Source organism: Leucoraja erinacea, chromosome 9, assembly GCF_028641065.1.
Source record: "Leucoraja erinacea ecotype New England chromosome 9, Leri_hhj_1, whole genome shotgun sequence".
NCBI classification, from domain to species: domain Eukaryota; kingdom Metazoa; phylum Chordata; class Chondrichthyes; order Rajiformes; family Rajidae; genus Leucoraja; species Leucoraja erinaceus.
Genome location: NC_073385.1, coordinates 11,285,916 through 11,574,273, shown reverse-complemented (window position 1 = coordinate 11,574,273; position 288,358 = coordinate 11,285,916). Strand labels below are relative to the sequence as shown.

The 288,358-nt window shown below is 42.7% G+C and overlaps 4 protein-coding genes across 5 annotated transcripts; 2 read left to right on the top strand and 2 right to left on the bottom strand.

Annotated features, from left to right (window-relative positions):
• Positions 1-39,724: 39,724 nt before the first annotated feature.
• isca2 (iron-sulfur cluster assembly 2) lies at positions 39,725-53,706 on the bottom strand. The gene is made up of 4 exons (XM_055640135.1): positions 53,583-53,706; positions 43,827-44,013; positions 42,393-42,508; positions 39,725-40,588 (listed from the first exon to the last, which is right to left on the bottom strand). The coding sequence occupies exons 1-4, from the start codon at positions 53,648-53,650 to the stop codon at positions 40,414-40,416; spliced, it is 546 nt and encodes a 181-aa protein (XP_055496110.1). The 5' UTR covers positions 53,651-53,706; the 3' UTR covers positions 39,725-40,413.
• A 1,926-nt stretch (positions 53,707-55,632) lies between these two features.
• On the top strand, positions 55,633-63,026 carry LOC129700003 (NPC intracellular cholesterol transporter 2-like). Its single transcript, XM_055640134.1, has 4 exons — positions 55,633-55,833; positions 58,193-58,300; positions 59,949-60,121; positions 62,813-63,026. The coding sequence occupies exons 1-4, from the start codon at positions 55,752-55,754 to the stop codon at positions 62,897-62,899; spliced, it is 450 nt and encodes a 149-aa protein (XP_055496109.1). The 5' UTR covers positions 55,633-55,751; the 3' UTR covers positions 62,900-63,026.
• A 4,449-nt stretch (positions 63,027-67,475) lies between these two features.
• LOC129700002 (NPC intracellular cholesterol transporter 2-like) lies at positions 67,476-86,097 on the top strand. Its single transcript, XM_055640133.1, has 4 exons — positions 67,476-67,640; positions 74,160-74,267; positions 77,160-77,332; positions 85,783-86,097. The coding sequence occupies exons 1-4, from the start codon at positions 67,556-67,558 to the stop codon at positions 85,867-85,869; spliced, it is 453 nt and encodes a 150-aa protein (XP_055496108.1). The 5' UTR covers positions 67,476-67,555; the 3' UTR covers positions 85,870-86,097.
• A 4,056-nt stretch (positions 86,098-90,153) lies between these two features.
• On the bottom strand, positions 90,154-281,198 carry LOC129700001 (latent-transforming growth factor beta-binding protein 2-like). 2 transcript variants are annotated; one of them, XM_055640130.1, is made up of 37 exons: positions 279,523-281,198; positions 245,388-245,458; positions 239,702-239,981; positions 217,096-217,289; positions 199,285-199,455; positions 193,925-194,116; positions 187,402-187,664; positions 181,651-181,753; positions 174,352-174,426; positions 170,603-170,725; positions 169,681-169,845; positions 166,896-167,090; positions 162,731-162,750; positions 161,938-161,986; positions 160,320-160,418; positions 153,568-153,693; positions 152,815-152,940; positions 149,762-149,890; positions 147,204-147,323; positions 145,393-145,515; positions 143,458-143,583; positions 143,235-143,360; positions 143,012-143,137; positions 132,654-132,782; positions 123,437-123,559; positions 122,089-122,223; positions 121,658-121,783; positions 120,033-120,158; positions 117,392-117,535; positions 111,946-112,164; positions 110,255-110,341; positions 109,858-109,986; positions 108,661-108,801; positions 104,849-105,019; positions 100,500-100,895; positions 97,670-97,819; positions 90,154-95,013 (listed from the first exon to the last, which is right to left on the bottom strand). In XM_055640130.1, exons 1-37 carry the CDS (start codon positions 280,272-280,274, stop codon positions 94,853-94,855), a joined length of 5,991 nt encoding a protein of 1,996 aa, XP_055496105.1. In that variant the 5' UTR covers positions 280,275-281,198; the 3' UTR covers positions 90,154-94,852. The 2 variants fall into 2 exon arrangements, with proteins under 2 accessions (XP_055496105.1, XP_055496106.1); XM_055640131.1 differs by lacking the exon at positions 120,033-120,158.
• Positions 281,199-288,358: the final 7,160 nt, after the last annotated feature.

Sequence of the window (288,358 nt, the reverse complement as noted above, 5' to 3'; positions counted from 1 at the left end):
ATAACTGGGAAAGCATAATTGCAATAAGCTCAAATTAGTACCAACACAGTGCAAATCACATAGCTCAACATTCCTCGGGGCTTACTGGCAAATCAACTCTGCACACAAAAATAACACACTATCTGGAGATCATGGAGACACAGGGAACTGCCGATGCTGGATACTTGAGCAAAATACTAATTGCTGGAGGAACTTAGTGGGCTCGGCAGCATCTAAGGGGGGAATGGACAGATGACATTATGGGTTGGGACCCTTCCTCATACATGTGATCATATTGCATTGCTGATCTACCTAGGATATCATTGTGGCTTTGTTCTTGTTCATCCCTTGATTATTTGTGCTCAGGATTTAAACAATGCAGAGAGCGAATCTGTTACAGATAGTGACCCTCTCTCTCCATCCTTCCCACACCCTAGTTCTCCGACTAGTTTCACCGTCCTCCTGATTAATTTTACTGATTGTATGCCTCGTTGTCACCTTCCCCTCAGCCAACAATGAACCGTTCTACATTTCCTTGACCATTGTCAGCTTTGATCTGTTATTTTCGCATCTTACACTTCCATATCTCTAGTCTCCCCCTCCCCTGACTCTCAGTCTGAAGAAGGGTCTCTACCGGAAACATCACCCATTCCTTCTCTCCAGAGATGCTGCCTGGCCCACTGAGTTACTCTAACATTGTGTGTCTATCTAGCCAATCTGAAACTTTGCATAATCATTCTCTCTAACATATTCATCATTCACAAGGATGATACTTCCACTGGTGTTCAATACTATTTCTTCTCATGTGAATGATTTTCAAATGAATCTCAGGTGCCACAGGGGAGCACTTAGGAAGCAGCGATCACAATTCAGTAATGGATAGGTATAGATAGAGTGCATATGTAAAGGATGTTTCCATTGGTGGGAAAGTCTAGGACCAGAGGTGATAGCCTCAAACCTAATGGCCGCTCTTTTAGAAAGGAGGTGAGGAGGAACTTCTTTGGTTAGAGGGTGGTTAATCTGTGGAACTCATTGCCACAGAGGGCTGTGGAGGCCAAGTCAAGATCGTCCCGTCAACGGAGGGCTCGAGGCCGCGGGAGAACATAGAAGGGAAGAGATTTGAACTTTTTTTCGCCTTTCATTCAGTGAGGAATGTGGAGGAGTCACTGTGGTGGATGTTTATGTTAAAATGTGTTTTTTGTGTGTTCCGTTGCTTTTTATTTGTATGACTGACTTGGCAAATGAAATTCCTCGTATGTTGCAAAACATACTTGGCTAATGAAGTATTATTGTGATTGTGTCAAGGGTTATGGGGAGAAGGCAAAAAAATGGGATTAGGAGGCAGAGATCAGCCATGATTGGATGGCGGAGTGGACTCGATGGGCCGAATGGCCTAATTCTACTCGTTATAGAACTTGTGAACTTGTATAGAGTGGGTATAAAAGTTTTACATTGGGGTCAGGGAAATATTTCTAGATTGGGTTATGAGTTAGCGTAGGTAGACTGGAGAACCATTCAAGGATTAGATGAAGAGGTTAAGGTCAAATAGGGTTCCAATAAAAGGTGAACTCACAAATACATAGCCCCTCCTCTCCTCTCCTGCCAGTCAGCACCGCGTGGATTAGTCTCTTCTCCTGTCACTTCCCGTGACGGTCCACCCCTTTCCTGCGCCATCGTGTCTTTATTGGAGCTGCGGATGGCCAGCGGAGGTCTCCAACTGGACACAAGTTTCGGAGGGACCGGAAGCAGCCCAGCCCAGCCCAGCCCAGCCCAGCCCAGCCCAGCCCAGCCCAGCCCAGCCCCCCCCAGCCCAGCCCAGCCCGATGCGCAGTCGGAAACGTCACCAATGTCCCCAAACGGAAAGCAGAGACTCTGATCCCGGCAGAGGAGAACGACCAGCGACTAGCGCCTGCTGTGAGTCCCCATCGCACCGCCAGCTCCAGCACCTTCCCCTCAGGTCCCCCTCACTGGCTCCTGCCCCCCTTCCCCCGTGACACCCCCCCCCTCTCCCCCATGGTTCTTCCCCCGTCTTTTCTCCGAGCTCTCTCCCCCTCCCTCCCTCCCCGACCACCCACCCCTCTCTTCCCCCACAACCCCCCCCACACACGCCCCTCCCCCCGACCACACACCCCCCCCCCCCCACACACCCCTCCCCACACACCCCCACCTCCCACACCCCTCATGCCCACATACACACCTGTCCTCCCTCCCACCACACACACACACACCCCTCCCCTCCCACCCCACATCCCCCCGCCACACACAAAAGTTTAAGTTTAGGTTTCAAGTTTATTATTGTCATGTGCACCGATGTACAGTGAAAAGCTTTGTTTTGCATGCTAGCCAAACAACTCAGATAATGCTATACATAAACACAATCAAGTCAGACTGAAGAACAATAGATAGAGTAAGGGGGAACATATAGTTATCAGCATTGTGGTAGATCAGTCCCACAGACAAAGTCCAGTGAGTGCAAGGAAGCAGAGGAGAATCGCTCAGTACCCTAACTTATGGAAGGGGAGTACAGGAGGATGAGGGGTGATCAAGGAGGTGATCAAGGAGGGAATAGATCGGATGGACACACAGAGTCTCTTGCCCAGAGGAGGGGAATTGAGAACCAGTGGACATAGGTTTCAAGTGAAAGGGAAAAGATTTAATAGGAATCCGAGGGGTAAACTTTTCCACACAGAGGGTGGTGGGTGTATGGAACAAGCTGCCGGAGGAGGTGGTTGAGGCAGGGACTATCGCAACGCCTAAGAAATAGTTAGGCAGGTACATAGATAGGACAGGTTTAGAGGGATATGGGCCAAACACATGGCAGGTGGGACTAGTGTAGCTGGGACATGTTGGCCGGTGTGGGCAATTTTGGCCGAAGGGTCTTTTTCCACACTATCACTCTATGCCCATTCAGAAGCCTGATAACAGAGGTGAAGAAGCTGTTCCTGATTCTGAGTTCCTGAGTCATTGAGACACGTCAACCTTCCTCAGTCTCTTCAGGAAACAGAAACGTTTGTTTGCCTCTTGGCTTCACATCAATGTGGTTGGTCCATGGCAGATGGTAAAATTATTGCCAAGAAACTTGAAGCTCCCAACAATTTACACTTCAGCACCATTGATGCTTAGTTTAGTTTAGAGATACAGCGCGGAAACAGGCCCTTCGGCCCACCGGGTCCACACCGACCAATGATCCCCACACAATAATACTATCCTACACCCACTAGGGACAATTTTTACATTTTTTCAATTTTTACATTTACCAATCCAATTAACCTACAAACCTGTTCATCTTTGGAGTGTGGGAGGAAACCGAAGATCTCGGAGAAAACGCACGCAGGTCACGGGGAGAACGTACAAATTCCGTACCGACAGCACCTGTAGTCGGGATTGAACCCGGGTCTCCGGCGCTGCATTCGCTGTAAGGCAGCAACACTACCGCTGCGCCACCGTGACTGCCGTGATGCTGATTGAGGCATGTACTCCATGCGCTTCATGGTCAATAACCAGCTCCTTTGTCTTGTTGACTGAGGGAGAGGTTATTGTTCTGACACCACGTTACAAAGTCCTCTACTTTTTCCTGTGCTCCATCTTGCCTTTCTTTGTAATATGACCCATCATAGTGTCATCTGCAAACACGCAGATGGAGTTAGAGCCAGATTTGGCCTCACTGTCGTAAATGGATAGGGAGTACAGTAGGGGACTGAGAACGCACCCTTGCGGGGCACAGGTTAGGTTTTTTTGAGTTTCATTTAGAGATACAGTTCGGAAACAGGCCCTTTGGCCCAGCGATCCTCGCACATTAACCCACTGGGGACAATTTTTACATTTACCAAGCTAATTAACCTACAAAGCTGCACGTCTTTGGAGTGTGGGAGGAAACCGAAGATCTCGGAGAAAACCCACGTGGAGAACGTACAAACTTTGTACAGACAGCACCCATAGTCAGGATCGAACCCGGGTCTCCGGCATTGCATTTGCTGTAAGGCAGCAACTCTACCGCTGTACCACCGTGAGAAGATGTTAAAAACTGCAGATGCAGGATATTGGCAAATCCTTGATTTGAAATGTTAACTCAGTTGACACTGCCTGACCTGGTGAGTGTTTCCAGCATTTTTAATTCAAGCCTCAATTTAACATATTGAAAGCACCTAATTTTAATGACAACACCTCATAGAACACAGCATTGCTGCCAAACATCACCAAACCAACAGTCTTGGCTTTTGCACTTAACTCCCTGGATCAGGGTTGGAATTTACTGACTGAGAACAGTGATACCAGCTGAACTACAACCAGCAACATATAACAAAGAGCCACATGGAATGACAGGCCATCTCCATGTTACAGCCGTGTGAGTTAAGGAAATTCGCCCTTGCAGAATTCACAAATCACTACCCAAATATTTGAGACACGGAATTGAATACCAGAAAAAATACATGAATTAATTTATGTGGGAAAAAACATAAATTAACATAGGTGAAAAAAACATCAATCAGGGCGATATGGTGGCACAGCAGTAGAGTTGGCTGCCTTACAGTGCCAGAGACCCCGGTTCGATCCTGACTATGGGCGCTGTCTGCGCAGAGTTTGTACGTTCTCCCCGTGACCTGCGTGGGTTTTCTTTGAGATCTTCAGTTTCCGCCCACAATCCAAAGACGTACGGGGTTGTAGGTTAATTGGCTTGGTATAAATGTAAATTGTCCCTAGTGTGTGTAGGATAGTGTGAGTGTGCGGGGGCCGCTGGTCGGTGCGGACCCGGTGGGCCGAAGGGCCTGTTTCTGCGCTGTATCTCTAAACTAAAAGCAATTGGATTATTCTTGACACATATGCGCAGACGGCGGATGTTGGGGACGGCCTGTTTTATAAGAGTGCAACACTCACTCCCATCCCGTCCCCTCACCCCACCCCCGGCGACACTGGGGTTACGCCTCACCCTACGCCCGCTAACACTACGCTACGAGCCAAGTACCTGAATCAGTGTTGCTAATGTCCTACGCTCGTATGCTGTTCAAAACCAACGGATCTTACAGAAAGACATCAGCACGTTCCATTCAATTATAGGCATCCCGTGGCGCTGTTTACAGAACATTTATTTGGCAGCTGTACTTGTATGGGAAAGACATGGCTCTGAACCCGTTAAGAATCTGAGCAGTGAACTGCTATGAGAAATATTAAAGGGAAGTGCTGTTCCTGAACCAAGCTGTGATACATCCTGACAGTAGTATGCTCTTTGTGGTGCATCTGTAGAAGTCTGTAAGTCACTGGAGACATGTCGAATCTCCTCAGTCTCCTCGGAAAGTAGCAGTGTCGGTACACGCAGCATGCAGGGCTCAAAGCCAAGCTAAAAAAGAGAAATATGTGGGGGCATCGGAATGCATGTAAGTAGAAGAAGCCTGATAAGAACCCAAGGGGCAAACTTTTCATTCAGAGAGTGGTGGTCGCTGCGGCAGGTACATCAACAACATCTAAAAGACACTTGGATAGGAAAAGTTTAGGAAGGTATGGACCAAATGCAGGCAGATCTTGGCCAACACGGCTTGGATGTGTTGAGCTGAAGGGCCTGTTTCCATGCTGTTAAGTAAGTAAGTAAGTAAGTAAGTAAGTAAGTAAGTAAGTAAGTAAGTAAGTAAGTAAGTAAGTAAGTAAGTAAGTAAGTAAGTAAGTTTATTGGCCAAGTATTCACATACAAGGAATTTGCCTTGGTGCTCCGCCCACAAGTAATAACATGACATACAGTGACAGTTACGAATGACTCAGAAAACACTAAACATTAATAATAATAAAACATTAATGATAAAACACCATTCCGCCCTCCTACACACTCCACCATTCGTTAGATTTTGGCCGATTATCTCTAGCTCAGCATTGGTGTCCTGCACTGATCCCACATCCCACGATTCCCTTTCCCATCGTTCCGCTCCCCCCCCCCCCCCCCCCCCCCCCCTTTCAATCCCATCTCTCCATCTCCCTCTCATGATCATCAAATGCTTTGCTATTTACTGCCTTCGAGACACAACAGAAGTAGTTATTCTGTATTACAGAGCAATTTCACCGTTGAGAGTTAGCACAAACACGTATAATTATTGTTTTGACATTGAAGACGATATAAAAAGGAACATATGCTTGGAAATTCGTCCTGAGTCAGTAGTGCTAAATGTGCTGCATAGATTTCATTACAATGGATTTTGAAAGCACAGTACAACACAGGGAAGCTACCATATATCATGCTGATCACCACAAACTGTAGACTACCCTCACTGCTGCTGATTTCCTGCAGAAGATTTCAGTAAATTAGCTTCCTGGTTGTCAATGTAGATTGATATTTTTCTTGCACAGATAAGGAAGTAGAAAGAAGGGCAGTATCTCCAGTGAGCTGAGATTTAATAAAGGAGTTCTTTCTTTGACATATGGTTCCCCTTCTGTTCAACTAAATATTGGACAAAAAAACACCCGAATTCTTTACCGATATCAAGTCGATTTGCAGAACTGGTCAGAGATGCAAAATCGTTCAGCTGCACGTCTAGAAATGTAGCAGGAACAGCAAACTCCATTATATTGATATTCTATCTATCCAATGTGACCATGATTCATTTACATTAACGATTCTCACATCTGTCCAATGCACACTATCACCCTTTAAAACATATCAGAATATAATTAGAACAAATCCCTTTTGTTCTGTTTCGATTATTCAGGTGTACACTTTGCAAAAAAAGATTTCAATCTGACTTAATTCAAGCTGAATATATCCATTGAGACTCATAGAGTTGTACGGGACAGAATAACAGCCCTTCTGCCCACCGTGTCCACACTGATCTTTTTGCCCATCTACACTCATCCCATTTGCTTGCATTAGCACAATATTCTTCAATGCCTTGCTAATTTAAGTACCTGTCCAAATGTTTCGTAAACATTGCGATTGTATCTTTTAGACTTTTTTTAGAGATGCACAGGGCAGAAGCAGGCCCTTCTGCCCACCGAGTCTGCGCCGATTAGCGATCACCCCATACACACTAAAGGGCCTGTCCCACTTGGCCGTCATTTACGCGACATGCCGGTAGTGACTGACACGCAATACCGCACGATGGTCACGCGCGTCATCATGCGTCCGCACAGCCGTCTGGAGCGCGTGACGTCATTTGAGTACTCAGTTTATGATATTTACCCAGTTTATGATATTCATGGTGATTTTCTAAAATGTTCCAGTTTCTCGAGTGGTGCTAGCAATTGGAAAATTGCACATGTAATGCCCCTATTCAAAAAAAGAGGTGAATGAAAAGTAGCAAGCTGCAGACCAAATTAATCTGTGGGAAGGAACTGCAGATGCTGGTTTAAATTGAAGATAGACACAAAATGCTGGAGTAACTCAACGGGACCGGCAGCATCTCTGGAGAGAAGGTATGGATGATGTTTTGGATCGAGACTCTTCTTCAGTCTGAAGAAGGGTCTCGACCCGAAACGTCACCCTGTCCCACTTGGACGTCATTTACACGACAGGCCGGTGGCGCGCGAAAATCCTGCCGCACTGTGCGATACCGCGCGCAACTCCACACTCCTCCACTCCACTCCGTGCGCCCGTCCCACGCTACCCACGCGCTACCAGGTCGCGTAAATGGAGCACAAATGACGGCCAAGTGGGACAGGCCCTTAACCCTATCTCACACACACTAGAGACAATTTTTACTGAAGCCAATTAACCTACAAACCTGCAGGTCTTTGGAATGTGGGAAGAACCCGGAGAAAACCCATGCAGGTCACGGTGAGAATGCACAAACACCCTACAGACAGCACCCGTAGTCAGGATTGAACCCGGGTCTCTGGCACTGTAAGGCAACAACTCTACTGCTGCGCCACCGTGCTACCCAGTATCTGATGCCACCAACTCCTCTGCCAGCAAATTCCAGATATCCTCTGTGTAAAAAGAAAATCCTTTTAACCCCTCGTTAAACCTTCTTCATCGCATCTTAAACCTATTTCTTTGCGTTTCAGATACTACTACCACCACAGGAAAAAGGTTCTGACTATTCGATCTTCTCATCAGTGGAAGCATTAGCAAAATATTATTAATCTGCAAAATGTACAGGTCACTAAAGGTTCTGGATCAGGATTAGAACTTTCTGACTCAAAAGGAACGTCTCTGCCTTGTTGAGTGTAGGAATGACAGGTGAAGTAACCCAATAAATAGCAACTTTAAGCAATTTTCTGGAAGGAAGACAACAAAAATAATAGCATAAACATCCCACACCATGTGCCTTCCCATTTTTCGTTAAGCAGCAAAGTTGATAGTAGCCGTAGTCAATAGTCAATAGTCATTTAATTGTCATTTGGACCCCAACATTGAGGTCCAAACGAGTTTCTGCAGCCCTCCATACATTACCAAACAAATAGAACCCCAGACACCCAACAGCATTTACATTTTGACATAAAACATCCATCACATCGCTGTGATGGAAGGCTTTTTGTCTTGCTTTCCCCAAAAAAAACTTATCTCTCTCACTGCACCCAAAATGCCACCCATCCTTCTCTCCCGAGATGCCACCCCTTCTCTCTCCCGAGATGCCCCCCCCCCAGCGATGTCAGAGTCAAAGTCAAAGCCCCCGGCTGGCGATGGCGATTGTCCCGCGGCTGCAAGTAAAGCCACATTTGCCAGGTGGTGCGAGGTTCGCATTTAATCACCTGGGTCTTGATGTTGGAGGACCCCCTCAGCGTGCGCTCGCAGAGTACCGCGGCCATTCCAAGCCGCACTCAGGGGCGGTGATGTCGAGGCCCCGCTCCAGGAGCTCTTCGACCCCGCACACTCGGGGTTGGAGAACGTCGCCGTTGCAGGAGCCCTGAAAAGCGGTCTCCCATCCAGGGACCCAATGCGGGGGAAAAGGAGAATCCCATTGCCTCGCAATAAAAGTCCAAATGTATCTGTTTCCGCAGTTGCAGCCGATCCGAATCAGCAGCAGCAGCAGCGCTCCACCACCGCTCTCCCGCTCCAGGTTTCTCGGCCAAGACCATCCGCGACGGTGAGGTGAGTCGGCACAAGAGTCCCCCGAATGGCTTCTCCTATCTGTTGGCCCAGGTCCGCTCCTCATTGGCAGCCCCAATGCAACAACGGAGACCCGACAAGACAAAGAGGTCGGGTCTCCAGTGCAGGGAGAGATTTTAAGTAAGGTCAATGTGATCATGCCCATGATCATCCACAATCAGTACCTTCTCACCATATCCCCCCCGACTCCGCCCTTTAAGAGCTCTATCTAACTCCCACCCCACCTCCACTGCCACCACCCAACCCCCCACACACACCCCAACTAAAAATAACAAAAACTACATATAAACATAGACAAAAAATAATAAAAACGCGGACAGGCTGCAGAGGCCGCTGCTGACGAGAGTCGCGCCGCCTACCGGAACCCAAAGTAGCCATGTAGTTCAGTAGCCATGCTAATCACGTTAAACTTCTGTGCTGAGATTGGAATAATTTTTTACCTGTCACCTGTAGTGTGGCTTGTAAGAATCCGCTCAAACATTACTTCAGGTTGAAGTGTTACGTAAACCAGATGATGATTTGAAAATGATGAAGAAACCAGTTTGGTTCAGGGCCTCCAGGTTCAGGAACAACTCCCATCCCAACACCCAACAGCTTGGTCTTGTAGTTTGCAAAGAACAACTTAACTTCGAACTATGAATGGCCTTTGTTGCAATAGTGACTTTGGGCTTTTTGTCTTGCTTTCCACCATATTGGTTTTTGTGAAGATAGACACAAAACGCTGGAGTAACTCAGCGGGTCAGGCAGCATCTCTGGAGAGAAGGAATGAAGAACGGTCTCAAACCCAAAATGCCACCCATTCCTTCTCTCCCGAGATGCTGCCTGTCCCGCTGAGTTACTCCAGCATTTTGTGTCTATCTTCGGTTTAAACCAGCATTGCAGTTCCTTCCTACACATATTGTTTTTTTTAATATATTGAACATTTTTTTGTTCATTTATTATATTTTCTTTTGAGTACTGTGTGTTCAAACCTGGTGGGCTGCTGCAAGTAAGAACATCATTATCATTTGGCGCTTGCGACGATTAAACTCTCTTGCCAGTTACATATATATGCTTATTTAATCATGAAATACAAAGTACAATCTGTACAAGATTGTAGTAATAGTTATAAATAACATTTTAAAAGATGAATGTAGTGGTAATTGGACATATAAGTCCCTCAGTCAACTCTACTCTCTACTAAGCTGGGCAATTGTCCTTATTCGGACCTTCTTTTAAGTGTCATTGAATCCATTCATTTCTGCTTTTCACTCAGAGGCTCGAGGTTGTTTTGGTGATTGCATCGTGTTCAGTTAGCACTTTAAATCTTCTTTATCTCCCCACAGACAAGGTTGCACTGACATATTACGTTGAACTATCGGTTTGACAATACTTCTTGATTGAGGAAAATATCTCCACGACCTGCAAAACCACCAACGTGACCTATTGTACATGAACCATCTTTGTGGGAACTGATTCAAACAATGGTCCGCGTGGGAAAAGGAGAATAGAATCATCCATAACATTCATCTCGTTCAATAAAAGTTTTCAAATGTATCTGTTTCCAATGCGCAGGTTCCTCCTGGGACAAGAAGCGGTTCGATATGCCACATGTAATCTGTGAAGGCTCAGATCCAACAGGAAACTTGTGGGCTTAAGAACAGATGGTAAATGGTGAGTGGAAAGGGAACTGAGCACCCAAACAAATAGGTCTCCATGACATGGGCAGGTTTCTCAGCACTCTCAAGACCATCTCTAGGAGAATGGGGTTAAGAGGGAAGGATAGATCAGCCATGATTGAATGGCAGGGTAGACGTGATGGGCCGAATGGCCTAATTTTGCTCCTATCACATATGAACATGATAGCCCAGATACCCCAAAGCCCAGTCCGCTGATAGCCAAGAACCAAAGAAAGTTTATCAAGGGATATAGACACTTAATGCTAACTGAAAGGAACTCTCCAATTATAACTCCATAATAAATCAGTTTACAGACAATCGGTGCAGAGGTAGGTCATTCGGCCCATTCAATGTGATCATGCCTGATCATCCACAATCAGTAGCCCGTTCCTTCTCACCATATCCCCCCCGACTCCGCTACCTTTAAGAGCTCTATCTAACTCTCTCTTGAAAGCATTCAGAGAATTGGCCTCCACTGCCTTCTGAAGCAGAGAATTCCACAGATTCACAACTCTCTGGGTGAAAGTTTAGTTTAGTTTATTATTGTCACGTGGATGTGGAGAGGATGTACCCACAAGTGGGAGAGTCTAGGACTAGAAGACATAGGCTCAGAATTAGAGGACGTTCTTTTAGGAAGGAGATGAGGAGAAATTTCTTTGGTCAGAGGGTGATGAATCTGTGGAATTCTTTGCCACAGAAAGCTGTGGAGGCCAAGTCAGTGGATATATTTAAGGCAAACATAGATAGATAGGCTGAGGCCACGCGCCAACTCTCGGACACCTCCTCCTACCTACCCCTGGAACCACCGACAAGGGAGGTGCCGCGGTAGTCTGGCGCGCCGATCTCTACAAAGCTGAGGCCACGCGCCAACTCTCGGACACCTCCTCCTACTTACCCCTGGACCATGACCACTGACGAGCACCAGGCCACCATCTCCAGCACCATCACCGACTTCATCAACTCCCACGCCCTGCCCGACCGAGCCTCCAACCTCATCGTTCCCCAGCCCCGCACGGCCCGATTTTACCTTCTCCCCAAAATCCACGAACCTGACTGTCCCGGTAGACCCATTGACCCATTGTTCGTGCCCTACCGAACTCATCTCCAAATACCTTGACTCCATCCTATCCTCCTTGGTTAAATTCCTCCCTACCTATGTTCAAGACACCTCAGACACTCTTCGTCATCTCCGCGCATTCCATTCTCTAGGCCCTCACCCCCTCATCTTCACCTTCACCACAATGGACGTCCAGTCACACCATGCACCTCCTATTCCCCAGGACAACAGGATGGTCTCCAAAGCCCTCCGGTCCTTTTTAACTCAATCCCCCAGACCATACCTCGCAACACTGCTCCTCTCTCCCCCAGGTCCCCCCCTGGAATAATTAACAACAAGGGGCAGAAAGTCCCCCTAGTCCTCACCTTTCACCCCACCATTTGTCACATACAACAAGTAATCCTCCGTCAGTTTCGCCACCTCCAACGTGACCCCACCACTCGCCACATCTTCCCATCTCCCCCCTATGTCTGCCTTCCGCAAAGACCGCTCCCGCCGCAACTCCCTTGTCAATTCTTCCCTTCCCTCCTGTACCACCCCCTCCCCGGGCACTTTCTGTTGCAACCGCGAGAAATGCAACGCCTGTCCCTTCACCTCCCCCCTCGACTCCATTCAAGGACCCAAGCAATCGTTCCAGGTGCGACAAAGGTTCACCTGTATCTCCTCCAACCTCATCTACTGCACCCGCTGCTCTAGATGTCAGCTGATCTACATCGGGGAGACTAAGCGGAGATTGGGTGATCGTTTCGCCGAACACCTCCGCTCAGTCCGCAATAACCTACCTGAACTACCGGTGGCTCAGCACTTCAACTCCCCCTCCCATTCCTAATCCGACCTCTCTGTCCTGGGTCTCCTCCATTGCCAGAGTGAGCAACACTGGAAATTGGAGGAACAGCACCTCATATTCCGCCTGGGTTGCTTGCGTCCGGATGGCATGAACGTTGAATTCTCCCAGTTTTGCTAGCCCTTGCTGTCTCCTCCCCTTCCTTAACCCTCGAGCTGTCTCCTCCCATGCTCCCGCCCTCGGGCTCCTCCTCCTCCCTTGTTCCTTCATTCTCCCCCCCACCCCCTATCAGTCTGAAGAAGGGTTTCGGCCTGAAACGTCGCCTATTTCCTTCGCTCCATAGATGCTGCTGCACACGCTGAGTTTCTCCAGCATTTTTGTGTAACTTCATCTATTACGAATGGACAACATGGTTGTAACACCAGACCGTGTCTCATTTACCATCCAGGGGCTGGTCAAACAGAGCAGGCCAGGAACATCAAGCCCAGTCATGGAATTCCGGGCTTACCCACCTGAACCACGGTTATGTGTCATGACCCACTTATTGAACTATATTGACACAACAAGAATTCCCCGAGGGAGAGAAAAAGCCTTATGGGTCAGCCACAAGAAACCTCATGGTCCGGTGACGAGACAAACTATTTCAAGATGGCTCAAACAGGTGCTGAACGCCGCTGGTGTAAATACTAATGTGTATAAATCTCACTCCACCTGGGCAGCATCCACGTCGGCGGCTAAGAGGATGGACGTACCTATGGGCCACATCCTGGCTACAGCGGGGTGGTCTGGGGAAAAAACGTTTCAAACTTTTTATAATAAGCCGTTGGCAGAACCTGCATCATTTGCAGAAAAAATATTAGAATCTGCAAAAAATATATAATTTAAGCCCGAGGGAGCAATTTGTTTTTGTTATTGTTTAATAAACACCATTATTGTCTTTACAAACAGATTCATGATTGATTACGATAACATATTTCATCCCTCGAATGACTTCGGCAGTGAGTGAAGTATGAACTGTTACACGGTTTGAAATCTGAGTTTTAAAATCATGTAGTCACTCACGTGACTCCAAAGTAAAATAGTAAGATTAAACGAGAACTTACTTATAGAGATCAACTGATATTTAAGTTCTCCTTTTCTTTACTATGTTTATTTCAATTATTGTGTCTTTCTGTGATTCCACACCGCTGCTTTGAAGTATGTCGCGCATGCGTGCTGGACGGGTTTTTCACGTAATCCCTCATCGTAACTCCTCATAAAATACAGATCAAACTTCGAACTGGTAAGTTCTCGTTTAATCTTACTATTCTTGATTATCACAATAGAACCAGTTTAGTTTAGAAATGCAGCATGGAAACAGCAATCGTACAAACCCTGTACAGACAGCACCGTAATCAGGAGCGAACCTGGGCCTCTGCTGTTAATGCATGACCTTATATTGTAATTAATTTATTGTAATTAATTTATTAGTCAAGTATGTAAACATACAAGGAATTTGATTTGCCAACAGTCATACAAAAAAGCAACAAGATACATAACCACAGAAAAATTAAACATAGACTTAAACAGCCACCACAACGGCGTGTGAGAATCCCCAGGGCACACAGCATAAGCGGAGACCCATAGCCATCAGTTCAATATCCGGGCCACACACACACTCCTTCACCGTGATGCGATCAGAGTTGCACCGACTGCTGTCACTCTCTCTGCAGTCCCTGTCCGCCTGAACAGTCAGAAAGCCGTCCACACTCGCACCAGATTCCGGGAAGTCCTCATCGAGCCATGTCCCTGCAAAACACCGAGATCACGGCACTCACAGCACTCTCTCCGAGTCCTCACCAGTGCAGGCAGCATGTCCATCTTGTTTTTTCGGTGACCTCACATTCCCCACTGATGGAAGGCAAATAACTTGTACCTCTTTCCTCCTTTTTTCCCCGCTGTTGGGGCAAACAAAACTTCCGCAGTCGGGCGAGTGAAGCTCCCGCTGTTGGCGATCGAAGCTCCCGCAATCGGGGCGGTCGAAGCTTCCGCGATCGTTGCGGACGAAAGCTGCTGCAGTTGGAGCTAGTTCTTCATGACGTAGAAGGTTGTTCGACCCCTCAAGTCCATGCCAGCTCCCAGTGAATCCCCATCTGTCCCATTCCCCGTAACCTGCTCTCTTTAGGATGCCAATTAATGATGGCCTTGGGAAGATACAAGATGGCAGATGCTGGGATCTTGAGCAGAGCACAATGTGCTGGAGGAACTCAGTGGGTCAGGCAGCGAATGCTTAGATGACATTTTGGGTAGATTATTATTTTTTTGTTTAGTTTAGTTTGGAGATACAGCACGGAAACAGGCCCTTCGGCCCACAAAGTCCGCACCGAGCAGTGATCCCTGCACTATCCCACACACACTGGGGACAATTTACATTCATACCAAGCCAATTAACCTACAAACCTGTATGCAGTGGCAGACCTGAAGCTTGAACTGTTACGGGCGCCCCTTTGCAACCAGCAACGATGTCTGGGTAACCACAGTTGTCTTCTTCAATGGGGTTGTTCCACCACGACAGATCACCACAAATTTTAATTTCTGTCATAAATGTTAATAATGTTTTAAATTATTTATAATTATTTTATATTAAATATAGTTAGAATTAAACATCCTTAATTTGATTGCTTTTTCGTTTACGGCTAGCCTACATGATACTTTAATAACTTTTTAATTTTTATTTTAACTATTATTTTGTATTGAATTACACTATATTATTAATATTTATATATTTGTTAAACCCCTATGAGAACACAGTAGATCTAAAATGTTTAAGCAATGTGGACTAAGCATGATATTCACCTCCAGAAAAACGTAGGAAATGTTGGCTGGGGTTCCAGGAGGCTGGTTAGGCCCCTGACGGGGTCCAGGAGCAGCGCCCCCAGTGGGGGTTCAGGGAGCTCCTGCATTTTCAATAAATTGAAAGTGATTCTCACGTTTTCTGCTGGTAGTTTACATAACATAAAGTTTTTCAAACACAAAAGCAGTAAAATAACCCCCAAAAGATATATATTTAATGACATAGACCATAGACAATAGGTGCAGGAGGGCCATTCAGCCCTTCGAGCCAGCACCGTCATTCACTGTGCTCATGGCTGATCATCCACAATCAGTATCCCATTCCTGCCATCTCCCCATATCCCTTGACTCCGTTATCTTTAAGAGTTCTATCTAACTCTTTCTTGAAAACCTCCAGACAATTGTCTTCCACTGCCTTCTGAGGCAGAGAATTCCACAGATTCACAACTCTCTGTGTTAAAATGTATTTTCTCATCTCTGCTCTAAATGGCTTACCCCTTATTCTTAAACTGAGGCCCCTGGTTCTGGACTCTCCCAGCATTGGGAGCATGTTTCCTGCCTATAGGGAGGAAACCAGGGAGGCGGGACCGAGCGCGGAGAGCGGCGCTGGCGCATTGCCCGAGAGAGCCGGTGGGAGGGGAGGGGCGCACGCACGCTGACGTCGAGCCCAAGCCCCGCTCCCCTGCCTCTGGCGGCCACAGCCCCTCCCGGCGGGAGCGGGAAAGAAGCGCCGAATAGTGGAGGCGGGGATCATGTGTGAGGTGGGAGGGTAGATCTGACCTTGTTTGCCGGTGTGGATGAATAGGGCCAAAGGGCCTGTTTCCACACTGTATTACCCTATGACCATTCAGAAGCCTGATAACTAGAGCCAGGATGTTTAGGCGCTAAAAAACTCTGAAATAGGCAGGCAAAAGGCATAATAAAAATTGCAAAAAAGGCATGAAAAAGGCACATTGACAAAAAAAGGCATAAAAAGACATGTATTTCCACGCTTATGGTTAAAAATTATGGTTAAAAATGATAATATAAAGGTATTCTACATTAAATGGCCAAAGTTGCCTGGTTGCACATAATTACAAGCAATTTTTTCAAATTATCTGGTGTTAAATTATGCCGCCTCTCAGACAGAATATGCTTCAGTTGTGAAAAACTTAGCTGAGGTCACTGGTGCATACCCAAAACAAGCTACAGACTCTATATTCATGTCGATATCTTGTGCATTACAACTACCTTTGAGAACTTTAGCTATGTTTTGTATTTCTTCAAGATCTTTGTTAGCTAAAATCACTCTCTCACATTTTCCTTGTATATCTTTACCTACACCGTCAGGAATTATACGGATATCGTCAGTTATTTTGTTGAAAACCTGCAAGTTATTCACTAACGTTTTGCCACATTTCTCAAGGGAAGTGATAGCTTGTGGGAAGTTTGCAAAATTGGAAGCAATAAATACAAGATCGCGGTGGAGGAACTTTTTCTGCATGATTTCACTGACGATCCTGGCTGCAGAAGATTCTTCTTCAAAACAGTTGACGAATTATTTTATGTTTTCGAAATTTGCAGCATAGTAGAGTACAGCAGAGAGCCATGTACCCCACCTAATCAAAACGGGCTGAGGAGGTAGTGGAATCTCGGGTACCATTTCCTTGAACATGCTTTGAGGAAGATTTTCTTGACATTGGAAACTAGGCGATCGACATTTGGAAACAAACTATGTATGTGCTTGACAATTCTATGAAGTCCTTGAGCTAAGCATGTCAAATGCAACATTTTGGGGGAATAAAACTTTAAGAGCACGAGCAGCTTTTTTCATGTTCGGAGCTGCATCAGTCACAAACAGAAGAACATTCTCGTGTTTTATATCTTCTGGCCAAAGATCAGCAAGTGAAGATGTAAACAACTGAGTAATAGTTGAGCTGTTTGACTTCTCCAATACTTCCAATGTCAACAAATACTCCTTTGATGGTTGACCTGCCTCCAGTGTACCGATGACCACATTGGCAACATATCTCCTCACAATATTGGTTGTTTCATCTATTGAGATCCATATTATGTTGCATGCAACTTCAACTATAATTTTCTGCACAACAATGTTGAAGTTGATGTCAACATAATTTTTCCATAATTATGACTCGCATGGTATATGTTCCTCTGTGTATTTCTCTAAAAAAACTCTGAGAGATTTGTTTTCCAATTTCCAAATGGAATTCCAGCATCAATGAATGCCTTGCACAGACCACTCGAAAACTCAGATCTGCGACTGGAGCCATCAGTAAATGTAGTGAGGAGACAAGCTTGGGTATTTCGCTTGTGTAGTCTACACCCCAGCGATATCAACATTGACTTCTCTAATTTTAGATAGCCCTTGTCTTCTCCCTCCTCCCCCTCACCCTTTCCAGCTCTCCTTCTAGTCCTACTGTCTCTGCCTCTTCCTTTCTTTTTCCCAACTCTCCCCCCCCACATCAGTCTGAAGAAGGGTCTCGACCAGACACGTCGCCTATTCCTTCTCTCCATAGAAGCTGCCTCACCTGCTGAGTTTCTCCAGCGTTTTTTGTCTACCTACGATATTTCCAGCATCTGCAGTTCTTTCTTAAATAGATCTTGGAGAAGGCTGAACCAGCGGGCAGCGGCATGAACGAATGAATGACCGACTGTGGCGCCCCGGTTTCACCCCAGTGGTGGAAGTTTTCTTGTAAGTTATACTATGTTAACACGTTAATAATAACATTAATATTAATGTGTTAACATAGAAAACGTCATTGAAATTGACGGCGGCAGCGACCCGACTTCGGAGGTTCGGCCGCGGGCCCAGTAGATGACATTGTCGGGAGCTCGCAGGTCACAGGTTGGTGACCTGTTTTTCTGGAGCTCGGACTGGAAGGCGGCAGCTTCGACCACCCTGGGCCACGGAGCTTGAACCGGCCCGTTCGCGAAGCACGGTTGAGCTGCGGGACTAAAATACCATCACCCGGGGGGGGTCACAACATCGGAAGCCTAGATCGCCTCAGCGCAGAGGGAGAACAAGGAGGGAAGAGACATTTAAGATTTTTGCCTTCCATCACAGTGAGGAGGTGTCTGGTGAACTCACTGTGGTGGATGTTAAATTTGTGTTTATTGAGTGTTTTGTTACTTTATTATATGTATGACTGCGAGGCAACAACATTTCGCTCAGACGGAAAGGGTCTGAATGACAATAAAGCTTCCAAGATCCAAGAAATCACGGTACAACTAGAGAAAATAGCACGACCTTTGAGCAAAACGGCCAAAAAAGGCTGATATAGGCACTCAATCGTGAAAAAGGCATTATCCTGGTGAAATCATCAAAAAAATGCATGAAAAGGCACATGGCATTTATGGCAAAATCCTGGCTCTACTAATGACAGAGGGGAAGAAGCTGTCCCTGAGTCTGGTGGTGTGAGCTTTCAAGCTGTAATTTCTGCCGGACAGGAGCTGGGAGAAGAAGGAATGACCCGGGTGACGTCTTTGATTATGTTGACTGCTTTTCCGAGGCAACGCAAAGTGCAGTTGGAGTCAATGGTGGGGAGTCCAGTCTGTGCGATGAACTGGACTACATCTCTATGATTAAAGACAACCTTCCTAGTGCAGGGTGACCAGAACTACACACAATACCATAGATGCTGCCTCACACGCTGAGTTTCTCCAGCATTTTTGTCTACAATACTAAAAAAGTGGTTTCACTAACATCTTATACAGCTGTTAGACGGAATGGACTGGAGGCAGAGCAAAAGCACAATGTTGGATAAACTTAGGTTCTCCTTTTACAGCGCATTCAGAAAGTATTTATTTTACTTTTCTTTTTCATCGCTTGGAGCTGCATACTAAATCTCGTTGCACTGACATGCAATGACAATAAAATATATTATTATTATTATTATTATTATTCAGTCCCCATCACTTTTTCCACATTTTTTTACGTTACAGCCTTATTTTAAAATGGATTCAATTCATTTTTTTTAATATCATCAATCTACACACAATACTCCAGAATGAAGAAGTGAAAACAGGTGTTTAGAAAATTTTGCAAAGAAATAACTGAAATATCACATTTATATAAGTATTCAGACCCTTTGCTATGACACTCAAAATTGAGCTTAGGTTCATCCTGTTTCCATTGATTAACCTTGAGATGTTTCTACAACTTGATTGGAATCCATCAATGGTAAATTAAATTGATTAGACATGATTTGGAAAGGCACACACCGGTCTATATAAGGTCCCACAGTTGACAGTGTATGTCAGAGCAAAAACCAAGCCATGAAGACGAAGGAATTGTCCGTAGACCTCCGAGACAGGATTGTGTCGAGACACAGATCTGGGGAAGGGTATAAAACAATTTCTCCAACATTGCAGGTCCCGGAGAGCACAGTGGCCTCTGTCATTCCTAAATGGAAGAACTTTAGAACCACCAGGACTCTTCATAGAGCTGGCCGCCTGGCCAAACTGAGCAATCAGGGGAGAAGGGCCTTCGTCAGGTGACCAAGAAACCGATGGTCACTCTGACAGAGCTCCAGAGTTCCTCTGTGGAGATGGGAGAACCTTCCAGAAAGACAACTATATCTACAGCACTCCACCAATCAGGCCTTTATGGTAGAGTGGCCAGACGGAAGCCACTCAGTAAAAGGCATATGACAGCCCGCTTGGAGTTTGCCAAAAGGCATGAGAAACAATATTCTCTGGTCTGATGAAACCAAGAATGAACTATTTGGCCTAATGCCAAGTGCCAAGGCACCGCTCATCACCTGGCCAATACCATACCTACGGTGAAGCATGTTGACAGCATCATGCTGTGGGGATGTTTTTCAGTGGCAGGAACTGGAAGAATAGTCAGGATCGAGGGAAAGATGAACGGAGCAAAGTACAGAGAGATGCTTGATGAAAACCTGCTCCAAAGCGTTCTGGACCTCAGACTGGGGCGGAGTTTCACCTTCCAATAGCACAACGACCCGAAGCACACAGCCAAGACAATGCGGGAGTGGTTTTGTGACAAGTCTGTCAATGTCCTTGAGTGGCCCAGCCAGAGCCCAGACTTGAACACGATCGAACATCTCTGGAGGGACCTGAAAATAGCTGTGCATCGACACTCCCCATCCAAATTGACAGAGCTTGAGAGGATCTGCAGTGAAGAATGGGAAAAATTCCCCAAATACAGGTGTGCCAAGCTTCCAGCATCATACCCAAGAAGACTTGAGGCTGTAATCGCTGCCAATGGTGCCTCAACAAAGTACTGAGTAAATGGTCTGAATACTTATGTAAACGTGATATTTCAGTTATTTCTTTTTAATTACTTTGCAAACATTTCTAAACACCTGTTTTCACTTTTTTATTATGGGGTTTTGTGTGTAGATTGATGATAACAAAAAAAGAATTTAATCAATTTTAGAATAAGGCTGTAACGTAACAAAATGTGGAAAAGGAGAAGGGGTCTGAATATTTTCTGAATGAACTGTACATCTCCCTTTCTTGTTGAATAAAGGAGTTTAATTTGGTCATTTCCAATTTAATTAAATTTTCTCCAATGCTAAGGAATTTTCAAAAATTAAAACTAGTGCATCAACCATTTATTTTAAAGTGTTATATTGAAATCCATGAAGTCCCAGCTAAATCCCTGCCATTTAATTCCAACACTTTGCTCAGTATCTGTTTCTTGTAATTTTCCCCGAGCTCCGTCTATCCTAATTCCTTGCTTCCAACATTTCTGGAATTTTACATACCCTCCCTCTAAAGTTAAGAATAATACAAAATACCTGTTTAATTCATCTGTCATCTCTTTGTTTCACATTATTAATTGCACAGATACACTTCCGTTAGGGCCATCAAGTTATGGGAAAGATATTGTCAAGCTTGAAAGGGTTCAGAGAAAATTTACGAGGATGTTGCCAGGACTAGAGGGTGTGAGTTATAGGGAGAGGTTGAGTAGGCTGGGTCTCTATTCCTTGGAGCGCAGGAGGATGAGGGGTGATCTTATGAAGGTGTATAAAATCATGAGAGGAATAGATGGGGTAGATGCACAGAGTCTCTTGCCCAGAGTAGGGGAATCGAGGACCAGAGGACATAGGTTCAAGGTGAAGGGGAAAAGATTTAATAGGAATGTGAGGGGTAACTTTTTCACACAAAGGGTGGTGGGTGTATGGAACAAGCTGCCAGGGGAGATAGTTGAGGCTGGGACTATCCCAGCGTTTGGGAAACAGTTAAACAGGTACATGGATTGGACAGATGTGGAGGGATATGGACCAAACGCGGGCAGGTGGGGCTAGTGAAGCTGGGACATGTTGGCCGGTATGGGTAAGTTGGGCCGAAGGGCCTGTTTCCACACTGTATCACTCTATGACTCGCTTGCTAACTTTCATTTCTTAAATACCGAAAAACATCTTTCTATCAATTTTCAGATTTCTGGCTAGCTTTATCTCATAGTCTGCTTTTTTTCCCTTCTTAATCAATCCTTTATCCTTTTCCCACTATGTTCTTTCTTCTGACCTGCTGCCCATCTTGATCTTCATATTTTTTCGAGGATGGAGAATTGGACGGGACTGATACACTGGATTTGTGTCAATTCTACACGGAGCTTATTTTCCTGGACATCAGTAAACTTTGACTGCCATCTACTGGATAAACAGCACGGTGGTTAAAATAAATAGGGGCACATACTTATATAGGAAGGTAGACAAAAATGCTGGAGAAACTCAGCGGGTGAGGCAGCATCTATGGAGCGAAGGAAATAGGCAACGTTTCGGGCCGAAACCCTTCTTCAGACGGAACTTATATAGGAACATTTCCCACAGACTACTTATGTCTACCCTACCCTTCAGCCTAGTTAAGAAGTGCAAATCTTATAATTTATAGTGCATGGTTTTTATTTTTTAAATTCAATTTACTGATTCAAGATTGAAGAGAGTTTATTGTCTTGTGTCAGATTCAGGTTCAGATTCAAGATTCAGATTCAATTTTAATTGTCATTGTCAGTGTACAGTACAGAGACAACGAAATGCATTTAGCATCTCCCTTGAAGAGCGACATAGCAAACGATTGAATAAAAAAAAAATAAGTGTCCGGGGGGGGGGGGGGGGGGGGGGGGGGGGGGGGTGATTGGCAGTCACCGGGGTACGTTGTTGTAGGGTAGTAGAGTGACAGCCGCCGGAAAGAAGCTGTTCCTCGACCTGCTGGTTCGGCAACGGAGAGACCTGTAGCGCCTCCCGGATGGTAGGAGGGTAAACAGTCCATGGTTGGGGTGAGAGCAGTCCTTGGCGATGCTGAGCGCCCTCCGCAGACAGCGCTTGCTTTGGACAGACTCAATGGAGGGGAGCGTGGAACCGGTGATGCATTGGGCCATTTTCACCACCCTCTGCAATGCCTTCCGGTCGGAGACAGAGCAGTTGCCATACCATACTGTGATGCAGTTGGTAAGGATGCTCTCGGTGGTGCAGCGGTAGAAGTCCACCAGGATCTGAGGAGACAGATGGACCTTCTTCAGTCTCCTCAGGAAGAAGAGACGCTGATGAGCCTTCTTGATCAGAGTAGAGGTATTGTGGGTCCAAGAGAGGTCATCGGAGATGTTGACTCCCAGGAACCTGAAGCTAGAAACACGTTCCACCTCCGTCCCATTAATGTGGATGGGGGTGTGCGTGCCGCCTCTGGACCTCCTGAAGTCTACAATGAGCTCCTTGGTCTTCTTGGAGTTAAGGGCCAGGTTGTTGTCAGCGCAGATAGGACAATGAAATTCTTGCTTTGCTTCAGCACAACAGAATATTGTGGTGTTTCACAAAGAACTGCAGATGCTGGAAAAATCGAAGGTGGACAAAAATGCTGGAGAAACTCAGCGGGTGAGGCAGCATCAATGGAGCGAAGGAATAAGGCGACATTTCGGGTCAAAACCCTTCTTCAGACTGATGTGAGGGTGGGGGTGGGATCACTGGAAAGGTTAACATTTATTGTTCCAGCCTTTCGTCATTTCCAGCATTCTCCCCCCTACTCAAATCAGTGTGAAGAAGCATCACAACCCAAAACGTTGTCTACCCATTCCCTCCACAGCTGCTGTCCGGCCCACTGAGTTCTTCCAGCAGTTTGCATTTTGCCTACGATTCCAGCATCTGCTGTTTCTTGGGCCTCACATTTACTGTTCTTTCTTCGAGTTGGCACAGTGGCAGAGTTGCTGCCTAACAGCGCCAGACACCCGGCTTCGATCCCGACTGTGGGTGCTTATCTGTACGGAGATTGTACACTCTGCATGTACAAACCTGCTTACTCCGGGGTCTCTGGTTTCCTCCCACACTCCAAAGACATGCAGTTTCATAGGTTAATTGACTTGGTAAAATTGTAAATTGTCCCTAGTGTGTACAATAGTGATATAGTACGGGGTGATTGCTGGTCGGTGCGGTCTCGGTGGGCCGAAGGGCCTGTTTCGGCGCTGTATCTCGTCAGTAAATTCTAAACAGTTCACTCAGAGTAGCAATGTTCCAAAGTTTTGAGATTTAAAAAGTCAAGTCTGTAATTTATCCCATCAGATAAAGCATAAAAATAAGTTTAATTTGACACCTAATTCACTTTCATATCTTCAGTATTAAAAACGTTATGGCCATTTTCATACTCGGAAATTAGCATCTTGTTCCCTATTGCTTTTCCATTGACTTAACACAAAAGCTGTGATCAAGAACAGTCAAAATGGCCATAACTTTCTTAAAAATTAAGAGAACTGAAAGAAATTTTCCAGTCATTATAGATTGAAGCATTCTGAAACAAATATGAAACAATCTTACTTGGATGACTTGAAATTAAAGCATATAATTAGTTAGTTACCTAATTGTAGCTAATTACAAAATTCAATTACTAGATCTAAACATCTATCAATTTCTTAAGACTAGATTAACATTTTTAAATAGCCTAAGTGTCCAAATAACATTCACACAAGAATTCACAATATAACATAATTTTTAAATCTCAGTGTTATGGATTTATAGGCCAAATGGAAGGAATTTAATGTTCAATACCTGTAAATTAATGGCCATTTAAATCAACTTGCGAGTGGGTTTTTCTGGAACGCGATCATTTGGAACGTTGCGGTTTGCGGTGATTTAGTCCCCATATCGGCATGAAAAATACTGCCGGTTCATATGGGGACTAAATCACCATTTCGCAACTTAAAATGTGAACTAAAGGTATCTTAAGGATCACTTTTATACATAAAATAAACTGCTTTTGTTTACCTGTCCCCTACCTGAAATCCGTCCCCGTTGTTGGCGTTGATGGCTTTAGAAGCTGAACTCGTCGGACGATTAAAAAAAAAATACACAGAACGCCCGTCGGAACGAATCTTCAGCAAAAGCTTGCACTCCAACCAAATATAATCCCGCCCCCCCCCCCCCCCCCCCTCAAAGGTGCCAAAATCGCGCACGGCCAGTGGCAGAATTGCAGCGCCGCTGAAGATAAGTACTGTAACATACCTATGCAGAGGTGATGGGGAAACACCTTCTTGAATTGGTGCAGTTTATATGGTGAATGGGGTGGAAGATTGCAACCTTCACGTAGTCCGCCCCGTTTCGACTAATGCAATCAACTCGACGTGCACAAATGGAAGATCAAATAGAACAAGTTGTCCAACAACTTTAGACTGTGCACGCCACACGAAAGAAGAAGAAGATATGGTGAATTAAAGTTGAAGTCCCATTGAGCTTGGGAGTGGGCGGTTCAGATGACTTTGATCAGATGTTGATGAAATACATGACGATTTAATTACAATCCATCTCTGTACCTACTATCACTCGGTGAAATCCCATCTTGAGGAAACCCACAGCACCCATTTTCCTGTGCTGCATTTCCGGCTTGGATCATTTATACAGACTCCAACACTCTTGCCTCAGTCTTGCCCTGCCAGCTCACTTACTGCTAAGGCTATGTGCCTTAGTATGTGGTCACAAGGAATACGAGTAGAATTAGGCCATTCGGCCCATCAAATCTACTCTGCCATTCAATCATGGCTGTCTATCTCTCCCTCCCAACCCCATTCTCCTGCCTTCTCCCCATAACCTCTGACACCTGTGCTATTCAAGAATCTATCTATCTCTGCCTTAAATATATCCACTGACTTGCCCACCACAACCTTCTGTGGCAAAGAATTCCACAGATTCACCCCCCTCACCAAGTCATCTTCACAATCCAACCAAGCCTACAGGATAATTCTTACTTGCAAATGGCCAACTATTCAATCCATTTCCAGTTTGCAATAGGGCCTGATATGGAACACTCATCAATCCATTAAGCACCTGCTTACGCTTCCCCCATTTATTGTCTACATTTCTATCAATTCCCCTCAGAAGCTGCCACCTTCACGTTTCACCTTTGGGAGGGGGGGAGGGGGGGGGGGGGGGCAATTTATAGTGGGGCCATAAATCTACAAATCTGTGCATCTTTGGGATGTGGGACTAAACAGGAGCATCCAGAAGTAACACATGCAATCACGGAGAGCGTGCAAACTCCACACAGACAGCACCGTAAACTAGATTGAACCAGATCATTGGAGCGGCGACGAGGCAGCAGCACTACCAGCTGCACCACTCCAGGATTTTCTATTTACATTCCAAAGTATCATGGCAGGCACAGATGAAAAATAGGATCATTGATGCTGTCTCAAATAAACCTCTATTACTTATATGTCTCACCTCCACAGGTAGAGGCAACTATTGAAAGTACTCACCCAAATTAGAAATGTTACACTGAGGTCTTGTGTGTAGGATGTAATGCACAGGCTTTATAAGGCACTGGTCAGGTCACATTTGGAGTATTGTGAGCAGTTTTAGGCCCCATATCTGAGGAAGGACGTGCTGGCATTGGAGAGGGTCCAGAGGAGGTTTATGAGAAAGATCCCGAGGATGATTGGGTTAATGTATACCGAGCATTTGATGGCTCTGGGCCTCTACCTGCTGGGGTTTAGAAGGATGAGAGGCGAGCTCATTGAATCCTACCATATTATGAAAGGCCTATGTAGAGTGGATGTGGAGAGGATGTTTTCAGCAGTGGGAGTCTAGGACCACAGTGAACAGCCTCAAAATAAAAAGATGCACCTTTAGAATGGAGATGAAGAGGAATTTCTTTAGCTGGTGAATTTCTTTAGGTGGTGAATCTGTGTCACAGACTGTGGAGGCCAAGTGATTGGTTATTTTTAAAGCAGAGATCGATTGGTTCTCGATTAGTAAGGGCATCAAAGATTATGGGGAAAAAGCAGGAAAATGGGGTTGAGAGGGAAATATAGATCAGCCATGGGCCAAATGACCTTAATCTACTCCTATGTTTTATGGTGTTGTCTCCCAGTTCAAGTAAAATGTAACATAAAGATCGTAGGCTTCTATTCTGGAAGGACGAGGTCAAATATCACAGTAAGGTTGATAGTCATTTTGATGAGAAGCCAATTAGATAATTAATGAGGTAACAAATTAATGCTCTTCAGCAGAGGAGCAACTCTCTGGAACAGCACCTTGATAGAATGTGCTACTGCACTGCATCACAAACCATTAATAGCTTTCCTTGAACATCAATCCCAACTCAATGTAACCCAGGCCTTTTCCAGAAAGTTTGGAAGAGCTGCATCATCAACAGTGATTGAGGTCACATGTCCCAGAGGCCTGCCTCAAGGGTGACAAGTGTCGAAAATGCAATTTTACATTAAGGAATTTTACACCTTACACTTGGGTTTCATCAATGGCTGATGAAACTGTTCCACAAAGCTGAGCAGAGTGTAAGCAATGCAAAGGAGCTTTGACAGCTGATAAAGTAACATCATAAAGGTTGTCCCATGGTTACAACAGGGTTCCATACCCAGGAACCTTTAGTAACCCGGCCCATATCCCTCCGAACCTTTTCTCTCCATGTGCTGGTCCAAATGTCTTTTCAATGTTGTTATTGTACTTGCCTCAGTCATTTTCTCTGGTTGCTTGATCTATACGCCCACCACATGGCGGCATGGCAGCGCAGCGGTAGTGTTGCTGCCTTGCAGCGCCAGAGATCCGCGTTCAATCCCGACTACGCGTGCTGTCTATGGTACGTTCTCCTCGTGTCCTACGTGGGTTTTTTCCAGGATCTCCGGTTTCCTCCCACACTCCAAAGATGTCCAGGTTTGCAGATTTATTGGCTTGGTATAATTGTAAATTGTCCCTAGTGTATTGTTGTGTGCGGGGTTCGCTGGTTTGGCGTGGACTCGGTGGGCCGGAGGGCCTGTTTTCGCGCTGTATCTCTAAGCTAAACTAAACTAAATCCTCTCTGTGAAAAACCTGCCCCTCAGGCTCCAATTAAACCTTTTCCCTCTCACCTTAAACCTATGCCCTCCTATTTCTTGATTCATCTCCCCTGGGTTCTCAAAGTACACTAGTTATAGAAAATAGCTCCGTATTTCAATGGATTTGGGCTTATAATTTGGCAGTAGGTCACATACAGATGACATTAAATCTTTTACTTTGTGAAAATAATCAATAATAATGAACGTAGAGAAAGATAATGAGACAGAATAGCCTGGAGTCAAAAATTATGTGAAGCACTAGGAACTGATATCAACGAATTGCAAACATTAAACACAGGTACGTAAATCACGTTGAATTTTCAGCTCTTAGCTGCAGGCAGAAGCTTTCTTTATTAATTACTCGAGTATGTGGAACCAGAGACTGAGGGAAATTCCTAAATGCTTGTTCTCTGAACAAGGAGGACTGAAGTGTCTAAATGACCCAAAAATGTGAATAAATAATAAGGGGCAGCACAGTGAGGCAGTTGCAGAGTTTCAGCCTTACAGCGCCAGAGACACGGGTTCGATCCCGACCAAGGGTGCTGCCTGTTCAGTGTTTGCACGTTCTCCCTGTGACCGCGTGCGTTTTCGCCCACATTCCAAAGACGCGCTGGTTTGTAGGTTAATTAGCTTCTGTAAATTGTCCCCATTTTGTAGGATACACACTGGTGTACAGATGATTGCTGGACGGCATGGACTCGGTGGGCCGAATGGCCTGCTTCCAGGCTGAATCTTTAAACCCTAAATTAATTTTTCATGAGGTCAGAGGTTGTTAGTGTCGGGTTCATTGATTCAACACAACACAAAACTCAGTGGTGATTGCCAACCACAACTAGCATTTAATTTGAAGCAATATACAGGGACCCTACCTCTCCCAGTCTTATAACTCTGTGTGATCACCTCACATGTGTCAAAACCCATGTCTGCTAGCCTTTCTTCATTCAGATCTCTGACATCACACACCATGTTTGTAGTGCCTCTCTCATGGAATAGAACAGCACAGCACAGGGTAGGCCCTTAGGCTCACAATGTCCATGCTGAACATGTTGCCAGTTGAAACTAATATCTTCTGTCTGCATGTGATCCGTATCTATGTTCCTATCTAATAGAATACCACAATCAAATCCACCTCCACCACCATCCCTGGCAGTGCGTTCCAGGCATCCACCAGTTTCGGTGTAAAAAATACCTCAAACATCTTTGTCCCTCTTACTTAAACCTAACCATTCCTTGACATTTCCATCCTGGGGAAAAATTTGTTTATCTTATTTATGCCTCCTATAATTTCATATACTTCTATGAGGTCTCCCCTCAACAGTCTAGAGGCTGGTTCTCTGGATACTTTCAAGAGAGAGCTAGATAGGGCTCTTGAAGATAGCAGAGTCATGGGATATGGGGAAGGGGCAGGAACGGGGTACTGATTGGAGATGATCAGCCATGATCACATTGAATGGTGGTGCTGACTCGTAGGGTCGAATGGCCTACTCCTGCACCTATTGTCTATTGTCTAAAAAAATAATCCAAATATGTCCAACCTCTCTGTATAGCTCAAATCCAGGCAGCGTTCTGGCAAACCTCTTCTGCACCTTCTCAAAAGCCTGCACATCCTTCCTATAATGAGGAAGGGGGGGGGGGGGCGGAAACACAAGAATTGCATGCAATACATTAAATACAGCCTAACCAAAGTCCTAATTTTTTAGCAGTATCTTCAGTGCTTGTTCATTGGTTTTGTTACCAAAGTTTAGTGTTTAACTCAAGGACCAACCAGATCACTGCAAAGTACACAATCTCCTCCCGTTTGATGAAATTGAGTTTATAATTCAGCACTCTTTTGTCTTTGTTGAATGACTGTACATTTAGCATCAAGGCAATACCAAGCAGTTCTCAATTTCTTTCTATGGAACATGTAATTTATTCTTTATGTGCAGCACCTTCCAGTTGTAAGTGTTGAATTTCATGGCCACTGCTTGCCAATTCACCCACCTTGCCCAATTAATTTTTTGAGCTGACTTTTCCAATTTCAGAAACATTCAAAATTTAGTAAATTTGTAAAATCTATGTTATTACTTTGCAATGGTTATCTGGTTCTATGTCACCAATTTAAATAATAGGGGTAATCATAACACAATGTGTACCCACTTCATACTTCAATGCTCTTACCACAAGTCATCCAATATAACCTAACTGATTACTCTCAGACATTTTCTTTCCACACTCAGGTCCCAATGCAAGTCTACAATTTTGTTTATCTCATAAAAACAGCCTTTCATAAAATCAGTACTGCACAGGAATAGGCCTCGTTGGTCCTCATTACCTTACCTGTGCTGAGCTTGATGCCAAGACCAATTCATAACTACCTGCACATAGAAATATAGAAACATAGAAATTAGGTGCAGGAGTAGGCCATTCGGCCCTTCGAGCCTGCACCGCCATTCAATATGATCATGGCTGATCATCCAACTCAGTATCCCGTACCTGCCTTCTCTCCATACCCCCTGATCCCCTTAGCCACAAGGGCCACATCTAACTCCCTCTTAAATATAGCCAATGAAACTGGCCTCAACTACCCTCTGTGGCAGAGAGTTCCAGAGATTCACCACTCTCTGTGTGAAAAAAGTTCTTCTCATCTCGGTTTTAAAGGATTTCCCCCTTATCCTTAAGCTGTGACCCCTTGTCCTGGACTTCCCTAACATCGGGAACAATCTTCCTGCATCTGGCCTGTCCAACCCCTTAAGAATTTTGTAAGTTTCTATAAGATCCCCTCTCAATCTCCTAAATTCTAGAGAGTATAAACCAAGTCTATCCAGTCTTTCTTCATAAGACAGTCCTGACATCCCAGGAATCAGTCTGGTGAACCGTCTCTGCACTCCCTCTATGGCAATAATGTCCTTCCTCAGATTTGGAGACCAAAACTGTACGCAATACTCCAGGTGTGGTCTCACCAAGACCCTGTACAACTGCAGTAGAACCTCCCTGCTCCTATACTCAAATCCTTTTGCAATGAAAGCTAACATACCATTCGCTTTCTTTACTGCCTGCTGCACCTGCATGCCTACCTTCAATGACTGGGTGTACCATGACACCCAGGTCTCGCTGCCTCCCCCCCTTTCCCAATCGGCCACCATTTAGATAATAGTCTGCTTTCCCGTTTTTGCCACCAAAATGGATAACCTCACATTTATCCACATTATACTGCATCTGCCAAACATTTACCCACTCACCCAGCCTATCCAAGTCACCTTGCAGTCTCCTAGCATCCTCCTCACAGCTAACACTGCCCCCCAGCTTAGTGTAATCCGCAAACTTGGAGATATTGCCTTCAATTCCCTCATCCAGATCATTAATATATATGGTAAATAGCTGGGGTCCCAGCACTGAGCCTTGGGGTACCCCACTAGTCACTGCCTGCCATTGTGAAAAGGACCCGTTTACTCCTACTCTTTGCTTCCTGTTTGCCAGCCAGTTCTCTATCCACATCAATACTGAACCCCCAATGCCTTGTGCTTTAAGTTTGTATACTAATCTCTTATGTGGGACCTTGTTGAAAGCCTTCTGGAAGTCCAGATACACCACATCCACTGGTTCTCCCCTATCCACGCTACTAGATACATCCTCGAAAATACATAATCAATATCCCTACATATCCACAATGCCTATCTAAACGTCTCTTAAATGCCACTGCCACATCTTGCCTTATCGTAAGCTAGCTCCTTCATCCCAGGTTTTGTATAGCTCCCGTGGGGGCTATGGGTGAGTGGTGGAATATTGCGTTAAAAATGAGCTGACCTGCACAGTTGGGGGCTATGGGCGAGTGGTGGAATACCGCATTGGGGGAACGGGTTGCGTTGGGGGAACGGGTGAGTGGTGGAATCTTACGTTGGGGAATGGGTTGCATTGGGGGATGGGTGAGTGGGAGCTAAGGGTGTGTGGTCAAATATTGCGTCGGGAGAATGGGTTGCGTTGGGGGACCAGGCCTCCTGTTTGACAGGGACCCAACGGGTCCCACTTGGTCTAGTAACTACTGAATCAGATGTCATTCAAATGTTGGGTCAGGATAATCATTGGAGTGAGAACGGTCTCAACTCGAAACGGCACCCATTCATTCCATCTAGAGACGCTGCCAGCCCCGCTGAGTTACTCCAGCATTTTGTGTCTGTAATCATTGGAGTGTCAACACAGCTACAAATTGAGGATATATTTTCATATGCAGCTGCTGTAGAAAATGAGTTTAATTAGCAAGATCATTGAGGCTGGCAATTACATGCCTCCTAGTGTAACTGTATCTTACTTTGCCGCATATACCATTTAGTGCTTTGTCAGGTTTGTATGCATGAGAAGAAAAAAGGCTGCATAAGCTGTCAGAGGGCATCATATCCAAGGAGCTTGTACTATGATCGATCTGGTGGTTGCCCAAGATTGCCCCGCGGCAGTCAAAGCTAATTCTGTGGTAAAAACTTTAATGAAGAATCATATTTATAATGATGTTCTGTCTCTTTGGAGATTCAAAGGCACGGGTTATAAACACCAGGATTTACAAGAATATTCCCAGGAATTAGTAGGTTAACATGTGATGAGCATTTTGCGGCACTAGGCCTATATTCGCTGGGGTTTCGAAGAATGAGGGGGGACCTATTTGAAACGTACGGAATTGTGAAAGGCTTGGATAGAGTGGATGTGGAGAGGATGTTTCCACTAGTGGGAGAGTACAGGACCAGAGGTCACAGCCTCAGAATTAAAGGATGTTATTTTAGGAAGGAGATGGAGGAATTTCTGTAGTCAGAGGGTGTTGAATCTGTGGAATTCATTGCCACAGAACGCTGTGGAGGCAAAGTCAGTGGATATATTTCAGGCAGAGATAGATAGATTCTTGATTAGTGCGGGTGTCGGAGGTTAATGGGGAGAAGGCAGGAGAATCGGGTTGGGAGGGAGAGATAGATCAGCTATGATTGAATGGCAGAGTAGATTTGATGGGCCGAATGGCCTTATTCTGTTCCTATCTCTTATGAGCAGCTTGACAGGCCACTTGGCAACCACTATTTAATTTAAACCCTTTACTATTTTGCTGATTGGGTTTGCATTGTATTGAAGGAAGAAAGTGCTTGTCCTACAAGTGGGACCACAACATTTTCCTTTGTAATTCTGGGTTAGGAACATAGATAAATAGGTGCAGGAGTAGGCCATTCGGCTCTTCGAGCCAGCACCACCATTCAATATGATCACAGCTGATCATCTAAAATCAGAACCCCGTTCCTGCTTTTCCCCCATATCCCTTGATTCTTTTAGCCATAAGAGCTAAATCTAACTCCCTCTTGAAATAATTTTTTGAGTTTTACTGTAAATATCACACGTCTATATCTGAATCTTGCATTGTGAGATGATTTTTCTGCCAGTATTAGATTTCCTTGGAACAGCTCCATCAAACTGATACATACACTCAAGTCTCTGGGGCAGGTTCATGTCATAGAAACAGAAATAGGCCATTCAGCCCATCGAGTCTACTCCAACTTTCAATCATGCTGATCTATTTTTCCCTCTAAAGCCCATTTTCCTACCTTCTCCCCGTAAACTTCGACACCCTTACTAATCAAGTACCTGTCAATCTCTGCTTTGAAAATAACCCAATGACCTGGCCTCCACTGCCGTCTGCGGCAAAGAATTCCACAGATTCACCACCCTCTGGCTGAAGAAAATTCACCTCATCCTCTTTCTAAAGGTATAGCCTTAAGTTCATGTGATAGTAGTGGAATTAGGCCATTCGGCCCATCGAGTCTCCTCCGCCATTCAATCATGGCTGATCTATCTCTCCCTCATAACCCCATTCTCCTGCCTTGTCCCCATAACCCCTGACACCCATACTAATCAAGAATTTTTCTATCTCTGCTCTGAAAATACCCATTGACTTGGCTTCCGCAGCCTTCTGTGGCAAAGAATTCCACAGATTCACCACCCTCTGACTAAAGAAATTCCTCCCCATCTCCATTCTGCAGGTTAGTCCTTTAATTCTGAGGCTGTGCCCTCTGGTCCTAGAATCTCCCACTAGTGGAAACATCCTCTCCATGTCCACTCTGTCCGGGCCTTTCACAATTCGGTAAGTTTCAATTTTGTGTATGTCTTTGGTATAAACCAACATCTGCCGTTCCTTCCTAATCTAGAGAGGCTCAGGAACCAAGGGTGATGGAAGATCATTATATATTATAATGATCTTATGGTGGACGGTACATTATAGGGCAAGTTTCTATAAGATAGACACAAAAATGCTGGAGTAACTCAGCGGAACAGGCAGCATCTCTGGATAGAAGGAATGGGTGACGTTTCTGGTGGAGACCCTTCTTCAGACTGAGTTTCTATGAGATCTCCCCATAACTGTCTAAACCCCAGCGAGTCCAGGCCCAGAGCTGTCTGGCGCTCTAGCCTTCTGGAGAGCGAGTGTCCTGCCACAGAGCCAACGCTGACACCCAATGAAGCACAGCACACGCACAAAGTGTACATCTCCAACCTTGCCACATTAACTGGATGTTGTATTTTACATTGTCCTGTTATTTAATGCTATGGAAAATATTTTAGCAGATCTAGCCAGCATACACCAGGGTGCTTTAAAAACAGCTTGTAGAGTACAATGTATTTATTATCACATAAAATAAAGCATTTACAATTTCTCCACATGCTAGAATGACAGCCATTGTAGTGCTGGGTGCAAAACAACTTATCTTCCCTTTTTCTTTAGAACAAAAAGCAGCAAATTTTAAATCTGTTGGAGTGCTTTCACTTCTGCTTCTAACTTAAACACAGTTCAATCTCAGTTCTCTGGCACGCTAACATTATTTTATCAGGACAAAGTTCTGCATTTGATAACATACTATTCAATAGGCTTGTTTTCAACAAAATGAAATCTGACGGAAAGTCAGATTGAGGTCAAAGTGGGATAGAAATCTCCTCTTGTCAACTGTCTAGCAGTATTAACTTTACATCCTAAGTGGAAATGAAAGAAAACCAAAGCACTTTTCTCCATGTTGAACTTCAGGTAATATATGTGTTCCTGTATATGTTCTTGCAGTTTTCATTAAAGCTTGCACTAAATCCTTCCTGCACCATCTCAGTTAAGGCTCTCTATATTTTTCAATATGATTGTAGACTTTAGACGAGCAACAACCAATTGGGAGTCCAACTTTTATATCCTGCCCAATTTTCATTTTCAAAGCCAAAAATAAGTTCCCCGTTTCCTCTAATAATGCTTAGACCACCATACATTGGCAGAAGGGCACTTAAAATACCTTGCATGAATCTTTAAGTTTGCATTTTATAATTTTTTCAAAGGCTATTATTTCTCATCTTTTAAAAACAATTAGAAGCAGGGCTCTCCAACAATTTTTCTCATAATATATCCAGCTTTTTTTTTTTTAATGCACCAGAAGACAGGGGCAAAGGGACAAAAAATGCCCTGGTGTTGTGTGAACATATAAAAAACATAATTACATGAAACACTTCGAGGGTACAGCCAATTTTTTTCTCCTGAGTGTTGTTTTAGTTCTAACCACATAATCTATTATCAGAAAATGTAAACTATTCATAAAGTATTGTATGGCATTTGTTCTTTAAAATAGGTGTTAAAGCCTGCCTTGAATCAAGATTTGGATCATTTGTCACAGCATTCCCTTAAGTGACACATTGTCTGATTCACATGTAAATAACTGTTCTTGCATGTGTCACTAGAGGGCATCATTGAGAGCAGAAAGGAGTAGTGGACTGCACAGTTCCACCTATATAACTTGGCCAGTGCTCTGAATAAAGATCAAATGTTAGGTTAAGTAAGAAATAGAGCAAACCTATCATCAGGGAGCCAAGACTTCTACACTTCCACGCAACTCCAGTGTGGTCCTGAGCTACTACCTCAGAGACTCTCGGACTATCTTTAATCGGACTTTACCTTGCACTAAATCTTATTCCCTTTATCATGCAGACTGTGGATGGCTTGATTATAGTCATGCAGTCTTTCCGCTGACTGGTTAGCATGCAACATAAAAGCTTTTCACTGTACCTCGGTGCACCTGTCAATAAACTAAACTAGAGTAACTCAGCAGGACAGGCAGCATCTCTGGAGAAAATGGATGACGTTTCGGGTCTCGAGATGCTGCCTGTTACTCCAGCATTTTGTGTCTATCTTCGGTTTAAACCAGCATCTGCAGTTCCTTCCTACACAAAAAACTAAACTAAACTCATGAAGAATGTAGGAAGGAACCGTAGATGCTGGTTTACACCGAATAAAGGCACAAAATGATGGAGTAACTCAAGAGGGTTAGGCAGCATCTCTGGAGAAAAAGAATACGTGGCCACTGGTCAGGTGGGATCCCAGCTGAGATCTTAAGGGAAGGTGGATCGGAGGTTCTGTACCACATCCACGCCCTACTCCTCAAGGTCTAGGAAAAATAACTTCCCTCCGAACTCAGGGATGCTCTAATAGTGACCATTTTCAAGAAGGGGGACAAGGCTGAATGTGGAAACTACTGGGGCATCCCGCTCCTGTCAACAACAGGCAAAGTCCTTGCTCGTGTCCTTGCAAACCGACTTCTACCACTGTCTGAGGAGGTACCGAGATATATTAAATATGAATAACATCTCTATTTTCATCCAAGAGACTTTATCTTCATATAAACTAAATTTAATACATCCACTCAGTATGAGGACATGTCGGTCTGAGCAGCAGAATCTTGAGTACAGAACACTGCACTACCAGATCTCAAGGAACAGTGTAGATGACAAGAAAATACATTTTCTCATAGACAGTGTTCCCTTTATATTAAATACTGGCAGTATTGGGACAGTAATCCAAACAAGGCCTCATAACTTTGCTTCATATTCTGCTGTCAGCGTCATGCAAACTGATAATGGTAAAATCACCCTGACGTGACAATCAGCAAGGATAGGCGATAACACCTCCTCCACGATAACTCTCAGCAGCAGTGCCCTGCAAGGATATGTTCTCAGACGGCTAATATATTATCCACGCACTTGTGACTATGTGGCCAAAAACTGCTGACTCCACCTACAGGTCAAGTCGTCAACTTTATTTGTCACATACACATACAAGATGTACAGTAAAATGAAAGTGGCAATGCCTGCGGGATTGTGCAAAACAGAACAGAACAGAACCAGTATTCACATCAAAAAAAGACACAACAGTATTGACGCCATGGTGAGATCAGAGTTTACATTCCTGATGGCCTGTGGAAAGAAACTCTCGTCTCATCCGCTTTGTTTTTGCTGCATGACACAGCGGAGGCGCTTGTCTGACCATAGCAGATGACACCACTGTGGTGGGCCAGATCATGAACAATGATGAAACGGAGTACAGGAAGGAGATGGAGAGCTTAGTAACATGGCGTCAAGCCAGCTTCTCCCTCAACGTCAGCAAGTCAAAAGGAGCTAGTTATTGACTTCAGGAAGCATGTACTTCAGGAAGTACACGCCCCAATCAGTACCGATGATGCCACAGTGGAATTTGGTTGAGAGCTTCAAGTTCCCAGGCATATATATTACCAAGTCACATACACATACAAGATGTGCAGTGAAATGAAAGTGGCTATGCCTGCGGATTGTGCAAAAACTACAACAGAATAAAACAGAATCAGTATTTACATGTTAGAAAATAATTTTTTACAAAAGACACAACACAACAGTAAATTTGTCCCTGGTGAGATAATAGCTTACAGTCCTGACAGCCTGTGGGAAGAAACTCCGTCTCATCCTCTCCGTTTTCACAGCATGACAGCGGAGGCGTTTGCCTGACCGTAGCAGCTGGAACAGTCCGTTGCTGGGGTGGTAGGGGTCCCCCATAATGTTGCTGGCTCTGGATCTGCACCTCCTGGTGTATAGTTGCTGCAGGGGGGCGAGTGTAGTTCCCATAGTGCATTCGGCCGAACGCACTACTCTCTGCAGAGCCTTCCTGTCCTGGGCAGAGCTGTTCCCAAACCAGTTTGTGATGTTACCGGACAAAACGCTTTCAACAGCCCCAGAGTAGAAGCACTGAAGGATCCTCAGAGAGACTGAATTTCCTCAGCTGCCTGAGGTGGTAAAGGCGCTGCCTTGCCTTACTCACCAATGCGGCAATGTGTATTGTCCATGTCAAATCCTTTGTGATGTGGACTCCCAGGTATTTAAAGCTGCTCACCCTATCCACAGTAGTCCCATTTATCCCCAGTGGCGTGTATGTTCTCGGTTGTTGTGCCCTTCGAAAGTCCCTAATCAGCTCCTTCGTTTTTGTGACATTCAAGAGGAGCCTGTTGTCCTGACACCAGAGTGCCAGGTCAGCCACCTCCTCCCAGTAGGCCTTCTCATAATCGGAGATCAGGCCCACCACCACTGTGTCATCAGCAAACTTGATTACAGAGTTGGAGCTGAACCTGGCCACACAGTCATGTATGTACAGGGGGTACAGTAGGGGGCTGAGGACGCACCCCTGGGGGGATCCTGTGTTCAGGGTGAGGGGGTTGGATGTATGTCACCCCATCTTGACCAACTGGGGCCTGGCGGTGCGAAAGTCCAGGACCCAGGCACACAGAGGAATGTTAAGCCCCAGTTTCAGCAGCTTCTCAGCCAGTTTGGTGGGGACTATCGTATTGAAAGCTGAGCTGAAGTCAATGAACAGCATCCTCACATAGCCCCCCTTCTTCTGGCTGTCAAGGTGAGAGAGAGCAGTGTGCAGAACCTGGGAGACCGCATCATCCATGGATCTGTTGTGGTCCAACCACATTGAAGTGACAGGCAAGAAGACACACCGATGCCTCTACTTCTTCAGGAGACTGAGGAAATTCGACATGTGTCGAATGATTCTTACAAACCTCTAAAGATATGTTATAGAAAGGATTTTGTCTTGTTGCATTAGAGCTTGTTTTGGGAACTACTCTGCAGAAATTGTAGAGTTGTGGATGTAGTCTAATCCATCACACAGAACCGACTCCCCACCACTGACTTCATGTGGCCTCGGAGAGGCAGCCAACATAATTAAGGATCTTTCCCACCCTGGTTATTTCTTCTTCTCCCCACTCCATTCAGGCAGAAGATATAAAAGCTTGAAAGGCATACTTCAGAATCAGGACTCAGGAAAAGCTTCTTCCCCACTGTTATCAGACATCTGAATGGTTCTTCTATAAGCTAGGGTACAGGCCCAATTCTCCAACTAACCTGATTGTAGATATCGGACTTTTTCTCTGGAACTGTTGCACTAAAATGCTGAGAAGTATATTCAGCATGATGGTATCTTTGCTTTACCATTTGCACATGTTTGGTTTGATTGTATTCATGTGAAGAATTATCTAATTTGATTGGATAGCACGCTGTCACTTTCTGTACACGTGACAATAATAAACTCAAACCTAAACAAAGTTGGCTCAATATGTGAGAAAGAACTGCAGATGCTGGTTAAAATCAAAGGTAGACACAAAGAGCTGGAGTAACTCAGCGGGTGAGGCAGCTCCCTATTGCAATAATTTTTTAAATGTTAAACATTAGTGAATGTATGCATTATTGTAATCACACCATTCTTTTTTTTTAAGGGAGACCCACTTGGGTGGTATTGGTGGAAAGCGAGTGAGACGAATAAAAACCATGGAACTTTAGGATTTGGTGAAAACCAGCCTCAGTTCAGCTGACAATGCGGATTGGAGTTACTATTTTGTACCAGGTAGCACATCACATTTAGGATTAGTCTTAGAATATAAGTAGGGACTAGAGAAGCTGATATCAATCTTCATGATGCAGTAAAGTATTGAAGTGTGTTCAAAGGTAGATTATAAGGGGGTTTCAAAGAGGTACAGAAGATGAAATTGTTTCTACTAACAGGAAGGTTCACACACAGCCACAAATTTAAGGCAAATGACAAACAAAATAGTTGATAGGGAAGAGAAGTCACATTTTCTTTTAAAGAAATGCAATATCTGAAATGGTGGTGCAAGCAGAATCAATAGTATTTCCAAAGAGGAATAGATTAATTAGTCACAGTAACATTTGTATAAAGGGGCAGGGAGTGAGAATAATGGAACTGGTTTCTTATAGGGAGAATAGACTGAATTATCTTCTCTGGACTTTATGGTTCAAAAATGACAAAACTAAATCAGGCAATACGCAACTTTATGAAACACCGTCTGATAAATACAATGTTTGAAAATTATGAAGATTCTGTAACTCTTCAACATACCCAATCTTAGTAATAGATCTTTTGGAGCCAAGATCGACCTAAAGCGTTTAATCTAATTAAAAAGTTGAACCTTGGCTGTTGCCATGTAATTTACTGGAATCTGAATGATGAGCAGTGAACGCCATTGTTACAGGTTCAAATGAAAGTCCATTTTACCAGCAAGTCATTTCTTTCCAAAGAGGTCTCCCAGCAGATAAGCACAAAACTGGATCTTTCTTCAGGTAAGATGCACTGCACCCAGTTTTCCATTGCATTGGGCTGTGGGTGAGACATTATTTAACTCAGATTTGATAATTTAATGCCTTATTATTTCAATTTGAAAAAGCACAAGGCCTTCATGTAAAGGAAAGAAAACATTGTGCAAGCCTTGCAGCTGCAAGCACATTCTGTTTCAAAATATCTTGCCCAATTGCATTACAAAGTATAAATAATGTAACTCCAATGTTCTGCTCACAATTGTTCTCTTTGTAATCTTCAACAAGGTTACAATATCACATTGTTTTGTTTTAAGCTTGACTCAGCATTTGGGTTTTTTTTTTGGTCAGGCTTAACGTCTGTGAGCAACTTTTTTTAAACTTGGTGGGTGAAGAATAAGCCGCCACACTTCAGAGTTTGATGGAAAAAGAGCTCCCACAGGAGCATCCGTGCTCTGCCCGCGGATTGTGCAATATTTGGAAAGAACTCCGGATCAGCTCCTCGCTGTAGTCCACTGTGCCTCCCTTCAGGTACTCCAGACTGTCACAATCAATGACAATACAAACGCCATCCTGTTCAAAGACCCTAATTTGCAAAGACAAGTGTAGAGCAGAAAATTACACATCTTCCAAAAAGGTGTTTTATTCCACATACCATAATAAGCCATAAATCTATTTAATACCAGATACAAACTCAAGATCACAATAGCAGGTTGCATACACTCTGAGAGGATCACTTATCAGGTAACAGTCTTATAAATCAAAGTGCAGCATTTTCACCATATTGTGTATAAGTTGCACAACATGCAAACACAGTATCAACCTTTATTTAAGATGCTTTCATGTCCTTCCAAAGCTCAGTGGTGTAAACCAGTGCTTCTTAAACTGGTGAATGGTTTACCCAAGGGCAAATCAAATTATTTTGGGGTTAATTAAACTAGAGGGGTGAATGACTTAATTTATTCAGATTTTTTTTTTCTGTACTTAAAAAAGGTATTGCCATTAAAGTGGCCAATAAGCTCTTATTCCAGCGGAGCTGGAAATTTGATTTTTTTTTTTCTCTCTACCTATGGTTTTCTAATTTCAAAGTAGCAGGATATTTCCCAAATTTACTGCAATATAACCTTTTAGGGAAGACCAGACCAGCTAGTGGGATCATAAATGTAAGGCACACTGGAGGATCACCGTAGGCAACTGTTGAACTGTAACGTTACTTTAGTTACCAAAGTTGATATTTGGTGGTATTGTGATTTTTCGTTGGGGAGAGTTATAGAAAGTTATATTAGTTGGATACCAATATATTAATTCACCTACTGGTACTCCATGGTTTTTTGAGCTAGTTTTCCAAGAAAAAAACTGCAGTAAACTTCTTTTTTTTTTCACTCCTAGTTTTCTTTACATATTTTTAGGATCTTCACAAAGTTGAATAAAATAAAAACTTCAGAAATGAGTTAATTTATGGTTTTTGTTCATGTGACAAAATAAATTATATTTTAAATTATACACAAGGGAGAATAATACGAAAATTACAAAAAAACAAAAGAACATTTAGTCGAGGGTGAATGAAATTTTGTGATCAAGACTCAAGGGTGAATTACACTGAAATAGTTTTAAAAGCACTGGTGTAAACTATGTGATTATTCCTGTCGGAATTTACTGATTGAAAATAGTTCTTTGTGTTAGGAATGTAATTTATTGCCATCCACAATCCAATGAGATATGACAGACATTTGAGATCTTGGTTAAAATACAACATCACACAATACTGGTACAGCATAATACTATGGATGATTTTTTGAACACTAGAAGTTAAACACAAAATTCTGGAGTAACTCAGCTGGACAGGCAGTGTCTCTGGAGAGAAGGAATGGGTGACATTTTGGGTCAATACCTTTCTTCAGACTGGATGAAAGCTAGGGTGGTTCTGTGGGGAGGGATGGGGATGGGGAGAAATTGCCAATGACAAAATCTGGAGCTAGACATGAAATTTAGAGAAAAAGCCCAGATACGATGGTTGTTCGTCATGAACTTCTGAAATTACCCCTTTGAAATGAATCTCGATGGTAATTTCTCAATAAGCTCAAAAAGATTTCACCTTTTCCAAATATTTAAAGTCCAAAGTACTATCAAATGATTAATGAGATTCCATTCAAAGATGTATCCACTTTGTAGACCCCATACACGTGCAGTCCCAGCTTCAAAGAATTGCATATATTAATTGATTCTAAAATCATCTCTCTCGAACTTCATTCATCCAAACACACAGCTCTCTAAGAAGTCATTGCCTATTATGGAACCACACATGCATTTGTAATAGTGGGAGAATACTGTGATCCAGCAAAAAATAAAATTGTGATAACTCCAAACAAAACTCAGCAATTTTTTTTTACCTGTCATCTGAGTTCATTGTTTTATCCAGTATGAACTTATACTGGAACCCTGAGCAGCCACCTCCTTCCACTTGTACCCTCAGGAATTCATCCTTGTCCAGGATTTTCTGGAGGCGCTGCAAAACAGTGATTATTTAAAGAAACTTTAATCTTATATAATTCTTCAGAAAGCTGCCACAAAGTATAGTGAGGAAAACTGCAGATACTGCAAATATGAAATAAAAACAAGAAATGCTGGAAATCTCAGCAGGTCAGGGAATGTCAGTGGAGGGAAAAAAAAGTCAACATTTCAGGTTAAAGCACAAATGAACTGGTTGGAGCATCTCCAAGCAATGGCATTTCTTACTGATTTATTACAGCTAAAGTAAAACTTTATCTGACGATGGTCGCTGATCAGCAGACTTTCTAGATCTGTGGATGTTTTTCCAAATTCCACACTCTTTTAAAGATTATATGAAAAGATCTTCTATAATGCCATAGTATAATAACTTTATCCAGTGAACCCAGTAAGTTTCAGGGAAGTGCAGGAAACAGAACCAGGTAATGTTCAACCTGCAGGAACCTGGGGCCAGTGACTTTCATGGAAGGGAAAGAACAGTGGATCGGTCTATTCAAGGAAGTACAGGAATTATCACCAAGTGTGCCTGGCACTAAACCATCAAGATGTTTCAATGTGAACTTGTACTTGATGGAACTCAACTGGAGGAACAGCACCTCATATTATGCTTGGGCAGCTTACAACCCGATGGTATGTACATTGAATTCTCCAGTTTTAGGTAACCCCTACAACTCGCCCCCCCCACCGTCCAAATATAAAGGCCTGCCCCTCCTCCCTCCACACTGTGCCCCATCTGGACTCACTCCTATTTCCCGCCTCCCCCTACATCCCGAGCTCTGGTTTCACAATCTGCAACTCTTCACTCCCTTTGTCTCACACCTTCGGTTTTAAAGATAGACACAAAATGCTGGAGTAACTCAGCAGGTCAGGCAGCATCACTGGAGAAAATGGATAGGTGAGGTTTTTAGGATCAGGACCCTTCTGTAGAAGACCCCTGAGTTACTCTAGCATTTTATATCTATCTTTGGTATAAACCAGCATCTGCAGTTCATTTTTATTATATTAGTGACGTTGAGGTACACAACTGAAGATGTGTCTGATTGGTAGCAAAATCACCTAGTGGTCACCCCCAAGAATACCGGGTGTCAGTTGTGGTGAAGAACCTTAGGGATTGTAACATCCTGTCCTACTAATCAATACCTTCGGTTTTCATCTAACACTTGCAACGCTTTGTCCTGCCTCTCTTCTCTTCCAGCTTTCTCTCCCCCCCCCCCCCCCCCCCCCACCACCCACGATCAGTCTGAAGGGTCTCAATCTGAAATGTTACCGATTGAAATGGCTATTGAAATGGATCGAAGGCATCTTATCAATTTTACCTTAACACAGCTATCACTGATTGACACGGTATCCTGGGGTAATCCAGCCTTCGCCTCTGTATCTTGACCAGCTGAAAAGTACCTTCTAGTTAACTGAGAATTTAACAACTGTGGGTGGGTTACAACTTGGGTCATGTTAGCTAAGAACACAGGATGGCTCTGCAAGGAAATGGACAAACATGGCACCCTGTCAAAAATACAAGAATGAAAACAGTCAGTTAACAGAAGAGTGGACAAAGTAAGAAACATCTTGACAATTTTAATCTTTGTTCAAATCCACTAAACAGCCTTATGTGTCAACTAGCACAGTATTACCATTGCAGTTAGAGTCAATCCACATAGTTAATCTGATACAAGTCAAGGCATGGCAGAGTCATTGTGTTTTTTTTTTACAGAGTGACACATTACATGAAAGAAAGCAGTCAACTTATCAATGTCTAATTAGCTGGGTATACTTTGAGCTGACACATTCTGAGAGCTGTGTCCTGCGCACCATTGCCAGCAAACTGCGAAAATTACTATGGGAATTCAGACTGACCTTATTGATTCCTTAAATAGTCAGCACTGGCAAACTTGAGAAATGAGTGCTGGCCTTGAATTAACCTGTCATTAACCTCAAGAGTAAATTAGCAACTTGCTCATTTTCACCAACTGCTGGTATTAATTTTGTTTTGACTCCACAGGTGACAGAACTTTCAATTATGTCAGCACATCACTATTAAGAATTAATAGCAGCAGTTTAGGGTCAGTGGCGATGGATCATTCCATCCGAGTATGAGACCTTGATGCTTGGTCAGAGTGGGATGAAAGAGACTTGTATTCATAGTCTTTAAAACACTTCCAGCCATTTTGTATAGAAGATAGACAAATAATACCTGTTTCACAATCCAATAATGGTGGTATTGTTTGAAACCCAATTGTTAGCCACAATGTGAAAAAATCCCTGTTCTTTTCAAATAATGTCTATGAAATATTTTAGATGCATCTCAATAATAACTGGATTTATGCCATCTGAAAACAGGCATCACTATCTCAGGTACAAGGGTAGACTGTGGTGAAATGTAACTACATGAAAGGCTCCAGTCTACTCGAATAATCTGTATTAAAGTTATATTTCACAGGAATCTGACCAATTTACAAATAAATTCCCACTATGAAGTTATTTTAAAACTGATCCTTTTCAGATCTGAGATATCCCTTCATTACTCGGTCTACAACCCTTCATTACTGGGGTAATCCAAAAACATTAAAATTAAGTCAAGCAACAGATATTTATTACTTTCAATGCACTTGGAAATGTTATGGGTTTAAAATTTAAAATAAGGTAGTGACCTTTGGATATCAAATCCACCCACACAGGTATGGGGGAGGAGGGTTGAGAATTTAAATCATTTCTAAGTCATTAACAAATAACTGATTAGAAATAATGAATTTGAAAAGTTAAAACCTCATACTTTGAAGGGGTATGAATTACTCCTACTCAACTTCAACAGTCACCCTCAGTTGCTTCCTATTTAACTTTCACCTAGTCATCCATGTACATACAATATTGATTCAGATTTCTTTCATAGAAACATAGAAACATAGGTGCAGGAGTAGGCCATTTGGCCCTTCGAGCCTGCACCGCCATTCAATATGATCATGGCTGATCATCCAACTCAGTATCCTGTTCCTGCCTTCGCTCCATACCCCCTGATCCCTTTAGCCACAAGGGCCACATCCAACTCCCTCTTAAATATAGCCAATGAACTGGCCTCAACTACCTTCTGCAGCAGAGAATTCCAGAGATTCACCACTCTCTGTGTGAAAAAAGTTTTCCTCATCTCGGTCCTAAAAGATTTCCCCCTTATCCTTCAACTATGACCCCTTGTTCTGGACTTCCCCAACATCGGGAACAATCTTCCTGCATCTAGCCTGTCCAACCCCTTAAGAATTTTGTAAGTTTCCATAAGATCCCCCCTTAATCTTCTAAATTCTAGCGAGTACAAACCGAGTCTATCCAGTCTTTCTTCATATGAAAGTCCTGACATCCCAGGAATCAGTCTGGCGAACCTTCTCTGTACTCCCTCTATGGCAAGAATGTCTTTCCTCAGATTAGGAGACCAAAACTGTACGCAATACTCCAGGTGTGGTCTCACCAAGACCCTGTACAACTGCAGTAGAACCTCCCTGCTCCTATACTCAAATCCTTCTTCTCCCACAGCCTGACTGCTTGGTACATTTTTCAATACAATAGAATACAATACAATTTATTTGTCATTTGGACCCCGTTGAGGTCCAAACGAAATGTCGTTTCTGCAGCCATACATTACAAAACGAAAAAGACCCGAGACACAACACAATTTACACATACATCCATCACATCGCTGTGATGGAAGGCAAAAAAAACTTATCTCTCCACTGCACTCCCCCCCCCGGATGTCAGAGTCAAAGTCAAAGCCCCCGGCGGGCGATGGTGATTGTCCCGCGGCCATTAAAGCCATGCCGGGTGATGCAAGGTCGCGCACCGGGTCTTGGTGTTAGAGCCCCGGCGGGCACTCGCAAAGTCCCGCAGTCATTCCAAGCCGCGTGGGGTGATGTTAAGTACCCGCTCCAGGTGCTCTTCAACCCCGCAACTCGGGCGGGAGAAGTCGCTGCTGCGGAAGCCCCGAAAAGCTGTCTCCCACCAGGGACCCGCGGGCTTCCGGTGTTGCCGTCCGCCAGACCCGTGGTTGTAGCCTCCGAATCTCCAGGAGTCGGGTCGCAGCAGTGCGCCACCACAGCTTCACCCGCTCCGGACTCGGCCAGCTCTGCGACGGTGAGTAGGACCGCAGCTCCGCAACTGGAGCCCCCGGTCGTTCCTGTTGGAGGCCGCTCCACGTTGCAGCCCCAACGACAATGGAGACCCGACAAGAAAAGGTTGGGTCTCCCGTGCAGGGGAAATATTTTAAAGTTACCCCCCCCACACCCCCCACACACATACCCCGACAAAAAAAATAAAATAAAAACTACATAGAAACGAGACAAAAATAATAAAAATACAGACGGACTGCAGAGGCCGCTGCTGACGAAAGTCGCGCCGCCCACCGATCAAGCTTTACACGTCACACTTTTGCATACATTTTTCTAAGTATTTCTACTTTCTTACTATACTTATAGAAAATAGGTGAAGGAGGAGGCCATTCGGCCCTTCAAGCCAACACCGCCATTCATTGTGATCATAGCTGATCGTCTCCAATCAATAACCCGTGCCTGACTTCTCCCCATATTCCTTGATTCCACTAGCCCTTAGAGCTCTATCTAACGGTCTCTTAAATCCATCCAGTACTCATATGGACATTTGTTCCCTTGTTATTCTCTAGTTACCCCCAATGCACACCACCAGATTCGGGGACAATTTCTTCCCAGATGTTATCAGGCAACTGAATCATCCTACCACCAACTACTATAGTAGTGCTGAACTACTATCCACCTGGAACTGAACTCTGTCTTGGGAGCGGGTTATGGGGAAGGAGGGGGGGTGGGAGACAGTGTTAATTTATGTAAATGTGAATCCATGGGTGGGTTTGGGGAGGGAGGGAGTGTAAAAAGTATGAGTATGTGAATGTTTGAAGTTCTTTTAAATGGAGAGACACAGTAATCTCGTTGTATGTGACACATGCAATGACAATAAAGCATTCTGATTCTGATTTGATGACCCGCAGACTATCCTTGATCAGACTTTGCTGGTTTTACTTTGCACTAAACTTTATTCCCTTATCATGTACATGGATTGATTGTAATCACGTATTGTCTTTCTGCTGACTGGTTAGCATGCAACAAAAATCTTTTCACTGCACCTTGGTACTCGTGACAATAAACTAAACAACCTAGGTCAACCAAAGAGGTCAGCAACCTAGATTCACCATACGAGAGATATTTTCTCTTGCCCTGTCAAGTCAAGTCATTCAAGCCACCCTAAAGTGCAGTGAAATGAATTTGCCAGCAGCGATACAAAAGAACACACAATGCACAATAAAAAATTTAACACAAACATCCACCACAGCATTCATCACTGTGGTGGAAGGCAGTTTGGTCAGTCTTCCTCTATTTTCCCCCGTGGCCGGGACCCCTCACCCACTCTCTCTGCTATTTAAAATGTCCACCCCTCACCACTCTCTCCGCTATTTAAAATGAACTAATTTTCTCTTTTGTGTATACAAGGAACTGCAAGCTGCTGGTTTACAAAAAAAAAAACCAAAAAGTGCGAGATTAACTCAGCGGGTCAGGCAGCATCTCTGAACATGAATATGTGACGCTTCAGGTCTGGAAGATCCCAACTTGAAACGTCAACTATCTGTTTTGCAAAGATACTGTCTGGCTCGCTGAGTTACTCCAGCATGTTGTGTTATCATTTTATTTTGCTCATTCTAGCCAAAGGACATTAAATATTCATTCAATTTTTGGTTTGTATTTCGGATTGCCAACATCCGCCATGCATCCCAGTCACACAACAAAATCCTGACTTGCAGATGTATTGACATTTTTTATCAATGCCATGGGAAATTTCTGGAACAAACTAGTCAAATAAACTGCGAAGTACCTTCTAGAGTTCACATAGAACAGTACAGCACAGAAACTGGCCCTTCGGCCCATAGTGTCTGTGCCAAACATGATGCCATGATCACCCCTTAGCTGCCTGCACATAATCTATATACCTCCATTTTCACATGGAAAAGTCTCTTAAATGCAACTATTTTATCTGCCCCCACCGCCAACAGTGCATTCCAGGTACTCCTTACCCTCTGTGAGTAAAAAGAACTTGCCCTGCACATCTCCTTTTGCCCTTCACTTTAAAGCTATGCCCTCATGGGCAATAAGTTCTGACTGTCTACCCTAGTTATGCCTCATTTTATATACTTCCGTCGGGTCTCCCCGCTACCTTCAACATTCCAGAAAAAACAATCCAAATTTGCCCAAACTCCCCTAGAAAATAGGTGTAGGAGTAGGCCATTTGGCCCTTCGAGCCTACACCGCCATTCAATATGATCATGGCTCTCTAATCCGGTCATCATTCTGGTAAACCTCCTCTACACCTTTTCCAAAACCCCAATATTTTCCTGTAATGGGGTGACCAAAGCTGTACACAAATGCTGTTAAAAGCTAAAATACACCTAAAAGCTGCATCATGACTTCAAGATAACATAAGCCTCCATGTTTTTGAGGACAGCTATGGATGTGCAATAATTGCAGATATTGTCAGCAATGTCTAAATCACTCAGAAAACACCAGTTGAAATTTCCTAATACATGAATGATACTTTATTGCCGGAAAAGATAATGTAAATCAAGAGGTATTTCATTTAAGTTAATATCAAACGTGTGTGCATATTAGTTTTCACCGAGGTATTCAGAGGTTTGAAAATCTCGTTTTTATTTCTTCAAATAACAAAAATCAAAACACCACCCTGTTGCGCAAGTATGCAAACTGAAATAAAAGTTCAAGTTCAGATTCAAGTTCAACTTCAGCACTGTTGAAGGCTGCATGATAAGACAAGGTCAAATGATAACAGCCAATTATCAGTGTGACTGTCAAGGAGGATTTTAACAGCTGCAACCAGCATAAGATTTTAATAGCTGCAACCAGCATAAGATATCAATCATATGCGTCCCACAATATGGTATTTCATCTACATAAATAACGTTTTATTGCTCAATACAGATGTTAGTTGACAGTTTTAAGGGCACAGAATAACAGTTCATTGCCCCACGGTATGGATTTAAAAGTTACACTTTCACATCTCACCAAGAAATATATTATGGAGGTGGTTTAGGGGTGAGGTACACCAAATTATGAAGGACACACAAGTAGAAAGTAAGAAACCTTTCTCCCTGGTAGAAGTATACAAAACCAGAAGGCTTAAGTTTAAGTAAAGGGTAGGAGGTTTATAAGGGATCATAGAATTTTTTTTCCCCACTGGAGAGTGGCTGGTATCAATCATAAATTGCCTGCATGAACAGTGGCTCATGTAATATTTAAGTATTGAGGACTGCGCTTAAATTGCAAAGACACAGAAGGCTATGTACTAATTGTTAGAAAACATTAGTATATAGAGGTACTCCATAACTGGCATGACCATGGTGGGTCAAAGGGCCTATTTCTGTATTGTATAATTCCATATTGATTAAAGATTGTCAACTTCTCGCTATAGGGCGATTTCACGAAAGGTCACTGGAGCGTAGATCCGCACCCACGTGACCGAAAATTTAAAGTGGAGTACATGCGATACTTCCGGTACATGTTAGTGAATGGGAAAACACGCACTTTCACACCTGTTAAAAACATCGAAAACGGCCAGTTTTTGAGCTGCAATTTACTGTGCCAGTCGGGGTGACCGTGAGGCACAGCTACCTAAATTTACAGTCCAAAAAAAAGATAGAAACTAAGGTAAATTCAAGAGGGAGCTGAAGGTGCAAAACCAGCGGAAGTGATCAGCGGACATTTGTCGTGGGGATTCAAAGATCCAAAATATCGGGAATTATCGCGTTTGCTCGCTGCATTTCATCAAAAGTAAGGCATTATTGACTTTTTTATCTTTATTCATTTGTTATATGAAAAGTTTTAAAGTTTTAAAAGTGAAAAATTCGTCAGTAAAATTGCAAAATCAGGATATTTTATTATTTGCCAAAATATATTTCTCAATGTTTCTTGTTTAAAGCCTGCACATTCACCCAAACTATTTATTTATTTATTTATCATCTAATAACAGACAAGCCTGCAACATGGAATGATGTCAACAATCCTGATTTTGGCAAATAATAAAATGTCCTAATTTTGTTCAACTAACAGCTGACAATTATCCCATTCCTTAGCTTGCATCTGAGGAAAATGTATTTCAAAATGCATTGATAGTTTACGATTATTTAAATGGTAAATGTAACCTCAGAAGCGTTTTCATTTTGCATGTTAAAACCCACCTGAGAACCATGGGCGATTTTGCAATTTTACTGACGGATTTTTCACTTTTAAAACTTTTCATATAACAAATGAATAAAGATTAAAAAGTCAATAATGCCTTACTTTTGATGAAATGCAGTGAGCAAACGCGATAATTCCCGATATTTTGGATCTTTAAATCTCCACGACAAATGTCCGCTGATCACTTCCGCTGGTTTTGCACCTTCAGCTCCCTCTTGAATTTACCTTAGTTTCTATCTTTTTTTTGACTGTAAATTTAGGTAGCTGTGCCTCACGGTCACCCCGACTGGCACAGTAAATTGCAGCTCAAAAACTGGCCGTTTTCGATGTTTTTAACGGGTATGAAAGTGCGTGTTTTCCCATTCACTAACATGTACCGGAAGTATCGCATGTACTCCACTTTAAATTTTTGGTCACGTGGGTGCGGATCTATGCTCCAGTGACCTTTCGTGAACTCACCCTATAAACATTGCCTAGCTGAGTATCTCAGTGTTTAAATTGTAGATCTTCAGCATAAACTAGTTTATAATCTGCGCTCTCCTAACATTTTCAGAATGGTTTTATTTTAATGAGACAATATTAACCTACAGGTTTGGACATCCATGGCAAGCAGTTGCAGTTAATATCAGGCTGACAGATAGAATTATACAAACACCAGCAATACCATGACTGATTAACAATAACATATGGAGAGATAATGTGGTTTAAGGATTCACCAGATATTCACAGAGAATGCATCTAATATTCATAATATAAGAGTATTTGCAGCAAATACATAATTGTGATGTTAAGTATCGGTATATCAGTGTCAGCTTTCTAAAGGAAGTTGGCTACCTTCTAAAGGAAGTGGCCTTGGTGAGACCACACCTGGAGTATTGCGTACAGTTTTGGTCTCCTAATCCGAGGAAAGACATTCTTGCCATAGAGGGAGTACAGAGAAGGTTCACCAGACTGATTCCTGGGATGGCAGGACTTTCATATGAAGAAAGACTGGATAGACTCGGCTTGTACTCACTACAATTTAGAAGATTGAGGGAGGATCTTATAGAAACTTACAAAAATTTTAAGGAGTTGGACAGGCTAGATGCAGGAAGATTGTTCCCGATGTTGGGGAAGTCCAGAACAAGGGGAACACAGTTTAAGGATAAGGGGGAAGTCTTTTAGGACCGAGATGAGAAAAAAAAATTCACACAGTGGTGAATCTGTGGAATTCTCTACCACGGAAAATAGTTGAGGCCAGTTCATTGGCTATATTTAAGAGGGAGTTAGATGTGGCCCTTGTGGCTAAAGGGATCAGGGGGTATGGAGAGAGGCAGGTATAGGATACCGAGTTGGATGATTAGCCATGATCATATTGAATGGCGGTGCAGGCTCGAAGGGCCGAATGGTCTACTCCTGCACCTAATTACTATGTTTCTACCTGTAATGAGAGAGCTTGAGCTGGCTGGGACTTGGACCACAGGAGGAAGGGTGATCTTAAAGAGTACAAAATCATGAGAGGAATAGGTCAGGTACACGCAGAGTGTTTTGCCCAGAGTAGGGGAATGGAGAACCAGAGAACATATGTAGGGAGTAACTTTTTCACACAAAGGGTGGTGGGTGTACGTAGCCATCTGCCGGAGGAGGTAGTTGAGGCAGGAACTATCGCAATGTTTAAGAAACATTTGGACAGCTACATGGATAGGACAGATTTAGAGGATTATGGGCCAAAGGGAGGCTGGTGGGACTAGTGTAGCTAGCATGTCGACCGATGTGGGCAAGTTAGGCCGAAGGGCCTGTTTCCACGGTGTGAGATTCTATATCTTTAACCCTACTGTGAAATAGATAAGGACATAAGTGATAGGAGCATAATTAGGGCATTCAGCCCATCAGGTTTACCATCGCCATTTAATCATGGCTGATCTATCTCTCCATCCTAACCCCATTCTTCTGCCTTCTCTCCATAACCCCTGACACCCGTACTAATAAAGAATCAATCTATCTCTGCCTTACAAATATTATTGGCTTGACCTCCACAGCCTTCTGCGACGATAAATTCCAGATTCACCACCCTCTGACTAAAGAAATTCCTCCTCCTCTCCTTTGTAAAGGAACGTCCTTTAATTCTAGGCTGTGACATCTGGTCCTGGACTCTTCCACTCATGGAAACAAGGGCCTTCACCCAAAATGTCACCTATGCCTTCTCTCCAGAGATGTTGCCTGTCCCACTGAGTTACTCCAACTTTGTGTGTCGATCTACAGTTTAAACCAGCATCTACAGCTCCCTTCTACACTCTCCACATCATGAGAGGAATCGATCGTGTCAACGCAGAGTCTCTTGCCCAGAGTAGGGGAATCGAGGACCAGAGGACATAGGTTTAAGGTGAAGGGGAAAAGATTCAATGGGAATCTGAGGGGTAACATTTTTACACAAAGGGTGGTGGGTGTATGGAACAAGTTGCCAGAGGAGATAGTTGAGGCTGGGACTATCCCAATGTTTGGGAAACAGTTAAACAGGTACATGGATAGCACCCGCTGAGTTTCTCCAGCAATTTTGTGCACCCAGGTACATGGATAGGACAGGTTTGGATGAATATGGACCAGACGCAGGCAGGTGGGACTAGTGTAGCTGGGACATGTCGGCAAGTTGGGCCAGTCTCCACACTGTATCACCACTCTATGACTCTACGTAGGCCTTTCACTATTCAACTTGCTGTTATCTTGACCTCAGGCCTATTTACAAGATGCCAACCCGTTTGTGGGAGAGGCCAACCCGTTTGTGGGCGTCGAGCTAAAGGTGACAGTGCGTTTCAGTGGCCACTGACTGCTATAGTTCCTCACCTCCTCCTCCTCCACCACAATTCAGCAGCAACTAACAAGGATCTCCTCAGCAACCCGCTGGCCACCATTTTCCTCTCGGGGGTGGGGGGGCGGAGACAGCGGAGACGCAGCAACTAACGCAGGAGGTCCCGCCCACTCACCCCTCCCATTGGTGCAGCTCCCAACCTCACACACGTTAGCCCAGAACCGAGCGCTCCTATTGGCTACAGGACGCGTCCATCATCAACCAGGAGGGGGGCCGGGGCTATTGTCCCGCCTCCTACCGTCATTGGTGTAACGGCCGCCGGTTTATTTCACCGGGCGGCATTGTCATTGGATGTTGCACCTGCCTGTCATAGCTACCTGGGCGGGGCTTATATCGAGAGCAGTCTATGGCGAAATATCAGTCCCACCCACATCGGGAGGGGGAGATAGGGGGAGAGATGGGGGAGGAATGGGGATGAGAAGGGAATAGGGAGAAGGAATATCTACGGTTTAAACCAAAGGTTATAGAGCAGAGCTCTTTGGTTTAAACCAGCATCTACAGCTCTTTTCAGCACTCTCCACATCATGAGAGGGATAGATCGAGTAAGATGCACAGAATCTCTTGCCCAGAGTAGGGAAATCGAGGACCAGAGGATTTAGGGTTAAGGTGAAGGGGAAAAATTTTAATAGGAAATCTGAGGGGTGTGGCATTTTCACCACAATGGTGTGAATGCAATGAGGTTTTGATGGAGGGGGTCCTTAAGCTGTGAGGCTGTCCTGGACTATCCCTACGTTTAAAAATACAAGTACAACCCCTTAGGACAGGTTTGGAGGGATAAGATGGCCAGACTTGGGTGGGTACTCTATCCAGTGTTTCTGGGACATGTTGGCCCAGGAGGAGGAGGCAATAGGCAATCAGGGAGGAGGGAATGTGGCAAAGACCCTGGAGGCAGGGAATGGGCAACAGGGCAGAAAGCTAGGCTTTCTTTACTGCCTGTTGCACCTGGGCAACAGGGAGGAGCTGCAGAATCGGAAATAGTCTGCTTTCCTGGCCAGGAAATGGATAACCTCATAAGGGGGAGGAGCCTACGAAATAGGGGGGGGGGGGTGGAATGGGGAGGAGGAGGAGGAAATAGGCAGAGGGGAGGTGGGAATATGAAGGGGTGGGAGGACGAAGGGGGAATAGGGAGGAGGTATATGGAAAAGGGAATATGGAGGGGATTGATTATGTCGCCTCGCGTCTCTGATGGGTAGAAGGCGATGATTTTCCCGACCTCGGGAAATCAGGGCTCCAAATTAATCTCATTATTAATACAATGCATTTAGTTAATAAAGAAAAGAGGAGTTTAATGGGGAAGGTGAATTGTTAGTGGTGATGTTACCCTTGTCAAGGCGTCGATGGTCCTCGAGTGACAACACGAGGGAGGGAGGGAGGAGACGAGGCGGTGGAGAAGGAGGGCAACGCGGACCCGCCCCAATGTACGGCGGAGCGGCTCCAAAACACACACAACAAACAAACAATGACTGCTGGAGGGGGGTAGTTGAGGCTGGGACTATATAAACAAGTACATGGATAGGACAGGTTTGGAGGGATATGGCCAGACGAGGGTGGGTGGGACTAGTGGAGCTGGGACATGTTGGCAAGGAGGAGGGAATAGGCAACAGGGAGGAGGGAATGGGCAATAGGGATGAGGGAATAGGTAGGAGGAAGGAATAGGGAGGAGGAGGGAATAGGGAGGAGGAGGGAATAAGGGGAGGAGGACGAAATAGGGAGGGGGGTTGGATGGGGAGGAGGAGAGGAAATGCAAGCGGTGTTGTTGTTATCGAGGGTCCCCGAGTAACAAGATGGAGGGAGGGGACGAGGCGATGGAGAAGGAGGGCGGCGCAGACCCGCCCCAATGTACAGTAGAGCGGCTCCAACAACAGTTCCATGAATATAGATATTTAATAAAGACAAGAGGAGTTTAATGGGCAAAGGGCAGGTGATTTGGTGATGCTGTTGTTGTCAAGGCGTCGTGGGTCCCCGAATGGCAAGATGGCGGGAGGGGGACGAGGCGGGCTGCAACGCGGATCCGCCTTCATGGGCGGGGATGTTCACCCGGCGGCGATACACGAAGCGGGCAATGGATCGCAGCGCTTTTATTTAAGCCGCCGTGTGGCGGCGAGCAGCTGCTCACTCACTTTCCCCGGTGGCGACAGGGAGACATGGAGCTCGGCTCTCGGCTGGCAGTCGGCCTGCTCCTGTTGGCCCTGTGCTCGGCACAGCCCGTCAAGTTCAAGGACTGCGGTGAGTCCACTGCTCCCTTTCTCCACACACACACACACAGTGATGGGGGTCACTAACTCAGCGGGACAGGCAGCATCTCTGGAGAACATGGATATAGGTACAAAATGCTAGAGTAACTAACTCGGAGGGAAATTTAGCATCTCTGGAGAACATGGATATAGGTACAAAATGCTGGAGTAACTAACTCTGAGGGAAACTTAACATCTCTGGAGAACATGGATATAGGTACAAAATGCTGGAGTAACTAACTCGGAGGGAAATTTAGCATCTCTGGAGAACATGGATATAGGTACAAAATGCTGGAGTAACTAACTCTGAGGGAAACTTAACATCTAACTCGGAGGGAAATTTAGCATCTCTGGAGAACATGGATATAGGTACAAAATGCTGGAGTAACTAACTCAGAGGGAAACTTAGCATCTCTGGAGAACATGGATATAGGTACAAAATGCTGGAGTAACTAACTCAGCGGGACAGGCAGCATCTCTGGAGAACATGGATATAGGTACAAAATGCTGGAGTAACTAACTCGGAGGGGACAGGCAGCATCTCTGGAGAGAAGGAATGGGTAACATTTCGGGTCCAAACCCTTCTTCAGTCTAACTCTTTCTCCAAGTCGACACTTCATTAGTGTGTAGGAAGAAACTGAAGATACTGGTTTAGAGTTCAAGTCTCCTCGGTAGAAAATTAAAGAAGATAGACACAAAATGCTGGAGTAACTCAGCGGGTCAGGCAGCACCTCTGGGGAGAAGGAATGGGTGATGTTTATAGAGCACCATTTACACTATATTTCGCTTGGGTAGCTTACAACCCAAGTATGTGGCCGAACCCGAAATGTCACCTATTCTTTCTCTCCAGAGATGCTGCCTGTGCCGCTGAGTTACTCCAGCATTTTGTTTCTATCTTCAGTGTAAACCAGCATCTGCAGTTCCTACACATTTCATCTGCTCCACTGTGAAATGTCCTCGAGGTAATGCCTACTTTGAAGAAGTTCTCCTCCTCGCTCCAACGAGGGTCTGAAGAAGGGTTTCTTCCTGAAACATCACCCAATCCTCTCCAGAGATGCTGCCTGTCCTGCTGAGTTACTCCAGCACTTTGCGTCTATCTTCAGCATTAATATTTATTTTTCTAATTTCAACTAACCCTTCCATTCCCTCCCTTTTTGTCCTTCCCTACCCTAGTCACCATAGTAGTTTCACTTAAAATAGACACAAGGCGCCTGAGTTACTCAGCAGGACAGGCAGCTTCTCCGGAGAGAAAGAATGGGTGATATTTCAGGTTGTAACTCTTCTTCTGTCTCGACCCGAAATATCACTGAGTTTGACCAGTGTAAACCAGCATCTGCCATTCCTTATTGCGCTACAAATTTCACTGTCGTCCTGCTTAGTCTGAAGAAGGGTCTGGACCCGAAACGTCACCCATTCCTTCTCTCCAGAGTAACTCAACTCCAGCTTTTTGGGTCTATCTTTAGTTTCATTGTTTGTTTCCGCTCATTACCACCTACCCCATAGCCAACCATGGACCATTGTGGGCTCTATCTTTCCTTGATCATCATTGCTGGCTTTGATTTGTTCTCATCATGTCTTTCATTCTTCTTTGTACCTTTCATACCTCTAATTTACCTCTCACCTTAATCTCAGTCTGAAGAAGGCTCTCTACCTGAAATGTCACCTATTCCTTCTCTCCAGAGATGCTGCCTGAGCCGTTGAGTTACTCCAGCATTTTGTGACTATCTTCGGTGTAAACCGGCATCTGCAGTTTCTTCTAACACGTATCCTAAAGAAGTATTGTAATTGGACTTTTATTCTTGTAGTGAAGTGATCGGTAATTTTCTAGTGAGATGTATATTTGAAATTATTATATTCTTTGTAACTAATAGCAAAATGTGTCCTGAATTTAAAGATGTGATTGTATATTTAAATTTGAGTTATCTTTGTAATTAATGCCACTTCTGAAAGGATGCATGATGTTGAAGGATTTGAGAGAGGTCGTTGAAATTGACCAATTTCATGTCCTGAAATGATATTATATTGATTACCAGTTATGTGTTGGTGTGAATTGTATTACTTCAAGGCAGATTTTGTTTCAAACTGGATCTAGTATCTAGAGGTTCATAAAATCATGAGGAGTATCTTAGATGGTAAGGTGACAGCAGATGGATTTAAAGGGCAACATTTTCTCAAAAGCTGGTGGATATATGGAATAAGTTGCCAGAGGAAGTGGTCGAGGCACGTACAATTACCAAGTATAAAACACATTGGGCAGGTACAAGGATAGAAAAGAGTTGGAGGGACAAGATGGGCCAAAGAGCTCTGACTCTAATCACCAATGAATTAATTTGTCTCCCATTTCGTTGCAGGATCTACAACTGGAAAAATTATTATAGTGGATATCACACCCTGCCCATCACTGCCATGTATACTCCGCAAAGGACAGTCTTACGCTGTGAATGTGACTTTTGCCAGCAGTAAGTCTTGTTTTAAAAATGCATTATTGGCACCGATAGCACAGTTTAGAATCCGTGCAGCTCGGAACAAAGCTTTTCAGTATTTTGAATGTGCCAGTTCTCTGTAAAGCAATCTAGTTGGTTCTTTTTGTAGCGCTTAATTCTTTCTTTATTGTGTTACATATTCTGATTTGTGCCTTTCAGCAATGGATTTTCACTTTTCAATGCTAGTATTTAAGTATGTAATATTTAAAATTCATCTATATCATTGGCCCAAGTGCTTCAATGTGTAGCTAAAATATACTAAACTAAGAGGGACCCGTTGGGTCCCAGTCACACGGGAGGCTTGGTTCCCCCCCCAACGCAACCCGTTCTCCCAACGCAATATTCCACCACTCACCCATAGCCCCTAACTGCGCAGGCGCGGCTCATTTCCCCTCATCCCCGAGCACTCCCTCCCCCTCCACCTCCTCCTCTTCATGTGTGGGAGGGGAGGAGGGATGGGGGAGGGAAGTGGGGTGTGTGAACGGGGAGGAGTAGGAGGGGGGGGACGAGGGTGTTGTGGGGGAGGGGGGTGTAGGTGAGGTGGGCGGGTGTGAGGGAGGGTATGGGTAGGTGGGGGGGAGGAGGGATGTGGGGGGGAGGGTGTGTGTGGGAGGAGGTTGTGGGGGAGGAGGGGTTCTGTGGGCGGGGGCTGTGTGGGGGGGGTGGTGGGGAGGCGGGGGGTTGTGGGGGTGGGAGAGGGTGGGGACAGGGGTGTGTGTGTGGGGGGGGTGGCAGAGGGGTATGTGTATGGGGGGGGCTTGTGGGCAGAGGGGGGGCACCACGGGGGGGGGGGTGTGGGGGGGGGGGAGTGAGCTCGGAGAAAAGACGGGGGAAGAGCCATGGGGAAGTGTGCGGCATTACGGGGAGGGGGTGCGGGAGCCAGCGAGGAGGACCGGAGGGGAAGGGGTTGGGGGGTCAATGGGGACTCCAAGCGGGCGCTGGTCGTTCTCCTCCGCCAGGATCAGAGTCTCCGCTTTCCGATTGGTAACATCGGCGCCATCTCCGATACCGGGCTGATTCTCTGATGCTGGGCTGGGTCTCCCACGCTGGACTGGGCCTGGTCGGGTCTCTGACGCTGGGCTGCTGCTTGGGGCGGGGCTGGGCTGCTTTGGGTCCCTCCAAAAGTCCGGTTGGAGACCTCCGCCGGCCACCCTCAGCTCCAGTAAAGATGCGAAGGCACTGGAAGGGGCGGACCGTCCCAGGGAGTGACGAGAAGAGACTAACCCGCGCGTAGAGATCGATCTGCTCACTTGTGGTTTTTAAGATTCTTAAACCTCAGTAACTTTTACGACATTCAACCGATCGGAACGAAACTTGACGTACTCGCAGCACAGGAGAATGGTGATTGAACTGGCGGGAAATCATAGCACTATCGCAAACCGTTTTTGCGCAAATAGAAAGTCCGCCAAACCCGAAGATAACAAGATCAGAGTTTTAGTTGTGTAAAGATAGATAAAATAGAGCTAATCAGTTGCATGGAAATGCGAAAGGCACGAATGATGCTTTTCCCGTGACTTCTATTGTGATAATGACCTTTGTGTCCCATATATAGACCATGAATTGCCTGTTGTTGAAAACCTGCTCTTGAATAAATGAGAGCTAATGATTGTAATTTATTTCACAGAAACATCAAGTCAAAGAATAGTGGCTGCAGTTTTCGGCATTATGAGTGGCATTCCAATTCCATTTAATGTCCCTAATAGTGATGGTTGTAAATCTGGGATTCAGTGTCCCATTCGGAATAATCAGATCTACCACTACCTCAATTACTTGCCAGTAAAAATGCAATACCCATCAGTAAGTGAATTGCAAACTGTATTGTTTAATCATTGTTTTGTCTCGGTAATATTTGGTCTAAACATACATTATGTACTAACGCTCTTTGGAATGCAGACTGATCCACTACTCCATCCAGTGAGGATATTGTGTAATTTAAGATGTTCTGGTTCTGGTTGATTACTGTACAAACACCTCATAAGTGGTTATGAAAATGAAAAAAATGAAATGATTCAATTTATTGTCATTGTCAGTGTACAGTACAGAGACAACGAAATGCATTTTTAGCATCTCCCTTGAAAGGGAGACACAGGGCGTCGCGGTGTGCCCGCGCCTGCCGCCGTAACATTCCATTGAAAAGTGGGCCTGTTTGCCCAAGGACACAACGTTGATGCACTCCAAGCGGGATTTAACCGGCTACCTCAATCCCCAGCCGAACTCTTAAATGATCTGTCGTAACATCAGTGAGTTAGCGATTACATTTTGAAGCAAACAAGTTGGGATGTAATTGATTTAAATGACAACATCAACTCTTAAGCAAACTGGGATGTTTGATTCTAAAATATCTAATAATTAATATATCTAATAATTAATAATAATAATAATAATTAATTTTATTTATGGGCGCCTTTCAAGAGTCTCAAGGACACCTTACAAAAATTTAGCAAGTAGAGGAAAAACATTTAAGGGGAATGAAATAAATAGTAGAGACATGCCTAGTACACAAATTAAAGATATAATTCAATTCAAAACACAATATGAGGCAATTCATGCACAGATGAAAATTGAGGGGACGTGGGGCTAAGGATATGTGGCTGCTCCAACAAAATCATGATTTGAATAACACTTACAACAGTTCCACTGGCTCTCAGCAGTCCATTCATGTTGGTGATACAGCCCTCAGATTAGTGCAAGAGCTCCACTTTTCTAGAGAGTGTCACTATATGCAGGTGCAGCAGAATACTGGACAATCTTCAGCTTTGCATTTTCTTGATGTGAGAAAGCCATGTCGTCACTAGCACCCTGAACAATTGCTACATGAGCAATAAAACAAAGTTCACATGGAAACTTAACTTAAAAAAAATATTGTCCTATCGAATATTTCAAAATCTCAAGTCCAGCAACCTTTGTGGAATGTGGAGCTGAGGGATGGAACTCTATTTTAACTTTTAGTAGGGGTATCCAGAAAATTGCCTTTCTTGTGAATGTGCTTTTTACACCAACGTTTATTTAGTTAGTATCTCAGCTTTCATTTAGTTCAAGTGGGAAAACAATTGTTTAAATATAAAGTACAAGTTTATAATGTCTTGCATATCCTGGACAGATGCAGAATCCAATAACCACTCCATCTAATATTTGCCTCCATTTTCTTTTTTTTCATTTCATTTTGGTGGGTTTTGCTCTTGATATCAGCAAAACCTGCTGTTCATACACCTGGTCACGGAAAATCCACAAGGTTGGGCCAAAGTGTTCCCAATCTGCTTCCTCAAATGTAAAACTAAGATGGAATATCATGCTTTTCGAATCCGACTTTTCTGTCCTGGGCCTCCTCCATGACCAGAGTGAGGCCCGCCGTAAATTGGAGAAGCAGCACCTCATATTTTGCTTGGGCAATTTGCAACCCAGCGGTATGAACATTGGCTTCTCCAATTTCAGGTAGTCCCTGCTTTCTCCTCCCCTTCCCAGCTCTCCCTCAGCCCACTGTCTCCGCCTCTTCCTTTCTTCTTCCCCCCCCCACCCTCACATCAGTCTGAAAAAGGGTCGACCCGAAATGTCGCCTATTTCGTTCGCTCCATAGATGCTGCCTCACCCGCTGAGTTTCTCCAGCATTTTTGTCTACCTTCGATTTTCCAGAATCTGCAGTTCCTTCTTAAACATCTTATGCCTTTTTATTAGTTGCCGATGGACCGTTATGTTGAAATTTTGGAAGCTATTAGCTAAACCTCAAACCTCGGGGATTGAAACACTGTATTCATTGTTGCATAGTATGTTGGGCAGAGGATGAACAAAGACAATCTGTCCAATGTGTCACTGAATGCTTTCAGGAATTGCATTTCAACTTTTCATTGAAGTCATTTCAAGACTGCATGTGTTAATCTGAGATTAGGCACCATGTTGCACTTGTCTTAAGTGTGGTAAACAGTGAAGACAATACTTTAAATGCAAGATGACCTAGCTGGGATGAAATTAATGTGCAGATAATCAGCATGAAACGTTGAAAGTTGAAATTATTTCTTAGACCAGTTCTTGGGATGGGAGATTTCACCTGTAAGTTTAAAGCGGATAAACTAGGGTTGTTCTGGAGACGGGATGGTTGAGAGATGTTTTGATGGAATAAATGGAAGGAAGGTAGTCCCATTAATGGTTGATTCATATGCCCACCAATTCTCCAACACAGCAGGTTATTTACAATAGCCAGTTAACCTACTGATTAGTTATTGGGATGTTGGAGGAAACCAGAGCACCTTGAAAGTGGGGGAAAATGTGCAAACTTCACACGGGCAGACCACAGGTTGGGATTGAACTGACTGCTGCACCACAATGCTATCTGAAGTTTACTGCCTGTAATGTTGAGGAAACATGATCAATCATTGCATAAAAGTGAACTGGGAGTTTTTTTAAAGAGTTGTGGGGAATGAGCATAGAAACTGGAGACAGCTTGGCCTTTAGAGCAGTCTAATGATCATAAAACCACTTATTTTCTTTTCCCAGGTTAAATTGGTGGTTGAATGGGAACTGAAGGATGAACTTGACCGAGACCTGTTCTGCTGGAGGATCCCTGTACAGATTTCCAGTTAAATTAATTTATATTCCTCAGCACTGCAACAAAATCCAAGTCCATTTATCCCCACGCACCAAGATGGTTCCTTTACCTGTGTATGTGAGCACTGGGCCAAATTAAAGCAAAATTTCTGTTTTGCACAAATTGGAATATTTTGAACATGTGTTTCAAATGATAAACAATGATTTATCCAAACCATGCGTTTTTGTAGACAATAAACATGTGAATGACCGTTAAATGTGAATTTGTACAATCTGGGTGCTTTCAATGTTCTTTGGTTGATCGCACAGGACAAAGGATGACTTGCTTCCACTTTTTGGTTCTTTGGGTTCTGACATGATTGAAGCCAATGTGGGACCCTCATTCTACCCCTAGTGGAGCAGGGGGTGCTTAACACCATTGGTAATTGGGCAGTTTGAGGCTATGTGCTTGTACAGCTATACATGCTGGCCCACATTCCACTCTGAGAATTCCAGTCTGAAGAAGCGTTTCAACCTGAAATGTCACCCATTCCATCTCTCCAGAGATGCTGCCTGACCCGCTGAGTTACTCCAGCATTTTGTCTATCCACTCTGTGTGAACATGGAAACCCTTGGTTCGATAGTATGTTACTTCTTTTTCCCTGAGAGTTTTGAGCATAGCTTTGAAACTTTATCTCTGTCCGTTTGATAATCTGTGCCCAGGACAGAGCTTGGAACAGTATGTTTCTTAGTGGAGGCCGGGGATGTGCGTACAGACAGTGAGGCTTGCCCTATAGAGTCAGTATAGTGTAACTAAGGCCTGGTGGGATTTTTGATCTTGAAGACAACATTGATGTCAGTTCACTTACCCTCCCAGTGGAGAAAATTTGCAGAGAAATTGGTGGTGGTATCTTCACTGCCTTGAGGTATCTATTGTCCAATACTCCAAATCAAGGAAACTTAGGAGGCAGTAATCACTACCGCTTGATACAACACCAGTGCTAGGCATTGTGGTCTTGGTTTTCTATCCTTAGTGGAGGAAAGGCATTGCACGCCTACTGAATGTGATTGTGGATTTCAAAAACGATGTTTGTCTGAGAAATGGAGGTGATTGACTCTTCCAGAATCTCGCTATGAAAGTTTGCCCGTGAAAATCGAAAGCCTCATCTTGGGAACAGATGTGACAGAGATGGAGAAATTGAGAGTGGGGGATAATGTCTTTGCAAGACGCAGGGTGGGAGGAAGTGTAGTCCAGATAACGCTGGGAGTCGGTGGGTTTGTAGAAGACGTCTGTCGATAATCTGCCCCTGTGACAGACAGCGCGATCTGGAAAGGGGTATCAGAGATGGTCCAAGTTCATTTGAGAGCAGGGTGGAAGCTAGTGGTAAAAGTTAACGACATCAACATGTTCTGCATGGATACAGGAGATAGCCTTGATGCAGTTGTCACTGTAGCAAAAAAAAGTTGGAGATGTACTACCAGGGTATATTTGGAACAAGGACTAGAGGTCCAGGGCTAGAGGGTCTGAGCTAAAGGGAGAGGTTGAGTAGGCTCTCCCTATGCTATTCTTTGGAGCGCAGGAGGATGAGGGATGATTTTATTGCGGTGTATAAAATCATGAGAGGAATAGATCGGATAGACGCACAGTCTCTTGCCAAGAGTACGGGAATCGAGGACCAGAGGATATAGGTTTAAGGTGAAGGGGAGAAGAACTACCAGCGAGGGAAGAAATAGGAATCTAAGAAATAGGGGTCATATTTTCGCACAAAGGGTGGTGGGTGTATGGAACAAGCCGCCAGAGGAGGTAGTTGAGGCAGGGACTGTTCCATCATTTAAGAAACAGTTAGGTACATGGATCGGACAGGTTTGGAGAGATATAGGCCAAACACTGGCAGGTGGGACTAGTATAGCTGGGACATGTTGGCCGGTGTGGCAAGTTCAGCCAAAGGGTCAGCTTCCACACCGAATCACTCTATGGCTGTTCGACATAACCAACAAAAAGGGAATAGCCTGTGGCAACACCTTTAACTCTGCTGCATCTGCTCCCAAAATGAGGCCTTCCATTGTCGGACATCTCAGGTATCCTTGTTCTTTAGTAAATGTGGTCTCTCCTCTGCTGTCAAAGATGGATCCCTCGCTGGTAGTTCTTCTGTGTCCTGTAGTTCTGCTCCTGCTCCCACTGTCATTAGGTGGAACAAGGATAGAATATTCCTGGTCCTCACCATTCACTCCACCAACACATCATCCCCTGACATGTCCACCACCTCCAACGGGAACCCAACACCAGTCACATCTTTTCATCCTCTCCCCTTTCTGCTGTCTTCAAAGACTACTCCCTCTGCTACTCCTGATGCAATGCCAGAGGGTCAGGGGGTGGAAGTTAGTGGAGTGTCTATTACTAAGGAGAAGGTGCTTGGGAAGCTGAAAGGGCTGAAGGTGGATAAGTCACCTGGACTGGATGGACTGCATCCTAGGGTTCTGAAAGAGGTAACTTTAGAAATTGTGGTGGATTTAATAGTGATATTTCAAGAATCACTAGTCAGGAGTGGCTCCAGACGATTGGAAAATTGTCGATATTACCCCGCTGTACAAGATGGGAGCTATGACCTTATGACCCTATATCCCCGCCCTCGCCTCCATCCAGGGACTCCAGTAGTCTTTCCAGGCGAGATAGATGCACCTCTTCTAACCTCATCCACTGTATCTGGTGTTTGAGGCCTCCTGTAAGACCAAGCATAAGCTCAGTAGCTAGTTCGCTGAACACTTGCCAAGCCTTGCTGGGTCTTCTGGTTCCTAACCACTAACTCCTCTTCCCATTTCTGTCCTGGGCCTCCTCCATTGCCAGACTTAGACCACAAACAAACTGGAGGAATAGCATATTGGGTAGCTAACAGCCCAATGGTGTGAACATTGAATTCTCCAATTTTAGGTAGCCAACCCTTCCCTCTCCCTTCTTCCCTTGAATACCTCCCCCCCCCCCCCCCCCCCCCCCCCCCCCCTCACCTCTGTATCCCACCTGGCCTAGCAACTATTTCTCCTGCTTCTATTCCTTCACAGTTTAAGGATAAAGGGGAAATATTTTCGGGCTGAGATGAGAAAAACATTTTTTACAGAGAGTGGTGAATCTCTGGAATTCTCTGCCACAGAATGTAGTTGAGGCCAGTTCATTGGCTATATTTAAGAGGGAGTTGGATGTGGCCCTTGTGGCTAAAGGGATCAGGGGGTATGGAAAGAAGGCAGGAACAGGATACTGAGTTGGATGATCAGCCATGATCATATTGAATGGCGGTGCAGGCTCTAAGGGCCGAATGGCCTACTCCTGCACCTATTTTCTATGTTTCCACCTACATTATGTCTTCTAGCTTCACAAATTGTAACTCCTCAATCCTTCGGCCTCACACCTACCTTTAAATGTCTGGCTTTTGTCCAACTAGCTGCCTATCAAAACAAAACCCTCACCTGTATCAACCTATTGCCTGCCAAGCTTTATGCTGCCCCTCCTCTCTTCCAGCTTTCCTCTTTTCTCGCCACAATCACCACCCAAAAACGTTGTTATTCCACCACTTTGTGTCATACAGCATGGAAACAGGCCCTTCAGTCCAACTTGCCCATGCTGCCCAAGATCCCCTATCTACATGAGTCCCATGTGCCTGCATTTGGGCCATTCTAAACCTTGTGTAAGAAGGAACTGCAGATGCTGGTTTCAACCGAAGATAGACGCAAAATGCTGGAGTATTCTTCAGTCCTATACAACACTGTGTGAATAGTTCACATCAAAGATACTGTAGCTTAGTTTAGGATCTTTGGTTCACATTCTCTGTTCCTTCCTACGCGAATGTCGGGTTTTAGATTGGAAATGGGGGGCGGGTAGAGAGAGGAGAGGGAACGAGGGGGGACAGGAGGAGGAGGAGGGAGGGAGGGAAAGGAGGAGGGAGGTGGAAAGCAAAGATCTTATAGCGGAGCAAGATAGGCTACTCCTGCTAAATGCAATGGACTGACGTGTAGTACGCTATGGAGGGGATCATGGGCATTTTCCACGCCCATTTTAGCAACCTGAGCCTACCTAACCCGACCCGACTCGCACTGTAATCAATGTTGCGGGGCAACAGTTTGTGTGGGTCAGATTCATAAATCTGTCAGTTCAAACTTCCTGTCAAGAATAAAATTTGATTCTGGTAATTGTCTTTTCTAATGTTTTTTTAAATCATTTCTTTTTAAATGGCTCACAAACAGTGTATGAGTTGATTTTGTAGTAACCGGAACCGACTCGACTTGCAGGGTGATTGACAGGGGGGACTTTTTGTGCGTGATATAGGGTTAGATTCATAATTCAATTAGTTCATAATTCTGTTGATTCTTGTTAAATAATAAAATGTTTATAAACACACATACATGAAAATTATATAAATGTATATAACACACACAATTATATTTCTTCTAATCCAATAATGAACTTTATTTCAGACTAGACAAGGGACATTAAATAAGAAACATTGCTCTGCTATAAGATCTTTGGTGGAAAGAGCAAAGATCCAGCTTGCTATAGGATGTTTGGGAACGAGTGGGGAAGGGGGAGGAGGAGGCAGCGTGGGGTGGAGCTGTGAGGCTGCGCTGCGCTGCGTTGTGCCGGCCCCCGGGAGGCGGGGAAGCCGAGTCATGTGCAGCTTGGGGCGGGGAGCGGAACCAGCGCTTGCCGTTGTTGGGGTCTGAGACATGGAGCGCTGGTGCTGTGTGGTCGCTGCCTCGCTGCTTCTGCTGGGGCTGGTCGCCGGTGAGCCGGTGAAGTACCAGGACTGCGGTGAGTCGTGGGGAGGGTGGGATATTCCCATGGCTGTGGCCAACTTCCCTCCCCTCTCCTCCTCTGTTCAATGCAAAGTTCACTGGCCGCGTTCACTCTTTCTCTTGCTGCAATCAAACTGTTTCTCCAGTCGTTAGGTCTCATTTGTTAACAGGAAGAATAGATACAAGGGCCACTTCCTGGATGCGGTGCCAAGTTTGCAATGGTTACCCTCCCAACCCTTTTCCCCCTTCCTCCATGTCCCCCCTCCCCCTTCATCCCTTCCTCCCTGCCCCTTCCTCCCTCCCCCCTCCTCCCTTGCTTCCCCCCCTCCCTGTCCCCCCCTCCCCTTCATCCCTTCCTCCTCCCCCTTCGCTTTCCCCCCCTTCCTCCCTTCCCCCCTCCCTCCTTCCCCCCTCTCCTCCTTCCTCCTCCCCTTCCTCCCTCCTCCCCCTTCCTCCCTCCCCCTTCCTCCCCCCCCCCCCCTCTCCCCCATCCTCCCTTTCCCCCTCTCCCCATCCTCCCTTCCCCCCTCTCCTCATCCTCCCTCCCCTCCCCTCTCCCCCCATCCTCCTCCCTCCCCCCCCCTCTCCACCATCCTCCCTCCCCCTCTCCCCTCAACCCCCCCCCCCCCCTCCCCCCTCCATCCCCCCCCCCCCCCCCCTTCTCTTCCACCCTCCATCCCACTTCCTCCACACTTGCAATGGTGGGGTGGTGGAGGTCAGATACCACAGTGGCGTTTAAGATGGTTTTGGAGACACAGGGCGACGGTTCATGTACAAACAGGATAGGATTGGTTTGACTTGGCACCATGTTTGGCATTGCTGTGAGCCTACGGGCCTGTTCCTGAACTGCTCCCCGTTCATGTGGTGCCATTGTGTGACTCACATTCATGTGATTTAGAAAAATGAGTGGGTTCCTCACAAACATTTCTTTGTGCAACTATCGCTGATAGCAGACCAAGCGGGAAAAATCAATTGACACTGTTTTACATACGCAAGCACTGCGTTCTACTTTCAGAAGAAGTGGCCCTGTCCCAAAACGTCACCTATCCATGTTCCCCAGAGATGTGTAGGAAAGAACTGCGAATATTAGTTTATGTACAGGACAGGCACACAATGTGGAGTAATCCAGCGGGTCAGGCAGCATCTCTACAGAAAAGGAATAGCTGAAAGTAATTATAGAGTAGGCAGTGAAAAAAGCTAATGGCATGTTGGCCTTCATAACGAGAGGATTTTAGTATAGGAGTAAAGAGGTACTTCTGCAGTTGTACAGGGCCCTGGTGAGACCACATCTGGAGTATTGTGTGCAGTTTTGGTCTCCTAATTTGTGGAATTCTTGCTATTGAGGCAGTGCGGCGTAGGTTCACGAGGTAAATCCCCGGGATGGCGGGACTGTCATATGGGGAAAGATTGGAAAGACTGGGCTTGTATTCACTGGAATTTAGAAGGATGAGAGGGCATCTTATAGAAACGTATAAAATTATAAAAGGACTGGACAAGCTAGGTACAGGAAAAATGTTCCTAATGTTGGGGGAGTCCCGAACCAGGGGCCAATAGACAATAGATGCAGGAGTAGGCCATTTGGCCCTTCGAGCCAGCACCGCCATTCAATGTGATCGTGGTTGATCATCCCCAATCAGTACCCTGTTCCTGCCTTCTCCCCATATCCCTTGACGCCGCTATTTGTAAGAGCCCTATCTAGCTCTCTCTTGAGAGCATCCAGAGAACCGGCCTCCACCGCCCTCTGAGGCAGAGAATTCCACAGGCTCACCACTCTCTGTGAGAAAAAGTGTTTCCTCATCTCTATTCTAAATGGCTTACTCCTTATTCTTAAACTGTGTCCCCTGGTTCTGGACTCCCCCAACATCGGGAATATGTTTCCTGCCTCTAGCGTGTCCAAACCTTTTACAATCTTATATGTTTTAATGAGATGCCCTCTCATCCTTCTAAACTCCAGAGTGTACAAGCCCAGCTGCTCCATTCTCTCAGCATATGACAGTCCCGCCATCCCGGGAATTAACCTTGTAAACCTCCACTGCACTCCCGCAATAGCAAGAATGTCCTTCCTCAAATTAGGGGACCAAAACTGCACACAATACACCAGGTGTGGTTTCACTAGGGCTCTGTACAACTGCAGAAGGGCCTTTTTGCTCCTATATTTGATTCCCCTTGTTATAAAGGTCAACATGCCACAGTCTAAGAATAAAGGGGAGGCCATTTAAAACTGAGGTGAGAAAAAACTTTTTCACCCAGAGAGTTGTGAATTTGTGGAATTCTCTGCCACAGAATACAGTAGAGGCCAATTCATTGGGTGAATTTAAAAGAGAGTTAGATAGAGCTCTAGGGGCTAGCGGAATCAAGGGATATGGGGAGAAGGCAGGCACGGGTTACTGATTGTGGATGATCAGCCATGATCACAATGAATGGCAGTGCTGGCTCGAAGGGTCAAATGGCCTCCCCCTGCAACTATTTTCTATGTTTCTCTGTGACGATGATGCCTGACGCATTGAGTTACTCCAGCAATTTGAGTCCCTTTTCTGCATTCTGTTCTGCCAGTTTCAATGAGTGTTACATCTGTTCTGATGTGACATTTTCCACATCAGCACTTGTGCCTTGATGCTTCAATGGAAATTGTTTCCACCGCAGGTGACGGCTGTCAACCACATCTATTCCATTTCCTGTGTGGTGTTCCCCTTCTTGCCTTCCACAAACATCAGCCTCCACATTTTAAATGATCATTCAATGTGAGGCCACCACCAGAGAGAATGGAGCGGCTGGGCTTGGACACTCTGGAGTTTAGAAGGATGAGAGGGCATCTCATTGAAACATATAAGATTGATAAGGGCTTGGACACGCTAGAGGCAGGAAACAAGTTCCCGATGTTGGGGGAGTCCAGAATCGGGGGCCACAGATTAAGAATGAGGAGTAAGCCATTTAGAACGGAGACGAGGAAACACTTTTTCTCACAGAGAGTGGTGAGTCTGTGGAATTCTCTGCCTTAGGTGGAGGTAGGTTCTCTGGATGCTTTCAAGAGAGAGCTAGATAGGGCTCTTAAAAATAGCAGAGTTAGGGGATATGGGGAGAAGGCAGGAACAGGGTACTGATTGGGGATGATCAGCCATGATCACATTAAATGGCGGTGCTGACTCGAAGGGCCGAATGCATTCTGTTGCACTTCCATCTGACCTGTCACGTTGCCTCATGCACTGTTCTAACAAAGCCCAAAGGTAAGGTCAACAAAAATCTTCTGTCTAGGCTACACAGTGACAGGATTCAATGCTGAGTGAGTTCCACTGTTTCAGATAACCTGCTTTCCCTGTTTAGTTTAGTTCAGAGATACAGCGCTGATACAGGCCCTTCGGTCCACCAAGTCCGCACTGACCAGTGACCCCCAACGCACGCACTAGCAACAATCTTTTTTTTAACATTTACTTAAGCCAATTAACCTCCAAATCTGTACGTCCTTGGAGTGTGGGAGGAAACCGAAGATCTCGGAGAAAACCCACGCAGGTCACGGGGAGAAAGTGCAAATTCCGTACTGACAAGCACCCGTAGTCAGAATCGAACCCAGGTCTCTGGCGCTGTGAGGGAGGGACTCTACCACTGGGGTGGGAGATTCCAACCTTCACGTGGTCTGCCCTGTTTCGACGAATGCAATCAACCCGGCGTGCACAATCAAATAAGATCAAATAGAACAAGTCCTACAACTTTAGGCTGTGCACGCCATACGCAAGAAGAAGACTCTACCGCTGTGCCACTGTTGTGTCAGAACTGAGGAAAAGGTCAACAATCTGCAATGTTTACTCCCTTTCCCTCATGTGATGGGCTGTTCTGTTTAATACTTGCACAATTTTGTTATCTCTGCTGAAGTTTGGACGACCTACTGCTGCCTAAATCGCCCACGAACTCAGCTTGCAAAATTATGATGACTCTATTTCAATGATCATTTAAAATGGCGTGGCTTGGCATGCCTTTGTGTGTCGCACTTTCTTGTATCGGTTTTTCGTGTTTGCCCAGGTTTGGAACAGCAGTATGCGGTCATCTCCAAAATAGCTGTTGCTTCTGAAGTATATGGTGGAAAACTGGCAGTTATCAAAGAGGAAGTATTAAACTGACATAGAAACTAAACCAAAGGCTTTTTCATTGTATTTTAATTTTGGTCCCATGTTGATGTTATTTTTCCTCTTTCATTGGTGAAATGTTCAGTATGTATATACTTGCATCTATTTCTGGCACTTGATCTAAACAACAATTTAAAAAGTAAACACATTTGAACTAAATGTGGCATATATTTAGGTGGACTGGGCTTGAGGAAGCACATGGGTTTTTCCAGAACTGTCTAGCTGAGGCAAAAGTAGGAATTACTCAAGACTTTCTGAATTTGATGAAACATTGGACAAAACTGCAGCAATCACAGCCTGCAGCCAGCTCTCAGACTCACCCTCATTCAAGATAAGCTTGCCTTGTGTCCAAACCAGTACTGCAGCTTGGTGCCGTGCATGGACAGACCCGTTAACATCAGTACTGCAGCCTCGTGCCATGCAGCGACAGACTCGTCCCCGACAGTACTACAGTGCTGTGCAGCGACAGACCAGCACGGTGGCGCCCAGCGGTAGAGCAGCTGCCTCACAGCGCCAGAGACCCGGGTTTGAACCTGTCTGCGGGTGCTTGTCTGTACGGAGTTTGTACGTTCTCCCTGTGACGTGCGTGGGTTTTCTCTGCGATCTTCGATGTCCTCCCACACTCCAAAAACGTACAGGGTTTGTAGGTTAATTGGCTTGGTGTAAATGTAACAAAAATTGTCCCTAGTGTAGGTGGTAGATAGTGTTAAGGCCCTGTCCCACTTACGTGTCCTTGGAACGCAATTTACACAACCTCATCGCTTTAGTGTGCGGGGATAACTGGCCGGCGCGGAACCGGTGGGCCTTAGGGTCTGTATCCACGCTGTATCTCTAAACTTAACTAAATTAAACCCGTCGCCATCAGTACTGCAGCAAAATGCCGTACAGTGACAGACCTGTCCACACCAGTACTGTAACACCGTGACAGACCTGTCCACACCAGTACTGTAACACAGTGCCGTACAGTGACAGACCTGTCTCCACCAGTACTGCAGCAAAGTGCAATGCAGGGACAGAACTCCACTCACTTTTCTTGAAGTTTAGCTTGCGTCTTGTGACTTTGCTTTTAATAGAATGCGGGATTCCTAACATTTTCCTTCTTTCCCGTATCCAGTCGGCCAGAGTTCCTCTGCAGTGCTCCCTGCATTGATCATTTTGTCACAGATTTGCCAATTCACCACTCTCTTTCTCTGACCACCAACTGCTTTTCTTGTTAGTTTTATTTTAGATGAGGAACTAGTCTAGAAACCGGAGCCTTCAGCATGTGATGCAGTTGTATCATGTGCTTTAAGAACTTGCTTGTGCCAGTCATGTAATGTGAGAGAAGTGACTTGTGTTCATTCTCTGAAGAAGGATCTTTGGAATTGTAGTCCCGAACTACTATCTACCTCATTGGAGACTGTCGTATCATTGGAGACCTCATTGGAGACTGTCGTATCTTTGAGCAGACTTTATTGGATTTATCTTTCACTGAGGGAGGGGGGAGATCAATGGAGTACTCGGTGTGGGGGGGGGGGGGGGGGGTGGGGGGGGGGTACCGTGTAATTTTGCAAGCGGCCTCTATGGCCCGATTATTTACATACCTTGCATATGCAAGCAAAGAATTTTACATTGAAGATAGACACAAAATGCTGGAGTAACTCAGCGGGACAGGCAGCATCTCTGGAGAGAAGGAATGGGTGACGTTTCGGGTCGAGACCCTTCTTCAAACTGGTTAGGAGCGATGGAGAACGGTGATGTGGAGAGATAAAGAATGTTGAATGAAAAATATGCAAAAGGAGAGAAAGGAAACGGGCCATCGTTAGCTGTTTGTTGGGTGTAAACGAGAAGCTGGTGCGATTTGGGTGGGGTGGGGGGGATAGAGAGAGAGAGGGAATGCCGGGGTTACTTGAAGTGAGAGAAATCAATATTCGTACCACTGGGCTGAAAGCTGCCCAGGCGAAATATGAGATGCTGTTCCTCCAATGTGCGTTTAGCCTCACTCTGACAGAAAGTTCTGTGGGAATGGGAAGGAGAATTAAAGTGTCCAGCAACCGGGAGATCAGGTTGGTTCAGGCGGATTGAGCGAAGGTGTTCAGCGAAACGATCGCCCAGTCTGCGTTTGGTCTCGCCGATGTATAAGAGTCCACATCTTGAACAACGGATACAGTAGATGAGGTTGGAAGGGGTGCAAGTGAACCTCTGCCTAACCTGAAGGGGCTGTCGGGGTCCCTGGACAGAGTCGAGGGAGGAGGTATAGCAACAGGTGTTGCATCTGCTGTGGTTGCAGCGGAAGGTACCTGGGGAGGGGGTGGTTTGGATGGGAAGGTACACGATTCCCCGCTGCAGTACATAACTGATCCAAAGAGTGCATTAAACCCCTGTCAATCTATCTGGGTGCCTCTCTGTTGTAAGTGACATCAATTTTTGTCTTTCAGGTTCTGAATCAGGGAAACTTCTTGTTGTGGATGTCAGTCCCTGTCCCTCCCTACCATGCAAACTCATCAAAGAAAAAACCTACGATGTTAATGTCACCTTTGTGAGCTGTAAGTGAGAATGTGATGCTCAACATTTTGTGCGTGGCCTCCATGCACTGTTCTCTTTATGTCCAGTTTGTTTTTTTTTAAGTATTTCTGCAATTCCTGAGCTAAAGGTTTTTAAACCTCCGTGCTTGGACCAAACTTTCTGTTTAACCGCAAAATGGACAAAGATCTGAAATGTAGACAAACGATTAGGTTGCACTTCTATCAAATATGACGGAAACAGATTAGAATGAAAATATTACAAAAATCACCAAAAAGACTGGGCTGAGGGACGAATAGAGAAATAAATGACTGTTTAAAGTATTGGCAGTAAAAGGATTTCATAGAAACATAGAAATTAGGTGCAGGAGTAGGCCATTCGGCCCTTCGAGCCTGCATCGCCATTCAATATGATCATGGCTGATCATCCAACTCAGTATCCCGTACCTGCCTTCTCTCCATACCCCCTGATCCCTTTAGCCACAAGGGCCAATCTAACTCCCTCTTAAATATAGCCAATGAACTGGCATCGACTACCCTCTGTGGCAGAGAGTTCCAGAGATTCACCACTCTGTGTGTGAAAAAAAGTTCTTCTCATCTCAGTTTTAAAGGATTTCCCCCTTATCCTTAAGCTGTGACCCCTTGTCCTGGACTTCCCCAACATCGGGAACAATCTTCCTGTATCTAGCCTGTCCAACCCCTTAAGAATTTTGTAAGTTTCTATAAGATCCCCTCTCAGTCTCCTAAATTCTAGAGAGTATAAACCAAGTCTATCCAGTCTTTCTTCATAAGACAGTCCCGACATCCCAGGAATCAGTCTGATTTCAACTGTGAAAGAGCCCTGGGTTGAAATGTTTGCAGGCAGACAAAGATGCTGGAGAAACTGAGCGGGTGAGGCAGCATCTATGGAGCGAAGGGATATGTTTCCGTTTCGGGTCGAGAGCCTTCTTCAGACTTTCAGAATGAAAAATTTGCAGATGATTTGTGGCTATCCCGGTTAAAATGGGAAGTGGAGATAGAGGAAGCAGAGATATCGTTAAAGGAAGTGTTAACGTGGCAGAACGTTGTATCAATTAGCAGAACAGAAACAGGATCTTCTGTACTTTGCGTACAGTTGTGGTCTCCTAATCTGAGGAAAGACATTCTTGCCATAGAGGGAGTACAGAGACGGTTCACCAGACTGATTCCTCGGATGTCAGGACTTTCATTTGAAGAAAGACTGGATAGACTCGGCTTGTACACGCTAGAATTTAGAAGATTGAGGGGGGATCTTATAGAAACTTACAAAATTCTTAAGGGGTTGGACAGGCTAGATGCAGGAAGATTGTTCCCGATGTTGGGAAAGTCCAGAACTAGGGGTCACAGTTTAAGGATAAGAGGGAAGTATTTTAGGACTGAGATAAGAAAATCATTTTTCACACGGAGAGTGGTGAATCTGTGGAATTCTCTGCCACAGAAGGTAGTTGAGGCCAGTTCATTGGCTATATTTAAGAGGGAGTTAGATGTGGCCCTCATGGCTAAAGGGATCAGGGGGTATGGAGAGAGGCAGGTATAGGATACCGAGTTGGATGATTAGCCATGATCATATTGAATGGCGGTGCAGGCTCGAAGGGCCGAATGGCCTACTCCTGCACCTATTTTCTATGTTTCTAATCAACATAAAACTTCCTGGATCAGAGATGTGGCATAAATTGGCCAAATTCTCAATGAGTAAACATCGGTACGATGTCTGTGCAACAAGATGTCAAGCATAGTAGTGCAGCATCTCTTGCTTTACCTCTCTCTCCGCCCCTCCCCCATCCTAGTTCTACGCCTAGTTCTACTGTCCTCCTGATTACATTTTACTGATTGTATGCCTCATTGTCAACTTTCCTTCAGCCAACAATGAACACTTCCTTATCATTATCTGCATTGATCTGTCATTTTCACACCATGCACGTCCATATCTCTAGACTCCCTCTCCCCTGACTCTCGGTCTGAAGAAGGGTCTCGGACCTGAAACTTCGCCCATTCCTTCTCTCCGGAGACGCTGCCTGTCTCGCTGAGTTACTCCGGCATTTTGTGTCTATATCTTTGGTGTAAACCAGCATCTGCAGTTCCTCCCTACACAGAGCTGCTACCTTGCAGCTCTAATGATATGGATTTGACCCTGACCTCCAGTGCACTTTGTGACCCTGTGGGTTTCTCCTGGGGGATTCCTGTTTTCCCCACATAATGCGCTGACTGGTTAAATGGCCCCTGTTAATTGCCCCCTCTAGGTGGGTGGTCGGAAGTTTGAAGTGGAGGTGATGAACACGTGAGAGGGAATAGATTACAAGGAAGAAGGTGGAGAATGGGATCGTTTTAAGAGCTGCCTTAAGATTTAAAGCATTAAATGGTCAAAGTGCTATTCACTTGTAGATTGCTATATTACATGGGCAGAGTGGCGTTTTTCTAAGGTATATTTTAATTGTGCATATATTTAAGTCATTTGATATTGTAGTCATGTTTGGGGAGGTGCTATTTTGAATATGCGGAATTCTCCCCTCTCCATTTTAACCCACTTCAGTCGTATCCCACGCTCATAAGTCATGGAGAATGAGATCGTGCAACCCCAGCGGTATGAACATTGACTTCTCTAACTTCAGATGGCCCTTGCTTTCCCTCTCCGTCCCCTCCCCCTTCCCATTTCTCCCACCAGTCTCACTGGCTCCGCCTACATTCTATCTTTGTCCCGCCCCCTCCTCTGACATCGGTCTGAAGAAGGGTCTCGACCCGAAACATCGCCACTTCCTTCTCTCCAGAGATGCTGCCCGCCCCACTGAGTTAACTCCAGCATTTTGTATCTAATGGATGTTGTTCTGCCAATTGCCTGTAATATTCGTAACTCGAGGATGAATATCTTTCAGAATTTACTGTTTTTCCCTTATCTTTCAGTAACTGACAGCGTATCGAGTAAGGCGGAGGTTCGTGGTATCCTGGCTGGCGTTCCAATTCCTTTTAATCTCCCGAATGATGATGGGTGTCAATCTGGCATTCGTTGCCCTATTCGAAAAAATCAAAAATGCAACTACATTAATACCTTGCTGATAAAATCTATGTATCCCTCAGTAAGTATATTCCGGAAACAGACTCTATAATGTACCTTAGATAGACACAGAATGTTCAAGTAACTCTGCGGGACAGGCAGCATCTCTGGAGAGAAGGAATGGGTCTTTCTTTTTCCCTAGAGATGCTGCCTGTCCCACTGAGTTACTCCAGCTTGTTGTGTCTATCTTTGATTTAAACCTGCATCTGCAGTTCTTTCCTGCACATCTACAGTTCCTTTCTACACCACAATATTTCCTTGTACTTCTAGATCTATTCATTGGAAGTTAGGCTAAATCCTGTGCAAGTTACACTCCCTGCAGGGTGGGCTGTGTGTAGCTCATACAGAACAAGAACGTGGCTTTGGGATGTCTCCCAACTAATCCATTGCCACATTCTGTATGGTTCCATCCCGTGAGCACTAGAGCAACAACTCACGATGGAACTCTGGAAACGTGTTGATCTGCTATCCAGAATAGTAAGATTAAACGAGAACTTACCAGTTTGAAGTTTGATCTTTATTTTATGAGGAGTTGCGTCGAGGGACTACGTGAAGAAGGCCGTCCAGGCGCATGCGCGTCAAACTTCAAAGCAGCGGTGTGAAATCACAGATGATCTACTCCGAAGCGTAATAGTAAGCTACGTGATACAAACTTAACTTACCTTTGATCTTATTATGGTGGGGACGGAGGGCACATAGTCTCTCGACGTAACTCCTCATAAAATAAAGATCAAACTTCAAACTGGTAAGTTCTCGTTTAATCTTACTATTTTACTTCGGAGTCACGTGAGTGACTACGTGAAGATTTTAAAGCTTCTGTGATTTCAGGCCGTAGATTGGGTTCCGGCGTATCACTGCATTTTGCTTGACTCAATGAGTGAAAAACAGTCAATAACATGCAAACCATCATACTTGTTTAATTAATTAATGGTTTATTTTATGGTAAAACACTATGTGTCCCATTTTAATCTCTAGAGAAATTTAATACTGAATTCAAAATTGTACCACCAAATACACCAGGGTCTGCAATTTTTTTGTGATAATACTTGTGCAACATCCTGTCATTTTCCCAACCTGCAGCCGCAAGGATATGGTCTATTGGAACGTCCAAATCCTTGGCCGCCAATGTTGCCACCGCCCTGGTGGAATGAGGTTTAAATTTGTCAGTATCATTTCCTGCATCCAATAGCACCTTCTTCAGCCATCTTGAAATTGTTTGTGTTGTCATTTTTTGTGTGTGGCTTTTATGGCTGATGAATAATCCAGATCCTACACCTTTAAGATGTTTGGTAGTCTCAATGTAGTATTTTAAATATGTAACTACACGAAGTCTTTGATCTGCAGGAATAAGCTGAAAATCAATTTACACCCCGAGACTCCTGGTCTGCTCTGTTTTAGCAGGTCATAGACATAGAATGTAATTCCCTCTGTTTTCATTCCCATTCTGTCTATCCTTAACTTGTGTAATGTTTGTACTCTTTGAGCTGATACTAAAGCCATTAACATGACTGCTTTTATCGTAATTTTGTCTAACGACAAATTTGAGATGGGATCCCAATCCCTAAGTAGCATTAAAGATGCCCTTCATGTATCTACAAGTCAAAGGGTGTGATCCTAGAACTTGATGTTCCGATGGTCTCGATAAGTATGCCGACAAAGCATTCCTTACTATGTTGATCACACATTAGCTTAAATTATCATCAAAACGTAATTTGACAAATTTCTAAGACATCTGAAGCGCCTGTAGTGTGGTAAGAAAATTTTGTGTTGAAGAAACTGTTCCCATTTCTTAATGTAAGAAAATGTACTGCTTCTAAGTACTTTTTAGAATCTGCAAATCAATAAACCAACACAATCCTGTAAAGGATGAAATTCACCAGTTACAGGGTGCACAAGTAGGTTTTCTTGTCTAAAGACATCCATAATGGGTTCAGTCACCATTTTTAACCCTAATGGATACCATGTTTGTGTGGGCCAATCTGGAACCACCAACAATCCTGAAGCATAATCTTGTTTGATCTTCTGTAGACACCTATTGATGAGACAAAAGGGAGGAAATGCATACAAAACATTCCACCGCAATTTAACGTAAACTCATCTACTCATCAATTTTGGGCGTTTCCCAAAATGTTTCACAATTATGTGGAAAATATCATGATTTAACATCCATTCTGTGTTGTCATTGAAATTCCTTGACCTAGTGTCTGCAATTATGTTGAATTTACCTTGTAGGTAACCTGCAGAAAGCCAAATATCTTTCTCAATGAACCAGTACCAAATCATGTTTGCCAATCTGTCACATGCTTCTGACTTGATTCCACCCTTGTGATTGACATGTGCCACTGCCGTAGTGTTGTCAATCTGAACCTGTACATGCAAATTGTGTACCTTTCGGCAAAAGGCTTTCAACCCATGCAATACACTTAGTAATTAAAGATGTGTCTCGAGCAAAGGTTCTTCCTCTGCATTCCATCTATCTCCACAGCTTGAGATGGCATCCGCAGCTCCCCATTCCAGTGCACTTGCATGTGTTTGTAAAATGGTAGCTCGTGATTCAATCATTATTTTCCTGTAGGAACAATCCACATTTTTAATCCACCATTTTATATCTTCAATTGCTGTGCTCAGTAATTGCATAGGTCTATCAAAATGTCCAGCATGTCTTTTCAATGCTGCAATTTTAGCTCTCTGCAATTGCTGATAGTGCAGTGGCCCCAGCTGGACAGCTGGAAACGAAGCAATTAACTTACTCAGCAGACTAGTCACGCCTAATTGATGGTTGTTTGCCTGCAATTAGTTCCTTGCAACCCTCTCAATCAATTGCAGCTTCTTTTCCTTGGGTAAGCTCACTGTCATATGGTGTGAATTAATAGTGAACCCCAAGTAATCAATTATTTTGTTAGGTATCAGTCTGGATATCTCTGAATGAATGACAAATCCCATTCTTTGAAATGTGAGGTTTACTTTTTAAAACTGAAGCTGTTGCCATGGCTTCAGTATCTCCCACAATTAAAATGTCATCCAAATAAGCCTTGAGTTCTTAACAATGCTAAAATTGACTTCAACAGTTTTGTAAACAATCTGGGGCCGGACGTCAGTCCATTTGGTAATGCTTTAAACTGCCACATTTGAGACATCCAGACAAATTTCAAATATCTGCGATGTTGCACATGCTCCGCAACAGAATAATGTGCATCTTGGAGATCTATGCTTGCCATATAGCATTCTGTTGAAATTAATTGCAAAGCATTAGTAAAAATCTCCATTTTGAAATGTTTATACTGCACAAAAGAGTTAAGACTTGTGAGGTCCAAAATGATTCTAGTACCCCATCCTTTTTTGTTCTAGAGAAAATACTAGATACAAACTGATGGTTTTGATAAGTTGTTTTCTCTATTACCCCTTTTTTACTCAAAATCTCAATTTCTATTTGAATTCTTCTCATCTCTTCTTTAGAGAAGGAATATATTCTTTTTGGAGTATGTTTTGTAGGGGGATTTTCATTCTGGAAAAATTCAATTCTAAACCCCATAATACTGCACAGTATATATGCATCAGATGTTATTAGTTTCCATTCTTTTAAAAATAATTGTAACCTACCCCCAACTTGTAAGTAGGATACATCTGATATGTTTGTTTCAGAACCAGAGCCACCTACCTCAGAGTTTACTGGTGTCACCTTTTGTACCTTGCCCCTTGTGGAAATACCATGTCCTCCACGTCCTGGGGTTGTATGTCCATATCTTGTATGTGAGTCCGAGCGACTTGTTCCTTCACCAGTTCCCCTTCGTATGGATATTGCCTTCTAACTGTGCTGCCAAACATCGGTGATTTCATCATCCCGATGGTTTTTGATTCTTCGTTGAGAACTTTTAGTTTTATGGCAAGCTCTTCTCCAAAGAGTAAATTTGGCAATTGTATATTAGATGGTTTACAGAGCCCTGCAAACTTAGGATGTATGTTAGGTCTTATCACAGTTTTACAAATACAGTTTATTTCAAAATGTGCATTACACATCATTCCCATTACATACTGTTGTGCCATTGTCACATTTCTTTCCTCCAGATCTTTGGCAAATGCCGTAATACTTGACCCAATCAATCTTAATACCCGCTGTAGTCTCATTTCTTGAGCTCGTACTGCAATGCCCATATACTTCCACACTTCTTTGTTAACAGCTGGCACGCCTAGCAGAGCACAGTTCTGGGGGATTTCATATTTGTCCATAACTTCATCCATTGTTGCATCTTCTGATTGATGGGAAAGCAGGTAATTTATACTCTCTACTATTTCCTCTATGGAAGAGGTTGTCCCTCTGGACTATAGAACCTTTGGGCCAGGTTGTCCCTTGTGCATTGGGTCTGGGACTATAGAACCTTTAATGGCCAGCCCTGGCTCTATTTTAGGCCGACGCTTTTTTTCTTTGCATTTGAGCTGTATATTGGCAGCCCACTTTCTGGCCCTCAAGACCAACGGTTCATTATCAGGTGCTGCCTCCCTGTTCAGCTGGATATTCCTCCCATCTCCCCCCATAATGCAAAGACCGCTCCCTCTGCAACTCCCTTGTCAATTCTTCCCTTCCCTCCCGTACCACCCCCTCCCCGGGCACTTTCCGTTGCAAACCGCAAGAAATGCAACACCTGTCCCTTCACTCCCCCCTTGACTGGAGGTGCGACAAAGGTTCACCTGCATCAGGTATTTCATCTGTGAGGTGGCTGATTTACATATTATAGGTTGGCGCCGAACCTCCGCTCAGTCCGCAATAACCAACCTGACCTCCCGTTGGCTCAGAACTTCAACTCCCCCTCCCCATTCCCAATCCGACCCTCTCCCTGGGTCTCTTTGGGGGAACAGCACCTACATATCAAGCTCTTGCGCATTGAGCTTGAATATCGGCAGCCCTCCTTTTGGGCTGTCTCCTGCCACCCATATCCGCTGGGTCCTCCTGTAGACCAACGCCCCCCCACACCCCATTGTCTTTTCAGACATTTCTGGTGCTGCCTCCCCGTCAGGTCAACCCATATATTCATCTTTATCATCAGGCATTTCAGTCGCTGGCACAAATCTGGGCCAACGTTTCCCAGAACCTCTTCTGGGTGTTCCATGCGGTTGCTCTTTAAGCCCGCGTCTTTTATACTCCTTCTGGAGATTGTTTTTACCCATGAGGAATTCCAGTTTATAAATTCTGTAGTTCAGACTCCTCAGAGTCTTCCAGGCCTGTTATTTCTTTATGGCCTTGCCCCCTATGGGAGTTTCAACAGGACTTTTCCCCTCCCGTGTAAAATAGTTATTTCTTTACAATCGACTTTTTAGTCAGGCGCTCGCTACACTCCCAGTCTCCGAAGAAAAGCAGCACGAAAGTAAAAGTAGAAAATACTTACGTTCAGGTTATTCTTCACTCACCGCTTAGAGGTTCCACACCTCCAACCGCGGTCAAAGCGCAATGCGTCTGACGAGATGACGCACGTGCGCCTGGACGGCCTTCTTCACGTAGTCACTCACGTGACTCCGAAGTAAAATCTAAACAACATACACAGGAAGGAACTGCAGACGCTGGTTTGCACTGAAGATGGACACAAAATGCTGGAGTTACTCAGCGGGACAGGCAGCATCTCCAGAGAGAAGGAATTGGGTGATTTTGGGTCGAGACCATTCTTCCTTGCTGGAGAGTAGGATGAATCACAGAGGGGAGGTAGTGAGAGAGAATGTTGTCGAATTCTCGTTGGAGAGAGGAGGAAAACTTCTTCAAAGTAGGCATACCTTGAGATTTCACAGTGGAGCAGACGAAATGTGTCGGAAGAGTCTCGACCCGAAACATCACCGTTTCTTTCAAACGAAGCTGCCTATCCCGCTGAGTTACTCCAGCATTTTGTGACTTTCTTTGGTGTAAACCAACCAGCATTGGGTGTTCTTTCCTACACATTTAGTCTGATCCACTGCGAAATCTCCTCAAGGGATGCCTACTTTGAAGACATTCTCCTCTCACCGACAAGAATCCTGCAATACCCTCTGTCGCTGGTCCCCCTCTGCGATTCCTCGCGCTCTCCCAACAGGAAGAAGGGTCTTGGCCCGAAATGTCATCCAAACAACATAGTTTGCAATGGATTTGTTGGATGTGGAAGGATGTTTCCACTAGTGGGAGAGTTAGAATTAAAGGACGTTCCTTTAGGAAAGAGATGAGCAGGAATTTCTTTAGTCAGAGGGTGGTGAATCTGTTGAATTCTTTGCAACAGAAGGCTGTGGAGGCCAAGTCAGCGGATAGTTTTAAGGCAGAGATAGATAGATTCTAGATTAGTACGGGTGTTAGAAGTTATGGAGAGATGGCAAGAGAATGGGGTTAGGAGGGAGAGATCGATCCATATAACCATATAACCATATAACCATATAACAATTACAGCACGGAAACAGACCATCTCGGCCCTACAAGTCCGTGCCGAACAACTTTTTTTCCCCTTAGTCCCACCTGCCTGCACTCATACCATAACCGTCCATTCCCTTCTCATCCATATGCCTATCCAATTTATTTTTAAATGATACCAATGAACCTGCCTCCACCACTTCCACTGGAAGCTCATTCCACACCGCTACCACTCTCTGAGTAAAGAAGTTCCCCCTCATATTACCCCTAAACTTCTGTCCCTTAATTCTGAAGTCATGTCCTCTTGTTTGAATCTTCCCTATTCTCAAAGGGAAAAGCTTGTCCACATCAACTCTGTCTATCCCTCTCATCATTTTAAAGACCTCTATCAGGTCCCCCCTTAACCTTCTGCGCTCCAGAGAATAAAGACCTAACTTATTCAACCTATCTCTGTAACTTAGTTGTTGAAACCCAGGCAACATTCTAGTAAATCTCCTCTGTACTCTCTCTATTTTGTTGACATCCTTCCTATAATTGGGCGACCAAAATTGTACACCATACTCCAGATTTGGTCTCACCAATGCCTTGTACAATTTTAACATTACATCCCAGCTTCTATACTCAAACGCCATGATTGAATGGTGCCGTAGATTTGATGTGCCGAATGGCCTATTTCAGCTCCTATCACTTATGATCTTATGTATTTTAGACTGCAGTGGAAGACAAGGAAGGAGTTTCCCTTAATTGCTGTGGGCTTGATAGATTTTTTAAAAGTTGGTCCCGGGAAACATTCTAGGAAAGTGAAAGTATGAGTTTAAGTTGTGTAGTTTTTTGTTACCTGAACAGACATGTTGGGCTGAAAGATGTTTTCCTCTGCCCTAAATATTACAAATAGAAAATTAGATGACCATTAATCAAAGATAAATTACATGGAGTGTGATTGTGGAGCAGAATAGAAAGGAAATGATTTGAATTGCTTGTTACAAATAAATCAATTTAAACTTTCCAAAGGCTCATTTGCAAAGCTGTAGAATACCTCTCATAGAATTATAGAGGCTGACAGTGTGAAAAGAGGCCCTTCGGCCCAACTTGCCCACACCGGTCAAAATGTCCGTTCCACACTAGTCCCATCTGCCTGCATTTGGCCCATATCCCTCAAAACTTATCCTATCCATATAACTGTTTAAATGAGTCTTAAACGTTGCGATAGTGCCTGCCTCAACTATCTCCTCCGGCAGGTCGTTCCGTACACCTATCACCCTTTGTGTGAAAAGGTTACCCTCAATTTTCCTATTATATAATTCCTCCCCCTTCCCTTCCACCTTCTCCCCCTCCCCCCCCTCCCCCACACACACCTTAAATCTGTCCTTTGGTTCTCAGTTCCGTACTCTGGGCAAGAGACTCTGTGCGTCTACCAGGTCATTTCCGCTCATGATTTTGTACACTGTGGGGGACACAAAAGGTTGCTTCCTTTTCAGTATTTGGCTGGAGACCCCCGTCTTGACACACCCTTTTATTTGGCTGTACAACACTCATCTCTATTTTAGTTTCCCTTCGTGTTTCATCTCTGTGCCCCGGGACCTGGCACTCTGCTGCACTGCTGTTGAGCTTTATCAGCCTAATAGATTTTAAAAAGGGAACCTGTAGACTGTAACCTGTTGGCCTGTGAGTTGCTGTTGCTGTTTCTGTATCCATTGGGCCCACAGAGATGAAAAAGATACTGTGAAAAGTTTTATGATCAAAGGCCTTAAATATTCTATTTTGATGACCAGGCTTTTGGGGGATAGAGTATTTAATCGTGTGGTGTGGCTGCCTACGTCAAGCATTGGTGTTGAATATATTAGTGGTTACTTGCAAACCTGTGTTGAGATTGGCTTAGTGCATTTTGGTAAGAGTTTTTTTTTGGTGGGATTTTAGTTAAGAGGTGACACATGCCTATGAGTATTGAGGACATGGGCATCCATGGTTGACTATGGTGCATCTTGACATGGGCAAGTTGAGTTGAAGGGCCTATTTCCGTGCTGTATGACATAATTGGAATTGACTATTGTGGGAAAAATAGTTGCTTTTGGTGGCATGATCACATTATTTTTGTTTTTCCTTCTTTCCTGTAGATTAAATTGGAGGTTGAATGGATGTTGAAGGATGATAAAGGCAAAAAGATCTTCTGCTGGATAATTCCTGTTGAGATCTCCAGCTAAACCACCAGCTCCAAGAGCAGCTGACACTCTTATTTGAAGATCGTGTCATCAGCTGTACCATAGGAATCTAAACCAAATTTTGGAAAATGAGAACTTTTTCGTTTTAAACGTGCACAAATTTGTACCTATAGAGCATAATTTTTTAGAATTTGTATGATCTGCTCCTGACTTTAATATGGATCAATTTTGTAAACTAATCTGCATGAGCCAATAAAACATATTATTACAGATTGAATGTTTTGTTTTTCAACTAAAAATTAATATTTTTGCATTTTTAAACTGAAGAATGAGCTGCTTTATTCTGAAACTGTTTCTAACTATTAAACTTTCTTTCATATTCTGCTGTGTGTAGATGGTTCCTTGCAGGGTGCAAATTACCTGACTTTTGTCGTAATTTTCTTCACAAAATGGTTGGAGGAGATTTTTGTCCTAGACTTCAGTTGTTTAGCATTAAGTTTTTGACTCAACCAAACCTCTACACATTGGCTTGCTTGACAGACCATGGGAGACTCATTAACATCTGAATTAATACGTGTTTTGTAGGTACACAGCCTTTGAGTTGGATCATGATAGTCTTGTTTAATCATCCTCATATCTTGTGGCTATCTCAGATTCAGATTACCTGCCTGACAGCTTTCTGTCTAGTATGATTCCATATTGTTTCTAGAAAAATAGTTAATGTAAGTTGCTTACCACCAATGGTTTTCAGGCTTTCAGCTAATTGCCTAGTCTTTAACTGGTTGGTTCACTGTCTGTAGTTTTTTCCATCACTCTGCTGAGCGAAAATGCGATGCTGTTATGAAGCATAATTTAGCATTTTATTTCCTGTCCCTCTCTTCAAACTGCTCTGGTCCCCAACTCTTGTTCGTCCAAGTTCAGAAGGTACTAATCTGAGTTCATCTGGCAGACTACACAATCATCCTTCAATTTTCAACAAAAATAATCATTAGTTTATCATCATCACCATGTTATCTTAACCTCAGAATTTTGCAGGGGAGTTATATGGGCTTAATCTTGGTATCTAGTGCCTTTTTGTCTAAGTGAAAGTTAAGATATCGCTTTGCAATTTCATTTGTATTTACTGTGACTGTCTTCTCACATATCCAGTAATAACAATACCTCTTTGCCCCACCACAATTCACCACATCCAACTCCACCAGACAGTTGTAGACCAGAGAATTACGGTAATAGCCGTTCGTAGATACTAGGGGCTCTCGTGGACATTTTTCGCAGTGCTGAAAAAACTTCACGAGTTACCGCGATTCCTGAGTACCTGCCGTTAGCGTTACGAGCCGCTACGAGACATCCATGAGCTCCGACGTAGCTGCTACGTACATTCTACGTACTTACCACGAGTTTGATTTTTTTTAAAGTCGGGAGAGCTCTTGAATTACCTCGTACAGTGGGACAGGCCCTTTACTGTCAAAGTTGAAATTCCTGGGAATAGTTATATACATATAGATTTTTCCTCATCATTTGTGCTTTTAAAAAATGTAAGTTATTTTTCTTTAATTCTTAATTTCCTAATTGCATCTGACTGGCAGAGTATTACACAACATAGCAGTAGGCAATAGAATCCAAACGTGTTTAAGATCCACTGGACTGGAAATGTCAGTGATGCAGTTGAACAAGCCAAGGTAGGCTGGAAAGGGATTCTTAGAGCAGCTTGTAATGGATCCGACCAGAGAAAAGGCAATTCTGTATTTAGTGTTGTCCAATGAACCAGATATGATAAGAGAACTCGAGGTAAAGGAACCGCTTGGAGGGAGTGATCATAATATGATTAGTTTTAATCTGCAATTTGAGAAAGAGAAGGTTAAATTGGAAATGTCAGTTATGCAGTTGAACAAAGGGGAGGGAATATGAAGGCATAAGAGAGGAGCTGGCCAAGGTAGGCTGGAAAGGGATCCTAGCAGGAATGACGGTGGAACAGCAATGGCAGGAATTTCTGGGCATAATCCGGAAGATGCAGGATCATTTCAATCCAAAAAGGAAGAAAGATTCTAAGGGGAGTAGGAGGCAACCGTGGCTGACGAGAAGTTAGGGATAGAATAAAACTAAAAGAAAAGATGTATAACACCGCAAAGAGTAGCCGGAAGTCAGAGGATTGGGAAACTTTCATAGGACAACAGAAGGAAACAATACGGGCTGAAAAGATGAAGTACGAAGGGAAGCTGGCCAGGACTATAAAGTAGGACAGTAAAAGCTTCTTGAGATATGTTAAGGGAAAAAGAGTAACAAAGTCAAATATGGGTCCCTTGAAGGCAGACACGGGTGAAATTATTATGGGTAACAAGGAAATGGCAGAAGAGTTGAATAGGTACTTCGGATCTGTCTTCACTAAGGAAGGCACAAACAATCTCCAAGATGTACTGGAGGACGGAGGATCTAAGGGGGTAGAGGAACTGAAAGAAATTTTCATTAGGCGAGAAATAGTATTGGGTAGGCTAATGGGACTGAAGGATGATAAATCCCCTGGGCCTGATGGTCTGCTTCCCAGGGTCCTCAGGGAGGTGGCTCTAGAAATAGTGGACGCATTAGTGATCAATTTCCGATGTTCAATAGATTCAGGATCAGTTCCTGTGGATTAGAGGATAGCTAACGTTATCCCACTTTTCAAGAAAGGAGCGCGAGAGAAAACGGGGAATTACAGACCAGTTAGCCTGACTTCGGTGGTGGGAAAGATGCTGGAGTCAATTATTAAAGAGATAATAATGGGGCATTTGGATAGCAGTAAAAGGATTAGTCGAAGTCAACATGGATTTATGAAAGGGAAATCATGCTTGACTAATCTTCTGGAATTTTTTGAGGATGTGACAAGTAAAATGGATGAAGGGGTGCCAGTGGATGTAGTGTATCTAGACTTTCAGAAACCCTTTGATAAGGTCCCACATGGGAGACTAGTGACTAAAATTAGAGCACATGGTATTGGGGGTAGGGTGTTGATATGGATAGAAAATTGGTTGGCAGACCGGAAGCAAAGAGTAGGAGTGAACGGGTCCTTTTCAGAATGGCAGGCAGTGGCGAGTGGAGTGCCGCAAGGCTCGGTGATGGGGTCGCATCTGTTTACCATATATATTAATGATTTGGAAGAGGGAATTAAGAGCAACACTAGCAAGTTTGCGGACGACACATAGCTGGGTGGCTGTGTGAACCTTGAAGAGGATGTTAGGAGGTTGCAGGGTGACCTGGACAGGTTGAGTGAGTGGGCAGATGCGTGGTAGATGCAGTATAATATAGATAAATGTGAGGTTATCCACTTTGGTGGCAAAAATAAGGGGGCAGATTATTATCTCAATGGGGTTAGGTTAGGCAAGAGGGAGGTGCAGTGAGGCCTGGGTATCATTGTACATCAGTCACTGAAAGTTGGTGTACTCTCCCATCTGTATACATATATTTGCCTATGTACCAGTTTAATTGATCCACATTGCACATATTGTTTAACCAGTATTTTTATTTCTACTCTCTTGCACTCTGACCAGACGCTAAACTGCATTTCGTTGAACCTGTACTCGTATTTGTGCAATGACAATAAAGTTGAATCAAATCAAATCAGGTACAGCAGGCAGTGAAGAAAGCTAATGGAATGTTAGAAACATAGAAACTGTACACGACCATACTCCAAATGTGGCCTAACCAAAGTTTAATAAGCCGCAACATGACTTCCTAAACTTTATACTTAACGCCCTGTCAATGAAGGCAAGCACCCCGTGTCTTCTTTACCACTCTTATCCATTTGTGTTGCCACTTTCAAGGTACAACTTTCCTTTATTCAGGAATAAAGTTGTTTGGGTAACTCTATTTCCAAACTCTACAATGAGGTATTGGTCGCCATCCTTCCTCCGCCCTTCCACATCTATGAAGTAATGGGGGAAAATAGTCCAGTTCAAAGTCCATTTATAGGTACTGCTATTCTGACTGGTAATCCATCAATGACCATTTCCCACCTGACTTGCATCAATATTTTGGTTTTGGAAGGAGAAACGGCCCATCACCAAAAAGGACTTCACAGAACCCCTGGTAGACAGAAATGCTGGTGAAACTCCAGCATTTTTGTCTACCTTCGATTTTTCCAGCATCCGCAGTTCTTTCTTAAACACAGAACCCCTGGGTCAGGTCAGAATTGTTGGTGGAACGCCCTCTCCTTGTGCCAAACATTTCTGGCCTAGTCATGGAAAAAAGGTTTTGCAGCATTTTCAGACAAGGTACATAATGTCTACAATAACCACATTAAACAAAACAAAAAGGGGAGTATTCCATATAAAGGAAAGACAAAGAAAATAGTAGAGTTACAACCAGTTTTATTTCGAAGGTTGAAAGTGATAAATTCATACTCAATGGCACAGGTGACCCTTCTGGCCAGGAAAGTGGTGTAAAGGCAGTACCAACTCACTGTCTAGTAAATGAAACATTCAACATAATGATTGGAACAAATGAGAAGACACATGCGATCGATTACTGTTTGTAGCTAGTGCTTCCACATACTGTAGTATTTCTTGCAGAATCACTGTACCAGCCTTGGGGAAATATCTGGTACTGCAACAGCAAATGTTTCCTTATCAACTAAGCAAGCAAACAGTTGGGATGTATAGTGCGTTTCCTAGCCTGCACATCATCTGAGATCTTACCTAAGCAAATCTGATTGATTGAAAGTGTGGTGACCAGAATGTGGTTTAGCCTTTAAAACCGAGATGAGAAGAACTTTTTTCACGCAGAGAGTGGTGAATCTCTGGAACTCTCTGCCACAGAGGGTAGTTGAGGCCACTTCATTGGCTATATTTAAGAGGGAGTTAGATGTGGCCCTTGTGGCTAAGGGGATCAGGGGGTATGGAGAGAAGGCAGGTACGGGATACTGAGTTGGATGATCAGCCATGATCATATTGAATGGCGGTGCAGGCTCGAAGGGCCGAATGTCCTACTCCTGCACCTAATTTCTATGTTTCTAAAGATACAGCATGGAAACAAGCCCTTCAGCCCACCGAGTTAATCGGCTCATCTATATTTAATTGCATATTGGTTTGTAAATCAGGTCCGGACATATTTGCTTGAACTACAAATTAATTTTCACACAATACAGATCAATCCTTGGTTTTGATTCCAAATGTAAGGAAGTGACGGAAGAACTTCACTCGAGCTGGAAAGAACGTGGAAACAAGACCAGTTCTTTGCAGCAGCTTTTTTTGTTTCTTTGAAAAATACAGGCACAAGAACATTGATTAGAATTTGTAGTTTGCTGTGACAACAGAAAAATATTTGCAAATACTTGAAATCAACCAATGCCAGTTCTCAGGTTACAAGAATTACAGCATAGAAACTGGCTGGGAAATGACCATTAAAGTAAGTAACTCTACTTTTAATTACACCTGGTCCTTAGAGACCACATGCAAGTACCAATAAAGTCAAATCTAAGGCAATCACAAACTAAGATTTATAATAATATATTCAAAGGATGATCTTCTTCACGTTTTTTCTCGTAAATTTCACTTATTGCATATATTGATAAACCTGTCAATTTCTTGGTCTCCAGGCCATCAAGGGTTCAGGGGGAATAGGCAGAAAAGTGGAGCCGAGGCCAAGACTAACCAACTATGATCTTATTCATATGGCCTATATCTATATTAATGTTTGTGTTCTTAAGAGAGCATAACAAATCATATGGTCACAGAATGTTCTGCCCATTAGTTTAAAGTTGTGCAAGGGTTGGGAAATTGCCACTTAGTCTCAAGTGTGAGAAAAAATGTCCTTGGAGATGATCACTAAATACTTAATAATGCAGGAGCTGTGCGCTATATTTCACTTCCAAAATGATGATCAGCCATGATCAGATTGAATGGCGGTGCAGGCTTGAAGGGCCGAAGGGCCTACTCCTGCACCTAATTTCTATGTTTCTATGAAATATGGCTCCACTTAAGTGATGGGACAGGATTTCAGAAAGTTGACATTATTATTTTTGCACATTTAGTGCAAGCAACCCCGACCACATTTTGTCCTATTTGTTGCTCTTAAAGTTCATTTGCATGACATGGATTTGTGCATTTAACACCAAGGCTCAACTGCACTTGAGAGACTGGCAATAAGCTATTTTATGAATCACTGCATATTGTATTTCTAATATTAGTTGATAGAACTGTTCCACGGAGTAAAGCATTTGCGATTTATATGTTACATTATTGAAAATGCATTTCTAACCTTTAAATTACAAAGTGTTCAGAAGAATGAAAAATGTATAAGGCACCAAACACATTAAACGATCAACATGAGATACTAGAATTTATAACCAGATGACTTGTGAAATAGTCCAAACTAACAGTTTCAATGTTATTGCTAAATAACCAGCTTTTACCTTACGTAAAACATTAAATACATTGTATTTTGCATATAACTCTGTACAAAACATATGCTCCTTTGCTTTTGAGAATGATAAGGTATCCACAAAACATGTACAGTAATCAGATGTCATAGCTTTACAAAAAATTTAGTAGCAAGTATGATTTACAAGATATACCAGAGCTTATCATTATGTTAAAAAAAAAACAAAATACACACACAAAGAAAAAAATACTCATATATGTTTCCTTTACTTGAGATTTTCAATCGTTGATTTGTATTTGCTTTAGTACAGGTTAGATCACAGGAAGTCCTTATAAAATGTTCACATTTATGTTTGTGGATTTGAATGTATATTCTTACTGTATTAAAAAAAATTAATGTGAGATTATTTGGTTAGCTGCTGAGCCACATTTGTTCCAGATTTAATCCTTCTTCCATATCACTTCAGCCAATATCAGGATAAAGAACCCTGCAATTACCATGAGCTTTAAGGAGTCAGGAGAAGAAAATGGGTAGGGTTTCTTATGTCATTTCTGGTATCATTTGCTGAAAGTTTAAAGTGTTGGGGAAGATCGGTCAAATTGAGATATCCGGTTCGGGTGTTCATTTGAAAACATGAAGGTTTACTACTTTAATTACGTGTGGCAGAATTCCTGAAGGCACAGCCAAACCTGGAAATCAACTATTTCAGGAGATAAACTAAAGAAAAAAAGTGAATATTTATTGCAGCTGAGGTAATCTTTCAAAGCAAACTAATACTAATAAAATTAAAGTGCATTTATAAACAATAGCATCCTTTAAAAAAACTGCCAGGTAAAGAATTATTTATTAAAATGTATTTTAAGATTACTGAAAATAATATACATCCTGATTTGTTGCAAATTTCTGGCTATATTTATTACATAAAGTATTTTTAATTGCAAAATTGGACAGATAGTATGGTTTCCACTGATTCCAATTATGATCTTTGCTCTGGTTGCATTGCACTAAAAGAAACTTTATTTGACTGCTTCTTTATCAACAATTGATTATACAATGCTAGAACAAATATGTAACACAAGGCGTTGGAGTACATTTAATCAACTGTGCTGAGGACAACAGCATCAGCTGAAATTGAACAACATGTGTCCACGTCTTATCTCATCAGCACTGGAACAGCTGAGTAGAGGCCATGGAAACATTTTCAAATAGAATGATACCATTCTGGGTGCTTGTTCAGCAATCCAGAAGATTATCGTTTTTAACATTATCCTCTGAAATAAGAATTTATTCTTAGAACATCTGGGCAGTCGAATCACTTTAAGCTAACCTTCGACGTGACAATTGGGGATAATCTTCAATCTGATTAAATCCAGACTCAAACCTTTTAATGTTGGTAAACTATGATTTTAGATATCAACCATGATTGTTTGGGCTGAGCCTTATCTGAACTGGCCTTCACCACAGTGTGAAACTCTGGAATGTAAGGTTACTGTAAGGAAATGGAAAGCACTTCTTGTATTGAATGTACAGACACATACTTCAAAATAAGTTGACTGGGGTAGGATTGGGAGGACTGCTGCAGGTAGCTTCAATATTTAAAGGACAAGAAATAAAAATAGCTGAAACACACCGTGATAATCTGAACCATGCAAAGTTGTAGACAGTGCATGCTTTTTGTTCTGCTGTTGATGGGACGGGTAAAGTGCATTCTTCTAATCAGCACTGTTTGACAGGATCTAGCCATCTGTTCTACCTCTTAATCTGAATGTTCACAGTGTGTCCCATTGAAATACAGACTGATCACATGGAACTTAATTTCCAACAATTCCATCTCACCTAATTTAATTATAATTTTAATTTTAAGAATTTCTATTACTTTATATGATGCATTTAATTAATTTTCTAGAATGTCAGTAATCCACTTGCTTGTCATCTGATCCAATATGGGTTTAATATGTATTTTAGGAGCTTAACAGTCTTTGTGCTAAAGTCTATTATTTAAAGAGTTTATTTTCATAACATTGCCATAGAAACCATGCACATTGCAGTAGTTCAGCGAACAGCAGTAAAATGTGGATCTTTGAGTTACAAAGTTAATCCCTCCCGTATATTTGTACTTCCTTCATCACCATTTTTGGTTCCCATTCCTTCCCCTCTCCAAAAATATGTTGATGAACAGGAAGCCACAGTAACAGAGACGTGAACCAAATAATGATCAATTTTATAAAGCTGTGTTTTGTTGTAGAGTTTGCTCACTGGCCAGATTCCGCAGAAGTTCAGCCTTCTCGATTATTCACAGAAATAATTTACTCTAAATTGTGATACTTAAAATGATCTTGATATCAATTATTTCAAAGCCATTCATGGTGTCTTCAAGTAGCATAATGGCTTCGCAAACTCTTATTCTCAGCCAACGTGCTCTTTGTGTTGTCTCTGTACTTTACTTACATCAAAGTAATCATTGCCAATTTAATCAAGAATTGTTTTAAAAGTCATCGATATAAATTATATAGAAGCTGAGCAATTCCACTCTATGGCTTTGATGTATCACTGAAGCTTTACTGAAACTTCTGTGACATCATTGACAATCCCAAGTAAAATAAACATTTCCCCCTTAAAATAAATCACTAAGTGCTTCCGACTCCCTTCCTGGGGAACAGTGCTGAGATTCTTATTGATGTCCTGCTTCTACTTCCAGTATACAGTCATTAGAATTCTGCGAAAGCATATAGCCTGGTAAACAGATGCATTTATATGATCCCTCTGTGTTCTCACAGTTTGCATTCCTGCAGAGTGGTATGGTGTCACTGAGGTCCTCACATTCATTTATATCTGAAATGAAGTAAAGATGAGAAGGTAATTCAACTCATTCAATGATATCCAGTTAAATTCTGCAATGCTTGTGATCACAAGAACTCTACAGTGAAAAACAATTCAAAGCTGCTGACAATATTACTCCTCCACATTGTGGTCACCCACATAAATGATCACCAGGCCTCCCATTAATTAAAAAAAAATCACCCCAGTTCTTGGGATGATACAAGATACAAGATAGATGTATTCATCACATGTGCCAGATGGCACAGTGAAATGAAATTTCCATACAGCCATACAATTTAAAAAAAAGGGACACAACACACTATAGGGTTTGACATAAAACATCCCCACACAGCAGAATCAAAGTTTCCCACAGTGATAGAGCTGCTGCCTCACAGTGCCAGAGGCCCAGGTTCGATCCTGACTAGGGGTGCTATCTGTACGGACTTTGTATGGTCTTCCTGCGACTGGGTGTGTTTCATCCAGTTTCCTCCATCATCTCAAAGACATACAGGTTTGTTGGTTAATTGGCTTCTGTAAATTGCCCCACGGTGTGTGAAACTGGGATAGCATTGATCTGGTGTACAGATGGTCAATGGTCAGCATGGTCAGCTGAACGGCCAGTTTCCACACTGTATCTCTAAACTCTTCCCTTGGTGTCCAAGTGTTCAACTCCTTGTTGGCCTCAACAGTGCCAAGGCTTGGAGGAAAGAATGGAATGAAACGATCATTCAGATTAAACGCATGACCACCAGCCCAACCAACAGGGCTCCTGGCATTGATCTTATGTGAAAAACATGAAAGACTCAAAATCAGATTAGCCATTGTCAATGCAATTGTTTGATGCACAAATGGTGTATCAGGCTTTCTGTGAAATGTGACTTACAAACTTGATCAAATTATGAATCACATAAAAACATTCTGCCCTCTTCACTCGTTTGACAAAGACACTTTCCTCAGTGGAACAGCGGTGGAGTTGCTGCCTTACAGCGCCAGAGACCTGGGTTCGATCCTGACTATGGGTAGTGTCAGTACGCAGATTGGATGTTCTCCCTGTGACCTCGTGGGTTTCCTTTGGGTGCTCCGGTTTCCTCCCACATCCGAAGAAGATGTGTCGGTTTGTAGGTCAATTGTCTTCTGTAAATTATCCCTCGTGTTTAGGATCATCATCATCATCGTTGAAAACATTAGCGACGCAGTGGCGCTGGTTTATAATTGGGCAACCAAAATTGTACGGAACGGTTGTACAGACTTCTATACTCAATGCACCACACCAAAAGCTTTCTCTGTCCTCCAGTTATACCTGCAACTGTATTCTTCTTCCGCCGCTGGAAGCATATAGGATTTTGGTGTTTCCAAATGGCCTAAATGTGCTTTATCCTCTTCATTATCCACAACACCCCCTATATTGGTATCGTTTACTAATCCAATTACAATGCTATGTACGACAGTGATTGAAACTTCTACTGAAGTGTGGATGGCCATCTATAGACAACATACCCTTGTCAATTCCTAGTAACCTTCAAAAAATGGCATTCAAGATACCCAACATGGCCGTTGGCTCGCCCCAACAGTTGAACCTTCTTTAAACCAACCTTCCATGTTGAGCTCACACACTGCTTTACCTTGTCAATACTTCCATATAGACCCTAGTAACCTTGTCTTTCAAAAAATTCAAGAAATTCAAGAAGATTCAAGACCTCGTGGGTTTCCTTTGGGTGCTCCGGTTTCCTCCCACATCCGAAGAAGATGTGTCCTTTGATAGGTCTTGTTTTTGATCCTGCTGGGGGGCGCTGGTTTCACAGCCCCCTCCTCACCAGGCAAACCAGGTGGAGGAGACGGTTTAGTCGCCGACTATCCGACCATGGAGCAGGTAGCACGGGATTACATGGTACCCGTGGCGGGGGGAACTAGTGTATCAGAATCAGAATAGTACTTTATTTGCCAAGTATGTTTTGCAACATGCGAGGAATTTCATTTGCCAAGTCAGTCATACAAATAAAAAGCAACAGAACACCCAAAACACATTTTAACATGAACATCCATCACAGTGACTCCTACACATTCCTCATTGTGATGGAAGGCGAAATAAAGTTCAAGTCCCTTCCCTTTGTTATGGTACCCATGGTGGGGGATAGAACTAGTGTATGGGTGATTGCTGGTTGGTGTGGACTTGGTGGGCAAACGGGACTGTTTCCACATTCATCTCTAAACAAAACTAAACTAAACCATTTTTTATATTTAGTTTATATATAAACTAAAATATTCTGAAGAAGGGTCTCGACCTGAAACGTCGCCCATTCCTTGTCTCCAGAGATACTGCCTCACCCGCTGAGACCTAAATTAAATTATAGCTGATTAGCTTCAACTCCATATTACTATTTATTCCCATATCGTTTAAATTTCTCATGGTTGATATAAACAGCATGTCATCTTTTTAGAAAAGTTTGGGAGAAAGCTGAAGTACAGGGAGGACAGCTGCAGGTAGTGTCGTCAAAAGTACCATATGATAGGAACAGTTGTGTTCTACAATCAAAGGTAAACTAATCAAGTGGGGATGCCTCAAGCCTTCACCCTCAACCATTGGATGGTGATTGGTGATCAGAAGTGGCAGTGTGAGGGAAAAATGAAGCGCAGAAATACAATTATAATGAATTAAAAGTTCACTTACCTCCACATGTCATTTTTGTCATATCAAGCTCAAACCCGTCAAAACAATCACAAGTGTATCCTTCCTGCACTCGTACACATCGGCCATTTTCACAACCATTCAGAATTCCACACTCCTCTGCTTGTAAACCTTCAAAGCTGCTGGATCGTTCTGTGAAAACAGATTAAAAAATGCTGAATACTAATAAAGATGATGCTTCCCATCTTCAAACTGCCGTACCAGTGCTTATTACCTCATACTTCAGCTACATCACCAGTGGTTATGTGTCTGTAACCCAGTGCGATGGATATAAAGTCCACAATGTTATATTAAGAAAAAATATTAAAAACTATTTCAAATTAGTAGTTTTCAGCATGCCTGCTAGAACCATTTTTATCATTTGTCATTGCTAAGATTTTTTAAGAGATACAGGCAAGAAATATATATATATATATATATATTGGATGGTGATTGGTATATATATATATATATATATATATATATATATATATATATATATATATATATATAATATATATAATATATACACAATAGAACACTAATACATGAAGCCGAATTTACAAATATTAAATTGTTTCTGGGCTTTACAGCTTATATTTAGTGTCAAATTAAAAGATAACATTGTCTCCCTTTTGAGTTTTATGGGGAAGCAGGCAATACGTTTATTTAAAAGATAAAGAAACTTAGAAAAACAATGTTTATGGGGAAGCAGGCCATCTTTGTAAGAAATAAACAGTTGCACTTTGTAAACAAGTTTATGAGGGACAATTGTTCACAGATAAAAATGGCAATTTTTACCAGCCATGTTCGGGTTTGATGTGATGCATTTGTGGAAACCTACTCAGCCATGCTAATAAGCAAAAAACCCTATTTAAAGCATGTATTGATTCAGAGAAAAACAGTTAGTATGAATTTTCCAACTTAAAATGGAACTGTAAATCCCACAGTGGAACAACTACTGGAGCCATGGCCTCATAGATCAGATTCTTAGGTTCAATCCTGACCACGGGTTTAGTCAATCGGGTGTTTGCACATTCGCTCTGTGACTGGGTCAATTTTTCAGGCAGCTCTGATTTCTTCCCACATCCTAAAGATGTATAGATTGCCGTGTTAATTAAGGTCATAAGGAATAGGAGTAGTATTAGGCCATTCGGCCCATCAAGTCTACTCCACCATTCATTCATGGCTGATCTATCTCTCCCTCCTAAGCACATTCTCCTGCCTTCTCCCAATAACCTCTGACACCTGTACTAATCAAAAATCTACCTATCTCTGCCTTAAAAATATCCATTGACTTGGTCTTCCACATTCTTCTGGCAAAGAATTCCACGATTCCCCACCCTCCGACTAAAGACATTTCTCCCCATCTCCTTCCTAAAATAACGTCCTTTAAATCTGTGACTATGACCTCTAGGTCTAGGCTCTCCCACTAGTAGAAACATCCTCTCCACATCCACTCTATCCAAGCATTTCATTATTCTGTATGTTTCAATGAGGTCCCCCCTCATTCTTCTAAACTGTAGTGATTACAGACCCAGTGCCAACAAACGTTCATCATAGGTTAACAATTGGTTAGTAAGTAATATTGGTCCCAGTGTGTAGATGAGTGGTAGAAACTGAGGGGAGTTGATGAGAATGTGGAGAGAATTTTAAAAATGGGATTAACATAGGATTGTGCCAATGGATATTGATCGACAGTGTGGACCCAGAGGGCTAAAAGCCCTGTTTGTGTGTTGCAAACTTTGATTAACTTAATCAGTGTCCGAGCATGCAACTGTAAAATGTTTAGAGCTATTGAATGTGGCATCTAGTGGTGAAAGGAATGAATGACACCAAAATTAGTTTTCAGTTGGCAGAAGGGTGGCCATGGAGGGGAGGAGGGTAAATTGAGTGTGTGTATACAAATAATTACAAATTAGCAGGTGTATGTCCTACCACAGGTGCATTTCTCAAGAAGTAGATTTTAGTTTTTATCTTACTCAGGATTCTCGTAACAAATCCTTCCATTGCCTGTTGTTGACATAGAAACATAGAAATTAGGTGCAGGAGTAGGCCATTCGGCCCTTCGAGCCTGCACCGCCATTCAATATGATCATGGCTGACAAAAGAAATCCTTTATTGAACCAATTGTCAACTCAGTTTCCCAAAGAAGCTATATTATTAACAATCTCTCATGCAAATTTATGGCTGAGAAGCAGGCCAATCCTATTGTATTCAAGTTGATCAAACATTTAGATTTTATGTTAATCTTGGTCCACAGCCCTAGAGGTAATAGCACTCAGGTGTTGCTCTAGATTTTTAAATCTCTCTGACTCCATCTCACTTTTAGGCAATGAGTTCCAGAATTCCACCAATGAAAATATATTTTTCTCAACCTCCCTCTTATCCTTCGACTAATTACCATGCCCCCAGTTACTGACCTTTCTGCAAAGAGAAACAACCTTATCCTGTTTTGGCTTTTCATTTTTTTTTACACGTCTGATAAACTTTATTTCACACTGTCTTTTCTATGTTGTTAATATAAACTGAGAGGCATTGGGGAACCAGCATTCTGGGAGATCGGTTATATTCAATAACAATTAAATATTCTTGACTATCTTTTGAAGTCAGAGAAGAACATGATAAGCTAATATAATCAAAACCATAAAGATGTTTACACAGATTGGAGAAAGACTGGATGTTTCTATGTTTCTACTTACAAATACAGAACAACCTGAACTATTTTTGTTACTTCGATACTAGTCACATGCTCTCTCTATATAAATAGATATAACATGGATTTTCATCCAACTAATTCAACATAATAAATGAAAACTGATTTGCCTCTTACCATTATCACTGCTGCTGAACAAAGGGATGCTCAGAGGTTCTTGAGGGCGGTGTTGTGGAATGCGTGAATATTCTCTTGAACCATATTCAAGTCCGCGTTGGGAATCTGTTGGACCATATTGAGCAGTAAGACGTGAGTCTCTAAGTTCAAACCCTGAGTCGGGTTGAGGATTGCTTTGTCCATATCTTGATCCAAAATAGCGATCTCCCTGTCCATATTCTGCTCCATATTGAGAATCATATGGTCCATATTCAGGCCGAAGATAATTGTCATAGGATCCAATTCCACGTTGTGAATCTTCTCCACGGGACGGTGTTTCGTGGCCAAATTCAAAGCCAGATCTATCAGATCCATCTCCAAATGTCCTAGGAACATTACAAAGCTGTGCAAAATCATCTAAAATGAAATGGAAAAATAGTTAATAAACATATTAATATAGCAGAAGGTATAAAACGTTTCCACTATAAAATCTGTTTGGTCAAAATGTTGATGCTTCCAATTTGCTCTTCCTATAAAACAGCTTTGTTAATAAATGTGTTTGCCAACTTTTTAACATGAGACTTAATTTGAATTAATAGGTGACAAAGACAATATTATCGAAGATAGACACAAAATGCTGGAATAACTCAGCAGGACAGGCAGCAACTCTGGAGAGAAGGGATGGGTGATGTTTTGGGTCGACTGATGTCAGGGGAAAGGGAGATACATAGATAAGGAAGTGTAAGGTATGAAAATAGGTCAAAGGGAATGAAGATCAAGGAAAATGTAGACTAGATCATGGTTAGCTGGGAGAAGGTAAGAAACAAAGCAAACGGAGATAAAATGTAGTCGGAGACAGTAAGACTGGTCAGAGAACTGGAAAGAGGGAGAGATGAAGAGAGAGGGAAAGCAAGGGTTACTTGAAGTTATAGAAGTCAATGTTCATACCGCCGGGGTGGAAGCTACCCAAGCGAAATATGAGGCACCGGGCCTCACTTTGACAATGGAGGAGGCCCAGGACAGAAAGGTCAGTGTGGAATGGGAGGGGGGGGGGGGATTTAAAGGTTTAGCAACCAGACGGTTCCTGGCCCGCTGAGTTAATCCAGTATTTTGTGTCTATCTTCGGTTTAAACCAGCATCTGCAGTTCCTACCAACATAGTACAATATTATCAGTCGTACATTTAGGCAAACCCATGACACAAATATCTTGTGCAGGTGCACACATCCTTCAATATAAATTAGTTGATTTCTGAAAGCAAACACCAAGCTACTGATTATTCCTGATTATTATCAACATTTCACTCTGAAAAAATAACGAACATTCTATTTGAAACAAAAAAGATCGCAAATTTGGGATATCTGAAACAAAATTATAAAAAATATGAAACAGTAAGCCGGTCAGGGAGCATTAGTGGAAAGAAAAACAAAGTTATTGTTTCATGTTGGAGACTTTTTTACAGAACTGGGAAAGTAAGACATTAACAGAGAACCTGAAGGTACACGTAGGTCCTTGATGGAGATCTCTAATTCTCTGGGACTTTGCATTTAGAAGATAATAGTCTAATGGTGGATAACAGAGAACCTGAGGTGGGAGGATACAAAACAAAGACAAAGACAAAGAGAATATCTCTGATAGCCTGCCAAAATAGGTTGTGATCTGAAGCTGTGTCTGGATGACTTCAGGATCGTCTGGAAGTATGATAGGAGTTATAGAGAGGTGGCCGTACCGAAAATGCAGGTAGAAAGTAGACAGGCGGCCCCACAGGAAAGAGAGTAGGCAATGAGTGAAGAAATCACCAAGGAGAAGAACATGGAGGACAGTGAAATCAATGTGGGGAAGAATAATATGCTAGGGCTTTGGGATCAAGAAAGAAATTGTGGTTGGGGTTTGAAGAGAATTATGTTGGATATATCTCAATGGGCCTGGCTGGGTTTATCCAAGGTTATTGAGAGGGGCAAGAGAGGAGATTGCTAGGCCTTGATGGAGATCTCTAATTCTCTGGGACCTTGCATTTAGAAGATAATAGTCTAATGGTGGATAATCAGCATTTCTTTGTCCGCGGCAGGTCATGCCTTACAAACTTGATTGGGTTTTTGAGGAAGTGATGAAGGTGACCATAAATTGGAGGAGCAGCACCTCATATTTCGCTTGGGTGGTTTAAACCCCAGGGGTATGAACATTGACTTCTCCAATTTCAGGTGGTCCTTGCTTTCTCCCTCTTTCCCCTCCCCTTCTCAGCTCTCCCACAGCCTGCTGTCTCCGCCTCTTCCTTTCCTCTTCCCGCCCCCCCCCACCCCCACATCAGTTTGAAGAAGGGTCTCAACCCGAAACGTCACCTATTCCTTCGCTCCATAGATGCTGCCTCGCCCGCTGAGTTTCTCCAGCATTTTTGTCTCCCTGAGGTGATTGACGAGGTCAGTGTTTGTGGATGTTGTTTATATAGACATTAATTAGGCATTTCACAAGGTCTCTCATTGAAAGCTAATCCAGAAGATTAAGATACCTCCATGGTGACTTGATAGTTTGTATTCAGAACTGGCTTATCCACAGGAAATGGAGGGCAGCAGTGGAAGGGTGTGATCATGGGTGAACATCTATGACCAGTGGTGTTCCATAAATCAGTTACAGATGAGGGTAGAGAAATGGCAGATGGAGTTTAATCTGAGCAAGTGTGAGGTGCTGCCATTTGGGTGGTCAAATGTAATGGGGAACTATACAGTTAATGCAGGACTCTTAACAGAGGGATCTTGGAGTGAAAATTCATAGCTTCCTGAACACTAATGGATGGAATGCCAAAGAAGGCATATGGTATGCTTGCCTTCATCGGTTAAAGCGTTGAGCATAAGAGTCAGGAAGTCTTTTTGCAGCTTTAAACACACTAGGCTGCAATTATAGTATTGTGCAGGGCAAATATTTTTACGCAGAGAGGGCTAGGTGCCTGGAATGCACTGCTAAGTAGTGGTGGAAGCAGATACAATAGTGGTGTTTAAAAAGCTTTTAAATAGGCACATGGACAAGCAAGGAATGGAGGGATAGGGATCACGTGCAGGCAGAGGAGATACGTTTCATTTGACATCATGTCCTGAACAGACTTCATGGGCTGAAGGGCCTGCTCATGTGTTGTACTGTTCTATGGCCTGTGAGTTCTCCATGGCACTGTCCCAAGGGGAAGGTTCATAGATAATCAGACAATAACTTAATAACTTGTAACATTTCTCAGAAGATGAAACCATCCAGCAAGAAATGACCAATTCCTCTCTCCAGCGATGCTGCCTGTCCCGCTGAGTTATTCCAGCATTTTGTGTCTACCCAAGAAATTAACAATGTTCAGATATCAGTTCAAAATTGTCAAGTAATATTCACACTATAAACTATAGTCACACTATAAAAAAGCTAACCACCTACCCTAGTGCTGAGCCCCCTACTATATTCATCCTGGGAGACACAGAGCAGAAAATGAATTGAAACGGGCGTATAAATAACACGGCTACTAAAGCAGATTACCCTGAAGTGAGTGTCTCACCTCTCATTACCCCCAAAGTATTACTAGTCATAACTCTGGAGCATAATAGAATATTTTTCACTTACTTAGATGAGGGCAATTCAAACAACATTCATTGTATTGTATTGTATTGTATTCAAATTTATTGTCAATGTCTCAATTTGAGACAACGAAATGAATTTCCCTTACAGGCAGTATCATAAAAAAAAAATCACAAAAAAAGCTCATGAAGCTCAGCACATTCCCAAACTTTCATACCGCAGCTGCGGTGTATGCCAACTACAAAATACATTACAGCTACTTCCCTCACCTAATTCAACAACACCTGCCAAACTTAAGATCTTCACCACATAAGGATTTGAGCATGGGAACACCAACTCCTGAGGATTCCCTTCCAAATTGTGCATTGCCCTGAAAATATATTTTATTTCTTCATCATTCCTGAAACCTACAACCCAATGACATTGTGGGAGCACCTCAACAGAAGGGACTGGAGTAATTAAGAAGATGGCTCATCATCACCTTCTCAAGAACAATTAGTATTGAGCAACAATAATAAATAAAAATCTGAAAGTTCAATAGGACATACAGAACAAATAAGGTTGATAGATTTCCCTCCCTGAATGGCATGAGTGAACCAAATGGGTTTTTACAACAATCCACACATTCTATGGTTACCATCATGAATATGAACTTTTTATTCCAGATATATTAAAAAAATTCCCCACCTGAAATATCTGTTGGAAACTCAAAATACAATACTCATTGTCCTCATACATTATCTTACCAGTTTGCCACCTACTGAAAGAATTCTGTTTCATAAAAGTTTCATAAAACATTTTTGTATTAAATAATTAGTATCTTACTTGATGTTCTGGGGGGACAGAATGCACAATCTAGTCCCCAAGCCACTCCGTACATGCAGCAACATTCAGTGTAGGTTGACCTGGTCCTCAGAGGTTTGCTACAAACGTACGCCTCAGTCACTGCTTGCCAGCATATGTTCAGGTGTGCATCTCCCTCTTCTGAGAAGTCAACTAATGGACAGAATGAAATTGTCCTCAAAAGGGCTAAAAATGTCACATTACTCTTGGACACTTACAACATACATCTATGAATAAATGTTATCAGACACTTGCCACCAGTGAAGCCTTGCAGATTTTAGCATATCATGAAATTATTGTACGCTGCCAGCAATTTTCCTTTGTTGATCGAAATACATGAATATGGACACCATTTTCTGTTATGGAGTGATGTGAGAGACGGGTCATAGACTCAGACGTTTGAGAAGGTTACAGGCGGATGGTTATTCTGGAAAGTTAGATTCCATTGGATCCAGGGTGAGTTAGCTAACTGGACACAGAATTGGCTTCATGGTAAGAAACAGAGTAGTGGTGGATGGTTGTTTTTCAGGCTGGTGTCCTGTGACTAATGGTGTAACGGGTAGATGCTGGACCCATTGCTGTTTGTCATTTAAAGCAACGATGGGATGAGAACATAATAGGCATGATCAGTACATTTTCAAATTACACAAAAATAGATGGTTTTGTAGACAGTTAACAAAAATCACAGTGAGGTCTTGATCAACTGGGCAAGTGGCCGAGGAAAGGCTAAAGGAGTTTAAGTGAGATAATTCAAATAAATGTGAGGTGTTGCATCATGAGGTCAAACAAGGGCAGGACCTTTACAGTGCCGTAAGGAGTGCTGTGGAGTAGAGGGGTCACGGAATACTAGTACATCATTCCCTAAAGTAGTGTCACAGGCGGATAGGTTGGTGAAGAAGGCTTTTGGCATGCTGACCTTCATCATTTAGGGAAATGACCAGAGAAATTGGGATGTTATGTCACAGTTGCACAAGATGCTGGTGAGGCCGCATTTGGAGTATCGTGTCAAATAAGGAGAGGAGAGGAGGGAATAGCCAATAGACAATTAGTGGAGGAGTAGGCCATTTGGCCCCTCGAGCCAGCACCGCCATTCAATGTGATCATGGCTGATCATCCACAATCAGTACCCCGTTCCTGCCTTCTCCCCAAATCCCTTGACTCCGCTATCTTTAAGAGCTCTGTCTAGCTCTCTCTTAAAAGCATCCAGAGTACCAGCCTCCACCACCCTCTGAAGCAGAGAATTCCACACACTCACAACTCTCTGTGTGAAAATATTTTTCCTCATCTCCGTTCTAAATGGCTTACTACTTATTCTTAAACTGTGGCCCCTGGTTCTGGATTCCCCCAACATCGGGAACATGTTTCCTGCCTCTAGCATGCCCAAACCCTTAACAATCTTATATGTTTCAATGAGATTCCCTCTCATCCTAAACTCCAGAGTGTACAAGCCCAGTTGCTCCATTCTCTCACCATATGACAGTCCTGCCATCCCGGGAATTAACCTTGTAAACCTACGCTGCACCCCCTCAATAGCAAGAATGTCCTTCCTCAAATTGGGAGACCAAAACTGCACACAATACTGCAGGTGTGGTCTCACTAGGGCTCTGTACAACTGCAGAAGGACCTCTTTGCTCCAACTCTCAACTCCCCTTGTTATAAAGGCCAACATAATATTTGCTTTCTTCACTGCCTGCTGTACCTGCATGCTTAGTTTCATTAACTGATGAACAAGGACTCCCAGATCCCGTTGTACTTCCCCTTTTCCCAACTTGACTCCATTTAGATAATAACCTGTCTTCCTGTTTTTGCCACCAAAGTGGATAACCTCACATTTATCCACATTAAACTGCATCGGCCATGCATCTGCCCACTCACCCAACCTGTCCAAGTCACACTGTATCCTCATATCACCCTCCTCACAGTTCACACTGCCACCCAGCTTTGTGTCATCTGCAAATTTGCTAATGTTACTTTTAATCCCTTCATCAAAATCATTAATGCATATTGTAAATAGCTGTGGTCCCAGCACCGATCCTTGCGGTACCCCACTAGTCCCTGCCTGCCATTCTGAAAGAGACCCGTTAATCCCTACTCTTTGTTTCCTGTCTGCCAACCAATTTTTTATCAATGTCAGCAATCTACCCCCTCCATGTGCTCTAATTTTGCCCACTAATCTCCTATGTGGGACCTTATCAAAGGCTTTCTGAAAGTCCAGGTACACTACATCTACTGGCTCTCCCTTGTCCATTTTCCTAGTTACATCCTCCAAAAAATTCCATAGATTAGTCAAGCATGATTTCCTCTTCGTAAATCCATGCTGACTCGGACTGATCCTGCTACTACTATCCAAATGTGCCGCTATTTCATCTTTTATAATTGATTCCAGCATCCATCATTCACATTGAAATGTGAATCCAGACAGAGGGATATAGGTTGAAGGGGATGGGGGAAGAAAAGGGGAAAGGACAGGGTGGAATAGTGCTAGAAATGGGCAGAGGAAGGAGAGGGGGGTAGGGAGTTACCAAAAATTGAAGATTTCAATGTTCATACTATTATGATGCAAGCTATTTTTTTCAATTACAAACTCTATCCCCTACTCCCAATTCCTCCGACTATCTGTGCCCAAGGTGAGGTGTTCCATACTAGAACATCCGAGATGTCCTCATTCTTTAGGGAATGGGGGTTCCCCTCTCCCATCATAGATGAGACCTTCACTGGTTTCTGCTCGATATCTCACACTGTGGTGTGGTGTCTTTTTAAATTGCTGTGTCTTCTTTTTTTTTCTCCCACAAATATGTAATTCCATTCTGTTTTGTAGTCTTTTTGCACAATCCGCAAGCATTGCCACTTTTCATTTCACTACACTTCTCGTAGGCGTATGTGACGAATAAACATGACTTGACTTGACTTACCACCCAAACCACCCCCTCCCCAGGTACCTTCTCCTGCAACCGCAGAAGATGCAACACCTGTCGCTATACCTGCTTCCTCGACTCTGTCCAGTTCTTTCAGGTTAGGCAGAGGTTCACTTGCACCTCCTCTAACCTCATCTACTGTATCCGTTGTTCAAGATGTGGACTCGTATACATCGGCGAGACCAAACGTAGACTGGGCGATCGTTTCACAGAACACCTTCGCCTAGTCCGCGTGAACCAACCTGATCTCTCGGTTGCTGGACACTTCAATTCTCCTTCCTATTCCTACACAGACTTTTCTAACCTGGGTCTCCTCCATTGTCAGAGTGAGGCCAAATGCAAATTGGAGGAACAGCATCTCATATTACGCTTGGGCAGCTTACAGCCCAGTGGTATGAATATTGATTTATCTCACTTCAGGTAGCCCCGGCATTCCCTCTCTCTCTATCCATCCCCCACCCAAGTTGCACCAGCTTCTCATTTTCACCCAACAAACAGCTCACAATGGCCTGTTTTCTTTATCAACTTTACTTTTGTACTTTATCTCTCCACATCACCGTCTATATCTCTCATTTCCCTTATCCCTAATCAGTCTGAAGAAGGGTCTCGACCCAAAACATCACCCATTCCTTCTCTCCAGAGATGCTGCCTGTCCCACTGAGTTACTCCAGCTTTTTGTGTCTATCATCGGTGAAATGCAAGTTTCTTCATTGCCTACAGTTAAATAATAACTACAATAAGAAAGCTTCTATAAGGGTGATAGTTGAGAGCTTTTAGTAGTGATGGGGAATGATTTTAGATTTTTTTTCTCATTCAGCGCTAAATTTCTAGTGAATTAGAATAAATGCACAATTATTAACACAGAGACCTTGTATTTACCTCCAGATTCTGAGCCATTTACACATTTTTCACCCGTCACATGCAATATAAGTGGTGGGTTGCAGAAACAGTTAAATGATCCTGGTGTGTTGACACATTCTCCATTCACACACATATTTTCATCCTGACACTCATCGATGTCTAAAAAGGGACAAAAACAAGTATATTTCCTTTGAATTTAAATATCAGACAATTTAGCACCTCCCTCTGTAGTTAATAATTATGACACATCATTTCTGGACGGTACAGATTCAGGATCAAGCTAAATTTATTTGCACTAGAAATACACATTCTGTTAAGATCACTTTACTTTTTCCTGTAACTTTACATGCAAGATATGTAAAAATGTATTAACTTGCGAAGCATTTAAAACCTGATAGCCGATTCAATGCTTCTTAGCTGGAAGCGGCATTCATGAAGCATACCACGATACATTATGGGCAAAGCCACTCTTTAAATTAATGCATGGGGAAATTGTAGCCTGGAGATTGATCAGCTCAGACCATTTGGTCTCACTGAAATCATTATTTACTGCATTTGTGGAATGAATGTAAGTATTTATATAGATATTGATATGATTGCTCTTGAATATTTGAAATCAAATCAAATCAAATCAACCTTTATTGTCATCTTGCAAAGCAACAGTTGTACAGTGCAAAATGAGAAGACGTTTCCCAGGGAATACCGGAGCATCGCACATGAAACTTAAAACATTTCACACATAATAACAGTAAAAACAATCCAGTCCCTGATAAAACAGTATAAATAGTTCAAAGCAGGTAAAACAGCAACATTAAAATACAGTAAAACCAATCATTAAAATGTCCAGGGCAGCTGATTTGAGTGGCCAGTGCCAGAGTTATTAAAATGTCAGTGCAAAGCCGCAGCATCAGGTGACTGTGAGTACAGAGTGACTGTTTAGCAGCCTCACAGCCTGTGGCAGGAAGCTGTTTAGCAGTCTTGTAGTCCGGGCTTTGATGCTACGGTATCTCTTGCCTGATGGCAGGAGATCCAGGTGTGTGTGGAGGGGGTGCATTTTGTCCTTAGCTATTCTCAGAGCTTTTTTCAGACAGCGGCTCATAGAAATGCTGATCAAAGAGAATAATTTTTTTACCAATTTAGCGCAAGCTCAAGAGACAAAAACACATATTTATAGAAATATATGATCCCACAATCACACAAGCATCTCAAACTCACCAGTGCATCCTAACCTCACATTGTCATAGTAAGATCCTGCATCGCAATAGCAGGAATAGCTTCCTCTAGTATTTACACAATGTCCATTCTTGCAGACCTCGGAGCCAAACATTGTACACTCATCTGCATCTACAGATGGGAAAAAAAGTACACTATCTTAGAAACACAGTTCTATTTTTATTTTTTGACACGTTAATGATCAGATCATAATGAGTGGCAAAGAATGAATACAAGTTTGATTTAATGTTAGCTGTAATGCTTGATGTTGATAACAAGAGCTCAAAAATGTTGAATCAATCAATGTTATTGTATTTATTGTTGCATGGATGTTTCTGGAACTTCATCAGAAAGAACCGTCGCTGGCATATTAATCCACCACTGTAAATGCAAAACTCACCTCCGTAGTTTTGCGATCCAAAGGCAAATGAACCAATCTGAAATGGAATAAATCCTTTGCCATCTGGACACATTCCTTTGTATGCCTCTACATTGAAGCAAAGGAAAATAACTTTTAATGATTCCCGGAAATAGGAGATTACCTATTTTATGACCACATACTAGAGTATAATTTCCAGTTATTAAATCAGGCTGGGTCTAACATTGCTGTATAAAGCTATTTGAATAAAGTGAGTTTACATGACTAATAGCAATTGAAATTGTTGCAGCTATACAATGCAGAGCCATATGATGCAAAGTGATACCAAACTGGCCCTATCCCCGCTACATTGACGACTGTATTGGTGCTACCTCCTGCACCCATGCAGAACGCACTGACTTTGTCCACTTCACCACTAACTTCCATCCGGCACTCAAATTGACCTGGACCATTTACGACATATTCCTACCGTTTCTAGATCTCACCATCTCCATCGCAGGCAACAGACTACTGACTGACATATACTACAAACCCACTGACTCCCATAGCTATCTTGACTACACTTCTTCCCACCCTGCTCCATGTAATATCCCCTACTCCCAATTCCTCCATTTATGCCGCATCTGCGCCCAGGATGAGGAGTTCCATACTAGGGCATCGGAGATGTCCTCATTCATTAGGAAATGGGGGTTCCCTCTTCCATTATAGACGAGGCTCTCACCAGGGTCTCTTCTATATCCCGCAGCTCTGCTCTTACTCCCCCTCCCCTATTCATAACATGGACAGAGTCCCCCTTGTCTTCACCTTCCACCCACCAGCCGTCGCATACAACATTTAATCCTCCAACATTTTTGCTGCCTCCAACGGGATCCCATTACTGGCCACATCTTCTCATCTCCTCCCCTTTCTGCTTTCCGCAGAGACCGCTCCCTCCGTAACTCCCTGGTCAATTTGTCCCTTCCCACCCAAACCACCCCCTCCCCGGGTACTTTCCCCTGCATCCGCAGGAAATACTACACTTGTCCCAATACCTCCCCCCCTCGGCTCCATTCAAGGGACCAAACAGCCTTTCCAGGTGAGGTAGAGATTCACCTGCACCTCCTCAACTTCACCTACCACATCCGCTGTTCTAAGTGACAATTTCTCTACATCAGCGAGACCAAGTGCAGGCTCGGCGATCACTTCGCCGAACACCTCCGCTCAGTCCGAGTTAACCAACCTGATCGCCCGGTGGCTCAGCACTTCAACTCCCCTTACCATTCCCAATCTGACCTTTCTGTCCTGAGCCTCCTCCATTGTCAGAGTGCAGCCCAGCCCAAAGTGGAGGAACAGCACCTCATATTTCGCTTGGGTAGTTTACACCCCAGTGGTATGAACATTGACTTCTTTAATTTTAGATAGTCCTTGCTTTCTCCCTCCTTCCCCTCTCCATTCCCAGTTCTCCCACAGTCCTACTGTCTCCGCCTACTTCCTTTCTTTTTCCCGCCCCCCCCACCCCCGACATCAGTCTGAAGAAGGGTTTCGACCCGAAACGTCAACTATTCCTTCTCTCCATAGATGCTGCCTGACCCGCAGAGTTTCTCCAGCATTTTTTGTCTACCTTATATTTTGAATTTATGATGTTGCTATGATTTAAACTGGAATGCTGTTTTTAGTACCAGATACTGCAAAGTAGTAATCTAAGAACATGCAAGCCTTGCAAATGGTTTTACCTGTGTTTGCCAAAGGACAAGGGTGAACTTCACAGTTGTCGCCCCAACCAACGCCAACTGTGCAACAACATCCCCCTTTGGTGATGTTCCGTGACAGCAAATTATCACAGAAGTTTTCATCATTCAGATTGTAGTAGCATTCCTTCAAATCTCCTTTAGTATGTTCTGGCATCATGGATGATTCTGACACGGCAGTCATGTCTGGTACACGGCCAATTACTTTGTTCAGGAAAATATATACCATATCATTAATTGCGGATTTGACCACATACTTAGTGTACTGTACAGTTACATAAAACCAATTTATTAACCAGCTGTGAATCAGATATCTAATTCTAAAATGTAAAAAGTCCGATTTTGCACAAAAGCAATGATTATTCCCAAATAAATACTGCAGCCAAATGAAAACCTGTCTCAATTCCAACGCTTTTAAACATCATAAAGATGCAAGTGTCATAAAGTTCCATCCAGATAATTGAATGGAAAATCAAGGTTAGCACATCATTGTTGGAACGATCAGAAGTGCTGATTTTTAGATTAAATTATACACTCTGGCCAATCATTACTTCTAAAGTAGGTGTGAAAAATGCATAGCACTATTCAAAGAACAGTAAAATTATTCCAGTATTCTGTTCAATACTTATTCCCCCTATTAAAGTGCTGAATAAATAAATAAATGAATAAATAAATAAATGGATGTCTGGCACTAGAGACTCTGGTCTGTGCAAATTGGATATCACATATTTTAATGCTACAGCAGTAACTACTCTGTCAGCTTCAACTGCAGTTGTATTAAAAGATAGTGTCAAGTTCTCTTCTGGAATTTTTTGAGGATGTAACAAGTAAAATGGACAAGGGAGAGCCAGTGGATGTAGTGTACCTGGACTTTCAGAAAGCCTTTGATAAGGTCCCAAACAGGAGATTAGTGGGCAAAATTAGAGCACATGGTATTGGGATATTGACATGGATAGAAAATTGGTTGGCAGACAGGAAACAAAGAGTAGGGATTAACGGGCAACTTTCAGAATGGCAGGCAGTGACTAGTGGGGTGCCGCAAGGCTCAGTGCTGGGACTGCAGCTATTTACAATATATATTAATGATTTAGATGAAGGAATTAAAAGTAACATCAGCAAATTTGCAAATGATATAAAGCTGGGTTGCAGTGTGAACTGTGAAGAGGATGCTATGAGGATGCAGAGCAACTTGGACAGGTTGGGTGAGTGGGCATCTAAATATCTATCTAAATGGCATCAAGTTGGGAAAAGGGGAAGTACAGTGGGGTCTGGGGTTCTTGTTCATCAATCTATGAAAGTAAGCATGCAGGTACAGCAGGCAGTGAAGAAAGCGAAGAGCATGTTGGCCTTTATAGCAAGAGGAGTCGAGTATAGGAGCAAAGAGCTCCTTCTGCAGTTGTACAGAGCCCTAGTGAGACCACACCTGGAGTATTGTGTGCAGTTTTGGTCTCCTAATTTGAGGAAGGATATTCTTGCTATTGAGGGAGTGCAGCGTAGGTTCACAAGGTTAATTCCCGGGATGGTGGGACTGTCATATGATGAAAGAATGGAGCGACTGGGCTTGTATTCATGGAATATAGAAGGATGAGTGGAGATCTTATAGAAACATATAAAATTAATAAGGGATTGGACACACTAGATCCAGGAAACATGTTCCCGATGTTGGGGAGTCCAGAACTAGAAGCCATAATTTAATAATAAGGGGCAGGCCATTTAGAACGGAGATGAGGAAAATCTTTATCACACAGAGAGTTGTGAATTTGTGGAATTCTTTGCCTCGGAAGACAGAGGTGGCCAATTCACTGGATGCATTCAAAAGAGAGTGAGATAGAGCTCTCAGGGCTAGTGGAATCAAGGGGTATGGGGAGAAGGCAGGAATGGGGTACTGATTGCGGATGATCAACCATGATCATATTGAATGGTGGTGCTGGCTCGAAGGGCCGAAAGGCCTACGTATTGTCTCTTTATCTATGTAGCTACGTATTCAACATCCAACAAGAAAACAATGTTGCTAATAAGTATATCCCATGCTTTTGGGTTTGTCAATGAGCCAACAGCAGAATACTGTAAACTGGGATCAGTTTCAGCAAATGTAGCTGAAAATGCAACAACATTAGTTTTTAATGCACAAAGTCCACCGAGAACAAAATATTCATACATTTGCACAAGGAAATTACCAAGGCCTTAAAGTAGAAACAGGACTGAAACACGAGAGCGTCCTAATATCATGTCATAACTTCTAAACTACTTTTGGGCACAGGTTCAGTTATAACCTCTGGTGTTGTTTGTGCACAGTCTTTCTATACTTTCTCCCAGTGATTGAGTGGGGAGCTCAGGTCTCCCCAAGACATGTGAACATAGATTCAATTGATTCCTGTAACTTGACATGTGCGAAAGTTAGTGGTAGAAACTTGGGAGAATCGATGAGATTGTGGGGAAAGGACATAGGTTTAATCTGAGAGGGCAAGAATTAAAAGGAATCTGAGGGGTGACTCTCGCTCAGAGGGTGGTACTGTTGGAGGCAGTTAAGGTAGGTATTAAAACAGCATTTAAAATAAACTTGGGTAGGTACATGAATAGGAAAGGTTTAGAGTGATATTGGGCCAAATAGGTTTAGGTTTACTTTTAACATTGTCACATATACTACGGTACAGAGAAAAGCTTTGCTTTGTATGCTATTCAAAAAGATCAAATATATCATACAAAGATATTATCAGTTCAAACTCAAGTACAATAGATAGAGCAAGGGGAAGATACAGAGTGCCGAATACTGTTCTGAACATTGAAGTACATTGTAGTGAATTACAAGGACTAGATTAGATGGCCATCTAGTTGGGACGAGTTGTGCCAAAGGGTCTGTTTCCGTGCTGGATGACTCCTTGTGTCTCTGTCTCTATAATTGTTTATAGGGAATTAATGGGAATACATTTTTTCTGAGTGCCTTCATAAACGATGGTCTGAAAGGCCTTTCCAAATTATGGAAACAAAATATCTCTTTGTATTTGACATACGCAAAATTGATTTTTTTTTTAAATCACTGAACATTCAGATTATTTTTTTTAATAAATACAAATACTTCACAAAACAAAAAATCAAAATGGCTTTGCTTTTATGGGATGGATTTGTTTTTGCATTTGCTGTATCTATTAACAATATCACAGTCAGTCAGAAGGTGGCAGAATTGGCTTCTATAAGAGAATACCTTAGAATCCTGTGTCTGAAATTCCAATCTGAAAAAAACATGATTATATCTTTGACGTTCAGCTTCTCTTCCAAGCTCCTGGGGTTATTTAAGTTTCAGTTTCTGTTGAAAATATATTTTCCTTCATTGAAAGAGTCAAAGATGACTTTGGTCTAGACTTTGACAGAGCTATATAATGCATCTCAGTAATGTGTAAATGTAAGTATATCTTCCACGCGGTGTAGAGGACATGCAGCTTTATGTCTTGTCTAAATCCATAACTGTTGTTAAACTAGAAGAATGTCCACTTCCAACTCAACACCTTGGTGAATTCCTTTAACTAATGGTGCACGCACTGATAGACTGTTGGTCAATCATTCGAAAGAGTGCCCAGGACACCATAGATTCTGAAAACCTAATCTAGGATTTCTTCCATCAACCCCCTTCATATTGTACTATTCAATGACACACATGGGAACATTTACTATGAATTAATCTGCAATAAATGACACATCTTTGAGATGTGAATGAAACCACAGCAGCTAGAGGAAAGCTACTAGGGATCCTTGGGGGGGGTTATGTGTTTTTAAAGTGATGGATGGGTGTTTAGCCATGTCGACTCTTAATCCAACAGTTGCTGACTTACCAGTAATCATATTTTTGAGTTGCACATATCATGGCAAGTGATATTTTTGAGTTGCATATAGCATAGCATTCAACCACACTCCTGACTTGTATCTTGTAACGATTGGAAAGGAATTTAGGATCAAGAGACAAGGTTCTAGTTTCAAAATACCAGCCTCTGACTTGCTCTTAAAGTCACATTTCATCGTAATGTGGGTGGCCCAGTTAAGTTTCGGGTCAATGGTCACGTCAGAATGTTCATTGGGGACTGGAGCAGGTAGTGGAGATAACAATCGGTAATAACAATGACATTAACTATCCATGACAGGAAGTTAGCCACGTTCTTGATGGAAATATTAATAGCTTATTGGCTAACCCTGACCCGCTCATGAAGGTGGGGGGGGGGGGGGACTGCTGCAAAGATATTTTGGGTTGCGGTGATTTGTATCCAAAAACTATCTTCCTTTAGCCTCTTTTCCCTCTAGTCCCCACTGATTTTAACTTTGGGTCCTTGATGCCACCCTCATCCCTCATTCAAATGCTGCTTTGAAGTCAAGGAGGGTGACACACCACTCACCCCAATTTTCTTGTTTGGACCGAGGACATTGTTATTACGATACAAGTAAATTTAATGTCTCAATTGTAAGATGAAATCTCTGACTGAAGAATCTGGAGCAATGAAGTACGGATATGTGGGAAAAGTAAATCTTTCAGAAACTAATAGATCAGATCACCATGTTATAATGTCTAACTTACACCTTCTGATACGAACATGTTACTGTGTGGTGTTAATTTGGGGAGATGGACCTCTCTACTGCACTTATTCATAGGTCAACACCAAATCAAAGAGTAAAGGATTGTTCCTATTTCTTTAACCTCCTCATAGAATTTCTGGCAGCTGTGTCGGATGGATGGAATGATTTGTGTTATCTTTGAGAGCAACCACTCATGTTGACCATGGTCATGGGCTTTTGTTTCCCACTTCTGTTTATGATTGAGATGCTTTTCTGTTGCACCTTTTGGTCCATCATGTCTTAGCAATGCCACAATAAAGCAATTTGATAAATCTATTCCCTTGGTTTTTTCCCCATGACCCTACAAATTAATCTCTCTAACATCCAAATATAGCTAGTTAGGGACTCTTAATAATGGTACTATGAGTATTAATAGGAAGATAATCTGATTACTCTTTTGGAAATCCAAAATTGTTGGCCTCACATTTAACATTACAGGCATACATTCGTCCGTATTTTATCCAGTTATGTAATCTTTCTAGGCCCATTGCAATTGCATACTCATGTCAACATGCCGATGTTCCTCCAGGCTCCTCCAGCCTGCAAAGCTAACATCAAACTGCATTCTTTCACTTCAAAAACTCAATAACAACAGTGAAACATTTAGACTTCAATCCTTGAATATACGTCAGCATTGTTCGTTCCAGGAGCTGGAAGTATTTGCCTCAATATATACATTTTCAATATCTGTTGTATACATTTTATGCACGTTTAATTTTACTGACCCAGAGCATCTGCATTGCACAAGTGTAAAACAAAAATATGGGATAGGTACAGGAAAAGCACTCTTAAAATCTATATTGCAATTTCTAGAGATTTTACTTAAACTTACCCATTGCTTCATGAGGGACACATTGGCTTTTCGCTGGATCAAAAAATTCATTCTCATCCATGCATTCACAGAAGAAGGACCCTTCGAAATTTTCACAAAGAGCTGTTCCGCAGGCTCCATTCATCATCTCACATTCATTAATATCTGTGGCAGAATCATAGTCATAGAGTGATACAGTGTGGAAACAGGCCCTTCGGCCCAACTTGCCCACACTGGCCAACATGTCCCAGTTACACTGCCTGCGCTTGGCCAATATCCCTCCAAACTTGTCCTATCCATCTGCCTATCTAACTGTTTCTTAAACGCTGTGATAGTCCCAGCCTGAACTATCTCCTCTTGCAGCTTGTTCCATCCACCCACCACCCTTTGGGTGAAAAAGTTACCCCTCAGATTCCGAATAAATCTCTTCCCTTTCACCTTGAACCTGGTCCTCGATTCCCCTACTCTGGGCGAGAGATTCTGTGCATCTACCCGATCTATTCCTCTCATGATTTTATTCACCATAAGATTACCCCTCATCCTCCTGCACTCCAAGGAATAAAGACCCAGCCTATTTAACGTCTCCCTATAGCTCACACCCTCTAGTCCTGGCAATATCCTCGTAAATCCTCTCTGAACCCTTTCAAGCTTGACAATATCTTTCCTATAACATGGTGCCCAGAACTGAACACAATGCTCTAACTGTGCTGCCCAACATTTTATACAACTACATGACCTCCCAACTTCTGTACTCAAAACTCTGACTGATGAAGGCCAATGTGCCAAAAGCCTTTTTGACCACCTTATCTACCTGCGACCTCATCTTCAAGGAATCATGCACCTGCACTCCTAGATCCCTCAGCTCTACAACACTCCCCAGAGGCCTACCATTCACTGTGTGGGCCCTGCCCTTGTTAGACATCCCAAAATGCCAAACACCTCGTACTTCTCCGTATTAAATTCCATCAACCATTCCTCTGCGCCCACCTGGCCAATCGATCCAGATCCTGCTATCATCTTTCACAACCATCGTCACTATCTGCAAAACCACCCACTTTTGTATCATCAGCAAACTTGCTAATCTTGCCCTGTATATTCTCATCCAAATCATTGATGTATCATGCTTATTTTGACGTTAAAAAATTGTTTATTTTTTTGTTCTTTAGTTTATTTTCCTTAAATCTCACATATTTCCTCTTAAAATAAATGACCCACCATAGATAGCAAAATAAAAAGGTGCTGAAAAATATTCACAGAACGTATACAGTGTGGCACGCAAACGGGTCTTTCTACCCACATTGTCTGTGCAGAACATAATAACAAATTAAATTAATCCCATGTGCATCCACATCTCTCCATTCTCTGGGATAAAGATTCTGACTATCTACCTGATCAATGTATCTCTTGATTTAATAAGCTTCAAGCACATTCAACTCTTGAGAACTATTTGCACCAGTCGATGAAACAAGGCTTGAAACAAACATTTCAATCAATGCATTCCATTTCAATAACATGAAACAATTTCTTGAAATCCTAAAGATCTAAAGAATGCCTGGGAGGGGTTGACATGATAAAACAGTGATACAAAATACGTGGGGGATATGCATTACTGATCAGAGAGAATGTTATAGACACTTGGTGAGAACATCTGAGAGGGCTCATCCAGCGAGCCCAAATAGACAGAAATAAGAAAGATGCATTCACCATGATGGTATTGTATTCTCGACCAAGGGTTCACAAACTGGATAAATTTCACCTGCCCAGGGGGTAAATTTCGCCTATCCAGGGGGTAAATTTGTTGATTCTGGATTTGTACATATTTTTTCTCATTGACTGACTGTGTTTAGTTTTGGTATATCGGTATCTGTTCATCATTAGTTGTTCATAAATATGTGAAAGAACATTGTATGGTGCTATTAAAGTTGCCTGGGGTAAACGGGACGAAGAAGGTTGGGATCCCCTGTTCTAGACCTCCCAAATGCCACTAGGATCTACAGAACAGATATGCAGGCAGATCATGAAAAGATGTAAAAATATCAGGGTAGTTGGAGTGGGTAATTTTAACTTTCCAAATATTGCCTTAGTATCAGGGATTAAGATGGGCCAAAACGTGGTAAATATATCCAAGAGGTTTCTTGAAAAATTATGTGGATAGTCCAAATAGGACTCTTCTGGATCTTGCATTGGGAAACGTGTTTAGCCAGATGGCTGGCGTATCAGTGAAGGAGAGGGTAATAAAGAAAGTGTATGGAATACATGCCTTCACTGATTGAGATGTTGAGTATAAATGTCAAGGTAACTTAATATTGCAACGGTATAAAACTTTGGTAATGCCACACTTGTGGTGTTGCGTGCAGTTCTGGTCACCACATTACAGGAAGAATGCCATTCCCATTTCATTTATTACATTGGAAACAAAAGGGCAATATTCCTTAATTCCCTCTTGCATTTTTGAGATTTTTTTTGTATCTGCTTTATAAGCATCTTAGTGGTGCTTTTGTAGCACAGTGTCAAGTAGAAATGTGGATATCAATTTTGAGCACGACAGAACATCAATATTTCACCATCAAAATATTTACCCAATTTGTCATCTGAAGAAAACTAATAAGATTGTAGGATTTTACATTCTGAAGTTTGGTATAAGAATTGAGTTCATTCTTACCAACGCATGCTTGGCCTCTTAATGGAACCTCAAAACCTTGATCGCATAGACAGTGGAAAGAACCACCTGTATTTATACAATACCCATGAGTACCACAGATGGTTTCATTTACACATTCATCAACGTCTGAAAAAAAGCAAAACAGCTGGAATTAATCATACAATTTCATACAAATTAAATTAATCCCATGTGCATCCACATGATCCACATCTCTCCATTCTCTGCATGTCTAAAAGCCTCTTAAATGTCACTTGCCCCACGCATTTCCTTGTAAACTTTCCTCCTCTGACTATATAGCTATGCACTCCTGTCTTTGACATTTCCGCCTTGGGATAAAGATTCTGACCATCTACCTGATCAATGTATCTCTTGATTTAATAAGCTTCAAGCACATTCAACTCTTGAGAACTATTTGCACCAGTCGATGAAACAAGGCTTGAAACAAACATTTCAATCAATGCATTCCATTTCAATAACATGAAACAATTTCTTGAAATCCTGATCTAAAGAATGCCTGGGAGGGGTTGACATGATAAAACAGTGATACAAAATACGTGGGGAATATGCATTACTGATCAGAGAGAATGTTTATAGACACTTGGTGAGAACATCTGAGAGGGCTCATCCAGCGAGCCCAAATAGACAGAAATAAGAAAGATGCATTCACCATGATGGTATTGTATTCTCGACCAAGGGTTCCCAAACTGGATAAATTTCACCTGCCCAGGGGGTAAATTTCGCCTATCCAGGGGGTAAATTTGTTGATTCTGGATTTGTACATATTTTTTCTCATTGACTGACTGTGTTTGGTTCTGGTATATCGGTATCTGTTCATCATTAGTTGTTCATAAATATGTGAAAGAACATTGTATGGTGCTATTAAAGTTGCCTGGGGTAAACGGGACAAAGAAGGTTGGGAACCCCTGTTCTAGACCTCCCAAATGCCACTAGGATTTACAGAACGGATATGCAGGCAGATCATGAAAAGATGTAAAAATATCAGGGTTGTTGGAGTGGGTAATTTTAACTTTCCAAATATTCCCTTAGTATCAGGGATTAAGATGGGCCAAAACGTGGTAAATATATCCAAGAGGTTTCTTGAAAAATTATGTGGATAGTCCAAATAGGACTCTTCTGGATCTTGAATTGGGAAACGTGTTTAGCCAGATGGCTGGCGTATCAGTGAAGGAGAGGGTGATAAAGAAAGTGTATGGAATACTTGCCTTCATTGATTGAGATGTTCAGTATAAATGTGTGGGTAACTTAATATTGCAACGGTATAAAACTTTGGTAATGCCACACTTGTGGTGTTGCGTGCAGTTCTGGTCACCACATTACAGGAAGAATGCCATTCCCATTTCATTTATTACATTGGAAACGAAAGGGCATTATTCCTTAATTCCCTCTTGCATTTTGGAGATTTGTTTTGTATCAGCTTGATAAGCATCTTAGTGGTGCTTTTGTAGCACAGTGTCAAGTAGAAATGTGGATATCAATTTTGAGCACGACAGAACATCAATATTTCACCATCAAAATATTTACCCAATTTGTCATCTGAAGAAAACTAATAAGATTGTAGGATTTTACATTCTGAAGTTTGGTATAAGAATTGAGTTCATTCTTACCAACGCATGCTTGTCCTCTTAATGGAACCTCAAAACCTTGATCGCATAGACAGTGGAAAGAACCACCTGTATTCATACAATACCCATGAGTACCACAGATGGTTTCATTTACACATTCATCAACGTCTGAAAAAAAGCAAAACAGCTGGAATTAATCATACAATTTCACAAAACCTGGTGATAGTGAAATAGAGAGGAATACACTGCAGGGATTACTGGAATAAACTTCATTTTCTAGTTGGTCATGATGATATAATTTGTAAATTGAAATCGGGCAGTATCCCACAGATCAAATTGATGTGCATGGTTAATAAAATAAATTTTTAAGGAATCTAGATTGCTTGGTCATTTATGGTAGCAAATTATTACAGATTTGGAAATAAAAATGTCTCAATACATCATCGGGATATTAATTTTATAAGAATACTTACCAATGCAGTTCCCAATTGCCGTACGTTGGAATCCTGGCTGGCAAGCCATAATGCACTGAAATGAGCCAATAGTATTCTCACACTTCCAGATCCCACATGGGCTTGCGTTGGCATATAAACTGCATTCATCAATATCTAAGTAAATTCAAGTAGAATCAAAAAGACCAGTATAATTAGAAATGGTATTTGACCTTTAATAAACAGCGATATCTTCAAAAGTATGTGTCTAATTTCAAATTTAAAATACCAACACCATCTCTTTCCGGATGAGTGTCTAAATATCTCTTATCCATCAAAGTTCCTTAATCCTGCCAGCCTTATCCTTCACTCTAACAGGAACATACTGGCCCTGAACTCTCCCCATCTCATTTTAAAAGTCTCCCACTTGCAAGGCGTCCCTTTATCTGCAAATAGCCTCACCTGAACAATCTTTGCAAGTTCCTATCTAATGTCATCAAAATGAGCCTTGCCCGAATATAGGACTTTAACTTGTGCAACCAGTTCTATCTTTTTCCATAACAACCAAATGCTCCTGCGCCGAAGGTTCAGTCACTTGCCCTGCCTCATTTCTCAAAGGAGGACCAATGTTGCCCCCTTCTCAAGCTGGTCTATCTGCATATTGCTTGAGAAAACTATCACAAATAATAAATTTTAACCCATCTGAGTCTTTAGCACCACGACAGGCCCAGCCAATATTAGGGAAGTTAAGATCACCTGTTATTACAACCCTATTATTCTTACTGGTATTTGCAATCTCCTGACATATTTACTCCTCTAATCCTTGCTGTCTATTGGGTTACTTTAGTATAATCCCATCAAAGTGATTACTTCCTTGTTATTCTTGAGTTCCACTCATGTAGTCTCACTGGATGATCCTCCAAGAATATTTTCTCAAAGTACTGCCGTGACATTCTCCCAAATCCAAATCAAGCCTCTCTCTTCTCTTACGTCCACTTTTATCACACCTGTACTATGGAAATTTGTGCTGCCAGTCCTAGCCATCACCCAACTGTATTTTTCTAATGGCTATAATATAAATATGTATGATGTGTGAATTATAATTTAAAGAGAAAATGTAAGAGTGTTATCTTTTATCCTGGATTTACCATTTTTAGGGGAATAATAGATGTAAGACTTGTTATAAATAACATCAGATCCTTTGTTAAATCCAATTTCTGATGGCAAAATATTGGTAGTGGCGACTTGGACAAAATATTGTTCAGGAGGCACAAGTTAAAATCCTGAACATTTAGTAATTTTTTGGCATCCAATTTGTTTGATATAAGAAACTTTACTGTACATTTTAATACCAAAATAAAATGATCACTATGTTTAAAGTGATTCTTACCAGTACACTGTTCTGCTTCAGGTAAATGTGTGAACCCTGTTTCACATCTACACATATAGGATCCATCTGTATTTATGCATGTCCCACCTAAACACTTAGTCTCCTCACTGCATTCATTCACATCTGTGGGAGAAACAATGCACAATAAAATAAGGTAAATCATTTCAGTTGGTAGATCAATATGAAATTTATTGCAAGCAAATACAATAAATAGAAGAGAAAAAAACATTTGTAAACATTCTAGATCGTTAATTTGTTGAATCAATCAAGTGCCCTTACAAAGTTAATATTCCAATTAAAGAAGAATAGTTAAGCAACAAAACAACAGAAAAGAACCAAAAGACATGGATGCTCTTTCAAGACTTCTATGTTAGTACAGAACTTCTGATTCTGGCTGGCTGAGTTCCATTAGCAATTTCCAAGTTAAGTTCAGCTGTTGGATTCTAAATGGATGGTGAAAGGAGTTTATTAGGGGACAGGACCAGCTGTCCTTTCATCCTTTTTGTTATTTTTAGTTTGTGTAATAGTATGTTTCGTGAGATCTTTTATTTTATTTTTTGTGGGGGGGGGAACCGTTGTCTCAGTCACTTCCTGGTCGAGGAAGCGTCTTTTCTCCGAGCCGCATCTTCGCCCCCCCCCCCCCCCGCGGCCTACCATCTGGATTGGCGCGGCCTTTCCTGCCGGAAACCGGCCAGAGCTTCAGCAGCGGTGCAGCACTGGATTCCATCACGGAGTGGGCGATGCCTTACCGGGGATCACTGTGTGGAGCCAGCTGTTTAACACCATGGAGCTGTGGTTTGCGGAGCTTCCAGCCGCGGGCGGTGCTGACTTAACATCATGGAGTCCTGGGACCTCTCGCTGTGGGTCGCCAGCATTGGATCTCCACCCAGCTCGACCTGTGGACTTCGGGAGTCGCGGTCTCTGGTAGGAAGTGGCCGATTTGGAAACTCCAAGCCACGGAGAGTGTTTTCCGTTCTGACGCCGGAGCTACGATCATCCCAGCGAGAGGGCATGAAGGCCCCGACCACGGGTGGACATAGAGGAAGAGGACTGGACTTTATTGCCTTCCCTCTCAGTATGAAAAGTTGATTCCGCTGTGTGGGGATGTTCATGTTAAATTCTATCGCATGTTGTGTTCTTTTTATTTGTATGGCTGTATGGTAACTCAAATCTCACTGTACCAATTGATAATAAATGTCTCTTGAACTCTTGAACTCTTGAACTCTTGGAGAGGCATTGACAAGTAGGTAAAACCTTTTTTTTTGCAGGGTGGAAGTGTCAAATACTAGAGGGCAGTGCTTTAAGATGAGAGGGCAAAAGTTTGAAAGCGATATGCCGGACAGGGCTTTTTTTTTTTACAGATAGTGCCAAGTTCCTGGTGGCGGAAGCAAATATAGTGGCGACAATGCACGACAGCACCTACGACAACACCTACATCAACCTACGATAGCAAATGCATTTCGTTGTCTCTGTACTGTACACTGACAATCTTTATATATATAAAACTCAAATCAGTCCGCCTGCCGCCGTACGGTGTCCGCCGCGTTTCTTCCTTTGACGCTCCACGACTCCGAAACCGGACGCAGGATCGCCGATGTCTTTTCCATTTCGGTAGAGATTTCGCTTTTCTTTCTAAGTATCCGCTCCTCGTTACATTTCGTCGTGTTTAAGTACGCTTTTTAAATCAAATCCTACACGCCCGCCCCCCCCCCCCCCCCCACCCACCACCTCAATATTTAAAAAAAAAAAAACGAACTGGATTCTAACCCACACAAGCAGCTCCCTGTGAACGTTCCATCGTGTGATGTCACAATGCCCGATGTTCACATATGTCCAATCGGAATGGATTCATTTCCATATGCCTTTGCAGGAGCCACAGCCCCGGTGAACGTTCCATCGTGTGATGTCACAATGCCCAATGTTCAAATACATTGTTGCCATATTGGGGGTACAGAGAATAGGCTGTGGGCCGAGGAGCTTTATTCAGCAGTTTCGTGACCCAAGTCACCAAACTACATGAAATTGTCACATATTGTGTAAAAATATTTATATAAATCACCCCTGAAACTCGATATGAAGAAGACTTGCACATTTTTATTAAATTAGAGAAAACCGGAAAAATGTCGGGAATTTTATAGTCCAATGAAAGCACGTTTGACATTGAGTTGTCTGCCAGTTGGCCAATCACGCGCTTTGTTTCAGGCAAGCACACAAAATGGCTGAGGGGGCTTCACAGATGCCTGTTTTACTGGAGATTCCGATGTGTTGTTCTGTAGAATAAATGTCATGGAAACTTGCTGCAGTTTCATTGTATTTAGTGGGAAAAGCATAAAAAAGGCTGAAGAAAGTGCTGCGAAGTGGATGAAGTGCAAGAAAGCAAAGTCCCTACTTTTCACTCACTCACTCATTCATTCATGAAATTGAGGGCCTAAACTATAACACGGTCAATTAAACATTGTCACTAATGCCAGCCTGTTGTACAGTAATAAGTCTTTAACAAATAATCTCGAAGCTGCCTGCGAAAACTTGCCGGGAAAAAGTGCTCCGATCGCGGAACTTAGGTACTCGCAGTAAATAGCGATCGATATCCCTCCGTTTTTCTCCAGTTATAAGGGTCTGAAAACGAGCAAACGGCCGCTACAGGGGTTGGACAGGCTAGATGCAGGAAGATTGTTCCCGATGTTGGGGAAGTCCAGAACAAGGGGTCACAGTTTAAGGATAAGGGGGAAATCCTTTAAAACCGAGATGAGAAGAACTTTTTTCACACAGAGAGTGGTGAATCTGTGGAACTCTCTGCCACAGAGGGTAGTTGAGGCCACACACAGTTCATTGGCTATATTTAAGAGGGAGTTAGATGTGGCCCTTGTGGCTAAAGGGATCAGGGGGTATGGAGAGAAGGCAGGTACAGGATACTGAGTTGGATGATCAGCCATGATCATATTGAATGGAGAATGGTGCAGGCTCGAAGGGCCGAATGGCCTACTCCTGCACTTAATTTCTATGTTTCTATGTGTCCCTCTCCTCACCCCTCTCCCTCTGCCACCCATCTCTCTCTCCCCCACCCCCCTTCCCTCTCTACCACCACCCCCTTCCCCCTACCCCTCTTCCTGCCTCTTCTCCCCTCCGTCCCTCTCTACCCCCTCTACCCCTCCCTCCCCACTCTCCCCTCCCCACTTCCATTCTCTCCCACTCTCCTCCTCCCCCACTCCCAGGGATCTCCCACCCTCTCTCCCCCCCCCCCCTCCTCTCTCTACCCCACCCCACCCTCCCCCTTCCCCTATCCCTCTGCCCCTCTTCCATCATTCCTGACGCTAAACCTCTCCTCCTCCCTCCCCACTCTTTCCCCTCTTTCCCCCCACCCCTCTCCCCATCCCACTCTGCTCCCCTCCCTCCCCATCCCCCCTCCCCCAAAGCTCTCTCCCCATCCCTCACCCCCTACCCCCGCTCTCCTTTCCCTCCCAAATCTATCCCGTTTCCTCCTCCTCCTCCCTCCCCTCTTCTCACCCCCCCCCCCCCCAAACGCCGTTGGGGAAACAGACCATAGAGGGAAGGGAGTACAGAGAAGGTTCACCAGACTGATTCCTGGGATGTCAGGACTGTCTTATGAAGAAAGACTGGATAGACTCGGCTTGTACTCGCTAGATTTTAGAAGATTGAGGGGGGATCTTATAGAAACTTACAAAATTCTTAAGGGGTTGGACAGGCTAGATGCAGGAAGATTGTTCCCGATGTTGGGAAGTCCAGGACAAGGGGTCACAGTTTAAGGATAAGGGGGAAATCCTTTAGGACCGAGATGAGAAAAACATTTTTCACACAGAGAGTGGTGAATCTGTGGAACTCTCTGCCACAGAGAGTAGTTGAGGCCACAGTTCATTGGCTATATTTAAGAGGGAGTTAGATGTGGCCCTTGTGGCTAAGGGGATCAGGGGGTATGGAGAGAAGGCAGGTACGGGATACTGAGTTGGATGATCAGCCATGATCATATTGAATGGCGAATGGTGCAGGCTCGAAGGGCCGAATGGCCTCTACTCCTGCACTTAATTTCTATGTTTCTCTCCCTCTCTCTCTCCCCCCCTCTTCCCTCTCTCTACCCCACCCCCTTCCCTCTCTCTACAGCCCCCTTCCCCCTACCCCTCTCCTCCTCCCTCTCACTCCCCACTCTTTCCCGTCTCTCCCTCCACCACTTTCCCCTCCTCCCCTCCCTGATCCCCCCTCCCCCACATCTCTCTCCCCATCCCCCTCTCTCACCCCCTACCCCGCTTTCCTTTCCCTCCCAAATCTGTCATGTTTCCTCCTCCTCCTCTCCCCCTCCCTCCCCTCTTCTCACCAACCCCCCCCCCCCCCCTCCCCCCACCTGTGAGTTTGGGGGGTGGTTAATTTGAGTGTGATGCCGCAGCCCCTACTCCCCCTCTCCACCCCCCCCCCCCCCCCCCCGCAAAAGCTGTTGGGGAAACAGACCCAACGGGTCTGCACTTGGTCTAGTGACAATTAAAATTGAATCTGAATCTGAAAAATTGTCGCTATTGTCGCTGAAAATTTTTCAACATGTTGAACATTTTGCAGCAGTCGCCTGCAATCGCCTAAAAAGTTGCCTAAGTGGGACAGGCCCATAAGGTGCTTTTAGACATTCACATGAATATGCAGGGGATGCAGGGATATGGAGCACTTGCAAGCAGAAAGGCGTATTTCAAATATACTTCATGTTCGATATGGACTTGAGCTGAACGGATTGCTCATGTCGTGCAATGTTCGTTTTTTTTGTTTTAAAAAGAAGAATGGGAAAAATTAAAAACATTGGGAGATAATTATTTGGAATGATTTAATGATGTCAATCTATCTGCAGTAGCATGAACTATCCATACTAACAATCAAATATAAGAAAACAATAAGCCAGCTCATCATCTACAATGAACAAAATATTGGCATTAAAAATAAATAGAAAAACACTCATCACCCTCAGGCCATATCTTGTAAAATTGAGCAAGGTTTTTAACCTCACTGGTTATTTCGCAGCTATCTCCTTAAAACGATTCCGTTTCTTGTACATTCACAACATTTAAAAGCTTTAATTGTTTATCATTGTTATCCTATTTGAACAAGGACTAATTTTGCTTCTATCAGCTCAATTGTTGGTCGCTGAAAATCTACATTTATAGAAGTTTTCCATTATACTAATATACTATGAACCAAAGGAATTATATCTGCTGAATATTTGTAACTACATGCATTGATAATTGTTTGTTATAAAGTCATATCTGCTGATCGGAGCATATCACTTTTACGGCACTTGTCTCACCCTGCCTTCTTACTAACAATCTTATCTGATCCACGATATCAATGACTTTGGCCTGCATATTTCTTCATTTTTTCTGTGAGTGGATTTAGTTAATACAAGATGAGGTGTAATTTACAATCCGTTGTCGAGTAACAAATGGGGTCTGTTTTTAGAAAGGTTCATGAGACGACTTTGTCTGAATTGGAATATGCACCAAAATTACTTGATATGTTAACCATACCTTCATGATATTGCAAAGATTAGCATTAAGTACACACTAGACTGATAAGATAGAACAATTCCTGAAATGGTGAGAGTTGGGCAACTAGCTCAATCAAATGTATGTATTGTTTTTTTAATGTAATAATCGTATGTTGGGATACCCATCACTAGGCATTTTGTATCCCAGGGATGACCTGGAGAATGTCATAGATTGGATAATTTTACAGTATGTGCGATGTACAATGGCTATGGTAAAACTATGGTAAAACTGCATTAATTCTGTCAGAACAACTTTGGTAATTATGCAAAATAAATAATGAATGGCAGCATCTGTTTTTCCAATTTGTTTTATAAATGTTCTGTTTTCTGTAACGCTACTCCGATTCAGAACATCATATATGTAGTCTCCTGCTCCCATTTCTACTTTTACTGAGTGCTTTTCTTATGATTGATTTCAAAGCTCCAGACCGCCTTTCTCCAAAGGCAACTAACGGCCTAATGTCCAACTGCTCAAATGCCATTAATTTGGGTACATTTGGTTTTCTTACTCAACACACTTGAATTTTGTGCTCCACCAGTTAGATTTGTAAAAGTGTAGGAACAATAAGAGCAGTAGTAAGCTAAACTATTTATCACTCTTGGAGACAAGCCATCAAATTGCATATGGCTGCAACTCTGGGAAAAATACTAATTTAAAATTGGTTTAATCATTTCTTTTGTCCAGATTAGCACGGGACTTTCCTGGACAAAAAGCAACTTTAAGGCAATTTGTAACTTAATGCACAATTCAAAACACCTCATAAAATGTCCAAGTCCAGAAACGTGACATGGCTCTCAGTAGAAAGAAAATCTCTAATTGCAACAATGTATCCAAGATATAATAACTTGGATCTTTGACAATATACTGTGCATTTACACTTAGTTAGAGAACTATCTCGCATTGTTTATTCAAGGTGTCTGGCAATCTGCTCAGTTCTAAAATTACACTGCATTAAATAAATAACTTCATAAAATTTGCAGAGCCGAAACCGTTCTGTAATGGGCATGGATTAGTATTTTATTTGGAGAATATGCTGTGTTTTCCTTTTCTGAGGTTTAGAAAGAGTCCAAAATGTAACCTCCGCTGTACAGTATATAGGTTTGCTGAGCAGATAACACTCCATTCAGCCAAACCAATGTACACCAGGTTCCACTTAAACCTGTATGTTCTCATCTAAATCTATCGGTCATCTACGATAATCCTCAATTTCAGGAAGCGAAGTGGTACACATGCACATGCTAGAATTCGCTAGAATTTAGAAGATTGAGGGGGGATCTTATAGAAACTTACAAAATTCTTAAGGGGTTGGACAGGCTAGATGCAGGAAGATTGTTCCCAATGTTGGGGAAGTCCAGAACAAGGGGTCACAGTTTAAGGATAAGGGGAAAATCTTTTAGGACCGAGATGAGGAAAACATTTTTCACACAGAGAGTGGTGAATCTCTGGAATTCTCTGCCACAGAAGGTAGTTGAGAAGGTAGTACACAGCAATGGCACCGAAGTAGAGACCTCACAGTAAATATCACCAGCAACTTGTCCTGGATGAGCCATATCGAAGCAATGACCAAGAAAAGACACCAACACTGTACTTCCTTAGTGGGTTAGGAAGCTTGGGATACCCCAATAACTCTCACCAACTTATACAGATGCGTCGTAGAAAGCATTTTATTGGGATGCATCATAGCATGGTTTGAGAACAGCTCCATCCAAGATTGCAAGAAATTGCAGAGAACTGTGGACTCCTCCCAGACCATCACACAAACTAACCTCCCTTCCATGGACTCCATCTACTGCCTCAGCAAGGCCACCAGCATAATCAAGGACAAGTCTCATCTTGGCCACTCCCTTTTCTCCCCTCTCCCATCAGGCAACAGTTATAGAGATGTGAAAACACACACCTCCAGATTCGGGAACAGTTTCTTTCCAGCTGTTATCAGGCAACTGAACTATCCTATCACCAACTAGAGAGCAGTCCTGACCTACCATCTACCTCACTGGAGACTCTTGGACCATCTTTAATCGGATTTTACAGGACTTTATCTTGCCCTGAATGTTGTCCCCTTTAACCTGTATCTGTACACTGTGGACAGCTTAATCATAATCATATATAGTCTTTCCGCTCACTGGATAGCTCGTGACAAAAAAGCTTTTCACTGTACCTCGGTGCACGTGACAATAAATTAAACTATCCCCTCTCCCTGTATTTTATTCAGTTCAAATGTTCCCTGTGTTAGTAATTTCCTTGTTCTTACCGCTCTTTGGGTCAATACGCTTTTTTCTGTCTTGGCATCTATTTTATATTGATATCCTCCAATTATGCTCTCCTTTATTAAAACCTATATCCTCAGGTTCATTTTGCCATGTGAAAAGATCTGGTCTGTTCATCCTTTCCGAATATGTATTGCAACAAATTTCTGGCATTATTTTAAGCTTCTTTGCATCCACTCCAATACGTCTATGTCCTCTTTATTTGACAAGTTACCGAACCTCTGCAAATGCACGGTAGAAAGTAACCTGGTTGCACCAAGACTTGGTATGGTATTCCAATGCATAGGAACACAAGAGGCTGGAGAGAGTCATGGACTTATCTTGGCACTGTACATCACTGAAACAGTCCTCTCCCCCACCAATAAAGATGGAGGTGTTGCCTCAAGGAGGTGGCATTTATCATCTGAGGATCTCCGCCATCCAGCCATGCCTCTCATTGATGTGACTGTCAGACAGGAGGTACAGAAAACTGAAGTTCCACACAGCCAAGTTTAGGAACCACTACTTCCCTACAACCATGAGGTTTTTGAAATGACCCGCTTAACAGGGCTTGGTTAGGCTACATTTGGATTACTGCATATAGTTCTGGTCACCCCATTACAAGAAGGATGTGGAGGCTTTGGGAAGCATAGGAGGTTGACCAGATGTTGACTGGATTAGGGGGTTCTATCTGCAGGCAGACATTGGACTGCAGGAAGACATTGGTCTCCTAATCTGAGGAAAGACATTCTTGCCATAGAGGGAGTACAGAGAAGGTTCACCAGACTGATTCCTGGGATGTCAGGACTTTCATATGAAGAAAGACTGGATAGACTCGGCTTATACTCGCTAGAATTTAGAAGATTGAGGGGGGATCTTATAGAAACTTACAAAATTCTTAAGAGGTTGGACAGGCTAGATGCAGGAAGATTGTTCCCAATGTTGGGGAAGTCCAGAACAAGGGGTCACAGTTTAAGGATAAGGGGGAAATCTTTTAAGACCGAGATGAGGAAAACATTTTTCACACAGAGAGTGGTGAATCTCTGGAATTCTCTGCCACAGAAGGTAGTTGAGGCCAGTTCATTGGCTATATTTAAGAGGGAGTTAGATGTGCCCCTTGTGACCAAAGGGATCAGGGGGTATGGAGAGAAGGCAGGTACAGGATACTGAGTTGGATGATCAGCCATGATCATATTGAATGGCGGTGCAGGCTCGAAGGGCCGAATGGTCTACTCCTGCACCTATTTTCTATGTTTCTATGTTTCTCTGGAATGCCAAAGGCTGCGGGTAGATGTGACAGAAGTATAATTTATATACGAGGCACAAATAAGGTAGACAGTCAAAATTTTTCACATTCAGTTAGTTTATAAATATTACATTTTTCATAAACCATATAAACCAATAGGGATTTTAGCAGGTGTTGGCATGTCTTACCTTCACAGCTTGTTCTATCAGGAGTAGTGGTATAGCCCTGAGCACAAAGGCAGTAATAAGAGCCTTCTTCATTGTTTATACATTCGCCATTCGGACCACAAATGTCCTGAGTCAAGCATTCATTAATATCTGTGGGGCAGAGGACATATTAGAGTACAAATAACAACTGCGGGAGACGATTAAACAATGAATATCTGGTAGTCGCAGGTTGAAGTGTCAGTGGAGTAGGCCGCTGGAGGCCGTACAGCATCTGAAGACCTCACAGAAGTTGGATGAGCGTGCAGATAGGGCGCATTCTGCAGCAGCTGCACAGTGGCTGAATAGCGATAGAATATACCAACACAAGGCCAGGCCGACCACTACAACACCGAACCAGTACCGTCACCTGAACAACGGGCCTTTAAAACCAAGATAAGACGATATATTTTGAAGAACTTGATACTTGAAAACTATGATCGCTCCAGAAATTAGCCGACTCTTTGTATAATTTCAGAAGAAATCTTTTTTTTTTTACACACAAAACAGTCATTGCACAATTTTACGTACGTATTATTGACTTATGTAGAGTATGATTTTACTGGATTGTATGCAAAACAAAGCATTTCATTGTATCTAGGTACAATAAAGTAACTCTACTGTATTATACTAACAAGGGAGTTCAAAAGCAAAGATAAGGGCAAAATTGCCACAAAACCAGACTAAATTGAACTGGTAAATAAATACGGAAGAGGGTTTAAGTAAATAAAGGTGAATTGAAGTGAATGGTTCTACACATATCAAAAAGCAGCGACATGCATGATGATATCCAGAATATGTCAGAGTATACAAATGTAAGATTATATCTGCATTTGGTTGAAGTTGAAAACATTAATTGATAAAATCCCCAAACTGAAGACTGGTCATCTGAATGCATGCTGCAGCATTCATCAAGTTTAAAGGGAATGTTGGAGAGAAACCTCTGGCAAGTTTCAAGTGTGGAAAACAGAACAACTTTAGTTTAACAGGAGTGTGGGAAACAGGGGCTCTGGTGTGTGGAAAAGAGCATGGGAATCTAGACCCCAGTCTGCAAAAGGGAGCATGAGAATAGTGAGTCTGATATGTGAAAGGGAACAGAGAACAAGGCTAAGGAGTGAGTTTGTAGAATTGTATAAAATTAAGAGGGGAATTGATCGGGTGTATGCAGAGTCCTTTACCTATGGTGGGGGAATCAAGAAACAGAGGAGATAGGTTTATGGTGAGAGGGGAAAGTTTTCATAGGAAGCTGTGGGTCATTTTTTCCATTCAGATGGTGGTGGATATATGGAATGGGCTGCCAGATGAGATAGTTGAGGCAGATGCATTAACAACATTTAAAAGACACTAAAGGGCCTGTCCCACTTTCACCACCTAATTCACAACCTTTTTTTATTCATGGACATTTTTCATCATGCTAGAAAAACGCCGCAACCTACTTGATGCCACGAGTACCTACGACTAGCATCACGACCTGCTACAACCTCCTTCAACCTCGTGACGACCATACTGTGAGTACGAGTCAAGGGCAAACTCGGCAGAGGTCGTGAATTAGGTCGTGAAAGTGGGACAGGCCCTTTAGATAGGTTCATGAATAGGAACAGGTGAGAGTGTTATGGGCTAAATGTAGCAAAAATGGGATTAGTTTAGATGGGGCATCTTGGTCGGCATGGATGAGTTGGGTTGAAGGACCTTAATGCCGCGTGACTCCAAGTTACATTGAGGAATTAGGAAATGGTAAAGTTATGAATATTTTGTCTCTAACTTTGTGTACACACATACTAAAAAAACTACTCGAAGTAAAGGAAAACAATGTCTACTGCGAATGTTGTGCAGAAATTAACATTGGGGAAAAAAATGTTGGAGAAATTAAGTGGACAAAGCAAATAAATCCCAAGAACGTGATGACCAGCATTCCATTGTTTTGAAAGAGATGGGAATGGATAAAAAAGGACTTGCATCGATTGCAAGTAAGAAATTGTAACCCTGTCTGTTACGAAAGGAGAAAGAGCTACAAAACAGGAAACTGTAGATCAATTAGCCTGACATCAGTAATAAGGACTGTGCTAGAATCTGTTATTACGGCAGTGCTAAAATTACACTTAGAAAATAGTATTTGGATTATGAAAAGTCGACATGAGTTTATGAAAGGCAATTTGACAGAATAGGTAAGAGGGAACTAATATCTGAAGAAGGGTTTCGGCCCGAAACGTTGCCTATTTCCTTCGCTCCATAGATGCTGCTGCACCCGCTGAGTTTCTCCAGCTTTTTTGTGTACCTTCGATTTTCCAGCATCTGCAGTTCCTTCTTAAACAACTAATATCTGTGGTGTGTTTAGACGTTCACAACCTTCATAAAGGTGCTGCACAACATGTTATGCAATATGGAAAATGGGATTAGGGGAACTATCTTGCTGTTGAGCGAGCACTGGTTAATGGGTAGAAAATGGAGAGTAGGAATAAATTGGTCATTTTCAGGTTGGGAGGCTATAACTAATTTGATACCATAGAGAACAATGGCTTCAAAGAACTTTCTCGTTGATATTGAACAAAATGTATTATTTTGGACTATTAAAAGAAGAATTGATTATGATTAACAGTATAAAAATAAAGTTAACTTCCTGCAACCAAACAAAATCTTGTTTTTATTCTGCCTTATTAATTACAGCTTGATTTGATAAATAGAAATTTTGACAATATCATACCACATAATAAACCATCCTCTGTCAACTGAAAGCTGTCAACTGAAAATTTATTTTCTGCAATTAAAATGAATTCCACGCAATGCGAGCATCTTCTTACAGTTATTAGTATAATGCCTTTATATTTATATATATGGAAATATAGGTTCACAATGATGATGTCCCACCTTGAAACCTTGTACCTTTGGGACTACTGGAAAAGCCACAGGCACAAAAGCAGAAATAGGAGCCTTCAAGATTCATACATTCCCCATTAGGACCACAGATGTTCTTGTTCAAACACTCATTAATGTTTGTACAAAAACATTTACAGTGAGATCAATTAACTTGCAATAGTGCAGGATAATTGCACAATTTGCCTAGAGCACCAGGATGTTTCTTGCTCCCATTTCTTCTCTTCATTCTTTTTGTTTTTACTTCCTTCTCTAATCCTTCCTGCATTCCGTTTATTTTTTAACTCATTCTACAAATTCTAAAGACCTGTTTACTCTGTTGTTATTTCTTCATAGGCATGAATAGGATGGTTGAGGGGCCTCCTTTCGTGTCTTAATTTGTTTTTTTAGGGCAGGATTGTTTTAATTGTAATAAGTTAGTTAAAACACACACACACACACACACACAGATTGAAATACTGAAAAAAAAAGTTGAAAATGCTGGGTCAAAAAATAAAACAAAACGTCTAGTGCTGAAATGCAAATTTTGCCTATTTGATAAGGATTTTGAGATTATGTTCACTTTAAAAGACAATACAATGGTAGGATGGCACAGTGTCTCGGCAGTAGAGTTGCTGCCTTACAGCGCCAGAGAAACAGTTCGATCCTTCACATGGGCGCTGCCTGTGCAGAGTTTATATGTTCTTCCTGTGATCGCATGGTTTTCCCCAGGTGCATTGTTTCCTGCTACATTCCAAAGACGTGCAGGTTTAATTGACTTCTTTAAATTGCTCCTAGTATGTAGGATGCAAAACAGTGATTGCATTAAACTAGTATACGGGATCGTTGGTCGGTGCGGACTCAGTGGGCTGAAGAACCTGTTTCCATGCTGAATCTCTAAACTCTAAACTAAACAATGTAAATACCATTGTGTTGGTATCAGGATGCTATTTCAACCATAATGACTAATGATCCCTGTAAATTTGATGCAACTTAAAACAGCTAATGGAGCCACTTAGAATGCGAGTAAAATATGGCAATGATTGGAGATGTATTCCTCATCAACATGTGATCAGATTTACATCTGATATGTTTGATATAAGAAGGTACAAGGTACAAGGCACTGTGATGTAATCCTAAAATCTGCCATTTGTTTTGGTATAGTATGGATACTGTCTTCAATCTGACAGGTTAATCTTCTATAAAAAAAGTATTTCACGGGTGGCACAGTGGCGCAGTGGTAGAGTTGCTGCCTTACAGTGCTGGAGCGCCGGAGACCCGGGTTCAAACGCAACTACGGGCGCTGTCTGTACGGAGTTTTACGTTCTCCCCGTGACCACGTGGGTTTTCTCCAAGATCTTTGATTTTCTCCCACACTCCAAAGACATACAGGTATGCAGGTTAATTGGTTTGGTGTATGTGTAAATTGTCTCTAGTGTGTAAGATAGTGTTAATGTGTGCGGGGATCGCTGGTCAGTGTGGACCCGGTGGGCTGAAGGGCCTGTTTCCACGCTATCTCTAAACTAAAGTAAACTAGAAGATATTATCAAAAGGGCAATGATATAGATTAGGCTCTAAATATTGAAATATACTTTGTATTTAGGAATGGGAAGGTGATGGGAACAGTTTGAGGGATGCCTCTGTTAACTATGGACCTTGAAGAAGGTCCATCTGTCTCCTCAGATCCTGGTGAACTTCTACCACTGCACCATCGAGAGCATCCTTACCAACTACATCACAGTATGGTATGGCAACTGCTCTGTCTCCGACCAGAAGGCATTGCAGAGGGTGGTGAAAATTGCCCAACGCATCACTGGTTCCTTGCTCCCCTCCATTGAGTCTGTCCAAAGCAAGCGTTGTCTGCGGAGGGCGCTCAGCATCGCCAAGGACTGCTCGCTCCCCAACCATGGACTGTTTACCCTCCTACCATCCGGGAGGCGCTACAGGTCTCTCCGTTGTCGAACCAGCAGGTCGAGGAACAGCTTATTCCCGGCGGCTGTCACTCTACTCAACAACGTACCTCGGTGACTGCCAATCACCACCCCCCCCCGGACACTTATTATTATTTATTCAAATCATTTGCTATGTCGCTAAATACTAAACGAAAAAAAGTTCACATGCGGGAATGAATGGAACCTCCCTCAATAACCCACCTGCTAAGATGAGTATGGAAGGAAGAAAAATGACAGTTTATCAGAAAATTCCATCAATAATCATTAGGGGATTTAATCTTCACATCGAGTGCATAAATCAGATGGGTAAAGTATATAATTTTACAAAGATAGGGCAGAGAAGTTAAACAAATATTTTGCACCTGTTTTTATGGTTGAAGATACTGCGGATTTCCCATTGATATCAAATTATCCCGGAAGAAATTAAATACTATCACTATCAGTGGGTTCTTGACGGAGGAAAATCAAGGCACAGGGAAGTCACTGTTTTAAAATACAGTGTCACATTTAACACTTACAAGCACCGGTAAATAAGACATTTTGTTCTTGGGGATTTCAAACTTTTGAATCATTTTTTCTTATTGACTGCAAATTCCTTGGATAATATTAAATGTAGCTAAATAGATTCTCGATGACCAAGAGGATGAAAGTTACCGTGGGTAACTGGCATTGATTATAATCAGAACTGGCATGATCTTAATGAATGGATGAGCAATCTCCAGGGACTGAGTGGTCTATTCTACTTGTCATTTTATGATGATAGATCCATTTTCTCAAAGGTGTTTTTTTACCATTCTTTTTTTTTAAAGTAGATACTCATTTATTAAGTAATTAAAGGCCAATACTGATGTACTTGGACACAGAGAAAAATCAAGAAAAAAAGAATGGCCGAGGATGATTGGCCGAGAATGGCCGATTAGGAAAGGGGGAGATGCAACGAGACCTGGGTGTCATGGTACACCAGTCATTGAAAGTAGGCATGTAGGTGCAGCAGGCAGTGAAGAAAGCGAATGGTATGTTAGCATTCATAGCAAAAGGAGTTGAGTTTAGTAGCAGGGAGGTTCTACTGCAGTTGTACAGGGTCTTGGTGAGACCACACCTGGAGTATTGCGTACAGTTTTGGTCTCCTAATCTGAGGAAAGACCTTCTTGCCATAGAGGGAGTACAGAGAAGATTCACCAGACTGATTCCTGGGATGTCAGGACTTTCATATGAAGAAAGACTGGATAGACTCGGCTTGTACTCTCTAGAATTTAGAAGATTGAGGGGGGGATCTTATAGAAACTTACAAAATTCTTAAGGGGTTGGACAGGCTAGATGCAGGAAGATTGTTCCCGATGTTGGGGAAGTCCAGAACAAGGGGTCACAGTTTAAGGATAAGGGGGAAATCTTTTAGGACCGAGATGAGGAAAACATTTTTCACACAGAGAGTGGTGAATCTCTGGAATTCTCTGCCACAGAAGGTAGTTGAGTGTGTGTGTGTGTGTGTGTGTGTGTGTGTGTGTGTGTGTGTGTGTGTGTGTGTGTGTGTGTGTGTGTGTGTGTGTGTGTGTGTGTGTGTGTGTGTGTGTGTGTGTGTGTGTGTGTGTGTGTGTGTGTGTGTGTATCTACACATTTTAAAAAAAATTCTCATTTATTATATTGTTTACAGCGTACACTGTAAGGGCCAGGAAGCGAGCGGGCAAGATCATCTCTGATCCTTCTCACCCCGGCCACAAACTCTTTGAATCACTTCCCGCTGGAAGGCGACTCCGGACTGTCAAAGCTGCCACAGCCAGACATAAAAACAGTTTTTATATATAGTTCATTGGCTATATTTAAGAGGGAGTTAGATGTGGCCCTTGTGGCTAAAGGGATCAGGGGGTATGGAGAGAAGTGAGGTACAGGATACTGAGTTGAATGATCAGCCATGATCATATTGAATGGCGGTGCAGGCTCGAAGGGCCGAATGGCCTACTCCTGCACCTATTTTCTATGTTTCTATGAGGACAAGATGGAACCTCACTCATTACCTGGCTGAATGGCAGAGCAGACATGAATTACTGTATGATTTTCTGCTGCTTTCTCTTGGGGTATATTTTCAGAGAAGCCTGAAGCTACTAATTTTCAACAATCACTTTTTAAAAAATTAGTTCTTAAATATAGACTGCTTCAGTTCAGAGTTAGGTCTTGCCTTTGTGAATGGAGAGCAAAGAACAACATTTCTGGCCACAATTGTAACTGGATTATGGAGGGATATGGATATGCAGGCAGACGAGATTAGTTTGAACTGAATTCATGTTCGGCATAGAAATTTGGGCTGAAGGGGTCGTTCCTATGCTGTTCTGTTTGATGATTGTACTCATGTACGGTATGATCTGCTTGTTTGGCATTCAAAACAAATTTATTAATTGTATCTCAGTACACGTGACAATAATAAATCAATACCAATAAAATTCTTGTTACCATCTATGTACATTCAGCATGTTCCTTTGGAATTGCTAAATCACAATGATTTCAGAAATGTCATTATTTCTGCTGTCTGGTTTTCATTATAATATAGACATATAAAAACTAATTTCCCAGATTTTTTTTAATGGTTTTCTGGCTATTTATTTTGATTTTGATTTCTATACTGAATATTTCAATGCTTCTAAAATTCTAAAACGTTGACATGAATATTTTAAAGATCTATTTTGACATGTATCATTTAGAATCGAAAAAATATCAATTGAAATAATTACATCGTCTTTTGAGTTCCTTCAACTCTAACAAAAACAGATGGCGGAATAAAGCCCAACATAATCTGTATGTCATTTCCACTATAATTTTCAATATTTTAGCCATTTAAACTTCTAAAAACATCTTTAAACGGATTTTTGGTTCTCAAGCTGTATTTTATCATAAAGTAACCTTTTTTTTTCCAAGCATAAACCTGTACGTACAGCGGTTCCCACAGAATTGTGTAAACTGGGACAGGTACATTTCTTTCATAAACCAATGCTACAATGTTTACTGGAAATAAATATTTTTTACGATTTTTAAACCTTCATAACTTTTGTACTATTTCACCGATCAGAACAAAACTTATTTGACTTGCAGCAGAGGAGAATGGTGAGTAAGGTGGCGAAAAATCATAGCGCTATGGGGGATCGCTTTTACGCGAATTTAATTACAACGCAGACTGGAAGTGGTCAAGATGAAAGTTTTTGTAATAGTACAGATAGATGCATGAAATACAGCATACAATTTAGGTCTCAATTCTGTTAAAGACAGATATACTTGCACAGGAAACAATTCAGAGGAAGTTTGATGGATTGACATCAGGTTTGAAGGCTCTATAGTTAATGATGTTTAGAAAAACGAGAGGTAATTTTATTGAAATGAGGGAATGCTGGATTAGATTCTGAGAGGATGTACACGGGGCCTTTGCCCCAACGTGCCCACGCAGATCAACATGCCCCATCTACACTAGTCCCAGTTGCTGCACTTGGCACATAACCCTCTAAACCTATCCTATCCATGTACCTGTCCAAATGTCTCCTAAATCTTATGATAGTACCTGCATTAAATACCTCATCTGGCTGCTTATTCCAGATATCCACCACCCTTTGTGGATTAGGTTCCTATTAAATATTTCCCCCCTCACCTTAAACCTATTTGGTCTGGTTCACAATTCCCCTACTCTGGGGAAAAGACTGTGCATTTACCCGATCTATTCCTCTCATGATCTTGTACACCTCTATAAGATCACCCCGCATCCTCCTGCGCTGCATGAAATAAAGGGCAGCATGGTGGCGCAGTGGTAGAGCGGCTGTCTTACAGCGCTTGCAGTGCCAGATACCCAGGTTCGATCCTGAATACGGGCGCTGTCTGGGCGGAGTTTGTACGTTATCCCCGTGACCTGCGTTTTTTCGCCGAGATCTTCGGTTTCCTCCCACACTCTAAAGAGGTACAGGTTTGTAGGTTAATTGGCTTGGTGTAATTGTAAATTGTCCTTCGTGTGTGTCGGATAGTGTTAGTGTGCGGAGGTCGTGGACTCAGTGGGCCGAAGGGCCTGTTTCCATGCTGTATCTCTAAACTAAACTAAAGTCCTAGCCTGCGTAGGAAAGAACTGCAGACGCTGGTTTAAATCGAAGGTAGACACAAAATGCTCGAGTAACTCAGCAGGACAGGCAGCATCTCTGCAGAGAAGGAATGGGTGACATTTCAGGTCGAGACCCTTCTTCAGTCTGATCCAGAGATGCTGCCTGTCCTGCTGAGTTACCCCAGCATTTTTTGTCTAATGTCCTAGCCTGCTCAACCTCTCCCTATAGCTCAGGCCCTTGCATCCTGGCAACTTCTCTGCACCCCTTCCAGCTTGACCAAAACTGAACACAATACTTTAAATGTGGCCTCACCAAAGCCTTATACAATTTTAACATGGCCTCCCAACTTCTATACACAATACTCCGATTGATGAAGGCCAATGTGCCAAAAGCCTTTTTGACCACCAGCGATGCCACTTTCAAATAACTATGTATCTGCACTCCTATATCCCTCTCCTCTACACCACTCACTGGAGCACCACCATTCATTGTATAGGTCTTGCCCTTATTAGATTTCCTAAAATGCAACATCTTGTATTAAATGCCATCACCATTCCTCAGCTCAAACGATCAATTGCTGCTGTGATTTTTGACAACCTTCTTCAGTATCTCCAATACCACCCACTTTAGTGTTATCTGCAAACATGTTCATAACGCCTTGTACGTTCTCTAAAGCTAACAAGAAATTTAATACTAAAATAAACAACAATTACAAATTATTCAACCATTTATTTGTTGAAATATTACATTTGATTAAGTATTTTCTGGCATAATAACTCAAATTATATTAGTTACAAACCAAGGTATGAATATTTAATGTAATGATGTGCGTAATCACCCAATTATTTCTAGTTTAACTTCTGTCTAATTAGCATTTAAATGGAATGGATTTAAACATTGTTCTTATAATTTCTTTGAATTTAACAGCATGAAATGGAATTATCACTGCCTAGTTTAGAGAAAGTTTATTTTAGAGAGACAGCGTGGAAACAGGCCCTTCGGCCCACCGGGTCTGTGCCAACCAGCACATTAACACTATCCTACAGTCACTTGGAGCAATTTTTACATTTACCAAGCCAATTAACCTACAGTCCTGTACGTCTTTGGAGTGTAGGAGGAAACCGAAGATCTCGGAGAAAACCCACGCAGGTCACGGGGAGAATGTACAAACTCCGTACAGACAAGCACCCGTAGTCGGGATTGAACCCGGGTCTCCGGCGCTGCATTCGCTGTAAAGCAGAAACTCTACCGCTGCACCACTGTGACTGCCCCGTTGATGCAGATGTTTTAATTGAAGTACAGCATCTGCATGGAAAGGGAATTTCCACTGAAAATATACTGAATTGCAAATATTACTTTTAATGCAATCTCTTTAGAATCTATGATGCTATGACTAACTAACATATACATCGAATGCGATAAACGTTCTTCTTTATTACAGTTAACTTCCACACTGTACTTCCATTATACCTACCCTCACATGTCAGCCGGTTTTCTGATAATCTATATCCAGGATTGCAGATTGAGCACGAGTAGGATCCCTCAGTGTTTATGCAAAGTCCATTAAAACAAACATCAAGGGATTCACATTCATCAATGTCTATAGCAAAAGGTACAATAAACTTAATTATTTCAGATGCCGGAAACATTCTGCTTTATTGCATTTAACTTCTAAACTGTGTCTCTATTATACCTACCTTCACATGTCTGCCTGGTTTTTGATACACTGTATCCAGAATTACAGTTTGAGCATGTGTAGGATCCCTCAGTGTTTACACAAAGTCCATTAAAACAAGCATTAAGGGATTCGCATTCATCAATGTCTATAGCAAAAAGTGCAATAAATTGTGTTATTTTGCATGCCAGAAACATTCTGAATTATTGCAGTCATATTCTACACTGTATCTCAATTGTACCCACCTTCACAAGCCAGTCTGTTTTCTGATTTACTGTACCCTGGGTTGCAGATTGAGCACGTGTAGGATCCCTCAGTATTTGTGCAAAGTCCATTAAAACAAACATCACGGGTCAAACATTCATCGATATCTGCATATAAAATACAATAAACTGTGTTTGAGTTTTCTCAGATTATTACCTAATATAATAATAATAATCTTATTTATATAGTACATTTTCAGTCAACTTGCATTGACCCCAAAGTGCTTCACATAATTACATTACATTACACACAGGCAAAGGTGGGTGAAGTGTCTTGCTCCAAGGACACAACGACAGTATGCACTCCAAGCGGGATGCGAACCGGCTACCTTCCGGTCGCCAGCCGAACACTTAGCCCATTGTGCCATCTGTCATCCCAGGCAACACCATGGCATTGAACAGAACCTAGCAGAGAGGTAATTGTATAAATATGTAGCTCAAAGAGCTGAATGCAAAACCATAGTTTGAGTTATGAGCACTGTTATCAGTATTGGAAAAGTGGGAACTCTTGGGTCAGGACATACTTCATATAAACTTTGCTCAGATCAGTACCTCACTGAACGGATTAACTTAAGCTGTAGATACGCATGGATGCAATCAGTTTTCTTGTTTGTATTTAAATGAGACCCGAGTTGGAACTTGTCTACACAGTTAAATTTTATACAGGGTTTCCACTAAAAATCTACGCTGGATTTCCCTAATCAATCCATGCCTTTCCAAAAGTCAATGCCCCTCAAAACTTTTTCCAATAATTTCCCTGCTGCTGGTGCTAGACTACCGGGCTATAATTACCTGTTGGATTTCTTGAATGAAGCTATAACACTTGTTTGACAATGATTTTTTTTATATTACTTAACTGAGGACAGAGTGGAACTGATAATTACCAGCAATTAAACAAAGACACAGAGAGCTGGAATAACTAAGAAGGATGAGAGGATATCTTGTAGACACATATAAAATTATTAAGGGATTGGACATGCTAGATGCAGGAAACGTGTTCCCGATGTTGGGGGAATGCAGAAAAAGGGGCCACAGTTTAAGAATAAGGGGTAGGACATTTAGAACTGAGATGAGGAAAAACCTTTTCACACAGAGAGTTGTGAATTTGTAGAATTCTCTGCCTCAGAAGGCAGTGGAGGCCGATTCACTGGACGCATTCAAAAGAGAGTTAGATAGAGCTCTTGGGGCTAGTGGAATCAAGGGGTATGGGGAGAAGACAGGAATGGGATACTGATTGAGGATGATCAGCCATGATCACATTGAATGGCGGTGCTGGCTTGAAGGGCCGAATGGCTTACTCCTGCACCCATTGTCTATGTATCTATGTATCAGCGGGCCAGGCAGCATCCCTGGAGTTTTCTACTAGTTAATTACTAGTAATTATTTGTTTTAGATTTTCCTGAATTTTGTAGGTGTGAAATGCTTGGATAACTTTACATGTTCTACAGCCATTGCTGCAGCATTATGCATTTAAGGTTCCGTATGGTTGACAGGACCTGAAGATTGGGAATATAATCCAGATATGCAGTTGAAGCTAAGGGTCAGTAGCATGGTTGTGTATGTGCACAGAGTTGAGGATTAGCAATTTGGGCCAGGAATCCAACTGGTAATGCAGATTGGGAATATGGGCTAGGTGTGTAACTGGAATCTGAAATGTGTTAATATGGACCAAGAATGTAAGAATTCAAGGCCCAATGTAGTGGCAAGAGCAGGTTCACAATTAAAGCCATCAGTCAGTGCATAATCTCCCAGGCCCTGGAATTTTAAAATTCAAGAATAAATATAAGGAGGATTAACCATTATGTACACATGTGTAAAGGGAGGAACAACAAATTGAGTACAGGAAGATCATGAGTCAATACTAACACATGATTAAATACTCAAGATTGCATTGGACATTTGAAAATGTTCACAAACCAATGCAGTTCTTCTGGTCTGTCACAGGTTCAAAACCTTGGTTACAAGTGCATCTGAAAGACCCTTCCATGTTGACGCAACCCCCATTGGTACAAATGCCAGGCATTAAGCATTCATTACTATCTGAAACAGACACAACATTATAACATTAGGGTCTGTAACATTCCCAATTTGCTTTTTTCAGAAAAATATATGTTCCACAAGGTTACCATTAACTAAGAAAAATAACCTAAATATACATTTTTTCCCCAGTACCTTTTGTAAAGTCATAACAAAATCTCTATTATTAATAATCAACAAGTCTGACAGAAACAGAACAAGGTTACATGAAGTTGAAGTCTCAAATAACAATACCATTGAGCCAAGAAAATATGGTATATTTATTCTAATCGTACCATGAAGCTCATAACCTATTGTATGGATTGATCCCAGATATATTATGGCATATTAGTCATACGGAGTGGAAACAAGCCCTTTGGCCCATCTTGCCCGCACCAACCAGCATGCCCCATGCCCATACTAGTCCCACCTGAGTGCATTTGGACCATATCCCTCTAAACCTATCCTTTCCATGTACGTACCCGTCTTGGACGTGGTCAAGGACTAAAGTCATCAAGCAAAGAAGTTTGTATTAGGAAATTACAGGGTGCAAAAATGGCTTATTTTTTAATCAATCCAATGTATGTCAACGATATAAGGTTCTGGCTGAAGAAGGATGTCGACTAGAAACATCACCTATCCATGTTCTCCAAGGATGCCCCCTGACCGAATGAGTTACTCTAGCACTTTGTGTTCTTTTATAAGGTTTTGTCAAATCTTTGTAATTACGTAAACTACAGTTTATTTTGCATTTCCTTCTGTTCCACCATCTAATCATCGTCTTATTTACCTAGAGTAGATTAACTCTGTATGCAGCCCAACTTGCTAAGAGATTCCAGTACGTTCTGTTTTTTATTTCAGATTTTCAGCATCAGCAGTTTTTTTGATTATCAGCTTAACTATGCATCCTACCTGGGCACCTTCCATTCATTACTTTGTATCAGTTGTTAGCTGACACAGTGGAAGGAGCCCAGGTATTAATGCACTCTCAGCAGGGCACGTGTTCAGGTTGTGACATTCATCAATGTCTGTCAAATTAATCAAATATTGAGTTCAGTTTTTCTAAAAATATTAAACTAATTCCCCCAAAACACAGGGCTCTTACATCATAATGCAAGGTTTATCTGTCTAGGTGCAGGAGTAGGTCATTCGGCTCTTCGTGCCTGCACCGACATTCAATGTGATCATGGCAGATATGCCACCCACCTTCCATAATCAAATGCATCCAAATTTCCATTATGGTGAGATATCATATTTAAAGTTTCCAGTTAGAGGACTTTTTTTTTTTAAATCCAAAGTCATATATATTTTTGGGTGGCCGTTATTGACTAAATTTATTTTCTGCTCAATCATACTTTATTTTCATCCTGTCAATCGTAAGGCACTAGAGGAACACACCATTAATTTGGGGGGAAAATAATTGACAGGACCATATCTGTTTTATTGATGAACATTTCCATTTAACTGATCAATATTTTAAGACAACCATGTTGATGCCAATCAAAAAGTTGGTTCTGCATGCTAAACACATGATACGAATCATAGGAAAAAGTGTGAAAAGGCAGTACAATTGGGTGAGCTGTGAAGAGAAAAAACGATGTCACTTTCCATTTAAACAGACACCCAAACCCAATCTTAATAATTACAAATCTTATTCCACAACGATCAGAGGTATAGCTTTCTAAGAGCTTATAGTTAATGCATCTACTTACCACTGCAATTTCCTGGTCTGGTCAATATATAACCTTCTTCACAGTCACACACATAAGAACCTGGAATGTTGACGCAACGATGTCCATTGCATATGTTGGCCTGTTCACATTCATTGATATCTGTGCAGTGAGAAATCAGTTATGTAGATAGCAATAATTTAAAGGGTTGTTGACATGATAATTCAAAATATCCCAAACCACAATTGCTTGAGATTGATATGCATCACCACATGCATTTGTGCAAGTTCCAGGCCCAATTCCAAGCTTTCCCGCAATTCTTTGCTTTGGCATGATTTTTCTGAGCTTATCATCAGATTTTTATTTCTTGATTGAATTAACACTCAGGCTCCTATAATTTGAATGTATGATCCGCCAATATAAGCATAGCACTAAGGGGGGGAGGAGCTTGCATCTGCTTCATGCCTATGATAGATATCTAAGGTTTACATGACAAGTTAAAAGTCTTTCTGATTCCTGGCAGTAATGCCTAGAGAGTGATGTTCTTCTGAAAGTGAAACTAACAGATTTAAAGGTGGACTACACTTAATGCAGAAATACAATTTAATATGGCAAATATCTTTGCAACGGGATAGAGGATCGCTGGTATCACTGGATCTTGGACTTTCTGACAGAGAGACCGCAGTCAGTCCGTGTTGGCAAGAGCACCTCGAGCTCGATCATGCTGAGCACCGGCTCCCCTCAAGGCTGTGTGTTCAGCCTGTTGTTGTTCACACTGCTCACACATGACTGTGCTGCCAGATTCAAGGACAATAAGATCATAAAATTCGCAGATGACACAACAGTGGTGGGACTCATCAGCGGAGATGACGTATCAATGTACAGGGAGGAAGTGAAACAACTAGTGGACTGGTGCGGCAACAACAATTTAGCATTAAATGTCGACAAAACAAAGGAGATGGTTGTTGACTTCAGGAGGGCGCAGCCAGAGCATACACCCCTCAACATCAGTGGCACTGCAGTGGAGAGAGTGGAGAGCATAAAGTTCCTCGGAGTGCAAATTACAGACAGTCTCACCTGGTCCAGGAACAACACTGGGATTGTCAAACGGGCCCATCAGCGACTGCACTTCCTGAGGAAACTCAAACAGGCCTCACTCCCCACCAACATCCTCAGGACTTTCTACAGGGGCACGGTGGAGTCTGTACTCACGTACTGCATGAACACGTGGTACTCCAACTGTAACTGCTCAGACAGGAAGGCTCTGCAGAGGGTAGTGAGGGGAGCAGAGAGGATCATTGGCGTCTCCCTACCCTCGGTACAAGAACTGTTCCAGAGCCGCTGTCTGAAAAAAGCTCTGAGAACAGCTAAGGTCACACTGCACCCCCTCCACACATGATTGTCGACTTCAGGAGGTCGCAGCCAAAACACACACCCCTCAACATCAGTGGCACCACGGCGGAGACAGTGGAGAGCATAAAGTTCCTCGGAGTCTGAAGAAGGGTTTCGGCCCGAAACGTCGCCTATTTCCTTCGCTCCATAGATGCTGCTGCACCCGCTGAGTTTCTCCAGCATTTTGTGTACCCCCTCCACACACACCTGGATCTCCTGCCATCAGGCAAGAGATACCGTAGCATCAAAGCCCGGACTACCAGACTGCTAAACAGCTTCCTGCCACAGGCTGTGAGGCTGCTAAACAGTGACTCCAACTGATTCTGTGGCTTTGCACTGACATTTTAATAACTCTGGCACTGGGCACTCACATCAGCTGCCCTGGACATTTTAATGATTGTTTTTACTGTATTTTAATGTTGCTGTTTTACCTGCTTTTAACTATTTATACTGTTTCATCAGGGACTGGATTGTTTTTACTGTTATTATGTGTGAAATGTTTTAAGTTTCATGTGCGATGCTCCGGTATTCCCTGGAAAACGTCTTCTCATTTTGCACTGTGCAACTGTTGCTTTGCAAGATGACAATAAAGGTTGATTGATTGATTGATTGAGGAACATTGGAGAACTGTTCAAGGGAAGAGAACCGAGACAAATCTTACTTCATGTTTGCTCCAAGAATCTGAGCAGTTTTCCCTTGACAATGATATAGTCATAGAGTCATACGGCATAGAAAAACACCCATTTACACTCCAATGAGCGCCTGACCTCTGTCCCCAATCACTCATCCCAAACCAAGCTGTGATGCAACCCAGCAGTATGCTTTCTATGGTGCATAGATACCACCAGATACCATAGATACCATCAGCAGCTATCTATCACTGTTCTGGATCTAAGCTACCCTAGCACCATATTAAAATGGATCGTGGTCAATTTCATGATTTTCCATGGTATACAAAAAGGTTGCGCCATTAGGCAAGTAGGCAAGAATATCTAATTAGCAGATGATCAATAGATTCAATTCTGTTTACTGCAAAACAATTCATAAATAAAGAAATACCTAGAAATTAATTCTCAACCTGTAATATAAAATAGAATTGAACTTCCTATTTCGCTTTCAAAATTTAGTTGACAAAAACATCAAACATTTGCTGGAAAATAGAAATATGGAAACTTTTCTTTAACATTGCCAACAAAATGTGTACTAACCTTGGCAATTTTGCTTGCCTTGTGAAATGACTAACGTATAGCCTGTAAAGCAGGAGCAGGTGTATGTGCCCAGGATATTAATGCAATGACCATTGCCCCCACATGCGTCTGTTTCACACTCATTTATATCTGCAGATAAAAAATGTGATATCACTGACAAGTAGATTCGGTGACAGGGAAAACAGAACTAAGTCAGGGACTCATAGTATAAAATTACCACAATGTTTCAAACAATGCAGATCCAGGTATATGTTGACATTTTTTTATTTGTTCACTAAATGTGGGTGTATCTAGCAATGCTAACAGTGAGAATCTAAACCTAATCGCCCCTGGGTCAACCACACTGGAGTCATATGTCGGGCAGACCTAAAGAATGGTAGATTTATTTCCCCAAAGGACATTAGTGATGGGGTTTACATGAAAATTCTATAGTTTTGCAATTATTGTACAAAAGGTTTTATTTTGCATTTCAGATATATTTATTCACTTGAAATTGAATTATGCAGCTGGCATGGTTGAACTCGTGCTCCTGGATCAATTGTCTAGAACAACTGATTGTTAGTCATGTAACATAACCAATGACATATTATAACCTACAATTGCCAAAAAATTCAGATAAAGTGAATCACATTTCTTTTCTCTTTCCAGATTTGATGGATTTGCATGTACTTTAATATTTCCTGTCTTTTTATTTGCTCATATTATTGGCTTTCCAAACAACCACTAAATTAAATCTAATAAGATAAATTTCAATTGTAGTATTTACATAAAACATATATTTGTAAGAATATTTCTTGGGCCCTTGTGTAAACTGGAGCTAAACAGGAAAATATTGTTATGTACTTATTACCTAACATCAACAGTTGGTCAATTAAAAATTGTGTGTTTGCTCTTTTGCATTAGGAATTATCTCAGTATTATACAAGTCTATTGGGACCATATTATATTTTCAGGAATCCAAAGAATATAGACCACCTGTAACTGAGTCCCTTTGTTGCCTATGCTGGCATTAGCTCATGTCTAAATTTGACAGTAAATTCCTTTCAATTTGAACATAGGCTGAAAAGACAATTTGGCAATAATCAAGGGATAATGTATAATTCCTGGAGCTTACATAACTATCATATTAGATATGACAAATGGATATTGATCTGTGTTCCAATTTTGGGAAGAGGATAGAATCCTGGGCAACCTCGGAAAACTAATATTAAATCGTGAAGCTCACCGTTTGACCTGTTTTTACAAAATGTTAAATGGTCAGCTCGACACAGATTACAAGGCCTACACCAAACCCAAACCAATTAGGAGCAGACGAGGGCATTCGATCCAATTTGTGATCCCAGTTACAAAGGGAGATGTGTACAGCAATTCGTTCTTCCCCCGCACAATTAAAGCATGGAATAATCTCCACCCAACTATAGTTACCCAACCAAATGCAACTAAATTTAAAGTAGCTCTTTCTTCCCAATAACCCTTTCTGGCTTAAGTCCTCCCCCCACCACCTCCAGTTTAAATTCCATTTGGAATATTTTGGAGGACCAAGAAACCAAGAACCAAGAACCAGTACAGAGATTTACCAAATTAATATAAGTAAGATAACATTAATGATGAAAATAGTAGCATGAAGAAACATAGAAAATAGGTGCAGGAGGAGGCCATTTGGCCCTTCGAGCCAGCACCGCCATCCATTGTGATCATGACTGATCGTCCCCAATCAATAACCCGTGCCTGCCCTCTCCCCATATCCCTTGATTCCACTAGCCCCTAGAGCTCTATCTAACTCTCTCTTTAATCCATCCAGTGATTTGGCCTCCACTGCCCTCTGTGGCAGGGAATTCCACAATTTCACAACTCTCTGGGTGAAAAAGTTTCCTTGTCGGAAACTGTAAGTCTCTTCTGCAAATGACAACTGTTGCTCAGTCAATATAAAATGTGATGCTGCTGAGACTTCGGTTAATCAAAGATAGCAACGGGTGTGGAAAAGGATAGATATATGGAGATTTCCACAGATTAATCATAACATTTAATTGAGAAATAGGCCAAAGATGCTAAAAAGCATACAAGCTTCTATTTCCTTTCATCATCACCGCAGCAGGAATAGCACCTCACCTTTCAATTGGGCATAACAATGAAATCAATAATTTTAGATATCAGCCACTTACTTCTCTATTCTTCATAATATAATAATAATAACGATAATAATATAATAAGCATTTTACACTATTGTTTCATGTTTTATGTCATGCTACACCAGTCATTGAAGGTAGGCATGCAGGTGCAGCAGGCAGTAAAGAAAGCGAATGGTATGTTATCTTTCATTGCAAAAGGATTTGAGTATAGGAGCAGGGAGGTTCTACTGCAGTTGTACAGGATCTTGGTGAGACCACACCTGGAGTATTGCGTACAGTTTTGGTCTCCAAATCTGAGGAAGGACATTATTGCCATAGAGGGAGTGCAGAGAAGGTTCACCAGACTGATTCCTGGGATGTCAGGACTGTCTTATGAAGAAAGACTGGATAGACTTGGTTTATACTCTCTAGAATTTAGGAGATTGAGAGGGGATCTCTTAGAAACTTATACATTGCTTAAGGGGTTGGACAGGATAGATGCAGGAAGATTGCCTCCGATGTTGGGGAAGTCCAGGACAAGGGGTCACAGCTTAAGGATAAGGGGGAAATCATTTAAAACCGAGATGAGAAGAACTTTTTTCACACAGAGAGTGGTGAATCTCTGGAACTCTCTGCCACAGAGGGTAGTTGAGGCCAGTTCATTGGCTATATTTAAGAGGGAGTTAGATGTGGCCCTTGTGGCTAAGGGGATCAGGGGGTATGGAGAGAAGGCAGGTACGGGATACTGAGTTGGATGATCAGCCATGATCATACTGAATGGCGGTGCAGGCTCGAAGGGCCGAATGGCCTACTCCTGCACCTAATTTCTATGTTTCTATGTTTCATGTTTTATCCACTCGTGATTATATTTAGATACCAGCAACGATGTGAACTTTTAGAAAGTGATTATAATTTGGCAATACAGGAACACATTTTCTAGATTACCTAGACAGTCAGTTCCTTGTCGGTTCAATACAAATCCTGTCAAACAAGTGCACCGATAACCTCCCGCTGTATTTCCACACTGGCCATAGCTACAGAGCTGTGGGATTTCCCTGCATTCATTAATATCTGCCAAACAAAACAATCAGTTTTATACATGAATAACAAATATTCAATTCAATTTCACAGTCGCTTGTGTAAACCCGGTTCAACACTGCTCTGTACTATTAAATTTCCTGCATTAGCAACACAGAGAGTTTGTGGAACCTCACCCAATTCTTCGTAAAAAATAATATTAAACACTAATGTAAAGGGATCAAGTCTGACAAACTGTAACCTTTACGGAGTCCTTTATTAAAGCACATGTCACACACGTCCCAGCACTGACTGCATCTAGTCTTCAGGCGTACTGGAACCAAAAGGGAGGAACAAGGGGAGGATATCACAGTTATACTGATATGGCTGGGCGTGGTTAGTGGTGTTGAGGTAGCTACATTATAGGTTGCATGCATAAACCATCTACAACTAATTTCCCAATGATCCTTCTACATAATAGGTACACGTGTAGAAAATAAGGACTATTTCTATTATTATCAGCTGGAATTGTGCAAATAATTTATTCTTTTAAATTATTAATCACATATGATCAATATTATATATCTAGATCACTGTCCCTGTTGTTATATTTAGCACACCATAAACCCAGCTCAAAATCATGCTATGTACATAAAAGATCAGTTATTGCATATTTCTTACCTACACACTTATTTTGCTGATTATCCAGCTGATAACCTGTGTCACAGTCACATGTGTATCCAACTTGTCGATTGATGCAAATTCCTGGACCACAAACATTCGGTGAGACTTCACATATATTTATATCTGTAAATTTGAAAAAATAATAGTATAAATGTAATTTCTATCTAAATTTATTATCGCTATTGTTTTTAATGAAGTTGATAATAAAATCTCCAATGAAATATTTCCTTTGCTTTAAACTGCACATACAATTTATCCTAAATATATTATCACCTAATTTAGAAAGATGTCTGGCACAATATATTAACGACCATGAAAAACCAGACATAATCTGACAATGAGGTTCTCCGTTAGAAACGTACAGCTTTTTTAGCAGTTAACAGCGAAATAATGTCACCAAGCTTGCTATGTTGGCTGGAGTACTAATTTCTCTAAATATTTTGTTTGTATGTATTCTTCTAACATATTATTACACATCATGTTGATAGCAAATGATATACAAATGTATCTTAATAGATCAGCATTATAAATAACCGTGCTTAAAGTGCCCCATAACCATTTGCAACTGCCTTGTATATGCCAGGGCTTGCTGTATTTGGACTGCTCAGACAATGCTGTTAATCTGTGTTATTGGAAATATTTTGTACTACATTTATTCAAATTCCAAAAGTTACTTCTGATTAAATAACTGGAAAAGGGACACCTTCAGAAGAAAGATAAATGAAGGTGCAATATGGAATGGGATCCTTCATTGTTAAACTGGGGCCCAAAGATTTGTTGCATTGATATAAATATTAATTTAACAAAGATTATTTAAAAATTGTAAAATGCCCAGCTGCCAAAACATTCTTCAAAAATATAGCAGATTTTGTTAAAAAATAATAATTCCCAGAGCAAGCTGCACACATATACTCCTCTTCTGTGCATATATAATTTGTCACAAAGGTTCTAGTTCTTCTTGTAGTTTTCAACATGTGATTGAGAAATTTAATATTTCATAAAGATTAAAATCTTGATGAAATCATGCATTGATTTTCATTAATTTGTTAACTGGATTTCACCCTTCTCCTCAATGACAATGAAAATCCTAAAATTTATTATAAATAAACCATAACTGCGTTATATTAAAATATCGATCAGAGTCGCACAAAAAATTAAATTATAATGGTGTAGCATAAAAACATTATGAAATATTTTCACTGTGTCCAAAATCACCTGATTTACATTTTGCTAGAAAAGCCTGAATATGAGACAAATTTCAAAAACATAATAAGGTGATTATTTTTTTAAATGGCGACAGTGAATGTCTCTCTATCCTGCTGTTGATGACTTCAAAGAACCTAATTTCCCTGAGGTTCTCATGTTTTGTGCTTCTGATAACTGAAATGGAGGTTGGGAAAGAAATAAATTATGTTTATTGTATATTGTATTTAACTGAATCAGCAGGTTCAACAGATTTCTGTTTTGGAGTCATACAACATGGAAACAGGCCCTTCGGCCCAACTGGTCCACACTGACCCATTATAGCTAGTCCATTAGCTGGTCCATTTTCCTGAGCCTGACCCATTTTCCTCTGAATCTTTCCATACACCACTTCCGTGTGAAAAAAATTGTCCCTTGGGTTCCTTTTAAATCTTTCCCCTCTCAGCTTAAAAAATTTTTTTTTTAAAGATTAAAAAATTGAATAAAGGACTCTAGTTTACTCCAGAAGCAACTGATAAAAGTTATTTTGCACTACAGGGAAAGAAACATGATTGCCCTAAATGCTTTTATATATTTAATAGATCACATTACTTTGCAGAATCATGAAAAGTCAACTAAATATGGATTTTCCAATTTATATGTTTATTAAAAATTATCAAAATCTTATTTTTAAACATCTGCAACAACTTTATCCGTCAATTTAGTAACATCAGCTGTGAATGAAATTCGACATTGATTTCCAATTCCTAGTGTAGATCTAAATTCCTTTATTTACTTTATACAATTCGTGGTATAATCATGAAAAATAGTTTCAGTCCAGTGTCCAGAAACCTGCATCTACTTTAAAGTTTCATTTTTCAATTATTTTCATATTTGCTTTAATTCTCTTTTCAAATCCTTGATTGCTTCATCAGTCTCAATTGTTCTCCTGATTTAAATGATCCTGAAGCCGTGATCTCTGGTAAGGAAGTGGCCGATTCAGGAACTCCAAGCCGAGGCTTAATTTGGTAATCAGTCTAATGCTGATTGATTAATTGATTGACTGATGGCCAGTAAAAAGCACAATTGATTGGTTAAATAAGTTTTCGTGGTACATTTTCTTATATTCGTAGATCTTAAAACGACACATGGTACATTTTCTTATATTCGTAGATCTTGCAACCTTGAATCTGTGCAAGTTTCAAGGTTCACATTTATTTGTCACATGCACCAATTAAGGTACAGTGAAATGAGTTACCATGCAGCCATACAATTAAAAAGAACACAATACACAATAGAATTTAACATAATCATCCACCACAGCATTCTTCACTGTGATAGAAGGCAATAAAGTACAGTCAGCCTTCCTCCTTTGTTCACTCGTGGTCGGGGACCTTGAGCCTCCGGATGGCCTGATGTGCAAGCCCTCTTGTCGGGATGATCGAAGCTCCGATGTCAGGACAGATTGAACACACTCCTCGGCTTGGAGTTCCTGCAAGTTACTGCAGACCGTGGCTTCAGGATGTTATAGGCCGCGGGCTGGCGGCTGGAGCTCTTCTCCGGAGGTCTCCGGCAATGGATTGGCCCGCTCCGCGATGGTAAAGTCCGCTCCACCCACGCCTGCTCCTAGAAGCTCCATAGACCGAGGCTTCACGATGTTATAAGCAGCAGGCCGGTAACCGGAGCTCTTCTCTGGCGATCCAAGGCAAGGGATCGCCCCGCTCAGTGATGGAAAATCCACAATGTACCCGCTGCTGAAGCTCTGGGCCTGAATACGGGAGGGGCCGCACCAATCCAAGTTGTTAGGCCACAAGGGAGGCAAAGAAGCAACAAGGAAAAAGTTGCACCTCCGTCGAAGTAGGTGACTGAAAACGGTTTCACCCTATTCCCCCCTACCACCCGCCACAGAAGACATACAGAGAGTCACTAAAACATACATTTGGACATACTGAAAAAACAAAAAAAAGTCGAAATGCTGGCAAGGAAGCTGACGCGCAGTGCCACCCGATAATTATTAATAAAATATACTGAAACATTAAAATTGGCTGTAAAAAAAAGCAAAGCTTACTTATTTGGACATGATCTGCACTATTTATTTGGATCTTTGCTGTTCTAACATTAATTCAAATCTTGTTACTTTTAACAAGATTACAAGACTAAGTGCGACCCGTTGGATCCCATTCTCACAGGAGGCCTGGTCTCCCAACGCAATATTCCGCCACTCACTATTCGCCCCCAACCATGCAGGCGCGGCTGACTCACGGCTTTCTGGACCCTCACTGACTGACTCACTGGTGGGAGGAGAGGGATGATGGGGGGAGGGGGGCTGGTGGAGGTAGGGGAGGGGAAGGGATGTGTGTGTGTGGTAGAGGGGAGGGGTGTGTGTGGGGGGGGGAGGGTTGGGGAGGGGAGCGTGGGGGAGGGGAGCATGGGGGAGGGGGATGGTGTGGGGGGATTATGGGGGAGGGGAGGGGGAGGGAGGGGGAGCAGGGAATGAGGGGTGCAGGGGGGGGGGGGGGTGAAGGGGAGGGGGAGCAGGGAATGAGGGGTGCAGGGGAGGGGGGGGTGAAGGGGAGGGGGGTGCAGGTGAGGGGGGGGTGCAGGAGAAGGGGGGAGGGTGCAGGTGAGGGGGCTACAGGTGAGGGGGGCTACAGGTGAGGGAGCGGGTACACGGCAGGGAGGGGTGCAGGGGATGATGGGATGGGTATAGGGCAGGGGGGTATAGGGTAGGGAGTAGGGGAGTGGTGCATGGGGGTTGGGGGGAAGGAACGGGGAGGTGAAAGGGGGGTGTGGGGGGGAGGGGGGGGGGGGGAGAAGGGGGAAGGGGGAAGGGGGGAGAAGGGGGGTGTGTGGGGGGAAGGGGGTTGTGGGGGAGGAGGGACTACACTCAGTGGCCGCGGCACCACACAGCACCTCCCGATTCCACACAGCGACTTTCCCGACTCCACAGCGACTTTCCCAACTCCACTCAGCCCCGCCTCCAGGGCTTTATTCTCCAGCGTGTGCTGGAAGGGGTGTTACCTTCATGGTGACTGACAGGCGAGAAGACCAATCTGCTGCTCACGATTTTTTAAACCTTCATAACTTTTCTCATATTTCACCGATCGGAACACAACATGGTGGCTTGGAGCAGAGGAGAACTGTGAGTAAGGTGGCAAAAAACCCTAGCGATATAAGGTAGCATTTTTGCGCAAAATATATTACAACACAGACCGGAAATGGTCAAGACATCATGTACTGGGTATTCTAGATTCCACAGCAAATTTGGTTTTATATTCACACTCAAAGAAAGCAATAACATTTAGCAAAACAATCTGAACTATGCTCTATTTAAATGCAGATATTTTAAATGTTCATTTTTTGCTCCCAATGTTAAAACAATAAAAATCACGACTGTGATAGCTTTATATAAACAGCCTCTGACACTTCCATACAGTTTTTTGTCCTTTTAAATAAATCCACAAATCAAACAATAATTTAACATCCTTTGGTTATTTTTTAAATACTGGTACTTTTGTCAGCAAATATAGCAGCCAAATACAGGTGCACAACCTTTTATCCGAAAGCCTTGGGACCAGACATTTGTCGGATTTCGGACATTTTCGGATTTCCGAATGGAAGATTTTTAGCGTAGATTAGGTAGGTAGCGCGGGCGGCTTGAAAAGTCTGGAGCAGCTGCCTCCTCCCCGGAGAATCATTGCATAAATGTTAGTCAGTTAGTTTGGAGGGATTTTATGTGGTGGTAGTGGAGTAGGGGTGAAGGGGGAAACTTTAATTCTTAGTCCCCTACCTGGTCGGCGACTCCCAACCTCGCGGAGCTGGGGGCTTCGTCCGGCCGCGGGCGGCGCCGGTTGGAGCTCCGACCCCGGCAACTCTACCCCTGGCTGCACGGCTCCAAATCCAGCGACGCTCCGCGAATGTTGGGTCGGCGGCCACAGCGCTCCGGAGCTTGCCGCACGGCGACCCGGTAAGGCATTGCCCGCTCCCTGCTGGTATCCCAGAGCTGCGACGCCGCCGACTCCCGACATTCGCGGAGCTGGGGCGTCCGACCGCGGGCCGCGCTGGATTTGGAGCGCCTCGCAGCCAGGGGTAGAGTTGCCGGGGTCGGAGCTACAACCGGCGCCGCCCACTGCCCCACCGGCCACAGTGCTGCGGAGCTTACTGCACGGCGACCCGGTAAGGCATTGACCGCTCCCCGCCTCTCCGACCAGGTAGGGGACTAATAATTAAAGTTTACCCCTTCAACCCCCCCTTCACATAAAAGCCCTCCAAACTAACTGACTAACATTTAAGCAATGATTTACAGATGTTTAAGCGTCTCCCGGTCTCCGGGGAGGAGGCAGCCGCTACAGTAGTACAGACCTAGGTTGACCGTGGGTCGTTTCGGGTCAAGTTTGGCGCCAAACGCGAGCTTTGGTGCGCAGACAACATCTGGAAAAAATGGCCGGTTTTTGGAGTTTTTCGGTTTCCGGAACACCGGATAAAAGGTTGTGCACCTGTACAATAGTTTTACTTTCTCCAGACAATGAAGTTTTGAGATGTAGGGTATCACAACACTATATGTGTCAACATGGGCTTTCTCCATTCTGTTCCTTAATGGGTTACCTAATTCTTATATATTTTTAAGACAGCCCCTGACATGCCTCCTTTGTGTTTAATTAAAATATTTTTTTGATTCACACCATGTTTATCCAATGTGTTTATGCGGTACATAATATGGGATACAATAGTAGAAGCGATAATTATTTGCTTTCTGTAGCTTTATCAGAGATCAATTACATTATTTTATTTTCCAGAACACTGTTTGTTGATCACATTTCCAAACCCAAATTAGTATTCCACAAGATGCTGAAATCTTGAACAAAAAGAATAAACGGCAGAGGAACTCACTGAATTAGGCAGTATCTGTGGACGGAAATAAAGAATCCCAACCTAAAATGTCGTCTGACCATTTCTCTCCACAGATGCTACTGACCCGTGAGTTTCTTTAACAGTTTGATTCTTGTTCAACAATATTCTTATTCTTCCACCTGTGAAGTCATGCGCTTGCTGAATTAAGCAATATGCACTCAAATTAGCTTCTCATAAAGACTTACTGGAGGGTACTTCACAACTAGGTAATTGGAGCCCAAATACAATTTTAACCTATGAGCATGGGTAAGTCTGTCAGAAAACAGATGGGACCAGAAAAGGTAGGTCAAAAGAATAGACAAGCTTCCCAATGGGTATGTGGGAGAACCACAGTGATAGCATTAGCAGTGAGTTAGCATATGTGGAAAGGGAAACAGTCAATGGTTTAGGATTGACCTTCATCAGAACAGTAAGATCTCAGACCCAGAAGATTGACTGTTTTGCCATCAGTCTGATCTGTTGTTTTCCACCATTTTCTGTATTTATTTCAGACTTCTGGCATCTGCAGTTATTTTGAAAATTGCCTACTGCATTTATTCTGGTGTGGTTACTGCAAATTAAATACTTCTTGCATTGTCCTTATGCAATCTTTAAAATGACCATGATATTGTTTCTAACAAATGTATCCAAAATGCAAGTTAGGCAATTAAAATTACCATAAATCTCTTCTGGGAGCACTGAAGCCACCTGTTCACCAGTATGTTCAGGGACAATTTGTACGTGTATAGCTGGGCTCGTCTTCACTACTTCTTCCACTAATGGAAACAAAGTAATATTTGTTCATATATAAAGATGTTTCATTCTTGAGAAAACAATTACATTTGCAAACAGCCTTTAATTTAAATTTGTTCTTTGTTATTTAATTAATTTTGTTCATTAAAATATTTTATTTATATTAAAACTGCTCAGAAACTTCCTTCTGCATAAATGCAGACCAGTTTCTTCAAAATCCTATTTAAAGGTAATGTGCATTCTATTCTGCCATGCCCTTCAACAGACTCTACCACAGCAGGAGGTGCATACAAAACAAAGCTTCTCACTATACCTCAGAACACTTGACAATAATAAACCTAAACCTAAAACAACTTCAAACGCAACAAACATTTCTTTAAGTCAAAGGGTCATCCTTAAAAGGAAAACAAATAATTTACAAACAATATGAATTTTACCAAAAATTTCAAAAATATAATAAGGGTACTAAAATAATTAATCATAATAAAAATGCATGTAATAACTAGAACCATTTTGTGTACTGATGAAGGAGGAATGCGATGCAAAGATCTGAAATGCTCCCTTAGGTGGGCATGAAATAAATTATGGTTTGCAACGAATGAAGAAAAGAATGCCTGAATACCATGAGTTTCTAAATGACAGTGACTGACAGAGAGGATCAGTGCCAGTGAGTAGGTGATGTCCTCACCTCCCATGTCATTGGAGGCACTCTGGGTGTTGGAGATAGGCTGCTGTAGGTGCCGCAGCGCATGGAGTCAGAGTGGCAGCAGAAGGACAACGTGTTTGCATGTGGATAGATAGGCTGCTGGAGGCTCTCCAAAGCCTGAGGATTGTGTGGATGTGACATCTTTGGAAAGGCTAAGCATGTGGACAGACCACGGCCTGCAGTGTCATGGTGCAGAATATATCTATGCTATGCTGACCCCTGCATTAGCCTTTAAGGCCAAGATAAGACTCTACACATTTATGAAGTTTGAAATGTGAAAGATACAAGATGGCATGGAAACATGGCAACTCTTTGTACAGCCTCAGTCTGTCTAATCATCTACTATTCTTACACTGCAATTGCAGCAATTATACTTGGGTATGATTGTACTTATGTACAGTATAATTTGCTGAACTTCACTGTGTCTAGGTATGTGACAATAAAGAACCATTGAACAATTCCCATGCACGTGATTGATAAACTGTCTTTGCATAAAGAGATTGCATATGGAGCCATCAATGTAAAATGTTGAACATAAGTACTCTTCAATTAAAATTTTATTCTATCCATAAGAATACGAACAACTGAAAAATATTGTATATATCCAATAAAATCCCACAAGCATGTGAATGAATAGAATCCCAAAAATACAGTTTCTCATTCTCACACCCTTAGATTTAAAGAGATAGTAACACAATTCTTCATGAGCCTTAGCCAAGAGCAGAAGATCAAATTATGACTTTCCATGTGACTTATTAATCTTCAACATATTACAATTCAAATGTACAAATGTAAATGTAGAGGAACTACTTATACAAACTAAATTGTTAACTAACCTGGATCATTGCCAACACTTGGAGCATGAGTTGTGACAAAAGGCTTAGACTGTTTTAAACAAAAAAAAACACAATTCAGTGAATTGCCCACATACAATGATTGTGAATTTAATTTTAAATTTGGTTTCAGTTTTGGGTTTAGAGCCTAAATTGAGGCTCACTGGTGCCTAAAATGAATTTCAAATTCCTTGACGAACGAGGCACCATAAAGTACTAAGTCATTCATTTGGAACTGTTAACAAACATTATGCTAGATATTTGATTTGTATCAAAATTGTTTAATGTGCCATGCATGCAAATTCGGGAAGTTAAATGGTGATGAACTGCCACAAATTTGATTCAGGAGTTCAAAAATTAACTATGCATCTCCCTCTACTGCTGTTGTGTTGCAGTGGAATCACAGGAGTGGTCAGGACTTCAAGGCATGTTTAGAACGGGGTAGGATCTCGGATGCCATTTTGCCTCTATACCGCCAGAGTTCAATATAGCATGACTGTGATAGAAATTAATGTTGGTGTTTTTTTTGCATTGCAAACATACTGCCACTATTGTTTTGCGTTTTTAATTGGGAACCATATTTAAAGAGTTAACGATATGAATGTAATTAACATGAAAATCCACATTGCTCTTCATCATGACCCTGATTGCAATGAATTTTGTGGCCTAATCAGTTGATAACCATAAAACTAAAAGAGTAGTCTCAAAATGACAAATTATGATGAAAAATAAACTAAAAGTAACAAATAATTATTCAATTACATTTTTATAATCCAAGTCATGTAACCATACTTACAGTTTTTATTGAAGTATCGTCTGCAAAAAAAGTTGCAGAAATTACACATTTATAATTACTGTAATGAAGAATATACTACTTAAATTGGTTATGAAAAGCTAAACTAATGTTCAGGTCCCCACATGCAGGCACAGAGCTGAATCAACCCATTTATGGAGGACAGTGTCTTAATAGATGAGTTACTGGATTGATTCATCGTCAAACAGAATACCATTAAAAATGCAAATTGGCCCATGATGCACTGTCTCATTTTGGACTTCAGAGGGTGTATTCAATGTCATTCTACAATCTAGCCAAAAATAAATTAAAGTCTTTTTTCTGGGATGAATATAAGCAGAAAAGCCCTATGAAATTCCATAAAGCTAACATGGTCAGCTAGACTGGACAAGCCTATATGCCAAACATACAATTCTTAAATAACTTAATTTGGGACATCCTGAAGATAAGAGATAATACAAAACTAAATTATTTGTTCTTGGACATAGTGTAGTGGTTAAAATGGGGTTTTCCATGAAGTAGATTGGAAACCTGGAAAATCTGGCTAATATGCAGTGATTGACTTAAGGGACAAAAAAGAAAATGGAAATAGATTTGAAATGTGAAAATCTCAGTTCACAAGTTAAAGTCTTAAATTGGGGCAAGGCCAAGTTTGATGGTATTAGATAGGAGCTTATAACAGTTGATTGGAAAGTGGGATGTGTTTAAAATTGTGACTTCAAGGTATGCATGCTCCTGTCAGAGTGAAAGGAAACGTTAGGAATAGGAGTTAGAGTAGCAAAGTGGCAGAGCAGGTAGAACTGCTGTCCCATAGTAACAGAGATCCTGATTCGATCCTGACCTCAAGTACTGTCTGTGTGGAGCTTGTGCATTCTCCCTGTGACTGCCTGGAGTCCTCGGGTGTTATGGTTTTCTCAATCCCAAAGACATAAGGGTTTGCAGGCCCTTTCATGCTATATCTTTCAAACAATCAACCAACCTTGGATGATGAGAGAAATTGAGGCTCTGCTCAAGAGAAAGGAGGCCCTGGGTCAGATATAGGCTGCTGGGATCAAGTGCATCCCTGGAGTGATACTGGCGATTGAGAAGTGTACATAAGAAGAACATTTGGAGGGTGAAAGGAGGGCCGGAGATAGCTCTGGAAGGTAACATTATGGAGAATCCAAAGAGATGTTATGTACATTAGGAGCAAAAGGGTAAATAGAGAGAAAACAGGACCCAACTGACATAAAAGTGATAATGTATGAGTACAGTAATGGCATTGTCTCAAGAACACTCTGTATTACAGTTGACATGCTGCACATCCAAAGAATTTTGAAAGCAGATAAATCTCCTGGGCCTAATCAGATATAGTGGAGGACAATAGAAATTGCAGGAGCCCTGGCTGAGATATATGAATTATCATTAGACACGGGTGAAGTGCCAGAAGACTAGAGGCTGATTAATGTTGTACCTCAATTTAAGAAGGGTTGCCAGGGAAAACGTGGGAACTACTACGGATTGTCTTCAAGACATCTCCATCAACTATCTCAAATTCCCCAGTATTTATGCCTGACGCCACATTAAAAACTAATACCCATTGAGGATCTTAGCCATCTCTAGCAGCGCCACACACAGATGACCACTTTGGTTTCTGAGGGACCCTATTCTCTCTAGTTTACCCGGATTCCTTACTTACTTAAATGTACTTAAAAAATCTCTTGGGATTTTACTTAATATTATCTGCCACTGCTATCTCCTGACCCATTTTTCGACTCCTTCTTAAGTATGATCCTCAGTTCTTGATACTCCTCCAGGGATACACATGATCCCAGCTGCCAATACCGGTCCCATTCCTCCTCCTTTTTCCAAACCATAGCCTTGATTTCTTGCATCATCCGAACTTCCTTCCTTCTAGCTGCCTTGCGCTAGACTCTAACAGGAGCATGCATGAACTCTTATAAATGCATTCCACTTTCTGGACATTTGTTTGCCCACAACTAACCTACTCCAATCAACTTTAGCAAGTTCCTGTCTTATACCATCGTAGTTGGTCTTTCCCAAATTCAGAATTTTAACTTGTGGGCCCATTCTGTCTTTATCCATAGTATTTTAAAGCTAATAGGGCAATGGTTGCTGGTGCCAAAAGGCTTACCCATAAACACATCAGTCACTTACCTTTCCCAATTTCCTAAGTGTAGATCAAACTTTGGCCTTTCCTTTGTAAGACCCTCTACATATTGCCTGAGGATTTTTTTCTGAACATATTTGACCAATTCCATCCCTTCTAAGCTCTTGGCACTTTGACAGTCCCAGTCTATATATTGGGAAAGTTAAAATCCCCTACTATGACAACCCTATTAGTCTGCTCTAATATGATTGATGTTCCTTTAGAAGCTGGACAAATCAATTACCTATTAACAAAATTTGTTTCTCAAATCTTCGCTCTTCTACAGAAAAGATCCGATAACATACTTTGTTCTACTTCAAATTTACTTGAGAGGACATCAGGCCAAATAATTCCTGACAAGTGCAAATGACCAGCCATGTACTGCAATGTGTAACATGTGTAAAGCCAGGTGAAAAGATTTGAACTGTAGCATTGAAGAAAAGTGATTATAGTCTAACATCATAGTTGTTATACTTTAAATCCAGAGATAGCAGCACACCTAATCCCAGCATGGAGTTAGGTTCCACATAGAAAGATAAATGATCTCATTTTATTCCAGTCAAATTAGTACTTTGTTCCAGATTTACATTGCACATTTTTGAAGTTATAACTAATTTGCATGAATCACAATCCAAAAAACCCTGCAGAGCACAGAATACAAGAAAATGCATTAAAAAAAGTGAATACATTCATAAATGTATTTGACTTCAGAAATATGCAAAATCTTGCTTAATTAAACTATGAATATTATCGGCAGAAATCTCAAGTACCAAGCACAAAGGTTATATATTGATTCATGTGCTTACCTCTCAAAGCAATGTAATTTCACAAGAATCTTTCTGTCTACCGCATGGTACAGACACATTTTCATTTTTGAATTACTTTGATATTAATGAGCTCATATCATCCATGACACATTTTTGATTCATTATTAATTCATGTAACGTTAAATAATTTCTCTTTTATAAGGACAGGATCTAACAATTTAATTTCTTCTTATTAATCGTTACATGTTATCTATCAAAATTTATAAGTTTAAATATAAAGATTTATGTCTGGGAAAAATACCTTTTTGTGTTTACTCCAAGCACTTAATCAGATATTTGTCCTTGTGAAGGGCTCATATTAAGAAAAAATTATAAACCACAGTTTATAACAGATGCCGAACACCCGAACAACTGCATTTCGTTGTCTCCGTACTGTACACTGCACAATGACAATAAAGTTTGAATCTGTATCTGAATCGGAAGTATATTTTCAGAGACTAAAGCATAAAATATCTATAAAATGTTCTTAATATTTTCTATGTTTCTATGTTTCTAATAGGTCCCAATCATTACTGTTCACCGATTCCTATCCTCATCACAATTCTCTCCTATTTGCAGCAGCAAAAAATAGTGGAGATAAAAATGTGGTACGATAGGAGAGAAAGAAATCCAATGAGAAAATTAAAATCAAAAGAGTAATGGTTTAAAATAAATTAGTCTATTATTTTGTTGAAACGTTTGATATTTGTTGCAAAAACAATTATATATTTTTGTTCATGTTACCATCTCATTGTAAATGATATTTATATTTACTGTAGATAAAAATGCTGGACAAACTCAGCGGGTGAGGCAGCATCTATGGGAGAAACTCAGCGGGTGAGGCAGCATCTATGGGATAAAAATGCTGGACAAACTCAGCGGGTGAGGCAGGAGATATTTACTGTGCTATGTTTAATCAATTTAGTTGAATTTCAAGTCAGTGTTAGGGAACATAACTGAGATTGGAACAGTTTTTCCCAAGTTTTATGTATATAGCAACAGGCATTCATGATTATGCAAACATTCCTGAATGCAAAATGAAGCTCTCTATGTATCCCTAACAAAATTATTCTAGGTTGCCCTGAGCTGATTCTGTGAAAAAACCATTATCGATGATAGGAAGGGTTCACATCTAATTAGCCCAGTACCAATTTTTCTGAACTCAAATATAGCATGTAGAAATTGGGGATGTTCAACCCAATCCAGTACTTACATCCTTCTAAGTTTACATAATGTTCTTCCTTTGAAGTTAACTTGGAATCTTTGGCAGTGCTCTGCTGGTTGTCAAGATGCTGTTCGAGGATAACTTGAGAAATTTCCTCTTCTTCAGCAGGTCTCATCAAGATCTGGACATGAGACCTAGAGTAATGATAACCATGACCCGCTGGGCAGATTTCATTGAAAACAGCTGAAATCAAAGAAATAATTTTTTTTTAATGTGCAATATACATGATGGGAGCTGTCAAACTGTTGAAAGAATAGATGCCAGAATGAAATCGGATGGTGAGAATGATTATGATGATACTGTTCCTGCTATCCGAGGATTACTTGCTTATTATGATTGTTTTTCCCTGAGCATAAGTGAATACAGTGTTTATTTGCAAATTAAATGCTGCGTTCCAATGTAAAACCAATATTGCAACAATGCAAGAATGCATTATACTTTTGAAAATTAAACTCTGATGTACTTGCCATAAATTAGTTCTAGATTTAAAAAATACATTGATAATACACCTGCAGGTCCCGCAAGTTATTAATATTGATCATACATATGTTATTAAACACATTATCTTTTGTTTGCTAATAAACATATTTACTCTTTTGTATTTTTATTTAATTACCTGTTAAAAGACCACATGAAATTCTTTGGAATTGTCTGAAACCCTCTCTTGCAAAACCTTGTGGGTACAATTCTCCAACTATATATATGTTCATAGTATAGGACAGAATTAGGCTATTTGGCCCATCGAGTCTACACCGCCATTCAATCATGGCTGATCTATCTTTCTAGATAGATTTCTTTCTCTTCTTCTTTCATTCTCTCCCCCCCCATCCTTCTAAACTCCAGCGAGTACAGGCCCAATGCTGTCAAATGCTCATCATATCTTAACCCAATCATTCCCGGGATCTTTCTCGTAAACCTCCTCTTCAACACCACTACATCCTTCCTCAGATATGGGGCCCAAATCTGCTTACAATACTCTAAATGCGGTCTGACGGTCTAAATGCGGTCTGCGGTCTAAATGCGGTATAATGTCTTATAAAGCCTCAACATTACATCCTTGTTTTAATATACTAGTCCTCTTGAAATATATGCTAGCATTGCATTTGCCTTCCTTACTACCGATTCTGCAATTCAATCAGATCCATTTTCATCAAAGTGTAATAAGCAGATGTACAGGGTTTATCCCTTCTCCTCAAGAACTGTTTTCAACTGCTTAGGCGAGAAAGGGTAAATCTAAGCAGGCCCCATTTCCCACTGCATCATGGTCTGATGTAATCAATTTTTAGTAACACATCCTATCATACATATTTGTTTAATGCATAATTGATCAGGATAGCACAAGGGAATTGGATCTTGCACTGCTACTTGAGGAACTTCACTTAACATCAATCTTTATGCAGAACCACAACCAATCATGATAATTTTCAATCAAAAGCCAATCTACGTTTTACCCAATCCAAAATCTTCCAACTAATCCTATATAGGATGTCAATTATGTTACTGACATCCTCAAAGAGTAATTCATAATCATAATAGTACTTTACTAACCAAGTATGTTTTGCAAGATATACAGGGAATTTGATTTGCCATAAAGTCATACCAGTAAAAAGCAACATGACACCCAAGTATTTTTTTAACATAAACATCCACCACAGTGACTCCCTCACATTCCTCACTGTGATGGAAGGCAAAAAAAGGTTCAATCTCTTCCCTTCTTTGATCCCGCGGTTGGGGCACTCGAGGCTTCCATTGCTGAGGCGATCTTGGCTCCCGTAGCCGGCGGCCGAGCCTTCCAGGGTGATCAAGCTCCCGCATTGGGGGGATCTTAGCTCCCCGCGCCAGGCGATCGGACCCCGGGTCGGGGTTGGTCGAATCTCCTGCGACTTTGGAGCTTCCCGACATCAGTCTCTACCGGAGACTGCAAGCTCCTCGATGTTGAAATCCGCAGGCCGCGGTTGGAGCGTCGATCCCAGGCAAGGGATCGCAGGCTCCGATGGTAAATCCACGGACCCGCGGTGGGGCTCAAAGACAGTCTTGAGCAAGGCCGCCAGCTCCGCAGAGTGACCGGAGATACGATCCGGAAAACAATCGCAAGTCCGGCAAGGTAAGAGATTGAAAAAAGGTTTCCCACGACCCCCGACCCCCACCTTCATCCCCCACACAAAACACACCAGAGAACATTAACACATACATTTAAAATACACTAAAAATACCAAAAAAGACAAAAAGACAGACTGTTGGCATGGCCACCGTTGTTGACGGCGCCACCCGGTGGAATATTATTCAATATTTTTTTGGCAATTCTAAAAATCCCTTTTGAGTTACACAGCTTCCCACTAAAATGTGATTTATCATAATGAAATTGAAAATAATCAGCCTAGAAATCCTTGGCTCTGCCTCACTGGCATATTTAAATATTGGCACCGCAAGAGCCTCTTCCCAACTCATGGCAACAAATCGTTAAATACTTCAACCATTGGCATGCAGAATACAACCACCCCATTTCTTCAACAACCTTTTCAAAATGAGCAGCCTGATTCATTTTCAGAACTCATAATCAAGAGAAATGAACTTTGCTCATTTGACGATGTCAAAGAGTCGTGGTGTCATGCAACATGGCAATAGGTTTCATGGCCCATTGATTCTGTGTTGGCAATTAAATGTTCGAACTCCATTGCTTTCTCCCCAAGTTCCCATCAACTCCATCAGCTTACTACAAAGAAACACCTCTCATTTCCCCATCAGACACACAACGATGTTACAGAATGCTTACCCGAGCCAGGAAGTGGACATTTTTCACAGTTTTTACCCCATGCTTTGCCGACACGGCTACAGCAACAGATCTGTTTCGCAATTTGCTGAGAGAGAGGCAGAGAACAGTTTCCATTGGACAGTGATCTGAAACAGGGTCCCAGCTTTGCAGAAACGGCCTTATCCGCTGTAAAGAATAACAATTATAAAGTTAAATAACAATTTGATTCAGTGACGGACAGGACTGAAGTTATCTCCAACATCCCAACTCACTCAATATTCTGACCTATATTCTTACTCCCAAGATGAAAAAAATGCAATAGTAATTTAAATAAACAAATAAATAAATAAGTGGTATCAGGACCTGGTAATGGGAGGTAAAACAACAAAAACAGACTTGGTTGGTAGTCCCCTTTCTGCGGAGTTTAATGTTATAATAGAGCGATTGTTCCTATTTTCTTTTTCTTTCTTTTCTAGGATCTATTTTCTCACTTTACTTCCTTCTCTAACTTCTTTTCTAAGGGGCTTTCTTTTCCCAACACTCTTGCACTTCACGACTCTCACGCACTTTCTTTACTTTCCTTACTTCTACCTTTTTCTTGAAGCTCAAAAAAAATGAATCGGTATAAAAAATGTATTAAGATATATGTGTTGTGTAGTATTGTAATTTACCGTACTTCTAATAAAAATAAAAATAAAAAAAAAAAAAAAAAATGATGAAAAAAATGGGATCTTTTCCCTTTTTAATTTCCTGGCCGTGGGCTTTGTATGAAAGATAAAAATAAAGCAATTGAATTTGAAACATTTTCTGCATGATTCTCTTGCAGTTATAGAACGGGAAAAACACAAAACTATACGTGAAGCACCCAACATGTACCTGCTTTAATCATATCCAGACATATGACCAAATTTAAATGGTAGAAAATAATGAGATTATTACTTACAGATGCAGTGGCTCCTGGACGTATCCAACATATATCCAGGATTACAGGTACATCTGTAGCTGCCTCTGGTATTGAGGCAGTTAGCATTTTGACACAGTCCTGTCATCAGGCATTCATTAATATCTGGGATTGAGAAAAAGACCATTTTATAACTTGGCAGCGAAAAACACATTATGTCAATGTGGTTTCTTTTAGCCTCAGCTTGACAGCAGAAGTTATGGAATCAAGAGAAGTTGCTAAAAAGTTGAGGACATTGAAAGAATTAATAACTCATTACATTTCACTCACAACAAAATAAAAAATATTTTGCTTAGTATACACTGGTCACCGGAATATTGGTCTGTATACAAAGAACATTTGGGCCCCTTGAATGACCCTTTTATCCTGAATAGGGCTTTTAGTAAATGTTAACATGATTGAATCGTATGCTTCAGTAATTAAAATTTTACAGCTTGATCACAACACCTAGGGTGGATCTTCAGAGAGTTGTGAAGTCATACATGGGCGAGCATGTGACAACCATCAACTAACCATTTAGGACAGCCCTATATTTTATTCTCCACAGAGTCCCATGAACTTCCCCATATTCTGCTAATAACCTGCACGTGGAAGCCAGTTTACAGTGGACAAATAACCTATCAACCCGGGAAAGACACAAAATACTGGAGTAACTCAGCAGGTCAGGCAGCATCTCTCAAGAACATGGATAAGAGATGTTCCTGGTCAGGAGTCTTCTTCACACTGATTGCAGGGCGGAAAAAGAAAGTTGGAAAATAGGAGCGGCAGGACAAAGCATGGCCAGTAATAGTTGAACACAAGCGAGGAGATGTTTTGATAGGAGGATGGTTGGACAAAGGCCAAAGATGAAAAGACAGTTGCAAGCCCAAAAGGATAAAGAGTTGAAAATGGTTAAACTTGGGGACTGAAAAGTTGCAAATTGTGTAACAATTGGAAACGATGGAGGGGGAGGGAGAGGGGGAGAGGGAGATAGAAACTGGTGCAAAGTGAACCGGGGTTCAGGAGAGGGCCGTGGTGATGGGGGGAGGGGGAAAGAAAAGCTACATCACAGGGGACAGACTGTCGACTGACATCCAATACAAACCTACCGACTGGCACAATTATCTGGATTACACTTCCGCCCACCTTCCTCTTGCAAAGGGACTAAAAGCCACTCTCAATTCCTCCGTCCCTGCCACATCTGCTCTTAAGATGAGGCTTTCCATTTGAGGACATCCAAGATCTCCTCGTTATTTAGTGAATATGCTTTCTCCTAGGCTGTCGTAGATGGATCCCTCAACCACTCCCGTCTCTATCCCCTCTCCTCTTTGTCCCATACCCTCGCTCCCACTCCCTTAGATGCAAGGAGGATAGATCTCCCCTGGTCCTCACCTTTCCCCTCATCAGCCTTCGCATCCCACACATCATTCTCCAACGTGATCAGTATTTACCATTGAGAAAGATATGGATTCTAAAGAATTTGATGAATAGTAATGTGTTGAAGAGAGTACACATTACAGAAGAGGTTGTACTGAAGATTTTAAAACACATAAAGGTGGATAAATCTCCGGGACCCAGTTAGGCGTACCCTAGGATGTAGGAGAAAGCTAGGGAAGAAATTGTGGGACACGACAGACGTACGTGTGATGAATGACAGACATGGGTAAGAAGAGACTACAAAAAAGTAGTAAACACTGCCCAGTCCATCATCGGCTCTGACCTTCCTTCCATCGAGGGGATTTATCGAAGTCGCTGCCACAAAAAGGCTGGCAGTATCATCAAAGACCCACACCATCCTGACCACACACTCATCTCCCTGCTACCTTCAGGTAGAAGGTACAGGAGCCTGAAGTCTGCAACGACCAGGTTCAGGAATAGCTACTTCCCCACAGCCATCAGGCTATTAAACCTGGCTCGGACAAAACTCTGAACATTAATAACCCATTATATGTCATTTTGCACTTTATCAGTTTATTTATTCATGTGTTTTGTAGTCAATGCCTACTATGTTCTGTGTGCTGAAGCAAAGCAAGAGTTTCATTGTCCTATACAGGGACACATGACAATAAACTTGAACTTGAACTTGATGTCAGAAGACTCATGAGTAGCTAATGATGTGCATCTTTTCAAGAAAAGCTGAAAGAAAATATCTAGGAACTGGGCCTATGAGTCTGTCTCCATGCTGTATAGCACTTGACGCTATAATCTATATCTATCCTTCTAATTCCCACTGAATATCAGAAGGCCTACAGTATAAACACATCAAAAGTAATCGCCCCTTTCTTATTCCTACATTCTATCCATATAGCTTCATTGACCAACCGATCGAGACATCCTTCCCTAGTCCATCTGTAATGCTCTACCTTTTTCGTAATGCAACACTACCTCGCTGTTCTGCATCTCTTTTGTCACACCTGAAGCAGTTAAAGTGTAGAACATTAAGTTGCCCATCCTGCTCCTCCCTCAAACATATTTACCTGTTTGCAACAATCTATCTATATTACAAAAAGTCTGATCTTGACCGCTTTTGGCCCACTATGCTGCGATTTCCGAGAGAACACCGCCACCAATGGCCGTCATTTTTGGCCACCTCGCTCAGAGCCCCCCTCCGCCTTCCGGGACCAGAGGAGTTTTCCCATCAATGAAAAATCAGAGATATTAATGTTTTTTTTTAAATTCCCCATTCTTTCTGCTGCCCCCGCTGGCGGCAGGGGGAGGGACTATAAAACCCGGAAGTGTAGTGCCTCACTCAGTCTCTGCCAGACCCAGGAAGCGAGAGGCTCACGGCTCTCTGAGCTGCGAATAACACTGAACGCATGTCTACTCCACTGTGAGTCCCCTCGATGTGGCTGTAAAATGGCTGCAGCCCAATTGTTTGCCTTGCCTTTTTAACAAGTTTGTGTTCACAAAATGAGTTTTGGATGTCGGGTGGCTGCAGCCCAATTGTTTGCCTTGCCTTGGCTTTTAAATTTGTTGCAACAGTTGGATGCCAGCCCAAGAATCCATTCGGCCCTCAATGTCTATACTAGCCCTCTGGAAACCAGTATTTTCGGCCTGCCACACCCATACTAGTGCAACAGACAACCCCTGCACTGGCGAGCAATATTGGAATTGGTGGAGAGGTGGAATATTGCGTTGGTGACCAGCCCTCCCATGTGATGCTGGGACCCAACGAGTCCCACTTAGTCTAGTATTATATATAATCCCAATACATGCTCTCAGCTCATCCCAAGAAGCACAAGCGAATCCCCCTGAAAGGATAATGGACCCTTTCAATTTAGGTGCAACCTCTTTAGAGAACAATTATTTATTTATTTTGCTGAAAAGATGTATCCACAAACAGAATAATGCATAAAGATAATGAAGATTATGTGATATTTTGTTAAGTTTATTATCTACATAAGGATGGTACTATTTAGGGAATATTTAATCTACATCTTGTATTCACAATATTGGAACAATAGAAAATAAGTAAATGTTAAATATTCCACCGGTTTTATTTTTCATACAAAAATATACTTTAATTTCCTGTTTCAATATCCGATTGAAGTCAATGTCTTGCCTGCAGACAACTTATAGCACATGCGTAAAAACACTATTTCCTCCAAACAATTATTTACTGACTGAAACTTTCCTGAAACTGAAATATATTCCTAAATATCGGTGACATCTTTAGGTCTTTTTAATAATAAAATTAACTTATTCACATTCCCATCAATCTTCCCACCGCTTACAACTATTTTATAGCTCACCTTGACAATATGTCTGGTTCACCTTTTTATAGCCGAGAGGACATTCAAACTGGCCATTTAGGAAATGTTGATGAGCTGAAGAATGAAAGAAAAAATTGTTATTGTTTAATCAGGACAAAAATTATGCAATTTTAGAGGAATTAATTTTTAGAGGCGGAAATAAAAGTTGCAACATTGGCACCTTCATTATAAATATCTTATTTTGCAATCAACACTAACATTGATTGAGATTCTGAACCAGGACTATGAAAACCTTCCCATAAGATACAATGCACAGGAAAATTTATAAAGCAAACCTTGTCATTTTGTTTCTCCATAAAGCATTAAAAGCAAATTGGGAGATTTATGATCATCAGTACACTAGCACGACCCGACGATACGATGCGATAGAACTTTTTTATCCCTGGAGGGAAATTAATTTGCCAACAGTCATAAAAAACACAAAATACATGAAACGTGAAATTAAAGTGACGAGTGGAAAGGCTTTGGGGATGTGCAAAGGAATGGAAGGGGAATCTGCCTCAATCTCAATCTACAGAAGGGGGAGAAGTTGTAAAGTTTGATAGCCACAGGGAAGAAGGATCTCCTGTGGCGTTCTGTCCTGCATCTTGGTAGAACCAGTCTGTTGTTGAAGGTCCTCCTCAGGTTGACCAGTGTGTCATAGAGGGGGTGAGCTGTATTGTCCAAGCAGTTTTGAGGAGCATCCTCCCCTTCAAGACCAACCTCCCATGAATCCACCTCCGACCCAAGGACGGAGCCAGCCTTCCTGATGAGTTTGTTGATCCTATTGGCGTCCGCAGCCTTCGCCCTGCTGCCCCAGCACACGTGTGGAAGAAGTTGGCACTGGCTACCACCAATCGGTAGAACATCTGCAGCATCTTACTGCAGACGTTGAAGGAGCGGAGCCTTCTCAAAAAGTACAGCCGGCTCCGTCCCTTCTTGTACAGGGCCCCAGCATTCCTGGACCAGTCCGGTTTACTGTCCATGTAAACTCCAAGGTATTTGTACTCCTTGGTAAACTCCACATCCATACCATTGATGGAGACAGGGAACGGGGCGTTCCTCTCCTCCTAAAGTCCACCACTAACTCCTTAGTCTTGCCAGTGTTGAGCTGCAGGTGATTCAGCCCAGACCACTCAACAAAGTAATTGACTACACCTCTGTATTCAGCTTCCCTCCCCTCGCTGATGCAGACCACAATTGCAGATTCATCTGAAAACTTCTGCAGGGGGCAGAGTTATATCTGAAGTCCGAGGTAATAGATGGTAAACAGGAAGAGAGAGAGGATCGCCCCCTGTGGGGCCCCTGTGTTGCTCACCACCATGTCTGAGACATAGTTTTGTAGCCTGACATATTGTGGTCGTCCAGTCAGGTAGTTGATGATCCAGGACACTAATGGAACATCCACCCGCATCTTCGTCAGTTTGCTCCCGAGCAGTGCAGGCCGGATCATGTTAAAAGCACTGGAGGTCAAAAAACATGACTCTCGCAATGCTTTCCGTGCACACACACTACAGCTTACAATTTTTACCAAAGCCAATTAACCTACAACACTGTACGTCTTTGGAGTGTGGGAGGAAACTGGAGCATCCAGAGAAAACCCACACAGTCATAGGGATAACGTCCAAACTCCGTGGAGACAGCACCAATAGTCAAGATTGAATCTGGGTCTCTGGCGCTGTAAGGTAGTGACTTTACTGCTGCGTCACTGTGTCGACTGATTATTCTAGTCATGCCAGAGTATTTTTATTCCCATTGTAAAAAGTTCAGGATAACAGACGGTCAATTTACTAATACTTGTACTGCATTTCATAAACATCATCACGTATATGTCGGCTGGAGTGACTGTTTAACACTCCTACATTGCACATGTGCAATCCATTCTCATGCAACAAATAACATGTCCAGGAAAAGACCCAAGGAGAGATACAAGATACAAGATAAATTTAATTGTCACGTGTGCCAGATGGCACAGTGAAATGAATTCCCATACAGCCATATAATAAAAATAAACAGGACTCAAACACACTATATAGAGATCTCAAACACAAAACATCCACAAGGGCACAGCAGGGAAGGGGCAATAACGTTTTTCCCCTGTGTGGGTAAGGCACCAAGTCAGTCTCTTCCTCCACTGTTCCCCGTGGTCAGAGCTCTCACAAGCTCCTCCGTAGTTGCAGCTACGGGCGGCCCGATGTCCTAGGACCACTCGCCGGGATGGATACCAGTCCGACAGTCTGGGCTGCGGACGTCCTCATCCAGTGCGGGCGTGGACACCAGAGTGCGGGCCCCCTCCTACCGGAGTCGGCGGGCTTCCAAAGTCCCGCAGGCCGGCGCCGGGTGGAGATTGCTGCTGTAGGCCCTCTGCAATGCGCCCCAGGACTCCTCGGTGTTGTTCAGCGCCGCCCGCGTTGGAAGCTCTCCGCACCAGAGCTCCACTATGTTGGAGCAATGGCCCAACGCTCCAGAGGTCCAAACGGCGACCCAGGTAGGCATCGCCCGCTCCGCGTTGACTCCAGCGCTGCGCCGCCGCTGTAGCAGCCCTGGTCCGGATCCCGGTCCCCGGCAGGAAAGGCCGCAATGATCCAGCTGGTAGGCCGCGAGGTGGGGGGCGAGGACGCGACTCGGAGAAATAGTCGCGTCCCCGCCAGGAAGAGACTTGGAGACGGTTTCCCCCCTTACCCTGCCCCCCTCCCCCACATAGAAAAGTAAAAGTTTCCCCCTAAAACAGACTTTTAGAGAATGGTCCTTTGGGATGCAAGCAGAAGCCTCCACGTGGGGCATCCCGGGCGATGCTGACGACAGACACTGTACCACACTGGACTGACTGAAGTAGCCAATTCTGTAACCACCGACCGTCAACCATCACTGACCGACCGGAAAGACGTGATATAGAAGATGGCCGGACACGAGGAAGAAGGATGGTCCTCGGAATGTAATGTGACGTTTGCACAGTGTGTTGAGGTGATTGAATATTACTTATTAATTATTTTCCAGTCCTTATCAATCTAATGGCACAGCAGAACTGGGCCTACCAATGTTTGCAATAGGCCATTAATTACATTACGACAAGCCAGATAGAAATGCTAAATAATAATTTCCAGTAAATTACAAAAACCATTATCCCTTATCCCTATCCTATATGCTACGGTCCAAACCGCTTACGAACTCATGGTGGTTTCAAAGATCAATCTGCTAACAATCCAAAAGAGACATAACTTCCATTGACTGACTAGCTCACTTCTTTCCCATGACTGCAGTAATTTTGTGGTGGAGAATCCTTACAATGAGGTGAATTTCACTTCAATAATATTTCAAGTAAGCAGTAATTCAAAGGAATTATACATTCATAACATATGAATACATTCCAGGTGGGGAAATTAAAAAAATTAAATCTTCCCAGCACTTTCTCTTCTGTAGTTGACAGAACTAACCTTATATTTACGTTAAATACCATGTGTAAACAGAAAACTACTGCCTGTACTACTTTACAACTGTTTTGTGAGTTCCATAACTCTGTAGACATTTAAAAAAAAAAACCACAGAGGAAACATTATGTCTCTTCTCTGCATATGGCCTTTCACTGCAGACTTCAGGACCCTTAAGGATGTAATCGTATTTACGTTAAATTTATGATACACATAATCAGACACTTCAGTTTCTGTCAAAACTATGTAGACACAGAGCACTAAACCCACAACAACTGTGCAAACTGGAAGTACATTCTAAAAAAACTGTATAGACCACCATAAAGTGCTAGAGTACTTCTTTGGATTCACAGAATTCAGTTTCTGTCCAAGTATGGAGACACACAGCACTACACATGCTGGAATCTTGTATACACCACAAAGTGCTAAGTATATGTGGAGGACAGGTGTGCTTCACTGTAGATACCAACCCACTACAGCAACAGGTATTACTTCACTGTAGGTACACAACCACTAAAGCTGGAGGTACACACTCAGCGGGTGCGGGTGCAGCAGCATCTATGGAGCGAAGGAATAGGCTGCAGCAGCATCTATGGAGCGAAGGAAATAGGCGTTAAATGTAATAGAAATAAATAGAAATAAAGATATGTGTTTGACCAGGGCAGCACAGTGGCACAATGGCAGAGTTGCTGCCTTGCAATGCTAGAGACACAGGTTCAATCCCAAGTATGTGTGCTGTCTGTACAATGTTTGTACATTGTCTCTGTGACCGCATGGGTTTTCTCCAGGTGCCTCGGTTTCCTCCCACACTCCAAAATCATACATGTTTGAAGTTTGATGATCGGCATGTTCTGGTAAGGAGGAGGGACAAGGATGGCAAAGTGAAGGAACCTTGGATGACCAAAGAGGTTGTACATTGGGTCAAAAAAGAAAAGGAGGTGTAGGCAAGGTTCAATAAGTTGAAATTAGACAGGGCCTTTTGAGGAATTTAAAGGAAGGAGGAAATAACTCAAGCAGGCGATTCGAAGGGCCAATGAAACCACAAAATGGCTTTGGCGAGTCAGATTAATTAAAATCACAAGGCTTTTTATACCTACATTAACAATAAGAGCATAACCAGAGAGAAGGTTGGACTACTCAAAGATAATAGAGGGGAACTAATAAGGTCATAAATAATAGGAGCATAATTATGCCATTCGGCCCATCTACTCCTCCATTCAATCATGGCTGTTCTATCTCTCCCTCCTAATCACATTCTCCTGCCTTCTCCCCATAACCCCCGACACCCATACTAATCAAGAATCTATCTGTCTCTCCTTTAAAAATATCCTTCGAGTTGGCCTTTACAGCCTTCTGTGGCAAAGAATTCCACAGATTCACCACCTTCTAACTATCTTTCTCATCTCCTTCGTAAAGGAACATCCTTAAATTCTGAGGCTATGACTTTAAGTTCATGACTCTCCCACAAGTGGAAACATCTTCTCCACATCCACTCTATCCAAGCCTTTCACTATTCTGTAAGTTTCAATGTCCCCGTCACTCTCCGAAACTCCAGTGAGTACAGGCTCAGTGTCGACAAACGCTCATCAAACGTTAACCTACTAATTCCTGGAATCATTCTTGTAAACCTCCTCTGGACCATCTCCAGGGCCAACACGTCCTTCCTCAGATATTTTTTGCATTCTTTACTACCGATTCGACGCAGATTAACTTTTTGGGAATCCTGCACCAATCCCTTTGCACCAAGTCCCTTTGCACCTCCGATTTCTTGATTCTCTCCCCATTTAGAAAATAGTCTATGCCTTTATTCTTACCAAAATGCATGATTCCACACTTTGCTACACAATATTCCATCTGCCACTTCTCTCCCCGCTCTCCCAACCTGTCCAAGTCCTTCTGCAGAGTCCCTGCTTTCTCTGCATCACCTGTCCTTCCACCTATTTTTGTATCATCCGCAAACTTGGCCACAAAGCCTTCAATCCCCTCGTCCAAATCATTAATATACAACGTAAAGACCACTGATACAACGTAATCCACTGATGCAATATGGATAGAGCTCAAAAACAAGAAGTGCGCATTAATTCTGATGGGATTACACTATAGGCTTCCAGAGCTATCTGGAGATAGAGGAACAGATATTTACACAGATTATGGAAAGATGTAAAAAACAATAGGGTTGTTGTAAGGGGTAACTTTAACATCTCCAAGATCGATTGGGACTTCCTGAGTGCACGAGGCTTAGATGGGGCAGAATTTGTTACGTGCATCCTTGGGTTTCTTGAAACAATATATAGACAGTTCAACTAGATGAGGGACCATACTGCAGTATATTGGGCAACATGCCTGGCTAGGTGACTGGTGTTTCAGTGGATAACCATATTGGGAACAATGAACACAACTTATGTTTTCAGATAGTCATGAATAAAGATGTCTGGGCTTTGGAGGAAAGTACTAAATTGGGGATGAGTAAATTGCAACATTATTAAGCAAGAGCTAGGGAGTGCAAATTTAGAGCAGCTGGTATTGGCCCGACATGTGGGAGTCAAATATAGAACAGCTGTTTAGTGTTCAGATCCAGTATATTCCGGTAAAGAGCGTGGCAGGGATAGAAAGGTAAGGGGAACCGTGGAGGTTTACAAGAATGATCCCAATAATTAGTAGGTTAACATATAATGAGCATTTGACAGCACTGGGCCTGTACTTGCTGGAGTTTAGAAGAATGAGGGGGGACCTCATTGAAACGTACCGAATAGTGAAAGGCCTGGATAGAGTGGATGCAGAGAGGATGTTTCCACTGGTGGGAGAGTCTAGGACTAGAGGTCATAGCCTCAGAATCAAAGGCCTTTCCTTTAGGAAGGAGACAAGGAGGAATTTGTACAGTCCGAGGGCAGTGAATCTGCGGAATTCTTTGCCACAGAAACCTGTGGAGGCCATCAATGGATGTTTAAGGCAGAGATAGATAGATTCTTGATTAGTGCAGATGCCAGCGGTAATAAGGAGAAGGCAGGAGAATGGTGTTAGGAGAGATAGATCAGCCAAGAATGAATGGCGGATTAGATTTGATGGGCCAAATGGCCTATTTCTGCTCTATCACTTATGACCTGATGATGTGAAACATTGTAAATTTCTTAAAGAAAAAGGTAAAATCAAGGAACAAGAAATCAGGCAGGACCTTTGAGGAATAGCAGGAAATAACTCAAGCAGGGAATTAGGAGCCTAAAAGGGGCAATGAAATGTCCTTGGTAAGTAGTATTCAGAGAATCACAGTCATTTATACATACACTAAAATAAGAGGGTTGCTAGGAAGGAGATATAATCACTTAAGGCTAAAGTAGGGAACTTTTTCCTTTGTGAAACTAATTTATCCTTTTTAGGGAAGCATTCTCTCATTTATCCATGTTACTCCAATCTCTCCATGGCCATGTGCCGGTCTTAAAGGCTGCTATCATGTACCTTTCTTAAATACCACTATTGGATATGCTTCTACCCTCAGCCATAGCAGCACATTCCGAAGTCCTTCCCCACTTCCTCTGCAACTTAAAACTCAATTCATTTCTAAATTTTTCAATTCTCATGAAAGGTCATCAATCTGAAACATTAACTGTTTCTCTCTACAGATGAAACCGGAACCACTGCATATTCCTAGCATGTTCTGTTTTCCAGTATTAGTGGTACTTTGCTTTTGAAAAATGCTCGTCAGCGAAGATGAAAAAGGATAACCTATTGTCGACTTGTCTCAATTTGAATAAATGGGGTTAAATTGCAATAGCGTTCAATCCAGACATACGTCCATCAATCTGAATGATATTCAGTAGATTCGGCTCCAGTAAAAACATTCAAGTTATTATTCTTAAAAACCTTGATGGCTTACCTAGTTTTGGAGGACATTGTGTGCATTTATGGTAACCCCATGATGATCCCACGCTCCCGCAACAATCATCCTGCTTTGTGAGACCTGGAAGTGGTTTTTCACACTATAATGCAAAGAAAAAAAAAAAGATTTGAATTATTTTACCTTTAAGGGGAATAGTTTTATTTTTCATAGTCAATAGTTTTTTGTCACGTTTAATGGTTGTTGACAGGCATATGACGAATTATAACATAGATATGAGAAAAATGATCAGCCAGTAACCGTATAACTGCAGTTATAACTGCATATAATACTCTTCTAATAACCATAAAGCCCCTTCATAATTAAAAAAGACACTTCACAATTTAAAATTATAATTCGCAATCTAAACTGATACTGCAAATTTGGCTGATCTACTATGGAGTACACAATGTCTGGACTTGATACAGCATGTCAAAGTTAAAGATGTTTCTAGCAGCTTGGACCATCCATAAATATTTTCTTTGGTTCATTGATGATAGTTATTCACTGTGATACCTTTCATTCCCTGAAGGGAGCAAGGGAAATAGAAATATGCCATTTAGCAGAGATGATATTCTGACTGAAGGTCTGTTATCAGTGGTATACTCCAAGGAACAGTTCTGGTACCTCTTTAAATGATACATATAAATGAGTTGACCAAAAATGTAGGTTGGTCAGAAAGTTGGCAGACACAAAAGGCGACAAAAGGAGTTGCAGTGAGTAAGAAAAAGGTTGTCAAGGGGTATAGCAGGATATAGATCAATTGGAAATGTAAGTGGAGAAATAGCTGATGAAGTTTAATCCAGAAAGGTGTTGCATTTTGAGAAGTCAAAAGTAAGAGGATAATATATGGTAATTGGCATTGCTGCACACAGGGATCTTTGGATGCAAGTCCATAGCTCTCAGAAAATGGTGGTGCAGTAGATAGGGTGGTACAATAGACATATGGCATACTTGCCTTCATTGATCAGAGCACTGTATATAAAAGTTGACACATTGTGTTGCAGGTGTATCAAACTTCACCCTGGCCATATTAACAGGATAGTGACAATCAAAGCAGGAGAAGGAAGAAGAAAACATTGAAGGTGGGGTAGAAGGGGAGGATGATTATAATGGTGATGGTAATTTAAATCTTCATTGCAGCTGGCATTCCCCCAGTACAACTGCTGTGTCTGCCACAACTTGAGATGAGTAGATTAGGTTAGGGAAATCCAAGTTAGATGGAGATATAACAGGCTTAAAGAACCTGGATAAGTTCAAGTTTCAAGTTCAAGTTTATATTTATTGTCATTGTACCAATTGGCAGAGTGAGATTTGGGGTCACCATACAGCCGTACAAATAAAAATAACACAACACACGATAGAATTTAACATGACCATCCCCACACAGCGGAATCAACGTTTCCCACTGTGAGGGAAGGCAATAAAGGTTCAGTCATCTTCCTCTATGTTCACCCGCGGTCAGAGCCTATTGAGGCCTCCGCAGTCGCCGCAACGGCGGCCCGATGTTCAGGCCTTCTCGCCGTATGATGGAGCTCTGGCGTTGGAAGAACACTCTCAGTGGCTTGGCGTTCCGAATCGTCCGCTTCCTACCAGAAGTCCACGGGCCAAACTGGGCAGAGCTCCACACGGTAATCCTCGGCTGTGAGATGTTAAAGTCTGCTCCACCCACGGCTGGAAGCTCCACAGACACAGTTCCACTGTGTTCAAGTCAGCAGTCCCAGCACTCTGGAGCTTCAACGGCGATCCACGGTAAGGCATCGCCCGCTCCGCGATGTTACTTCAGTGCTGCGCCGCTGCTGAAGCTGAAGATCTGGCCGGTCTCCGGCCGGAAAGGCCGCGCCAATCCAGATGGTAGGCTGCGAGAAGGGGTTGAAGATGCAGCTCGAAGGACAGACGCATCCTCGTCCAGGTAGTGACTGAGAGAAACAGTTTCCCCATTCCCCCCCCATCCCCCACATAAAAAGACTAAAAGACCTCCAAAACAAAACATAACATGAGCACATATGTCATGTGTGCATCAACTACAGTTCAGCATTTAACACAATCATTCACTCCAACCTCATCATCAAGCTTTAAAAACTGGACCTATGTACCTCACTATCTCCCTTTGCAAGTGGATCCTTGCCAGCCACAATCAGTCCAGATCAGTGACAACCTTTCCTCACCATCAATACAAGTATACCTCAAGGGTGCTTTGTCCCCAACTCTATTCTCTTTACACCCACGACTGTGGAGTTTAGCACAGCTCCAATGCCATTTACAAATCAGCAAATGACACTGCTGAATCATGGGTGGTGATGAATGAGCATACAGGAAAGAGAGGGCACCTGACATAGTGAAGCTGAAATAACAACGCCTGGCTCAATGTCAACAAAACCAAGGAGCTGTGCAGGAGGGAACTACAGATGCCAGTTTTTAGCATCTTACTGATATGCTATGTTAAGAGTTATGGATGGAGGTCATACCAGTCTTTCTACTTCAGTGCAGTCCCCAACACATAGGAGCAGTGTGTGGCCCAAAAGTCACGGCAATATTTCATCAGAGAGCAATTTGAGTCCCTCTTTGAACATTGAGATGCTTCTCAGACTATGCTCTTGTTAAACAATGAGATGACATTCATGAAGCAATTACATACACCATGTAGTTCATGGAGCAAAGAGACGATTGATCTCTGCTCATTATAGCAGAAATCCAAAATGAGCAGACTGCTCTCCCAAATAATCAGAGGTGTAAAGAAGCCGAGACATGCCCACCCATTACCTGACACCAATGCAATACAAACTTTACTTATCGCTTATCAGCATGTACCTGAATATTGTTTGGGTCTTGCTGTATACAAAAATGTATTACTTTGTTTACTGCAGGGAGATGGTGAAACAGCTAAATACAGTTTCCCCCAGTTATTTCTTGATATTACAAGTCTATTTGACTGAAGGCTGGCTTCTGGGAGGTGAGGATCCCAGGAGGATGTCAACATTCCTACTGAACACGGTTGCAACTACTTCTATCTGGTTATTTACCCTGAAAACTTGACCTGTTGTAATAGTGGATGGAAATACTTTAAGAGCTTTTTACTCTAATTGGTTTTTAGATTGCCGACAGCCATTATTAACTAGTTGTTTCATCCATTTGATTTGTTGTGATATGGACAAGCTATGCTGATTTTTGCATGGTGCTTTTGCTGTCCGATACACATTTCATGTGCCTGCTGCACTTTCTTGGAAATACGGGGTTTGGGAGATGCTGTTAGAATTGAAACGTACGAAGCACAAATGCTGGAAATCTGAAATAAAAACAGGAAATGATGGATACACTCAATGGATCATGTAGCTACTGAGGTGAGAGAAACAGAATTAGGATTTCAGGTCCATAACATCATCAGTACAATCAGAGTTGGCTAGGTAAATACTGTTCATCTGTGCCACATGTAAACTGTAAGTAATGCTGCTATTGCACAATACCAGTGACCCCCAGTTTGATTCTGACCCTGGGTACTGATTGTGTCGAGCCTGCATGTGCTTCCTGTAACTGAATATTGAACATGGAAATGCATGCTGAAGCTATGTTAATCCAGTACAGATGCCTGATATCCACCTGGACAAGATTTAAAATTGGCAAGGTATATTTTGACCAGAAAAGGTAGGTCAAATCTAGTTTAATTAATTACTATTCCACCAGATCAATCGCAATCATCAATGACATAATGGGATAGGCTATTAACAGAGCCATCGAGAGCAATGTCCTGTTCACGAATGGTCACTCTGGCATTAATAGAAACTGTAATAGGAGCAATCATGCGTGGTTGTAGTGGTTGTGATGGGCCAGTAGGTGTAGGAACAGAAAGGCAGTATAAGTTCCTTGGGTCAACTATCTACTGCAATGATGTTCCCTCCTCCACTATACTGGCCTAAGTGATCCCAGAAAATGGCAGAAAAGGCTCATTGGCTAATCTCCAATGTTATTTATGTTCGCAATTCATCAGATAATGAAAGACACACCCAAACTCACATGCATTTCACTTGGACAATATGTAGGCTTGCTCTAATAAAGCAAAATATTGACTATTTTAACATAGAGAGTTTATCCATGTTCCTTACAAACTCAGTTTTCTTGCAACCAAACTTTTCATCACGACATTCTGCAGAAAGTGGGAGGCAATGCCATTTAACGGGGCAAACGCATACAGGTGCGTCATCACTAATCAGAAGCATCACAGTGACCTTTAGATCAAGTCAAGTATCTTGGCAAGTGAATCTCATCCTGACTTCTCAAAACGACCCCATCATGGGCAAGGCACAAGTCATGAATGTAATACTCACCGCCTTCCCAGACGACTGAATTTCTAACAACATTCAAGAAATTACACCATCCAGGATAAATTAACTACGCATTTGACTGGCACTTCATCCAACACCATAACTGCAACATGTACCATCTACAAGAACGGCAAGGCTTCTTCAACAGCACCTTCAAAAATTTGATTTTTATTGTCTACAAAATTTAAGAACAAGGGAATATCTTCTCATCACTATATGATACTTCATCAAGTTAGTGGCTCTCGCCATCATCTCTTGACTCCAAGACTGAGTGGCGCAGAGCCTGGAAAGACGCCAACACCAACAACAGAGAGGTCATCTCAGCCCCGACAATGAAACCACCGGGTTTTGACCTCCATCGCAACCAATGGCTAACCCTGAACAGAATCTGCACCCTCCGTGCAAGAGCAGCCCGTCACCTGCACATGTGGGGGATGACAGACAACCCTTCTTGCGACTGCGGACATCCAGACCAGGCCATCCCACACATCGTGAATGACTGCCCACTGAGGCTTTTCCCTGGTGGCATCAAAGCCATCCACCTAGTAACTGATGCTGTCCTGGCCTGAATGTCTACCCTAGATCTACAATTTTAGGCTGTGCACGCTATACACAAGAAGAAGACCATCATCTCAAGAGCAATTATGCTTGGAAAACAATTGTCGCTTTAGTAATAACACCTATGTTCTTTGAATGAATATAAATAGGTATAAATATAAATATAGATAGGTTAAAAAAAAAGGTATTCCATGTACATTGAGCAGACTAGAATATAAAGGGTTATAAGTTAGATGACAAAATACAAAGATTTATTCGAACATAGATGGAGTATTGCTCAGGTATATCTTCAGATCCATGCATCTGATGCATGAAGTGTAAAATTCAGAAGAATAAAATTACTTTGGAGAGTGTACAGATTAGATTTAATACAGTGTGACCTAAACTCCAAGAGAATAATTAACAAGGAAAATGGGACAAACTTTTAATCTTGGAACTTTGAATATTGAGAAATGTGATCAAGGCAGTTGGACAATTATAAAATAGCTGACAATTTTTCTGCTGCTCAGAAAGTCTAGACTGGCTGATGTACACTAAATACTATATAATGACCAGGTCATTTTAAAAGGTAAGTACTACCTCCAAATTAAAAGTGGAGTTGAATTTTAGATCACCTTCTGCCAACAGTGGTTGATGCAAGTCAATTCCAAGTTTGAGATTTTTGTGAATGAAAGATATTAAGAGATACGAGTCAAGAAAAGATATATAAAGTCAAGACTGAGATTAATCAGATCTCTGAGAATAGCAGAACGGCAAATAGCGAAACTGCATTCTTCTGCTATAATTTTCCTATGGAATAAGAATCAGATATTCTTAATTTAATTTTCTTAATCACTTTTCTTGTTAATTGCATGCATTTAAAATATCGCCCTACCTGACCATCAGCCGTTTCCTGGAAACATCTTCCCATAGTCATAGGTCTACGATGCACCTGTGGCTGCCTACTGTGGCTTTCACTATTATTTGGTTGTGATCTTTGCTGTACTGAATGAACTGACAGTTGCTCCAGTGAATTCTTTATGTTTTTCTTAGGTGAAGAGTCAGGTGGGGTCTTCACTCGTGCCACTTGATGAATTTGTACTGTGGCCTCTGGTGGGTGGTTCACGTGTATATTAACCAGGGATGGATGCATAACAACTGTAGAAAAGGTGGAATCATAGTTTATAATACAAGTAATTTAGCAGTCAAATACTCCCAAACTGCATATTTTTGTTTTCTGATTATCAGCAATTATAGTTTTTTTAAGCAGAACGTTTTCTAACACATTACCAACACAAAGCAGGCAGGCTGCCCTCTCCCCTCCCTGATGGACATCTACACCTCCCGCTGCCTTAGCAGGGCAAAGAAGATCATCAAAGACAGCTCCCATCCTGCGTTTGGACTGTTCGACCTGCTGCCCTCTGGAAGGCGCTATAGGTGCATCAAATCCAGGACAAACAGACTCAGGAATAGTTGCTTTCCGATAATTATATCTACTATAAATTCAAATTCACACATGCACTGACTACACCGCCCAACACGGACTTCCATCTGTATATATGTATATATGTATGTAGCGCCGCAGAATTTGTGCACCTATTCCCCCCCCCATCTCCCTTCTGTTTTTTGTTTTTTCTGTTTCTTGTTTTTTGTGCTAAATTGTATGTATGCACTGAGTACGAGCAGCTTTCAGTTTCACTGTACATGTATAGTGACAATAAATGGCATATCTATATCTATATCTACACCAATTCTTCACTGGACACACCAATGGGAAAAGGGTGGGAATGAAAATCCTAATCACATTTATGATGACCTCCTGATTTTGTAACTATTCCTTTAAATGTACAGACAATGGTTGTGTTACAAGTTGATTGATCATTCCAGCTTGATCAATTTTCTTCAAAATTCAAAATTGAAATCTCATTAGTTAATCACAAGGCAATGTCGATTTATGATAAAACCTGGGCATGAATGCAAAACACTCATGATAAACAGTCGAAGAATTGGTCAGAGAGGCAGAGTTGATTACCATTGATCCAATAATGTATATTCAGAAAGTGGTTAAAATTAAAATACATGCAGGTTACATAATGGAATTTGACTACATTCCAAGACAACTTAGAAATTAAAGAATAAATTGGGCAAAATATACAATTAGTCAGAACAATTTCTGATAATGAAAATTACTTCATAAAAGTACCCCCGTTTTCTTTATTAACTGGGGTACCGCATTTAAAACAATGAGGTTATACTGTAACGTTTTAGAATATTGGTTTAGCCACAGCTAGAATACAGCATTCAATTCTGGTTGGCATTGTATAGGAAGGATAGTAATGCACAAGATATCTAACAGAACATTGCCTGGAATGGATTTTTACTGTCAGGTGTTGCATCATTATTGGACTTTGGTTATGCCACATTTGGAGTATTGTGTGCAGCTCCGATCGCTTCATTTCAGGAATGATATATAGGCTATGGAGAGGGTACGTGGGAGGTTTATCGGAATGGTTCCAAGATTAGAAAATAAGGAGATATTGGGCAAACTGGATTGTTTTCTCTGGAATGTTAGAAGTTGAGGGAAGACCTGATAGAAGTTTATAAAAGTAAAAGAAGCATAGATAGGGTAGACGGTCAGAATTTTTTTCAATGGTGGAAATGTCAAGGATTAGAACACTAGCTTCAAGATAAGATGGACAAGGTTTTGAGGAGATGTGAGGGGAAGAGGAGAATAGTTTAACTTGGCGTCATGTTTGACTTGGAAATTATGGATAGAGGGCCTGTTTGTGTTCTTAAGTTTCCTCATGGAAGGTTGGTTAAGAAGGTTCAATGGTTGGGTATTAATGGTGGAGTAGCAAGATGGATTCAACAGTGGCTGAATGGGAGATGCCAGAGAGTAATGGTGGATGGTTGTTTGTCAGGTTGGAGGCCAGTGACTAGTGGGGTGCCACAGGGATCTGTGTTGGGTCCTTTGTTGTTTGTCATGTACATCAATGATCTGGATGATGGTGTGGTAAATTGGATTAGTAAGTATGCAGATGATACTAAGATAGGTGGGGTTGTGGATAATGAAGTAGATTTTCAAAGTCTACAGAGAGATTTATGCCAGTTGGAAGAGTGGGCTGAAAGATGGCAGATGGAGTTTAATGCTGATAAGTGTGAGGTGCTACATCTTGGCAGGACAAATCAAAATAGGACGTACATGGTAAATGGTAGGGAATTGAAGAATGCAGGTGAACAGAGGGATCTGGGAATAACTGTGCACAGTTCCCTGAAAGTGGAATCTCATGTAGATAGGGTGGTAAAGAAAGCTTTTGGTGTGCTGGCCTTTATAAATCAGAGCATTGAGTATAGAAGTTGGGATGTAATGTTAAAATTGTACAAGGCATTGGTGAGGCCAATTCTGGAGTATGGTGTACAATTTTGGTTGCCTAATTATAGGAAGGATGTCAACAAAATAGAGAGAGTACAGAGGAGATTTACTGGAATGTTGCCTGGGTTTCAGCAACTAAGTTACAGAGAAAGGTTGAACAAGTTAGGGCTTTATTCTTTGGAGTGCAGAAGGTTAAGGGGGGACTTGATAGATGTCTTTAAAATGATGAGAGGGATAGACAGAGTTGACGTGGATAAGCTTTTCCCACTGAGAGTAGGGAAGATTCAAACAAGGGGGCATGACTTGAGAATTAAGGGACTGAAGTTTAGAGGTAACATGAGGGGGAACTTCTTTACTCAGAGAGTGGTAGCTGTGTGGAATGAGCTTCCAGTGAAGGTGGTGGAGGCAGGTTTGTTTTTATCATTTAAAAATAAATTGGATAGTTATATGGACGGGAAAGGAATGGAGGGTTATGGGCTGAGCACAGGTATATGTGACTAGGGGAGAATACGTGTTCGGCACGGACTAGAAGGGTCGAGATGGCCTGTTTCCGTGCTGTAATTGTTATATGGTTATATGGTTAATGGTTAAGTAGATTAAAGACCATCTTTTACACTATTATGGTATCATGGACTTGTTTTCTTTCCATATTTTTACTGTCTTGCAGAATTTACATGCAACTTGGGTATAATTTATGTTCTATGCATAATGTCAATATTACGTGCCTGTTATGCTGCCGTAAGCAAGATAACCGTACCTATGCACGTGACAATAAACAGGTCTTGATTTGGCCAGACCTGATAGAGATGCACAAAAATATAAAGAGGCAGAGATAGCAATGTTTTCTATAACTAGAACGAAAATGTTTAAGGTAAATGGTGAGTTTATAAGGGAGTTTATAAGGAATCTAAGGAAAAAACTTGTTCACTCAAATGCTGGCTTGAATCAGGCTGCCTGACTGAATGGTGGAGGCAGGTACTCTCACAATATTTAATAATTATCTAGTTCAGCATTTATATTACCAACACAAAGCAGGCTATGGACAAAATGGAATTAGTATAGATAAATATTAGCTGGTCAGCAGAGCATCATGGGGCCACAGAAGGTAATTCTGTGATGTATAACTCTAAAAGATAGAAAAAAATAAAGTATACTCCGTGAATGATGCCGATACATCAAATCATTTTCTTTAACATTCAACCATATGATGTAGACATACTAAGCAAGTTTGGCATTTATTATCCATCACTAACTCTTCTTCATCGGCAATCTCTCAGGACTGAGGATAACCTCCCTCAATGGCAATAACCAGCAGACAATAAATGCTGGTCTTGCCGGTGATGCTCAGAACTCAAACATGAATATTATTAAAACATCCAGAATCTTAATATTCTTCTATCTATGTCTATACAATAAATAGAGGTTTTTAAATTTTAGTTTTTTAGTTTACAGATAGAGCATGGGAATGCATGGGCCAACGATTACACCTACTCATCCCAATTGGACATCCTACCCACTCCGGTCAATTTATGAGCCAATTAACCTACAAGCCTGCACGTCCTTGGAATGTGGAAAGAAACCAGAGCACCCAGAGAAAACCTACGCAGTCGCAGGGAAAACATACAAACTCCGTATAGACAGCACCTGTAGTCAGGATCAAACTCGGGTCTCTAGTGCTGTAAGGCAGCAGATCTATTGCTGCACCACTGTGTCACCCCCTTTGTTTTCTTACGGAATAAATATTCATATATAATATATATATTCATATATATATACATATACAGGTGCACAACCTTTTATCCGACGATCCAAATAACGAAAACCTCCGAATAGCGACATTTTTTTGGTCCTTGAAGAAAGGTCCTTGAAAACGTTCACCGAGGGTGGCCCGCAGAGCTGACAACGGAACCTCCGGTCAGTCCTCGAAGAAAGGGGAACTAAATCCCCATTCATAAAAGAGAAGGTGAGGGTATATTGCGTGGGAGGGTTAATAATTGACAATATGCTGCTGCCTGCCCGCCGAGTTAAAAAGTTCCCACGGTAGACACGATACACCGTGTATCGTGAGTCTTGCGTGGGAACTTTTAAACTTAGCGTGCAGGCAGCAGCAGATTGTCGCTCCCTTCAGTTTCACCCCACCTACACCCCTCTGCTTCCCGGCCATGTGTGTAACCCCTTCCCTGCCCTTCCCTCCCCAGCTCCCCGCTCATTGCACCGGCGCGGGGGCTTTGCACTGTCTTCACGTCGGCGATTCTAGCAGCGCAGTGCAGTCACCGGAGACGTCAGGACCAACGGGACACCGACCCCCAGGCCCACCGCAAGCACGGAGAACCCAGAGACCCACAGCCAGCAACAGCCCAGCCCCGTTCCAACTCCAGAGGAAAACTGCAAACTGGCCGGAGACGTCAGGACCACCAGAAGCCGCTCCCCGATGGGCCGCTACGGCGACAAGTGGCAGTTCGCCCACAGCCCGAGCTGCGCACTCTCATCGGGACACCGACCCCCAGGCCCACTGCAAGCACGGAGATCCCAGATCAGCAACTCCAGCCCAGCCCCGTTCCAACTTCAGAGGAACACGCAGTGTATGGGCAGAAGCTGATAGTGTGGAAGGTACTTCTTGTTCTTGGGGTCGCATTGGAGGGGGAGTGGGATATTGTGCTGTTTGATCGCCCCCTACTATCCCAGGGACAGGGAGACAGGACGTTCACCGAGGGCGGCCCGCAGAGGTGACAGCGGAACCTCCGGTCGGTCCTCGAAGAAAGGGGAACTAAATCCCCATTCATAAAAGAGAAGGTGAGGGTATATTGCGCGGGAGGGTTAATAATTGACAATCTGCTGCTACCTGCCCGCTGAGTTTAAAAGTTCCCACGGTAGACACGATACACAGTGTATCGTGAGTCTTGCGTGGGAACTTTTAAACTTAGCGTGCAGGCAGCAGCAGATTGTCGCTCCCTTCAATTTCACCCCACCTACACCCCTCTGCTTCCCGGCCATGTGTGTGACCCCTTCCCTCCCCTCTCCAGCTCCCCGCTCATTGCACCGGCGTGGGGGCTTTGTACTGTCTTCACGACGGCGATGGCTACAGGTCTGTGCAGTCACTGGAGATGTCAGGACCAATTGGACGTCGACCACCAGGCCCACCGCAAGCACGGAGAACCGAGAGACCCACAGCCAGCAGCAGCCCAGCCCAGCCCCGCTCCAACTTCTTCTGCCGGGATCAAGGCGCAAACTCGCGACCTTGCGGATATGAGCCGAGCACTCTACCACTGAGCCAGCCATTAAAATCTACGCAAAAAAATTTCCATTCCGAAGACCGACAAATTCTGAATTACGAAAGGTGTCTGGTCCCAAGGCTTTCGGATAAAAGGTTGTGCACCTGTATATATATATTCATATATAATATATATATTCATATATATATACATATATATATATATATATTCTCTGTATATATATATACACATTGTTACATATAAATTTTACTTAAAGTTTACGTTGATATTTTACAATGGTGCATTTGTATACCAATGCAATCTAAATATATACATATTTTAATTATTTCTTCCTGCAAAGGAGGCCATTCAGCCACTCAAGTCTAGTCTACCTCTCATCAGTTCTTTTCTACCCACTTATTTCCTCGAAATCGGGTGTCAGAGGTTATGAGGAGAAGGCGGGAGAATGGAGTTAGGAGGGAGAGATAGATCAGCCATGATTGAATGGAGGAGTAGACTTGATGGGCCGAATGGCCTAATTCTACTCATATCACTTATGATCTTATGAAAATGTCCATCAACTTCACCCTGAATTTCCTACCAACCAATGATACTAGTTGACAATCAGCCTACCAAATTAGCCCACCAGCAGAATGTCTTGGGAACACAGGAAGGCACTGAAGTAACCACGGAAACCTACAGTCACAGGGAACATGTAAATTCCACATGTGCACCCATTATCTGCAATGCAGAATTATGTGCGGCAATACAAATGGTTATCACAATATGGATAGATACTCTTCCAACAATAACAATTAAACCCAATTATTTACCTGGCTGATTTGAAAGAGGGAGTGTGTAAACAGACTGTGTGTTGGAAGAATCTGCAGGTGCTATCCTTGTCACAATCTGTTTTTTATGAAGCACTGGAAGATGGCAGAACTTTCCTGTTGAGTTTGACGGGCACCAACACTTGTCCCTTCCAATGCAGTACCCTCCATTCAGACATGGTATCTGGCAAAAATCTAAATACAAATACATTGGTGATTAATTGCTGGCTAATTTAGTTGATTTGTGCATCATTCAAAACAAATAATTGTTTCTGTTTTTGACAGTTTGTTGGTGGTACTTAAGGGTAAAGAACAGCAGGTTTTATGACATTCTGAAACCTAAAAATTGATTAGCAACTATTAATTGCTCTTATTTTGCTTTGTATTTGATTTTGATTTGTTGATTATTATTTAATGACTATCAACTGATTGTCTAATCTTATAACCATATAACAATTACAGCACGGAAACAGGCCATCTCGACCCTTCTAGTCCGTGCCAAACACATAATCTCCCCTAGTCCCATATACCTGCGCTCAGACCATAACCCTCCATTCCCTTCCCGTCCATATAACTATCCAATTTATTTTTAAATGATAAAAACGAACCTGCCTCCACCACCTTCTCTGGAAGCTCATTCCACACAGCTACCACTCTCTGAGTAAAGAGGTTCCCCCTCATGTTACCCCTAAACTTCAGTCCCTTAATTCTCATGTCATGTCCCCTTGTTTGAATCTTCCCTACTCTCAGTGGGAAAAGCTTTTCCACGTCAACTCTGTCCAAATTTATCCAAATTTATTGTTCTTATTTTTTGATAGGAGCTGTATTGCCAGGCCTTCCTCCTTTTCTCTGTAAGTGCAAAACAAACTATCAATTATCAATAATCATTACAGATATTCTATCAAAAACCACTCCTGGCCATGCAATTCAGGCACAAACCATGCTCTGTTTAAAAACATACTTGTACATCTCCTTTAACCTTTGCCCCTATTTTCTTTAAATAATGTTGTTAATAGCCATCCATGGTAATAAACTCTTACTTTAAGGAGTCAAGAGTTTGGATTTCATTCTTACTTTATGTTTAAACTGAAGCCAGTTTCATGAGTCCCTTGCCACATTACAAGATGGAGTACCAACTGTGTACCATGATGCAAAAGAACAACTCCTTTATGAAAAATTCGCTACTTGTCTTCCTTCATCCTTATTGAAGCCAAAAATGCTGAGAAAATCTATCAGTCATGAGTGGTGTGAAGGACCTAAAAAGACACTCTTAAGGGCCTGTCCCACTTAGGCTATTTTTTAGGTGACTGCCAGCGACTAGGACAATGGAATTCACTGAAGTCAGCACCAGCAACAACCTACGTTAATCTGGCGACAACCTACGACAGCACCTACAACAGCCCAAATTGTCGCCACTGTCGCCGAAACATGTTGAAAATTTTCCGGCTAGTCGCATAATAAATCGCCTAAGTGGGACAGGCCCTTTACAATTGCTGTTACTGGGTATCTCCAACATCAAAAGGGATATATAAACACTGTCTATTTCTTCTTAAGGGCCTGTCCCACTTGCCGATTTTTTCAGCAACTGCTGGCGTCATATCAGCGTTGTCAAAATATTTTGAACATTTCAAATCCAGCGGCGACAAAAATAATGTTGGGACATATAATTTAAAGGCAGTAGAGTAAGTGGTTAAGGCACATCAAATATTTCCCATTTAAATGCATGTCAAAAATGTAAAATACTGTAATCAGAGCCATCTAGAGTGCCACATACTATCTCTGCCATAACATTACATATAACATATATAACATATAACAATTACAGCACGGAAACAGGCCATCTCGACCCTTCTAGTCCGTGCCGAACACGTATTCTCCCCATGTCCCATGTACCTGCGTTCAGACCCTAACCCTCCATTCCTTTCCCGTCCATATAACTATCCAATTTATTTTTAAATGATAAAAACGAACCTGCCTCCACCACCTTCACTGGAAGCTCATTCCACACAGCCACACAGCTGAGTAAAGAAGTTCCCCCTCATGTTACCCCTAAACTTCTGTCCCTTAATTCTCAAGTCATGTCCCCTTGTTTGAATCTTCCCTACTCTCAGTGGGAAAATCTTATCCACGTCAACTCTGTCTATCCCTCTCATCATTTTAAAGACCTCTATCAAGTTCCCCCTTAACCTTCTGCGCTCCAAAGAATAAAGCCCTACAGGAAAAGTATTAATGTACTACAATGGCTATTAAGAATATTTACACGGGCAATGCTAGGGATGGCAAGGTTTAAGAAAGAATGAGGATTGGTCAAGGGTGGGATTGTTTTCAGTATAAGAAACTGAAGAGAAATGTAAATAAAGCAAAATAAAACTATATCAATAAAGCCTATTCATCTTAATGGAGAAATTAATAACTGCATTGGACGGATTTAAGGTAAGAGGTGAAAATGTTATGCTGAAGTTAAGAATGTTACTTTCACTTGTAGTGATGGTGTCGGCATCTCTCTGTCGGAATTAATGGTTGATGTAGAGCTCTGATCACCCTTAAAGGTTACTCAAATGAGAACCCAATGTGCAGTGACCTGGGAGCTAAGAACTGAATGCCAAAGTGCTATAATCTTCTTTTGTATCCAGCTTGGCCACAATGGTGAACTGGCCTCCTTTGTACATTTCTTCAACATACAACATTTGGATTTCTGAGATAAGAATTCTCAAATGTATTACTTTTTTTATTGATACTAGCTCCTTCTTATTGCTGACTGGATAATCCTGTAACGTTTAGAACACTATAAATGCAAACCATCTTTGATGCAAACTATCAATGTTTGTCATTGACAAAGAAACAAACAATAATATTACAATGGATAATGCTGACCCTTTAGGAAATATGTCCAACCAAATAATTTGCAAAAGTTCTTCAACACACAAATTCTTTCACATATTATCTTTTGTTCACATATTTAATAAAATGACCTGCCGAGAATGTATTAAATCAGTCATTCTTTAACACCACCCTAGGACAGACAGTCTATAACTATAGTGATATAACTTTAGTGATCCTTGAAACATTACTAGTACTCCAATGTTCTTATTTTCAGACACAATGAACTTATTGCCGTCTGGTGTATAATGCTTAAAACAACCTGGCAAACCAGAAAAAGATGTTTGAAATTTCAACATAAATGTACACAAGGAAATGAAAGGATAATGTAGTGCTGAAAAATAGTGCAGACTACATTAGTGTGCCAAGAATTGAAATTATATGTCATTATTTCTCCCAGGATTATATTAAAACATTTTCATAGAGTATCCATGCCAAAATACATATTGTGAAATCGAAAAGTGATTTCCAAAAGCAGAATAAAACAGTAATTTTATAATTATAACTAATATAGATCAAAGTGGTACAAAAGTCCAATGTTACCATATTATACTAATCTCCAACTTAAAAGTTCTGGAATCATTTCACACAATGTTCTGTTTCCATAGAAGCACATAGAATCTTTGTTCAAACTGAGGGGAAAATATTACATCCTCAACTCAAAATCTTTAATTCTCTTTTAAATATATTGTGATAGATAGAAATCCATTCTGCACCATTGATGGTGTGATCATTCCTTCCTTTAGAAGCACGTTTTTGCCAACATACTAAATAGTACTAGGACTTTTCCCTGGCATTTTCAGCAGTAAACAAGCATTGCCTGGGTCAAAAGGTCATGAAAATAAATGAGACCTACTGTAGATTCTTAAGACTCTTCCATCTCAAAATCATATGTTGTTTCCTGGACAGACCTTGGGATATCGGGCAAAGGTGAATTTCAGTCTGTGATTACTGCTAAAAATATCACTGATATGATAATGGGAATGGAAGAGTCTTTTATGTCTATCTTTTGTTTTTAAATGATCTAATTTATTAAAATTCTCACAATTCCTGTATGATAATATTATGTAAGAACAGTGTTTCTTTTCCCCTTCATCTCCACTCTCGCCTTCCAACAAATGCAAAGAGGTTGTGCAGGACTTTGTCATGAAGATCAAGACCACAAAGTTTGCTGCTTCTGTCAACCCCATCCCTTTACCCCGCGGGTGCGGCAGCATCTATGGAGCAAAGGAAATAGGCAAAGTTTTGTGCCAAAACCCTTCTTCAGACTGATGTAGGGTGGGGGGGGGGGGGGGGGGGGAGAAGATAGAGAGGAGGAGCCAGAGGGCTGAGGGAGAGATGAGAAGGGGAGGAGACAATAAGGGCTACTGGAAATTGGAGAAGTCAATGTTCATGCCGCTGGGGTATAGACTGCCCAAGCGAAATATGAGGTGCTGCTCCTCCAATTTACAGTGGTGCTCACTTTGGCCATGGAGGAGGCCCAGGACAAAAAGGTCGGATTCGGAATGGGAGGGGGAGTTGAAGTGCTGAGCCACTGGGAGATCAGGTGGGTTATTGCGGACGGAGCGGAGGTGTTCGGCGAAACGATTGCCAAGCCTGAGCTTGGTCTCACCGATGTAGATCAGCTGACATCTAGAGCAGCGGATGCAATTGATGAGGTTGGAGGAGGTGCAGGTGAACCTCTGTCGCACCTGGAACGATTGCTTAGGTCCTGGAATGGAGTCGTGGGGGGAGGTAAAGCGACTCCTGCGGCTGGTAAATCTCTTCTGCACTATTTCCAACTTCATCCTTCTTGTAACTGGGTGATCAGAATTGAACCCAAGGGCACTCCTATGATGGTCTCACCAATTACTTGTACAACTGCATCATGATGTCCCAACCTTTGTAATCAATAGCCTTCCCAATGAATGAAAGCATATATTCTGTTTTGTTGAGCAGACTAGCAAGGCCATTCTGAAAAAAATGTTAGCTTAATTTTATTTATAAAGATTATTCTACATCTCTGAGTCCATTAAAATCTTTCACATTTGTACCTCACTCAATTCCCCAAGTATCTACCTGTATTATCCAACTTCCAGGTAAAACTTCCATCAATAAACTTACGTTGACTCCAGGTCCATCCTTCTACGTGCCATTTCAATTATAAACACTTTTTTCCCTGAAAATTGCAACTTTTCATTTGCAACTTGTTGGCAATATACAAATGAGGCCCAAATTTCAAAATCTTATGTCTTATGTCAAGGGTTTCTGTGCAGAATCTCATGTCTGTCCAAGATTGAAATTTACCTTTAACTACTCTTAATAGTCTGATTACACATTCCACAATTTTAGCCTTGCATTAATCTTCTGGATGGACAGGATTGCCACCTCTTTCAGCTGGTTGCTTCCCAATTGGTTTACAATTTTGAATATGTAAAAATAATAATACCTGTACAGAATTTTCCATTTTAATTTTATAAATCAATAACTTTAAATTTACTTACAGATTCGAAAGCCAGATTTGGACACAGGACCATAACCATTTTCACTGTAAAGTGTAGTTGGATCACCTTTCTTACAACTGTTGTGACATTTTCCATTTCTACACTGGCGTTTGCAAATAGTCGGTGTGAAGACAATTTTTATTGTTCCTACATTCATTGTCAGATTTGCTCCTGCAAGAAATAAAAAGTTTGGGAGATAAGCAATATATAAACTTGAAATTTTTGATTAGTCAATAGACTATAGACAATAGACGATAGACAATAGGTGCAGGAGTAGGCCATTCGGCCCTTCGAGCCAGCACCGCCATTCAATGTGATCATGGCTGATCATCCCCAATCAGTACCCCGTTCCTGCCTTCTCCCCATATCCCCTGACTCCACTATTTTTAAAAGCCCTATATAGCTCTCTCTTGAAAGCATCCAGAGAACCTGCCTCCACCACCCGGCAGAGAATTCCACACTCACCCCGAGAAAAAGTGTTTCCTCGTCTCTGTTCTAAATGGCTTACTCCTTATTCTTAAACTGTGGCCCCTGGTTCTGGACTCTCCCAACATCGGGAACATGTTTCCTGCCTCTAGCGTGTCCAAGCCCTTTACAATCTTATGTTTCAATGAGATATCCTCTCATCCTTCTAAACTCCAGAGTGTACAAGCCCAGCTGCTCCATTCTCTCAGCATATGACAGTCCCGCCATCCCGGGAATTAACCTTGTAAACCTACGCTGCACTCCCTCAAGTATATAGCTTGGGAAATACCAGAGCAAAATGGAGCCAACTAGACGATGAGCAGAAATACTTACAACTATTCAAAGTAGATGTCAGATCAAATATCTCACTTAATGAAGAAATGATGGAGAGCATCTAATTATAATGAAACATATGTCAGGGACTGATAATAGAAATGAAGAAAAGGTATGCATGATGGTGATCAATTTGTACCAAACCACAGAAAGGCATCAAAACTAACAACATGATAATCTCGTGATAATATACATTTTGTTGAAGGAAATCCAGAGTATTATTTAAAGTCTTCAAAATGCAACCCATATCCATTTGGACTAACTTCACACAAAAAAAAAAAAAATTTGGATGATGAAAATGATACTTTTTGTGACTTGTTTTGTTGATAATACGAAGATAGATAGGAATAGGATAGGAAATACTTTATTGTCACATGTGACTAGGCACAGTGAGATTCTTTGCTTGCATACACAATGTATACAAACAGCAGCCATCTACGGTGCAGACAAAGCACGCCGGTTCCCCCTTTTGTCCCCCCCCCCCCACAATTGTCCATTGTCCATTGTCCCTTGTCCTCCCCCCACCTCCCTCAAAGTCAAAGGTACAGTGAAATGAAGTTGCCTGGCAGCGATACACTCCCCCCACACCGGGTCCTCCATTGTTCTTCCCCTCCCCCCTCACAGTGCTCATGGAGGAGCAGATAGTGTTGAGAAAACAGGGAGTCCGTAGAAGGACTTGGACAGGTTGGGAGTGAGCATTGATGTGGCAAATGGAGTACAGCATAACAAAGTGCTGCAGCAAGCAAGAATTTCATTGTCCTATCTGGGACACATGACAATAAATTCTCTTGACTTGACTTGAACGGTTGTGCACTGCAGTGGGTGCAATAAAGGCGTGGACTATTCTCTAAATGGGATTCAGAATCCCATTCAGGTTACAGAAATTAGAGGTGCACAGGGACATGGGAGTGCTAGAGCATTATTCCCAAAAGGTTAATTTACAGGTTGAGTCAGTGGCAAATGCAATGTTAGCATTATTTTGAGAGGACTAAAATATAAAAGCAGGGATGTAATGCCGAGGCTTTCTAGAGCACTGGTCAGACCACATTTGGAATATTGTGAGCAATCTTGGGCCCCATATCTGAGAAAGGATATTCTGGCATTGGAGAGAGTCCAATGGAGGTTTACAAGATTCCAGGGGTGATTGGGTTAAAGTCTGAGCCGTATTTGATGGCTCTGGGCGTATATTACTCACTGGAGTTTAGGATGAGGGGCAATCTCATTGAAACCTACCAAATCATGAAAGGCCTAGATAGAGTGAATGTAGAGAGGATATTTCCAGTGGTGGGAGAGTCTCGGACCAGAGGGCACAGCCTCAGAATAAAAGAACGTGCCTTTGAAATGGAGATGAAAAGTAATCTTTTTAGTCAGAGGGTGAAGAGCCTGTGGAACTCATTGCCACAAACGGCTTTGGAGGCCAGGTCATTGGGAAATTTTAAAGCAGAGATTGATTGGTTCTTGACTGGTAAGGGTGCCAAAGGTTACGGAGAGAAGGCAGGAGAAGGGCGTTGAGAGGGAAAAATAGATCAGCCACGATCAAATGGCAGAGCAGACTTGTTGGGCCAAATGGCCTAATTCTGCTTCTTTGTCGTGAACTTATGAGTATCTAACAGATGAAACGCTGGTACTAAGCTACATGTTTTGAGTCCTGATGCAGTCTCAACAGTTGCTGTCTGACCCATTATGTTTCTCCACCAGTTTTTTAGTAATCTTGTTAATAACCAAAGTATACTGTCACCAAGCATAATGTCCTTTCTCAACGTTTTTCAATCAAAAATAGTAAGATTAAACGGGAACTTACCAGTTTGAAGTTTGATCTGTATTTTATGAGGAGTTACGATGAGGGGTTACGTGAAGAAGCCCGCCAGGCGCATGCGTGTCATTCTTCAAAGCAGTGGTGTGGAATCACAGATAACTGTAATGACTAAATATAGTAAGATTAGAGAAGAGATACCAGTTAAGTATATGATCTGGGTGGGAGCGGAGGGCACGTAATCCCTCATCGTAACTCCTCATAAAATACAGATCAAACTTCAAACTGGTAAGTTCTCGTTTAATCTTACTATTTTACTTCGGAGTCACGTGAGTGACTACGTGAAGATTTTAAAGCTCTGTAATTTCATGCTGTGGAAACGAGTCCATGCATCACGTCTGCCTTGATGACTGTAGGAGGAATTGTGTTAACATAATTTGGACATGAATTCGACATTGAAATCATAAAATTTATTAACACAAAATTATAACCCCTTTTTATGGGTTTAAATTAATTTACAGAACTTAAAATTGTTTCTGCAAACGTTCCAGGTTTCATTACTGGTTTGTTGTAAAATAATTGGAATGTTTTTTCCCCAGACCATCCTGCTGCCTTGAGGATTTGGTCCATTGGTACATCCAACTGTATCGCTGCCGATGTAGCTGCAGCCCTGGTGGAATGAGATTTAAAAATATTAGTATCCACCCCAGCCTGTGTTAGCACCTGTTTCAGCCATCTTGAGATGGTCTGGACCGTCACTCTTTTGTGTGGTTGCTTGTGGCTGACCAAAAAGTGCCTTCTCATTGCCTCTTAGGATTTTCGTTTTCTCCATGTATAACGACAGATGTCTTACTATACAGAGACGGTCATCTGTTGGGTATGACCTAAATTGTATATTGAGGTCTGCTGATCCCTGTCTGTTCTGCTTTACTAACTCATAGATATTAAACGTAATATTTTCTGTTGAGGAAGTCATGTTGTCCAGTCTTAGTTTATGCAGTGACTGTACCCTCTGTGCCGTGACCAATGCCATTAGCATGACTGTTTTTAATGTCAGTCTGTGTAGGGACAGAGCTGTTGCTGGAGACCAATTCCTGAGCACCTTCAGGACAATACTTACATCCCATATTTGGGCGTACCTGGTTCTTGGGGGATTAGTATTAAAAATTCCCCTCATAAGTTTTGTTACCAGTGGGTGAGTCCCAACAGAGTAACGCTCTGTCCCCTGCCATAGGTAAGTCGATAGGACACTTCTGGCACAGTTGATGGCACTGTAACTGAGCCCCTCATCATAGTGGAGGCCATCCAGATATTCCAGAACAGACGGGATGTTCATGTCTCTGTAGGTGATGGTTGTTTTTATGGCAGTACATCTCCCACTTCCTGATATAGACCAGATACTGTTTTTTGGTTGACTGTCTTTGGGGCGCCGAGATCACGTTCACTGTTCGGTCCGTCAGTCCCAGTTGTAGTAGAGGTGTTTTTAAACTCTACAAATTAATAAGTTCAAATGTTTATGGCATGGGTGGCTATCCCTTGTTACGGGATGTAGTAATAAATCTGCTCTATGTGGGATGGTGATACATGGTTCTAATACCATGTTTAATACCACTGGGAACCATGGTTGAGTAGGCCAATCGGGTACAGGTGCACAACCTTTTATCCGAAAGCCTTGGGATCCGACACTTGTCGGATTTCGGACATTTTCGGATTTCCGAATGGAAGATTTTTAGCGTAGATTAGGTAGGTAGCACGGGCGGCTTGAAAAGTCTGGAGCGACTGCCTCCTCCCCGGAGACCGGGGAATCATTGTAAATCATTGCATAAATGTTAGTCAGTTAGTTTGGAGGGATTTTATGTGGTGGTGGTGGTGGTGGGTGGGGGGTGAAGGGGGAAACTTTAATTCTTAGTCCCCTACCTGGTCGGCGACTCCCAACATTGCTGAGCTGGGGGCTCTGTCCGGCCGCGGGCGGCGCCGGTTGGAGCTCCGACCCCGGCAACTCTACCCCTGGCTGCGAGGCGCTCCAAATCCAGCGCCGCCCGCGGTCGGACGCCCGCCGTCCCAGCTCCGCGAATGTTGGGAGAAGGCGGCCTCCGCGCCCTGGAGCTTACCGCACAGCGACCCGGTAAGGCATTACCCGATCCCTGCTAGTATCCCAGCGCTGCGACGCCGCCGACTCCCAACATTTGCGGAGCTGGGGTGGGGGGCGTCCGGCCGCGGGCCACGCTGGATTTGGCCCTTAATATTGTCCTTAATACCCGACTGATGAGGCAGAAAGGAGGGAATGCGTAAATAAACAATTTCCCCCAATGCAGCGAAAATGCATCTGTCGCAGCTGCCCCAGGGTCTGGTTCCCATGAAACATAATTTGATAACTGGTGGTTAAGTCTGAATGCGAATAGATCGATATCTGGTGTTCCATATTTTGCTGTAATATCACCAAATACTTTTTTATTCAACATCCATTTGGTGTTTTCATTAAATTTGCGTGACCTGGTGTCTGCCACTAAATTTAGTCTTCCTGGTAGGTAAGTGGCTGATATCCAAATATCTCTCTGGATACACCATTCCCAAATTGTATTAGCCAGATTGTCACATGATGTCGATTTGTTTCCACCCATGTGGTTAATGTAAGCTACCACGGTGGTATTGTCTATCTGTAGTCTAACATGCTGGTGATATGACCCAGTACAATATGACTTTAGGCCATGGAATGCACCCAACATTTCCAGGTAGTTTATGCCCAGTGTGAGTAATAATGATGCCTCCTGAGCAGTCCATCTACCTCCACAGCTGGTGATGGTATTGGTGGCTCCCCACCCAAGTGCACTGGCATCAGTTTGTAGTACCATGGAAGGGTTACTGACAATGATTGGATTGGAACAAAGCCAGATGTTATCTATTCACCATTTTAGTTCCATTTTAGCTTTGATTGGTAGTTTCATAGGTCTGTCAAAGTGACCTGCATTAATTTTGAGTGCTTGTATTTTTGCTCTCTGTAAGTTTTGGTAATGTAGAGGTCCAAATTGTGTGGCTGGAAAGGCAGCCACCATTTTGCCAATTACTTTTGCTACCAATCTGATGGATGGTTTGCTGATGTCAATGAGGTTATTGCAAGCCTCTATTAAATCTCTAGCCTTTCCCTTAGGCAGAGTCACCGACATGTGAACTGAGTCAATGGTGAACCCCAAATAGTCCATAGTAGTGGAAGGCGTTAGTTTAGATTTAACTGGATGGATAATAAATCCCAGTTTTTCAAATAACTGTTTTGTGGCTGTTACAGTTTGTTTGGCCAATTCCAAAGTTTTGCCCACAATGAGTATGTCATCTAAATATGCCATGACCATGTGTTTACGTTTCCGTAGAAACGCTAGGGCTGGTTTCAAAATTTTTGTGAACAGCCTGGGGGCTGATGATAACCCATTTGGCAGTGCTTTATACTGCCAGAGTTGTCCCATCCAGTTGAATTTTAAGTAACATCTGTGGTCACCTCATATAGGCACTGAATAGTAAGCATCTTTTAAATCGATGCTGGCCATGAAGTAACCTTTGGAAATTAATTGTTTAGCAGTAATAAAGGTTTCCATTTTGAAGTGAATATATTGTACAAATGTATTCAATTTTGTCAGATCTATGATGATGCGACAACCACCATCTTTTTTGTTTTTGGTAAATATATTGGACACGAATTCTAATGGTTCGTGTTGAGTTTTCTCAATTACACCTTTTACGTAAAGCCGCTCCAGTTCAGCTTGCGCTTCTGATTTTTCTTTATCAGACAGCACGAACATTCGGTTCGGTATATGTTGAACTGGAGGGCTGTACTTGTGTATAAACTCTATTGTATATTCCTGGATACTGCTTAAGATGTAAGTATCGGTTGTTAACATGCTCCATGCTTTCAGAAAAGAGTGTAATCTCCCCCCAACCTCCATGCTCCCTGTATTTTGTAGGGAACCAGACCCACCTACCTCCATAGTTACCGGTGGCTGGTTTACTTCTTTTTGTAGGTTCTTCGCTGCTGTTGTTGCGCTGGTGTCTGGATTTTCGGTTTGTTTGGCGTTGGAGGTCCCGCATCTTCCAAGAAGGCCGGCCTGGGCCATGGCCTAAAAAAGACGCATGTTTTGAGTACCGGGCCTTCGAGCTTTCACCAGTTCTGCTGGTGGGTGCGTAGGGGTGCTGTCTTTGGCTGTAGTGGGTTTTTGTTGGAGTCCCTTTCATTAGTCCCAGGGTTTTTGCTTCCTCATCGAGCTCCTTGACTTGCTTCGATAGGTTGCCTCCAAAGAATAGTATTGGTGGTTTTGTGGTCCCAGGTTTGCACAGTCCCCCGAATTTTGGGTTTAGTGTGGGTTGAATGGCACTCTTCCTGATGTTATTTATTTCATGTTGAGTGTTGCAGAGTAGTGCCAGTGCATCTTGTTGGTCCTGGGACATGTCCTTGTCATCCACTGTGCGGGCAAATGCTGTTATCCCTGCTGTTAGGAGTTTCAGTACTTTTTGTAATTTGACGTCCATACTTCTGACTCCTGTTCCAATGTGTTTCCATATACAGGTGTTTACTATTGGAACATTCAGAGATATGCAGTTGCCCGGTGCCAGGTGACTTGATGTGGTGTCCAGTACAGCCTGTTCTTGTAACTGGTTTAGAGACATGTAGTCTATACTGGCAGCAAGCTTTGGCTCCAGATTTTGACCAGCCTGGTCTGGCTGTATGAAATTGGACACCATGTCCAGTGGGTTCTCTCGTTCCTGCACCCCTTGCACACTTGTCTTTCCTTCTGCGGACCCCTCTTCCAGGTCAGCCCAGAACTGACCCGCAGTGCTCCCCTCTGATGAGGTGGAAGCACTGTGCAGCCCTTCAAGAGGTACTGCTGTGGGTTTATCATAGGGCCCACTGTGACCCGACTCCATCTCCCGGAGTCTGTCACGTTGGAGCAAATGCTCCACACACCGCTCCATCCGGCTCCAGCGCTCTCGGTCGCTGGCCGCCCGCGGTTGTTCAAAGTCGGACTCCTCTGAGTCCACGACCTTGTTTGTTTTGTGTCTAGCCTTGCCGCCCGGCCGCGTGGATCTGGCCGGTGCGGAGGCGACATCGGGCACAGCTGATCCCACTATCGGTGATCCGAGTGCCGCTGGCTGCTGCTGGCTGCCCGCTGCTCCGCGGTCCTCCCTCACCAGCTTTGTCGCAGCCCTTTTTTTCTTTGTTTTGTCCATGTTCCCACCTGTAGTTGGAAATGGAAACAAAAAGACCGCAGAGTAAACTCTTACCTGCAAGTTGCGGCTTTTAAAACTGCCGCTGCGGGGGAACGTCGTTCCACCGCGTCTGACGTTTCGCAATGCGTGTAGCGATATGACACGCATGCGTCCTGGCGGGCTTCTTCACGTAGTCACTCACATGACTCCGAAGTAAAACATGCATTTATACATGCTACTGTAGACTTTGTTCTACCATGTTATAAAGGAGCTAATGTGACACAGTAAATGTTAGCATGTGTGGAAATAAAAAAAAATAATTCAAATCATCTATAAACCTCTCTTCACTGTACATTAACGTTAAAATGAATGACAGTGATTTGGCAGACCTTTTACATCTCTCCTGGTTCTAATTTTATCTACAAAACCCAGAAGTTATTATGCTGAGAAAGGATTCAACAGGCTCTTTTCTTTGAAAACTGGTGTACATCCAATTAAGTCCTTTGTGATTGTGAATATAAGGTGCACTTAAAGGGTGCTTCTATGTGTGGAGATATTGGAAATAGAAGCTGATAGTGGATGTAAGATATTTTCAAAGGGGAGGGTGACCAGCTATCCTATAGCAGGGTGACCAAATCTGAACCTTATACTTCAACTGTGGCCACGCCAGCCCCTTGCACAGCTGCATTCATAGACCCACTCTCTATCGTCCATGGGAATTAGAGAAACAAGTATGTAGGGATATCACAAGTAGCTGGAAAAATAATCGGATTGTAATAGTAGGTGGTTTCAATATCTCTCTTTATTGACTGGGACTGCTATGATGCAAAGAGTTTGGATGGACCAGAATTTATTAAATCTGTCCCAGGAAAGTGTTCTGGGAAATGAGGCAGAGCAAGTGGCCGAAGTATTAATGGGGGAGACAGGGATGGGGCACTTTGGTACCAATAAACATAACTTTATTCGTTTTAAAAGAATCATCGTATAAAAAAGAAGTGGTTAACAAGTTAAAGTCTGAAATTGGGGGCAAGATCCATTCTGAAGGCATTAGACAGGACCTTACTAAGTTGATTTGGAGGGAAAATTTGAAGGTAAAGGGACATCTGGCAAGTGGGAGGTTTTTAAAAGTGAGACAGGGAAAGTTTAAGGACAGAATATTCTTGTTAGAGTGAAGGATAAAGTTGGCAGGAGTATCTATGAGTTGGGATATTGAGGCACTGGTCAGGAAAAAGGAGGAACTAGCAGGTACAGATTGCTGCAATCAAGTGAATCCCTCTAGGAATAAAAGGGATGGACTACGTACGAGGGAAATCAGGAAGACAAAAAGAGGACATGGGATAGTACTGGCAGATAAGGTGAAGGAGAATCGTGAGTTATGTTAAGAAGAAAAGGGTAACTGGGAAGAGAACAGGTCCCACTGAGGGTGAATGTGGTGAGATTAGATTAATTTCTTATCATATGCATAGGGATGCAAGATTTTCCTTGTTCATGTGAAGTCCACAGGGTAAAAAGTATACATATAATAACCATAAACACATCAATGAATATAAAGAATGCAAAACAGTGAAATGGCGCAAAGTTGTTGTGCAAAATTCAAGCAGTGCAAAAGTTTAAAAGCACACATCATTAAATTTAAGTAAGGCTTCTTTCCCTCTGTTATCAGATTCTTGTATGGACCTCGTGTATCCTGAGGATGAATTCCCAATCTTCCAATACATTTCACCACAGCGCTTGCACTTTGTTTTTATCTGTATTTTCTCTATAGCTGTAACACTAGATTCTGCACTCTGTTTAAGTTATCATTTGCATTACCTGATGTAGTCACGTCGCGTAGGATATGCCTGGATAGGACGCAAACCAAATTGTATCCCTTTACCCAAGTACCAGTGACAATAATAAACCAGTACCTACGACTCTGTAAGTTTTAACTTGCATAGAACGGTGGAATGGATAGACAGAATAAAAGGGAAGGTGAAAACTATGAGGGATTGAAGGACACAGGTGGTGGTAGTGCTGGCTCATTCGAAACTGCGAATGAGAACCAGCACTAAAATAGACCATCACCTCAAATTGAATTGAATTGAATTGAATAACCTTTAATAATCCTTTACAGGAAATTACAGTGCCACAACAGCTTCAAGACAGACATAACACCACACATTTCCTCAGATAGCTTCCATACTTAATAAGTTAAAATACAATGAATGAATACTAAAAAAATCCAAAATTATTTTTGTGCATTATAAAACCTTATAGCAGCTGGTATACAAGACTTCCTATATCTCTCCGTTTTGCACATTGGTGCAATCAGTCTCTGACTGAAGATGCTGCTCTTGATCACCTTCAGGGCGTGGAGTGGGTGAGTGGGGTTGGTCATTATTGAACCTAGTTTGTTCAGAGTTCTGGCCTCTGCCACCTGCTGGACCGTTAGTTGCTCAGCCCCGACCACTAAGCCGAAATGATGAGATAAAATGTCAAGTGGGAATATGGTGAGGTCTTAAACTTATTTTGAGCTTTTCTGGAAATGAGCGAAAAACCAAAAGCAGTGAAATCAGAATGGGAGTAGGATAGAGAATTAAACTGATAGGAAACTGCAAATTCAGGGTCCATTTTGCAGACTGAGAAAACTTTATAGCAAAATATGCAATATCATCAAAGCAATTAACAAGGGCTGTTCTCCAGTTCAGAAAGGATCTGTGTCAGTTTTCGCAGATGCCTCTTCTAACCTACTAAATGAAACTACAGCATAGAGCAATAAGGGTAATATACTAGTATGGATTACGTTTTAATTAATGGACAGTAAATAGAATCAGAATACAGAAATAATTTTCAGAGTAGGAGATTGGACAAATAGGGTGCTGTCGGGATTGAGATTGGGTTGTTCACATTAAAGAAAAAGGATGAGGAATTAGTCATAGTCATACATGATGGAAACAGGCTCTTCAGCAATCTGTCCAATCTACGCTCACCACATTTGCCCAAATTCAGCCAATATCCCTCAAACCTTTCCTCTCCTTTTAACTGTCTAATTGTATTTTCAATGTTGTTATTGTATCTGCCTCAACTGTATCCTTTGGGATCTCATTCCATGTACCCTTCATGTGAAAATATTGCCTCTCAGAATACTATTAAATCTTTCCCCCCTCAGCTTAAACCCATGCCCTCCAGTTCTGTGCATTCACCCTATTCATTTTGCTCATGATTTTATACACCTCTATAAGATCACCCCTCTGCCTTCTATGCTCCAAGAAATAATGTCCTAACCTATCTAATCTCTCCTGATAGTTCAGGCTCTCAATTCCTGACAACATCTTCATAAATCTTCTCTGCACCATTTCCAGCTTAATGGCATCTTTCCTATAGCAGGGCAACCAAAATGGAATACACTACTCTGGGTGTCATCACTCCAACCACTTGTATAACTGGGACATAATGTGCCAACTTCTATACTCAAATCTTCAATCAGTCTAAAAGGGACCAAACTTGAAACCTCACCTGTCCATTCCCTCTCCAGATGCTATCTGACCGAAAGAGTTTCCCCAGAACTTTGTGTTTTGCTCAAGATTTCAGCATCCACAGTCTCTTGTGTCTTCAGTGCTCAATTCCCTGACTGATGACCACCGGCATGCCAAAAGCCGTCTACATCACCTTATCTACCTGTGATGCCATATTTGGGAACTATGTAGTCGTCCTTCTAGATCCCTCCAGTCTACAACACTCCACAGGGCCCTCATGGCCACAATGAACATCCTGCCTTGGTTCAAGGCAGGATAAGGGGTGACCTCATTGCAGCATCCTAATTCAATATGGGTCTCACAGGAAGCTGAGCTGCAGCCTGACTGATCCAGTGACTCAGATGAAATCCTAACCTCTGGTGCTGTCTGTGAAGTTTGCACGTTCTTGCTTTGAGAACATGAGGTTTCTCTTGGTGTTCCATTTATATCTCACGTTCCAAAGACATGGAGGTTGGTTGGTTAATTGGTCACTGTACACTGTCCCCACTGTGTAGGTGAGCAGCAACAAGGAGGAAGTTGATGGGAATGTGTGGTGAACAAAATGAGATTAAACATATTCATGCAAATGTATGCTTGATGGTTGGCAGGATGTTGGTGGGACAAAAGGCCTGCTTCCACAAGAGAGGTATATGTGGACATTTTATTTATTCTGGCATTGATGACCAGATACATGAATCACAAAAAAGGTTGCCCATTCAGGACAGAGAAGAAAGATTTTTTCGCCTCAATGGGCTTGTAAATTTATCTGGAGATTCTTGCACCAAGTTTACTCAGGGTAGAAATCAATAGATTTTCGATAGTACAATACTCAAGGGAAATGGAATTAGTCTTGGAAAATGGCAGTGAGGTAAAATATATCATTCAATGGTGGAGCAGGTTTGAGGAGCTGATCAAAACAGAATCAGGTGTAGGTTAGTAAGTTTTTATGCTCAGAAATCAATCAATGGAATTCACATTGCACTGACTCTAATGCAAGTAACGCCATCTTTACCGGGGGGGAACCAGAGACATTATACATCAAAAAAGATGTAATTCAAGTACTGTAATATCAAATCATAAGTTCATGACTTTTTGAGTTTCAAACATTTTACGATCTGGCAATGTGTTGGATTCCATGCAAATGCTGGAATCTTCAGCAAAGCACAAAGTGCTGGAGGAACTCAGCAGGTCAGACAGTATCTGTGGAGGGAATGGGCAGGTAATGTTTCGGGTCTTCTTCACACTGCTGACGTTTGAGGTTGGGACCCTTCTTCAGTAATAGTGGGATATTTCTGGTCGGGACCGATCTGAAACGTCACCTGTCTATTTCCTCCTCAGATGCTGTCTGACCAACTGAGTTCCTCCAACACTTTATGTTTTGGACAATGTGTTATCATTTGGTTATTAATTTAATGCGCAGTTTATACATTCTTCAAATCTCAAAATAAATTTACAGCTAATGAAGAACTTTGGAAATACAGTTATGGTTGTAATGTTGAAAACACATCATTACTTTTTCTATTAGCAAGATCATACTAACAGCAAGAAAAATATGACCAAATAATCACTTGTTGTTTAAGAGGGAACTGCAGATGTGGGAGAATTGAAGGTTACACAAAAAAAGCTGGAGAAACTCAGCGGGTGCAGCAGCATCTATGGAGCGAAGGAAATAGGCAACGTTTCGGGCCGAAACGTTGCCTATTTCCTTCGCTCCATAGATGCTGCTGCACCCGCTGAGTTTCTCCAGCTTTTTTGTGTGTACCATCACTTGTTGTTATTGGTTTGACTTCCATGATGTTCTTCCATGTAAAGCCAGGGAATTATTTATGTCTTCAAGAAGGAACTGCAGATGCTGGAAAATCGAAGGTACACAAAAATGCTGGAGAATCTCAGCGGGTGCAGCAGCATCTATAGAGCGAAGGAAATAGGTAACGTTTCGGCCCGAAACGTTACCTATTTCCTTCGCTCCATAGATGCTGCTGCACCCGCTGAATTATTAATGTCTGTCTGGGACACACATCTCATTTCAATTAAATATTTAATTTTATTAAAAATAACATTTAATGGTATTGTGCACTATTGTAATGAGGTTTTCAGCCTAGAATAGACACAAAAATCTGGAGTAACTCAGCGGGACAGGCAGCATCTCTGGAGAGAGGGAATGGGTGACGTTGGAACTGTGGAAATGCAGTTATGGTTGTAATGTTGAACATTACAATTAACATAATGTTTCTATTAGCAAGATCTGACAAACAGCAGGACGAATATGACCAAATAATCACTTTTTGTTATTTGTTTGACTCCCCCATGTTCTTCAGAATGTCTCGACCCGAAACGTCACCCATTCCTTCTCTCCAGAGATCCTGCCTGTCCCACTGAGTTACTCCAGCTTTTTGTGTCTATCTTCGGTTTAATCCAGCATCTGCAGTTCCTTCTTGCACTTTTCAGCCTAGAATGTTGTGTTTGTGACTCAGTCACAAAACCAAAACTACTGCCAATTGTGTCAAAGGCAAACATGATGCATAGATAGCAACAGATTGGCTGCATCCTACTTCCCAATAGCTCCGTAAATCACTCCTCAAATATACATTCAAGTACCATTAAAATCCAATGACAATTTCCACTTCCATCACCCTTCAGGCAGTGAGTTTTGGACATCTACCTCATACCTCACCTATTTTTGATATTTATTTTAAATTTATATTCCCTGGTTTTTGATATATATTAATGGAAATAGAAACATGGAGAGATAGAGCATGGAAATAGGAACTAACTATCACACTCATTTGCACTATCCTATTTTTTTCCCCCTTGTTCTGAACAACTTTCCCAATTCTATACATCCACACACCATGGACAATTTTCAGTGGCCAGTTAACGCAACAAACCTGCACATCTTTGGAATGTGGGAGGAAAGAGGGAAAATTAGCAACTAGAGGTATGAAAAGGTTCAGAACAAATCAGAGCCGGCACCGATGACCAAGGAAAGGTGGAACCCACAATCGTCCATTATTGGCTGTGATAACGATGGGGGTATATGGATGTGAACTGGCAGGGCGACTAGGATGGTGGAGGGGCGGAGAAGCAGTTGAAGTCATTGGTGCCTTTGTAGAAGTGTCATAGAGTCATAGAGTGATGCAGCATGGAAACCGGCATTTCAGCCCAATTTGCCCACACCGGCCAACATGTCTCCACTACACTGGTCCCACCTGCCCATGTTTGGTCCATATCCCTCCAAACATGTCCTATCCATGTACCTGTCCAACTGTTTCTTAAATGTTGAGGTAGTCCCTGCCTCAACTACCTCCTCTGACAGCTTGTTCCATACACCCACCACCCTTTGTGCGAAAAAGTTACCCCTCAGATTCCTGCGCAATCATTTCTCCTTCACCTTAAACCTATGCCCTCTGGTCCTCAATTCACCTACTCTGGGCAAGAGACTCTGTGCATCTACCCAATCTACTGCTCTCATGATGGTATACACCTCTATAAGATCACCCCTCATCATCCAGCCTTGCCTGCTAAAAATTGAGTAACTGCCAGAATTGATGAAAAACACAGGTTGTGGGTTGGAGTTACTGAGAAATGGAGAGACAGGACAAGATGGGTAGATCTTGAAGATACAGATGAGGACTAAGGGGTAGCCAAATGTGCAAAGAGTGATATGCCGGCACAAAATGATTTTGTCGATGTTAAAGGTTGGATGTGCCTGGTAGATTTTCCAGAGTACACACCCACTGACTACCATGGCTATCTGGACTACACTTCTTCCCATCCTGCTTCCTCTAAGGATTCTATCCCCTACTCCCAATTCCTCCGTCTATGCCGCATCTGCACCCAGAATGAGGTGTTCTAGACAAGATACAAGATACATTTACTTGTCACATGTGCCGGATGGCACAGTGAAATGTGATAACCATACAGCCATACAATAAAATAAAGAACACAACACACGATAGATTTAAACATAAAACACCCCCACACAGCAGAATCAAATGTTTCCCACTGTGAGTAAAGGCACCAAAGTCAGTCGATATTCACCCATGGTCGGGGCCTCCAGAGCCCTCCGCAGTCGCCACTACGGGCAGCCTGCCGCTCAGGCCCGCTCTACGGGATGTTGGCTCTCCGACATCGGGACTGGAGGCCAAGCTCAGCAGCTTGGATCTCCAAAAGTGGCCACACTTCCCACTGGAGTCCGCAGCTCCCAATGACCCCAGGCCGCACCAGGCGGAGACTCAACACTGGCGGCCCTCGGCAAAGGGCCCCAGGACTCCGCGATGATGGTCAGCGCCGCCCGCGGTGGGAGCTCCGCAAACCACAGCTCCGCGATGTAGACGCTGCAGGCCCAACGCTCCGGAGCTTCAAACGGCGATCCAAGTAGTTATTGCCTGCTCCGCAGTGAATCCAGCGCCGCGCCTCCGAAGCTCTGGTCCGGTCACCGGTCAGAAAGGCCGCTCCGATACAGGTGGTAGGCCCCGAGGTGGGGGTGAGGACGCGACTCAGAGAATAGTCGCATCCTCGCCAGGAATCGACTGGGAAGCGGTTTCACCCTTACCAGGGCATCAGAGATGTCCTCATTCTTTAGGGAACGGGGGTTCCCCTCTTCTATTATAGATGAGGCTCTCACCAGGGTCTCCTCTATATCCCGCAGCTCTACTCTCACTCCCCATCCCCCTACTCGTAAGAAGGACAGAGTCCCCCTTGTCCTCACCTTCCACCCTACCAGCCGTCGCGTACAACAATATAATCCTCCGACATTTTCGCCACCTCCAACGGGATTCCACCACTGGCCACATCTTCCCATCTCCTCCCCTTTCTGCTCTCCGCAGAGACCGTGCCTTCCATAGCTCCCTGGTCAATTTGTCCTTTCCACCCAAACCACCCCCTCCCCTGGTACTTTCCTTGCAACGCAGGAAATGCTACACTTGTCTTTCTCCCTCCCCCCTCGACTCCATCCAAGGACCCAAGCAGTCGCTCCAGGTGAGGCAGAGGTTCACCTGCACCTCCTCCAACCTCATCTACTGCATCCGCTGTTGTCTACTTCTCTACATCGTTGAGACCAAGCACAGGCTTGGCGATCGCTTCGCCCAACACCTTCGCTCAGTTCGCAATAACCAACCTTATCTCCTGGTGGCTCAGCACTTCAACTCCCCCTCCCATTCTGAATCTGACCTTTCTGCCCTGGGCCTTCACCATAGCAAGAGTGAGGCCCAGCACAAATTGGAGGAACAGCACCTCATATTTTGCTTGGGTAGCTTACACCCCAGCGATATGAACATTGACCTCCAATTTCAGGTATTCCTCGCTTTCTCCCTCCTTCCCCTCCCCTTTCCCAGCTCTCCCCCAAGCCTACTGCCTCCGCCTCTTCCTTTCCTTTTCCCCGCCCCCCACCGACATCAGTCTGAAGAAGGGTCTCGACCCGAAACGTCGCCTATTCCTTCTCTCCATAGATGCTGCCTCACCCGCTGAGTTTCTCCAGCATTTTTGTCTACCTTCGATTTTTCCAGCATCTGCAGTTCTTTCTTAAACATAATGAATTTCCAAAGAAGTAGTTCACTTAGGATAACGTTATTTTTCAATTGCACTATGCTTAAAACAGGTACAAGTATATTTCTAGGCCTATAATTTAAAATGATTGGTGAAAGTGTTTTCTAGTAAGATTATTACACTTCAAAGTGATAATTTATTAGTTAAGTAGCTGTCAGAATTCCACCAAAATGTATTGGTTGTATATTATATTTTACAGTATTGTGACAAATATATTACATTTGAAAATATATCGGAGACATGAACGATGTGAATGCATATGTTTGAAATCGAGAGATGAGATTGTATATGTGCACTAACAGCCATCAGCCGAAATAGATGCAATTTTAGTCATATTCACTTTGTTCCCAATTTGTTTCATGGTAAGTACCAATGAATGGGAGCTGTAGTAATTTGCAGGATGACAAATCAACTCAAAGAGCTCTCTTCTTTTCCATCTTTGCATTTTAGTTTTGATGAAAAATCAATAACCCAAAATAGCAACTCTGTTCCTCTCTGCCTTGGCTTGGTGAGTATTTTCAAGTTCTCTTATTGTGCTTTTTAAATGAAAAAGGAGAGTCATGCTTTGAGAACCTATACTCTAATGCCCCTGTCCCACTTAGGAAACTTGAACGGAAACCTCTGGAGACTTTGCGCCCCTCCCAAGGTTTCCGTGCCGTTCCCGGAGGTTGTAGGTGGTTGCTGGTGGTTGCAGGCAGTGGAAGCAGGTGGGGAGACTGACAAAAACCTCCAGGAACCACACGGAAACCTTGTGTGGGGCGCAAAGTCTCCAGAGGTTTCCGTTCAGGTTTCCTAAGCGGGACAGGGGCAATACTGCTTCACAAACAAAATGAACAGTAATTTGAAACCAGATAGAATACTTTAGTTTAAATATTAATGTGTCAAACAGGTCATTGTAGGGAGAGGAGAAAAAAAACACAAATTTTGAAAAATCTTTTGGAAGGTTAATCAAATTTTGGCTTTAAAGACAGTTTAAAAAAAATAGTTGCATGATATTCAAAGCACAGAGTTGTTTGTGTCACTCACCTCGTGGTAGTGCATTTTCATTTTCTGCCACAACTTGTCCATTTGTAGCAAATCGGTTCTGAACCTGCGCCTGTCCATTGTTAAATAGTGAATTGGACAGTAGCTGTCCATTTCCATTTGATAAGTGTTTCACCATACGTGATGTTCCTGTCAATTTCTGAGTATTAACAAGCTGTCCATACTTAGTTTGTGGACTGTTGGGAAAAAAAGCATCATAAATAAAACTCAAAATATTGAAATTTAAGTTAAGTACCTCGTCATTTGCTTAAAGAGGAGCTTTATTTCTAAAAATCTCTGAAATATTTGGTTACATAAGTAACCAAGAATTTCAGAAGCATTCAGAAGAATTTCACTCCAGATGAACATATGTACACATGGAAATAAATATTTAATATATAAATTGTAAGTTACTGTAATATTCCCTAGTGTGTCCATTATTATTTATCCAATAGGAGAGTTCTCATAACACTGGTAACCTGTTACAAATTTCAATAGCCCTTCTAACTTCAGAGCTGATTGCATTCATAAGAGATGTGGTTACCCAACAAATGACCTGAGGCATGAGGGATAAACTGAGTTAAAGTGAATTAATTTTCATTATAGTCAAGGCCATGTGTTCTCTCCCGATTTGAAGCCCATCCCACAATGCGAGTTTACCCAAGAGCTCTACCGAATTAAAAAAAAAATCAAACTCGTGGTAAGTACGCGGAATGTACGTAGCGGGTACTTCGGAGCTCGTGGATGTCTCGTAGCGGCTCAGAATGCTAACGGCAGGTACTCGGGAAACGCGGTAACTCGTGATGTTTTTTCAACACTGTGAAAAATGTCCAAGAGTAAAAAAATATTCGTGATGAAGTACCACGAGTTTGATTTTTTTTTAAACTCGGGAGAGCTCTTGGGTAAACTCGCAATGTGGGACAGGGGCTTAAGGCTGAAAGATAAAAACATTTTAGATAGATAGATAGATAGATAGATAGATAGATAGATAGATAGCCTTTTATTGTCATTCAGACCGAAGTCTGAACGAAATTGCAGCAGTCATACATATAATACAATACAATAAAACAACAATAAACACATATTAACATCCACCACAGTGAGTCCACCCAGCATCTCCTCACTGTGATGGAGGCAAAAGTCTTAGGTCGCAGTCTCTTCCCTCCTCTTCTCCCCCTGCGCTGGGGCGATACCCCCCCCCCCCCCCAACCTCTTCCAGCCCTGAGCCGGACCACCCTCACGGGAGCGAGCTCAGGGCGAGTCCTGACGGTGCTCTGCCTCCGGAGCCTCTAGGTCGTCAGCTCCATTAGGCCTCATCGCAGACGGAGGCAGAGAAGGGGAATACGACAAAAAGGTCGCATTCCCCCGCAGGGAGAGACTGCAAACCCCGTTTCAACCCCCCCCCCCCAAAACACACAAGCTAAAACCAAAAAACTAGACTAACCAAACAAAATAAACAACATACAAAACACAAAGACAACGGGACTGCCGGTGAGCCGCTGCAGCCAGAGCCGCGCCACCACTCCGAAATTTTCATAAGTTCATAACATTTTCCTTATTCCCTCAAAGGATATCACTGTCCAAAGCAGCTTGAAATTTTCAGCCTGTCCTCTCGTTCACCTCGCACATACATGATTGCAGCACAATCGGGTGCTTGCTCTATTATCAAAATAACAGAGACCAAGGCACGGTTTGTTCTCATGTCAGATAAAGTCCTCTAACTGTTGATTCCATCAGAATTCAACGTGGATGGAAGTGTGTGATTCTGAACTGGATGGGGTAAGGCAGGCAATAAGCAAACATATATTTGCTTGAAGGTTACACAAAAAAGCTGGAGAAACTCAGCGGGTGCAGCAGCATCTATGGAGCGAAGGAAATAGGCAACGTTTCGGGCCGAAATCCATATATTTGCTTGAACTTGGTGCTGAATTAAAGCTCAGGCTTCCCTTCACATAGTAACCAGTTGATGCTGACCCTGAGATGTGCAGTTCACAGGCCCCAGGAGTACTTGAAAACAATTTAACAATTCATTCATATAAAGTGCATATAAACAATACCCAAGTTTACAACTATCAATATCATATCATTTCCTTCAACTGCTTATTGGCAAGTATTCTGTTGACAAAAACTGCAATTAAAGTAATTGACTTGTACAGCACAAGGATGGGTTATTTGGCCTGCCATGTACATCATGACCTTTTGGTTTGGCTACATAAATTCCATTTGTCCACAAACGGATAATGTTCTTCTATACTGCATCTATTTAAGTGCTAATCTAAATGTCTATTAAAAGTAGTGACTGCATCCAATTCTAATACCTCCTCTGCCAGAGTTCCAGATATCAATCACATTCTGTGTAAATAAATCCCCATTGAATAGTCTCTCCTTATATCTAATCTCCTCTTGTTTTTGATGCCCATACAATGGCTAAAAGATTCTGACTATCTACTCTATCTACAAATTCATAATTTTATATACCCCTCTAGGTCACCTCACAGCCTCCTTTCAAGAAAGAGTTAGAGAGGGCTCTTAAAGATAGCGGAGTCATGGGATATGGGGAGAAGGCAGGAATGGGCTACTGATTGGGGATGATTAGCCATGATCACATTGAATGGCGGTGCTGGCTCGAAGGGGCGAATGCCCTCTCCTGCACCTATTGTCTATTGTCCTTCAGCCCAGGGGGGAAAAAACCCAGCCTATCCATTCTTTCCCCAAAACTAACATCTTCCAATCTCCTATATTTCAGGCAACATCTTGGTGAATCTCTTTTACACAGTTTCTAGTGCAACCACTTCCTTCCTGTACTATGAGGGTAGAAATAGGAAGATAGGATAGATGAGGAATTGGTGCAGAGGACGGGGATTCAGATTTTGGGACGATTGAGATGCTGGAACTTGATATGGAAGGCGATGGAAAGTACATGGAACAAGCTGCCAGAGGAGGTAGTTGAGGAAGGTACTAAAACAACACGCAAATGATATTTGGAGAGGTATATGGAAAGGAAAGGTTCAGAGCGAAATGGGCCAAACACAGGCAGGTGAAATGGTGTAGATGGGCACTTTGGTCGGCTCGAGCAAGTCTGGCTGAAGGGCCAGTTTCCATACTGTATGACTACCTCTGGTTCCCATTATTCTAGATAATCCACAAGTGTGAGCACTCCACCATTGGTCACCATATCCCCAGATGCCAAGACCATATGACCTTACTTTAGACTTTTCTACCTCCCCATTTCTTATCTCCTTTGTAGAGACTCTTTGAAACCTCTGAGTAAGCTTTTGCACATTTGTTTCATTATCTCAGTCAAGTCAAGTCAGTTTTATTCGTCACGTGGGCAACATGTTATAGGAAAAATATTGTCAAGCTGGAAAGGGTGCAGAGAGGATTTACGAGGATGTTGCCAAGACACGAGGGCCTGAGCTGTCGGGAGAGGATGAGCAAACTTGGACTCTATTCCATGGAGCACAGGAGGATGAGGGGGTGATCTTATAGAGATGTATAAAATCATGAGAGGAATAGATCAGGTAGACACATACAGTTTCTTGCTCAGAGTGAACCAGAAGACATAGCTACTTCCCTCCGGCAGACGTTATAAGGCCTTCTACGCCCGAACCTCCAGACTCAGAAACAACTTCATTCCCAGAGCTATAGCTGCTCTGAACCGGCCCCGCTGAGTGTCCCCCACCCCCCCTGGACTGTCTCCCTCAGATGGTTACGTCGCAGTTTATTTATTTTTTATTTTGTTGACATCGGTTGGAAGCTGCATACCAAATCTCGTTGCACTGATGTGCAATGACAATAAAATATATTATTATTATTATTAATTATTATTATTTTTAAAAGTTTTAATAAGAATCTGAGGAGTAACTTTTTCACGCAAAGGGTAGGAGGTGTATGGAACGAGTTGTCACATGAGGTAGTTGAGGCAAGTACTATCACAATGTTTAAGAAACATTTAGACAGATACATGGATAGGACTTATTTAGAGGGATATGGGCCAAACGCAGGTAGGTGAGATTAGTGTAGATGGGACACAGTTGGCCGGTGTCTTCGTTGGGCTGAAGTGCCTGTTTCCAAGCTGTAAGACTCCATCACTCTATGAGGAATGCAAGTGGTCGCAGAAAGTGGTGGCTTTATAAAGACTCAGCCTGCACCATTACAGGCACAGCCTTCACCGCCATCAAAAACATATATGCCTTAGGAACGTGGCAGGTTACATGTTGGATCCTCAACATCTGGGTCATGCCCTCTTCTCACTGCTACATTAAGCAGGAAATAATAAAGTCTTACACCACCTGGTTCAGGAGCAGCTACTGTACTTTCCTATAACTATGGGGTTCATGAACCAATTCTAATCCTACTTTGACACTAGAACATTACAGATCACCTCTTGACCTTTTTTTCCTAATTGTGTTTTGCACTAACGCCCTGTTTATTGCAACTTTTTTCCCCTTTTACCATCTTGCAGGAATTAATGTGTCGTTTTTTGTATACTTTATCTTTTTGTGTGCTTGTCCAAGTCTGAGCCTGTGATGCAGCTGTAAGCAAAATTTGCTTACAGTAGATATTCCTAGAAACATAGATTTGCAGAGAGACATTGGAATACAAGTCCATAACTCACTGAAAGTGGTTTCACGGGTGGATAGGGTAGTGAAAAATACATCTGGTTTGCTTGCCTTCATAGGTTGAGGCATCTTACAGGGATCTCACTTAACTTTTTTTCCCTGATGCCAGCCAGACAACCTAGGCAGCTTTTTAGGTTGCCAAATGACAGTTTAGGTGGTCATTTAAGACGGCTTGCATGACACGTGCGATAATGAGCTCGGACGAAGTGCGTAGTTACCAGTCGGAATTATGGTCAATGAAGCATTCCCATATTATTTCTGCTTCAAATAAAGTCGCAAACTAAACATATTCACCAATCAAGACATGATATATACCACAATGACAATGCAGCAAAATTACAATACAGTATCTCAACTCTTTTTACACGTTGCAATTAATGCAATTTCTATTATATCTTCCCACTTCCAAACAAAAATCTGGTTGGATTATTCAGCGTATGATCAACCTCGGTGAGATCCAAGTGTAGGCTTGGCGATCGCTTCGCCCAACACCTCCGCTCGGTTCGCAATAACCAATTTGATCTCCCGGTGGCTCAGCACTTCAACTCCCCCTCCCATTCCGAATCCAACCTTTCTGTCCTGGGCCTCCTCCATGGCCTGAGTGAAGCCCATCGTAAATGGGATGAGCAGCACCTCATATTTTGCTTGGGTAGTTTACCCCCCAGCGGTATGAACATTGGCTTCTCCAATTTCAGGTTGTCCTTGATTTCTCCCTCCTTCCCCTCCCATTCCCAGCTCTCCAACAGCCTATCGTCTCCACCTCTTCCTTTCTTTTTCCCGCCCCCCCCACCGCGCTCCCGACATCAGTCTGAAGAAGGGTCTCGACCCGAAACGTCGCCTATTCCTTCGCTCCATAGATGCTGCCTCATAGTCTATCCAGGTGCGGCAGAGGTTCACCTGCACCTCCTCCAACCTCATCTATTTCATCCACTGCTCTAGGTGTCAGATGCCCTGCATCAGTGAGACCAAGCGCAGGCTTGGCGATCGCTTTGCCCAACACCTCAGTTCGCAATAACCAACCTGATCTCTTGGTGGCTCAGCACTTCAACACCCATTCCGAATCCAACCTTTCTGGCCTGGGCCTCCTCCATGGCCAGATGATGTGCTGGCCCGTGGCAGTGCGCATGTGTAAGGCGGACTGCCGTGCCGAGCCGAGTCCCGAGAGCCGGACAGCGGGCAGAAACGGAGAGTGACATGGAGAGAGAGATAGAGAGGGGGCCTGCTCAAAATTAAGTAATAGGTGGCCCGGGCCGGGCAAAATGGCATGGCTTTTAGGTTGCCCTGCGGGACTGTAGATTGCCTTTCGCTAATTTCGAGCCCTGTAGGATAAGGGTTAGGATGCCGTGTTGCAGCTATACAAAACATTAACTAGAACACAGAGTCACAAGAGACTGCAGATGCTCGAATCTAGAGCATAAAACAACATGTTAGAGGAACCTATCAGGCTAGGCAGCAAATGTGAAGGGAAATGACTGATGATATTTTGAGTCGGGATCGTTCTTCAGACATGTCGGGATTCTTCTTCAGTCTGAAAGATGTGATGACAATAGAGAAGATGCAAATGTAATTAGCCAGGACTTTGCCAGGAATGGAGAGCGGTAGTTAAAAGAGAGATTATATAGGCCTGGTTTATTCCCACTGGATCAAGGGAGACAGAGGAGTGACCTTACAGATGTTTATTTAATTATGAATGGATAGTAAGAATTCTTTCCCCAAGGTAAGGTCTCCATTATTGAAGGGCACACTTTTAAGGGATGTTGTCTAGGGTTAATCACACACTATGTGCAATTATTTTGACTATTGTACTGCAAATTCCTTCAGTTTTTGACAATATTAAGGATCGGAGTGTGCTTTTTCCATCTTCTTCCAATCATGTTATGTGGAAGGCCCACTTCCAAACAATCCTTAATTGTACAGGGTAGTTTATATATCTGTTTCTGCTCTGTATCTCCAAACTAAACTAAAAAATCATGCATTTTCTTGTTCTTCTGCAGCCTGCATTATGGCTAACCCTAGCAGCAGCCGGAGGTTGACTTGCTCACACTTTTAGTCGTAACAAAAACTCTGATCTTGTTACCTCTCCCCTATACCCCCCCCCCCCCCACACCCCCCCCCCCCCCACGACCCACCACCCCCCCCCCCCCACACACCCCCACCCCAACCTCACCCACCCACACACCCCCCCCCCAACCACCCACCCCACACCCACACACCCCCCCCACACACCCCATCGACCACACCCATCCCCCACCCACTCACCCCCCCCCCCACACACCCCCACTCTCCCAACACCGCCACATCCCCCCCACACGGAACCCCCCCCCCCCCAACCCCCCGCCCCCCTCCACGATTCACCCCCCCCCCCCCCCCTCCCCCCCCCCCCCCCCCCCCCCCCCCCCCCCCCCACCCCCCCCCCCCCCCCCCTCCCCCCCCCCCCCCCCCTGCCCTCCCCCCACCCCCCCCCCCCCACCCCCCCAGCCCCCCCCCCCCCCCACCCCCCCCCCCACACACCCCCTCTCCCCCCCCTCCTACACCTCCCCGTCCGCACACACCCCCCTCCTCTCATTTTAAGATACATTTTGTGGCTTAAATTCAACAAGATGTTTTTATTATTAGGCATAAAAATGTATACATAATCAAACTACATAAAATACTCCCGCAAAAACTACACATCTGTTCTGAGTTAGTTGTGGATTTGGTTACCGAAAGAACGTGTGAGTGAACAGGCAACAGAACCAAACAAAATAATAACAGTTTTCGATGGATGCTAATACAAGATAATGAATATTCATTGGAATTGCAATGATGTGCCATGATCATTACTAATTGTAAACATTAATCGCTTGGTTGGTAATCATCTGAACTAATATATTTGTGTTACAGTCTTCAGTTCTGTACAAGGTATTAGAGCAAAATATAATCTTCATGTTTTAATTTAATGCAAATTTAAATAAAAATATTACACATTATTCTTTCACAGTAGCACAAGAAACCTTTCACAGGAAAAACTAGGAGCACTGCACGAGATGAGAGGATGTATGAGTGAGGTGAAGAGAATGGGAATCCATGTGGAGGAATCAGCAAGATCAGTTGATTAGCTTGTGGCCGCATGCGACAGCATTAGTGCCCTGCTACCGTAATGTTAACTTTCATACAACTTGGAAATACAGCAGTGGGCTTAAATGCAAGTTTACGTAAATCACATATTACGTAAGGCAGGGAGTGTCTGGATTCTGCTCCACTCCTTTCTGATGAAATCTTGGGACGTCTCATTTATACCGCCTCGGTATCATTGTAGTGCTTCCAAGAATTAGGCATTTAAAGTTGGACCGCACCGAAGAGAAGTATTTTCAGAGCGTTACTTCAAAAGGATTTCCAATCCAACCAATTCTGTGTCTATCGGACAGAATGGAAAACAAGCTTCCTTTATCTATTTTACCCTTCTGACCAAATCTAACGGAACCTCAAGAAATCTCATTACCTTTCAAACATAATATACATCATGTTTTTAAGATGTTCCAACTGCTTCCTATTTGCACATTCCACCAGCTTTTCTATGCAACTTCACTAGTTCTTCAGAATGATTTATTACATTTCTTATTTTAATACTGCACACCAATTTGGTTACTACTTTCTTTGGCTCAATATAAAAATAATTTATGTGCATGACCAATCGTACAGAAACAATACTAGACCCTTCAAAACTATGAGCTAATTCCCATGAATCTCATTTTGCTCTTTGCTTCTTCGAGACATTTTTTTAATCCAATTTCTACCCTTCCAAGATTTTGTCAAGCTCTAAGTTTCTCCAACAGTTTCCTGTCATAGACTTTCTGGAACTCGATATGCATCACATTCACTGAATTCTTTGTATCCAATTCATTAAATGATTTGGCAACATCGGAAAATTATTACAGAGCAAAGAAGTAAAATAAGTAAAAGTTTCATACAGGTATCTTAATTACTCGAAAAGGTCTCTCTTTATAAATGAAATGCTCCATCCCAGCCAACATCCTGGTAAATCTCCCCCTGGTGAATCTCCTCTGCACTTTTCAATGCAATCACATCTTTCCTAATGTGTGGTGATCAGAACTGTACATGGTACTCCAGTTGTGACATAATCAATGTTTTATAAGAAATATAGTATAATATCCCAACTCATGTTTTATGTCCTGGCTAATGAACGCATGTACGCTGCATACCCTCGTCCCTACCTTATCCACCTGTGCTGCCACCTTTGAACTTGTACACCAGGTCCTTATTTTTCTCAAAACTCCCCTAGGCCTTGCCATTCATAACATTGAGAGCCACCACTCAGCAATGGCAAATGTTAATGATTAAATTCACTATCACCTTCAATGCACTTAAAAGATCATGGTGAATGAGAAAAATGTCATCTGATAGATGCCCTGGAATAAGATACCTGATGTACTATCCGGCAGTGATCCCAGCTGTCCTGTTTGCATCTGAGAACTGTGTAAGAAGGAACCGCAGATGCTGGTTTAAACTGAAGATAGACACAAAAAGCTGAGAACTGCTCTACCTACAACAGGAGCCTCAAGACCCATATGTGATACCATTAATCATATTCTTCAAAAATCTTCCAAATTCACTTGGAAAATAAGCAAACCGATGTTTATGTTCTCTCCCAAACCAACATTCTCTGCTTTGAGGTCTTAATTAAGGGCCTGTCCCATGTGCATGCAACCTGCATGCGGCAAGCACGACCAAACCGGAAGCGGAAGCCGCGCGGAGGTCGAGTGATCCCCGTACAGGGCTGGTTCCACCAGCATGCGCCTGCATGCGGTGAGTGCGACCAAATCGGAAGCGGGGGCCGCGCGGAGGTCGAGTGAGTGACATGAAGTTTGAGCGAAGTCCGTGGGGAGTTCGCGCGTGACGTACGGCGTCAAGATGCTACGTACGGCGTCAAGACTCTGTGTACGCCCGTCGAGGCGGTGCGTACGGCATCAAGACGTTGCGCATGCCTGTCAAGGCGGCGCATACGGCGTCGAGGCGGCTGCGGGACGGCGGGATTTTTGGACACGGTCAGTTTTTCGGAACCCCGCGCGATGTCGGGACCAGCTGCGCACAACTCCATACCACTCCGGCGATCGAAGTGGGACCGGCCCCACGAGGCCTTACGCCTCAAGCGACCACGTTAGGTCGCGCTTGCCGCATGGAGTCGCATGCTCGTGGGACAGGCCCTTTACACTGCATTAGCTCCATTGTTTGTATGCCTGACATCAGACTCCCCTAAAAAATACACTATGCCAAGCTACATCAGGGAAGGAGATTATCTGGACAAAGAAAAAGATTCAAGAATGTTCTCAATGCTTCGTTGATTAAATGCAACACTCCTCACTGACCTCTGGGAATGCTTAAAGTAAAGAAGCAGCATTTGAGATAGCATCAAGAGTTAGAGAGTTAAGAGTGTTTAATTGTCATATGTCCATATTTCAGAAGTACATAGAAAACCTATGAAATATTTCAGACAATATGCATCACCTCGAAAAACAATCCACTTGCCTACCCAATCATGCCCGTCATGTGTCATTTTTTTGAAACATACAATAGAAATCGCAGGTCATCAGAAATGATTCAGATCCATGTGCCAGCAGGACAGATATTAGTTTGAAACTGGGGTGAGGTGAGGCCGTGGAGTGGAGTCAGTTTAGGAGAGGGGAAGTGGAAGAATGTGCAGACCAGGATGTGAGTGGAGTGGTTTGCTGGGGTCTGAAAAGAATCATGGATTGAGGTAGCACACTGGGGCATTGCGTAAACGGTCATTAGATCATTATGTAGAGAGGGGGGAGATCAAGATCATAAGCTTACAATCAAGGGAAACTGAGTTAGTGTAGAAAAATGGTGCAAGCTGAAAGATCAGACACAACCTTATTTTATAGCAGAGCAGCCAGGATTTATCAGTGGAGAGGTGCCAGCATCAAGCTAGCACATGCTCAGGAAGTCCTCTTTAAGTAAGTTTAAATAAATATGGTTGTCATACCTCTATGATTCTCTGATTTCATGAAAAGCAAGAATTCTGGACTTGCTTTTGAGTCAGTTTATCGGAGCACAATTTTGTGAATATTAGATGAACAAAAGTATTCATGGGTTGTTGAAAAATATCACACTCAAGCACAAGAATGTACAAAATCCATCCAAAAGAAATACATTCTTTGATAAGTAGTCTGAAGAAGGGTTTCGGCCCAAAACGTCACCTATTTCCTTCGCTCCATAGATGCTGATGCACCCGCTGAGTTTCTCCAGCTTTTTTGTGTATATTCTTTGAAATGTGTGAGTAAAAGTTCACAAAAATATTTCAGTAATGTCTCTCTTTACACTAAGAATCCGTTTCGCTTGTGATTTTGTGTTTGAATCGTCAGCAGAAAAAAAGCAGTGGTCCCTGTCTATTAGAATATCTCCTGTGGCAGCGTTCACATTAATTCATGAAGGAATGAGAATTTTATCCCATAAAAGACAATGGAGCTAAAATCCAATGAAGTTAATTGTGCATGTACTTATTCCTGTTGCTATTTTTGCAGCACTGACTACATTACAAGTTATGTCAATTCATTCACAGTTCCTGTGATAAATTAAAAATCAAAACTATGAGCTAATTGCCATGAATCGCATTTTGCTCTTTGCTTCTAGTCATGTTTTAAATCCAATTTCTACCCTTCCAAGATATTGCCAATCTTTACGTTTCTCCAACAGTTTCTTGAAGTTTCCTGTCATAGACTTTCTGGAACTCGATATGCATCACATTCACTGAATTCTTTGTATCCAATTCATTACATGATTTGGCAACATAGGAAAATTATTACAGAGCAAAGAAGTAAAATAAGTAAAAGTTTCATACAGGTATCTTAATTACTCAAAAAGGTCTCTCTTTATAAATGAAATGCTCCGTCCCTGGTTCTAGTTATGACTCTATTTATGTCTGACACTGTATTCAATCCTTATTATCAAAGGTACAAAATCTATCGAGCTGCTGGGACCTTTAAAATAGTATCTTGCAGATGGCATGGCCCTCAAAAAGGTTCAGGTATCAGACTCATGCCTGATTTACCATTACAGTAGGAGTTGTGGTATTTTGGCAGGTGTAGATACTGGTAAATGTGGATCATAAAGTTGAAACACATACAATGCCGCACAAAATCCTGCAAAGATGAAACAATGTTGCCCCCTGCTGTTTACATTTAATTAGCAAACACCTTTTGTTTCAGTAAGAAATGATGCATAATGTTTTGAACCAAATACTGGCCCATTCCAGAAAGTGCTAGTTCTGTAATTTTTACTCCCTATTTGCAGTTTGCTCAGGTTATGGAACTCTGTGACCTTTCACAAAGATACATTTAGAAAATTACATTTAATAATAGATTTTTAAAAAAATGATTGCCTCATAAATTGTAATTAATGCATGGAGCCTACATGTTGATACTAATAACAATAATAATAATAATAATAAATACTTTATTGATCCTCTCAGGGAAATTCAGATGTCCAGAAGCCACCAACTAACAAACCCGCACATTCAGAACGAAAGCAGACAAAACAATACATAAAATAGAATATGGACAATACCTGAAAGCAATAAATACTTAAAAAGATTTACTATTAAAAATGCAAAAGCACCCCATACAGCCTAGCAGTCAGCATTATAAAATCTAATGGCTGCAGGGGTGAAGGATCTCCTGAACCGCTCCGTTTTACAGCGCGGGGTGAGGAGCTGGTTGTTGTTCCGTGAGCTCTTTTGACTCTCCAGAATATCACGGAGGGGGATGCCCGGAGTTGTCAGTTTGAATAATTGCAGAGAGGTGAGAATATTCAATGGCCCCTTTTTTACATAATGATAGAAATTGCAATTACTATTAGAAAAACTCTTCACATTACTCATCTATCTATACCCATCTATACTATTACTAAAACTCTTTGTTTTGTTTGTGGATGTATGTGGGTATGTGTGTGTGCCAATTTCTATTTTCCTATTTAAAACCCAACGCCACACCCTTCCCATTTTCACACATTCCACTCACATTTTTCCCGTCGAGGCAATATACATATTCCCGTTGCATTCCCACCTATCTTTCCGCACTTTTTAATCCTTTAAAGTTTTTTTAAAAAGCCAGAAATCTCACCCATTTCGGTAAAAAAAAACCAAGTGACGTCATTGTGACTCGCGAGGCAGGACGGGACACTCCGGGAGGGAGGGTCATCCCAGTGCACTTGCTGCCAGCACCCGACACCTGGTGACGAGGGTGGTGCCACGGGCCCTGGACGGAGCCAAGCCTGGTGCTCGAGCTGGAGTGAGAGCCGAGCCCTGGAGCTTGGGATGGGGCAGTGACCACCGACACCCGACACCTGGTGGCGAGGGTGGAGCCACGGGCCCTGGATGGAGCCGAGCCCTGGGCCGAAAAAAAAGCCGCCACTGGATCAAGGTCAGGGCTGGGCCTAGTACGAGAACCAGGCCTAGTTCCACGCCCTGCCTCTGCTCTAGGACTTGGAAAGGTCCTGGGGCAGGGAATGGGAGTGAGGGGAGGAAGATGAGGAGGTGGGAGTGGGGTGGTAAAGGAAGATGGGGGGGGGGGGGTGTGGAGGAGTGAGACCCCTCCCTATCTACCCTCACTCCCACCCAATGTACCCCCTCCCTCTCTAACCCCCTTCCCTCGCCCTCTCCCTCTCTACCCCCGCTCTACGTGGGAGTGTAGGTTCACAAAATTGATCTCTGGGACAGCGGGACTGTCATATGAGGAAAGATTGAAAAGACTAGGCTTGTATTCACTGCAGTTTAGAAGGATGAGGGGGATCTTATAGAAACATAAACAATTATAAAAGGACTGGACAAGCTAGATGCAGGAAAAATGTTCCCAATGTTGGGCGAGTCCAGAACCAGGGATCACAGTCTTAGAATAAAGGGGAGGTCATTTATGACTGAGGTGAGAAAAAACGTTTTCACCCAGAGAGTTGTGAATTTATGGAATTCCCTGCCACAGAGGGCAGTGGAGGCCAAGTCACTGGATGGATTTAAGAGATAGTTAGATAGAGCTCTAGGGGGTAGTGGAGTCAAGGGATATGGGGAGAAGGCAGGCACGGGTTATTGATGGGGGACGATCTGCCATGATCACTATGAATGGCGGTGCTGGCTCGAAGGGCTGAATGGCCTCCTCCTGCACCTATCTTCTATGTTTCTATGTTTCTACACCTCTCCCCCTCTACCCCCTTCCCACTCCCTCCCTCGCGCTCACTACCCTCCCTCCAACTCTACCCCCCTCCCTCTCCCTCTACCCCCTCCTTCTCTGCCCCTCTCCCTCCCTCCCCCTCCCTTTACCCTACCCTCTAGGGATTGAAGAGGGAGGGTGAAGAGGAAGAGGAGGGAGTGCTGGGGGATGAGGAGAAATGAGCTGTGCCGGCGCAGTTGGAGGCTTTGTGTGAGTGATGCAATATCGCGTTGGGGGAACGGGTGAGTGGTGGAACATTTGTGGCCACCTGCATTGGGAGCGCAGACCCAACTTAGCCTGCACAGTAATGCCTCCATCTTCTATGTCACAATGGGAACACGTCAGTCTCGCCTGCGCAGTTGGGAGCTATGGGTTAGTGGTGGAATATTGTGTTTGGGGACCAGCCCTCCCATGTGATGCCGCACCACCCCCTCCCCCCCCCTCATTGGGGGATGGGACCCGACAGGTCTCACTTGGGCTACTGTACTCATAAAATAACAGAGACGGGTAATAGTAAAAGGAAACCCAAACTCTCAATGGGCTTAGAATTAATCAAAAAGCATCTCATAAATTGACCATCTCCAACAATTCTTTAAATTAAAACGATGGCTCATGCAACTATTATTAGCAGGACTACTCATCCTGCTAGAACAAAAAGGTTAAAAAAGGTAAGTGATAATAGAAAAATGGCAACAAGTATTTATTATATTCTTTATTCACTTTACACTGTCAGTAAGTTGTATTGCTGTCCAGGACATTTTCAAATGTCTTTGTAAATTAGAATTACGAATGATATTTATATATGAATTTTCATATTATTTCCCACACAAATTTTTGTATGTACTGGAAACACTTACTTATTTAATACTGAACCAATTCCATTGAGACAAATTAGCAGCAGAACTCTAAAAGATCAAAGCACTTAAGTAAAGCTAAACACAATTTTGCTGGAAGAAAATTAGAATCAGATTATTTTTATAAAGCTATTTAAACTTTCCAAAACTACAGCTGGAATACTAATATACTATGCAGTACATTAACCAATAAATGCCAAGACCTTACAACAAATATTCTGACCTCAACGTCCTACTCATTTTATAAACTTTTCAGAATAGCTGACGTGCACTGCACTGGAAACGCAACAAGGATAGATTTGATCAAATTCCCACCCATTTTTATTTGTTACTAATTTCTGTTTGAAGACTTTGTGTCGGTAAAATCAACTAAAGTGCCCTTTAACATGGTAGGTGATTCCCATGGAGCCAGATAAATGGGTGGTATTTAAAACTGTCATTCTTGGCAAGAACATCCTTTCCAGTTCTCCTACGCCCTACTGCCTCTGCCCACTTTCTATCTATTCCCCTCCCCCCTGGACATCAGTCTGAAGATGGGTCTCGACCCAAAACATCATCCATTCCTTCTCTCCATAGATGCTGCCTCTCCTGCTGAGTTTCCCCAGCATTTTGTGTCTATCTTCGATTTTATCCAGCATCTGCAGTTCTTTCCCACATATCTATATTACTAAAAGTCTGTTCTTGACCGGTTTTGGTTTTCTGTGCTGCAATTTCCGAGAGTACGCTGCCACCTACGGCCGTCATTTTTGGCCACCTCGCTCAGAGCCCCCTTCCGCCGCATGTTTGCCGAGGATTTTTCCCGTCGATGAAAATTGTAAGAGATATGAATGTTTTTACAACAATTTCCCATTCTCTCTGCTGCCCCTGCTGGAGGGAGGGGGAGGGACTATAAAACCAGGAAGTGGTGTGCCTCAATCAGTCTCTGCAAGTGGTGTGCCTCAATCAGAGCTCTGAATGACACCGACAAATGTCTACAGCACTGTGAGTACCCTTAATTTGGTTTGAAAATGAAAATATGGTTAGAGGTAAAAAAGCACTGCCTGCAAATGGTTGTTTGGGTTTGGGTTGAAATAAAAAGGCACTCTCTCTCCCCCCCTCCTCCCCCCCCCCCTCCTCTCTCCTCTCCCCCCCTTCCATCCAAAAGGAACTGCAATAGTCTCTGCTTGTAAACATTTTCCAGAGTTGAAAAATGAAAGGACTTTTAAAAATGCTTTTGAGAGAATTTCAATCCGAAGAATCAGTTTCCAAATTCCATTTGTTTCTTACATGCTGTGAGAGTACCTGCCTCCATCAGCACTTTATCCCAGGTATTCCAGGTTTCAAATACTTCCGAGGAGAAAAATGAATTTTCTTCAAATCCCCCCCTACCCCCCAAGTCTTTTATCTCTAAACTTAACCATGTCCTCTAGTCATGTTTAACCCTTCCGTGTAAGAGGAAGGGTTTCTCACTATCTACCCTATCTATGCCCCTCTAAATTTTATATAGCTCAAACTGGTCATCCCGCAGCCTCCCTCAAAAATAACAAGCCCAAAACATTTGTACAAAGGATTGTTTTCATCTCTAACCTAAACAAGGTACTCTATATTCTTAAACTGTACCATGCTGGTCCTCCATCACCCTTGAAACCCCTCTATGTTTATTTCACATCTGACACTGTCACCCAGTTTTGTATTTTCAGCAAACCCGGATAAATCACACTTGATCCCTTCTTTGAAATCCTTGATATAGATGTGAACAGCTGGTCCTCCACTGATCACAGTCTCATTGACAAAAAGCTTTACCTAAAAGCACAAATAGGAGGTTGGTCAACATGGAATAGGCATACCACTGGCTTGCAAGACGCCCAAGTGAAATATGAGGTGCTGTGCCTCCAATTTGCATGTGGCCTCAATCTGACAGTGGAGGAGGCCCAGGACAGAAAGATCACTATGGGAATGTGAAGGGGAGTTAAAATGTTTGGCAACATTGCACTGGAGATCGCGTAGACCAAGGCGGACTGAACATAAGGGTTCCGCGAAATGATCGACAAGTCTATGCTTAGTCTCACCAATATGTGGAGCCCATACTGGGAGCACCGAATATAGGAGATTAAGTCACAGGAGGTACAAGTAAATGTCTGCCTTAGCTGAAAGGACTGTCAAGGTCCCTGGGTGAAGTTGAAGGAGAAGGTATAAGGACAGGTGTTGCATCTGCTGTGGTAGCAGGGAAATGTCCCTGGATAGCGGGTGGTTTGGGTGGGAAGGGATGAGTGAACCAGGGAGTTGCAGAGGGAATGGTCTCTGCAGAAAACAGAAATGGATGGGGATGGAAAGATGTGACCATTGGTTGTATGGGATGGCTGATGGGGTGAAAGGTGAAGACTGGGATACGACTTGGCAGAGTGGTAGCAAGAGGAGGAACTACGGGATACAGAGGAGGGACTCATCTATGATAGAATACTTCAGCCTTTGTGACAATAGACAATAGGTGCTGGAGTAGGCCATCCGGCCCATCCGGAGCCAGCACCGCGATTCACTGTGATCATGGCTGATCATGCACAATCAGTACCCCATTCCTGCCTTCTCCAGAGAATTGGCCTCCACTGCCTTCTGAGGCAGAGATTTCCACAGATTCACAACTCTGGGTGAAAAAGTTTTTCTTCATCTCTGTTCTAAATGGCTTACGCTTTATTCTTAAACTGTGGCTCCTGGTTCTGGACTCCCCCAACATCAGGAACATGTTTCCTGCCTCTAGCGGGTCCAATCCCTTAATAATCTTATACGTTTCAATAAGATCCCCTCTCATCCGTCTAAATTCCAGTGTATACAAGCCGAGTCCCTCCACTCTTTCAATAGACAATAGACAATAGGTGCAGGAGTAAGCTATTTGGCCCTTCAGGCCAGCACCGCCATTCAATGTGATCATGGCTGATCATCCCCAATCAGTACCCCCCGTTCCTGCCTTCTCCCCATGCCCTATCTAGCTCTCTCTTGAAAGCATCCAGTGAACCTGCCTCCACCGCCCTCTGAGGCAGAGAATTCCACAGACTCACCACTCTCTGTGAGAAAAAGTGTTTCCTCGTCTCCGTTCTAAATGGCTTACTCCTTATTTTTAAACTGTGGCCTCTAGTTCTGGACTCCCCCAACATCTGGAACATGTTTCCTGCCTCTAGTGTGCCAAAGCCTTTAACAATCTTATATGTTTCAATGAGATGCCCTCTCATCCTTCTAAACTCCAGAGTGTACAAGCCCAGCTGCTCCATTCTCTCACCATATGACAGTCCAAAGTGGATAACCTCGCATTTATCCGCATTAAACTTCATCTGCCATGCATCCAAGTCCAGGTACACTACATCCACGTTGTAATGCATTTCGTTGTCTCTGTACTGTACACTGACAATGACAATTAAAATTGAATCTGAATCTGAATCTGAATCTGCCCACTCCCCAACCTGTCCAAGTCACCCTGCATCCTCATAGCATCCTCCTCACCGTTCACACCGCCACCCAGTTTTGTGTCATCTGCAAATTTGCAAATGTTACTTTGTATCCCTTCATCCAAACCATTGATGTATATTGTAAATAGTCACTGCCTGCCATTCTGAAAGGGACCCATTAATCCCTACTCTTTGTTTCCTGTCTGCCAACCAATTTTCTATCCATGTCAGCACTCTACCCCCAATACCATATGCTCTAATTTTGCCCACTAATCCCATTTGGGACCTTATCAAAGGCTTTCTGAAAGTCCAGGTACACTACATCCACTGGCTCTCCCTTGTCCATTTTCCTGGTTACATCCTCAAAAAATCCTTGAAGATTAGTCAAGCATGATTTCCCCATCGTAAATCCATGCTGACTCCGACCGATCCTGTTACTGCTATCCAAATGTGCCACTATTTCATTTTTTATAATTGACTCCAGCATCTTCCCCCCACCACTGATGTCAGGCTAACTGGTCTATAATTCCCTGTTTTCTCTCTCCCTCCTTTCTTAAAAAATGGCATAACATTAGCTACCCTCCAATCCACTGGAACTGATCCTGAATCTATAGAACATTGGAAAATGATCACTAATGCGTCCACAATTTCTAGTGCTACCTCCTTAAGTACCCTGGGTTGCAGACTATCCGGCCCTGGGGATTTATCAGTCCCATCAGTCTACCCAACACCATTTCCTGCCTAATGTGAATTTCCTTCAGTTCCTCCGTCACCCAAGGTCCTCCGGCCACTAGTACCCCTGGGAGATTGTTAGTGTCTTCCTTAGTGAAGACAGATTCAAAGTACCTGTTCAACTCATCTACCATTTCTCTTAATAAATGTACCCGTTTCTGTCTTCAAGGGACCCACATTTGTCTTAACTATTTTTTTCCTCTTCACATACCTAGAGTTGATACAAATACATCGCTAGATGTTCCTGAACACATCATCAGTGATGTAACCTGGGGTCATTGGGTGTTTCGGGTCTTTCAACATCAGACACCCTCACCCAGGCGACCCAGCCGTGGTTGATCAGACCACGACTTGTGTTCAGGTGGCATTCGCTCCTCCCCATGGACCTCCTCTCCTGATCCAGAGCCATCTCGAGGCCTTCTCCGCTGCCTCTGTGGTGTTCTTGATGGCCCTTCTCCTTGCCACTCCGTTGATGCCCAGTGCACTCAAGGCTTTGTAGAGCGATTGCCCTGCAAAACCTCTGCAGCCAACCTCGACGGGCATACACCTTGCCTTCCAGCCCTGCTTGCGGCAGTCTATGACCAGTTCTTCATATTTGGCCACCTTCCTCTCGTGGGCCTCCTCCAGACGGTCCTCCCACGGCACTGTCAGTTCCAACAAGACGATGTTTTTGGTCGCCTCTGAGACCAGGAGGATATCTGGCCTCAGGGTGGTCGTGGCAATGTGCTGTGGGAACTTCAGCTGTTTCACCAGGTCTACGGAAAGCTGCCAGTCCTGCGCAGTTGCCAGGATTCCTGACTGATTCCTGGCTGCTGTGGTTCTTGGCAGCTGCACTCCGGCCTTCACGAAGGTGATCATCTGGGTGGTGGGGCGTTCTCGTCTGCAGCTGCTGATTCCCATGCTGATGACTTCTGCAATGGGTTTGTGAACCTGGTCGTGACGCCATGTGTACCGGCCCTGCCCAAGAGCCTTTGGGCAACAGCTCAGGATGTGTTCCAACGTCCCCTTGCCTGAGCATTGCGGGCAATCTGGAGATTCCGCTTTGCCCCAGATGAAGAGGTTCGATGGGCTGGGCAGGACATCATACACTGCCTGGACCAGGAACTTGATGCGCTGTGGTTCATCCTGCCAGAGCTCAGTCCATGTGACTTTTCGGTCCATGGCCTGCTCCCACCTTGTCCAGGCTCCCTGCTGCCTCAATCCAACTGCTCTGGTACACCTCTCCTCCTCCACCACTGCCCTCACTTCCTCCTGGACCAGCCTGCGCCTCTCCTTCCCCTTGGCCTTGTCAAACTGGGGAGATGGGAAGATTCCCAGGCCTGCTCTTCCCCGAGTCACTGCTCCCACCAGGACTCTGTGGCGTATCCGGGACTCCGCTTGCAGCACGGCTTTGCCGGCTCTCCACTTCCTCCCAGTTTTCACCTCCACCCCTGCTTGAGCCACCTTGGGGTCGCTGGAGTCCCTGTACAGCATCACCTCTCTGGCCCGAGTCACCTTGAACTCCTCCTCCAGGGACTTCAGGGGCAGCTGGAGCTTGGTGTTATTTCCGTAAAGGGCGATGCTGCTAAGACTCTTGGGCAGTCCCAGCCACCTTCTGAGAAAGCTGCTGACTTTCCTCTCCAATCTCTCTACGATGGATATTGGGACCTCGTAGACAAGCAGTGGCCAGAGTATCTTTGGCAGGATACCATGCTGGTGAATCCATGCCTTGAACTTGCCGGGAAGCCCCGACCGGTCCACTGCTCTCAACCAGCTCTCCAGCTCCTGACAGGTTGCCTGGACAGATGCTGTATCCTTCAGGCTTCTTTACCTAAAGAAGCTTTTCCTATCCTCCTTTATATTCTTGGCCAGCTTCCCTTCGTACCTCATCTTTTCTCCCCATATTGCCTTTTTAGTTATCTGTTGCCCTTTAAAAGTTTCCCAAACCTCTGGCTTTCTGCTTATCTTTGCTATGTTTTACTTCTTCTCTTTTATTGTTATACTGTCCTTGACTTCCCTTGTCAGCTACGGTTGCCTCTTACTCCCCTTGGAATCTTTCTTCCTCTTTGGAATGAACTGATCCTGCACCTTCTGTATTATTCCCAGAAATACCTGCCATTGTTGTTCCACTGTCATCCCTGTCAGGGTATCTTTCCAGTCAACTTTGGCCATCTCCTCCCTCATGGGTCCATAGTCCCCTTTATTCAATTGTAATACTAATACTTCTGATTTACCCTTCTCCCTCTCAAATTATAGATTAAAATGTATCTTATTATGGTCACTACCTCCTAATGGCCTCTTTACCTTGAGTTCCCTTTATCAAATCCGGTTCATTACACAACACTAAATCCAGAATTGCCTTCTCCCAGGCAATCACTTTTTAGGCCATCAGGGCAGTCCAATGGTAATATCTTAGCCTTCAAGTTTGTTTGGAACCAAACTCGGTGCAACCACAGAAAAGGCAAGGGGCAAGTAAGACTGCAGGGTTCTAAAATCTATCACTTCATGGTTTTTTCTACATTTCACAGATGAGAGAGAAAAATATGTCCTTCAATGCCCTTTTTAAAATTCTATATCTATTTTTCTCCCAAATTATTTCACTTTATCTGTATTGTTAAATTGAGCTGCACCATTGCAATCCTTGATTAATGATTACTCGATCCATAGTTTCAATTTAAAGACATTTTATTTGCACATGTGTGGTCTGCACTACATTACACTATTAGACTACAAACGCTTTACCTACTTATGAGACTATTCTTTAACTACAACTTTAATAATGGTATGAGTTGTTTGCATTAAATTGGATACAAAGGAATATGATTTGCTGAGATAATTAGTTCACTTTAAGATTTTTTGCTAAGAATAGTTGTGAAAATTGCTTTGTCAAACTTTTCCTTTAAAGAAAAGCAAAATATCCCTCCACATTGCCATCTTTCACTTAGTAGTTGAGATTACAATTAAGACGAATTATTCAATGATCACCAGAGCCTCGAATCACATGTACAGTCTATATATTGAGAAACAGATATTCTAACAAACAACTAATAATACAGTAGAAACTCATCAATATTGTTTTCCGGATTGTATCCCCAGTCGCTCTGTGGCCTAACATCATGGAGCTGGCGGCCTTGTTCGAGACTGACTTTGAGCCCCACCACGGGGCCGTGGACTTACCATGGGACACTGCGATCCCTTGCCTGGGATCGATACTCCAACCACAGCCTGTGGATTTCAACATCGAGGAGCTCGCAGTCTCAGGTAGAGACCGATGTCGGGAAGCTCCAAAGTTCCAGGAGGTTCAATCAGACCCAACCCAGAGTCCGATCGCCTGGCACGGGGAAGCTGAGATCCCCCCGATGCGGGAGCTTGATCGCCCCGACGCAGAGGGTCCGACCGCTGGCTAGGGAAGCCAAGATCGGCCCGTCAACAGAGGGCTCGAGGACCCCGACCACGGGAGAACAAAGAAGGGAAGAGATTTATCTTTTTTTCCACCTTCCATCACAATGAGGAATGTGGAGGAGTCACTGTGGTGGATGTTTATGTTAAAATGTATTTTGTGTGTTTTGTTGCTTGGTATTGGTATGACATATGGGAAATCAAATTCCTCGTATGTTGCAAAACATACTTGGCTAATAAAGTATGATTATGATTATGATATTCAGTGAAAATGATGTGATAAATTATATTAACTACCTACATATTCCATTAGTTTAAAGTAATTTTATAAAAACTGCTATATTAGTCATTTATACATCAATGGAGAATAATAAATGAAAATTACTCACAGAAGGTGCTCGGTGTGACCAATTAATGAAGTCTCACGTCTAGATGAAATTTGTTTCATTCTTTTGGTGTTATTTTTTGCATTATCATCAATTTGCTGGATGGCATTTAAATTTGAGGCAGATAACCGAGAAGGCAAGGATCTTGATGAGAGACCACGGGGATTGTATGGTTGTTCTGGAACAACTTCTTCACACCTAGAACCCCGGAATCCTGATCGGCAGACACAGACTTGAGGTCGAGAACATGAACCCCTGTTTTGACATGGTGGGTCACATACAGCTGTTGAGAAACACCAAATTAGAAAAATTAAGTACAATGTAACTTCCCAAATCAACATAATTTCAACAGGTACTTTGGATCCGTCTTCACTAAGGAGGACACAAGCAATCTTCCTGATATAGCAGTGGCCAGAGGATCTGGGGTGACGGAGGAACTGAAGGAAATCCACGTTAGGCAGGAAATGGTGTTGGGTAGACTGATGGGACTGAAGGCTGATAAATCCCCAGGGCCTGATGGTCTGCATCCCGGGGTACTTAAAGAAGTGGCTCTAGAAATCGTGGATGCATTGGTGATCATTTTCCAATGTTCTATAAATTCAGGATCAGTTCCTGTGGATTGGAGGGTAGCTAATGTTATCCCACTTTTTAAGAAAGGCGGGAGAGAGAAAACACGGATTATAGACCAGTTAGCCTGATGTCGGTGGTGGGGAAGTTGCTGGAGTCAATCACAAAAGATGAAATAGCAGTACATTTGGATAGCAGTAACAGGATTTGTCTCAGTCAGCATGGATTTACGAATAGGAAATCATGCTTGACTAATCTTCTGGAATTTTTGAGGATGTAACTAGGAAAAGGGAGACCCAGTGGATGTTGTGTACCTGGACTTTCAGAAAGTATTTAATAAGGTCCCACATAGGAGATTAGTGGGATAAATTAGGGCACATGGTACTGGGGGTAGAGTGCTGACATGGATAGAGCAGTTTAATGGATTGAGGGTTCAAGAAGGAACTGCAGTAGCTGGAGAATCTAAGGTAGACAAAATTGCTGGAGAAACTCAGCGGGTGTGGCAGCATCTATGGAGCGAAGGAAAGAGGCAACATTTCGGGCCAAAACCCTTCTTCAGACTAATGGATTGAGGAGCATGCTTAAGAAGGAAATCAGGTGGACAAAGAGGGCCAGGAGATAATTCTGGCAGATAAGATTAAGGAGATTCTCAAAGAAATGTTGTACATACATTAAGGGAAAGAGGGTTACTAGAGGGAGAATAGAGCCCCACAAAATCCAAAGCGGTCATGTATGTGAGGAGTTGCTAGAGATGAGCAAGTGAGTATTTCCCCTCTGTTTTCACTGTGGGGAAAGACATGAAGACTAAGGAACATGGGACTGGAAATGTCTAGAGGACAGTCCATATTTTGGTCCAAGAGATGCTGGACATCATAAGGCGCATGAAAGAAGATACATTTCCTGGGCCGGGTTAGATACATCCAAAGACACTGTGGGAAGGTAGAAAAGATGCAGATAAGTGTGATGTGTTGCATTTTGGGAAGTTAAACCAGGGAAGGACCTTTACAGTGAATGGTAGACCCCAGGGAGTGTTGCACAGCAGAGTGATCTTGTACAGGTACATAGTGTCTGAAAGTGGTCTCGCAGGTGGTAAAGAATGCTCTTAGTACATTAATCTTCATCAGTCAGGGTATTGAGTACAGAAGTTGGGATGGTATGATACAATTGTACAAAACGTTGGTGAAGCTGCATTTGGAATAATGTGTTCAGTTTGGTCACCCTGCTATAGGAAGGGTGTCATTAAGCTGGAAAGAATGCAGACAAGATTTACAAGGATTTTGCCAGCGTGACCTGAGCTATAGGGAGAGGTTGGGAAAGCTAGGACTTTATTCCTTGTGGTGCAGGTGACTGAGCTGTGATCTTACAGAAGTGTCTAAAATCATGAGGGGAATTGTCAGGGTGAATGCACTGAGTCTTTTATTCAGGATAGGGGAATTAAGAGCCAGAGGACATATAAGGCGAGAGAGGAAAGATTTACCAGGATGATGAGGGGTAACCTTTTCACCCAGAGGGTGGTATCTATGTGGAATGAGCTGCCAGAGAATGTAGTTGAGGACATGGATAAAAGGTTAAGAGGAATATGGACCAAATGCGGACAAATTTGACTAGCTTAGATGGGGCATCTAGGTGGGCATGGATGAGTTGAACTGATGGGCCTGTTCATGCAAACTCAATACAGACAGCACCTATAGTCATGATCAAATCTGGGTCTCTGGTGCTGTAAGGCAGCAACTCTACTGCTGCACCTTCGATCATATCATTGCACTGCAACACTTCTCAACTGCTTCAGTAAACAAGACTATGTTTGTTCAGGTAATAATCCTTCTATTTAAACATCAGATAAATGGTAATTGGTTTCATCCCAACACAATCTTTATTTCTGAACCATCAATGTCATCCATTTCAAGTCAAGTCGAGTTTATTGTCATATGCACAAGAACGGTGAATACACATACAATAAAAATTCTTGCTTGCAGTGGAATCAAGGGCACACAGATTCAGGCAAAATCACAAAATCAAATTGTATATAAATTACACGTAAAATTTTAAGAAAGAAGAAGACTGTGAGCTGCTTTGGAATATTTTACTCACTGAACGGCATCGTGAAATTGGTCATGTTTGCCATTGATGCTCTCCTCAAGTACCATGGACAGCTCAGCATGAAGGCTGCCTGGAGGTATCTTGGTTATACATTTCTCATAGCCAATATATTGTATACAAAATGTCTTAGCATTGCACTAGTTTATTTTATTAGAACTAATTTCCTCAGTTTGGATGATAATTAATTTTCGATCGCCAATACTAAATGGTTGTCTTTCAATCAGTGACATGTTGTACTCCCCCTCTTACCATCTGGTTCCAATAAAGTCAACCAGTGATCAAAAATGACCTTTGCGTCACTGTGTTCCATTTCTCAAATCTAACCTACAAATAGAGCTAATGGCCATGAAAGAATGCAGTTTACACAAACTAGAAACATTTCATAAAAATTAATATTATTATTTTAGGAGAGAAGCTATTGGTGATGATTTCGTTTATTTTGTCAGTCAACTACTCCAGGCTCTATCCCATAACATATATTCCGGTTATCTTTTCATCATATTTCCAATGTTCTTGCTTCTTTATTTTCCCAAAAAAAATTGCATTGCTACTTGTTTCCAATTCTAATGAGGTCAACACGTTGAAATATGAACACCATTTCACTTATGACTGATCTTTCTTAATTTCCTGCACCTTTCCACCACGTTTCACTTTATAGCAGAGTAGGGTTTCCCATCTCCAGTCTCGCATTCTAACAGCATCTCACAGATTAGTGTAACATAGAAACATAGAAACATAGAAATTAGGTGCAGGAGTAGGCCATTCAGCCCTTCGAGCCTGCACCGCCATTCAATATGATCATGGCTGATCATCCAACTCAGTATCCCGTACCTGCCTTCTCTCCATACCCCCTGATCCCCTTAGCCACAAGGGCCACATCTAACTCCCTCTTAAATATAGCCAATGAACTGACCTCAACTACCCTCTGTGGCATAGAGTTCCAGAGATTCACCACTCTCTGTGTGAAAAAAGTTCTTCTCATCTCAGTTTTAAAGGATTTCCCCCTTATCCTTAAGCTGTGACCCCTTGTCCTGGACTTCCCCAACATTGGGAGCAATCTTCGTGCATCTAGCCTGTCCAACCCCTTAAGAATTTTGGAAGTTTTGTAAATTGAGCTTTGTGTTTGGCATGGGCTTGGCGGGTTTTTGCACTGTTTAATACTATGATTCTTTTAATAGAATCATATTAAATTCTATTTAATATGATTATAAAATAGCATATTAATATAAAATGTTGGCCAGACTAAACTTATTCACTGACAATTGTGCAAAAATATTAAATATCATGTACTATTCAGTGTTTATGTCTGAAAATTGGCACAATTTGATGGAGGATACCTTTCATTATCTTATTTGGCAGAGCAAGTAATTCAAAACTTAGCATTCATGAGATACGGATTCATTGTATTCTATCATTTCCTGTAACCTCGTTACATAGCCTATTCCTCGCGTTATCACTGTTCGGTTATTGAGTGTGCAAAAAACTGGCCAGAAATATCATCTGACGTAACTCAAGGATTACAAGTAGGCTAATCATTTTAAGTACTGTTATAGACAACCTCTATTTTCCTCCCACATCACAAAGGTAAGTGAATTGGCCACTATAAATGGCCTTGTGTGCATAGGTGAGTGGAAGAATCTGGGGGTAGTTCATATAAATGAGGAAATAATATAACATGGGATTAGTGTAGAACATGTGTAAAATGGATGGTTCATTTTATCGACCAAAGGGTTTGTTTCCACACTGTAGATTTATATAACTCTAAATGTACATAATTGGTTTTGAAGTACTTTGGTACATCATGAGATTATAAAATACTTGTCTTTCTTCAATTGAAACTTACTATGTGGCTAAATTTGAGACCTACTGGAAGGAGGCATACAGAATATGAAGTGGATTCATCCATACCACTACTAAAGTACAAATGTCTCCCACACAGTTTCCTTCTGATGTTCAAATAAAAGAACTGCTCCTAAAATATTTGGTGGTATACAAACTCTTGCAAATGGTCTTTTTCACTCTCATCCTTTTTCTTCGGAAGCTTGGTTTTACACATGTCACCTTTGTTCATAGCCCTGTCATATATAATCTAAGTGGAATGCTTAATTCTTCACCTCTGTCAGGGAGTAATTGATTTACTTAGAAAACATGCCCTTAACATGTCACTATACACTGTAATAGGCCAAATCTTGAACAATGACGAGAAGGAATACAGAAATGAGATTTCATCTCCCTTCTTCAGACTCGGAAGAATGTTGGAGACGAAAGAGGGTGAGAGATGAAAAGGAAACAAAAAGAAGGGCAGGGGGGAAGAAAGGCAACAAAAAGGAGACAAGGGTGTTACTAAGGGGTCGACACTGGACAGCGAGGCCTTCTTACGGGAGAAAAAGGCGGGTAGGTTGAGGCGATGGATGAAGAGCTCAACAACAGGTATGTAACATGGGCGTAGGGATACAATGGTAAGGCCACTGCTGAGGATTCACCATTCTGCATCAGAAAGAGGGAGGTCAGGGGGATGGTGAAAACACCAACAGGGATAAGGGCTGTAGTCTGAAGGGGGTGGGATGGAGTGGTGGATGTATTTAGTGTAGCAGTGGTTGATGATGTTCCAGATGGCAAGACAGGATATTTTGCTCCCTCTTCACCAACTTCTGGACTGATTGAGCAGGTCTCATGTTTGGATCAAAATTGCAAGTGGTGCAAAGGGCTATGGAAGATAAGATGTATTTGCGATTGCCAGGTATGCCCAATAGCAGGAAGGATGGGATAACTCTGTACACTTTTCTAATGGTGTCGGTACTGTGCTGTTTTCTCTGATAGCGTGATCTCAGAGATTTATCCAACCTTTCGTAAGAACTTTGCTTGTTTCGTACTAATAGTTTATATGTATAATAGGATTTATTAATCTGTTATAAGTATTTTGCATTTAACTTTGTATATTAATAAGATGCAAACAACCAGAAGCAGAATTTTACAACAGTTATGCAAATATTAAAATATTTTTCTTCAATATCATACTTACGTTTCATACATCGGTTTGTACTTTGGCTCACACTCCATCCAGAACAACATTGTTTTCCACAAACATTAGGCCTATTAGAAAGAAAATTATAAATTATATGTTTTTTTTATAAATTATAAATGTATACAAAAATTATTGAAAAAAATAAATATGATAAATGTACATACTAACCACACTAACCAGCAGAGTCATCCAAAAAGTGAATATGGATGACAATCTACTGTGGACCCAGCACAAATCCCTGTGGCACACCACTGGTCACGGCCTCCAGTCTTTAAAAAAACCATCCCAGTCACGGCCTCCAGTCTTTAAAAAAAACATCCCACTACCACCTAATTTCTCCTTCCACCAAGCCAATGTTATATCTAATTGGCAAGCTAGGCCTGGATACCATGTGATCTAATTATCTAGACAAGCTTACCATGCAGTACTATTTTATCAAAGGCCTCGGTAAAGTTCAAATGGACAACATCTACTGTCCTGCCTCTTTCAATCATGTTTATCACTTCTTCAAAAAACTCAAATCGAATTTGTGTCACATGGTTTCCATTGCACAATGCCTTGCTGACTATCCCTAATCCATCCTTGCCTTTCCAAATGCAGGAAGATCCTGTCCCTCAGAATCCTCTTCAATAGCTTTCCCACCACTGAAGTTGGGTTCACCAGCCTGTAGTTCCTTTGCTTGTTCTCGCAGCCCTTCTTCAATAATGCCATAACACTGGCCATCCTCCAGTCTTCTGGTACCTCATCCGTGACTAAAGAAAATGCAAATATCTCTCCTGGAGCCCATACATTTTCTTACCTAACCATACAATGTCCTAGGACACCCTTGATTGAACTCCAGGATTAATTCTCCTTACTCTGCCTCAAGATCGTGAGAAACTGCTCTATTCTTATACCGATGTATTCCAATACATCACTATTCATTTCCCTTAATCTCTAAGCCTCTATGATCTTCTCCATAGTTAATGCAGATGAAAAATACTATTTTAACATCTCACCCAATTCCTATGGCTCCACAGACCACCACACTGATCCACAAGGGGGCCTGGTCTCTCTCATTACCTTTTTGCTCTTAATATAATTGTAGAAATTTAGGATTTTCCTTTGCCTTATCTGCCAAAGCTATCTTGTGCATTCTTTTTGCCTTCTAAAAAGTCCTTTTAAATGTACTTCCACATCCCTAAATCTCCTCAAGAGATTTGATGTTAGTTGCCTATACCTGATAGAAGCCTCCTTTTTCCTGACTAGTGCCAACAATGTTATGACCACAGAAGTCAGTGACATTATGAGATTATGCTGTTAGAAGTTCGGCTTCATAAAGTGGCTCAACAAGAAGGGAAGTTATGAGTTGAGAGGTCAACAGCTAAATTTGTGTAGGATTGGGGGTGGAGATATAACAACCACAAATTGGTCATTCAAAGATCACTGCTTTGAAAGAAATTCCACTCCCCCCAAAAAGTAGATTAACGAACTAAAGCTCACGTTGAACAGCATGTTTTTTTTAAACTATTTCATTTTTTTCCCTATTATTCCCTAAACCATCCTTGCCTTTCCAAATGCAGGAAGATCCTGTCCCACAGAATCCCCTCCAATAGCTTTCCCATCACCTTATAATGGTTTTATTTTTGCTTTAAATAAACGAGTCTAGGACCAGAGGCCATAGCCTCAGATTCAGAATAAAAGGACATTCCTTAAGAAAGGGGCGGAGACAATTCTTTAGTCAGAGAATGATGAATCTGTGGAATTCATTGCCACAGAAGATTATGTAGGCAAAGTCAATGGATATATATTAAGGAGGATATGGATAGATTCTTGATTAGTACGAGTGTCAGGGGTTATGGGGAGAAGGCAGGAGAATAGGGTTAGGAAGGAGAGATGGATCAGCCATGATTGAATGGTGGAGTAGACTTGATGGAACAAATAGCCCAATTCTGCTCCTATAAATTATGAAATGAACTGTTCTTTGAAATGGAGATGACCCAGTGGAGATGATTAAAAAAAAAAAAAAATTCTTAACCAAGGTTCAATTTACCTCAGCGGTTTTCGCCCTTTGGAAATGGTGGGGTGGGGTTAAAATGGCGCCCCAACCGTCCTGCATGAGGCCAGTTTGGCGGTAATGGACGAAGTAGCGCATGTCCTAGACCACCCACCCCTCATATAGCGCGCGCCCTAGAACCCCCACAGGGCGCGCCCTAGACCACCGAATCCCACATGGCGCGCGCCCGGTTCCGCGCACGCCTCTGATCCGCCCAGCACACGCCCCAAGCGCGTTCAATCCTGCTCAGCGTGCATGCGCTCCACTCAGCCCCGCGCCGGTCGGCCAACCGTGCCACGCTTTGCGAAAACCTCGTCACATGTCAGTGACTGCCATTTCGACCTCTTTTTGCTATGTCGGGAATAGTTTTCCTTTTCATACGGCTGCCGAGGCTGCACTTTGCGCAAGGTGAGATTCAAAGCGAACCCTGATATTACTCAAATGTGGGATCACCCAAACGATATAGAATTATATCGCACTTGCTTGAGTAGTAGAAATGCAGTGAAATGTAATGGACCAATTATTCCCTCTTCCCGGCCAGGTAATTATTAAATGTGTAAAATTTCTCTTAGTGTTTTGGAAGAGGGAAACAATTCTGTACTTTACAAAAATGTGGTCTTGTAGACTTAAGGCATGTGCCTTTCCGTTAAATGTAATTTTTTGTTCTATCTAGATAATGGACAAGAAATAATCAAAATGCATCTACAACAGCCATCTTTCTCAAAAAAGCCAGCGAGCTACTTGGTGGCTGTAAAAATCCCGAACTTCGTTTATCTGAACCAATTAAACTTTCTGAAGTTAGTTTGTCCAGTGATATTTGCACTCTTGGATTGTTAACTCAAGAATTAGGAGAAAAATGTACTTTGAATATTAAATGTTTTTTGACCCCACCACAACACTGCTGACCTGCTAAACTTCAATATCCTGTCACGTGTCATTTTAATTATCATATTTTGGGGCAGAATCATAAAACATTCTAGAATCCTTCCTTGTTTTTATTAAGCACTAGACAAAGGGGGGGGGACCCGTTGAGTCCCGTCTCCTCAAAGCGCGGTTGCGAGGGCGGTCTGCGGCGTCACAAACTCACTAACCACCCCCCTTGATATTATATTAATAGTATTCATTGGCTCCTTTTACCGCATCCCCACCCTATCTCGTGGGGCAGAGAGGGGGGGGGGGGGGGGGGTGGGAGAGGAGGGGAGAGGGCGGGATGAGGGGGAGGAAGGGGGGGAAAGGGGGAAGAGTGGGGGAGGGCAAGGTGAGAGAGGGGGGGGGAGGTGGAGATGGAAGTGAAGGGGGGAGACGAGGGAGTGGGGGAGGGGTAGAGGAAGGGGGGGGGGGAGGGGGTGTGGGGGAGAGAGAGGGCGGACTTGAACTCGGCGAGCAAGCCTCAGCACCTTGCGGGACCTCTGAAGCCCTCGGAACCAAAGATTATAGAGGAGCTGTCTCCCTGTCTCCTTCCCCCCCTCTCTCTCGCTCTCCACCTCCCTTTGAGAGTCTGTCCCTTCGGCACAGAGACTCTCGCGGCAGCGGCGCTTCAGACGCCTCCGACGGCCCGGGACACTCGCACTGTCCGCAGTTCTCAGGTCGGCTCACCTGCCCCGACCCCGCAAAAACGAATGTAAAAAAACACACGCGGTTTTTCGGGTTACGGGCCGAAAACCCGTATATTGCACTGGGAACAGTTTGCAAAAGATCTAAACACACTACTGAGGACTCCTCGTATTTATACTTAATTTATGTCCATTCCGAACCACCCCCCTCAACCCCAGGTTTTACAACTGATTTACCTGGTTAGTTCCAACTCCGGCTGCTTGGTTGGATGTGTTGTCGGCGCCTGCACATCCAACCAAGAGAAGAGGCGCGACCTCACTCACAGCCGCCAACTGACGTGCTTCCCCGGACCGCACAGATCCCTGGCACGCGGCGCTAAGGGACAAATTGCGCAGGGACTGAACTCAGCGTGAGAACTCGGTCGTGAGCGTGAGGGCGTGAGAAATTGCTCCAGGGCGTGAGTCTCACGCCAAAGGCGTGAGAGTTGGCAGCCCTGTGATAACACCACCACTGGAGGTTCCCCTTCAAGTCTCACAACATACCAACCTGTAAGTGCATCATTGAGCTTTCACCATGATGTGTGGGGCAAGATTTCTGCACATAGAGCAGTGGGGACCTGGAACACATTGCCAGATGTGGTGGTGGTGGTGGGAGATACAATAGTGGTGTTTAAGAGGCTTTTAAGATAGGCACACGGAAGTGCAAGGAATAGATGGATATGGATTATATACACGCAGATGAGATCAGTTTAACTTAGCATCGTGTTTGGCACAAAATATGTGAGCTGAAGAACCTATTGCTGTGCGGTACTGTTCTATGTTCTATCATCCCCAAGTCTAAATCCTGGGCCCAAGAACATTGTGGCAGGAGCTTCAGAAGATGGAAGTTTACCGACAATTCCTCAAATGGAATTGGCAATTGGCAATAAATATAAGGTAGACTCATCAGGGATGCTCACCTATGACCCAGCTAGTTTTTTTACCCTGGCCTAAATTGAATTCTAACCCAAAGAAAGACACAAAGTCCTGAGGTAACTCAGCGGGTCAGGCAACATCTCTGCAGAACATGGATAGGTGATGTTTTAGGTGGCGACCTTTCTTACGACATTATTGAATTCTACTTCCTTCATCTGCAGGAAATTTATGTCACATAAGGAATGAAGTCAAGCGTTTTCATCCCATATTATTGTACTGATATCTAAAGAGCCATTTGCCATCCATTGGGAGTAGGTGACTCATTGCCTGACTGTTAGTTTACCATCTTCAGGGTATTTGTACCTTGGAGAATTTAGTGCATCGAGTCAGCTAAGCAATTCTACTCACTCCAACGACGGCTTCTTACTCCCCCAAATATTAGCCTCCAATGGCTTATTCCCACACTTTCCACAAATGCTGGGCTTCAGTGATGTCACCCGAGGCAGCAGATCCATTAAAGTCAGTGAATGACCTCCTAAACCCAGCCTTGGAGGAGGAGATCCAGAGTGTCACATTTATCGGTTGAAAATGTGTAACTCCAGATATGTTTATTTTAGTTTAAAGATACAGCACGGAAACAGGCCCTTCGGCCCACCAGGTCCGCACATTAACACCATCCTAACACCATCCTACACCCACTAGGGACAATTTTTACATTTACCAAGCCAATTAACCTACAAACCTGTACGTCTTTGGAATGTGGGAGGAAATCGAAGATCTCGGAGAAATCCCACGCAGGTCACAGGGAGAACGCACAAACTCCGTACAGACAGCACCCGTAATAGGGATCGAACCTGTGTCTCTGGCACTGCATTCGCTGTGAAGCAGCAACTCTACTGCTGCGCCACCGTGACTCCATTGGTCTAACCATATAACCAATTACAGCACAGAAACAGGCCATCTCGACCCTTCTAGTCCGTGCCGAACACGTATTCTCCCCTAGTCCCATATACCTGCGCTCAGACCATAACCCTCCATTCCTTTCCTGTCCATATAACTATCCAATTTATTTTTAAATGATAAAAACAAACCTGCCTCCACCACCTTCACTGGAAGCTCATTCCACACAGCCACCACTCTCTGAGTAAAGAAGTTCCCCCTCATGTTACCCCTAAACTTCTAACGTGCTTTTAGATCCCAATTTTAGTTTCATGTGTGAAGCATTCTGGAAGTTCTAGAAGACAGTATCGGACGAGTGGCTTTGCATACCATAAAATATCTATCATTCTATGAATTCAAATTATTTATGAACAGACAGGCACAAATCTCGCAATATAGTATTGTTGTTAAACTTGTTCAGATGTTACTGTTAAAAAAGTAAGCAAAGTGAATATGAAAGCATAATCCATCTTTAAAGCTAAACTAATTTAAACTAGCATTTCCAAATAGTTAAGCTGTAAAGCACATCTGTGGCACAGATTTTGAATTGGCCTCCTACTGAAAAACAGCATTAGACAGAAGACATCACAAGCATGTTAAATATCCCTGTGAGATAGATGTTGGGGTTTTTTTTCATAGCCATCTGTTGGAAGCTTGTTTGCCTCTTTGATTTGTTGCTTTCTTTATTCTTGAACATAATTAAAGAGACTTATAAAGTTTATATTGCTCCCTGCAGAACAAATTCCATAACTTAAGTATATTTGAGCTGCAATGAGTTTATTAAAATTAACTATTCAAAACTTTGAATATATACCTTTCATTTCATAAGCATCTATTTTATTCCCCGAGTTAGAAGGATTTTAGCCAGATAAATACTACAAAGCAAGTAAACAGATATTCTTGGAAGAGGATTCTAGTTTCTTCAATAATTTGTCATTGGATATCAAAGATTCATGCATACCAGTGGTCATTTTAATTGTGCCAGATAGTTTTGATGGATAGGAGCCTCGAAGTCTGTGCTTCATTTGGGAAAGGCTTTATCCTGGTCCTCTCCCAGGACTACCAATACATTCCATTGCCATCCACCCGTCCAAGCACAGTCTGGTTCTTAAAAGACAAAGACTTAGACCCTTTATTTGTCATTCAGATCTTTCGGTCTGAACGAAATGTCGTTGCCTGCAGCCATACATGTAATAATAAACGACAAAACACACAATAAACACAAATAAACATCCACCACAGTGAGTTCACCAGGCACCTCCTCACTGTGATGGAGGCAAAATATCTAAGGGTTACTGTCTCTTCCCTCCTCTTCCCCCTCTGAGCTGAGGCGATACCCCACCGGGCGATGGTGAGTCAATCCCGCTGCTCACTGAGCTCCGCAAACGGGCCGGTTCAAGCTCCGCGGCCCGGGGTGGTCGAAGCTGCCGCCCTCCAGTCCAGCGGACGCAGCTGTTGCCGCGGGAGCTCCGGAAAACAGGCACCAGCCTGTGACCTGCGAGCTCCCGACGATGTCGTCCACTGGCCTTGTGTATATTAAGCTTGTGTATATTAAGCAATACAACCAAGATCTCTGTATAGTATGACTAACTAACTTATTCAGAGCTTGTGCCTCCATTATACTACATTTTCAAAGGTGGTACAAAGTGGTAGTTTTATCCCAAAGAAGAAACTGACCTCCATTTTCCTTGTAGGTAGATTTGCATTTGGTAATTGTTTGGCAACCATCATAATGTAATTTGGACTGGTGGTGATCTGTTTATGTTCTTGTAATTTCAATAGCTCCCAAGAATATGCTAATAGGAAGCAGTCTTCATTGTGATTTGCACAGGTGTGGTTTTTATCATATTTGTTTTAAGCATGCAGTCTCCCCCCCGACACAGCACTCCTTCTCTTCAGCGATGCTGCCTGTCTCTGTGAGTTACCCCAGCATTATCTGTCCTTCTTTATTGTAAACCAGCATCTGAAGTTCCATCCTACACGATGCAGTCTTTTAAATAGCCACAAAAAATGCAACAGATTAGATTCAACCAGTACAAGGGAGCAATTTTCTTTTTTATTGCATACTAATATTGAAACTCTTCACATTTATACCTTCTCATATAGACTCACCCTGTGGGTGAAAGGTGAGCAGCACATCTGTTTATGGACATCATTTTAATATACCTGTGTAACCTTAAATCTTGATAGATGGATCAGCCACGGAATTAAAATCATGCATAGAAACATAGAAAATAGGTGCAGGAGGAGGCCATTCGGCCCTTCGAGCCAGCACCACCATTCATTGTGATCATGGCTGATCGTCCACAATCAATAACCCGTGCCCGCCTTCTTCCCATATCCCTTAACTCCACTAGCCCCTAGAGCTCTATCTAACTCTCTCTTAAATCCATCCAGTGATTTGGCCTCCACTGCCCTCTGTAGCAGGGAATTCCACAAATTCACAACTCTCTGGGTGAAAAAGTTTTTTCTCATCTCAGTCTTAAATGGCCATCCCTTTATTCTAAGACTGTGGCCCCTGGTTCTGGACTCGCCCAACATTGGGAACATTTTTCCTGCATCTAGCTTGTCTAGTCCTTTTATAATTGTATATGTTTCTATAAGATGCCCCCTCATCCTTCTAAACTCCAGTCAATACAAGCCTAGTCTTTTCAATCTTTCCTCATATGACAGTCCCACCATCCCAGGGATCAATCTCGTGAATCTACGCTGCACTGCCTCAATCACAAGGATGTCCTTCCTCAAATTAGGAAACCAAAACTGTGCACAAGCTCCAGATGTGGTCTTACCAGAGCCCTATACAATTGCAGAAGAACCTCTTTATTCCTATACTGAAATCCTCTTGTTATGAAGGCCAACATTCCATTAGTTTTCTTCACTGCCAGCTGTACCTGTAAGTCAGCTTTCAGTGACCAGTGTACAAGGACACCCAGGTCTCGCTGCACCTCCCCCTTACCTAACCTAATCTCATTGAGATAATAATCTGCCCCCTTGTTTTTGCCGCCAAAGTGGATAACCTCACATTTATTTATATTATACTGCATCTACCGCGCATCTGCCCACTCACTCAACCTGTCCAGGTCACCCTGCAACCTCCTAACATCCTCTTAATTGTTCACACTGCCACCCAGCTTTGTGTCATCCACAAACTTGCTAGTGTTGCTCCTAATTCCCTCTTCCAAATCATTACTATATATATGGTAAACATTTGCGGCCCCAACACCGAGCCTTGCAGCACTCCACTCGCCACTGCCTGCCATCCTGAAAAGGACCCGTTCACTCCTACTCTTTGCTTCCTGTCTGCCAACCAATTTTCTATCCATGTCAAGACTCTACCCCCAATACCATGTGCTCTAATTTTAGTCACCAGTCTGCCGTGCGCGACCTTATCAAAGGCTTTCTGAAAGTCTAGATACACTACATCCACTGGCACCCCTTCATCCATTTTACTTGTCATATCCTCAAAAAATTCCAGAAGATTAGTCAAGCATGATTTCCCTTTCATAAATCCATGTTGACTTGGACTAATCATTTTACTGCTATCCAAATGCCCCATTATTACCTCTTTAATAATTGACTCCAGCATCTTTCCCACCACCGAAAACCGTAATTCCCCGTTTTCTCACTCGCTCCTTACTTGAAAAGTGGGATAACATTAGCTATCCTCCAATCCACAGGAAGTGATCCTGAATCTATTGAACATTGGAAAATGATCACCAATGCGTGCCCTATTTCTAGAGCCACCTCCCTGAGGACCCTGGGATGCAGACCATCCGGCCCAGGGGATACAAACATATGTGAACATATAAGGGGTAGAAAAAGAAACAAGCTGTTGGCAGGATCATGTTTTGATGCAGTTCCCTCTCCTTCTTATACACTCCAGCAGATTCAAGGATAGTATGTCCAAACTTTCCTCAAAGTAACATTATTGTTCCAGGTGTTAGTAAGCCTTTGTGAACTGGTTCCAACATACTAACATATTTCCTTAAATAAGTTAACCAATACAATATTGTACACCATTTGATCACCAACGCTCTATATAACTGAAGAATAGCCTTCTGTACTTAATTCCTCTAATAATAGCCAAAAACAATAATAGTCATTAACATTGGGCAGCTTTCATAATTACATGCTATGTCTGCATACTTGCCTTTGTGAATCATGTACTAGAACACCCAGATAGATCATTTTGCATCTCACAGCTGCACAACCTCTTGGCCCTTCAATAGTATGATTTGCCATTTAACCAACCTTCATACCCTCACAACATACTTTTCCATCTATCTATAGGTCCTTAGCATTTTTGATAACCATATGTTACGCTCTCACAAGGTATACAAATTTAAAAAATGTATATCCTTTGTGACAATCCCAGTTGACACTATTCATCACGTCATTCTTACGAGAAAAATATCCATTTGCACCTTCTCTGTTTCCTGTTTGTTCGTGAATGTTCTACCTTCTACATCTTACAAGGTATATCCCTTATTCCTTACTCAATAACTTTTGATACAACAAATGCCTTCTGGAAATGCATTTCCCCCAGAGAGTTGTGAATCTGTGGAATTGTCTGCCACAGAAGGCAGTGGAGGCTGATTCGCTGGATCAGATTCAGATTCAGATTCAGATTCAGATTCAGATTCAATTTTAATTGTCATTGTCAGTGTACAGTACAGAGATAACGAAATGCAACGAAATGGATGTTTTTAAGAGAGAGTTAGATTTAGCTCTTGGGGTTCAGGGAATCAAGGGATATGGGGAAAAAGCCAGAAAGGGGTACTGATTTTTGGATGATCAGCCATGATCATATTGAATGGGGGTGCTGGCACCTATTTTCTATGTTTAATGTGTAAAATTTGGAACACATTAATTGCTCTCAATTTGTTTTGAAGTTAAAGCTCAGTCAGCATATTTTCTCAAATCCATATTGATCGGAAACCAAATCAATCATGTATTGAAAACCACATGTTTAACAGCGACTGAATCAAGTTGCTGAGGTATCTATAGTCTTTCCCCAATAAGACCCATAGCATTTCTCTAAATTCAGAGCACGCTGCCACAGGTGGCAGGAATAAGGCTAGATAAATAACAAGTATAGATAAACCTTAAACATAACTAGTAAAGAACAGAGTATTTTTGGAATGTGCAGTGCCCTTTAGAGCATTGGTTTGCAAAATATATGGTAGCATGTGGGAAACCTCTCAGTGACAGGTTTCTCCATCCAGATATCATTAATGAGCCAGACCAGTTGATCAATCATTGACAGTGCCCTTGAGTACTATATACTTGGCAGGTTCATGAATCACACTACATTATCATCTAAGCATTGACTTGGTTTTGAACTTCCAATGTCTGGCCTTAATTTTAAAACTAGATTCAGATTAGAAATTGGTTACAACTACAAAATATAATCTCTAGTTTCCTATTTATTGCAGAATTTATATTATAGGAGAGAGAGGTTCAAATATTGGCAAGGTTACAAATTTGGTTTTGTCAGTCCCTTAAATGGTGTGACTTTTTTTTTATAATTCAGCAGCCAACTATAGTTGTATTTTCCTTTTCATTTTGCATCTTTTAAAACCTATTTTCTGAAATGCTTCAATACTGTAAACAAGGGTGTATATTTATAGATTTGACAATCGAGTTTGCTGCTAGAGATGTCAGTTTGATTTCAACTAGGACACATAGAAAATTAAAAATGTGGTAATTTTACTTCGGAAGAAAGGACTACGTGAAGAACCCCGCTCAGGTAAGTTACTTACCTTAATCGGTCTTTTCCTTGTGTTTTTTGCTCCAGGGGGAGCAAAGCAGCAGAGGGAAGCGGCCCCCGTTCGACTCCAGCGAAGGAGCCGACAGTGGAGGGGGGAGAGGCGGCAACGGGACCGCACACGCTGCGGTCCACAGACACGGGTGCTGCGCTGATGCCCGGTCCGCTAAACAGCTGTTTGACTAACAGCAGCGGACCGGAGGGAAATTTAAAAACCGGCTGGCACCCCTGCAGACTCCCGACAAGGAGACTCGCCGCCCGAGAACCGCTGAAATGCCGCCCAAAAACGGCAGACAGCCTCTAACAACAAGGTAAGACCAAACCTCAGGCTGGAGACAGACACGGAAGATGGGATCAGCACTTCATACAAAAAACAAGTATGTCTGTTTCCCCAAGCCAGAGGAGGTCATGGAGCTAAAAACTCCAGAAAAAAGGGGTCGCTGCCAAGGGAGCTAACACTCCCACCCCAGTGCTATTGCACTGGCCATCTCCCTTGTCGAGGGATTGATGGGACCAGAGCTGGGCTGGTCAAAGAAGAGGGGTCACTGGCTGAACAACATCGGGAGTATGCTTGAGGTACAGGATCAGGAACAGCTGCTGGGTGTGGCCGCTATGTGGCTTCACCACTAGCGAGATAAATTTCAGTCTCGACTGACAGACCAGCTTACTACCTGTTCTTTTCAAAGAACCTCTCCAAGACAGGTAGTCATGAGGTGTTGGATTCATCACGCCTCCCCTAAATTACATTACTCAAATTGACCCACCATTTATTGGGGGATACATTGAGCATCGCTCTCAAAAAACCCAATATTTAAAAATGAATTTGATATGCCTGATGTCGGCTATCATTCACATGCTCTTCCAGAGGTCAGGGTAGTATGGCAAAACACCTGACCCTACTGTTCGCAGTGCCCCGCAACTTCTCAGGAAGTTATAAAACCTGCCTTCAACCAAAATTCACAAGACTGTGAGAACGCCGACACAACAACTTAGCCAGACAGAAGGATCCGTGATCAAGCCAAGTTTTTAAAAAGGTACACAAAAAAATCTGGAGAAACTCAGCGGGTGCAGCAGCATCTATGGAGCGAAGGATATAGGCAACGTTTCGGGCCAAAAACCCTTCTTCAAACAAAGTTTTTCAAAAAACTGGACGACGTGTCAAAAATATCGGGGTAAGGCGGCAGTGTCTGGAATGAGCACCACACGTAAACCAGTCAGCAGTACCTCTAATGCATCCACCAGCTGGGTATACCTTATGGTACTGGTGAAAGCTCGGGGCCTGCATGCCAATCCTGTAAGCCTTTCAGGCCAGGGCCCAGAGCAGGCCCCAGGGAAAACGCGCCACCCCCACCACGTCATACGACGTGTAAGACTCGTTGGACCAGGAGGAAACAGAAGAATACCCATAACCATGGAGGTAGGTGGGTCTGGTTTCTGCCAGCATATAGAGAACAAGGGTGCTCTACTAACAGGGGGCGAATACACTTGTTTAAAGAAGCATGGGGTAATGTCACGAGTAACTAGTATATACTCAACAACATTAGTGGATACAAAATTCAGTTATATCAGAGTATATCGCCAGTTCAACATTGGCCCTAAGGGAACTTACTCAAGGAAGAAAAGTGGATACAAAATTCAGTTATCATCATCAGAAATATTATCGCCAGTTCAAATTTGTATCAAATATAGTCCCAAAAAAAAAAAGATGGTGGAAGTCGCATCATCATTGACTTAACATCACTAAATAAGTTTGTTGAGTATATACATTTCAAGATGGAGACGTTTGTTACTGTCAGACAACTGATCTCCAAAGGATAATTTATAGCAAGCATTGATATTAAAGATGCTTACTATCTAATACCCATACACAAGGATCATTGCAGATACCTAAAATTTAGCTGGTTGGGGCAGCTGTGGTAGTATAGAGATTGCCCAATGGTCTAACTCCAGCCCCTAGACAATTCACCAAAATATTAAAAGTAGCCATGGGAATACTAAGGAAACAAAAGCATATTGTCATAGCATATCTGGATGATATTCTCATAGTAGGGAAACAAAGGAATTGGCTGTGGCAGCAGTATTAGCTACAAAACAGCTCCTTGAAACACTGGGGTTCGTCCTACTCCAGATAAATCTAGGTTGAAGCCATGTACTACCATGGACAAATCGGACCTTTGCACTATCAAAATCTACAAAGAACAAAGGTACATGCACTAAAACGATATTCGGGTCACTATGATCGAATCATGAAATTACCCACTGGAGCTATATCAGAGCTACAGTGGGGGGGGGGGGGGGGAGAATGTGTGGCTAACCCTACTTTAGTTATTAATCAGATGCCAGTGCTCAAGCCTGGGGGGGGGGGGGGGGGGGGGGGGGGGGGGGGGGGGGGAACTAACTCCATATCCAGCACAGGTGCCAGATGGACTAACCAGAGTCATCATTACCACACACACTGGGCATCAATTTAGAAATGTTGAGTATTATGATTTTAAAAGCATATGCATCTAAAATGCAGCACTTGCATGTGCGGTTACGGATTGATAATACTATGGTGGTGGCTTATATTAACCATATGGGGAGCATAAAATCATTATCGTGCGACAAATTGGTCAATCAGATCTGGCAATGGTGTGTCGAAAGACATATTTTACTATCGGCTGCCTATCTACTAGGTAAGCTAAATACAGTGGCAGACACCAGGTCACGGAAAAATTTAATAATGATAACATCGAATGGATGTTAAACCCAAAATATTTGCTAAAGTTATTAAGCAATATGGAACGCCAGATATCGATTTGTTTGCAACAAGACGGAATCACCAGTTACCTATGTATGTGACTTGGGAACCAGACCAGAGGCAGCAGCGGTAGATGCCTACACGCTGGATTGGGGGAATTTCTGCTTTTTGCTTTCCCTCCCTTCTGCCTCATCAGTCGGGTACTTCGCAATACAGATGGACTCTGCCTCTGGGATATTGATGGTGCCCGACTGGCCTACACAGCCATGGTTCCCAGTTCATCACGACATGGTGGTCGAGTCACCTATGGATTTCCCTAGTGGACCACGGTTGTTGACTCACCCAGTATCAGGCATAAGCCACCCATGCCATGAAAACATCAAACTCCTGGGTTGTAGGTTTTGAATAGACCTTACCAGGGACTGGGATTATCCGAATGAACCATCACCACCATGTCGGCATCCCTGCGAACATCCACCAGGAGGCAGTATTTAACCTGTATCAAAAATGGGAGAAGTACTGCCATGGAAACAGGGACAACATATGCAACTGCCACAACCACCGACGTGCTGGAGTTCCTGGCCCATCTACACCATGACGAAGGGATCAGTTACAGTGCCATCAATACAGCACAAAGCGGCCTGTCTGCTTACCTAAAACCAGCAGGACAGCAGGCCATGGGATCCCATCCTCTGGTGGTAAAACTCATGAAGGGCAATTTTAATATTAAGCCCCTAAACCCAGGTATACCCATATTTGGGATATCAGTGTGGTATTGACATACCTCAGGGAATGGCCACGAGCTAGATCCCTCAGCCTCGAGATATCTACATTAAAGACGCTCATGTTAATGGCACTCGCAGCCGCTCAGAGGATCCAGTTGCTGCACAAATTAAGACTGGACAACATGGAGGTCGCCCCAGACCAGATTACGTTTATCATTCTAGGTCTGGTGAAACAAAGCAGGCCAGGAACGCCCAATTCACTGGTGGTATTCCGGGCCTACCCACCAGAGCCAAGGTTGTGTGTGGTGACCCATCTACAACAATATATAGACACAACCCACAATCTCAGAGGGAGAGAAAAAGCCCTATGGGTCAGCCACAAGAAACCTCATGGCGGGGTAACGAGCCAAACCACTTCACGGTGGCTCAAACAGGTACTGAAAGCTGCCGGAATAGACACTAATACATTTAAATCCCATTCCACTAGGGCAGCATCGACATCAGTGGCTGAACGAATGGACGTCCCGGTTGACCACATTCTCAATACGGCAGGATGGTCGAGGGAAACGACGTTCAGAATGTTTTTTTATAATAAACCTTGGATAAAACCTGACTTATTTGCAGACAGAATATTACAAACTGCAAATATTTAATTTAAGCTCAGGGGAGCTATTTATTTTTGTTATTGTTAATAAATACCTTTCTGTTTCTTGAAAAAGCAGATCCATTGGTTTGATTACGATAACACTTCCTCCTCAAGAACTTTGGCAGTGAGTGAAAAATAAAACTGTTACACGGTTTGAAATCACAGAACTTTGAAGTCTTCACGTAGTCACTCACGTGACTCCGAAGTAAAATAGTAAGATTAAACGAGAACTTACCAGTTCGAAGTTTGATCTGTATTTTATGAGGAGTTACGATGAGGGATTACGTGCCCTCCGCTCCCACCCTCATTATATAGATCAAACTAGTAAACTGATGTCTCCTTAATCTTTACTATGTTTACTTCAAATAACTGTGTCTATCTGTGATTCCACACCGCTGCTTGGAAGTATGCCGCACCTGCGCACTGAGCGGGTTCTTCACGTAATCCCTCATCGTAACTCCTCATAAAATACAGATCAAACTTCGAACTGGTAAGTTCTCGTTTAATCTTACTATTAAATGTGGTCTCAGCAACTGATGCAGTTTGTATGTGACACATTCTGGATATATATGAGACATGGAAAGTCATTTACTAAATGTACCTCTTGGCCAAACATTTCTCCCTTAATCAATATCATAAAACAGGTTAACTGATCATTAATCTCACTACTATTTGTGGAATGTTCTGAGCATAAACAATTGCCTGTATCACAGCATGTACACTAATAAAACAAGAATTCATTGTTTAATAGACTTTACATTGTATTGCTAATATCATGCTATTACTAAAATGCTTCTTTCAGTTATAATGGACGCCAATTATGGTGTAAATCATTCCAAGCAGTCTACTTTTTTTTTTTTTTAAAAGGTGAAATGTTCACATTATAAAACAGAAAATTAAGTAGAGTTCAAATCTATAAGCTTCTGATATAATGTGATGGAAAAGGAGGGAGGGACGACAGCTTAAGAAGCTAAGATCTTGACTCCCATTTAATAGGTTGCAAGTTCAAGTCCCAAGATAGCCTTTCACTGCCACTAGTTTGTCTCACTTGAGCAAATTCCATCAGTTCCTGTCTAAGACACTAATGAAACACATGCAGCAGACTTCCACATGGATGAGGAACAGCAGAATGTAAGTAAGATGATAACCTGCAAGGAATATGGGTGATTTTTCTATGAAATCATAAAAATTAAAAGACTGTCAACCTGAGCAACATAGAAACATAGAAAATAGGTGCAGGAGGAGGCCATTCGGCCCTTTGAGCCAGCACTGCCATTCATTGTGATCATGGCTGATCGTCCACAATCAATAACCCGTGCCTGCCTTCTCCCCATATCCCCTGATTCCACTAGCCCCTGGAGCTCTATCTAACTCTCTCTCAAATCCATCCAGTGACTTGGCTTCCACTGCCCTCTGTGGCAGGGAATTCCACAAATTCACGACTCTCTGGGTGAAAAAAGTTTTTTCTCACCTCAGTCCTAAATGGCCTCCCCTTTATTCTAAGACTATGGCCCCTGGTTCTGGACTCGCCCAACATTGGGACCATTTTTCCTGCATCTAGTCTGTACAGTCCTTTTATAATTGTATATGTTTCTAGAAGATAGCCCCTCATCCTTCTAAACTCCAGTTTAGAGTTTAAACTCTAAATGTGGACAAACTGGGGGACTTGGGACTTCCACACTCCACCTGTACGTGGATAAATAGCTTCCTGTCGGGTTGAAGCCAGAGAGTCAGAGTGGGCCATCACACATCCACGGCCCTCAGCCTCAGTACCGGCTCTCCACAGGGCTGTGTACTGAGCCCCCTGCTCTACACCATCTACACGCATGACTGCACCCCCGCCCACCACAGCAACACCATTGTCAAATTTGCGGATGACACTACAGTGGTGGGACTCATCTCCGCGGGGGACGAGTACGCCTACCGGGATGAGGTGGAGCAGCTGACAGTGTGGTGCGAAGAAAATAACCTGCTCCTCAACACCTCAAAGACGAAGGAGGTAATAATAGACTTCAGGAAAAACAAAACGGACATGGTACCACTGACCATCAGAGGGGACTGTGTAGAGAGGGTGGCGGATTTCCGCTTCCTGGGAATCCACATTGAGGAGGACCTGACGTGGAGCGTGAACACCACTGCGCTGCTGAAAAAGGTCCAGCAGAGACTGCACTTCCTGCGGGTGCTCAGGAAGAACAACATCACTCAGAGGCTGCTGTTGTCCTTTTATCGGTGCTCCATTGAGAGCATACTAACATACTGTGTATGCGTGTGGTACACCAGCTGCACAGTGGCTCAGAGGAAAGCGCTCCAGAGGGCAATTGACAACGCCCAGAGGATTGTCGGCTGCCCTCTCCTTACCTTGGAGGACCTACACAGTTCCCGCTGCACCAAAAAAACCCAGAATATAATAAAGGACATCTCCCACCCCGGACACTCCCTGTTTGAACTGTTGCCGTCAGGCAGACGGTACAGATCCACAAGGACAAGGACAAATAGACTACAAAACAGTTTTTACCCCACTGCTATAAAAGCACTAAATGTGGCCGCCAAGGAACGCAGGGGCGATACAGACTAAGGGACTGTGGTAACGGTGAAATCGACAGAAGGATGGAGGGTTGGGTGTGTATGCGTGCTTTGTCTGTGTTTTTTATTTATTTGCTTATCTTTATTATTTTACCGTGGATGTTTCGTTAGCTTTAGAAATGTTTGAATGCTGCACTGACTGGCTGACATTTTAAATTTCGTTGTACATGGCCCATGTTACAATGACAATAAAGAAACTATTCTATTCTAAACATACTACAGAACAGATCTGTGGATGCACCAATGTGATCTCTGCTTCAGAGCTCCCATGTGGTCTCCATGTCCAACATCACACTTGGTTTCCCACTGGTACTATACAGCATGATTTGTTAATTTACACGTGCACAGTCATACTTCTGTTTCTGACTTGTATAACTGACTTACACAAGGGTCCTTCAGACATCACTTTTAAGTTAGTCGGGGAGAGTGCATCCATGGTGCTGAAGTGGGGATGGTTGAGAGCTTCAAGTTCCTGAGGTGTAAATATCACCACCAATTTTCCTGATCTAACCACATTGACACTATTGCCAAGAAACCACATCAACGCTGCTATTTTCGGAGAAGACTAGGGAAATTAAATGAATCAGTAGACATCCCCCTTGAAGGATCATAATAGAATATGGTTAATATGTGGCATGTAGCCAAACACTCTATCAACCCTCTGCAGCTGTATGAAGAGAGTATACTGACTAGTTGTATTACGGCTTGGTGACTCCAACACCCAAAAAAGTAGTGGATATTGCTCGTTCTATCATGGGTATTGATCTCCCCACCATCAAAAGGGACTATAGGATATTAGCTGCCTCAAGATGCCAGCTAATTTCATTAAAAGCCCACACCATGCTCTCATCTTGATTCTACCATCGAGGAGAGGTGCAGGAACCTGACAACTGTTGCATGCAGATTCAAGAACAGCTACTTCCCATCAACGATCTGACACTTGAACTGCAACCCTCACAAACCTAACTACGATGGTTCCGTATGACAATTAAACACTCTTGACAGTTTGCAAACTCAAGTGCCCTTTAGGTTTTATGTAGGTCAAATGGTGTACAAACAAGTCATTCAGCCCAACCAGCTCATGCCATAGTTTTTGGTTCCGAAGCAGAGTCTCAACCCCAAAACCTCATCCATTCATTTCTCTCCAGAGATGCTGCCTGTCCAGCTGAGTTACTCCAGCGTTTTGTGTCTACCTTTATGCTTATGTTTAAGCCTCTTTCAAGTTTCCCCCATCTATATCTATCATTGTAATCCTTTATTCTCTCCTTCCCTGATGTTCATATCCAACCTTCCCTAAATTAATTCTTACCATTTCCTTCATCAACTCCATATTTGAATTCCACTTAATCCCACTCTCTCACCGTTCTTTGGTTAAATTTTTCTTTTTTTTTTTTTTTTTTTTTTTTTTTTTAATTTTATTAGAAGTTAATACAGCACAAAACAGTACAGTGGCACCTAATTTTAGGTGCCAACTATGTAATACCGTAATCCATTCTATGTACAACCTCTAGTTTTATGTTATAAGAAGGAAGTAAGCAGGACAAGAAAAAGAAAACAATAGAAAGGGGACAAAGTGGAGAAATAGATGGTAGAGAGTAGAAAAACGTGAAGTGTGTATATAAAAATTTTTTAAAAAAGGAAGAGAGAAAGTGGAAAGTAGAAATAGAAGAGAAGGCCCCTTAAAAGAGAATTTTTCAAATCTGTATTCGGAGATGTAGATCTATCAGCGTCATGAACTGAAATCAGCAATCCTTACGGTACCGCTGCATCACATGATTCCAAAAAGTCGATGAAAGGAGACCAACTCCTTAAGAATTGGTCATATTTATCTATTAGTCGGAGTCTCATTTCTTCAAGGCGTGCTATGTCCATCATATTCCTAATCCACATTTTAACATTTTCTTACTGATGATTTAATCCTTGTTGAGAAATCCAGACCATATTCACCATCCAAACAATTTGTTTTTAATGTTTAGTTTCTAGTCCGCCATGAACTGTTTGAGACCGAGCCAGAGAAGATGTGATCTCTTGCTACAAGAGTGGAAAATTAGAAAGAGACCATACTGCGATTGTGGCTTTGACGACCAGACTTTGGCTCAAATCATGGAGTTTTGACTGAGTGATCCTTTTGTGGTGAAATTACATCTGTCCACACAATCTCACCTAAACCCATTGATTGAGCCAGAATCTCAACATACAACATTGATTTAAAGTTCACATAGCCAAAAGCAACCAGAAGAAAAAGGACAGGGTCTCATGTTCTTCTCCTGATAAAATATTTTATATTTTAACCTGTTCCAAAATACAAGGAGTAATTTTAAGGTTTTGGAGCTTAGAGCTTCATTTGTATTAATATGATGTCATCTGAAACTTTCAATGAGATTCCTCAATCTGATATTCCACGAGAGCCAACAGTTTTACTGGATGTGTACCAAATTGATAATTAGGCAGGCAGATTTGCAAAGCAAAGCGGCAGCCTCAGCGGACTTCAGGAGAGGGCAAATATTTACACCATATGTGATCTTGTCATTTCCATTAGATACTTTTCATAGTTCATGGCAATGATTTCATCACATCGTATTTTAATTATCTGAACTATTTTTCCCCTTTGAAGGTCTGTTTGAAGAAAATATTTCAGACATGTGTTTAAATCTGCATCAAACAATAGCTTAATTAACAATCGGAAGGTTTCCAGCTGCACAAGAAACAAACCGCAAAGGGACATATTTTACACCATCGAACCATAATTTTGTTCCACTATTTTACCCAATTAAAGTATGAGTCTCATCAGAAGGACTCCTAAAAATCTTGAAACAACATATCCCAAACAATATGTTTGGCTTTGACCAGTTAGATTCTTGACGGTAACACATTATTTGTTTAAAATGGAATGTGCTTCAGGTTTGGTTTATTATTGTCACATAAACGAGGTACAGAGAAAAGCTTTGTTTGCATGTTATCCAATTAAATCCGTTCATGCTGTACAATCAAGATTTACACAAGTACAAATCATGCTGCACAGTCAAGCTTCCACAAGTACAACTAGGTATTGCAACGATAAAAGTACCTGAATGCGGAATGCAGTTTACAGCATTGTCGACAAGTGTCCAGTGACCACAATGAGGCAGATTGGAAGATTGGGACTACACCCTAGTTTGTGGGATGACTATTCAGTAATCTAATAACAGAGAGGAAGAAGCTGTTCCTGAGTCTGCCTGCATGTACTTTCAACTTTTGTATCTTCTGCACGAAGGGAGAGGAGAGAAGAAGGAATGACCGGGTGTGAGTGGAATTTGATGATGTTTGCTGTTTTCTCAAGGGTGCAAGAAGTGTGAAAGTGGGGAGTCTGGTCTATGTAGTGGACTTGGTTACATCCACAACTCTGCAATTTCTTGCGGTCTCGGGCAGAGCTGTTCCTAAACCAAGCTGAGATGGAACCCAATAGAAGGCTTTCCGTGGTGCATCCGTTGAGGTCGGTAGGAGTTGTCTGAGACATGCCATATTTCTTTAGTCTCTTGAGGAAGTAGAAGCATTAGTATGCTTTTATGGCCATAGCTTTGATATGGTCAGTACAGGACAAATTGCCTAGGAACTTGAAACTCATCCATTTCCACTTAAATACCATTGATGTTCATTGAGGCATGTGCTCCACCATACTTACTGAAGTCAATAAATAACTCCTTCATCTTGCTGAGGAGAGGTTGTTGTCTTGACACCATGTTACTCTGCTGTCTATCTTTCCAGTATTCTATGTCATGATTATTTGAGACCCAGCCCACTACAATGATGTCACTTGCAAGCTTGTAGATGAAATTAGGGCAGACCTTGGCTGCACTGTTCTGAGTGTATAAGGAGAATTGTGAGGAATTGGGAACATATCCTTGCAGGCCACGGGTGTTGAGACTTGTTGTGGATGATGTATTGTGCCTATTCTCACCGATAGCGGTAGTACAAACAAAACAAATTGCAAATATTATTTAATTTGATTTATGTCTTTCTTGTCGACTTATGTAACCACATTCACAAATACATCAGGAACTGTCAGATCAATCTTTATCTCTGCTGCAGATTTTAATAATGTATTTTCCATTTGCCATTGCTTCCAACTATTTGGCGATAATTATATACTGCAGTGTTGTTTTAATGTACTTTAAAATATAGAAGTTTTGGAAGCAAGTTGCAAGAAATAATATATTTTCTTAGTGTCACGATGCAGCTGCAACTGTACTGCTTAATACTGCAACTGCTGGTCTGTTGAACATTTTTTAAAGCCACAGCTTAATCTAACAAAACAGTTTGAGATTACAGCTGTTAAATTTTTAAACATACATAGCTGTTTCCAAGCACAACCCTGTAAAAGCAAAATGCCTTCTATTTTGATAAATAAAAAAAAATCAGATTTTAAGGTTAATAAACTATAACAGAAGCAAATTCAAGCACTATTTTTCATTTCTAGGCGGATACATGCATTTGAAAAGTAGAAAGTTGTAGAATAGTGGAATTGCTGTAGCACTGGTCGGGAGGACTAGTCTACACTGGTCGGGAGGACTAGTCTACACTGACTCTATGATAACAACCCACCTGTCGCAATCCACCAGTTTTTCCCCACAGTCCTGCACATTATTTATCACTCCAACTGCCTACTGTATGTGCCCATTATTATTACAGGCAGTGTGTTTTAGATCTCAAGTGTTCTCTGAATAAAACAGTCTTTCCTTGGATATCTCATGTCAAATGTATGGTTTTTTTTTAAGCATTCACAGATGGAAATAGGTTTGCTGTATTTATCCCAACTAAGCTAGGCATGTTCACACACTTTCATGAAAAAATATTGCATCTCTTTTTTGCTTCAAAGAACATATACCAGGCTTCTTCAGATAAACTTTGCTGGTGAAATACTTCATCCCTGATACCAGTGAATAGGTTCTAACCCTTCCTATGTTATAAACAAAATTAAATGCGATATCCAGTTGTGGCCCTTATAATGGTTCATAGAAACATAGAAAATAGGTGCAGGAGGAGGCAGTTCGGCCCTTTGAGCCATCACCGCCATTCATTGTGATCATGTCTGATCGTCCCCAATCAATAACCCGTGCCTACCTTCTCCCATATCCCTTGATTCCACTAGCCCCTAGAGCTCTATCTAACTCTCTCTTAAATCCATCCAGTGATTTGGCCTCCACTGCCCTCTGTGGCAGGGAATTCCACAAATTCACAACTCTCTGGGTGAAAAAGTTTTTTCTCACCTCAGTCTTAAATGGCCTCCCCCTTATTCTAAGACTTTGGCCCCTGGTTCTGGACTCGCCCAACATTGGGAACATTTTTCCTGTATCTGGCTTGTCCAGTCCTTTTATAATTTTATATGCTTCTATAAGATTCCCCCTCATCCTTCTAAACTCCAGCATAGTCTTTTCAATCTTTCCTCATATGACAGTCCTGCCATCCCAGGGATTGTCATTTGAGGAAAGATTGAAAAGACTAGGCTTGTATTCAATTGAAAAGACTAGGCTTGTAAACAACCTCTGCAATTGCAATCCAGACCTCTGATTATAAATCCCAGAATCTCTAATGCTTAATTTGTACTCTCAAGTATTTATGCATATGCACACTTGGTCCATCTGTCCTTGAATACATTTGAAAATAATACCACTTAGTCTACATTTTCTCTTGTATTTTCTCCCACAATCTATCATCACCACATATCTAGGTATTAAATTTCATCCGCTATTTGTCCACCCATTATGTAACTTATTTCTCATGCGTGCTATTACTATGGCGACAACTTTAAACATTGTGGTATCTACAAATATATTTAAAAATCGAATGCCGCCTCTTAGAAATTATCAATGTCAAGTTTATAAAAACAGCAAATTTGCTTGCTTTTTTCTTCTATCAAGAGGACTTTATCCACACCAGGGCTGGTATTCTGTGTGCATTATGAGGTTGTTGCTTTCTCAACAATAGACTGTATTTCATGAATAGAATGGGAAAGGTGCAGTGCCTAACCTGTGATGTTGTGCATACGCTTCTAATGCAATGTTAAGATTAAACGTACTAGCCAAGAAGTCCAACATTGTAATAGAAATCATTGAACCAAATGTGATGGTTACTGCAATCTAGTGAGATTGTTCATTAAAAATGTGTACTAATTAATCCAATTTATTATCAGCAAACTTCTCCTCACCTCCCCATTCCTACCCTTGCCCCACCCCCCAATTTGGATGTTTACAGTATGTTCTGTGTCTAAAATAACTTTTTAAAAGCCGCATATTATTATGTTTTGCCTTCCAATATTTGGTTCCACTTGATCCTGGCCAGATATATTCTCTTCCTGCTGTATTTACCCCTCCCCCACTGAAGAAGTTCTCCTCTAGATTGTTCCTTTTTCTTCTTCATTATTTGTATAGTCCACCTCATTTTCCAAAAAAATACTTTACTCCGTTTTATGTTAAATAAATATGGATCCAGGTATTTTCCCAAATACACCTCAGTAATGTCTTGTTTAAGAAAGAACTGTAGTGGTGAAAAATCGAAGGTGGACAAAAATGCTGGAGAAACTCAGCAGGTGAGGCAGCATCTAAGGAGCAAAGGAAAAGGTGACGTTTCGGGTCGAGACCCTTCTTCAGACTGACGTGGGCGCCCAACACTACCGCTCAGTTTGCAATAACGGTGGCTCAGCACTTCAACTTCCCCTCCCATTTCAAGTCAAGTTTATTCGTCACATACACATACGAGATGTGCAATGAAATGAAATTTCGAATCCGACCTTTCTGTCCTGGGCCTCCTCCATGGCCAGAGTGAGTCCCACCACAAATTGGAGGAACAGCACCTCATATTTTGCTTGGGTAGTTTACACCACAGTGGTATGAACATTGACTTCTCCAATTTCAGGTAGTCCTTGCATTCTCCCTCCTCCCCCTTCCCAGCTCTCCCACAGCCTACTGTCTCCGCCTCTTCCGTTATTTTTCCCGCCCCCCACATCAGTTAGTAATGTCTTTATATTTTTATGTTTACTCTATGTATCGAACTAAATGTGAGATCATTGAAATGCCTCAATATCACCACTGCACCAATAATCATTAATATTAATATATAATAATCTTATTTATAGTCAACTTGCATTGACCCCAAAGTGCTTCACATCATTACATTACACACAGGCAAAGGTGGGTGAAGTGTCTTGCCCCAAGGACACAACGACAGTATGCACTCCAAGCGGGATTCGAACCGGCTACCTTCCGGTCGCCAGCCGAACACTTAGCCCATTGTGCCATCTGTCGTAAGGTACATTTCAACTTCCTCCCCCATTTAAGGTACATTTCAACTTCCTCCCCAACTCCTGGAAGCCTGTCTAGAGGATATCAACCTTTTTTCTCAAATGTTCTGAAATGCAGTACTGTAGAAACAAGTAACTGCTGATGCTTGTTTACCAAGGGTAAACGCAAAATGCTGGAGTAACTTAGCAGTCTACGAAGCATCACTGAAGAACATGGATAGGTGGCGTTTCAGGTCAGGGCTCTTCTTCAGACTACAGAAGTAACTCAGCGGGTCAGGCAGCATGCCTGGAGAACATGAATAGGTGAGATTTTGGTCAGTCTGAAGAAGGGTCCCAGCGGGAAATCTCTCCCAGACATTTTATCTGGGGATGCTGCCTGACCCACTGAGTTACTCTAGCATTTTGTAACCTTCTTTCTGAAATTATACCAAATAGAACATGCTTGGAGAATTCAGTAAAATCCTTATGCCATAGTATAAAAAAGTATTTGGAGGCACAAGAGGGTGAAAAGCAATTTACAAAAGATACAAAGGACATTTATGATCACATACACCAATTGGTGTAGTGAAATTTGACTTGCAATTGCAGCACACAAATAAAGATAAGACACAACATTAAATAATTTAACAATAAACATAAAAACATCCCCCCACAATGGTTCCCACTGTGGGGGAAGGCATCAAAAGTCCAGTCCCGTCCCCTGTTCACCCATAGTCGGGCCTATTGAGGCCTCTGCAGTCGCCACTACAGCGGGCCAATGCTTCAGGCCCTCTCGCCGGATGATGAAGCTCTGGCGTCGGGTGAACACACTCAGCGGCTTGGAGTGTCTGGAGCGGCCGCTTCCTCCCCGGAGACCGCGGCTCCCAAAGTCCACGGGCCGCGCTGGTAGGAGCTCCGACACTGGCGACCTCGGCGTGAGATCCCAGGCTCCGCGGTCTTTAAAGCTCAGCGCTGCCCGCGGCTGGAAGCTCCACAGTCCGCAGCTCTGCGATGTTGGAGTCGGCGGTCACACACACGGCAACCTGGGTAAGGCATCGCGCGCTCCACGATGGTGCCGCAGCGCTGTGCCGCCGCCGAAGCTGAAGTCCTGGCCGGTCCCGGCAGGAAACGCCGCTCCAGGCTTTTGGTAGGCCGCGAGGAAGGGGCGAAAACACGGCTCGGAGAAAATCCGCATCTCCGACCAGATAGGGACTGAGAAAAATAGTTTCCCCCTTCCCCCCCCCCCCACATAGAAAGACCTAGAAGACCTCCAAAACAAACATTTACAACTCACTAAAAATTAAAAAAATGTGTGAAAGGACTAACAGCTGCTGGCAGGGCAGCCATACTCAACCGCGCCCCCTACTCCAAGGACCAGAAAAATAAGTAATAACCATTAAGAAAGAATGAGGAGTGTTGAGTGTGACTAATGTAGATGTTTACAATTTTGAAATGTTTTAATAGAATAATATTTCTTCAAGTGGTGAAGAACAAAGCTGGACATCTATTAGAAATAGATAATCTGGATGTCATACTATTAGAAATGCTCCAAATAAATCACACAAAAAAAAATCACCAGAGAATGGTATAAAAAACATATGATGCATTAAAAGAAAACTGGACAAGTAAATGAAGGAGAAATAATTAGATTATGCAAATTGGGTTAAATAGAGAAATAAAGGAAAGACACAAGTGGAGTATAAGAATTAGAATTAGAATTATCTTTATTGTCATTCAGACCTTACGGTCTGAACAAAATTTCGTGCCTGCAGTCATACATACAATCATACAATAATAACAATAATAAACACAAATTAACATCCACCACAGTGAGTCCTCCAAGCACCTCCTCACTGTGGTGGAGGCAAAAATCTTAGGGCTCCAGTCTCTTCCCTCCTCTTCTCCCTCTGCGCTGAGGCGATACCCCACCGGGCGATGGCACAAACAGTCCCGCGGTTCACCGAACCCCGCAAACGGGCCGGCTCAAACACCGCGGCCCGGGGTGGTCGAAGCTGCCACCCTCCAGTCCAACGGACGCAGCCGCTGGCCCGCGGCTGAACCCCGCACTCAGGGCACCGCCGCCAGAACGCCGTCCCAGCCACCGGAGCACCGTTCCAGCCCCTGGCCGGATCGCCCTCACGTGAGTGCCGTTCCTCCCTCGAGCTGGGCCGCTCCGACGGGAGTGCCGTACCTCCCTCAAGCTGGGCCGCCCCAACGGGAGCGCCATTCCACCTCGAGCTGGGCCGCCCTGACGGGAGCGCCACAGCCCCTCACGGGAGCGTCACAGCCCCTCACGGGAGCGCCGTTCCAGCCCCGAGCCGGACTGCCCTCACGGGAGCGAGCCCAGGGCAAGTCCTGATTGGCTCTGCCTCCGGAGTCTCGAGGTCGCCAGCTCCGCCATTAGGCCTCAGCGCAGACGGAGGCAGAGAAGGGGGATACGACAAAAAAGTCGCATTTCCCTAAAGGGAGAGACAGCAAGCCCCGTTTCAACCCCCCACCTCCCTCCCCCCCTCCCCCACATAAACACAACCTAAAAACCAAAAACTTAACTAGACAAAACGAAAAAAACAACACAAAAAAGTAAAAAACAAACGGACTGCCAGCAAGCCGCTGCTGCCAGGGCAGCGCCGCCACTTGTCAGATATATCTGATTGGGCTGAATGTCTTTTTTTCTGATGCGCATTGTTTAAAATTCTATATTCACGCATAACTTATGTTTCAACTAAAGTACTGGTTGAATTGCGAAACAGCTGCTGTTTAAGGCAGATGCATATAATACCGAGTTTTAAATATGTCAACATTACATTCTTAAGCAAACTTAAGTAAAACCAACATGTTTTATAACTGAGTCATGGAATAGCCTCATTTGTTTCGAGGAGTGGTTTTATGAACCAGTGCATTGAAAGAAAAACACACACAACTGTTGATTCTTTTGTCTAAAAGTCACCAAGCTCGCTCCCCCTCCCTCCCCATAGCCCCAAAAGTTGATTTGTTCTCCCCATACTGTGAATTTTACAATAATTCCCATTATTCCATGAAAAATGATCATTAAGCATCAAATAAAATAAAAATGACGTATAAAATATTTCAGTTTGGGGAAAGCCACGTGTGGTAGAGTGAGTGCAGACACATCATCAGTGATCACATTTTAGGAGTGTGTAGGATTTGGCAACCTTGTCCATCTTACAATTTATACTGGCTACAGACCACAGTCTGTTGTGTTGGTCCAGGCCTAATTCCAAGGGTTGCAATAAGTTCGGGTTGAATTGAGGGTTTATCGTTTATTTAGTTAAGAATTTAAAAAATAAACAATTAAAAGTCAGAATCTGAGCATTTAAAGATGTGCTGGATAAAACTATGGAACTTCAATATTATCTAAGACCAGGAGGAACTGCATAACTGCATAACTGACAATTTAAAAAAAAGCTTTCTTATTTAATTACGAACAGGTTAGGTCTTAATGGTATAAATTGATGTTTTTATTTGGCAGGCAAGCTAATGGGAAACATAATAAAATTAAGATATTATTCTGACTGTTAAGCAGTCCTTTGGGATGGAAGATAACTTGTTTCTGCCGAGGCATAAAAGCCAATGATCCCCGATTTATTTTAACATGGGAGAGTCATTGCACACTGCCTTTTCAGAGCAAGGCCATTGCAGAACTGGAGTCAAGGTCTTGCTGTGCACACATAGCTCACACCCATGCACACTCTAAATATACACAAACATAATCTGACCATCCACGAACAATAAAGACACATGATCTTGCACACGCATTTTTCCGCAGCTCCCATCCCTCTGTCTCCCGATGTTCGACCTCTTTCTTTTGACTGCTTCCCTCAGTCTCCCCCAATTAGGTGCAGGTCATCGGCCTTTCGGTACTTCGAGCCTGCACCGCCATTCAGACTATTTCCTGGCTCCCTTCCAACTCAGTATTCCCAAACACATTCTATCTTTGCCTACCCTGTCTGATCCCCACCTCCAATAATGAGACTACTCACTCCCTGACTAATTTGGCTTAGCCTTCTATAGGCCTCACACTACCCTCCAGTTGCTTAGAGTTCCAGAGATATATACCACTTATATATATGAAATATATATATATGCTTCCCTCATATCTCCCCCCACCCCACATCTGGCCCCATCCTGTAACCTCCCTGTAACCTGCCCATTTCTCTACACCAAAGATTTGTAGAATCTTTCCTTTGCCTTCCCTTACTACCATCTGATGAATACTGCAAACTCCTGCTAGGCTGCTGAGTCTCCTGACCGCTGACCCCTTTACCTTAATGCCTCTTTTGGAATCTGGAGCAAATAGGTTACATTTTTAATAGTGAAGATTTGTTGGCTTTTGGCTGCATCATTTCTTGAAATTTACTTAGCCAGAAGAGACTGAGAAGCATATTTACATATATTGTGCAGATCGGTGGAAGTGTTAGGTCTGAAAGGAATACGTTTCAAGATGAACTGTGCGAGTCAGAAGTAAATGTTACCACTAAATCAAAAACATTCCTTCACACTTGGAGGGAAAGTGACCAATAACACAATATAAAGACAAATACCATTACCATTGTCAGGTCTCCCATTATCAACACCTTCAGCATCAATAATGATGAGAAACTCAAATTAATGTCATATCATTACAGTGGCCACAAGGCAGATCTGAGACTTGTTATTCTGCAGCTAGTACCCAAATGATTGGTGTGAATGGTGCTGTATCAATTACTGCTCACTATTTATATTAACAATTCAAACAAGAATGTTATTGCATAGTTAGTAAATTTGCAGATGATATTGGAATTGTAGACAATGAGACGAAGAGTAGACAATGAAACAGATTATCTGAGATTACAACAGGATTTTAATCCATTGGGCCGAGGAATGGCAGATGGTGTTTAATTTGGATAGATGCGAGGTGTCCATTTTGGTAAGACAAGTCAGAGCAGGATTTAAACAGGATTTAATAGGACTCTATGGAGTGTTGTAAAAGTAGAGGGCTGCAGGTACATAACTCCTTAAATGTAACTACATAAGTAGTCAGTGTGGTGTGGAAAGCATTTGGCGTGCTTGCCTTCATTGGTTAGGGTTTTGAGTATAGGAGTTGGGACATCATCTTGTCGCTCTACAAGATGTTGATAAGCCAACATTTGGAGTATTGTTTAGGACTGTGTTCCTTGGGTTGCAGGAGGCTGAGGGATGGCATTGAGGTTTATAAAATCATAAGGGGCATAGATAAACTGAATAGCTGCAGTCTTTTCCTCCGTGTTGGGGAGTGAAACGCTGAAAGGGGTAAGATTTAAAAGAGATGTGAAGGACAATGTTTTCACACAGAAGGCGGTGTATATATGGAATGAGCTGCCAGCGGAAATGGTACAGGTGGATGCAATTGCAGCATTTGAAAGACAATCAAATAGGGATATGGATAGGGAAGGGTTGGTGGAATAAGGGTCAGGGTCAGGCAAGTGGGATTACCTCAGATAACTTGGTCAGCATGTATGATTTGGGCTGCGGGGCCTGTTTCTGTACTGTTTAGCTCTGTGACTGTGCTTCCAGATGTGGTTAGTCTGCCACCTGAGGAGTAAACTGAAGATAAAAGGGTCTCGACGCGAAACATCACCTATTCCTTTTCTCCAGATATGCAGTCTGGCCCACTGAGAAACTCCAGCTTTTTGTGTCTATGTTCAGTTTAAACCAGGACTTGCAGTTCCTTCCTACACATTTCGAGTGATGGAGCAGACTAGTTTGTTTTCTCTAGGGTTTTAGAAGAATGAAAATTCCAACAAGCCTTGGTGCAGGGAAGATACTCCCCCTTGCCAAAGAGTCCAAATCTCATAGCTTTGGAATAAGGGTTAGACCTTTTAGGACTGTGATGAGATTTTTTTCACACAGTTATCAATGAATTTGGAATTCTCTCTGCCAGGAGGCTGTAAAAGACAATTATTGAAAAGCAATCATTAGATTTCTGGATATTAACAGATTCCAGACATTTAATGACATCAAGATCGAAGATCTGCCATGGTCTTCAATGGTGGAGCAGGTTTGAATGGTTGAATGGATCAAATGTTTATTTCTTGACATCTTACCTGTATTCTGCTTGTGTTTTCCTGTATTCTTGTATCATTATTCCATTCAATTTATCCATAAGGAAAGGGAGTGCGATTATCTTGTACATTAAATACAGGAAAACTGTACGCAATTGTTCCTCATGTTATCAACTCTCCAGGGATCATTACTTTGGAACAAATATTTCAAAATTGACACAGCATTTATGACTGCTACTATATTGGAGTCCTTTGAAATTCTAACCCCCAGCAACCACCCTTCCAAAATAATATTATTTATCCCTTCAAAGTTAATCACAACACATATTATATAAAGCTCACGCGATATCGTTGCCTTACACGAAATGGAAAATGACGAAAAATTGAAAGGCATGTTTATGATTAGTTGTTACCACAATCTGGACCCATCCAGTGAAATTCTTTTTTTCACAATAACGCTATTGGCTTCTGCCTATCTCATTGGAAGACGGTAAACAGTATTCTAATCATCTCAACGAGTTTGCCATCTATCTAATAAAATCTCAAAGTTAGCACTTGTTTGACATTGGCAGCCTAGAAGTTCGCCTTCCTCTGTGACCTTGCGGTGCATACATGTGTGTGTGTGTGTGTGTGTGTGTGTGTGGGTTCGTTCGCGCGTTGAAGCGTATTGATTTCAGCTTGACCCGAGGAAACAACATTTTCAATTTAACTAAAACCAACAGTGATCATTTGAAATAAGACACTGCGAGGCTTAAGCGATCTCCCTGTGATTGAACTGCTCTCCCTCGTCGCTTGATCTTAAAACCTAAAAGTACTCGAGGAAGTTATTACACACCGCACAACCTCCATAGGCATTGGCGATAATCAAGTCAAGTGCCCTAGTGAACAAACGAAATGGAGTGTGTGTACTCCAGCTTTTTGTGTCTATAAACGAAGCAAGCACTCCGTTAGAGATTTTGTTAGAGATGTGCACGAGTTATCCCCGTTTGCTTATTTGAGGTGAGGGACGTTTCGCAGTAATTGTGGAGACCTGCTATTTCCTTCTAAACACCGATAAGGAACCACTATTGATAGGGTGTACTTTCAATATTTATCCTCCGTGTTTTGTGATTTATCACGATTTTCTTTCTGCGGCATTGATAGTAGAAATGTTCACGCGACCCCACCTCCTCCCTCGAAAGTTCGCTTGTTGGCGCCGTTCTTTTTTTTTGTGCTAAGAGCATGAAGTCATTAAAGCGAGGTTTGTGATTTCATTCTGGCACTGCTTATTAAAGCGGGGTCCCTTCTCAACCCCGGAACCAAACAGAGCACACCAACCAACACGAGGAGGAATATCGTTAGCCGAAAAGCACGAACTTCTCCCTTATTTTCACGCAAAGGACAAACGCAAAAGTAGCTGGAGCGATATGATATGGGTTTTGGAAAATTACACTAGCAAGCTCTTTCACCAATGTGTTTCCCAGACCGTGCAAACAAATGCCATGCTTTCACGCACACAGACAAAATATCAACCGGAGTGCTGAACAGTTCGGTTCAATTAATGTCTCAGCCCAAGAACTAATTGATTAATACTATTTACTGCCTGGACACAATCACATCTGTACAGAGCTTCGGGGAACCCAGCTCATTGTAATAAGTTAAAAATGCGAATCTCCTTTTTAACTTCTAAATTTTAACTCATCGACTGCCGCAAAGCAGAGTTTGATTTGGCCAGTTGAAGGAGAAGGAATGGACAAAATAAATTCTGCAGTTGCAAGGAAGGCAACGAGTATGATTTAGCGGGTACACAAAAATGCTGGAGAAACTCAGCGGGTGCAGCAGCATCTATGGAGCGAAGGAAATAGGTGACGTGACTGATCAGTCTGAAGAAGGGTTTCGGCCCGAAATGTCACCCGTTTCCTTCGCTCCATAGAATGCTGCTGCACCCGCTGAGTTTCTCCAGCATTTTTGTGTACCTTCGATCTTCCAGCATCTGCAGTTCCTTCTTGAACACGAGTATGATTTAGCCATCGGTAGTATTAGAAACATAGAAATTAGGTGTAGGAGTAGGCCATTCGGCCCTTCGAGCCTGCACCGCCATTCAATATGATCATGGCTGATCATCCAACTCAGTATCCCGTACCTGCCTTCTCTCCATACCCCCCTGATCCCCTTAGCCACAATGGCCACATCTAACTCCCTCTTAAATATAGCCATGAACTGGCATCTGCAGTTCCTTCTTGAATTCACGAGATTCACCACTCTCTGTGTGAAAATAGTCTTCTCATTCGGTTTTAAAGGATTTCCCCCTTATCCTTAAGTATTGACTGAAAAATGTGCTAGTCTTGTTTATTAGCAGGCTGATAAAGACAGGCTGCGTTCAGGTCTCCGAATGGTTACTCGGCACATTGGGAACCGGGGACCCGGCACTTTGGGAATGTTTGACTTCGTTTAAGACAACATGTAAAGAAATGCACGTGGTGAGATTTCTCTTCGGCACTGTTGCGCCACCTGCGAATCCAGGCTGGCGTGCTCAGTGCAAGAGGAAAATTAAAAACTAATTAACTTAAGAGTATATAATTCGGGAAGGTGCGGAAATTCAAGGTAAATGTTCAGCTAGGGCTGGTTAATAGAGACGGGGTGAGTTTTATGTCTTACCCCTTTAAAAAATATATCTATTCTTTCCCCTTTGGCGGTTTCAATTTAAATACAAATTTCAAGAACAATGTGGTTCTATTTTATAGCGGCACGTGTGGTATTGCAATAAAAGTTAAATATCAAAATATGACGGAGGTAGTACTATTTCAGCGACAAATATTTATGTACTGCACAATCTTTTTATATCGTCGATCTGTGAGTGACACATCGCACATGCGTTCAAATGAATTGCAATGATTATTGTTCTTGATTCTACAACCATAAATGAATGTTATTCTGAGATTTACAATCCTCACCCTATCAATCTCCTGCTCGGCGCGCGTCTCCCCTGGTTCTGTCTGGCAAACTGCCTGCTCCGCGACTGAGAAGCGCCGGCCGCCAGTCGGGTTCTCGAAGCACCTGAAGCCAACATGCTGGCCCGCACAGGTGAGACGGGGTTCGCCCCTCGCAGTGAGACTGAGCTGCTGCTGCTGGCATCAGAAATAAAACCACTGTTTCTGGAGGAGAAGCCGGTGCGACCAGGCCACCATGGTGTATGTCTATCACCCTGGGCGGTCCCGAGGTGTGTTCGGCTTCTCTCCCGCGATGATAGAGCGCTGATTCTGGATGTAATCGGGCGACTCGCCCTGACTGAGACGGGACTGATTCTCCGGGACGTAACGGGATTATAATTCGGCGGGTTGTGAGCTGTGCGTCCAGTCCCGGCTGCAATCTGTCCGTTTACCCCGGCTCGGCGAGTGCTAGTCTCCCGGGCATCTCGTTTGCCAGTGGTCATTTGGCTCGCTGCCCGGTATAAAACAGGCATATGAGCATCGGATGGCAGCCGGGACGAAGCGGGATTTCTCTCCGGATTTCTCTGCCCCCTCAATGTTGCGGTGTGGCCAGGTAACCTCACATTATTCACTGTCAGGTTGGAGACTCTGTGTCCGGTCCTGAGTCCCCACAACTGTGCAGACCTCCCGCGAAAATCCCTCTGAGACTCGCTCGGTACAGAGAGCCCCAGAACTATCAGCATGGTGATGCAAATCTCCAACCAACTGCGCCCCATCTTGCACTCCGGACGATTTCGCCTTTTTCCCGAATAAGATTTTCACTTAATCCTGGGCTGTGGTCCTGCAATGTAATCCCCAAAGTTCTTGCGCAAAACGCCTCTTTGCGAAACTCAAGTGAAAACGTATTCCTTTAAAAAAAAAATGGTTCTGTAGCATTTAAAATAACTCCTCAGGTCGCTCCACATCCACGTTTAGAAGTTTGCCGAGTCTCTTGGGTTCGAGCGCATGTGGGTGACTGTCAGTAACTGTGGTTAAAAAAATAATCAGCTTCTGCCCTGGAGTTTTGAAGTAACTCTGGTTTCCCATTCGGATTCCTTCTGAACCAGGCATTACGTACAGAGGACGCTATCGCCCACTCTCGGTGAACTCTGACGTAAGGACAGAGCCTAATTTAGTATCGGGAGCGAAATAAGACTTTTTTTTCCCCAATATGCATGCAACACCCTGCCGCTCACTGGCAGGACACGGGGAGGAAGTGTCTTCACGGCGGAAGACTAACGGCATGAGGAAAGATCAGCGAACGTAGAAAGATCTTGTGTCATGCGGAGTTTGGTCTACGTGTCGCTGTCCGTGCATTAAACTGCGCTCTTATCATGCAATGCTGCTTCATATAACTTGTACTGCTTAACATTAAGAAAGGCGAGCTCTAATTGCAGCGTTGACCTCCCGGTGAGAGATGACCGACCCGACAGCCAGGCTTTGCTTCCTGAGCTACTTTAGGAAGTGGCCGTAATTAGAGAAACAGAACTATCGCAGCTTCTAACGCTGTTCGGGGCTCGGCACCAGCCAGCGTTTACACTTAAAAAAGAAATCTGAAACACTCGCAAAGTGCAAAGTGATGGCTATATTAAGAATTCGTCTATTTATCGGTGTACACGGTGTCTGAACGAGTCTTTTCCAAAAGATGAATCCCTCTCAGGGCCCGGACTTGCAATTGCTTAATTTCCCAGCCCCCGCCTTCGCATGGACACATATGTCGAGAACGCTGCTTTAAACAGATGCCGCTACAAATCAAACTCGTCTGGAAGTTCAAAGCGCTTTGAGCAGCGTGGACTACCAGTTTTCAATCTGGGCATATTTTACCCCCTTCACTGCACAGTCAATAGATTCAAGATTCAAGATTCAAGAGCATTTGTTGTCATGTGTCCCAGATAGGACAATTAAGTTCTTGCTCGGTGAAAGTGATCTTGGTTGGTTCTTTTTCAGGAGTTCCCGAATTCGTTTAACTCCTGTGGCGAGCAAGAAATATATATCTTCCCTCTATCTGTCGTCCCGATCCTCTAATCAAATACTTGCCCCCCTCTCCCCACTCCCCATTGAAGCAGAACACCCACCCACGATACTATCATGGGTACCCGAAATGACTCTAAAGGTCGGTCCTGCCTGACTCACTCGAGATTAGCTAGGTATAAGATTAACAACCGACATAATCATCGTCAAAATGTGTAGGAAGGAACTGCAGGTGCTGGTTTAAACCGAAGATAGACACAAAAATGTGGAGTAACTCAGCGGGTCAGACAGCATCTCTGGAGAGAAGGTGACGTTTCGGGCCGAGCTGGGTCTTGCCCAGAAACGTCACCCATTCCTTCTCTCCAGAGATGTTGTCTGACCCGCTGAGTTACTCCAGCTTTTTGTGTTTTGTGTTTTGCTGCCCTATCCGAAATCTATGCTCAGAGTTGGGTAGCGCTGTGCAGGTCGAATAGCCAGGCTCCGAAACAACCCCGTAGCTAGGTCGACATGCCTGAACCATTTACATGCTAATGATGATCCAACATCAGAAAGAAATTAAACATTTGATCAGCACATGCTACAAATCTCCCGTTATTTTAAAATGCCATTCCCAGCATCTTAACGTCATGTTCGACCTGTTTCTATTGAGATGCCCCTAATGGTTGAAGCAACAATTTCCATTCGAATAACGCCTTAATAGGGTGATTTCACCAAAGGTCAAATGAGCGTAGATCCCCCCTCACGTGACCGAAAATTTTAACTGGAGGACATACGTCACATCGGTACATGTTAGTGAATGGGGAAACACGCACTTTCACACCCGTTAAAAACATGGAAAACGGCGTTTGCTCGCTGAATTTCATCAAAAGTAAGTTAATAATGCCTTACTTTTGATGAAATTCAGCAAAACAAACACGATAATTCCCGATGGATCTTTAAATCTCCACGCAAATGTTTTCACTTCCGCTGTTTTTCTACCTTCAGAAACCTTACTCAGCTGAAAAAATCGCTTCCGGTCACCACGACTTTTCCTCAAAAATCGTTTTTCCATGTTTTTAACGGGTGGGAAAGTGTGTGTTTCCCCATTCACTAACATGTACCGAACTGACATATGTCCTCCAGTTAAAATTTTCGGTCACGTGAGGGGGATCTACGCTCATTTGACCTTTGGTGAAATCACCCTATACCAGTAAAACGTCCTGAACATTTCATTCAATCAACTGGGTCCGTACAACATCGCTGCGTCATAGTTGTCTCTAACAATATTAGAAATTGATTTCTGCCTAGGATTTCCGCTTAAAATAGATAGGATCTAACGAGTTGGGGTTTTTTTTTTACATTTTGGATTAGCCTATCTTTTGTTAAATTATAATTTAACAGAATGGCGGTGCTGGCTCGAAGGGCCGAATGGCCTCCCCCTGCACCTATTTTCTATGTTCCTAATGTAGCGTTTCAGAGGTGTATGAAATGTATGGCTGGGACACAGATAGGAAACGTATAGAAAATGGGCTGCCCCCCACGGCTATCACCGGTATTGCACGCACAGCAGTTAATGTGGAGAATCAAAGCAAGTCGTTATAATACTCAGTTGTGAGATTGCTTTGCAGTTCCGTATAGACTGTTGCTCTGGGCTAAAGATGTACCAATCTATAACAGAAGAGAGAGAGAAAAAAACCCAAAGGAAAAGCAATTTGCTCTGCAACAAATTTATCACATGGACCATAGGGAATCCTCAGGCAAGGGGAAAAAACTGCTTTTGGTCAATGCTTTGTGGTATGCTGATGTCTAAGTGCTATTCTGTTCCCCTGAGAGAGTAAATATTTATAACACGCTGACCCTTTTATCAACCTCGACAATTACACAATTATACAATGTATTTATTGCCATTTGAACCTCAAAAGAAGTTCAAACGAAATTTGGTTTCTGCAGTCATACAAGAAAAGAACTAAGACACACGCCAAGACAATTTACACAAACATCCATCACAGCGAATCTCCTCCTCACTGTGATGGAAGGCAAAGTCTTGTCTCTCCCCTGTGTTCCATTCTTCTCCCGATGTTAAAGCCCCCAGCGGGCGATGTCAGGTCCCGCGGCCGTTAAGGCCGTGCCGGGCGATGTAAGGCCTCGCTCCGGGTCTTAATGTTGGAGCCCCCGGCAGGCGATGGCAAGTCCCGCGCCGGGACAGAAATCAATTTCTGCAATAGTGTAACGGGTATAGCTTGGACCCAATAGCAGCACAGAGTAGTAACACAGGAATGGGTACACCTTACTCACACAGAGGCTCAGGATTGAGCGAGGGTTCCGAAGAGGGGCAGGCAGGAGGTCGGGACCCTTCTTCAGATTCATGTTCTCCAGAGGTGTTGCACAACATGCTGAGTTATTCCAGAACTCTGTGTCTTTTTGTGTAGACTGATAAAGGAAATAACTTCAGGGGCATTAGGTTCAAGCTTCTGTGATATCAGTCGGGAAATTGCGGGAGAGTCTTGCATCAATGTAAGCAACAGGCACTTGACTGGCACTGTGCCAACTTCAATGAGGAAAGAGTTGCTAAGGTACTTTTTACTGCGTGTCACTTAATCATATTCCACAGATTCAAGTCACAAGATTCAATCAATGCGAAACACTACACGAGTCTGAGCCTGTCTCTCTTATCAATTGGTAGACACATTTCAACGGCACCGGTCATTATCTCGATACACAGCAACCTGAGGCAAGCCCGGTCTGGCAGTCTCTTATCCCAAGCCACTGCAAAGACGGCGGCACTGAAGGCTATAACCTAGTGGAGTATTCAACGGGTCAGGCGGCATCTCTGGAGAACATGGATAGATGATGTTTTAGGTCGGGACCCTTCTTCAGATTCATGTTCTCCAGAGATGTTGCACAACATGCTGAGTTATTCCAGAACTCTGTGTCTTTTTGTGTAAACTGATAAGGTTCACTTCTTAATAAATAGACAACTTACAGGAACATTAGGTAGAACAACTCAAGCTCTACTGATCATAGGCTGGGAAGTGACGGGGATACACCAGTCAAGTAAGCAACAGGCACTTGACTTCCCCTGTGCCACCACTTCAATGAACAAAGATTTGCAAGGTGCTTTTTACTGCGTGTCACTTAATCATATTCCACAGAGGTCACAAGATTCAATCAATGCGTACCACTACACAAGTCTGAGCCTGTCTCTCTTATCAATTGGTAGACACATTTCAACGGCACCAGTCATTATCTCGATACACAGCAACCTGAGGCAAGCCCGGTCTTGTCTCTCTCTTATCAATCCACTGGAGAAGGCCTACTTGAGGCGAAATATAAGCTACAACCTAGTCAAGTATTCCACTATGTATTTTTTATATATTTAATAGCATTTAACCTTTTCAAAACCAGCCTCTGCAGTACCTTGCTTCTCCAAGATGGCATTAGTTTGACTATACATAAGTTTCACTAGTCAGTACTGCCTCAGGTGCACAACCTTTTATCCTGTGTGCCCTGTTCACCGAAAAACTCCGAAAACCGGCCATTTTCAAGCTAACCCCCAGGATGTCGTATTTACACCAAAGCCATCAGCTCCGCCAAAACCCATGGGGCCCACGTTAACATTTCTGTACTACTGTACATCACCTCCTCCCCGGAGACCGGGCTCTTTCCCTAAACATCATTTAGGCATTGCTCTGTTAGTCAGTTAGTTCTGAGTAATTTTATGCCTCAAGGGGGGTTGAGGGGGTAAACTTTAATTCTTAGTCCCCTACCTGGTCAAGAGAGGCGCTAGATGGGGCTCTTAAAAATCGCGGATTCAGGGGATCCGCAGGCTGGAGGCAGGCCAACGGGGTACTGGGGCTGCAGGCGGCAGCCATGTATCACCGACCCCGGCAACTGCTGGCCCTGGCGTGAGGAGCTCCAAATCCAGCTACGCGATGTTGGGAGTCGCCGACCACCTAGGGGTCTATTAGTTTCCCACTCATTTTCACCTGCTGGCTTAAATGACAGAAACTAACTGCAACGCTTTATGCAATGACTTACAATGAGTAACACAGTGGTCTGTAGAGGCTGAGCATCCATTACACAACTGTCCTGAGTCAGTGGACATGGACATATTCACAACCATATCACCCAGCCTGAATTAGTATAGTTCAGTAATCACTAGTTTCACTAGTAGTACTTAACTACTACAATCTGACAAAGCCATTTGGGGTCTATCCTAACTAGAATCTTTGGATAAACAGGGGGATTCACTCTCTGCTGAAGTCCAGATCCAAAGCTTTCAAGGCAGATGATTCTGTACTGTGCAAAAATAAGGACTCAGTATAATTTCTGCAGGGCTATCAGTGATGCCAGGAGAGAAATCTAAAACAAGCTAATGCTCAATTTAATCAAGCAGATGCCAGGCAATTGTGGTAGGGTCTGAATACCATCATGGGCTTCTGGCAAAACTTGAGAGTAATCCCTGGCAAGGACACATCCCGAAATGGATAAGCTCAATAGTTTTTTACAAGCAAATAAAGCTCCACCTAGGGGCTATTTTCACCCCATCCCCTGTTGGCATTGTCCCATAAATCTCAGTGAAATGCCAGATCCCTCTTCACAAGTCTAAACTCTTGGAAAGCGACTGGTCCAGATGACGTCCCGGCATGGGTTCTGAAATCACTCGCTAATCAACTGGACACAGTCCTTACCAACATCTTCAAATTTTTCATTTCAACAATTGTATATCCTCATCGATGTCACAAAGCCTCCACCATTCATTTCTATCCCTCGAGGTTGTTTGCTGAGGCATTTGCTCCGTTCCCTGGATGCTCATGACTGTGTAGTCAAATACAACATCAACTCGCTCTTTAAGTTCACTGAAAATACCACTGCCATCAGCCAAATCTGTAACAACGTGAAGCCAAAATGCAGGAAGAAAATGGAGAACCTAGTGTCCTGATAATATCATAATCCTTAATATCAGCAAGACAAAATAATTGGGTTTTGAACTAAGAAGGCAATGGGATGAACCCAACCCTGTCCTAATCAATGGAACTGCTGTAGAGATGGTATTCAGCTTCAAGTTCATAGGCATTCATGTCACCACCAATCTAAATTGGTCCCTTCATACTGACAAAGAAAGTGCATCAACATATTTACTCTCTTAGGTATCTGAGACTTCACTCGAGACTTCTACAGATTTGCTACAGAAAATACTCTGAAGGGATGCATCTGTGATGGCAACTGCACTGCTCTTGGCTACATGAACCTGTACAGAGTGGTTAACAGTCCTATCCATCAAAGGCCTGCCATTTCCTTCCATCCAATGCATCTTCACGGCATGTTGCATCGGGAAGGCGGGAAGTATCGACATTGATGTTTGACACCCTAGCTAATCTCTTTTTATCTTCTACTTTCTGGGAGAAAATATAGAAGCTTGAAAGCTTGGACATCCAGACAAGAATAGATTCTTCCCCACTGCTGTCAGACTCCTCAACCAATCACCTATTTTACACCCCTTCCTGGAGGTGCTACCACATTCTCAGACTTTTAGCTCAACCTCTTTCAGTCATTCTATTACTTATACAATATTTGGATTTGGTTCTTGCATTACAATCTTGCACCATTCTTCCATTTTGCACTTCTTGTTGCTTTTGTATTTATCATCACTGTCTATAGTTTATTTTGTGAGCTTCATGCGAATAAGGAATTTCATAGTACACTGGTGTAGATGATAATAGATTAATCTAATCAGCTTGTTGTCCTCTGACAAATTAAAATATCTTCATTTTTATAAACCACTCAAATGGTATGAACAAAATAATAGAGGGCAAATCAACCAAAGCCATTTTCATAATTATACTTCCGCGTGGCACTGCTTTCCATTATAGCTGGGAAGTTATTTTACAACAGTACTACTTAGCAAAAGTGGAAAGGAACATATGCCAAATATAAACCTCTGCTTAAGGTTAAATTTTGTTCACAATATATTTTCCTAAGTGTGCATTTAAATCGAAAATAATATATATCTCAGCTGTAAACATTTATAAAATTCAACCAAATGAATGCTCTCTGTTTCGATTCAATTAAGAACAACTTGGCCTGATTGGCAATATCTTTTGTTGTATCTGTGTTCTAGGGTGACAGGGAATTATCCTCTTACCTTAGCTTATCAGTGAATTTGATGGATCTTCCCTATCATCAGAGATTCTTATATTCAAAACTACTTCAAAATGAATCGATAAACTAGTAAAGGTTAGAGTAGTGGAAACTCAGATCAATGAGAATAGTACATTTTATCCATGTTTTGAATGATAGAATTTTAAATGAAAGTCTGTTACTAGTTCCCCAATATCAATGCAAAGCATTATTTATTGTATTCTGAAATATTTGAACATAATTTATACAATAACAATCGTAAAGCGTATAGCTACTATTTCCCACACCGTACTAGGAAAGTCTTCAACAGCGTAGGAAGGACATAGCCATAGATTAATAAGTTATTGGATTAAAACGTGTTGGAAGATTGTATTTTAAAATCTTTCAATAGTTCAATAGTGTTTTATTGTCACATGTGCACAACACAGTGGCGTTCTTTCAGGTAAATTAAGTTAAATTTACAATTGGTTTAATAACAATGAAAATGTAGCCAAATAAAGACATGGGAAATATTGTCCTTCTTACATGTCATGTTCCACTCAATGCATTTCAATTGCAGTTATATTCAAGCTTCTACCACGAGATGTGTTTGATTTGTTGAGATAACTATGAGAAATAGCAATTGATCAAACTCCATTAATTAAAATTGTCAATGGATGATACTGAATAATGGCTGAATTATAATTGGTGCTGCCTATATAGCTAAGGCAACACCTTCTGCTGATACTGA

Excerpts from the sequence above, each read along its gene's own strand:
- isca2 (XM_055640135.1), bottom strand. The coding sequence starts at position 53,650 with ATGGTGGCCAGCGGGTTGCTGAGGAGATCCTTGTTAGTTGCTGCTGAA. Across the intron at positions 42,509-43,826 it reads TCAGTGATAGCTGTGTTAAG|CGCCTCCAGAAAATCCTGGA; the intron begins GTAAAATTGATA and ends ACTGTTTTGCAG. Across the intron at positions 40,589-42,392 it reads ACAATGAACTCAGATGACAG|GGTCTTTGAACAGGATGGCG; the intron begins GTAAAAAAAAAT and ends TTTGCAAATTAG.
- LOC129700003 (XM_055640134.1), top strand. The coding sequence starts at position 55,752 with ATGGAGCTCGGCTCTCGGCTGGCAGTCGGCCTGCTCCTGTTGGCCCTG. Across the intron at positions 58,301-59,948 it reads GAATGTGACTTTTGCCAGCA|AAACATCAAGTCAAAGAATA; the intron begins GTAAGTCTTGTT and ends TTTATTTCACAG. Across the intron at positions 60,122-62,812 it reads TAAAAATGCAATACCCATCA|GTTAAATTGGTGGTTGAATG; the intron begins GTAAGTGAATTG and ends TTCTTTTCCCAG.
- LOC129700002 (XM_055640133.1), top strand. The coding sequence starts at position 67,556 with ATGGAGCGCTGGTGCTGTGTGGTCGCTGCCTCGCTGCTTCTGCTGGGG. Across the intron at positions 67,641-74,159 it reads GGTGAAGTACCAGGACTGCG|GTTCTGAATCAGGGAAACTT; the intron begins GTGAGTCGTGGG and ends TTTGTCTTTCAG. Across the intron at positions 74,268-77,159 it reads TAATGTCACCTTTGTGAGCT|TAACTGACAGCGTATCGAGT; the intron begins GTAAGTGAGAAT and ends CTTATCTTTCAG.
- LOC129700001 (XM_055640130.1), bottom strand. The coding sequence starts at position 280,274 with ATGGGGCGCAGTTGGTTGGAGATTTGCATCACCATGCTGATAGTTCTG. Across the intron at positions 122,224-123,436 it reads TGAAGCAGAACAGTGTACTG|ATATTGATGAATGCAGTTTA; the intron begins GTAAGAATCACT and ends GAATTTACTTAG. Across the intron at positions 109,987-110,254 it reads TGGATCGCAAAACTACGGAG|ATGCAGATGAGTGTACAATG; the intron begins GTGAGTTTTGCA and ends TCCCATCTGTAG.